Raw genomic sequence first — 288,358 nt, 5'->3', positions numbered from 1 at the left:
GTCTTGGGTCTGATTTCTCAGTACCACATAACAGAAAAAGCCAGGAGTGGCGCTGTGCCTCAAGTGGTAAGAGTGCTAAACTTGGACAAAAGAAACTCTGGGACAGTGTCCAGGTCCTGAGTTCAAACCCCAGGACTGGGGGGAGGGGGGGCGGGGAGAGTGAGAAAGAAAAATTGGAGAGGGGAGCAAAAAGAAATGTTTTGTGAGGTAATTCTTTCACAGCCCAGAAGCATACAGTCTAGAGCACCACAGTCACATAAGATATACATAACATGTAGCTATTAAAGGCATTCAAGGGGCTAGGAAGTTGGCTCAGTGATAGAGTGCTTGCCTTGCATGCCTGAGGCCCTGGGTTCGATTCCTCAGCACCACATAAGCAAAAAGAAAAAAGCCGAAGTGGCTCTGTAACTCAAGTGGTAGAGCGCTAGCCTTGAGCTGAAGAGCTGAGGGACAGTGCCCAGGCCCAGAGTTCAGGCCCCACGACCGGACCCAAAAAATAAAATAAAATAAAGGCATTCATCTTTCAAAGCAGCTACACTTCAAGTGCTACTATATCAGACAGCACTAATATAGAATATTTCCACATCACCAAAGTTCTAACAGGATTAATTTTGAGCCCTGAGAAGGAACTTAAATTTTTGCTCCTTTGCCTTGAAGACTAACTCACATATTTTATTTAAAAACCACACCATCAAGCAGGGCACTGGTGGCTCACGCCTGAAACCCTAGCTACTCAGGAGGCTGAGATCTGAGGATCAGGGTTCAAAAGCCAGCCTGGGCAGGAAAGTCCATGAGTCTAATCTCCAATAAACCACTCAGAAAACCATAAGTGGCCCTGTGGCTCAAGTGGTAGAGCACTTGCCTTGAGCTGAAGAGCTGAGGGACAGTGCCCAGGCCCAGAGTTCAAGCTCCACGACATTAAAAAAAAAAAAAAAAAATCACACCATCAAGCAAATAAGTCTTTCCACAAATTTCTATTGGTCCACTTGACCATATATAGAAAAACAGTATTAGGTATTCCCTCCAATTTCTCACTAATGCTCACTTGATTTCCTTAGAAATTACGCTTCTAAACCTTAATTTGGATTCAATGTTGTTGATGGATTTGCTTAGACTCAATGCTTTAACTCAGTATGGTATATAAAGCAAGAACAATGCATGGGTAATAAATTCAAATTGTCATTTGAGCTTTTTTTTAACTTGCTGATTCCACATGCATATTTATTCAAATTATTCAATAGTACTTAAGCAGATAAGAGCATCTCAACTAATTCAACCAAGAATAGAAGAATAACCACTAAAGGAAAACATCCAGGTAGAGAAAATTAGCATTATGGACCTTAACTTCTCCCATTTACAAATGTAGGAAGTTGTAGTCAAGCATCAGATAGACAAGCTACTTCCAATGTGATATTCTTCCAAATGTGACATTCTATTAGATTTTTGCTTTGAAGTGTCCTTTTATCAGATAAGCACATTTTTAACTTAGCCATAGCAGAACATAACAATTTAGAAGAATTCAAAAAACTAAACAAAATTAATTCTTACTAAGCTCCATCTAAATGCTGAGAAGCCTTCAGACATTTACAAAGGTAAAGGAAATTAAAATCTTAAAACTACCTATTAGCCAGGCACTGGTGGCTCACGCCTGTAATCCTACTTAGGGGGCAGAGATCAGGAAAGTCTATGAAACTCTTACCTCCAGTAAACCACCAGCAAACCGGAAGTGCTGAGGCTCTAGTGGTATAGCGCTAGCCTTGAGCTGAAGAGCTGAGGGATAGCGCTAGGCCCAGAGTTTAAGCCCCACGACCAGCAAAAAAAAAACTACATATAGCCAGATTTGTTCAATATTGGCTAAAATATGCACTTTGCCGGGCACCAGTGGCTCACGCCTGTAGTCCTAGCTACTCAGGGGGCTAAAATCTAAGGATCACGGTTCAAAGCCAATCCATTAAGACTTTTATCTCCAATTAACTTAAAAAAAAGCTGAAATGAAAACTGGTCAAGTGGTAGAGCACTAGCCTTGAGCACAAATCTGAGACAGTGCCCAAGCCCAGCATAAAAAAAAAAAAGAAAAAAAAAAGAGCCAACTCATGAGGATTTTCTAAAACTGAACCTTATTCCCAGGCACTGTTAATAATTATGATAAATGTCAAATTACAGTCTCAAAGCTTTAATTTACATAATTCAAATTATTTCTTTCATGTGGAGTCAAATGTAGTCTGTAAGATCAAACCAATCTACTTTTTTTCAACAAGTAGCTTGAGATAGATACTTAAAAGTTGTTAACAGTTAGATTTTACTTGCTCTCAAGTATTTGGAGGCACTCTACCTGAGATTAACAGTGGAAATAGGATTGTATATATACAGAAATATGTTGAATTTTGTGATTCACTAGAGTTAAAAGGAAAAGTTTAGCACTCTAAAAGAAATAAATGTTATTTGTATTTCATGTAAAATTTAACAATTTGCAACGTAACTAAAAGGAAAATATGAAGAAATTTACTAGCCAGGCACAGGTGGCTCATGCCTATAATCCTAACTACTAGGGAGGCTGAGATCTGAGGATCACAGTTCAAAGCCAGGAAAATTCATGAGATTCCTATCTCCAATTAACCCCCAGAAAACCAGAAATGGGGCTGTGGCTCAAATAGAGCACTCGACTTGAGCTGAAGATTTTAGGGACGGTGCCCAGGCCCCGAGTTCAAGACCCACAACTGGTTTAAAAAAGTAAATATACCGAATCATAACTAAGCAGACATTTTGTAAACTGTTAAAGTAACTGAAATTATCACCATAAACCAACTGAGAATTTTTTGGCATGCCCATTTATTCATTTGAATTGGGTAACTATCATTATATGCACCATACAGGAATGTCAATTTTTTAAAAAGCAAAACATTGAATATTTTCAAAGATACTATGGTCTTAGTTAAATCTTTGATTCAGAAGGCACTTCAGTAACTTTCAGTGAAAGTTATTAACATCATCACTATACAGTACTGAAGAAATACTTGTACCGTATGCAAATGATTTCCAGTACCATGCAAGAAAACCTTTAGTTTTCTTCTTCTATACATTTAAAATAAAATGAGCACTAGTGCGATTTTTACAAATATTGTTTATTTTAATGAGGCTGGTACAGACAGTGTCCATTTAAAACCCATGTCCCAGGCCAAAAAGTACAAATAAAATCAAAAGGAGCAGTGTTCTGTTGTATACACTTCTTCATGAACAACTTTATTAACTTCTAATGAAAATTAGAACTTTTCTGGGTTCTTCTGACAAGATTTTTTTTTAATCTTAAAACACTTTCTCTTCAGTGAAGCCATCTTTGGAGTTAAGCATCACTCTTACCATGTCTGCCAGCTTGATTCCAATCCTGATATCTTCCTCTTCTTTTGGTCCAAACCCTCAGACTTTAAAAAGTAGCTTCAAGTTAAGGAAAGGTCATTTTCCCCACAGTTCAGTTCTATGAAAAACTTCCATCTACCACTGAAAGTCATAGTCCAGGAGTGAAGCAATCACATGCTAGAACTTCAGGGCCAATTGGAAAGTCTTTGTGAACACTCGCATTGGTCGATGTTACCTAAAATTGCAGTCCTGAAAAGTGGCCTCTCTGTGCACATACGTCATTTTTTAAAATGAGAGGGCAATGTGAAAGGAGCTGAGGTTTGATCACCAAAAATCAGCACAATGAAAACAAATGATAATAATGAGCACTAGAATCAAATTAACAGATGTTTTAAAGAGATGGGAGTGCCAGTATTCAGTTCCATTTTGAACACCACATTACAAAAGAACTATTTTTAAAAATAAAAAAGGATTGAGGCAAAAGAAAAAGAAAATAAAAAGAATATCTAAACTGCTGAATGACCCCCCGTTTGTTCCTGATAAACTTCAATCACATCTTCTTCCTCCATTCCCAGCTGTAAGAGGAGAAAAATGTTAGTAAGAGAATATAAATTCACTATTTTAAAATTGGCTGCAATTATGTGGCCACTATTTTGAAGTGCTCTACAGTTCTTTCACCTAAAGAACCTAGAAGGGCCGGGGATATCACTTAGTGATTTACCTTCCATGTTTAGAGCTCTAGGTTCAAAACACCTTACCTCCAACACCTAAAAAGAGTAGTTATATCCTCCTCCTAGTTCGGATTATCTAGCTATTCTTTTTACTGTGTCAATTTCACTTCCCAAATGATTTACTATATAAAATTGAAGTATTAACAGGGTGTCCGTGGCTCACACCTGTAAACCTAGCTACACAAGAGGCTGAGACCCAGAGGGCTGCACTTTGAAGCTAGCTCAAACAGAAAAGGACTTTCTGTCCAAAAGACTCTCATTCCAAAAGACTCTCATTCCAAAATAACCAACAAAAACCTAGGCTGAAGGAGTGGATCAAGTGGAAGAGTGCCAGCCAAGCAAACACAAAGCTCTGAGTTCAAATCCAGTACAAGCCAAAAAGAAAACAACCTGCAATCCTAGCTACTCAGGAGGCAGACAGTTTGAAGCCAGCCCTAGGCAGGGCAGGAAAGTCCACAAGACTCTTGTCTCCAATAAACTACTCAGAAAAAGCTGGAAGTGGTACTGTAACTCAAGGGGCAGAGCACTAGCCTTAAGCACAGAGAGGCTCAGGAACTCAGGCCCTGAGTTCAAGTCCCAAGACTGGCAGAACCAACTAGATAGGCTAGACTAGACAGACAGTACCTACCTAGCAAGTACAAGGCCCTGCATTCAAACCCTAGCATACTCCCAAAAACATATGTGCATTTATGCATTCATGTACATACACACTTTGTTTTGTTATGTTGGAAGAAAAAAACAGGACTTTATGAATGCTAAGCACATGCTCTACCACTGAGCTACAACCCCAACACCTTTGTTTCTTTTAATTCAGCTGGGCACTGGTGGCTCACCCCTGTCTAGCTGCTCAGGAGGCTGAGAACTGAAGATCATGGTTCAAAGCCAACCCAGGAAGGAAAGTCTGAGAGACTCATCTCCAATTAACCACCAGAAAACTGGAAGTGGCACTGTAGCTCAAGTAGTAGAGTGCTAGCCTTGATCAAAGGAGCTCAGGAACAGCATCTGGGCTACGAACTCAAGCTCCACACTGACAAAAAGGAAAAACAATATTCAAGAGGATACTCACTTCTTTTGGAGTATGATTATCAGCAATTCTCTGACCTTCAAAGAGAAACCTGAGTGAATTCATTGGAACTCCCTAAAAATAAACAAATAGCAAATCTTAAATTTATACAGTGCAACCAAGAGAGCTTAATATTAAAAAACTAATCCAGGTGCCATTGGCTTATACTTATAATCCCATCTACTCAGAAGACTAAGATTTAAGGATCACAGAAGCTAGCCTGGGCAGAAAAATCCTAGAGACTCATATCTCCAATTAAAGATCCAAAAGCCATGGGCTGGGAAGGTGGCTCAGTGGTAGAGCACTTGCCTTGCATGCATGAGGCCCTGGGTTCGATTCCTCAGCACCACATAAGCAAAAAGAAAAAAAAGCCAGAAGTGGCGCTATGGCTCAAGTGGTAGCGCTAGCCTTGAGCTGAAGAGCTGAGGGACAGCGCCCAGGCCCAGAGTTCAGGCTCCACGACCAGACCCCCCCCCCAAAAAAAAATTAAAAAATAAATAAATAAATAAGGGCCAGGCACCGGTGGCTCATGCCTGTAATCCTAGCTACTCAGGAGGCTGAGATCTGAGGATTGCGGTTCAAAGCCAGCCCGGGCAGGAAAGACTGTGAGACTCCTATCTCTAATAAACCACCAGAAAACCAGAAGTGGTGCTGTAGCTTAAGTGGTAGAGCGCTCGCCTTGAGCTGAAGAGCTGAGGGACAGTGCCCAGGCCCAGAGTTCAAGCCCCACGACCGACCAAAAAATAAATAAATAATAAGGATCCAAAAGCCATAAGTGGCTTTCTTTTTTTTATTTCCTTTTTTTTTTTTTTTTTGTCATTTGTGGTGCTTGAACTCTGGGCTTGGGCACTGTCCCTCAGCTCTTCAGCTCAAGGCTAGCGCTATACCACCCACTTGTTGCTCCTTTTTTAAATGCCAGCACCAGGCTTGAACCCAGAGCCTTTTACTCTTGCTCTGCTTTCTGCCTCACAATAGTAGCTCTACTACTTCAACCGCACCCCCAATTCTGCTTTTTGCTGGTTAACTGGAGATAAAAGAGTCTTGAGGATTTGTCCGGTCAGGCTGGCTTTGAACCACTATCCTCAGACCTCAGCTTCTTGAGTAACTACGATTATAAACATGCACCACTGGTACAATGTAAAATTCATTGTATTTTCTAAATTCAATTTTAATACAGACTGATTAAACTTATTTCTTGATGATTGATTTAGATCATTTCACTTTAGAATATATCTTATTTCTTACATATGTTAATTCTAATTATACTTATTAAAAATGTATTTTTATTAACAATGATAAGTAACATTTATAATAAGTAACTTTTTTTGTTTTTGATCCAGTCCTGAAACTTGAACACAGGACCCTGTCCCTGAGTTTTTTTGCTCAAGTCTGGCAGTCTACCACTTGAGCCACAGTCACTTCCAGCTTTTTTGGTGATTAACTGGAATTCATGACTTTCCTGCCTAGGGTGGCTTCAAACTATGATCCTAGAATCTCAGCCTCCTAAGTAACACCATGTTAAGGCTTTAAATTGGCTATCTCATTTCACTTTCAAGAGGTGATAGATTATTACAGTGTTTTCATTCTACTAATGAGGGGAAAAAAGCATAAAGGCTAAGTAACTTGTCCAGGTTACATAGCCATGCAGCAGTGGAACCCAAATGTAAATCAAAGGCTAGAATGTGAAGATTTAGTATTAAATATGTCTACATAGCTTTTTTTTTTTTTTTTTTTTTTTCCTGGTCGTGGGGCTTGAAGTCTGGGCCTGGGCGCTGTCCTTGTGCTCTTCAGCTCAAGGTGAGCACTCTACCCCTTGAGCCACAACACTTCCGGTTTTCTAGAGGTTTATTGGAGGTAAGAGTCTCACGACCTTTCCTGCCCGGGCTGGCTTTGAACCGAGATGCTCAGATCTCAGCCTCCTGAGTAGCTAAGATTACAGGCGTGAGCCACCGGCGCCTAGTTTATATAGATTTTTTTTATTTTTATTTTTTTTTGTTGGTCATGGGGCTTGAACTCTGGGCTTGGGTGCTGTCCCTCAGCTCTTCAGCTCAAGGCTAGCACTCTACCGCTTGAGCCACAGCACCACTTCCGGTTTTCTAGTGGTTTATTGGAGATAAGAGTCTCACAGAATTTCCTGCCCAGGCTGGCTTCAAACCCCAATCCTCAGATGTCAGCCTCCTGAGTAGCTAGGATTACAGATATGAACCACCAGTGCTCTACTAGGAAGTTTCATAATAAACACCAATTCTACTTGCCTTTATTGTTACATACACTTGAAAGCCATCAAGATAGAAACATTCAGCCAGGTGGCTCACACCTATAATCCTAGCTACTCAGGAGGCTGAGATCTGAGGATCCCGGTTCAAAGCCAACTCGGGCAGGAAAGACCAAGAGACTCCTATCTCCAATAAATCACCAGAAAACCGGAAGTGGCGCTGTAGCTCAAGTGGTAGAGCGCTCGCCTTGAGCTGAAGAGCTGAAGGACAGCACCCAGGTTCAAGCCCCATCACACACACACACACACACACACACACACACACACACACACACACACACACACACACACACACACACACACACACACACACACACACACACACACACACACACACACACACACACACACACACACACACACGACCGACGACCAACAAAAAAATAAATAAAATAAGAAACATTCATTTGAAAAGTCTTTATAATTGAGTTACTATTTTTATGTGTGATGTCTTGGAGCTTGAACTTAAGGCCTAGGTGCTGAGTTTCTATGCTTAGGGCTAGCCCTCTACCACTTAAGCCACAGCTCCACTTCCAGATTTTTGGTGGTTAATTGGAGATAAAAGCTTCATGGAGCTAAGTGCTGGTCACTCACACCTGTAATCCTAGCTAATTAGGAGGCTGAGATCTGAGGATTGAAGTTTGAAGCCAGCCCAAAGAGCAAAGTCCTCTTTAGACTCTTATCTTCAATTAACCACCAGAAAACCAGAAGTGGCACTGGGCTTAGCTAAGGGACAGTGCCCAGGCCCTTAATTCAAGCCCCCTGACCACCACCACCAACAAACAACAAAAAGACTTTCCTGCCTGGGCTAGCTGTGAACCACAATCCATAGATCTCAGTCTACTAAGTAGCTAGGATTACAAACATGAGCCACAAGCAAATAACTGAGTTACTTTTCCTTACTAGTTCAAACTTTGAAACTAGTCAAACAAGCAAATTGGCAATTAAAGATATGATAAGCCAGGTGCTGGTGGCTCAGGCCTGTAATCCTAGCTACTCAGGAGGCTGAGATTTGAGGATCACGGTTCAAGGCCAGAGCAGGTAGGAAAGTCCATGAGACTCTTATCTCCAATTAACCACCAGAAAACCAGAAGTGGCACTGTAGCTCAAGTGGTAGAGTGCTGGCCTTGAGCTGAAGAGTTCAGGGACAGCACCCAGGCCCAGAGTTAAGACCCATGACCATGACCACCACCACCACCACCAACAACAACAACAACAAGAGGGTATGATAAATGATAAAATGAGGGTGATTTCCTCTAGCTCCCAATGGCAAAAATAATTAACTAAGATCATTTTCTTTTTGACTACCCTCAATTAAAAAAATGAAAAAGCAGGGCTGGGAAGGTAGCTCAGTGGTAGAGCACTTGCCTTGCATGTATGAGGCCTTGGGTTCAATTCCTCAGCACCACATAAGCAAAAAAAAAAAAAAAAAAAAAGAGCCAGAAGTGGTGCTGTGGCTCAAGTGGTAGAGTGCTAGCCTTGAGCTGAAGAGCTGAGGGACAGCGCCCAGGCCCAGAGTTCAAGCCCCACGACCGACAAAAAAAAAAAAAAAAAAGAAAAAGAAAAGAAAAAGCATGGTATTTAACATTAAATATACAAACCTGTCTTTGACAGTATGATTCTTTGAGTTTCTTGAGATGTGTTGTCATTTTCACTTTGAAGTGAATCTCACTGCTATCCTAAGGAGATAAAAGAAGAAATAGTATTTCTCTTTGTATAAATTAACTTGTGTAAAGAAAATTAATTATACATATCATTACATATATGCTATAGAAACATTAACCATGTCATCTATATTTTTCCACCAAAATATTCCTTTTATCATTAACAATTCATCAAAACACTAATTATCCTCAAAGCTGCTTTATATCTACCTTTTATAAGTTTAATAAAACAAAGAATCTTTCTTAGAAGTTAAATTTATCAGTGTAAGCTGGGCACTGGAGACTCATTCCTATAATTCCGGCTACTCAGGAGACCACAGTTTGAAGCCAGCCAGCCCAGGCAGGAAAATCTCTAAGACTATCTCCAATTAACCACTAAAAAGTTGGAAGTTCAGCTATGGTTCAAGTGGTAAAGTACCAGCCTTGAACAAAAAAGCTCAGGCACAGCACCCAGACTTTGAGTTCAAATCCCAGGACCAGCATACAACAAAAACCTTACCAGTATAAGTTTGTATATTAAAGAATGCATTTCTTCAAAATAAACCTCTAACAGCAACAAAACAAATGCCCTGTCACCCCCATCAAAAAGGCACAGAAAATGGCATATACCATATCCAAAGGAATACCATATCCAAAGGAATTAATACGATTCAGACTCCAGTCTAGAGAACGAGATGCCAGAAGCGAAAAGGATTGGAGAAAAGTGATTTATAAGAACAGAGTTCTAGTTGGAAAAATTAAGGTAATCTAAAGCAAAGTAACAAAACTAAGTCTCCCCTTCCTTCAACAGATTCATTATGGTAAAGATGCATTTTTAAAAAATAATTTGTCTTATTATTGTTCCTATATGTTTACACCCTAGAGAAAAAGAAAGAAGGGAGGAAGGGAAGGAAAGAAGGAAGGAGGGAAGGAGGGAAGGAGGGAAGGAGGGAAGGAAGGAAGGAAGGAAGGAAGGAAGGAAGGAAGGAAGGAAGGAAGGAAGGAAAAGAAAAGGGAGGGAGGGAGGGAAGGAGGGAGGGGAAACTCACCTGCCCAATGACTTTGAGTTTAATGTATTCTCCCTCCTTCTTATCCCCCAAGTCCTCAGTTGAAGGTTTTGCCTCCTGAAAGAAATTTCAAGATAAGCAAAAGTCCTAAGTCAATTACTTTCCCAAATCCAGACTCACTAGAAATCAAGAAAAGTTTTTATCATCACATTGAAAAATAATGGTCTAAAATGTTACAATGAATCAATGTCATCCAAAGGATCTGTTAAAAACAAACAGTTGACCAGGAGTTGGTAGCTCAGCCTTGTAATCCTAGCTACTCAGGAGGCAGAGATCTGAGGATTGCAGTTTAAATCCAGCAGGAAAATCCATGAGATTTTTATCTTCAATTACACACACACACACACACACACACACACACACACACACACACACACACACACACACACACGCGCGCGCGCGCGCACGCACACGCACACGCACACACAGGGAGAGCTGTAGTTCAAAGTGGTAGAGAACTAGCTTTGAGTGAAAAAAAGCTCAGGGAAAGTACCCTGTTGAAGCCCCACAACCAACAACAACAACAAAAAAATGAAGTTAACAGAAAAAATGAAAACATTTTTAGTAAAAGAATAAACTGGTAGGGGGAGGGGGAAGGCTGGGAAGGGATGTGAAGGGTAAACAAAGGAGGAGGATGCAATGCTTGGTAAGAAATGTACGCATTATCCTGCCCATGTAATTGTAACTCCTCTGTACAGTATGTTCACAAATTAAATTAAATTAAATTAAAAAAAAAAAGAAGAACCTGGTAAATTTATCACATGTGATGAAACGTATAACACATGCGATATAACAGTTTAGACATCAAATTTAATATTTAATAACCACTTATAATTTCAAAAAATCCATTCCCACGAAGAACCAAACTATATTTTACAAGAAAGTAGAACCACTACTTTATAGTAACTTAAAACATTCAGAAATTAACAGAACACATTAACCAAACATAGCTTTTTACCTGAAGGATATAACCTAGAATCCAAGAAAATGCTTAATAGAACTGACTTTGTTAGTATGAATCCTTGCCTATTTTTAATTAATTTTAACATTTCCTCAGTATTAATGACAGCAGGCAAAATTAACCTCCTTTACTAAGACTTTTCTTTTAGTCAGTGGTAGGACTTGAACTAAGGGCCTAGGCACTGTCCCTGAGCTCTTTTGCACTCTACTACTTTGAGCCACACTACCGCTTTTTTTGGGGGGGTGGGGGGTGGAGGGGTGGTCGTTAATTGGAGATCAGGGTGTCATAGAGTTTTCAGCCTGGATTAGCCTTGAACCATGATCCTCAGATCTCAGCTTCCTGGGTAGCTAGGACTGCAGTCTTGAGCAACTAGCACCTGGCTTTTTTGTCAGTCTTTGGGCTTGAACTCAATGTTGCCACCACCATATGCCCCTTAACCAGCAGCAACTGGGAACAAAACAATAATGGACACCAGATGGTAGAACTGAGGTTTGGGATAGCAGGGGACCTACAGCCTTCCACCAGCTTCAGATTCCAAGGTTTCAGTCACCAAGGATTTTATTGCTCTTGTGCAAGGGAAGTAAAATATAAGCTTCGACCTGTGACAGTATTTGTATATAAGTAGTAGATGACCTTTTTCTGGGAAGGAGAGCTTACAATTTGCATAAACCTAAGTCTACCCCCAGTCTCCCACACAGTTTAGGATGGAGTTAGCCCACTCTCTGGATAGAAATCCAAATTCCCATTAAGCCAGGACTGATTGACCTCTCCAAGGATTCTCGGCAGTTCTGAGAGTGTGTTGAGAGAAGGCATTCCACACTCCCAATCCTTTCCCAGTCTTACAGCTTGGATTTTCAGGCTCTCACAACTCAAGGCCCGGCGCTGTCCCTGAGTTTTTTTGCTCAAAGCCAGCACTTGGGGCCACAGTGCCATTTCTGGTTTCCTAGTGGTTTACTGGAGGTGGTAATCTCAAGGACTTTCCTGCCACAGCTGGCTCTGAATTCTGTCCTCATATCTCAGCCTGGAATAGCTAGGATTATAGATATGAGCAACTGGACTACCACTTTTTTTGAAAGTGCGGGGGGGGCGGGGGGAAGGCCCCACAAGCTGTAACCCTGGGCCTGGACACTGTCCTTGAGCTGCTTTTTGTTCAAGGCTAGCACTCTACCACTTGAGCCAGGGCACTACTTCTGGCTTTTTCTGTTTATGTGGTACTGAGGAATCAAACCCAGGGCTTCATGCATGCGAGGCAAGCACTCAGCACTAAGCCACATTCCCAACCACCAGTTTATTTTTGTAGGTTGTGGGGCTTGAACTCTGGGCCTTGGGATGTCTGTCCCTCATTTCTTCAGCTCAAGGTTAGTGCTCTATCACTTGAGCCACAGTGCTACTTGCAGTTTTCTAGTGGTTTACTGGAGTTATGAGTCTTCCTGACTTTGCTTTCCAGGCTGGCTTTGAACCACGATCCTCAGATCTCAGCCTCCTAGGTAGCTAGGATTACAGGCCTGAGTCAATGGCACATGGCTCACCACTTTTTTTTTTTTGGTCAGTCGTGGGCCTTGAACTCTGGGCCTGAGCACTGTCCCTCAGCTCTTCAACTCAAGGCTAGGGCTCTACTACTTGAGCTACAATGCCACTTCCGGTTTTCTGGTCCTTTATTGGAGATAAAGAGTTTCACGGACTTTCCTGCCCGGGCTGGCTTTGAACTGCAATCCTCAGATCTCAGCCTCCTGAGTAGCTAGGATTACAGGCGTGAACCACAGGCTCCCGGCTTACCACTAACTTTTAACACAAGGATTCTGTTTAACTGACCTCCTTCCCCTCTGGTGATACTGGAACATGAAATCAAGACCTTGTACTTGCCAGGGTGGCAAGCTACCATTTGAATCAAGCCTCTGCCCTGAGTTCTGCTGATTATTTGGCAATAAAGTTTAGAGATGCTTGACTGAATTGGACTCAGCTTCTCCTGAAATTATTTCAAGGAAATCTATTTCATTCATCTACCAATTTGCATCAAAAGTTCCATCAACTGATAAGCTGAAATACAGTATTTAAAAAAAATCAGGGGCTGGGAAGGTGGTTCAGCGGTAGAGTGCATACCTTGCAAGCATGAGGCCCTGGGTTCGATTCCTCAGCACCACATAAACAGAAAAAGCCGTCAGTGGCGCTGTGGCTCCAGTGGTAGAGCGCTAGCCTTGAGCTGAAGAGCTGAGGGACAGCGCCCAGACCCAGAGTTCAGACCCCATGACTGGCAAAAAATAAAATAAAATAATAAAATAATAAAAAAATAAAAAATAAATCAGATACTGGTGGCTCTCATCTATAATCCTAACTACTCAGGAGGCTGAGATGTGATGATCACAGTTCAAAGCCAGCCCAGGAAGGAAACTCCATTGAGACTCTTCTCTCCATTAAATTACTCAAAAGAAAGCCAGACGCTGGTGGCTCATGCCTGTAATCCTAGCTACTCAGGAGACTGAGATCTGTAGCGCAGTTCAAAGTCAGCCTGAGCAGGAAAGACCATGAGACTCATCTCCAATAAGCCACCAAAAAACCAGAAGTGGTGCTGTGGCTCAAGCAGTAGAGCGTTCACCTTGAGCTGAAGAGATGAGGGACAGCGCCCAGGCCCAGAGTTCAAGCCCCCCCAACTGACCAAAATTTATATTCATATATATATATATATATATATATATATACACATATATATATATATATAAAGCCAGAAGTAGTGCTATGGTTCAAGTAGTAGCATATTGAGAAAAAGAAGCTCAAGGACAGCACCCAGGCCCAGAGTTCAAGCCCCAGGCCCAGAGGAAAAAAAAAAAAAAACTCAGAATGGTCTTTAATCTTCTGCTTTTTACTGTACCTCTCAGATGATTTACAGGTACCTCTCAAATATTAATTACAACCATTCTCTCCAACCTGACATCTCTACTGTTTCACACTCACACAAGTGCCAGGGTTAGGGCTGGGAATATGACTTAGTGGTAGAATGCTTGCCTAGTATGCATGAAGCCCTGGATTCGATTCCTCAGTATCATGTAAAAAGACAAAACAGGAAGTGGCACTGTGGCTCAAGTGGTAGAGTGCTAGCCTTGAGCAAAAGAAGCTAAGGGACAGGGCCCAAGTCCTGAGTTCAAGCCCCAGGACTGGCAACACACACACACACGCACACACGCACGCACGCACGCACGCACGCAACGCAACGCAGGCAAGCAGGCAAGCAGGCAAGCAGGCAAGCAGGCAAGCAGGCAAGCAGGCAAGCAGGCACGCCAGGGTTAATGTCCTTTGGGTATCTTAATGTGGAAATGTCCAAAACTAAACGCAATACCTCTAACTCTTCTATTAGTCTTAACACTTCTTTCTAAAAACCAAAATTAAAACAAACTACAGAACTTGGACTGTAGCTCAATGCATAGAATGTTTACTATGTTAAAACATTTGCTGTCTTAAACTTCTTAATCATTCAAACAACTCCTAGTGGCACTCATGCTCATCCCATTCTTTCTATTCACATTGCCTTAATTCAGGCACTGCAACAGCTTTTTGTAGTTGGTGGTCGTAGGCCTTGAACTCTGGACCTGGGCACTGTCCCTCAGCTCTTCAGCTCCAGGTGCTCTACCACTTGAGCCACAGCACCACTTCCGGTTTTCTGGTGGTTTACTGGAGATAAGAATCTCATTGACTTTCCTGCTTGGGCTAGCTTTGAACCATGATCCTCAGATCTCAGCCTCCAGAGTAGATAGGATTACAGGGGTGAGCCACCAGGTCCAGCTACTTCAACAGTTTTAGTCTAGCTCCCTCAATTAATTCTCCAAACTGCTATCAGTTCCACGTCTCTGGAATGCAATCTGATCTGCTTAAAATCTTCAGGATTATATTCAAACTCCTTTGCTGAAATAGACTGATCTTTCGGGTGATGATTCTTGCCTGTAATCCATCTTTAATCTCCTAATCTCTGTCTGCAAAGTATTCTATCTTCCAGTCATAATGAACTATTTATAGTTCCTTGAATACCCATCCTCTATCTCAATTATCTCTGCTTTCCTAACCTATTCCCTCTCAGTACCATTCAGACATAACTTCCTATAAAAAGATATCAGCCAATATTAGGTAATTAAATGTTAAATAAATTAAACTGACAGCAGTTTTCCCAGTATAAAACCACAAAATCTTACTCATGCTTCATGCTTGTACAAAATAGCCAGTTCAAGCAAAGATCTTGTGACTATCGTACACAATAGTCAATTCAAGCAAATATCTTTTCAGTATTTTATATTCATGTTTGGTAGCAAGAGATAATTCACTTCAATTTCATAAAAACATGTCACCCCTGGGATTTGAAATTTCCAAAGATAAGCTAATATCTGACTAGCCTCTCCATTTTGATGAACTCTTCACAACTCTAAACCTCTATAGTAGCAGGTATCTATACTACTTAATAGACTTATGCTTGCTTAGTACAGTACCTAGTTTATCATGTCTTTTTTTGACAATAACCAGGAGAATGAGAAAATTCTGGCCAAAAAAGGCTAGCTTGACCCTGCGCTGGTGGCTCATGCCTGTAATCCTAGCTACACAGGAGGCTGAGATCTGAGGATCACAGTTCAAAGCCAGCCCAGGCAAGAAAGTTAGTAAGACTCTTATCTCCAATAAAACACTCAGAAGGTGGGGCTGGGAAGGTGGCTCAGTGGTAGAGCATTTGCCTTGCATGCCAGAGGCCCTGGGTTCAATTCCCCAGCACCACATAAGCAAAAAGAAAAAAAGCCAGAAGTAGCGCTGTGGCTCAAGTGGTAGAGAGCTAGCCTTGAGCTGAAAAGCTGAGGGACAGTGCCCATGCCCAGAGTTCAGGCCCCACAACCGGACCCTCCCCCCCCCAAAAAAAAACCACTCAGAAAACCGGAAGTGGTGCTTTGGCTGCTCAAGGGGTAGAGCTCTTGCCTTGAGCTGCATTGCTGAGGGACAGTGCCCAGGCCCAGAGTTCAAGCCCCAGGACCAATCCCCTCACCGCCCCCCACTCCCAAAAAAGGCTAGCTTGTCTCTAGTGATCTCAATTACTTTTTGGCTTTTTTTTCTTTCTTCTGTTAAAAAAAAAAAATGTACCCGGCACAGAATGATATGGTACGCTGGTTACAAAACAGTGAAAGTGGGGCTGGGAAGTTGGCTCAGTGGTAGAGCGCTTGCCTTGCATGCCTCAGGCCCTGGGTTCGATTCCTCAGCACCACATAAGCAAAAACAAAAAAGCCAGAAGTGGTGCTGTGGCTCAAGTGGTAGAGTGCTAGCCTTGAGCTGAAGAGCTGAGGGACAGCACTCAGGCCCAGAGTTCAGGCCCCACAACTGGACCCAAAAAAAAAAAAAAAAAAAAAAAACAGTGAAAGTATTCAGTTCTGGATCTGGGATAGTACATCACCAAAGAAAAGGGAAATCCAAAGATGGCTCCTTTATTTAGCTGGAGAGAAGAGCAGATGAAACTGATGATGGAAATAAGTATACAAGATAAAAGACTGAAAACTTTAAAATTTCAGGACTAGATCAATGAGAAACTGAACTCTGGTCATTAAAATAAAGAATTCACTAGGTACTTTCCACTATCTTTTTTTTTTTTTTTTTTTTGGTCGTTCCTGGGGCTTGAACTCTGGGCCTGGGCACTGTCCCTCAGTTCTTCAGGCTAGAGCTAGAGCTCTACCACTTGAGCCACAGTGCCACTTCCAGTTTTCTGGTGGTTTATTGGAGATAAAAGAGTTTCATGAGGGGCTGGGAAGGTGGCTCAGTGGTAGAGTGTTTGCCTTGCATGCTCAAGGCCCTGGGTTCAATTCCTCAGCACCACATAAGCAAAAAGAAAAAAGCCGGAAGTGGTGCTGTGGCTCAAGCGGTAGAGCGCTAGCCTTGAGCTGAAGAGCTGAGGGACAGCACCCAGGCCCAGAGTTCAGGCCCCATGACCGGACCCCCCCCCCAAAAAAAAAAAAAAAAAAAAAGAGTTTCATGAGCTTTTCCTGCCTGGGCTAGCTTGAATCTCAATCCTCAAATCTCAGCCTCCTGAGTAGCTATGATTACAGGCCTGAGCTATCAGCACCTCCACTATCAACCTATAGAAGAAACAACTTAGAAATAGATGGCTGGGGCTGAGAATGTGGCTTAGTGGTAGAATGCTTGCCTACCATACATGAAGCCCTGAGTTCAATTCCTCAGTACAACATTAACAGAAAAAGCCAGAAGTGAAGCTGTTGCTCAAGTGGTAGAGTGCTAGCCTTGAGCACTCACGGACAGATGCCAGCCCCCAAGTTCAAGCTCTAGGACTGGCAAAAATAAACCAAATAAAATAAGGTTCCTGGGTTAAGAAAGAATTTGAGGGCTGGAAAGGTGGCTCAGTGGTAGAGTGCTTGCCTTGCATGCATGAGGCCCTGGGTTTGATTCCTCGGCACCACATATGCAAAAAGAGAAAAGCCAGAAGTGGCGCTGTGGCACAAAGTGGTAGAGCGCTAGCCCTGAGCTAAAGAGCTGAGGGACAGTGCCCAGGCCCAGAGTTCAGGCACCACGACCAGAACCAAAAAAAAAAAAAAAAAAAAAAAAGCCGGGCACCGGTGGCTCACGCCTGTAATCCTAGCTACTCAGGAGGCTGAGATCTGAGGATCTCGGTTCAAAGCCAGCCTGGGCAGGAGAGACCGTGAGACTCCAACTCCAATAAACCACCAGAAAACCGGAAGTGGCGCTGTAGCTCAAGTGGTAGAGTGCTCACCTTGAGCTGAAGAGCTGAGGGACAGCGCCCAGGCCCAGAGTTCAAGCCCCACGACCGACAAAAAAAAAAAAGAATTTGACTGAAAAGATAAAGAAAACAGTTCTCTTTTACAAACTTACTAAGCTCATAAAATTATACTGTACTATTGCAAAGTCAAAAGAACAAACAGCTTTGTAGCTGGACCCTGGTAGCCAATGCCTGTAAACACTAGCTACTTGGGAAGCTGGGAAAGGGAATGATGGTTCAAGGCCAGCCCAGACAGAAAAGTTTGAGAGATCCCTTCTCAACTCAAAATTGGATACACTTATATGTACCAGTTATCCCAGATTATATGGGAGGCTGAGATTATATGGGAGGTTGAGATTGAGAGGACTGTAACATCAGCCCAGACCAGAAAGAAAAGTTCAAGAGACTCTACCACCGTAGGAACTTGGGACACTGTGAAATGAGCCTATGATCCAGAGAAGATGAGAAGACTAAAAGTAGGCAGATCCTGGCTCAAAGATGTGTCCAGGCATGAAGCAAAACCCTACTATAAAAACAGCCAGTGAAAAACAGCTGAAAGCATGGCTCAGTGGTATTGTCTAACCTATAAGCACAAGGCCCTGAGTACCATCCACCTCTCATCCCCAGGACCGGGGGGTAGGGTGAGGAGGGAGGGGGCTTTGCAAAGATGCCCTATGACAATTATTAGTATGCTGATAATTCAATCACATGGACTGAGTATCACAGGTAATTACTCCCAATCTATTCCCTTCCAGGTACACAGGATTGTTCCTTGTTACTGAAAGAGAAGGAATTCTGGGGAAACCTCAAACAAATCAAAAGTATTCATATACTCATATTCAATGTTATATTTTATATCTGTACTGGGGCTTAAACTCAGGTCCTCTTCTCCCTCAGCTTTGTCACTCATGGCTAGTACTCTACCACTTGAGCCATACCCCTACTCAGGCTTTTTGCTGGTTATTTGGAGAAAAAAAGAAACAGGATTTGTCTGCCCAGGCTGGCTGAGAACCAGTATTCTCAATTTTTAGATTCCTGAGCAGCTAGGATTATAGGCCTGAGCCACAAGCATCTGATAGTATTTTTTTTTTTTTTGCCAGTTGGAGGCCTTGAACTCAGCCAGGGCCCTTCCCTGAGCTTTTTTGTGCTCAAGGGTAGCCCTCTACCAATTGAGCCACACAGCTCCAGTTTCAGTTGTCTGAATGGTTAACTGGAGGTAAAAAGTCTCATGAGAACTTTTCTGCCAGGGCCAGCTTCGAACCTCAATCCTCAGATTTCAGCCTCCTGAGTAGTTAGCATTACAGGCCACTGTAATGAGCCACTGGTGCCCAGCTGATAATTTCCTATTTTAAAAATGTGTTAACCAATAATATTGTTTTTGGTTTTTGTAGATCTTGGGGCTTGAACTCTGGGCCTGAGAGCTGTCCCTCAGCTCTCCAGCTCAAGGCAAGCACTTTACCACTTAAGCCACAGCGCCACTTCCAGTTTTCTGGTGGTTTATTGGAGATAAAGAGTTTCACAGACTTTCCTGCTAGGGCTGGCTTTGAACCGAGATCTTCCAATCTCAGCCTCCAGAGTGCTAAGATTGTAGGAGTGAGCCACCAGCCCCTGGCTCCAACAATATTGGTATGCTAAAGGAAAAAATTCTTCTCCTTGAGATATGCACTTAAAGATTTATAAATGATACAAAGTCTCAAAATGACTTCAAAATGCAAAAGTAGCAGTACTGCATCCATGAGAGAAGACTAAAAGGTATCTCTTAAAGATGAAGGGGAAGGAAAAAAAAAAAAGATGAAGAAAGAAATATGGAAGGGGCTGGGAAACTGGCTCAGTGGTAGAGCGCTTGCCTTGCATGCCTGAGGCACCACATAAACAAAAAGAAAAAAGCCGGAAGTGACGCTGTGGCACAAGTGGTAGAGTGCTAGCCTTGAGCTGAAGAGCTGAGGGACAGCGCCCAGGCCTAGAGTTCAGGCCCCATGACCGGGGCCCAAACAAAGAAAAGAAATATGGAAGGCATTGTGAGGCTACATTATCCCTGAGTTAATAATGATGTCTAGACTTGTTTCAGGAGAAAAATTAACAGCAAGCTGGGCACAGAAAATAAAAATCTTAGAAAACTACTGTGATATCCTTCAAAAGCTGAATAGAAATTCATTCCACAAAATGAAATAATATATACTAATGAGATTCCACAACACACAACTACTACACAGGTTAGTAAATAAACCACCAGACAACATTGAGCAAAAGAAGCCAGAACCTGCCGGGCGCTGGTGGCTCACGCCTGTAATCCTAGCTACTCAGGAGGCTAAGATCTGAGGATCACGGTTCAAAGCCAGCCAGGGCAGGAGAGACCATGAGACTCCAATCTCCAATAAACCACCAGAAAACCAGAAGTGGCGCTGTAGCTCAAGTGGTAGAGCGCTTGCCTTGAGCTGAAGAGCTGAGGGACAGCGCCTAGGCCCAGAGTTCAAGCCCCATGGCCGACAAAAAAAAAAAAAAGAAGCCAGAACCTGCCAGGTGCTGCTGGCTCACCCCTGAAATACTTAGCTACTCAGGAAGCTGAGATTTGAGAATCACAGTTTGAAGCCAACCAGAAAGAGGTCTGTGAGATCCTTATCTGCAATTAACCACTCGAACATCCCCAGTGCAGCTGTGCCTCAAAGTGGAGAACTAGCCTTAAGCATAAGAACTCAGGGACAGCACCCAGCCCAGGCCCTGACTTCAAGCCTTATGATCAACCAGGAAAAAAGTCAGAAACACACTTGTAGGAGCCCTTATAAAATATTACAGTGGCTAGCTCCCAAGACTCCCAGCTACTCAGGAGGCTGAGATCTGAAGAACTCAGTTCAAAGCCAGCAGGAAGAGGAAAGTCCGTAAGACTGATCCCCAATGAGCCAACAGAGAACTCGAAGTAGCACTGTGGCCAAGTGGGAGAGTGCTTGTCAAGCTGAAGAGTCAGGGACAGCGCCCAGACCCACAGTTCAAACCCCACATTCTACAAAATAAAAATAAAAATTCAGGCTGGGAAGGTGGCTCAGTGGTAGAGTGCTTGCCTAGCATGCATAAGGTGCTGGGTTCGATTCCTCAACACCATGTAAGCAGAAAAAGCCAGAAGTGGTATTGTGGCTCAAGTGGTAGAGCACTAGCCTTGAGCTGAAGAGCTGAGGGACAGCGCCCAGGCCCAGAGTTCAGGCCCCACCACTGACAAAAATAAATAAATAATCAGTGAATTAAAACAGAAAAAAATTAATTTCTATTTTTTTCCCTCCTTTTGGGGAGTGGAATAGCAATGAGATAGGGTTTCCCTATGTAGCCCAATCTGCTTTCCACCACACCCAACGACAGTTTATCTGGGTGTGCCCAGTGTTCAACTTGTGAAAATTTCATCAATCTTTAATGTACACTTTTTAATATATATTAAATACTGGTAGAACCTTTTAAATAACTGGTCTAAGGTATTTAGAACAATGAGCTCAGAGCAACAGAACTCCACCCTTCCTTCCTTTAGATCTTCCCCTCAAGGTCTTCTTTGACTCAGAAAAGGTAATAGAAAGTATAAATAAGGGGGAAGATTTTTTGAAAAAGCAACTTTAAAAAAACATGGCCATCCAAGCACTGGTGTCTCATGCCTGTAATACTAGCTACTCAGGAAGCTAGTGAGGACCGAAGTTCGAAGCCACCCGGGAAAGGATATCTATAAGACTCTTTTATCTTCAATTAACTACCAGAGGGCTGGGAAGGTGGCTCAGTGGTAGAGCGCTTGCATTGCATGCTTGAGGCCTGGGTTCGATTCCTCAGCACCACATAAGCAAAAAGAAAAAAGCCGGAAGTGGCGCTGTGGCTCAAGTGGTAGAGCACTAGCCTTGAGCTGAAGAGCTGAGGGACAGTGCCCAGGCCCAGAGTTCAGGACCCACGACTGGACAAAAAAAAAAAAAAAAAAAATTAACTACCAGAAAACAGAAATAGCGGGGCTATGGTTCAAAGTAGTAGAGTGCTAGCTTTAAAAAAAAAAAAAAAAATTCAGGAGCCGGGCACTGGTGGCTCAGTGGTAGAGTGCTTGCCTTGCATGCATGGGCCATGGGTTAGATTCCTCAGCACCACATTAGCAAAAAGAAAAAAAAAAGCCGGAAGCAGCTCAAGTGGTAGAGCGCTAGCCTTGAGCTGAAGAGCTGAGGGACAGCGCCCAGGCCCAGAGTTCAGGCCTCTCGACCAGACCCCTCCCCCCCCCCCAAAAAAAGAACTGTCATTTAACAGAACAATTCAATTTTAAACTGTAAAACTAAGATACTCAAGAATAGAAAGTATGTGAACTTTCTTCAAAGACTTTCTCTAAGAAAAGGAGTATCATAATTATCTATTTTTGAAAAATTATCACTTTCAGGAAACTCCAAAAGGAAATGCTAAAGATGTCTTAAGAAAAAAAATTCCCCCAGGGCTCCAGTAGCTCCTGTCAGTAATGCTAGCTAGTCTTTAACACTCTTATCTCCAAGAAATCACCAGAAAACTGGAAGTGGAGCTGTTCCTCAAAGTATTAGTGTTAGCCTTAAGCGAAAAACTTGAGGGAGGGGCTGGGAAGGTGGCTCAGTGGTAGAGCGCTTGCCTTGCATGCCTGAGGCCCTGGGTTCAATTCCTCAGCACCACATAAGCAAAAAAGAAAAAAGAGCCAGAAGTGGCGCTGTGGCTCAAGTGGTAGAGCGCTGGCCTTGAGCTGAAGAGCTGAGGGACAGCGCCCAGGCCCAGAGTTCAGGCCCCATAACAGGACCCCACCCCCCCCAAAAAAAGAAAAACTTGAGGGATAGCACCCAGGCCCTGAGTTCAAAACACATATAGGCAAAAAACAAAAAAAAGTTCCTTATGAAAATCCCTGAACAGCGGGTGCTGGTGTCTCACACCTGTAATCCTAGCTACTCAGTAGGCTGAGATCTGAGGATCACAGTTCAAAGCCAGTCCTAGCAGGAAAGTGCTTGAGACTCTTATCTCCAATAAACCACCAGAAAACCAGAGTGGTGATATGCCTCTTAGTGGTAGAAAGCAAGCTTTGAGCTGAAGAGCTGAGGGATAGCACCCAGGCCCAGAGTTCAAGCTCCACGACTACCAACAACAACAAAAAACCACGAAAATCTCTGAACATGAAATTTCCAGGTTTATTGGTTAGATCAAAAAATTGTGCAGCTGGGCTCCAGTGGCTCACACCTGTAATCCTAGCTACTCAGAAGGCTGAGATCTGAGGATCGCAGCCCAGGTAGGAAAGTCCGTGAAACTCTTTTCCCCAATAAACCACCAGAAAACCATTAGTGGTGTTGTAGCTCAAGTGGTAGTGTGCTAGCCTTGAGCTGAAGAGCTAAGGGACAGCGCTCAGGCCCAGAGTTCAAGCCCACGACCAACAAAAAAAAAATTGTGCAAAGCTGGGCTCAGGTGGCTCACACCTATAATCCTAGCTACTCAGGAAGCTGAGATCTGAGGATCATGGTTCAAAGCTAGCCCCGGCAGGAAAGTCCATGAGAAAACCAAAAGTGACACTATGACTCAAGTGCTGTCCTTGAGCTGAAGAGCTGAGGGACAGCACCCAAGCCCAGAGTTCAAGCCCTACAACCAACAAAAAGAAAAAAAAAAAGAAAAACTAAGCCTGTAAAAGAAAAACTCACACCTGTAATCCTAGCTAAGCAGTAAGCTGAGATCTGAGGATCACAATTCAAAGCCAGCCTGGGCAGGAAAGTCTGTGAAATTCTTATCTCCAATAAACTACCAGAAAACCAGAAGTGGCACTGTGGCTTAAGTGGTAGAGAGCTAGTCTTGAGCTGAAGAGCTGAGGGACAGCGCCCAGGCTGAGTTCAAGCCCCAAGACCAAAAAAAAAAAAAAGGGCTGGGAAGGTGGCTCAGTGGTAGAGCGCTTGCAAGATGCATGAGGCCCTAGGTTCGATTCCTCAGCACCACATAAGCAAAACAAAAAAAACTGGAAGTGGCGCTGTGGCTCAAGTGGTAGAGTGCTAGCCTTGAGCTGAAGAGCTGAGGGGCAGTGCCCAGGCCCAGAGTTCAGGCCCCATGACCAGACCCAAAAAAAAAAAAAAGAAAGAAAGAAAGAAAAAAAAGGGAACCTACTCCACAGTAACAAGTCCTTCCTCAATAACAAAAGTACTATCAAGGGATCTGAAAAAGAAAGATACCTGCTATTTTGAGGCAACTTTCCAATTCTAGAGCCTAAATGTTGACTTAACTCAGTGGTAGAGGGCTTTCTTAACATGTACAAGGCTGGAGGGAGGGGGTGGGCCAGGAAGAGAGGATTACCCTCAGCTGCTCCAGCCACTAGTCATTAGAACTGTAACTATTTTTAAGTTTAAAAAAAGGGTGGAAGGGGGGGACTGGGAAGTTGGCTCAGTGGTAGAGTGCTTGCCTCGCATTCATGAGGCCCTGCGTTCGATTTCTCAGCACCACATAAGCAGAAAAAAGCCAGAAGTGGCGCTGTGGCTCAAGTGGTAGAGCACTAACCTTAAGCTGAAGAGCTAAGGGCCAGCACCCAGGCCAGAGTTCAGGCCCCATGACCAACCAAAAAAAAAAATCAATCCAGATGCCAGCGCCTCACAAGTATAATCCTAGCTACTCAGGAGGCTGAGATCTGAGGATCATGATTCAAAGGCAGCCCAGGCACAAAGTTCATGAGACTTTTTTTTGGTAGGTCATGGGGCTTGAACTCTGGGCCTGGGCACTGTCCCTCAGCTCTTCAGCTCAAGGCTAGCTCTCTCTAATCTCATGCACTTTCCTGCTAGGGCTGGCTTTGAACTGTGATCCTTAGATCTTAGCCTCCTGAGTAACTAGGATTACAGGTGGGAGCCACCACCAGCCTGCCTTCAAGAGCTTCTTATCTCTAATTAACCACCAGAAAACCAGAAGTGGCCCTGTGGCTTAAGTGGTAGAGAGCTAGCCCTGAGGTGAAAAGCAGCGCCCAGGCCTAGAGTTCAAGCCCCACAACTGAACAAAAAAGAAAAAAAAGAAGCAGGATACAGGTGGCTCACCTGTAATCCTAGCTACTCAGGAGAGGCTGAGATCTGAGGATCTCAGTTCAAAGTCGGCCTGGGCAGGAAAGTCCATGAGACTCTCATCTCCAATTTACCACCAGAATATGGGAAGTGGCACTGGGGCTCAAAGTGGTGGAATGTTAGCCTTGAGCAAAAAATCTCAGGGGCAGTGTCCAGGCCCTGAGTTTAAGCCTCACAGCCAAAACAAAGAAACAACAACAAACACTGAACCTCCAACAAAAAATGGGAGTAGCCAGGCCCAGGTGGCTCACATCGGTAATCCTAGCTACTAGGGAGACTGAAATCTGGAGGATCTTGGTTCAAGGCCAGCACAAGCAAGAAAGTCTGAAAAATACCATCTCCAAAATAACCAGCAAAAAGCAGAGTGGAGGCATGGCTAAGAGGTGGAGCACTAACAAGTATGAAGCCCTGAATTCAAACCCCAATATCCCCCCCCAAAAATAGAAAAAAGAATGAGAACTAAAAAAAAAAAAAGAGAACTAAAATAATAATGTCCTAGTATTAACAGTTAGAGCCTCAAAGATATCCCTGAAAACAATGAGTCTTACATCCTTTCTTTCTTTACATCCTTAAACAATCTGACTTCAAACTGGACTAAAAATAATTCTCCGATTTAGTTTACTGTTCTTCTATCAAGCTATTGTAAACTTCAAGATGCTTTCTAGCTTTGTTCAAGCATCAAAATACAAGGCTGGTAAGACTAAGCATTTATAGCCGTTCCTTCCTCCTTGGTAACAAAGTAAACAACTGTCTAGGGAGATACTAATGCTATTCTCATACCAACTTGGGAATTAATCTACATTATTAGCAAGTAAATCCATCCAAAACTAATCGAGATTATGAGTTTTTAAAATGCATTTTGTAAGCCGGGTGCCAGTGGCTCACGCTATAATCACAGCTACTCAGGAGGCTGACATCTGAGGATCTCAGTTCAAAGCCCGTGGGGGCAGAAAAGTCCCTGAAACTCTTATCTCCAATAAACTACTCAGAAAAGCCATTAGCACAATAGCTCAAGTGGTAGAGAGCTCACCTTCAGCTAAAAAAGCACAGGGACTGGGCCCAGGCCAAGAGTTCAAGCTCCAGGATTGGTCAAAAAAGAAAAAAAAGCATTTTGTACAAATCACTTGCACTCACCAGCTGATACAAAATTGGGTTAAAAGCCAAGGGAATAAGTGTTAAATTTAAAAGTTCAAGTATTTTGTGAAGTTAAATTAAAAAGTTTTCTGAATAATTATCACTATGCAAGTAAGTCCAAAAGTACTTTAAAACACAAAGTCATCTGAACGAAGACAAGAGCAAAACCTTGAGAATTAAAAAATGAGCCACAAAACTGGTTCATTAGAACAAGGAAGAAAAACTTCAGGGGGAAAAAAATCACTCCTAATTGAATAGCAAATCTAGGCAAAATTCTTGACACATTAAAATGGAGCTCGCTGCCTCTAAACGACTGCCTCTTCAAATACCCTGTAACTACTCTATAGAGTGTTCCTACCATTTTCCTCAAAAGTACCAGGCATTTGAAAGTTACTGCTCAGATGAAATGGCTTTTGTTGCTCTCAACAGTTTGGGTCTAGCTTCCTGACTATTGAGTGCTCTTTTACAACTGGAGAGTCGATGAGCCAATCCTGAGCAAGAAGTGATAAAGTACAGAGAAGACAACGCTGCACCCCCAGATGGAAAAAAAAAAGGATACAGGAGAAAGCAGCAGGGAACTGGCCCTACCTACAATCCGTACTGAAAAAAAGCTTTTCCTAAGTTCCTAGCAACGTGAGACTAGGTCCCCCCTCGCCCCCACCCCCTTCTGCCTGGAACAAGAACCAAAAAGTGGAGTGCAGCCACTTCTAAGGGACACAGAGCCTCCCAGGCAGGGATTCTCTCCCGTTACATAACTGGGGCCTAGGCCTTGCTTCGGCAATCAGACCTCTGGAGGAGACGGCCGGGTTCCCCAGGGATTCTCTCAGGAGGCGGAAGCGGGGTTCTGCACCTGGTCCACCCGGGAGAAAAGAAGGGGGACGACGTCGAAAAGCTGCGACCAGAGGCGCCCGAGCACTGGGGATGCGCTGCGAGCCCCGAGAGGGGCGGGGCGGGGCCCGGAGCCCCGCCACGGGCCCGGGCGTCCCGGGCCCCAGCCGGCTCCCCTCCACGCCCGCCCAGCCCCCCACCAGCCGCCCCCTCCCCCATCGCGTGCTCCCCTCCCCCGCCACTCCATCTCCCCCCCCCCCCGCGCTTGGCCGAGCAGCAGGCGGGCCAGCGGCGCAAGGCCCCGACCACCGCCACCGAGAGCTCCGCGCCCAGTACCTGATCAGACATGGTGACAGCGGCTTCACCGGGAGGTCTCCGCACAGCAGCGGCCTCGGGCACACAGAACCTCGCTCCGGGGTTTACAAATCCGTCTCCTTTCCCTACAGCACAACACCGCGGCTGCAGGGACTTCCGCTTACGCCCCACGTCACTTCCGCCACGCGCACAGGGGCGGGATGTGGAAGAGAGGAAAAGGGCGGCGGGAAAGCCAGTGGGGGAGTGGCCTGGGGCGGGCGGGCACGAGAAACGGCTTTGTGGGGCCGAAGGAGGGAATTGCGGCTTGTTCCGCGCCCCGGGAACTCGCAGCCTCCGCACCTCGGACTGGACTTCCACCTCCCAGCCGAGAGAAGACCCCAGGGCCTCACGTCTGGACGTGGGCAGCCGTCGCCACGGCCTTCGGAACCTGGACGCGTCTTTGTCTCCTCCCCGCGTGCTCTCCGCTCTGCCCAAGCGTTGACAGCCTTACCCCGGAGCCCACACTTTGTTTACCCGGACTCCCGCCCCCGCCAAACACGTGACCTTGATTGACAGCAACAGCAACAGCAACCATTCGGACACAGTCTTTTCTTTTTTTTCTTTTAACGGTCGTGGGGTTTAAACTCAGGTCCTGAGTGCTGTTCCTGAGTGTTTTTGCTCAAGGTTAGCGCTGTATCACTTAACCACTGCTCTCTTTGTGGCTTCTTGGTGGTTAAATGGAGATGGACTTTCCTGCCCAGACTGACTTTGAACTGGGATCCTTAAATCCCAGCTTCTTGAGTAGAGATTACAGGCCTGAGCCACTGGGTCCGTAGCTCATTAGACACAAAGTTGACGGATAGATATAAAGTGGCTTTAGCTGTTGAATCAGTCCTATTGAGCTAAAGAGATAACTTTCTTAAAATGAACTGGCACACTTCAACTAGACTGCCAAGACAATTCAATATTGAAAGGACAGTCTTCAATAATTAGTACTGAGACTAATGGGCATCTTTATGCAAAAGAATGAATTTAGAAGCCGGGCGCTGGTGGCTCACGCCTGTAATCCTAGCTACTCAGGAGGCTGAGATCTGAGGATTGCGGTTCAAAGCCAGCCCGAGCAGGAGAGACCGTGAGACTCCTATCTCCAATAAACCACCAGAAAACCGGCGCTCGCCTTGAGCTGAAGAGCTGAGGGACAGCGCCCAGGCCTAGAGTTCAAGCCCCACAGCCAACCAAAGGAAAAAAAAAAAAAAAAAGAATGAATTTAGATCCCTACCTTAAAGGCAAGATTAGTTAAAAGGGACCAAAGGTATATACTAAGAGCTAGAACAAAACTCTTAGAAAACAGACATAAATCTTTATGACTTGCCTCTCTGTGTGCTTTTGTTTTTCTTGCTTTTGTTTCGTTTTTTAGTTACCTTTTTGAAACATATCTCCATGTACTCACAGCCCTCCCCAAATGCTAGGATTACAGATTTGATCCCCAGCCTCAGATTTTGGTTACCTAATGGTTTATTAGGATACCAAAAGCAACTAGGGCTGGAAATGTGCCTTAGTGGTAGAGTGCTTGCTTGTCTAGCATGCATGAAGCCCTGGGTTCAATTCCTCAGTACCACATAAACAGAAAAAGCCCGAAGTGGCACTGTGGGTCAAGTGGTAGAGTGCTAACCTTGAGCAAAATAAATTCAGGGACAGTACACATGCCCTGAGTTCAAGTCCCAGGACTGGCAAAAGAAAACTTTAAAAAAAAGCAACCAAAGAAAAATCTGATCAAAATTTAAACTTACAGCTGGATACCAGTGGCTCACACCTGTAATCCTAGCTACTCAGGAGGCTGAGATCTGAGGATCGCTGTTCAAAGCCAGCTAGGGAGCAAAGTCCGTGAGTCTCTTGTCTCCAGTTAACCACCAGAAAACTGGAAGTGGGGGTGTGGCTCAAGTGGTAGAGCCCTTGCCTTGAGCTGAAGAGCTGAGGGACAGCACCCAGGCCCAGAGTTCAGGCCCCACAACCGGACCCAAAAAAAAAAAAAATTTGGACTTAATTATGAAAGGAAAAGAGTTACAAGTGGAGTATGGGAAGCATGAAACTTTTTGTAAATAAGAAAAGGGAGTTGGTGGTGCACAATTGTAATCTTAGCTACTCAGGAAATTGAAATCTGAGACTCTTGGTTCAAAGCCAATATGAACAGAAAAGTCTTTGAGAGTCTACCCCCATAACCAGCAATACCCCCATAACCAGCAACAAGTAGGAGTGTACAAAGCCTTGAGTCCAAGCTCTGGTATTAGAACCAACAACAGCAACAACAATAACAAAGGAAGGGCTTGCAAAAGCCACTCACAGGTGGATCATGCTTATAACCCCTGCTACTTGCTACTCGGGAAGATGAGAAGTCCAGAAAGTCCATGAGACTATTTTTTTTCTGGTCCTGGGGTTTGAACCCAGGGCCTGGGCACTGTTCCTGAGATCCTTTTGCTCAAGGCTAGTACTCTACTACTTGAGCCACAATGCCACTTCTAGCCTTTTCCTTTTTATGTGGTAAGAAGGAATAGAACCCAGGGCTTCATGCATGCTAGGCAAGCATGAGGACATGTGAAATGAGACCAAATGGAATAAAGGATAGACACCTTATCCTGCAGGCTCAGCACTCCACATAGAGAGTGAGGACGCCAGAGCAATGCTGGGGAGAAGGGTAAGTGAATTGGAGTCAAAGGAAGATTGGAGACACTGCTAGCAGAGCACAGAGTTAGTCAACCAAGGAAAAGGACGGTAAGAACTGCCTAATGGCCATGAGCAGCCTAGGCCAGGTATATTAATTTTGGGGGGTCCTGTGAAGTGGACAGGTTGTAAAAACTTGCCATTGGCCTCAGGGGATGCATCATAATCTACTTAGGTGTTCTGATGACCTGAGGTGTGTTCAATAAAATGGTGTGGTTGCAGAGGTATGGAGGCAAGATTCCTACTGAGGTAGAAAAAGGGGTAGGGGGTGAGGAAAAGCAAAGGGCTGCTGGGGCAAGTAAAAATGAGAATGGAGGAGTGCCATGCCCACTGGAGTAGATGGGTTAATGAGGGTGAAGCGGTGAAGCATGTCTGCCAGAAGGCTTAAAAATTCACTGAGAGGGGGCTGGGAAGGTGGCTCAGTGGTAGAGCGCTTGCCTTGCATGCCTGAGGCCCTGAGTTCTATTCCTCAGCACCACATAAGCAAAAAGAAAAAAGCTGGAAGTGGCACTGTGGCTCAAGTGGTAGAGTGCTAGCCTTGAGCTGAAGAACTGAGGGGGACAGCGCCGAGGCCCACAGTTCAGGCCCCATGACTGGACCCCCCCCCAAAAAAAATTCACCGAGAGTCTCATTGGGTCGCTGAATTACCTCTCTCAATTTGTCCTAGTTGACAGACTTGTGGATAGTCTTTTCAAGGTTATGGAGGGGGTAGAGGACCAATTTGTCCCTAAGAGCTTGGAGGGGGGTGATCAGGCTGGTAATTCCACCCTGGGTCAGAGCAAGGAACAGCTTCATAATTAACAAGTTGGGGTTTTTTTTGGCGGGGGGATGGGGGGGTCATGTACTTCATCCCCTCTGCAGTGCCTCCACCCAGATTTGCTTCGATCTTCAGGGGTAAGCGGAGAAGGATCATAAAGAGGTCGTGTTAAGTAAGGTCATAGGACTGAATAAGGCATTTAAACTCCTTAATATAGGTGTCTGGGTCAGTTTGGAAAGAGCCCAGACATTTTTCTATCTGTGACACATCAGAGCATGTGCACCCAAAGGAATGTGCACCCAAACAATGCCTTTGGTGTTAGCCACCTCCCGTAGGGGAAAAAGGTGAACTGGCACCACGGTGGATGGACAACACAAGAATGAGTGTGAGGTGGACAGAGAGGTGGTGAGGCGGGGAGGGAGTACAAGTAGAAGAAGGTGGGGGTTGAGAGGGAGAAAGGACTGAGAAATGGGGTTGGGAAAGGAATGTGGAGGAGGACAGCGGTCAGCAGGGTCAAACAGCAAGTCTATGTGGGGGAGAGGGGCATGAGGAAGTTTAGGTTGTAAATAAACTAAGAGGATTTGAGGAGTACTACAGGATTCACAAAGAGAGGGCCAAGATCAGTGACAGAAAAAAGCCTGAGTCTTGCCATTTTGGTGACAGAAGTTATCCAGATCTGTGAACTCTCACAGGTACCATTTTCAGGTCATCGAGACCCATTGTCCAATTGGTATAGTGGACATGCCACATTACAATAGAAAATGAGTCTCTTGGATTTAATAACATGTGAGAGCCCCAGTTCATGGAGATTAGCCAAGAGATAGCCCAAAGAGGTGTTCCAAGGCAGTTTAGATTGAGAGGTACCCATTTTAGGCAGAGGGTGGCAAATGAGATCCCAGTAGAGGAATTTTCTGACACTCTGGGTGTCCCTGGGAGCACAGAAGAATTCCTAGTAGAGTAGGATAATTCCTCAAGGAGTCATCACCCAGTGAGACAAGTCAACTGAGAGTTCAGCAGCCAGGAGCCTTGTCTTTTTTTTTTTTTTTTTGAGGGGGGGGGGTCCAGTCGTGGGTCCTGAACTCTGGGTCTGGGCGCTGTCCCTCAGCTCTTCAGCTCAAGGCTAGCGCTCTACCACTTGAGCCACAGCACCACTTCCGGCTTTTTTCTTTTTGCTTATGTGGTGCTGAGGAATGGAACCCAGGGCCTCAGGCATGCAAGGCAAGCGCTCTACCACTAAGCCACCTTCCCAGCCCCCGGAGCCTTGTCTTTTGAGAAGGAAACAAAAGTAGATGAGGAGGTTCATAGAAACAGGAGGTCAGTGCTCACCCTTGCAGATCCAATTGTGAGGCATGCAGAAGTCTGAAATGGCTGGCAGAGGACAGTAAGATCACTTGCTCTGAGGAGGGCCAGGGAGAAGGGCCAGGGGGCCAATCAACCCCTACTGGGGGAATCATCCAAATCCAGACCTGGATTTTGGCACCAGGGACGTAAGAAAGGAGAGGCAAGGGACAGCAACAAATTATAGTTAAGACTTTATGGGGGTAGGGGGGAGCAGACCTGCCAGGTTGCTCCAAGCAGGAATGGAGGCAGCAGCCATGGACAGGTAAAGGCTGAATTTAAACAACATTTTAGGGGGCAGTCACATTACATAGACTATGGGAAGGTGTGGGTAGAGTCAGTTCTGAGAAGAGGGATTATGGGGCGGGAATTTGTATGTCATACTGGAAAAACAGTATCAGGAAACAGTAACAGACTTTTTTTTTTTCTTGTCGGCCATGGAGCTTGAATTCTAGACCTGGGCGCTGTCCTTGAGCTCTTCAGCTCAAGGCGAGAGCTCTACCACTTAAGCCACAGAGCCACTTCCACATTTTTCTGTTTATGTGGTGCTGAGGAATCCAACCCATGGTCTCATGCATGCTAGGCAAGCACTGTGCCACTGAGCCACCTTCCCAGCCCTAGTAACAGACTTTTGTAAACAAGTGGGGACTTAATCATTTGCAAGCTGACTCTGAGACCTTAGATTTAGAAAGTTCAGAAAAACTTGGAAACTTTTTTTTTTTTTGCCAGTCCTGGGGCTTGAACTCAGGGCCTGGGCACTGTCCCTGAGCTTCTTTGGCTCAAGACCAATACTTTACCACTTGAGCCACTGCACCATTTCTAGCATTTTCTGTTTATATGGTACTGAGGAATCAAACACAGGGCTTCATGCATGATGCTAGGCAAGCACTTTACCACTGAGCCATATCCCCAGTCCTGTCCCTGAACTTTTGTGCTTAAGGCTAGCACTCTTATAACTTTGAGCTACAGAGCCATATCTGGTTTTCTGGTTTTTCTGGTTTGATAGGTGGTACTCCACCACTGACCCATGCCTGTAGCTCCTTTTTGCACTGGTTATTTTATTTCCTGCCTACATGCTTGCCTGGCCAATTTTTCTAGCAAGACTATTAGTCTTTACCCACATCACACTAGTTTCCATTGAAAAGACATCTCACAAAAGGAGAGAAAGGGAAGAGAGGGAAGCAGAGAAAAGGGAAGGTGAGGATATATACTCATAACATTTGCTCTACAAAGTTGGAATGTAATGACATTTATATATTTTGGATTTTCCCATGAAATAAAGTTTCAATCCAGGTGGATACAGGTGGCAATGCTTGTAATCCTAGCTACCCTGGAGGTTGAGATATGAGGAGTTGGAAGCCAGCCCAGGAAGACAAATCTAAGAGACTCATTTTTGTTTTTTGTTTTTTTTTTATTGGTCCTGGGGTTTGAACTCTGGTCCCTGAGCTCTTTACCTCAAGACCAGTGCTCTACCACTTGAGCCACAGTGACACTTCCAGTTTTCTGGTGGTTAATTTTAGGAGATAAGTCTCACAGACTTCCCTGCTGGGGCTGAGTTTGAACAGAGATCCTTAGATCTCAGCCTTCTGAGTAGCTAGAATTACAGGTGTGAGCCACAGGCACCCGCCCAGCTTCTAAGAGACTCTTATCTCCAACTATTCAGCAAAAATCGATTGCTTAGAAAGGCAGGTTCAACAAAGTAAACTCTGGAAAGCAAGTACTTGAAAGGGCTGAGGTGTGGTCAAGACGAAAAGGGTAGACCAATGAAGAAAAGAAAGGGAGATTGCAGTCGGGGGCTGGTGGTTCACACGTGTAATCCTAGCTACTCAGGAGGCTGAACTCTGAGAATTATGGTTCAAATTCAGTAAGGAAAGTCATGAGATTTGTTTATTTATTTATTTATTTGTCTGTCATGGGGCCTGGACACTGTCCATCAGCTCTTCAGCTCAAGGGTAGCACTCTACCACTTAAGCCACAGCACCACTTTCGGCTTTTTCCGTTTATATGATGCTGAGGAATTCAACCCAGGGCCTCAAGCATGCAATGCAGAGACTCTACCACTGAGCCATTTTCCCAGCCCAGTCCATGAGATTCTTTTTTGTTGTTGGTCGTGGGGCTTGAACTCTAGACTTGGGCACTGACCCTCAGCTCTTCAGCTCAAGGCTAGCGCTCTACCACTTGAGCCACAGCACCACTTCTGATTTTCTGGTGGTTTATTGGAGATAAGAGTTTCATGGACTTTCCTTCCCGGGCTGGCTTTGAACCACGATCCTCAGGTCTCAGCCTCCAGAGTAGCTAGGATTACAGGCGTGAGCCACTAACGCCCAACCATGAGATTCTTATCTCCAATTAACCACAAGAAAACTGGAAGTGGAGCTGTGGTGCAAGTGGTAGAGCACTAGCCTAGAGCAAAAGAGCTCAGGGACAGCTCCCAGGTCCTGAGTTCAACCCAACAACTGACAAAAAAAAAAAAAAGCATTCAATAATTCAATGTATATCCTACAAAATTAAGAAGACTGAGGGGTAGAGTGGGTAGGGGAGGATATGATGAGAATATTGAAAGGGGTGACATTATTTGCATTATATTCATAAGCTTCTTTGTTAAATGGCAGCTCCTTTGTACTACTACTAAAAGCTAAAAAAAAAAAATCTGGCAGTAGAGGTAGTGCTCAAGTGTTAGAGTGCCTAGACTTGATTGAACCAACTAAGTAAGAATGTAAGTTCCCAAGTTCAAGTCCCAGTACCAGAACAAAATAAATAAGTACATAAATAAACAAAATGTTTATTCAAAATAAAGAAATCAATGGTCTATCTATAAGTGGGGAATTAAAAATCAGTAATTTGACTGTGTAGCCCTAATTGGATGAATATTCTAGGCACAAGGAGTTCAAATTTTAAACAGATTCAATGTTAATGTTAGTATTGCTTTATGAAACTATTGTGTATCTACAAAAAAGGAATATAAGCCAGGCGTCAGTAGCTCAAGCCTGTAATCCTAGCTATTCAGGAGGCTGAGAGGATTGCAGTTCAAAGCTAGCCCGGCAGGAAAGTCCATGAGACTCTAATCTTCAATAAACCACTCAGAAAACTAGAAGTGGCACTGTGGCTCAAGTGGTAGAGCTCTTGTCTTGAGCTGAAGAACTGAGGGACAGTGCCCAGGCCCAGAGTTCAAGCCACAGGACAAAAAAAAAAAAAGGAATATAACATAACCTAACATAGCCTCTTAACTGTCTGCAAAATTTCCTCACTCTCTCCCAAGTTTTCCCTTCCCCCAACACAAGTTGTATAGTTTAGTTGGTTGCAGCATATTTTCTGCTGAGTACTACTGCTGCATTTGTCCCTCCATTTCTGTGCCCCCTCCTTCCCCTCCCAAAGACAGGTAAACAAACTGCGGCGAACGCCTTCTCGGCCAGCAAGAAAGAACGACCACCACACCAGGAGTCTTCTCAGATCACGCTTTATTGGAGAGCCTTTTAATTGTAGGAGAGCTTGAGCGCGAGAGAGCGTGCACCCAAAACATGGCCGCTTATATAGGGAATAGGAACACGGGTCTTTCTATCATTGGTCATCTGCCTTTCACCGTCACCAGGTGCCACGGGATTGGCTGGGGACTCTACGTGGCTCGCGCACGCGCAAAGCCCAGGACCCGCCATCCCGCCAAGCACTGCCTAAATATGGACCTCAAAGCTGCAAGGGAGTGGGCGGCGCCTTGTAATGGCATTCGCCCCGGCTCCCTGCAGTTCCCCCTTTTTGTTTTTGGCAACAGGTAAGAGTAGAGGTTGGGCCTCTGTCTAAAACATTAGGACCTTGCACTGGCCTTCGCCTGAGGGGCGCCTTCCCCAGTGATGACCAGGCCCGTCCGATGCCTTTTTTGCAGAGGTGGGATCTTGGGCATCAACCCACTTGCAACCCAGCATGCTCTTCTTGAGGAGATGGTCCTCCTCAAGTGCAGTGCACTTGCCTCGCACCCTGTCCCAAATTGCAAATTGCATACCTGTCCCGGTGCAATGGGATCCCCTGATCCCTCAGGGTGCTAAGGCTATGCAGGATGGTAAGGCTTAATTGCCTCTCAGGGCCAACAGCCAGATCTGGGGTGAGGATCCACTCTCCAAAGCGACTAATGCTTGCGAGATAACAACCTTGTCCCTTCTGGTTTGGGCTCGAAGGCGACAGACCAACCATAGGCAGACCACGCATCCTCCCAGGCAGCAGGCTAAAAACATTCCGACTCCCACCCGCTCTTTGAAAAAGGACACCGCAGAGGCAATCCAGTCAGTAAATTGTAACAGCCCACAGCATCATTGGTTTAGCTATCACAGGGATTGCTATTAGCACTGTTGCTAACAGCAGGAAGATCAGCTGCATCAGGAGACGAGTGGATGGCATCTTCATTTTGCGGGTCTTCTTTTTCAAGAGGGGGTTCTTCTGCAGTCTCCACCAGCCTGGTCAGTCTCGTTGGCACCCAGTGAGGTACTTCTTGACTCTGTGGAAAAACACAAACAGCTCCCCTGGATCTTGTTATTACCGGATCCGGTCCATACCATTTATTATTAATAACATCCTTCCACATAACCATGTCTTTAGTATCCATGGGGTCTCTTGTCATATGCTGATCTGCGGCAGACTGATCGTTGTTATTTAGAATTAAAAAATTAAGGGTAAAGAGCGCAAGAGAAAGTCTTTCCCTGGGGGACGCTGACTCAGCAATTCCCCCTTTTTGTTTTTGAAGCATTTCTTTTATGCTTCTATTAGCTCTTTCCACTATACCTTGTCCTTGAGGATTGTAGGGCAATCCGGTGGTGTGGGCAACCTGCATTTGTGCGCAAAAGGCGCGAAAACCATGGGAAGTATAAGCAGGGCCATTATCCGTCTTAAGTCTAAGGGGCTTTCCCCAAGCTGCCCAAGCTTCTAAGCAGTGTATTTTGACATGAGACACCTTTTCTCCTGCCAAAGGTGTGGCATGAATGACACCAGAAAAGGTATCGATAGACACATGTAAATATTTCAACTTACCAAATTCTGTCAGATGAGTAACATCCATTTGCCATAGGGCGTTTGGTCTCAACCCCCTGGGGTTTACCCCCACATGGGGAGGATGAAGAAAGGTAACACAAAATTTACAGGCTTTAACAATATCTCTTGCCACATGCCTGGGCAAATTATATCTTTTCCTAAGGGTATTTGCGGGTACATGATACAATTTATGAAAGTCTTTTGCCAATTCTACAGGATCAGCAGCAACCAGGGCCACAGCCCGAGCTGCCTGGTCCGCCAGGGCATTACACTTTGCCATCGGGCCCGGCAACATAGAGTGGGCGCGAATATGTCCAATACAAAAAGAGTGTTTTCTGTTTAAGATAAGGGATTGAATCTGTAACAAAACATTAGAAATTGTACTGGCCTGCTTAATTGAAGCAGCAACTTCAAGGGAAGCAACGGCATTTACAACATATGATGAATCAGAAAATAAATTAAAAGGTTGATCAAATCTTTTAAAAACTTTAAGCACAATTAAACATTCAACAGCCTGTGGAACATTCGGCCGAAAATTAAAGACCACTGGCTGTTTGTGTCCTTGAACAAAAAAGGCACCTTGTCCAGATTTTGATCCATCCGTAAAGATGGTCAGGGCACTAACTAGGGGCTCCTTTGAAGTAACGACAGGAAAATACACTAAGTTTTTATTAACAATGGCAAGCAGGGGATGCTTAGGATAATGATTATCAATTACATTGGGAAATGAGCAAACAAGAATTGCCCACATATCCACTGTAGCGGCCAAAATCTCAACTTGTTCACGGGTATATGGAATGATTAATTTATCTGGAGTCTTTGCAAAGTGCATCAAACAATACTTTATGCCCAAAAGTGCTTGCTTAGCCACTAATTCAGGAAAATATTGAACTGTTCTTGCTCCCACAGAATTGCCATGAAGCCACCACAAGGGGCCATTTTGCCAAAGAACCCCCGTGGGATAATTTTTTGTTTTTAATATACATAAATCGATAGGTAATTTTAAATCAACCCGTGAAAGTTGAGCCCTAGACAAAGCTGCCTCAACCTTTTGTAGGGAATTTAGTGCTAAAGGTGTCAGGGATCTAGAGGAGGTGACTTCAGGGTCGCCCTCCAAAATGGCAAATAAAGGTAACAACTCTGACCGAGGGAGATTAAGAAACCCCCTTATCCAATTAATATCTCCTGCCAATTGCTGAAAATCATTAAGTGTTCTAAGGTGACCAGTTCGAATGGAAAGTTTTTGTGGCTTAATCTCATTGGGAGAAACAATGGTTCCCAGAAATTGAACAACACTAGTCTGCTGAACCTTCTCAGGGGCAATAATTAATCCTTTATTAGCTAAGGTCTCCGTTACCCGCCCAAACACCTTATGAAGAATCTCTATCGAGGGAGCAGCCAACAAGATATCATCCATATAATGGATAATCCGTACTTTTGGAAATTTTTTCCTAACAGGGGTCAATGCAGCCCCTACGAACAATTGACAAATTGTTGGGCTATTAGCCATCCCTTGGGGGAGAACTTTCCACTGATAGCGAGCATCCGGGGTTTCATGATTAACAGAGGGTAAGGTGAAGGCGAAGCGCTCCCTATCCTTCTCACAAAGAGGTATGGAAAAGAAACAATCCTTAATATCTAAAGCTAAAATAGGCCACTCTCGAGGTAACGCAGAGAGCAATGGAAGTCCCCTTTGGATGGGTCCCATAATTTGCATCTGGGCATTTACTGCTCTAAGGTCATGTAATAATCTCCATTTTCCGGAGGCCTTCTTGATCACAAAAATTGGGGTATTCCAAGATGACACTGAAAGCTCAACATGCCCCAGCTGCAGCTGTTCCTGGACAAGAGTTTGAGCCGCTTCCAATTTTTCTCGAGAGAGGGGCCACTGAGGAACCCATACCGCCTTTTGCGTTAACCAAGGTATGGGTACCACACCTTCAGTGGAAGCCTTGTTTTCAGAGGCCCCTACGAAAAACCCAAACCATTTCTGTCCTGCTTAGGAAGTGGCTCCATCGGCTCCTTGCATCCTTGGAGACATCGACCAAGCCCCAAGGCTGGAACAAATCCTTGCTGTTTCATCATATTCTGACTGGCCTCAGAGTAATCATTAGTTAAAGTTAACTTCAACTGTTGCTGCACATCTCTTCCCCAAAGATTGACAGGGACGTTTACCACAAATGGCTGCATTTTTCCAACCTGGCCTTCGTCTGTTCTCCAAGTCAATTCTTTTGCACTTAACTGTGGGGCATCAGCATAGCCCAGCCCTTGTAAGGTCTGGGAGGATTTTTGAGTTGGCCATTGCTTTGGCCACTCCCCTCTTTGGATGATGCTTTTATCTGCCCCTGTATCCACCAGTCCCTCAAATCTTCTCCCTTCCACTTGGAGAGTTAGCATGGGTCTTTGGTCTAAAGTTATGGACAGGCATGTAAGGTCGACTCCAGTGGAGCCTAGCTCTTTATCTCCTCTCTTTATCTCCTTAGCAGGGAAGTTGCCATGAAGAGAAGGCAAAAGCAGGAGCTGTGCGATTCTATCCCCGGGAGAAATGGACACCACTCCATGGGGGACATGGCAGAGGACCTTGATTAATCCTCTCATTGTGGAGGAGGAGCATCCTAAAACTATTCCTACAGTTCCTTCATCTAGGGGTCCTGTCATGTCCGTCTCCACAATCTGGACTCCCATCTGCTGTGTTAATACCCGTCCGGAGGTGGCACAGAGGTCCAACCCTGCGGAGCCTGAGGTTGCTCTTTTTGGCTGGGGGGTTGTTGCGGGTGCTGTCCGGGAGCCAGAGTCTGAAATGCCCCGTAAATTTTCGGGCCCTGGGGACGAGGGCCCTCCTTCCCGTTTTTTGGCTCTGGTTCTGAATCAGTGTTTGGAATAATTTGGGGGATAAGATGTCCATTGATGTCTCTAACTGACCTGCACTCGTTGGCCCAATGCTTTCCCTTTTTACAACGAGGACACACTCCTGGAGTCCTTGGCGGCCTGGGCGTGTTTCGTGCAGGACCACCATTCTGTGGGCACTGCCGTTTAAAATGTCCCAACTGGCCACACCGAAAACATCCTTTTCCTTTATTATCTTTTGCAGCCCTTGCAGCTGACAAGACAGCAGCCGCCAGCCCCGCATTGGTCAGGGGGCCACCCACTTCTCTGCAGACCCTTAACCAAGCTTCTAGGCTTTGGGTTCTTACTGGGATAATTGGCCTCTGACATTCCTTGGTGCTTTGTTCTAGATTTCCTAACACCCGCTCCGCTGTCTCTAGCATATGGGCAACAAAATCAGAAAATGGCTCATTAGGGGCCTGCATGATTTTTGTTAGATTGCCAGCCATCTCTCCCTTGTTTGGGAGGGCCCGCCAGGACTTGTAAAAGATCTCGTTTACCTGGCGGTATACTTCAAAGGGATATCCTGTCTGGTCTACCGTGTAGGGTCCCTGCCCGAGAAGCATATCTACGGTCCAGTCCGGGTGCCCGTCACGGGCATTTTGTCTGTATTGGGCTTGAGCCTTGTCTTGAACAATAGACCGGAAATCGAGGAACTGCCCATGATTGAGACAGGTACGGGCTAACTCAAACCAGTCCATGGGCGTCATAGCATTGACGGTCAGTCTTCGGAGCAGGGCAGTGGTATAATTAGCCGTCACTCCATAAGTCCGGACTGCTTCAACTAAATCCTTAAGCTGGGAGTAGGAAACCGGCTCAAAATTTCTTTCATTAGTAATTGGATTTTCAAAAACTGGAAAGGTGCTTCCTTTTATAAAGGTGCTTCCTTTTATAAAGTGACTCCGCCCCGCCGGCGGGCACGGTGGGGGGGCCGATGGGTGAGGGCCAGCTCCGTTTCCTCTTCCTGGCTGCTGCGGTACTCCCACCCCTAGGGGGCGCCACCCCCCACATCTGTCTGCCTCATACTCAGCTGCAGCCTCTTCTAAGTCTTCACTATCAGCTGGATCGAGCTGCTCTCCCTCCTCTAACATTTCTTCCTCTGAGTCACTCACAAGATCACTGCATTCTTGGTCCCGCCCTTCCACATGTAGGGCTGAGAACTGGTTTGCTTTTAAAGAAGGGCATAGGGGTCTCCTTGAGACCCCCTCTTCCCTAAGACGCTTCTCCTTTTGTGAGGGCTGCAGTCCCTCCTGCTTTAATTCTTTAGGATCCTTTTGTCTTTTTTCCCTTTTTCTTTTAGGCCTATTTTCCTCCCCTTTACTGGATGCTGCCTCTGATAGACTATCCTGATGCCGTGTTAGTACTTTGCGTCCTTCCTGGATTAAATCAAACCCTCCCTCCTCGAGGCAAGTGTGCACTATCAAAAGGACAAAGCACAAGGGAAGAAGCAATGTAAGCAACCAATAATCTACAGTAAACAGCATACCGGGGGATACTTACCGACGTCTCCTCTCCGCGTGTTGAGTTCTGGCTCCTGTTCAGCCTCTCGAGTGGTTCCCGGGTTTCGGCACCACTTGCGGCGAACGCCTTCTCGGCCAGCAAGAAAGAACGACCACCACACCAGGAGTCTTCTCAGATCACGCTTTATTGGAGAGCCTTTTAATTGTAGGAGAGCTTGAGCGCGAGAGAGCGTGCACCCAAAACATGGCCGCTTATATAGGGAATAGGAACACGGGTCTTTCTATCATTGGTCATCTGCCTTTCACCGTCACCAGGTGCCACGGGATTGGCTGGGGACTCTACGTGGCTCGCGCACGCGCAAAGCCCAGGACCCGCCATCCCGCCAAGCACTGCCTAAATATGGACCTCAAAGCTGCAAGGGAGTGGACGGCGCCTTGTAATGGTGTTCGCCCCGGCTCCCTGCAACAAACAAGTAAAAAAGAAAAGGAACCAAAAATAACAATAAAGAAAAAACTTCGTTTCCACTTCCTGGTAACTGTAACCCCTCTGTACAGTATTTTCACAATAAAAACTTAATTAAAATAATCATGCCCCTAGGTCTCAGAGGAAAACCTGACAGTTCCAAATGTGGGCATGTTATCACTCCTATTTATAGGCAGTGACACTGGGATCTGGTGAGATTCCAGCGTGAACAATAGGGTCACAGTTTGGGTATCATAGCAAAAAAAAAAAAAAAGCAGTTTAATAAATATTTTATATGATCAGATGCAGATATGTATTATGCTTTTATGTTCCTAAGAATATCTTCCTTTGGTCTTGCTGTGTGTGACTATGTAGAGTCCTGCATAATTTACCATATTCCAGTATATATTAGATCTAGTTTGTGCATGAGAGAAAACATGCCTCATTGGCTTATACTTTTTTTTTTTCCAGTAATGGGGCCTGAACTCCGCCTGGGCCCTGTCCCTCAGCTCTTCAGCTCAAGGCTAGCACTCTACCACTTGAGCACAGCATCCACTTCTGGCTTTTCCTGTTAATGTGGTGCTGAGGAATCGAACCCAGGGCTTCATGCATGTGAGGCAAGCACTCTACCACTGAGCCACCTTCCCAGCTCCCGACTTATATGTTTTTAAGTGGCAAACTGTACATTATGTGAAGTTTGTCTGAGTTACAGATTAAGAGACTATATATAAATTTCTAAATAGCATTTTTAATCCAAAGAGATAAATGTAATTTTTCACATTAACCAAAAAGACAAATCAAACTCAGTCTGTACTTTTTCCTATTTTTCAATTTCACTAGTTCTCTCTTCTTTTTGTACTTTCTTTTCTTTTTTTGGGGGGGGTCCGGTCGTGGGGCCTGAACTCTGGGCCTGAGCGCTGTCCCTCAGCTCTTCAGCTCAAGGCTAGCACTCTACCACTTGAGCCACAGCGCCACCTCCGGCTTTTTTCTTTTTGCTTATGTGGTGCTGAGGAATCGAACTCAGGGCCTCAGGCATGCAAGGCAAGCGCTCTACCACTGAGCCACCTTCCCAGCCCTACTTTCTTTTTTTTTAAATTAGTTTTATTTATTTACTTTTAGTTTATGTGGTGCTGAGGAATCGAACCCAGGGCCTCACACATGGTTGGCAAGCACCCTGCCATTTATCCCATATTCCCAGCCTTGGTTCTCTCTTAAGTGTCCCATTCATATTTAAGTTAAGTTTTAGCAAGGATTTATTTTATTACAACATGGAAAAATGGAAGATAGAAACATTTCCTGTCCATCATACAAGAAATGGAAGTTAAGATTCCCAAATAACTCAATATGAATTACAGGGATACTTACACAGTAACATTATAGTCAATGACTGGCCACACATACAACAGTGGTCCTATAAGATCATAGTAAACCTGAAAATTTCTTTTGTTGTTGTTGTTGTTGATCGTGGGGCTTGAACTCTAGGCCTGGGCACTATCTCTGAGCTCTTCAGGTCAAGGCTAGGCTCTAACACTTGAGCCACGGTGCCACTTCCAGCCTTTTCTGCTTATGTGGTGCTGAGGAATTGAACCCAGGGCCTCATGCATGCATTTAAGCACACTACCCCTGAGCTACCTTCCCAGCTCTAAAAATTTCCTATTATCTACTGAAATACTATCTATGTTAGTCAAGTTTGTTACTGTAACAAAATGCCTGAGATTACCAACTTAAAAAGAGGAAACTTTGCAGGGTGCCTATGGCTCAAGCCCTTAATCCTAGCTACTTAGGAGGCTTAAATCTGAGGATTGCGGTTCAAAGCCAGCCCAAGCAGGAACATCTATGAGACTCTCATCTCCAATTAACCACCAGAAAACCAGAAGTGGTGTTGTGGCTCAAGTGGTAGAGCACTAGCCTTAAGCTGATAGAGCTGAGGGACAGTGCCCAGGTCCAGAGTTCAAGCCCTAAATGAACCAAAACAAAACGAGGAAGTCTGATTTGGGGTCATAGTTTTTGACATTTCAGTCTATAGTTAATTGGCCCTGTTGCTTTTGGGCCTGTGGCAAGTTCAGTATGTCATGATGGGAGCACATGGTAGAGCAAACTGCTATCTCATGATGGCCAGGGCAGAAAAAGGAAAGAAAATGAAGACAGTATCCCATAATCCTTTTTCTTTTTTTGGTTGGTCATGGGGCCTGAACTCTGGGCCTGGGCACTGTCCCTCAGCTATTCAGCTCAAGGCTAGCGCTCTACCACTTGAGTCACAGCGCCACTTCTGGGTTTTTTCTTTTTTGCTTATGTGGTGCTGAGGAATCGAACCCAGGGCCTTAAGCATGCAAGGCAAGCGCTCTACCACTGAGCCAACTTCCCAGCCTCCCATAATCCTTTTCTTATCTTCTGTGTCTGCCTGCCTGCCTGCCTGTCTGTCTTTCTCTCTTTTTTGGTCCTAGACCAGTACTCAAACTTGATACCGGAGGCTTTCACTCATTAGGCTCTACCAATGGAGCCATATCTCCAGCCCCAGCTATCATCCCTCTCAATGGCATATCCCCAATAACCTAACCAACATCCTTCCACTAGGCTTCATGCTTTCAAGAGTCTATCTTCTCCTAATGATGCCATAGATAGGGACCACACCTTTAACTCATGGTCCTTTGAAAATTACTTACCCAAAACATACTATAGTGTTTAGAAGTAGTCAAAATTTCTTTCTTTCTTTCTTTCTTTCTTCCTTTCTTTCTTTCTTTCTTTCTTTCTTTTTTTTTTTTGCTGGTCCTGGAGCCTGAACTCTGGGCCTGGACTCTGTCCCTCAGCTCTTCAGCTCAAGGCTAATGTTCTACCACTTGAGCCACAGCACCATTTCCAGGTTTTTCTGCTTATGTGGTACTGAGGAATTGAACCTAGGGTCTCATGCATGCAAAGTAAACATTCTACCACTGAGCCACCTTCCCAGCCCCTAGTAAAAATTTCTTATCTGAAGTCTCAAGAATCTGATTTCATTTTCTTTTATTTCTGTTTATAAACCCATGAAATCTTTCTGGTTTCAGCTTGTAACATCTTGGCAAACACTGTTAAAAACAATGAGATTAAATTTCAGTTTTTATTCCTTTCCTGCAGAATTGCTAACTCAGTAGACATATGGTCTACTCTTGCTCCAGTAACTTCAGACAATTTTGCCAAATGTTTGCTACTGAATTTCGTGGCTTACCATCTTTCAACCACCGATATCAAGTTAACTAAAGCCTATTATCCACCTGTTATATCAATGACATACAGTTAGGGATTTTGTGTGTGTATGTGTAGCATGTTTGTGCATGCATGTGTTTGTGTGTGTGTGTATGTATGTGTGTGTGTGTGTGTGTGTGAGAGAGAGAGAGAGAGAAGAGAGAGAGAGAGAGAGAGAGACAGAAAGACAGGGAGAGTATGTCATGGCCTGTATACACACTGGCCTTAAACTCGAACTCATGATTCTTCTGACTCAGACTCCCAAATGCTGGGCTTATTAGGGACAGAATTTTGGTTTTGTTAGCTGGGCACCAGAGACTCATTCCTATAATCCTAGCTACTCAGGAGGCTGAGATCTGAGGATTGTAGTTCAAAGCCAGCCCTGGCAGGAAAGCCATGAAACAACTTGTCTCCCATAAACCACCAGAAAACCGGAAGTGGCACTGTGGCTCAAATGGTACAGTGCTTGCCTTCAGCTGAAGAGCTGGACAGCTCCCAGACCCAAAGTTCAAGCCCCACTACCGACAAAAAAAAAAAAAAGTTTGATGGATGTTCCTGACAAGGCTGGCTTTGAACCACAATCATCAGATCTTAGCCTTCTAAGTAGCTAGGATTACAGGCATGAGCCACCAGTGCCCAACTAATTTTTTTTTTCAGAGGCAGGTCTTTACAGGTGGCCCAGGATTCCACAAACTCCCCATTCTCCTGAGTACTGTGAAAGGAGTTTTAATATTCATAGTTCCCTAGATATAGAAGGCATGCTACAGGATTCAAGGCCATCAACATTCAACATTTCAGTCAAGAGATGGAATGAAGGGCTGAGAATGTGGCTTAGTGGTAGAGTGCTTGCTTAACATGCATGAAGCAGGCCGGAAGGTGGCTTAGTGGTAGAGTGCTTGCCTCACATGCATGAGGCCCTGGGTTTGATTCCTCAGTACCATATAAACAGAAAAAAGCCAGAAGTAGTGCTGTGGCTCAAGAAGTAGAGTGGTAGCCTTGAGCAAAAGATCAAGACAATGCCCAGGGCCTTGACTTCAAGTCCCAGGACTGGCAAAAAAAAAAAGAGAGAGAGAGAGAGAGAGAGAGAGAGAGAGATGGAATGAAGCCAGGTGCGATGGACCAGCTCGGCCGGAGCACTGGGACCGATGGGACAGGGATCTCGGGATAGGTGGGCAAAGGAGTCGGCGAAGTGACAAACAGACACAGACTCAAAAGAGTTGCATCTGAGTGTATCTTTATTGAGGAGAATTAACATTTTTATACAGTGTGTGATTGTGACATAGATTTTTTGTTTATTTAAGCATGTAATCAATTTTTTAAAGGCAAAGCATTGATGAATTACATGAAAATTAATGACTATCCCACCAACTGTTTAAGCTAAGTGGTGCGAAACAAGTCTAGCATATTGTTGAATAGAATACATCATCTATTCAGCCTTTTTTATGTTTAATAATTAACAAACCTAAGACAGGGCTATACTTACATTATACTCTTTTTAATTTTATCCAACTAATTTCATCTTTATAAGCTCCTGTATAAGGAAATGGTTCTTGGTTGGTTCAGGAAATATGTCACTAAATTTATATTTTGTGTGAAAACACCATCTATTCCCTATAACGTTAGTTGGACTAAACTTAATCATAACTATTGGGAGAATCTTTCTTTTTCTTTTATAATTAGAGGTCCCTTCTTTTTAGAACTTTCTAAACTACTGGGATAACTCTTTCTAACTTAGTTTAGTTCATTGATTTTGTCTGTTAGGCATATCTAGAAATTTTAAGTCTCTATATTTACTATTCGTGAGCTGCAAAACCGCTTGTGAAGTTGTAGGAGTATCTGGAGGCAACGTCACATCAGATGATAGATTGATTGGGGGATTGCCCACATTTAATCTTTGGCCTTAGTCTTTATTACTTAGAGAAGCCATCTCTATTGGACTGGAAAAATACAACATGCTCTGTTCACGGATCAATAGAAAAATAGCCAAAACGAAAATAAAGACAACGAATGTACAGCCAAGAAGAATATAGTAAGAATAAAGGTAGAGGCTATAAAGGTGCAGCCAAGTGTATGGGAAGCCTTGAACCAACACCTCCTTCCTGAGGGCATGCTTCCTTGAAGCTCTTTGTCCAACACAATCTCACACGCAGACTCCGCAGAAGGTGGCGTGGCACCCACTGGCCACAGAAAGATGTCCACTCAGCTGGAAATACCAGGAACCACTGGAAGTGAAGAAACTTAAGTGTTTGACCTTGTTTCTCTGGCCAGAGACTATTCATTGAACTTGCAGTCCCTTATTCTGTTGTCGAGGTCAAATCAGAAGCCATCTATCCACCACAGGCAGCTTTATGGAAGTGCTCCGCCCACCTGCGCTGGCTTCTCTTTGCTGAACCCAGCTAAGGACTCCTTGCAGACACATCTTCATGGCTGTTTTGCCTGCTGTGATCTCTGCTCCTTTCCAAACGCTTGCTTCGGCAGCTTCCTCTCCATTGTGCCTCTCGGACTGGGTTCCCATAGTGGTTGGATACTGAGCTGCTTGTTAGAGGAGGAAACAAGAGTTGTTGTATACAATGGCAGGCCTGAATTGGCCTGGAGGCAGGACAGACTCTCTCCCAGGTGGTACTTGTCAGGGCACAGGGCAGGCATCCTGCCACTGGGCCCTGGGTCACTGTGGTGAGCAGCAGTCACACTGGAATGTCTCTTTCTCAGAGAACAACGGGTTAAGTCTGACCAGATTGTATTTTTTAGGGAATCCAGTTCTCCACCAACTTCTGGGGGATGTCTGGGGCTTGAGTCTATGTCAGGCTCCACTCCTGTCCAGAACCTTTCATTCCAAAAGTTTCAACCAAGTGTATGTGGCGTGGCAGCCAGGTATCAATAGATCATACCTATAATCCTACCTAGACATTAAGCTGAGATCCAGATGACTGTGGTTTGAAGCCAGCCTGGGAAAAGCCTGTAAGACTTTGTTGCCTAAATAACCAGCATAAAAGAAAGCAAGTGAGCAGCAAAAAAGAAAGCAAGTAGATCTGAATTACAACTCCAATAAACTAAATAAAAATAAATAAATAAAATGAATTGATTATGTTTTAAGGAAGCAAATATGTAGTAGAGTGCTTGCCTACCATGCATAAAGCCATTCCATTCCTCAGAACCACATAAACAGAAAAAGCCGGAAGTACACTGTGGCTCAAGTGGTAGAGTGCTAAGCCTTGAGCAAAAGAAGCTCATGGACAGTGCCCAGGCCCTGAGTTCAAGCCACACAACCACCACCAACAACAACCACAAAAAGGGTAATCTTTGATTTCTTGAGGGCAGAGATTATGTCTTGAATATCTCTGGATATCCAGAGAAAATGAAGTTCCTAAGATAAGTTATCCATCCAGAGGCTGTTCAAAGCCAGCCCAGGCAGGAAATTCTGTGAGACTTATCTCTAATTAAAGTGGTAGAATGCTAACCTTGAGTGAAGGTGCACAGGGACAATGCCCAGGTCCTGAGTTCAAGCCCCACAATCAACAAAAATAAATAAATGAATAAATAAAAATTTAAAAAATATCCTCCAATATTTTGTAATTGTTTACCATAGTCTTTTATTGTTGTTGTTGTTTTGTTTTTGTACTGGTCTTAGGGCTTGAGCTTAGGGCATAGGCTCTATCCCTGAGTTTTTTGCTCAAGGATAGCATTCTAGGACTTGAGCCACAGCTCCACTTCTGGCTTTTTTTTTGGTAGGTAGTTGGAGATAAGAATCTTACAGACTTTCTTGCCAGGGCTGGCTTCAAACCTCAGTCCTCAGATCTCAGCCTTCTAAGTAGCTAGAATTAGAAGGATGCGTGGGGCATCTGGCTAATATGCATAGATTTTTCAAAATGGTATTATGAACTTCCTTTGAGCAAGGAATTTTAAAGCTGGAGCAGAAATTGTAATGTCATGGGGCTGGGAAGGTGGCTCAGTGGTAGAGCGCTTGCCTTGCATGCCTGAGGCCCTGGGTTTGATTCCTCAGCATCACATAAGCAAAAAGAAAAAGGCCAGAAGTGGCGCTGTGGGTCAGGTGGCAGAGCGTTAGCCTTGAGCTGAAGAGCTGAGGGACAGTGCCCAGGTTCAGAGTTCAGACCCTATGACCGGACCCCCCCCCAAAAAAAAAAGAAACTATGATGTCAAAGTGAGAGGGCCAATAATAGTCTGTTCACAGCTATGCAATGAGGTGGGGTCTGTTCACAGCTATGCAATGAGGTGGGGTATGTTCACAGCTATGCAATGAGGTAGGGTCTGTTCACAGCTATGCACTGAGGTGGGGTCTGTTCACAGCTATGCAATGAGGTGGGGTCTGTTCACAGCTATGCAATGAGGTGGGCCAGAGGCTGCAACTCAAGCTTTACAAGCTTATGAACTTTTTTGTTTCTGTGCCAGTCTTGAAATTTAACAGGGTTTTTTTGTTTGTTTGTTTGTTTTTGTTTTGTTGGTCCTTGGACTTGATTGAACTCAGGGCCTCGATGTTGTCCCTGAAACTCTTTGTGCTCAAGGCTAGAATTGGAGATAAGAATTAACTTGGAAGGGCTGGCAGGTGCCTCAGTGGTAGAGTGCTTGCCTTGCATGCATGAGGCCCTGGGTTCCATTCCTCAGTACTACATAAGCAGCAAAAGCCGGAAGTGGTGCTGTGGCTTAAGTGGTAGAGCACTAGCCTACAGCTGAAGAGCTGAGGGACAGTGTTCAGGCCCAGAGTTCAGGCCCCACGACCCACAACAACAACAACAAGAGTTCAGAGTTCACAGGGAACGGGGTGCTGGTGGCTTAAGCCTGTAATCCTAGCTACTCAGGAGGCTGAAACCTGCAATCCTAGCTACTCAGGAGGCTGAAGATCTGAGGATCTCAGTTTAAAGCCAGCCTGTGCAGGAAAGTCTGTGAGATTCTTATCTCCAATTAACCACCAGAAAACCTGAAGTAGCGCTGTGGCTCAAGTGGTAGAGTGCTACTCTTGAGCTGAAGAGCTGAGGGACAGAGCTCAAGCCCAAAGATCAAGTCCCATGACCAAACAAAAACAAAAACAAAACAGTACTTGTTAGAGATAGTTGTGAATTAAGAAAAATCCTTAGGCTGGGCACCTGTGGCTCATGCCTGTAATCCTAGCTACTCAAGGAAGCTAAGATCTGATGATCACAGTTCAACGCCACCCAGGGCAGAAAAGTCTCTGTGCGACTCTTTTTTTTTTTGCTGGTAATAAACCTTTCTTTGTTCTTTGTACCTAGATGTCTTCATGGTTGTTTGGAAAAAGTCTAATTTACACTATCAACTAGTCTTGAGCACAAAGAGGCTCAAAGACAGCACACAGGCCACAGACTTTCCTGCCCTGGCTAGCTTTGAACCTCGATTCTCAGATCAGGCAGGAAACACCAGCACCTAGCCAAACTTTTTTTTTTCCTTTTGGTAGTGGGGCTTGAACTCTGGGCCTGGGCGCTGTCCCTCAGCTCTTCAGCTCAAGCTGAGTGCTCTACCACTTGAGTCACAGCACTAGTTCCAGTTTTCTGGTGGTTAATTGGAGATAAGAGTCCCACAGACTTTCCTGCCAGGGGTTGGCTTTGAACCGAGATCCTCAGATCTCAACCTTCTGAGTAGCTAGGATTACAGGTGTGAGCCACCAGTTCAACCTCTTGAATAGCTAGGATTACAGTGAGCCACCAGCACTAGGTATTAACTAAACTTAAAAAAAAAATAATGTGCCGGGCGCTGGTGGCTCACGCCTGTAATCCTAGCTACTCAGGAGGCTGAGATCTGAGGATCGCGGTTCAAAGCCAGCCCGGGCAGGAGAGACCGTGAGACTCCTATCTCCAATAAACCACCAGAAAACCGGAAGTGGCGCTGCTCAAGTGGTACAGCGTTCGCCTTGAGCTGAAGAGCTGAGGGACAGCGCCCAGGCCCAGAGTTCAAGCCCCACGACCGACAAAAATAAAAAATAAAAAATAAAAAAATAATGTTCTTATAAAGGTGACAGATAGGTTACAGTTACATAGGTAATTAGTACATTTCTTTTTAGACAATGAAACCCTTTCCCTTGCTTTCTCCCAATTTTTAGCTTCCAAACTTTTTTTTTTTTTTTTTTATCATGGGCCTTGAACTCTAGGCTTGGGTGCTGTCCGTCAGCTCTTTGGCTCAAGGCTAGCGCTCTACCACTTGAGCCACAGTGTCACTTCTGGTTTTCTGGAAGTTAATTGGAGTCTCATGGACTTTCCTGCCTGAGATGGCTTTGAATCATGATTCTCAGATCTCAGTCTCCTGAGTAGCTAGGATTACAGGTGTGAACTACTGGTGCCTGGGCACTGGTCCTTGAGCTGCTTTTGTTCAAGGCTAGCACTCTACCACTTGAGCCATAGTGCTACTTCTGGCTTTTTCTGTTTATATGGTACTAAGGAATCAAACCCAGGGCTTCATGCATGTTAGGCAAGCACTCTACACTAAACTACAATTCCAGTGCCTCCAAACTTTTTATGTTGGACTTTGTGTGTGTGTGTGTGTGTGTGTGTGTCCAGTCGTGGGGCCTGAACTCTGGGCCTGGGTGCTGTCCCTCAGCTCTTCAGTTCAAGGCTAGCAGTCTACCACTTGAGCCACAGCACCACTTCCGGCTTTTTTCTTTTTGCTTCTGTGGTGCTGAGGAATCGAACCCAGGGCCTCATGCATGCAAGGCAAGCGCTCCACCACTGAGCCACCTTCCCAGCCCTATGTTGGACTTTTTAGAAAACTTTTTTTTTTTAGTTGGTCGTGGGGCTTGAACTCTGGGCCTGGGCACTGTCCATCAGATCTTCAGCTTAAGGTGAGTGTTCTACCACTTGAGCCACAACCAGTGCCACTTCTGGTTTTCTGGTGGTTTATTGGAGATAAGAGTCTCAAGGACTTTCCTGCCCGGGCTAGCTTTGAACCGCCATCCTCAGATCTCAGCCTCCTGAGTAGCTAGGATTACAGGCGTAAGCCACTGACACCCAGAAAACTTTTTATTTTTTCTGGTGGTATTGGGGATACACATCTAAAGTCTTTCACATTAGTCTCCAATATTCTTTTTCTTGTACGTCTCTCCTTGACCTAGTACTCATTTAAGAAAACACTAAGACTCTTTTATTTTCCCTGGCATCAGGGAATTTCCAGACAATTGCTGTAATTGGCCAAGATCCAAATCTAAAATCAGTTTCAGTTCTGAAGTATCGTTGAAATGATTATGTAAATGACACTGTGCAAGGGACTAATTCTGCAAAATGCATTATAAAGAGATTTCTCACTGAGTAAGTAGCTCAATTTCATTTTGGGAAAACAATGCTAAACAACATGTAGGAAAATAATTTTACTTTCTGTAAGCATTCATTCACTTAAAGAATTACCCAATGAGGTCTTCTTCCATAACTAGCATAACAGTGGCCTATAGAAACACAAGCAGATGGCACTGTTATTGAGACTAGACAGAAAAGTATTGGGTTCGTGTACTAATATATTTATAGTTCCTCCATCTCATTTTTCCATTCATGTCCCTCACCCAATCTGGTCTTTATTTATTTATTTATTTTTGTTTCTGTGACTGTGATGGATTATGGATACAGCCAAACTGAACCATGCTTCTAGATTCCCTTATCCCTTTTGCCAGTCCTGGGGCTTGAGTTTAGGGCCTACTATCCCTTAGCTCTTTTTGCTCAAGGCTAATGGTCCACTTTTGATTTTGGAGCAGTTAAATGGAGATAAGAATCTCATGGGGGGGGCATCGAGCCAGAAGCAGCCGCCAGGATGGATGTGTTCCTCATGATCCGGCGCCACAAAACCACCATCTTCACGGACGCCAAGGAGTAGAGCACCGTGTTCGAACTGAAGCGCATTGTCAAGGGCATCCTCAAGCGGCCACCGGACGAGCCAGCGGCTCTACAAGGACGACCAGCTTCTAGATTATGGGAAAACGCTGGGCGAGTGTGGCTTCACCTGCCAGACAGCATGGCCACAGGCCCCAGCAACAGTGGGCCTAGTATTCCGGGCAGCTCTGGACAACCAGTACTGCATTAGTTTTCATTTAGATGATGAGGATGCTGAGGCAGTCCCATGGGGCTGGCTAGGCGTTGAAGTAGCTTCTGGAGCCAGACTGCATGACTGTACAGTGCATTTCTGAGACCTGTACTGTGCCCATTTTTAGATAAGTTAAAGAATCTGAAGTGGTCTAGTTACTAGCTGGGACATTAACTCCGGAGTCAGATCAACAAAGCTTGTGATCTAATCCATCCTGCCTCAGCCCTGCCCAAAGATGAAGCCTTTGAGGCCCTGCATGCGCATGGAGCCCTTCTCCAGCCCACCAGAGCTTCCAGATGTGGTGAAGCCTCAGGATTCCGGAGGCAGCGCCAATGAACAAACTGTGCAGTGAGGGCCCCAGGCATGCCCCCAGAGGCTCATTTCCCCTCTACCCCCAATAAAAGAGATTTGGATGTTAAAAAAAAAAAAAAAAAGAATCTCATGGGGATTTTTCTGCCCAGGCTGACTTTGAACTGTGATCCTCTGATCTCAGTCTCCTGAGTAGCTAGGATTACAGGTGTGAGCCTCCAGCACCTAACCAACTTCTGTCATTTTTGGCAGGTAATTAAGGTAAGAATCTCAGACTTTCCTACCTGGGCTGGCCTCAAACTTCAATCCTCAGATCTCAGCCTTCAGGGTGGCTAGGATTACAAGGCTTGAACCAACAGTACAGTCCCTAACCTTATCTCTTTCATCTTTTCTGTTACCCAAGCCAGAATTTTCTTACCTCTTGATTCCAGGTTGTGTAGTAGCTGAAGAAAGTGAAATTCCATAATTTTTATGAGTTTGCAAATTAGTGTTTACAGGCAATTTGCAATAGAAGAGGGGAAGTGAGGAAGACAATTTTACTCCTAATGTAAACCCAACTAATGAAATAATGGGAATATTTAAACCCAGTCACTAGCCAGCTCACTGGTGTCTCATGCCTGTCATCCTAGCTCTAGAAGTGGAGCAGTGGCTCCAAGTGGTAGAGCACCAGCTTTTTAGTGAAAAAAATATGAGCACACACAAAAGAAGAAACAGAAAGTTTGCAGAAAAGCACATTACCATGGGCCAAAACAGAAATTCACACTCTGAAGCCAATTTTAACAAATGCTGCAAAAACAGGAGAGGATTATATATAGGAGAAAGATGTGCTAATCAGTTTGGCCATGGAGAATTGAACTTTAAGGGTAGTCATGGTGTCATTCTGAGGTTTGAAAAGGAGGCAAGCTTTAGGAGCACTGATTAGAAGCAGACAGGCACTGAGGTAGCCTTGAACTTCAAGATAAATGTATCTCGTTAGGGCAGGGCGCAGGTAGCTCAGGCCTGTAATCCTAGCTACTCAGGAGGCAGCCAGGCTGGGCAGTACAGTCCGTGAGACTCATCTCCAGTAAACTAATCATAAAAAGCCGGTTGGCGCTGTGTGTGTGTGTGTGTGTGTGTGTGTTGGCGCTGTGTGTGTGTGTGTGTGTGTGTGTGTGTGTGTGTGTGTGTGTGTGTGTGTGTGCAAGACGACCCTTTGGGGTTCTGGTCCAGGACCCACGCTCGCGCCAAAGTTCGGGCAGTCCCTCGGATATCTCGCGATATTTCCGCACCGCTCCAGCCCCTCCTCCTCCCTCCACTTCTGGGCGGGCGGGAACACTCTTGGAAGTGACTTGCGCTCTCCGCGGTATTCGCCTGTCGGAAGTGACGTCAACACCCAGAATCCTCGCGGAGAGGCGCGCACTTGCGCTTCCTGTGCAGCCCTGTGTGGAACGCGTGGTATCGCGCCCCGGTGGTCTGCGGGCCGGACAGCGTCGCTGCTCGCCGCGGGGGCCTGGCGGCCCGTTTTGCGGCTGTACGGTGGTGTTTTGAAAGGCCTCTTGTCGGGCCGCGCGGGGCCCTAGCCGACCCTCACCATGTTGGTGCTGTTTGAGACGTCCGTTGGCTACGCCATCTTTAAGGTAGGTGGGCTGTTGAGCCGTATTTGGAAGAACTCTGGTGCTGAGCAGGCGACGGGAGGTAAAGACACTGAAGAAGAGGCTCAAACGACTCTGGATCTTGTGGATAGTTTTTAAAGCCTCCAAGGCTCGGAAAAGGGGTGAAAAGCCCGAGAGCTCGGTGAACACGTGGTCCCGCCACTTGGGGGGCCTACCCGTCCTGTTCCGAAGGCTTGATCCCGTTGGAGAGATGGGCAGGAGTCGTATTAAAGAGTTCTGCAGATGACGGTGTGGAGTGGGGGTTTTAGTTTAGCTGTTACGGTGCTGGTGATGGGGCCCAGGCCTGGCACGTGCTTGGCTTGGGCTGTCACTGAACGCCGCACGTGCCTACGCGCAGATTTTAAATGTGAGTGTTCTTGGGAGCGATCGGAAGCTGATATAATTTGTCCTCGTTACTGTACGGAGACTAGATTGTGAGAAGGCAAGAAAAGGATGTATTTGGCATGATGAGGTTGCTTGGATTCAAGTCGTGGAGGGAAACATGTTGAAAGTAGAAATGACTGCTGAAGGGTTAAATGAGCCTTTTTTTTTTTTAAGTTTAAGGAACATGCTTAATTACGAAGGGTTTTAGGCACTCAGGGTTTCCAGTTTCTGCTGTGAGGCATGCTTCTACTGGTGTAGTGATGAAATTGAGTAAATCGGGTAGTAAGTTTTGGGGGGAAAGCTGCTGGTGATAGAAAATTGGGGCAGGGTTTCTTTTTTGTTGTTTCTTTTAAAAAATTGTTATGGCCAGGCGCCGGTGCCTCACGCCTATAAACGTAGCTACTCAGGAGGCTGAGATCTGAGGATCCGGTTCAAAGCCAGCTCTGGCAGGAAAGTATGAGACTCTTCAATTAACGACCAGAAAACCGGAAGTGGCGCTGTGGCTCAAGTGGTAGAGCGCTCGCCCTGAGCCGAAGAGCTCAGGACTGTGCCCAGAACCGAGTACAAGCCCCATAACAGACAAAGAAAACCCAAACCTTTCTTTACCATGGGAATATGGCTTAATGGTAGAGTGCTTGCCTACCATGCAGAAGCCCTGGGTTCCTTTTCCCCAGTGCCAAAAAGCTGAAAGTGGCCCAAGGGCTCAAGTGGTAAGCCTTGAGCAAAAGACGCTCAGGGATAGTGCCCAGACCCTGAGTTCAAATCCCAGGCCTGGGAAAGAAAAATGTTACAAAGATGATATACAGAGGGGTTGGGTAATAAGTACACTTATTTTTTCATGTCACTTCCCTTGCACTCTCCCAGTTTGGGTTGTTTGTTTTTTGGTGGTGGTTGTGGGGCTTGAACTCTGGGCCTGGTCACTGTTTCAAGGCAAGTGCTCTACCACTTAAGCCACAGCACCACTTCCGGTTTTCTGGTGGTTTATTGGTGATAAGTCTCACAGACTTTCTTGCTCGGCCTGGCTTTAAACCAGGATCCTCAGTTTTCAGCCTCCTGCGTAGCTACCTTTACAGGCATGAGCCAACCAGCACCAGGCTTCTCCCAGATTTTCCCTCCCATCCCCACACACAAGTTGTTTAGTTCATTTCAGCATAATGCCTAGTGGGCACCACTGCTACAACTGTTCACCCATTTTTGTGCCCCCATTTAGGCTCCCAAAGACAGATAATTGTTTTTTTGTTTTGTTTTGTCCATCCATGGGGCTTGAACTCTGGGCCTAGGTGCTGTCCCTCAGTTCTTCAGCTCAAAGCAAGCACTCGACCACTACTTGAGCCACAGCGCCACTTCTGGCTTTTTGGTGGAGAATTGGAGAATTCTCCAATTGGAGAAGCTAACAGATTTAACTGCTTGGGCTGGCTTCAAACCTCTATAGATCTTAGCCTTCTGAGTAGCTAGGATTGACTATACTATTATGTGCCCAGTCAGGCGCTGGTGGCTCACACCTGTAACCCTTGCTACTCAGCAGGCTGAGATCTAAGGGTCTTGGTTCAAAGCCAGGCAGGAAAGTCTAGAAAACTGGAAGTGGTGCTGTAGCTGAAATTGTGGAAGAGCTTACGTACAGTGCCCAGGCCTGGAGTTCAAGCCCCATGACTGACAAAAAAAAAATGTAACCATGTATACCTAAAATATGTTTAGGGGGAAAAAAACTTAAAATATTTTCTTGTAGGTTCTGAATGAGAAGAAACTTCAGGAGGTTGATAGCTTGTGGAAAGAATTTGAAACTCCAGAGAAAGCAAATAAAATGTAAGTAATTTTCAAACTTAATGTTGTTTTTTTACTCCCCCCCCCCATTTGTGTATGCTATATTCTGGTTTTTGTTTTGAAATGTTTTGTTTTGAAACTTTTTTCTTTTTTTTTTCTTCAAGTAACATGGGCCATCTGAACTAACTAACTTGTATTAGCTCAAACTAGAGAGGGCAGCTCCTTAAAATATTTTATAGAATATTTGAAATCACAATTGTGAATTAAGTATAAACTTAATGCAAACCATGGAAGTGTAATTGATTTATTGTTTAAATTATTTTAGCGCATATTTTTGATACTCTAACTTCAGAGGTGGGTTTTGTGTGTGTGTGTGTGTGTGTTTAATGTTGGTTGTGGGGCTTGAATTGCAGGCCTAAGCACTGTCCCTGAGCTTTTTACTCAGGGTTAACACTCTACCACTTTGAGCAATAGTGCTGCTTGCAGATTTGTGATAGATAATTGGAGATGAGAGTGTCATGGACTTTCCTGCCTGCATTTGTTTTGTTTGGTTTTTGTTTGTGTTTTTTTTTTTTTTTTTTGGGTCCAGTCCTGGGGCCTGAACTCTGGGCTTGGGCGCTGTCCCTCAGCTCTTCAGCTCAAGGCTAGCGCTCTACCACTTGAGCCACAGCGCCACTTCTGGCTTTTTTCTTTTTGCTTATGTGGTGCAGAGGAATGGAACCCAGGGCCTCAGGCATGCAAGGCAAGCGCCAACTTCCCAGCCCTGGTTTTTTTTTTAAACTGTATGTTTTTGTCTTTTCTTTTTTGGTACTGGGGATTGAACCCAGGACGTTGCACTTTGCTAGGCAAGCGCTTTGCCACTGAGCTACATCTCAGCCCCCTGCATTTGTTTTGAACTGCGATCCTCAGATATCAGTCTCCTGAGTCAATAGGATTACAGGCATGAACCACCAGCACCCAGCTTCACAGTACTTTTTTTTTTGTCAGTCGTGGGGCTTGAACTCGGCTTGGGTGTTGTCCCTGAGCTCTTCACCTCAAGGCTAGTGCTCTACCACTTGACCCACAGCACCAGCTTTTTCTGTTTTATGTGGTGCTGAGGGATAGAACCTAGGGCCTCATGAACGCAAAGCAAGCACTCTACCACTTATTTTGGTGTCTGTGTTTATATAAATATTGGGAGACATAAGTAAATGTGACTTTAGAAATGTTGGCAGGGTAGGAAAGAACAAGATGAAATTGTTACTTTTTTTCCTTAAATCTTTGGCAACTATACAGCATGTTTCCTTGCCCAGTGAAAGAATCTAGTTTAGACAACACTAGTTTAGGCAAATAGAGGACTACTGTTTCTTAAAGAGTTAAATGGTTTTCTGGATTAATCTGGTTAATTGTTGTCAATGATGTATTCCTGTTGGAACTGAATTTAAGTGATCTGACTCAAAAATTCGTCACTACCACTGAGACAACAATGAATTAACGATTTCTGCATTTCTTTTTTGGGGGGAGGGGGATCTGGCCGTGGAGCCTGAACTCTGGGCCTGGGCACTGTCCCTCAGCTCTTCAGCTCAAGGCTAGTGCTCTACCACTTGAGCCACAGCACCACTCCTGGCTTTTTTCTTTTTGCTTATGTGGTGCTGAGGAATCCAACCGAGGGCTTCATGCATGCAAGGCAAGCGCTCTACCACTGAGCCACCTTCCCAGGGGCACTGTCCCTCAGCTCTTCAGCTCAACGCTAACACTCTATCACTTGAGCTACAGTGCCACTTCCAGTTTTCTGGTGGTTTATTGGAGATAAGAGTTTCACAGACTTTCTTGCCTGGGCTGGCTTTGAACTGTGATCCTCAGATCTCAGCCTCCTGAGTAGCTAGGATTACAGGCATGAGCCACCAGCACCCAGCATGCACCCTGATTTTCAATTGCAGGCAGGTTTCTTTTATTAATATATAGTAGAAACACTCAACATTTCTTTACCAGCTGTGTAACTTTTGGAAGATCATTGTGCCATGCATAACAACTTTTCTTTTTTTACATTTTAGAGTAAAGCTAAAACATTTTGAGAAATTTCAGGATACAGCAGAAGCATTAGCAGGTAAAGTAACAGATTAGATGTGATGCTTTTTTTTCTCTATTTTAAAATCATGCTGATTTGTTTTCCTTATTTACAAACATAGTTGCCTGAGTTAACCTGACTCAATGTTGTCAATGATGCATTCTCATTAAAAACTGAATTTAAGTGATAACAACTCATTCGTCACTACCACTGAGACAACATTTGAGTTAGCTTTTTTCACCATAGGGCTGGTTCCCCCCACAATGTGATGAGAGGTGAGAAGTGATTAAGTTGATCTCCCTGTGGATACCAACAGCATAATGCTGAAGCACAGTTCAGTAAAAGCTGTCCTACAGAGGACCAAGGTAATGTGGTCAAGTACACAGCTCTGATAATTTTAGTCGAAGGGTAAGGTTGAGAATAGCCAGGATTCACAGTTGAAGAAATAATAACTAATATAAAGCTCTCTGGGAGTATAGTATACATTTTTAGTTCAGAAAAGCACATTAATATTACCAAAATGGTAGGAAAGCTAGTAGAAGAGTTTGGATTTTTTTTTTTAACACACAAACTAAGGGGTGCATAGGAGTTTTGTTTATATAAAGGAGCATCATCTTCACACACTTCAGTGATTTAGAGAAATAGATGATTTAAATATCCTTCAACTAGATTTCATGATAAGCCAACAAAATTATAGGGTTTGCCAACAAGAAGTGACTTGAATATGCTTGATTATGTGTATATCAAAATGGGATGGGGAGATAAATTCTGTGTCACAAATCAGCCAGTTACGCAGGGCACTGGTGGCTCACGCCTGTAATCCTAGCTACTCAGGAGACTGAGATCTGAGGATCACAGTTCAAAGCCAACCAGGGCACGAAAGTCTTTGAGATACTTTTTTTTGGGGGGGGGGGGTCGGTTGTGGGGCTTGAACTCTGGGTGTCGGCGCTGTCCCTGTGCTTCAGCTCAAGATGAACACTCTACCACTTGAGCCACAGCGCCACTTCTGGTTTTCTGGTGGTTTATTGGAGATAAGAGTCTCACAGACTTTGCTGCTAAGGCTGGCTTTGCACCTCAATCCTCAGATCTCAGCCTCCTGAGTAGCTAGGATAGGTGCCTAGCTTGTCTGTGAGACTCTTATCTCCAATAAACCACAAGTTAGGTAAGGATGTACCAGGTATAAATGAGTTGTTTTTTGTTGTCGGTCATGGGGCCTGGGCACTGTCCCTCAGCTCTTCAGCTCAAGGTTAGCATTCTACCACTTGAGCCACAGTGCCACTTCCAGCTTTTTTTTCTGCTTAGATGGTGCTGGGGAATCAAATCCAGGGCCTCATGCATGCAAGGCAAGCACTCTACCACTGAGCCACCTTCCCAGCCCTACAAATGATTTTTTTTTTTTTAATCAGTGGTGGGGCTTGAACTCTTTTTTAATCAGTGGTTGGGCTTGGGCACTGTCCCTGCACTCTTCAGCTCAAGGCAAACACTACCACTAGAGCCACTTCCGGTTTTCTAGTGTTTATTGGAGATAAGAGTCTCATGGACTCCTGCCAGGACTGGCTTTGAACCGAGATCCTCAGATCTCGCTAGGCGCCTGACTAACAAATGATTTTTGTTAATAAACTGTAGGGAGAATGCATGATGCTCAGTATGAAAACTGGGGATGCATTTAACTATGTTAGACTGGTATCCTTGCAGAGGATTAAGCAATGGGGCCAGCTTGTTTTTTTTATTATAATTTTTTATTGAGATTAAGTGACTACATTTCACAAGTTTCACAGTATTGTAAGATTGTGATACTTAGTTAAAGTCAGAAACACATTTTAACTTTCACAGGGCAAATTGTTATCTTGGTCTATAAGGTCTGTGAATTCTAGAAGCTTTGATAATACAAATATTTAGTCCATGTTGGGTGATACATACATTTTCCTTCTGTTTAGTGTTTGCTGTTCCCTCCTTCCCTGTCTTCCCTTATTTTTTATTTTATTACTAAGTAGTTGTGCAAAGTTTAGCATTCCCTAAGTTGGGTTATGAGTACAGTGCTTTTTAAAAATTATTTTATTGTTGTAAAGGTGAGGTACAGAGGGATTATAATTAACGAGTCAGGTGATGAGTACATTTTCTTTGTGCAGTATCTTCTGTTTCCTCAGTGCTTCTTGATCATTCTTGATCATTCTCCCATTTTTTACCTCCCATCCCTACCCTCAAGTTACATACTTCAGTTTTTACATAGTGTACTTGAATATAATGAATGTATTTGTACTCCTCCCCGTCTCAAATGTGTTTGATTTTTGGTATTTATTAGTTGTTTAGAGGAGTTACAGAGTATAACATTCTTTTTTGGGGGGAGGGAGGTTGTATATCTTGAATTCTGGGCCTGGATGCTGTCCCTGAGCTCTTCAGTTCAAGGCTAGTACTCTACCACTTGAGCTACAGTGCCACTTCAGTTTTCTGTGGTTAATTGGAAATGAGTCTTAGGGACTTCCCTACCCGGGATGGCTTTGAAGGATGATCCTCAGATCTCAGCCTCCTGAGTAGCTAAGATTACAGGTGTGAGCCACACACACCCGGAAAATATATCATTCTTTAGTTTGTGTATATTTGCGTAAAACTCTGTACATAACATTCATAATTTAGAATCCAGCTTCCATATAGGAGAGAAAACATGTTCTGTATGTCTTTGTGGCTGACTTCATTTAACATAATTTTTCTAGGACTACCCATTTTCCTGCAAATGACAATATTATTCTTTTAATCAATGAGTAAAAGTCTGTTGTGTATATGTACCACTTTGATTGACCCACTCATGCATTGTAGTACTTCTGGCTGTTTCCTTCACTTGGCTATTGTGAATAGTGAAGCAATGAACATGGATGTGCATGTATCTTTATCATATCCTAATTAGTAATGTTCTAGATAAATGCCCAAGAGTGAGTATTCCTGGATCAGAGGGTAGTTTATTTTATTTTATGTTGAGTTTTTTGAGGAATCTCCAACCCACCTTTCAAAGTAGCTGCACTAGTTTATATTCCCACCAACAGTGCAATAGGGTTCCCTCTTCCAGCTCCTCCAGCATTTGATGGCTAATCTTACTGGGGTGACATGGAATCACAATGTTTTGATTTGCATTTCCTCATGTGGAGTCTATTTAGCTCCTTTTCCATTTATTGGGGTATTAATTGGAGTAATTTCTTGGCTCCTTGAATATTCTGGATATTAGACCCCTCTCATTTTGACATACATAATTATTTTCAAGGCTCTTGTTGGTAGAGCTAAAGATCTCTCATTCTGTAGGCTGCCTTTTTTAGCTTAGTAACTGTCCTTTGCTATGTAGAAACTTGGGTTGAGTCTCATATTTGTCAAGCCCCTGGAACTATCCTCAGAAGGTTCCTGCCTATGACAATAAGTTTTAATGTTTTTCCTACTCTTTATAATAGTTTCAAGGTTTCAGGTCTCTGTTGTTGAGGTCTATGATCCATTTTTAGTTGATCTTAGTACAAGGTGGCAGGGATCAGTTTCAGTCTTTACATATATGGATGTCCAGTTTTCCAACACTATTTGTTGAAGAGGCTGTCTCATTTCCAACTTGTATTTTTTGCCAGTTTATTTTTATATAAATGGTAGGGCTCCTTCATCAACACATCAGTAAACAGCCTCTTAACTGCTATAAGCATAACTATAGTAATGTACAGGAGAATTATTTTGGATAAACTTGGTAAAATCTCATGCAAGACTGAATTAGCTCTCTTCCAACTCTAGGGGGCATTGTTGACATAGATTGTGGTATAGCCAACTCCTGGATTTGTGAAGCATTGCTGCATTCCTTGCTCCAAGTAGCCTCTTCTGGACTGACTTTGTGCCAAAAAAAAATGTATCAGTCAGCCTTTCACAACTGGGAAAAATACTTGAGAAAAATCAACTTTAAAGAGGAAAGACATTTTGCATCAAAATTTTGAAGATTCTATTTGTGTGGCTGCTCAGCTTGGTTGGTTTTGGGACCTGTGGTAAAGCTAAACCTCATTGTAGAAAGTATGTGATAGAACCAGGGTGCTCAACTAATGCAGGGGAAGAAAAAGGTCAAGGGCCTGGTGTGCCCTTCAAGGTCACACTTCAGTGACTAAACTTCCCTCTACCAGGTCCATCTCCTGACAGTGTAACAGCTTTGGATGGAACTGTTCACCAATGAGGCTTTGGGGGATATTATGCTCCAAACTTTGATCAGTTCTTATTAAACATTAAATGGATAAGCCTGTTTGCCTGTGCACAAACCACAATTATTTATTTATTTATGTATTTATTTATTGCACATTCTTTATTGTGATTAAGTAATTACATAATTTCACAAATTTCACAGTATTGTGGGATAGTGATGCTTAAAGTCACAAACACATTCTAACTTTCATGGGGCAAATTGTCTAAGTTTATGAGTTCTATGAGCTTTGACAATACAGTTATTTCTTCCACATTGGGTAATATGTACATTTCTTTACTTTTGCATAGCATCAACTGTTTCCTCTTTCCCTCCCTCCCATTGCTGCCATTGAGTTGCTTAGTTCATTTTGATCAATGTCCAGTGCAGCTGATGGGTCCCACTGTTGTATGTTTTTCCCTGATTCCTTTTTTTTGGGGGGGGGGGGTCCGGTCGTGGGGCCTGAACTCTGGGCCTGGGCGCTGTCCCTCAGCTCTTCAGCTCAAGGCTAGTGCTCTACCACTTGAGCCACAGTGCCACTTCCGGCTTTTTTCTTTTTGCTTATGTGGTGCTGAGGAATCGAACCCAGGACCTTGAGCATGCAAGGCAAGCGCTCTACCACTGAGCCACCTTCCCAGCCCCTCCGATTCCTTTTAGTTCTGTGCCCTCCTCCTAGTTTCCCTTTGGTGTGCACATATATACCATATATGTGATCAGCTGCATGGGGTTATTTAGTAGTGATTCGACCAGATGAGTAGGGGTCCTTTGTTTCTCGTCTTGTTAACTGTCGTATCACCTTATGTTTTTGGTTGAACATCCACTTATCAGGGAGACCATGCGCCATCTGTCTCCTTGCTCTTGCCTTACCTTTCAACATGATTTTTTCTAGTTCCATGCATTTTCCTGCAAATGCCATTATTTTGTCCTTTCTAATGGCTGCATAATATTCCATTGAAAACACATTTATTTTTAATTTTTGTTGGTTGTAGTTCTTGAACTCAGGGCCTGGGGTCTGTGCTCTGTTCCTGAGCTCTTTTGCTCAAGTCTAGCACTTTCCTACAGTCACAGTGCCACTTCTGGTTTTTGGTGTTTAATTAGAGATAAGAGTTTCACAGCCTTTTCTGTCTGGGCTGGCTTTGAATCAGTATCTGGCTACAAAACACATTTTTAATATTAATAGCTGATGGATCGATCACACAGTGGTACTCAGAATTATTCTTATTTTAAAATGGTTACTTAATCTTTTGATACAGTCATGAGGTAGGTTTTTATTTTTATTCCTTTTTTTTTTTTTCTGTTTGTCTGGTATTTGGTCTTGAACTCAGCTTCATTTCTTGCTTGGCTTTTTCTATGAAAGCTGGTGTAAGATGGGCCTTAGTGGCTCACACCCAGGAGACTGAGATCTAAGGATAGTGGTTCATGGCCAGCCCAGACAGAAATTAACCACCTGCGTGAGTGCCTTGAGCAAAAAGCCCAGAGGGGTGGCGTAGCGTAGCTGGTGCTCTACTATTTAAGCTATGCCTCCAGTCCAGCATTTTATTAGTTACTTGGAGATGATATGCCTAAGCTGGCTTCAGATCTCAGCCTCTGTCTCCAGATTTCAGCTAACTTTCAGTGTTACAGGCATGAGCTATCTGTTTTGGTGCCAGTCCTAGTGCTTGAACTAGGGCCTGGAGTCAGCTCTTTATCTTTTTCACTCAAGGCTAGTACTCCCGTCACAGGAGAGCTACTGCTCCACTTCTAGATTTTTGGTGCTTAATTAGAGATAAGAGTCACAGACTTTCCTGCCTGGACTGTCTTCAAACTGTGATCCTCAGATTTTCAGCTTCCTGAGTAGCTAGAATTATAGTGTGAGCTCCTAGTGCCTGGGTAGGCAATTGTTTGTAATGGAGGAATTTTTTTTGTTTTTATTTTTATTTCTTTTGGTGCTAGAGATCAGACTCCAAACTTAGCATATTGTAGGCAAACCTTCTACCATTGAGTTAGGTTCTTAGCCTAGAGCTTTAAAACTCTGAAAAGGGAGCTGGGAAGGTGGCTCAGTGGTAGAGTGCTTGCCTTGCATGCATGAGACCCTGGGTTTGATTCCTCAGCACCACATAAGCAAAAAGAAAAAAGCTGGAAGTGGTGCTGTGGCTCAAGTGGTAGGGACAGCGCCCAGGCCCAGAGTTCAGGCCCCATGACTGGACCGCCTGCCGCCCCACCCCCACCCCCCACCCCCCGCAAAAAAAAAAACTCTGAAAAGGAAGACTGTTGTAAGGAATCAATATATTAAATGTTAAGAGTTTACAACTGAATATCTGGGCATAGTGATACACCTATAATTTCAGCAAAGAGGATTGCAAATTCCAGGTCAGCAAAGACCCTCTGCTAGGAAGGAAGAAACAACATAGCAAAAGTAACATGAATTCTAGCAGCTTATATATGTAGATACTTGAAAGAGTTGTGTTATAGCCAGATGCCTCTGCCCTCACCTTTAATGTTCCCAGGTAACATAGAGTGAACTTGTAATTCAAATGGCTAGAACTGGGATTAGGAACCAAAGTCAGTACCTGGATCATATTGCAACGTGTTTTAATATAGAAATAGTGACAAACCTTCCTGCCATGGATATTTAACCTCATGCAAGTGCAGGGAGGCATTAGTTCTACTTGAGTTTTGAAAACAAGCAAGTTTTTCATTGCAAAGTGTTTATATCAAAGGCTGGTGGATTCAATATTAGTAGAGAAAATGTCATATATTGTAGCAGTCTTCAGATCTCAGCTTCCTTAGTAGCTAGGACTCTAATTAGAGTGCCCAGTTGTGCTATCAGTTTTGATGTGATTGTTACATACACTGAGCATTTTGTTTCAGAAGAGATGTTCAATTGAAGCCTTTGAAAGGAAATACTTGTCTTACTGTAAATTTTAAATAAGCTAAGCTCTTAGTTAAAATTAAGTTGGTGAGTAAATATTTTATCTTTTCCTTCTTCTTAAAAAGCATTCACAGCCCTCATGGAGGGCAAAATGAATAAGCAGCTGAAGAAAGTTTTGAAGAAAATTGTAAAAGAAGCCCATGAACCTCTGGCAGTGGCTGATGCTAAACTGGGAGGGGTTATAAAGGTAAAATCTGGGGCTGTGGATATTCAGTGGTAAAAGTTAATTCTTTTATTTTATTATTATATGCTTATTAGTGAAATCTCATACAGCAAAGTAACTACAACTCTCAACCTTTACAATTTGTCTAAAGTCCTCACTTATACTTGGTCTTTGTTCGACTAAGCCACTAATAATGAATTCACACCAGAATTGGCAGAACCAAGCACATACAGATATGTGTAGAAAAAACAGATGAACAAAGACATAAAAATTACCTTTAACCCTGTTCCTTATATAATCTGCTAATACTGTGTATTTTCTGCTGTAATTTTAGCCATATTTTTCTTTTAGTAAAGATGTATTTATAGAGTGTATAATATTACATATATATTTGGGACTATTTAAGGAATACTAATATTTATCTGTAGGTAAAGGACCTAAGGATTGGGACTTTTTTTAAATTTTATTTTATTTGTGAACATATTGTACAGAGGGGTTACAATTACATGGGCAGGATAATGCGTACATTTCTTTCTTTTTTTGTCGGTTGTGGGGCTTGAACTCTGGGCCTGGGTGCTGTCCTTCAGCTCTTCAGCTCAAGGCGAGTGTTCTACCACTTGAGCTACAGCGCCACTTCCGGTTTTCTGGTGGTTTATTGGAGATAGGAGTCTCACGGTCTCTCCTGCCCGGGCTGGCTTTGAACCACGATCCTCAGATCTCAGCCTCCTGAGTAGCTAGGATTACAGGCCTGAGCCACCAGCACCCGGCTTGCATACATTTCTTGCAAGCATTGCAGCCTCCTCCTTTGTTTACCCTTCACATCCCTTCCCAGCCTCCCCCCTCCCCCAAGGATTGGGACTTTTGAGTAAAGTCTTTTAGTGTGTTAAATTACCCTTAGTTACAATATTACATAATGTCACGTAGCAAAAGCCCCTCTCAGTCCAGCTCACAGAAGTAAAACTAGGTGAAATTTGGTATTCATGTTGCTTCTAGGAAGGTTTCAGATTTGACTTACAGCAACAGTGTACCTAAGTGTTTTTGTTTTTGTTTTTGTTTTTTTTTGTTGTTGTTGTTTTTCTATTGATTCTTTTGTGTGTGTGCTGGTGTTAGGACTTAAATTCAGGATCTGGGCACTGCCCTTGCTTTTTTGTTCAAGGCTAGCACTCTACCACTAGAGCTACAATGCCACTTCCAGCCTTTTCTGTTTATGTGGTACTAAGGAATCGAACCCAGGGCTTCATGTGTGCCAGGCAAGCACTCAACCACTAAACCACATTCCCATCCTCTGAGCTTCTTTTGCTCAAGGCTAGCACTCTAACACTTGAGCCATAGCTCTACTTCTGAATTTTTTTGTGCTATAAACTGGAGATATGACTCTCACAGACTTTTCCTGCCTGGCCTGGCTTTGACCCGGGATTTTAAGATCTCAGCTTCCACCTGGCACTTGTGGCTCACACCTATAATCCTAGCTACTCAGAAGACTTGAGATCTGAGGATCACAGTTCAAAGCCAGCCCGAGCAGGAAAGTCCGTGAGACTTATATCCAATAAACGACTAGAAAACTGGAAGTAGCATTGTGACTCAAGTGGTAGAGCACTTGCCTTATCTGAAAAACTGAGGGAGAGCTCCCAGGCCCAGAAGTTCAAGCCCCATTATCAACAACAACAACAAAATCTCAGCCTCTTGAGTAGCTAGGATTATAGGCATGCCAGACTTATCTAAGTTTTATTTTTTACTTTTGTTTATTTACTTTTTTTTTTTTTTTTTTGCTGGTCGTGGACCTAAGCTCTGGGCCTAGGCGCTGTCCCTCAGCTCTTCAGCTCAAGGTGAGCGCTCTACCGCTTGAGCCACAGTGCCACTTCCAGCTTTTTCTGTTTATGTGGTGCTGAGGAATCGAACCCAGGGCCTCAGGCATGCAAGGCAAGCACTCTACCACTGAGCCACCTTCCCAGCCCTATTTACTTATTTTTGTTGTTGTTGTTGGTCATTTTTCGTTTATTGGAGACTCTTTTATCTCCAATAAACCACTAGAAAACCGGAAATGGTGCTGTGGCTCAAGTGGTAGAGCACTCGCCTTGAACTGAAGATTACATGGACAGCGCACAAGCACAGAGTTCAAGCCCACGACCGCCTCCCCCCCCCCCCAAAAAAAAAAAAAAAGAGTCTCATAGACTCCTGCCGGGGCTGGTTTTAAACCATGATCCTCAGCTTTCAGTCTCCTGAGTAGCTAGGATTACAGGTGTGAGCCATTGGCACTGGCCTCTTAAATTTATTTTTTAAGTAGTTGTACAAAGAAGTTTCACATGTCAGGTTATGAGTACAGTGCAGCTTGATCAGTGGCACTCATTCTATCATTCCTCCCCGTATTCCTCTCCTATCCCTATCCTTGTTGCATAGTTCAGTTTCTAAGTGTTCTTTATTTTTATTTTTTGGGGGGGGTCTGGTCATGGGGCCTGGGTGCTGTCCCTCAGCTCTTCAGCTCAAGGCTAGCGCTCTACTATTTGAGCCACAGCGCCACTTCCGGCTTTTTTCTTTTTGCTTATGTGGTGCTGAGGGATCGAACCCAGGGCCTCACGCATGCGTGAGGCCCTGGGTTCGATTCCTCAGCACCACATAAGCAGAAAAAGCCAAAAGTGGCTCTGTGGCTCAAGTTGTAGAACGCTAGCCTTGAGCTGAAGACCTGAGAGACAGTGCCTACTGAAGCCCAGAGTTCAGGCCCCACGACCGACAAAAAAAAAAGATAATAGAAATTTATAGTTTGAGAAGTATCAATAATATTTTAATATGCAAAATAATTTCAAGAAAACCATTTTTCATTTAATAAAAATGTTTTGTAGGAAAAGCTGAATCTGAGTTGTATCCATAGTCCTGTTGTTAATGAACTTATGAGAGGAATCCGATCACAAATGGATGGATTAATCCCAGGGGTTGAGCCACGAGAAATGTCAGCCATGTGTCTTGGATTGGCCCACAGGTGAGAAAATCAGTTTTTAAAAATAGATTGTATAATAATGCTATGAAGATGATCATATTGTTATGCAGAAACTGGTGCTGAAGATGAATTGTTTCACTCTGGTTTTTAGTAAACATTTAGAATTAGGCACTAGTGGCTCACACTTACAGTCCTAGCTACTCACAATGCTGAGATCAGAGGTTTGAGGTTCACAGCCAGCTGTGGCAAGAAAGTCTTAGGGCACACACTCCTCTTCCAATTATTCATCAGTGTGCCATATTGAAAGTGTGGCTCAAAGGGATAGTGCGCCAGCCATTAGTAGAAAAATCTAAATGAGTACTAGCAAGAAAGAGGAGTGCAAAATGAAGTATATTAAACCTAATGTGTTTATCAAGAGTTTCCTTAGGGTATACGTGCTATGCTATGGGCAGAGGACTGACATTCTGTGGAATTACACTAAAAATTGCATTTTGTAAAGAAAGTAGAAGTATTATGGTTAGACTAATACCCTAAGCAACTCTGTAACCAAGAGCACTATTAAAAATAACAAAAAATGGTTCTAATTAACACAGTTTGAGCTAGGTATGCCTCTAATCTAGCAGTCAGGAGGCCAATGCAAGATTTCCTAGTTTCTTAAGCTAGGGTAAAAGTGCCATTGTTTCCTGAAATTAAAGAGCAAGCATACATTGAATAACTACAGTAAACAAAAGTCTGCATGTCCAAAGGTGAGTACAAGGTAATTAAATACTGACACTGTTGAGCAACAGAAAAGAAAGCAAAATATTCTAGGTTAATAAGAAGTCTGGTTTTGTTTTGTTTTTGTTTTTACACAGTTGTAGGGCTTGAAACCATGGCCTAGATACTGCTCTGAGCATTTTTTTAAACCACAGCTCTACTTCTGATTTTTAGTGAATTAGAGATAAAAAGCCTCAGGTACTTTTCCTGCCTGGACTAGCTTTGAACTTGAGTCCTCAGATCTCACCCCCCAGAGTAGTTAGGATTACAGGTGTGAGCCACCATCACCTGGCTGTCAGAGTTTTGAAGAGTTTTGTTTTTGCCAGTCCTAGGGCCTGCATGAACTCAGGGATTGCCCTTGTCCCTTTTGTGCTCAAGGCTACTGTTGTACCACTTGAGCCACTGCTCTACTTCCTGTGGGTATGTGTGGATGTGGGGGGGTGTGACTTAAGTCTCACAGACTTTCCTGCCTGGGTTGGGCTCAAACCACAAGGCTTCGGGCTACCACTTGTGGCTTTTTCTTATTGGAGATGAGAGTCATGGATTTTCCTGCCTGGGCTGGCTTCAAACCATGATGTGATCCTCATCTAGCCTCCTGAGTACTAGAATTAAAGGCTGGCTTAAGAGTCATATTTTAGCTGTAAGAACAGGGAGGGATAAATTTAATATCAGTTAGATAGGCCCAGAGTTCAAGCCCCAGAACCAACCAAAAAAAGAAACTTTTTGTTTTGGATGCTATGGTGCTAATTTTATTCTGTCTTTTTCTCTCCAGCTTGTCTCGATACCGACTGAAATTTAGTGCTGATAAAGTAGACACAATGATTGTTCAGGCAATTTGTAAGTATACTATATACTATATGACAAAATCTGATGTTTCTTGTTTTTTGATTTGTTACTATTGAGACTTGTTATTCTTCTTAATAAAAGAGAAAGATGAACTAGAACTTTAATAAGTGTAGAAGAGGGCTGGGAAGGTGGCTCAGTGGTAGAGCGCTTGCCTTGCATGCATGAGGCCCTGGAAGTATAGAAGAAAACAGGGAAACTACCCATAAGTTGACTTGTTGGAATAATGTGAATCACATTATTAGTAATTTGGCTTTTTAATTTTTTTCTTTTTTGGTTGGTCGTGGGGCTTGAACTCTGGGCCAGAACACTGTCCCTCAGCTCTTCAGCTCAAGGCTAGTGCTCTAGTACTTGAGCCCCAGAGTTTTCTAGTGGTTTATTGGAGATAAGAGTCTTACCGAAGCCGGGCGCTGGTGGCTCACGCCTGTAATCCTAGCTACTCAGGAGGCTGAGATCTGAGGATCTCGGTTCAAAGCCAGCCCAGGCAGGAGAGACCGTGAGACTCCTATCTCCAATAAACCACCAGAAAACCGGAAGTGGCACTGTAGCTCAAGTGGTAGAGCGCTGGCCTTGAGCTGAAGAGCTGAGGGACAGCGCCCAGGCCCAGGGTTCAAGCCCCACGACCGACCAAAAAAAAAAAAAAAAAAAGAGTCTTACCGACTTTCCTGCCCAGGCTGGCTTTGATCCTCAGATCTCAATCTCCTGAGCAGCTAGGATTACAGGCATGAGCCACTGATGCTTTTTAATTTTTATCCCATGTCAAAGCATCACACTTCCACCATTATAATACACTCAAAAGACTTGAAACTAGCACTCAGTCTCTTGTGCTACTGTAGCCACACTCATAACAGTATCATGTACAGTAGCCAAAGATGGCAGAAAAAGTAATATTCATTAATGTATGAACGTATAAGCAAAAGCTTTGATTGTATCATAATAAAGTTTGCTAGGCAGACATTCATTGAAATGAAATTCTCATGCATACTACAATGTGGATAAACTTTGAAACAAACCAAACTGGGCCAGGCACAGCAGCTCTTTCCTATAATCCTATCTACTTAGGAAGCTGATTAGGAGTTGGGTCTGAAGTCGGCCCAGGCAGGAAAGTCTGTGAGACTCTTAGGTCCACTGAAAGCACCAAAAAAGCTGGAAGACCAGTGACTAACCTTGAGCACTAAAGCTCAGGGACAGTGTCCAGGCCTGGAGTTCAGTCCCCAGGACTGGCAACAGAAAACCCAAGCTTATAACAAATGAAATATTTCACTTCTGTGAGGAGGTACATAGATAGAATATGCAAATCTACGTAAAGGCAAATCTGTTATATCTTAAATAATAAAACACCTTTTCTTAATATACTTTTATTTCTGTTTTTTAATCTACTCTAGCCTTATTGGATGACTTGGATAAAGAACTGAACAACTACATTATGCGATGTAGGGAGTGGTATGGTTGGCATTTCCCTGAATTAGGAAAAATTATTTCAGATAATTTGACATACTGCAAGTGTTTACAAAAAGTTGGTAAGTATTTATTCTTCATAATTGGTTATAGCCCAAAACATGAATAATAGTAATTATTTCTCTGAGATTCTTAGGCACTCTGCCAATTGAAATACACCTCTAGTTCAGCTAGTTAACTGGAGATAGAAAGTTTATAGGTTTGGGAAGTAAATCCATGTATGTCAAATGCATTTTAATTTTGGTTTTGATGACCTATCTAATAAGTTACCTAGTTTTCTTTTTCTTGCTTGGTTGGCTCTTGCTCATGGCTAGTTGCCATGGCTTGAGCCATCTTCCACATCCAACTTTTTGTTAATTTATTAGAATTAAGAATGTCATGGGTTTGTCTGTTGGATTTGTCTTTCCTAGCTAATGCTGAACTTTCATAGCAGATCTCATCCTCCTGAGTAGCTAGAATAATAGACATGAGCTCTCAGTGCCTGGCTTAACTTGTTGGGGAGCATTTTCTTACTTGACTAATTTTTTTTTTTGAAAAGGGATGGTTGGGAGAAATTTTTCTTATCTAATATACAACCTTCACATAAGGAAAGCTAATGGATTTATCTTGTTCACTTTGTTTTGTTTAGGCATCTTTTCATTGGCTCATGCTTCTTTTTCTTTTGACTATTTGATGGGTTTTATATTATTTGTTGAAGAATGATTCTCCCTCATCCTCTGCAAACATTCCATAGGTGATAGGAGGAACTATGCTTCTGCCACACTTTCTGAATTACTGCCGGAGGAAGTAGAAGCTGAAGTGAAAGCTGCTGCAGAGATATCTATGGGAACGGAGGTTTCTGAAGAAGATATTTGCAACATTCTGCATCTTTGCACACAGGTAAACGACACCTGTATAGAATATGTTGTCTTTCCAGCTCCTTTATAATTGTCTGATGGCAATGATGATTTTTATGCTCTGTTCACCTGAAAGCAAATATGAGGGTATTCAGTCACTACCTCATCTGATGCCATCTTATGTGTCTGTGTAGTTGTGGGGGAATACAAAAGTTGAGTAATTTGTATGATTAGCATTATTATCTGAATAGTGACCTAATACAATTTACAGAACTATAAAAGCTAGATATTCAAGGAGGCTGAGATTGGAGAATCCATCTTCAAAGCCAACCTCGGCAGACAAATCATACTTACCTCCATTTAACTATCAAAAAGCAGAAGTGTGGCTCATGGTAGGGCCCCAAGCTTGAGCAGAGAAGCTTGGGAAACCGTATGGCCCAGAGTTGAAGCCCCAGTAACGGCACCAAAAGGTAACATTTGAAAGTGTGACACATTTGAATTTTATATTTATAGGCCATGATCTTTTATCTCAAAATTTAAAGATGTAGTTATCTAGTAATCCTAGAGAAGAGGAAAAAATAGAATTGTATGACTAACATACTATCTGTAGAAAATACTGTAAATGATTGTGTACACTATCCTAATAAAATCCTCAGGATATTTTATAGGAAACAAACACCAAACTGTTTTCAAGTTGTTTTTATTGAGACAGGATCTCACTGTGTGCCTAGGCTGGCTTGAACATCTTAAGTTTAAATGATCCTCTGTCTGAGCCTTCTGAATAACTGGGACTGTAAGTTATAGCACCTAGTTGAGCTATTAGAATCCAGTGTTTTATTAGAGTTGAATTCTACACTGATTTTTAATTTTATTCCTTATATTAGGTGATTGAAATCTCTGAATATAGAACCCAGCTGTATGAATATTTGCAGAATCGAATGATGGCCATTGCACCCAATGTTACAGTCATGGTTGGAGAATTAGTTGGAGCACGGCTTATTGCTCATGCAGGTAACAGTTTTGATGTAATATACAAGTGAATATTTGAAGTTTGGTGTTTTTAATCTTTCACTGTCCTTACTAAAGACTAAGGACCAAGTGTTCAATGATGATGTTTATTTGTTTGCCTGATTTCCCTTTGGATAATGAAGGCATCTTTAGTCACTACCTCTTCTGAGACACTTGTGCTCCACTGTCAAAATGGTAAAATTAGCATATTTTGGGGGGGAGGGCCTGGATTGACTTCAAACCAGAATTCTCAGTTCTCAGCCTCTTCAGTTGCTAGGATTAATATGATCAGCTTAACCTCTATTTTGTCATAGACATCTACCACACATACCTTTTGTTGTGTGAAGAGCCCCAAAGCACTTGGATTTTCAGGGTATTCAATACAAGATTCCTGTTATTGAGGCTATAGTATTATACTATATCTAATATTTATATATTATCATCTAATATTTATACACAGCATTTTGAAATTAGGTAACCTGGACGTACAATCTTTGTAACTGTTTTCTTTTGTAGGTTCTCTTTTGAATTTAGCTAAACATGCAGCTTCTACAGTTCAGATTCTTGGAGCAGAAAAGGCACTGTTTAGAGCCCTCAAGTCTAGGCGAGATACCCCTAAATATGGTCTCATCTATCATGCCTCACTAGTAGGCCAGACAAGTCCCAAAAACAAAGGAAAGGTGAGTTTTTCTGAAGTTGGGCTTTTTCTTTTTATATTAAAAAACCTTCACTTTGTTTTTATTCTGTAGTTAATTGAATATATTACCTTTTTGTTGTCTGTTTTGGATTTGAAGATGAAAAAGGTTTTTTTGTACCCTCAAATTTAGAAGAAGTGGTTTGTCTTACTACAAGCATGTGTCTGTGTTGTATGTGTGTGTACATACCAGTATTGGGGCTTGAATGCAGGATCTAGGCACTCTCCTTTAGCATTTTCGCTCAAGGGTGGTGCTCTCTCACAATAGTCACAGCTCCATTTCCAGCTTTTATGTGGACATAAGAACATCACTAACTTTTGCCTGAGCTGGCTTCAAACTGCAATCCTTAGATCTCAGCCTCTTGAGTGGCTACGGTTATACAAATGAGCCACCAGCACCATTTTCATAGTACTTTATGGATGGTAAATGGTGTGTGTGTTTGAACTAAGGACCTACTAGACATACATTCTCAATTATTGGAATTGAATTACTTTCTAGTACTTAACCTGTGCCTCGTACACCTAATATTATATATGATAAAGATAATCTGCTAACCACTTACAGTTATCAAATAATAGCATATACACTGGGCCGAATGCATAAGTAGACTTCACTGAATCCTTTAATAACTAGATGTAGAGATCTATTTTGTTAGTGGCAAAAGTGAGGTTTAGACAAATACAGATTCTGAAATTAAATAGATTTTAGTTCTTTAGTTTTCTTTGCTGGTCCCAGGGCTTGAGGTCAGGGCCTGGGTGCTGTCTGCTAGCCTCGTTTTGTTCTAGGCTAGTGTTCTGCTACTTGAGCCCCAGGGCTACTTCTGGTTTTCTGGTTGTTAATTGGAGATAAGATTCTCAGACTGTTCTGCCCAAGCTGTCTTCAAACCATGATCCTCAAGTCAGCTTTCTGAGTAGCTAGGATTACAGGTTTGTGGCATTGGTGCCCAGCTTTGATTTCAGTTTTGTAAGATACATAAACTAATGGTTAAACAAAATTCATGGCACAGTAGTGGAAATAAAATGAAACCAAAAGGGGCTGGAAAGGTGGCTCAGTGGTAGAGTGCTTGCCTTGCATGCACTCGATTCCTCAGCACCACATAAGCAGAAAAAGCGCTAACCTTGAGCTGAAGGGCTGGGGGACAGTGCCAGGCTTTGGGCACTGAAACCAAAAATATTTTAAGACTTAAACTTACTCTGGACAACCTTGAGATAGAAACATGAATATTAAAACATGCTGGGCGCCGTTGGCTCACTCCTGTAATCCTAGCTACTCAGGAGGCTGAGATCCGAGGATTGCGGTTCAAAGCCAGCCCAGGCAGGAAAGTCTGTGAGACTCTTATTTCCAATAAACTACTAGAAAACGGGAAGTGGCACTGTGGCTCAAGTGGTAGAGTGCTTGCCTTGAGCTTAAGAGTGTAGGAACAGCACCCAGGCCCAGAGTTCAATCCCTATGACCAACCAAAAAAAAAAATCCTGATTTTAATGTCCTCAATAAGTCTTGATATGGTGATTATAGCTGCTGTATTGAGAGAATTTTCCAAATATAAAGGTTTGACTGCCTCGGAATTGATGCTTCCTGTTAGATTTCTCGGATGCTGGCAGCCAAAACCGCTTTGGCTATTCGTTATGATGCTTTTGGTGAAGATTCCAGTTCTGCTATGGGAGTTGAGAACAGAGCCAAATTAGAGGCCAGATTGAGAAGCTTGGAGGACAGAGGGGTAAGACCACATCCTGCTTATTACAGATTACTTGTCAAAAGGTCTTAAATGTGAGCAGTTTCATGAAGGTAGTAGCATAGTTTATTACTTTGTGGAACATTTTGTTATGTGTATTACATATTTTTGTACCTTGTTAACAGCTTCTCTCATATTTAAAGTATGTTAAAATGTTTTGACATTAAGATATAACTATAGAGTAACAATTAAGTATTAGTAATTGTCATTCTTTTTAGATAAGAAAAATAAGTGGATCAGGAAAGGCGTTAGCAAGAGCAGAAAAGTATGAACACAAAAGGTAAGTACATTTTAGAGAGCATGAACAGGTTTTCATTTGAATATTAATTACTGAGAAATTTTTATCAAAAAATACACAACTCTGTCTCATACTGGTAGTGGTAGCTCATGAGCTCATGCCTATAAATCCTGGCTACCCAGAAGGGCAAGATATAAAGAACAGATTCAAAGCCAGCCTGGGTAGGAAAGTCTGTGAGACTCTTCTTTTTTTGGTCGGTCATGGAGCCTGAACGATGGGCCTGGGTGCTGTCTCTCAGCTCTTTAGCTCAAGGCTAGCACTCTACCACTTGAGTCACAGATCCACTTCTGGCTTTTTCTATGATTAATTGAGATACGTGGCTAGGATTATATGTGTGAGCCATCACCTCCCATGCCCAATTAAACAGTAGAAAACCAGAATTGGCAATATGGCTCAACGCTGTAGAGCACTAGCCTTGAGCAAAAAAGGCTCAGGGCCAGCACCCAGGCCTTGAGTTCAGGTCTACAACCAACCAAAAAAAGCCAGAATTACAAATATGGTCCAAATGGTAGTGTGCCTGGCATAAACATAACAAAATTGTGAAACATTGAGTTCAAGTTTCAGTACTATCACACATAAAGACATATCCTTTACTGTCACAAAAGATTTGTGTGTATTAAAGTGCTGTGGTTTTAGTTTAGTAATGCTTGATTAATACTAGTGAAGGTTCAGGAGATGGAAATAGAGTGATTTGATTATAACTTGGGCTTTATCTCAACTGAGGCTTGCCTTCTGCGTGGGATATATCTGATCTGCATATTTTAGGCTTCCTATTGTAGCTAGTGACAGGAATCAAAACATGCCCAGTTTCCATTTACATAAAGGAATTCCATGGTCTTTCAACCTAGGCTGACTTGGAATGATGATCCTTCCAAATTCAGTTTGCTAAGCAGCTTAACTTTTTATCCTGGTTACCTGGGTCTGATTCAGGACCCCAAGTGGCACCCCTTCCATTTGAGTCTTGTGTGTTTCCTTTTCTGCTGTGTCTGGTTCTGAATGACTATCTTTCTGGAGTAATAAGGATTAGAGGCTTGAGTCCCTGGCCTTCAACTAACTTTTGTTTGTTTGGTTTTTTTATTTTATTTTTTATTTTTGTCAATTATGGGGCTTGAATTCTTTTTTTTTTTTTTTTTTGTCGGTTGTGGGACTTGAACTCTGGGCCTGGGCGCTGTCCCTCAGCTCTTCAGCTCAAGGTGAGCGTTCTACCACTTAGCTACAGTGCCACTTCCGGTTTTCTGGTGGTTTATTGGAGATAGGAGTCTCACGGTCTCTCCTGCCCGGGCTGGCTTTGAACCGAGATCCTCAGATCTCAGCCTCCTGAGTAGCTAGGATTACAGCATGAGCCACCAGCGCCTGGCAGGCTTGAACTCTTGAGCTCTGTCCTTCAGCTCAAGGCTAGCACCACTTGAGCCACAGCTCCACTTCGGTTTTCGGTTGGTTCATTAGAGATAAAGAGTTTCATAAAAGCTTTTCCTGCCTCGTATGGCTTTCAACCACGATCCTCAGATTTCAACTTCTTGAGTATATAGGATTATAGACATGAGCCACTGTCGCCTTTTACTTTTTATATTTTACATATTTTCAAGTTTCACCATAGACAAATATTACATTTTTCTTTTTGTATATTTATTTGACAAATGTGGATCTTTGTTCTTTAAGTCAAATGATGGTAGCCTGTAAATGTTATAGGGTATAGACTGAAGTTACTTACAGGTCTGCTTACAAAACATGACTTACCTTTATTTGTATGTATAAAACAACAATTTTTGAGTTTTTTCAGTTACAGATGATTTTAGGGATTTTCTATGATCTTTGGCTCTTTCAGTGAAGTGAAGACTTATGATCCTTCTGGTGATTCTACGCTTCCAACCTGTTCTAAAAAACGCAAAATAGAAGAGGTAGATAAAGAAGATGAAGTAATTGAGAAGAAAGCAAAAAAATCTAAGATTAAAGTTAAAGGTTAGTATGTATTAAGAACTTAGTTTTTTGGGTTTTGTTTGTTTGTTTGTTGGTTGGTCGTGGGGCCTGAACTCTGGGCCTGGGCTCTGTCCCTCAGCTCTTCAGTTGTAGGCTAGCGCTCTACCACTTGAGCCTCAGCCCCACTTCCGGCTTTTTCTGCTTATGTGGTGCTGAGGAATCAAACCGAGGGCCTCGTGTACTGAGATACCTTCCAGCCCCGAACTTAGTATTTTTTGAGACATGTCCTCCATTGCTTGCATTCGTGCAAAGTTAATGAGCTAATGGTATAAGTATGTACAGTCAAACATTTCAGTACGAGTACAGAGATTGCAATTTCTAATATGTGAGCTGTTTGGTAGTTAGACAAAAAGGAGTGAGAGTGATGGTTCACACCTAAATTCCTAGTTAAACTAGGGCTTGGGAGGAGGTCTGATAAAATCTGATTGTTGTATCTTTACATTTTTCTCTACTTAGCTGAAGAAGAGGAAGAAAATGTACTCATAGTAGAGGAGGAAACACCCGTAAAGAAGAAGAAGAAGAAAGATAAAAAGAAACACATTAAGGAAGAACCACTCTCTGAGGAGGAACCTTGCACCAGCACAGCAATTTCTGTATGGTTTTTGTTTGTTTGTTTTGGGGTCCATCATGGGGGCCTGAACTCTAGGCCTGGGCACTGTTCTTCAGCTCTTTACCTGAAAGCTAGCGTTCTCTACCACTTGAGGCACAGCACCACTTCTGGCTTTTTTTTGGCTTATGTGGTGTTGAAGAATCGAACCCAGGGCCTCATACATGCAAGGCAAGCACTCTATCACTGAGCCACCTTCCCAGCCCCCCATATGTTATTTTTAATATGAGTATTCTGTGTGTGGTCAGGGTCTCAGTGGTTTACTCCACCAGAAAGGAGCAGATCTTTGAATAAAGGGCTTTCTTTCATAGAGAAGTAAAATATAAAACTATGTGAATTATAAGGGCAATTTCCAAATTTTTCTACCTGAAAATGTATTTGCTTTGAGGAAGAAAATATGATCTGTTAAAGCTCACTATATTGGCATTGTTTTCTGCATTTTATTAGGGAAAGTTATTTATACAATTATAGTTTTTTTCAAAAGCGTTCTTCTGATTGTTTACAGACTCCAGAGAAAAAGAAGAAAAAGAAAAAAAAGAGAGACACTGAGGACTAATGAAGGGAACCATAAATCTGTCACTTGGACACTTCATGTTTATGACTCACTGAGAATTTACCAGAAGTGCTCTCCAAATACAGGAGTAGGCTGAATGAAAGTGATTAATCATCCATAGATTTTCAGACCTTTACATCTTGACATCAACTCAGTTAACTTTACCATGTCATCAATTCTTAGATGTGAAAATAAAATTATATTCTTTGTATATAAGGCAGTTCTGTGATCTCTTTACATTTTAGGTAGAGAATCTTGAGCCTGTAAATTTTGTTTGGCATTTGACGATTGTTTTCTGATCATTGCTAAAATGTGACTTCTTAGTGTTTAGTTTGAAGCTTCTCTTTAGAAGGTGGTGATCCCTGGGACCAAGTTGAGGACATTGTTGTTGTGTTTTTACTGCCTTTTTTGGACTTTCTGTTTAATCTTTCTGCTTATTTAAATAAAAATATGATTTTTGTTTTTAAATTTTAAAAGTAGATGTGCAGAAATTTTGGTATCCTTTCACAAAGAAAATACTGTCCTGTAACTTTAGTGCTCACTGTTCTTAAAAATTTGGCAAAATTTTTGTTTTCATGAAAGGCCTTAAAGTTGGTTGACAGGTATTCTACCCTGGAGTTCTGTTTTCATTCCAAGTAAAATCTTGTGATTTTGATTAGGCTACACTGAACCACTGTCCTGTGCATGCATCCATGCCTATCTTTTTATTAGTTGAAATGATCTAAGTTTTCATGTGAGCTGTCCTTGAACCACAATCTTCCTGGTCTTCTTAAATAGCTGAGAATATAGACATAAGCCTCTGTAACTGGCTGCAACAGAATAATTCTTAATTTATGTCTTTATTATTTGGGGGGAGGGTTCGCTCATGGGGCTTGAACTGTGGGCTTAGGCACTCTCCTTGAGCCCTTCAGTTCAAGGCAAGCACTCTTGAGCCACAATGTACCTTGGTTAATTGGAGATAAGAGTCTCAGGAGCTTTCCTTCCCTGGCTGGCTTTGAACCATAATCCTCAGATCTCAGCCTCCTAAGTAGCTAGGATTATAGGCATGAGCCTCTGGTGCCCAGCTATTTTTTTTTTTTAATTGTATTTTATTTTATTTGAGAACATACTGTACAGAGGGGCTACAATTACATGGGCAGGATAATGCATACATTTTGAACTCAGCCTGGGCGCTGTCCTTGTGCTCTTCAGCTCAAGGCGAGTGCTCTACCACTTGAGCTACAGCGGGCTGGCTTTGAACCACGATTCTCAGATCTCAGCCTCCTGAGTAGCTAGGATTACAGGTGTGAGCCACCGGCACCCTGCTTTTATTCTTTTAACTTAGAATTTGTGGTGCTGAGACTCAAACTCACTGCCTTGTATTGTGCCCCTAACTCAAATCACTTTATTTATTTGTTTGTTTATTTGCCAGTCCTGGGGCTTGAACGGCTCAAGGCTAACACTCTACCACTTGAGACACAGCCACAGTGCCAGCTCTTTCTGCTTATGTGGTATAGAGGAGTAGAACCCAGGCTTCATGCATGCTAGGCAAGGACTCTACCACTAAGCCACATTCTCAGTGTGTGCAGCACTCCCTCCTCCACCCCCCCCCCCTTTTTAAATTGTGAAAGTACCGAGGGGTTACAAATACATGGGCAAGCTAATGAGTACATTTCTTTTTGTGGGGGTGGGGGTGGGGGGTCTGGTCATGGGGCCTGAACTCTGGGCCTGGGCGCTGTCCCTCAGCTCCTCAGCTCAAGGCTAGTGCTCTACCACTTGAGCCACAGCGCCACTTCTGGCTTTTTTCTTTTTTGCTTATGTGGTGCTGAGGAATTGAACCCAGGGCCTCAGGCATGCAAGGCAAGTGCTCTACCACACTGAGCCACCTTCCCAGCCCCAAGTAATGGGTACATTTCTTATCAATCATTGTTGCCTTCTCCTTTGTTCCCCCCACCCCTTGTACATTTCATTGTTGCAATGGGTCCACCTGTATCCCTATTTAATAAACAATTTGTTTTTTTCCTTCCCTTCCACAAATACCAACATTAAATACAATGATAATGGGTTATACCGTGGGGGAGGGACATACAAAGCAACAAAAATAATCTTACATTAGAAGCAATCACAAGAAAGAAAACATTTGAATCCTTAACTTGGGGTTCATTTTCCAAGTCTTTCCATTTCCTAACAAATGGGCAATATCATTCTGCTGGAGGCATAGAATTCCATTGTGTATACCACATTTTCTTGATCCATTCATCTACTGAGGGGCATCTGGGTTGGTTCCATATCTTAGCTATGGTAAATAATGCTGCAATAAACAGTCGTGCTGGTAGCTTTAGTGTGGTCTTGTTTGTGAACATTTGGGTAAATGCTCAAAAGTGGGATTGCTGGGTCATAGGGGAGCTCTATGGAGTGTTTTGAGGAACCTCCATACTTTCCAAAGTGGTTGAACATGTTTATACTCCCACCAACAATGTAGTAAGGTTCTTTTCTATCTACATCCCCTCCAGCATCTGTTGTGTTAGAGTTCTTGATTATAGCCACCCCCTCCCGTTTTTATTGGTTTATTTTTGGTGGCAGTACTGGGACTTGAGCCAGGGTCTAGTGTTTTTGTTCAAGACTGGCGTTCTACTACTTAAACCACAGCTCTACTTACAGACTTTTGGTGGTTAATTGGAGATACATTTTCTGCCCAGGGAAACTTTGAATTTTGCTCCTCAGATCTCAGCCTCCTGAGTAGCTATGATTATATCAGCATGAGGCACCAGTATCTGGGTCCTGAATTTTTTGGGGGGGGGGTTCCGGTCATGGGGCCTGAACTCTGGGCCTGGGCGCTGTCCCTCAGCTCTTCAGCTTAAGGCTAGAACTCTACCACTTGAGCACAGCACCACTTCCGGCTTTTTTTTTCTGCTTATGTGGTGCTGAGGAATCGAACCCAGGGCCTCATGCATGCAAGACAAGCGCTCTACCACTGAGCCACCTTCCCAACCCCCTGGGTCCTGATTATTATTTTTAAATTATAAAGTGGCTTTCTCTCAAGGGAATGCAGAATGCATTTGAGGCAATCTGGGATTAAACCTAAATCTTTGAACATTGTATTCTAAGCTTTATTCCCAGTCCACTTAACGTTTTTAAGGTAAACAATGCCACCTGGTTAAAAGGAAAACAAGATGAGCAAAAACTGTCAGTAGGAATTTGGTATGAGTTGAAACAACAAATAACCAGATTGGTTATATGATTGGTTTTGAAAAGCAGTGCTTAACATGCAAAGAGGAACCTTTTCGACTACTCTTGTTACATCTGTAAGCATTGTCATAGTCATTCTGCTGATGGCTAATTTGGCAAATGAATTTGTTCAGTGGAAGAGGCTAAAAAGTAACTCCGGTTTCACTTCATTTACATGACCCCGGCAAGTTAACATTCCCAACTTGTTTACCCCCGTTGGCAAATCACACTAGTAATTGTTAGCTTTAATATCTTGCTTAGCTTGAGATAAAAGTAAATTTTTAAAAATTTTTCTAGTGGGGCTGGGAAGGTGGCCCAGTGGTAGAGTGCTTGCCTTGCATGCATGAGGCCCTGGGTTCGATTCCTCAGCACCACATAAGCAAAAAGCCGGAAGTGGCACTGTGGCTCAAGTGGTAGAGCGCTAGCCTTGAGCTGAAGAGCTGAGGGACAGCGCCCAGGCCCAGAGTTCAGGTCCCACAACCGGACCCAAAAAAAAAAAAAAAAATTTTTTTTTCTAGTGTTACCATTAAGATAATAGTTATACAAGTAAGGTAGAGTACAGTTACTTTTGAAAAATGTCACCCCTTCTATTGCTCTCTCCTAGAGGTTTAAATTTTGGTTGTGTTTGGTGTGTATATGTTCTGGTTCTGGCGCTTGAAGTGCAGGCCTGGGTGCTGTCCCAGAGCTGCATTTACTCAAGGCTACATCTCTACCACTTAAGTCACAGCTCTAATTCCGGCCTTCGGGGGAGTCATTTATTGAAAAGTGTCTTAGAGAGTTTCCTACTCAAATGGCTTCAAACAGTGATCCTCAGAGCCTCCTAGATAGCTAGCATTCATTATAGGTGTAAGTTACTGGTGCCTGGCAAGTGTGTGTGAATACACACGCTGATACTAGAGATTGAACTCGGACTTCCTTGACTTTTTCTCTCAAGGCTGGTGCTCTGCCACGTCTAGGAGTCCAGGCATGAGCCGTGGGCACCTTACTCTAACATTTGAAGATAATAGGAGGGCCAAGGAGATGATGTGATCAATAGCTTTACATCTGCCAGGCACAGTTCAAAGCCAGCCTAAGCAGCAGAAAAGGCCAGGAGATGTTTACCTTCAATTAACCACCAAAAAGCCAAAAGTGAAGCTGTGGCTCAAGTGTTAAGAACGTTCACCTTGAGTGCAAAAAACTGGTGGAGAGTGCCCAGGTCCCTAAATTCAATCCCTGAGATCTACATACTCACATCCATAATTACTTTCTCAGGAGGCTGAGATCTCTGGATTGCAGTTGAAAGCCATCCCTTGCAGGAAACTGAGACTTAAATATGTATAAGGCATTGACATAGTTGGGGTCTTGTGGGCTCTTGCTCGGCTTTTTCATTCATGATTGACAATACTTGAGCCACACTTTCTCTCTGTCAGTTGAGCTCTGAGCCTGGGCGCTGCTCGGAGCTCTTGCTAAAGGCTAGCTCTCAACCACTTTGAGCCACAGTGCCACTCCCCATTTTTGAGTAGTTAAATTAGAGATAAAAGTCTCACATACTTTTGATCTTCAACCCACTATCTCAGCCTCCTGAGTATCTAGGATTACAGACATGAGCCACTGGCCCCAGCATTGAGCCAGACTTCTAATTTGGCATTTTGCTGGTTAATTGGAGATGCAGTCTGTAGACTTCTACCTGGACTTGCTTCAAACCACAATCCACTAGTTCTCTGCCTCCTGATTAGGTAGGATTACAAGCCTAAACCAACCAGCAAGACCAATCTTGTACTTTGTCCCAAGTGTCCTACTTTGAATTAGGACTATTGCCAAGTCTTAAGGGGTTTTTGTTTGTTTTTGTTCATACGTAGGAATCACCTAAAAATGTTTATAAAATGTAAATAGGTTTCTTGTCCAGATTGAGTGAGACCAGTGATTCCACATTTTTTAGCATGCTTCAGGTAGCATGAGATGATCAGGGCAGCAAGAGCCAGAAGTGGCACTGTAGCTCAAGTGGTAGGGCGCTAGCCTTGAGCTGAAGAGCTGAGGGACAGCGCCCAGGCCCAGAGTTCAGGCCCCACGACCGACAAAAAAAAAAAAAAAGTAAATTACATTCAGAATCTGCTTATCCCCCAGTCGGTTGTTCTGAATGCTGATACTCCTGAAGAGGTTTCTTTTGAGGTTTTTGCTGTTTTCCCTTATACGTTCATTCCTGAATAGTGAATCTATGCTCTCTTTCTTTCTCTCTTTTTTTTTGTCAGTAATTGTTCCCTGCATATAATAGGCCTTAATATTCAGTGGTGAGTATTAAAAGTCAACATTGATTTATTTGTAAATGCAAGTAATGTCAGACTCATTTTCAGTAGTTTTTGTTGGTTTTGTTTTTACAGTGCTCGTGATTGGAGCCAGGACTTTGTGTATGCTGTAGTGCATTCTACCTCTTATCCCCTTTCAGTAATCTTGTGTTATTCCAATCATTTCTTTTAGCAAATGGTTGATTTTTCTGGACTTACTACAATTTTGTTGATTGGTTTTGATTTAAAGAGAAACTGGAAATAATATCTAAGAATGGGGTGATGCACCAGTGGTCACAACAGCAGTTTGAAATGAACCTGGGCAGAAAAGTTCAAAAAGCAGACTTAAACTACCAAAAAATACCAGACTTGAAACATGTTCAAGTGGTAAAACACCAACCATGAGCAACAAATTGAGAATTAGAGGCAGAGTTCAAGCCCCATAACAGCCAAAAGGAAAAGAATGATTTTCAAAACTGTAGTATGAATCAGCAGTTTCTGCAGGTGTGCATGCACGCACACCAGGGATTGAACCCAGGCTTTACACGTGTTAAACATAAACCTTAACCATGGAGCTAGAGCTACATCCCCAGCCCTAGGAGGCCGTATAAAAGGTAAGCTTCTAATTTACTAAGTCTAGGTTAGGACCCAAGAATGTATTTTTTGGCAGATTGTCATTTTTTTTTATGGTGGTTAGAGGTGACCAACTTGACAGTTTACCAGGATTCCTTTCTGTTTTTCAACTAGAACTTAATTGGCCAAGATATCAGGAGGCCTGTGCATTTTGGTAAAAGGAGCACCAGAATACCAGCTGGTTACAACTGTGCTATTTGGCCAAAGGTAATTGAGCCCCTCAGAGGTATCTATACCTACGGAGATAAGGCAAAATTGAGGTTATCATTATTTACTGTGTGTAAGAACTTGCTTTTAGGCTGGGCACCTGTGGCTTATGCCTGTTGTAGCTACTCAGGAAGCTAAGATCTGAGAATGGTGGTTCAAAGCCAGCCTGGGCAGAAAAGAAAGACGCTCATCTGCAGTTAACTACCGAAAAACCAGAAGTGGAACTGTGGCTCAAGTTGTAGAGCACTAGCTTTGAGTAAAAGAAGCTCAGAGAAGCCGGGCGCTGGTGGCTCACGCCTGTAATCCTAGCTACTCAGGAGGCTGAGATCTGAGGATCGCGGTTCAAAGCCAGCCCGGGCAGGAGAGACCGTGAGACTCCTATCTCCAATAAACCACCAGAAAACCGGAAGTGGCGCTGTAGCTCAAGTGGTAGAGCGCTCGCTTTGAGCTGAAGAGCTGAGGGACAGCGCCCAGGCCCAGAGTTCAAGCCCCACGACCGACAAAAAAAAAAAAAAAAAAAAAAGAAGCTCAGAGACAGACAGCACCCAGGTCCTGATTCAAGCACCAGGATCAGAAAAAAAAAAAAAAAAATGAGGGATGAATTTGTTGATTCTGCAAGTGTTCTATGTTTATTTAGTATAAAAAGGGAAAACTTAGTTATGTTTACAGTACTAAGTTTGTGAGAACATTTAAAGCAGCACACAAATTCATGAAAAACATATGAGCAGTGTTGAGACATCTGAAAGAAACTGATGAGATGATACATTTATGGATGTGTCCCAGACACTGTGCAAACGGCTAAGCATTTCCTGGTCATACCATGATTGGCTATAAACTTAATGATGGGAGCTAAATGGTTGTTTATACCGGCCCCAACTTTCATAACCAAATAGCCTCTCTATTTATTTTTCAACTCCGAAGCACAGCAAATGCCAATCTATTTACCTTCATCTACTGGATTTAAGTGGAATATATTTCTACATGCAGAATTACCATGGTGGAGGACATAGGTTTAAAATAGTGCCATATGCTGGTGGCTCACGCCTATAATCCTACCTACTCGGGAGGCTAGGATCTGAGGATCATTGTTTGAAGTGTGCCAGGGCAGGAAAGTCTGTGAGACTCTTATCTCCAGTTCACTACCAGAAAACAGGAAGTGGTGCTGTGGCTCAAAGTGGTAGAGTGCTAGTCTTGAGCAAAAGAGATCAGGGGCGGGGCTAGGAAGGTGGCTCAGTGGTAGAGTGCTTGCTCAGTGGTAAAGTGCTTGCCTTGCATGCATGAGGCCCTGGGTTCAATTCCTCAACACCGCATAAGCAGAAAAAGCCGGAAGTGGCACTGTGGCTCAAGTGGTAGAATGCTAGCCTTGAGCTGAAGAGCTGAGGGACAGTGCCCAGGCCCAAAGTTCAAGCCCCACAACCAACCAAAAAAAAGTATCACAGGGACTTTTCTGCCCTGGCTGGCACTGACTTCCTTGAGATTACAGGTGTGAGCCACAGGTGCCCAGCCTAAAGATTTTTCTTAATTCACAACTATCTCTAACAAGTACTGTTAATTTACCTGCTTTATACATGCGGAAACATGCATTGAAAGGTTAATAACATGATCAGTGTCATTTAAATAATCGCAGGATTTGAAACGAGGCAGAATACCTCTAACACTAATGCTCTATGATACTGAGAAGGGCAAATTACTCTATGTGGAAACATTTGCTTAGTAGCCATAAGACAATAGGAATCTTTTCATTTAAATATATATATAGGGCTGGGAAGGTAGCTCAGTGGTAGAGTGCTTGCCTTTCATGCATGAGGCCCTGGGTTCAATTTCTCAGCACCACATAAGCAAAAAGAAAAAAGCCGGAAGTGGCGCTGTGGCTCAAGTGGTAGAGCGCTAGTCTTGAGCTGAAGAGCTGAGGGACAGCGCCCAGGCCCAGAGTTCAGGCCCCACGACTGGACCCAAAATAAATAAATAAATAAATAAATAAATAAATAAATAAATAAATAAAATATATATGTGGCAGGGCTGGTGAGGTAGTTCAGTGGTAGAGCGCTTGCCTTGCATGCATAAGGCCCTGGGTTTGATTCCTCAGCACCACATATCAGAAAAAGCCGCAAGTGGTACTGTGCTCAAGTGGTAGACCACTAGCCTTGAGCTGAAGATCTGAGGGACAGCGCCCAGGCCCAGAGTTCAAACTTCACAACCAACAGAAATAAAAACAAAAAAAACATAGGCCCTATTGAGTCCCGGTGGCTCACACCTGTAATCTCCTAGCTACTGAGGAGGCTGAGATTTGAGGATTGCGGCTCAAAGCCAGCCTAGGCAAGAAAGTCTATGAGATTCTTTTCCCATTAACCACCAGAAAACTGGAAGTGGTGCTGTGGCTCAAGTGGTAGACTGCTCTGCCTTGAGCTGAAGAGCTTTCAAAAGTCTTTTTTTTTTTTTTTTTCCAGTCCTGGGGCTTGAACTCAGGGCCTGGGCACTGAGCTTCTTTTGCTTAAGTTTCTTTACCACTTGAGCCACTGGCCTTTTCTGTTTATATGGTATGGAGGAATTGAAGTCTGGGCATGCTAAGCAAGCACTCTACCACTAAGCCACATTCCCAGCCCAAGTCTTTTTTTTTTTTTTTTTTTTTTTTTTAAGAATATAAACAAGCCGGGCGCTGGTGGCTCAGGCCTGTAATCCTAGCTACTCAGGAGGCTGAGATCTGAGGATCGCGGTTCAAAGCCAGCCCGGGCAGGAGAGACCGTGAGACTCCTATCTCCAATAAACCACCAGAAAACCGGAAGTGGCGCTGTAGCTCAAGTGGTAGAGCGCTCGCCTTGAGCTGAAGAGCTGAGGACAGCGCCCAGGCCCAGAGTTCAGGCCCACGGCCGACAAAAAAAAAAAAAAAAAAAAGAATATAAACATGTGCCGGGTGCCAGTAGCTCACGCTTGTAATCCTAGCTACTCAGGAGGCTGAGATATGAGGATTGCAGTTCAAAGCCAGCCTGGGCAGGAAAGTCCATGAGACTCTTATCTACAATAAACTACTAGAAAACCAAAAGTGATTCTGTGGCTCAAATGGTAGAGTGCACACCTTGAGCTGAAGAGCTGAGGGACAGCGCTCAGGCCCAGAGTTCAAGTTCCAGGACCAACAAAAATAAACAAATAAACAAACAAATAAAATATATAAACATATGGCCAGGTGCTGATGGCTCACACCTGTAATCCTAGCTACTCAGGAGCTTAACATCTGAGGATCATGGTTTGAAGTCAGGAAAGTCCATGAAACTCTTATCTCCAATAAACTACTCAGAAAAAGCCAGAAGTGGGGCTGTGGCTCAAGTAGTAGAGCAAAAGGAAGCTCAGGGATAGCACCTAAGCCCTGAGTTCAAGTCCAGGATCAAACCAGGATCAAATAAATAACAAAGTTAGTTATTTTGCTTTAATTGAGTTGGTTAGATAAATTTTACATGATCTTTAAGAGATCCTTTAATTAATAGGTATTTGGGACACTCACTATGGACCAGGCATTTTCTGAATGGAAGGGAGAGTTCATGGAGTAGGAAATGTGGCAGCTGCTACCTTCAGAGTTGAGAAAATGAGCCTCAGATGTCAAAACTTCCTGATCAGCCAGCTGCCAGAAGCTCACACCTGTAATCATAGCTACTCAGGAGGCTGAGTTATGGATTGGACGCCAGCCCAGGCAGGAAAATCTATGGGACTCTTACCTCTAATTAAACACCCAAAAGCCAGAAGTGGAGCTGTGACTTAAGTGGTAGAGCTCTAGCACTGAGCAAAAAAAGCTGTAAGGGCAGGGAAGATGGCTCAGTGGTAGAGTGCTTACCTTGCATGCATGAGGCCCTGGGTTCAATTCCTCAGCATCACATAAGAAGAAAAAGCCAGAAGTGGTGCTGTGGTTCAAGGGGTAGAGCACTAGCCTTGAGCTGAAGAGCTCAGGAACAGCACCTAGGCCCAGAGTTCAGGCCCCACGACCGACAAAAAAAGCTATGAGTTCAAGCCTCAGGACTTGCACAGAAACCAATAAAACAGAACCCACAAGAAACACTTGTTTTTTTTTCATGGTGCTTGAACTCAGGGCCTGGGCACTGTCCCTGAGCTTTTTTGCTCAAGGGCAGCCCTCTACCACTTTAAGCCACAGCTCTACCTCCAGCTTTTTTGGTGGTTAATTGAAGATAAGAGTCTCATAGGCTTTCCTGCCTGGGCTGGCTTTGAACTGCAATCCTGAGATCTCAGCCTCCTGAGCCAGCAGCCCTGGCTAGCACTTCTTGAGAAAGGCAGATTGCAGGTATGTAGCTGATAGGGATCACAGGTGAAGATGAGAATTCTGGAAATTAGTAAGACAAAGCTGGGAAATGGAAATGGACAATCCTTTCTCTACTAGCCATAAGCTACTGGCTCATTTGAAGAAATTAGAAAGCAGAAGTAGCAGCAGAGACCCCACTCCTTGGCAGCTAATGGACTTGGAAGTATAGCTGCATCCCAGTATAGTCTCAACACCCCAAAACCTCCCTCCTTTGAAGAGTTACTCACAAGAAAGCTGGTCTATCATAGAAGTGAAGGGAGCCAGGGACCTATAATCCTAACTATTTAGAAAGCTGAGGATCAGCCGGGAGCCGGTGGCTCACACCTATAATCCTAGCTACTCAGGAGGCAGAGATCTGAGGATCACGGTTCAAAACCAGCCCGGGCAGAAAAGTACGTGAGACTCTTATCTCCAATAAACCACTTGAAAACCGGAAGTGGTGCAGGAACAGCGGCCAAGCCCAGAGTTCAAGCCCCACGACTGACGAAAGAAAGAAAGAAAGAAAGAAAGAAAGAAAGAAAGAAAGAAAGAAAGAAAGAAAGAAAGAAAGAAAGAAAGAAAGAAAGAAAGAAAGAAAGAAAGAAAGAAAGAAAGAAAGAAAGAAAGAAAGAAAGAAAGAAAGAAAGAAAGAAAGAAAGAAAGAAAGAAAGAAAGAAAGAAAGATGAGGATCCTGATTTGGGCATGAGGATCCTGATTTGAAGCCTGCCCAGGCAGAAAAGTCCCTGTAAGACTCTTATCTCCAATAAACCACTCAAAAAAGCTAAAAGTGGGCTGGGAAGGTGGCTCAGTGGTAGAGCGCTTGCCTTGCATGCATGAGGCCCTGGGTTCGATTCCTCAGCACCACATAAGCAAAAAGAAAAAAAAAAGCCAGAAGTGGCACTGAGGCTCAAGTGGTAGAGTGCTAGCCTTGAGCTGAAGAGCTGAGGGACAGCGCCCAGGCCCAGAGTTCAGGCCCCACAACCGGACCCAAAAAAAAAAAAAAAAAAAAAAAAAAAACTAAAAGTGTGCTGTGGTTCAAATACAAAGATTCTCAGGGGCCGCACCTAGGCCCTGAGTTCAAGCTCCAGGAGCCCGGGGGTGGGGGGTGGAGGAGGGGGAGGCAGGGGAGTGAACAAATCCTATGCATTCTTGGAACCTCATGATGCTGCCTTCTTAACCTGAGCCAAGCCAACGGAAGGCTTTGGTTCCCAGCATTGGTAAAAATGTGCCTGACTCCAGGAAAAGAATCAGCCAGACAACAAATGCATCTATTTATATCCTCAAATATGCTAGGCTAGCAGCATGCTAATAACCAGCTAGGCATGATGAAGAGGCCACAGACCAGCTGTCAGAAAGGGAAAAAGCCCAGAAGCAGTGGTCAGAGAATATATGTAAAAGTGCTTCAGAGCTAAAAGGCACTATATGAAATATCCTTGCTGATTTTACCACCTCATAGGCCATATCCTTAAACAAGTCAACTATTGTCTTTTTTTCTTTTTTCTTTTTGGTGGGGGGCAGTCCTAGGGCTCAAACTCAGGGCCTGGGCGCTGTCCCTGAGCTTCTTTTGCTCAAAACTAGTACTCTACCACCTGAGCCACAGCACCACTTCCAGCTTTTTCTGTTTATGTGGTACTGGGGAATTGAAGCTAGGGCTTCATGCATGCTAGGCAAGCACTCTACCACCAAGTCACATTCCCAGCCCATTAACCTATTTACTTTAAGAGTAGCTACTCAGAAATTCCAGGTACTGGGATTCCAAGCCTATGCCCTCTGGTAATGAGGCTTATATTCAAGGTCTTGTACTTGGCTCAGCTTTCTTGCTTGACTGGTAATCTACTACTTAAACCACGCCATGCCTCTTACCTAGCTTTTCGCCAGTGGAATCTTGAGGATATTTCTGCCTAGTCTGGCTTTGAATCTCAACCTTCCAGATCCTCCAGATCCTCCAGATCTCACTCTTGAGTAGCTAGGACTATAGTTGTGAGGTATTGCTTCATATATATATGGATCTACATGTATATATACATGTAAATACATTCATATTCATAATAAATGAACTGATAGCCAAAGACTGAAAGGCTATCAGGCGCCTATAATCCTAACTATTTAGAAAGCTGAGGATCAGGGCTGGGAAGGTGGCTCAGTGGTAGAGTGCTTGCCTTGCATGCCTGAGGCCCTGGGTTCAATTCCTCAGCACCACATAAGCAAAAAGAAAAAAGCTGGAAGTGGCGCTGTGGCTCAAGTGGTAGAGTGCTAGCCTTGAGCTGAAGAACTGAGGGACAGCGCCCAGGCCCAGAGTTCAGCCCCCACGACCAGACCCCCCCCAAAAAAAAGAAAAAAGAAAGCTGAGGATCAGCCGGGAGCCGGTGGCTCACACCTATAATCCTAGCTACTCAGGAGGCAGAGATCTGAGGATCACGGTTCAAAGCCAGCCCAGGCAGAAAAGTCCATGAGACTCTGATCTCCAATAAAACACTTGAAAACCGGAAGTGGCGCAGGGACAGCGCCCAAGCCCAGAGTATGTATATATATGTATATATATATAGCCAAAGGTATATTTGATATAGCCAAAGGTATATTTGATATAAAACTGTGTCACTGGCTACTTGTTTCGTTGAGTATAAACTCAACAAATAATTGTTGGTTGGTTGGTTGGTTTCTGATAGAGATTGTGAGGCCTAAGCTGTTTTTGGATGCCTGGGATCAAGTACTTCTGCCTTAGCCTCTTAAATAGCTGGGACTACAGGTGTATACCACCACACCCAGCTATGAGGCATATGTTTGATATTAGTTTTGTAGTTTCTACATTATCATCAGCATGGCTTTTCCAAGAAGGAACAAAGTAGGAAGCATAAAGTATGATGAATAGATTGAGACTTTGTTTCTTGCACATGGCTCTCCCAAAGTCCCCTGTGATTACATTTCAGGCTGAGAAATTGCCCCATGTTTTTGAAGTTAGTCAGATCTCATCTTCATTCGGTACTAGAAGAACTAGAATCGCAGAAGAGTTATGATGACAGAATTAGAAGCTTCTACCAGTTTAATACATTGTGAAAATGCTACATAATGAAATTATCCCATTTGGTCTTAAATGATCTGTAGTGAGTGATGGGAAAGAAAGCCAGATTGGTTGCTGTTTTTTTTTTTTGGGGGTCCGGTTGTGGGGCCTGAACTCTGGGCCTGGGCGCTGTCCCTCAGCTCTTCAGCTCAAGGCTAGTGCTCTACCACTTGAGCCACAGCGCCACTTCCGGTTTTTTTCTTATGTGGTACTGAGGAATCGAACCCAGGGCCTCAGGCATGCAAAGCAAGCGCTCTACCACTGAGCCAACTTCCCAGCCCCCAGCCAGATTGGTTTTAATGAATTTGCTACTCCTTCTCTACTTCCAGATGTGTTTTTCTCTCTCATAGTCTCCCTTAGAATTTGTCTTAATCTCTCATCAGTTCTTGGGATTGAGTTTTCTTTCCTCTTCCCAAATCACAGATGTTTTCCCACCCTGTGGAACCTAGGGACTGGCTGGCCAGAGCATTACTGTAATTGTGTTCTGGAGGAAATCCTTTCTTTTACTGCCAGGAATTTCAGGCTCCAAACTTGGGGGGAAGGCGGGAGACTTGGGCACACTGCCAGGTAATGGCCTTCTTCTTTTTTCCTTTGGCCATGTGTAGGCTACTGGCTGGAGCCCCAGGGCAAACCACAGTGTCCAGGCCTGCAGAGACAGACTTTGCAGGATCTTTGCATCAAGCCCAGTCATTCCCCTACCATGCAAACACTATCTGTTCAAAATCACAACCAAACCAGACTCTGATGTCTTCCAAAAGGGAACTCCTAGAAACTCTGCTAATTGAGGATGTCCAGTGTCAAAATCCCCCCATGAAACATTCTCCTTCATCTGAACTAGAAGGACTAGAGATATCTCTTATGGTATAGAGATAACTCTTATGGAAGAGCACTGGCCTAACATGGCCCCAAACCCTGGGTTTTGTCCCCAGCACTACAAAAACAAACAAACAAACTATAACACAAGCCAGGAATTGGTGAACTTTTTACGAAGGAGCAGTAAACATTTTTGGCTTCACGTCTGTTAATTTAGATTAAGACATGAGCCATTATACCCTGCTAAATTATGATTAAAAAAATTGTTTTTGTGCTTATGCTGGAACATGAACTCAGGACCTAGGGACTGCTCAAGGCCAGCACTCTACCACTGTAGAGCTATAGCTCCACTTCCAGCTTTTTGTTTTGTTTTGTTTTGTTTTTGTTGGTAGTCAATTGGAGATAAAAGTCTCAGGGACTTGGACTTTTTTTTTTTTTTTTTTTGGTCCAGTCATGGGGCCTGAGCTCTGGGCCTGGGCGCTGTCCCTCAGCTCTTCAGCTCAAGACTAGTGCTCTACTCCTGGAGCCACAACGCCACTTCTGGCTTTTTTTCTTTTTGCTTATGTGGTGCTGAGGAATCGAACCCAGGGCCTCATGCATGCAAGGCAAGCACTCTACCACTGAGCCACCTTCCCAGCCCCATGATTTTTTTTAATGACCAAGATTAGATCTTGAACTTGGTACCTGATGCTTTCAATAATTGGTTAGTGCTCTACTAATTGAGCCATACCTCTTCCAATTCCTAAAATATGTTTTTGTTGTTGTATGTGGTGGTGGTCATGGAGTTTGAACTCGGCCTGGTCTTAGTCCCTAAGCTCTTCTGCTCAAGACGAGCCCTCTACCACATTGAGCTACAGTTCTACTTCGGGTGGTTTTTTTTTTTTTTTTTTTTTTGTCGGTCGTGGGGCTTGAACTCTGGGCCTGGGCGCTGTCCCTCAGCTCTTCAGCTCAAGGAGAGCGCTCTACCACTTGAGCTACAGCGCCACTTCCGGTTTTCTGGTGGTTTATTAGAGATAGGAGTCTCACGGTCTTTCCTGCCCGGGCTGGCTTTGAACCGCGATCCTCAGATCTCAGCCTCCTGAGTAGCTAGGATTACAGGCGTGAGCCACCAGCGCCCGGCGTTACTTCGGGTGGTTTATTGGAGATAAGAGTCTCACGGACTTTTCTGCCCCGGCTGGCTTTGAACCATTATCCTCATATCTCAGCATCCTGAGTAGCTAAGGTTACAGGCGTGAGCCATCAGCGCCTGGTGCAAGTATTCATAAGTGACCATAAAATATGTATTTTAAAAGAGGGTCTTCTAAGAAATAGTCCTTAATATTTACAAAGCTAAATGCCCCTAAAGAAGAGAGCCCAATGTCTTTGCCAGCCACTTGCTGGACACATGGAAGTTGTCATCAAGACCAGCTTTTGTTCTTTGGAAGTCAGATGTCTACCCAGAGGCCTCTAGATGGGCTTCACTCCAAATGAGCTAGTTACAGAGGTGTCAGAATATAATGATACTGAATAAGCTTGGTAATTCAAAACCTAAGGAATATTGTCAAAGCTTATAGAATTCACAAACTTTATAGACCGTGATAATGACAATTTGCCTTGTGAAGGTTAAAATGTGTTTGCGACTTTAACTAAGTATCACTATTCCACAATACTGTGAAATGTGTGAAATTTATATAATCACTTAATCTCAATTAAAACAACAACTAAGGGAAGAGTATTTGGAGGTGGGCAACTAGTGTCAAATGACCTTTGCCATGTTCCTTTTTAGAGTTTGAGGAGACAGGAAAGACGGGAGGCCCTCAGAGGGTAGGCACATTGCACATTCTGCTATGTGTATTAACATGACCTTTGTTGAGCACTTACTGAGTTCTACACTTAGTTTTCATTACCTTTTTTTTGGGGGGGTGGGGGGTCCAGTCGTGGGGCCTGAACTCTGGGCCTGGGCGCTGTCCCTCAGCTCTTCAGCTCAAGGCTAGCGCTCTACCACTTGAGCCACAGCGCCACTTCCGGCTTTTTTTCTTTTTGCTTATGTGGTGCTGAGGAATCGAACCCAGGGCCTCAGGCATGCAAGGCAAGCACTCTACCACTGAGCCACCTTCCCAGCCCGTTTTCATTCCCTTTTATGCTTCACATTACCATTGTAAATGACACATGAAAAAGAAGGGGACAAAATGCAGATAAATTAGGCTTCATCAATACTTTTTTGCTTTGAGGGATACTGTGAAACCAGCATTGTGGCACATGTCTATAATCTTAGTACTTAGAAGCAAGAAACAGAGGCCTAAAAGTTTGAGTACCGCCTGAGCTACACTGAGACCTTGTGTCAAACATCCAAGAGGCTTGGATGCCCATGGCTCATCTGTGAATCCTAGCTCTTCAGGAGGTTGAGATCTGAGGATACAGTTGTTTGTTTCTTCTCGTACCCCATTCACACACATTTCTTATTCGCATCAATTAGACACACAAAGAAGTTACATTTTAACATGTCCAAATTGTATATAACATACCTTGATCAGATTTGCCCACTCCATTACTTTCCCTGATCAGCCCCTACTCCAGGATTGTCTTGAACTAGTGATTCTCCCTGAGTGATGGGATTACAGGTGTGGACTACACTTGTGTCCTACCACTTGCTCCTATATACCAATAAAGAGATATGGTGAGAAAGAAGATTTAATTATATGGCAGCACTTCAGTACATCCTTAGTCATTTCCGGTACAGATGTGAGAGCTATAGGCTTAAATAGACAAAGAACTAGGGAAAGGGAGAGAGAGCTAAGCATAAAGGGTTCAGTCACAGACATGTTCCAATGGATAGAGGTATCTGCAGGTGGTGTATGGCTTATTGACTCAGGGTTGGTCATGGAGGGCCTTTTTACAGAAAGAGTCTTTGACTAGTGGCATTTGGTCAGCTCATTGCTAGATTCCACAATGGCTACAAAGTGAATGCTGAAGAAAATAGCTCAGGGCAAAGCACTTAGATACAACACAGAGGCAGGGATGGCTAGTATTTATCCTGCCTTTAGTTCATTAATGGGCCCAAGTAGAGAGTTCTTTTTGCTCTCCAGCAAAAGCAGTTTAAGCACATTTTCCAGCAGCAGGTCCTTGAAGGATCAATGAAGAAAGTAAAAATGAAGCATGGGACCATGTGCTGCATAGGAGAAAGAGACTTCTTTCTATTGCTTCCCTATTTTCCTCCCTTCTTAGGAAGCTAGAAAAGAATCTGCCAGGAATTCTGCTCATCTTGGAAACAATTAAAATTGCATCAAATTCTTTGTAGCTCTCCTAGAATATAAAGCTGGGAAACAGCCCAGGGGACTAAAAAAAACCTGCCTGAGTCATAAATGTGTTTGAAGGAAAGAAAGGAGGGAAAGAAAAGAAAGAAATTGTTATTATGGCCTAGCCATAGTCAGAAATCTTTTTGACTTACATTGATTTGGTATTATGAAGGCTTTTATCTCTTGAACTTTGTACTCATGCTGCCAATGGGAGGACAGAAAAATCAGACAGAAAGCTCTGTGCATAATCAGACAGAAAGCTCTGTGTGTCTGTAGGCCCTCCTGGAACCTAGAGCTCAGGCCTGGTCCTGAGAAGCCCCAGGCTAGCAGAAGTCAGTGGGAAAATGTTCTTTTATGTCAAATCCCAGTATGTATCAGGAAACAAGGACAGATGAATAAAGCCACAGGCAAGGACAGGCAGGCCCTTCTAGTACCTATGTGAACATTTAGATAATTCTTTTTTTGTTGTTGTGGGTTATGCCTGACCTGGGCACTGTTCCTAAGCTCCTTTGCTCAAGGCTAGTTCTCTACTCTGTTGAGCCACGATGGTACTTCCTGTTTTCTGGTAGTTAATTGGAGATAAGAATCTCACATAAGGGGCTGGGAAGGTGGCTCAGTGGTAGAGCGCTTGCCTTGCATGCATGAGGCCCTGGGTTTGATTCCTCAGCAACACATAAGCAGAAAAAGCCAGACGTGGCTCAAGTGGTAGAGTGCTAGCCTTGAGCTGAAGAGGTGAGAGACAGCGCCCAGGCCCAGAGCTCAGGCCCCATGATTGACCAAAGGGGAAAAAAAAAAAAGAATCCACTAGTTATATAGATTCATTGTAGAAAAAAATCTGGATAAGGAATAATTTATACATAATCTCATTATAGAGTGATAACTACTTTTAATACTTTTTGTACTTTTCACCTTAAGAGGTGTTTGTGTGTGTGTGAGACTGATATATTGTTAACATCTTTTCTATGTTACTATGTACACTTAATATATGTTTAATTTGCTTTTTGCTATTATAAATATCATGGTATATTTTTAAGTCAGTAATGTGTGCCATAGCAGCTAAGCCAAACTTAACTGGTTCCAGAGCATAAAGGTTTGCAAATCCCAGTTTCTTAGGTCTTCATTGAAATCATTCAGCATGACTTTTAAATTTATTTATAGGGTCTATTTTATAGCTGACACCATGGTAAATACCAAAGCAGCTGGAGACTGTGGTCTTTGCTTATGATATAAAAATAGAGAGGCTGGGAAGGTGGCTCAGTGGCAGAGTGCTTGCCTAGCATGCATGAAGCCCTGGGTTCAATTCCTTAGTACCACATAAACAGAAAAGGCTGGAAGTAGCATTGAGGCACAAATGGTAGAATGTTAACCTTGAGCAAAAGAAGCTCAGGGAGGGGTTGGGAAGGTGGCTCAGTGGTGGAGTGTTTGTCTTGCATGCATGAGGTCCTGGGTTCAATTGCTTAGCACAACATAAGCAGAAAAAGCCAGAAGTGGTGCTGTGGCTCAAGTGGTAGAGTGATAGCCTTGAGCTAAAGAGCTAAGGGACTGCGCCCAGGCCCAGAGTTCAGTCCCTAGGACCAACAAAAATATAAAAAATAGGGCTGGGAAGGTGGCTCAGTGGTAGAGCGCTTGCCTTGCATGAGGCCCTGGGTTCGATTCATGAGCATCACATAAGCAAAAAGAGAAAAGCCGGAAGTGGTGCTATGGCTCAAGTGGTAGAGCACTAGCCTTGAGCTGAAGAGCTGAGGGATAGGTCCCAGGACTGGCGAAAGAAAGAAAGAAAGAAAGAAAGAAAGAAAGAAAGAAAGAAAGAAAGAAAGAAAGAAAGAAAGAAAGAAAGAAAGAAAGAAAGAAAGAAAGAAAGAAAGAAAGAAGGAAGGAAGGAAGGAAGGAAGGAAGGAAGGAAGGAAGGAAGGAAGGAAGGGAAAGAAGGAAAGGAAGGAAGGAAGGAAGGAAGGAAGGAAGGAACTATATAATTAAGTATAACAGAGTATAATATGGAATATATAAAGGCTGAAAAATTCCAAAAGGAGAAAGATATTATCTGACTTAACTAATATTTGTGTTATATGATTTATTTTATTTTTGTGCCACTATTGGTGTTGGGGCTGTTCTTGAGCTTTTTCACACAAGGCTAGCACTCTACCGCTTCAGCCACAGCTCCACTTTCATCTTTTTGGTGGTTAATTGGACATAAGAGTCTTACAGACTTCTGCCCGGCTGGCTTCAAACCATGAACCTAGACCTCAGGCTCCTGAGTAGCTAGGATTACAGATTGGAGACTGGTAGCAGGCTTACAAGTCTGTTAGCGTTCATGAATGATTGTGGTTTTTTTTTTTTTCTCTCTCTCTCTTTTCTGGTGCACAACGAGTCCATTTTCCAGCCTCCAAAGCAGTTAGGTCTAGCCATATGACTGTTGTGGTCACAGAATATGAGCAAGAATGAGTGAGTGTCCATATAAACCTCTCAAACACAATTGTCAATTTTTGCCTTCTTTTCTTCTACTGAACGGAGAGGATAAAGGAAAGGGAAGACACAGATGAGAAGCCTGGGCCCTGAGTGATTATGTGGCACAGGGCTCCTTTGACCATTTCTTTCTTCTCCATCTTTTCCTCTCTTACTTCTTTCCTTCACTCTTCTTCCTCTCTTTCTACCCTTTCTCCTACCCACATTGAACTTGAACCATAGAAATAAACTTTCTTATGTTAAAGTACTGAAATTTCAGGGCTTATTTATTTATCTTTATCTTTATTTTTTGACCGTCCTGAGGCTTGAACTAGGCCTGGGTGCTGTCCCTGAGCTGCTTTTTGCTCAGGGTTAGTGCTCTACTACCTGAGCTATAGCGCCACTTCTGCCTCTTTCTGAGTAGTTTAGTGGAGCTAAGAGGCTGATGAACTTTCCTGCCTGGACTGGCTTCAAACCATGAAGATCTCCTGAGTAGTTAGGCTTGAGCCACCTGTACCCAGCTCAGGGCCTATTTATTACTGAGTCACTTACTCACATAACAAGCAATGGAATATACTTTTGGAGCAGTTTATTTCCTTCACTGAGATGTTCTTCTCCTTTGAGGACATTTTGTCTTCTTCACAAAAGGAAGTGAGTTTGTATCAGAGAGAATTAAACCAGGAGCTCATGGCTTATGCCCATAATCCTAACTCCCTAGGAAGCTGAGATCTGAAGATTGTGGTTTAAAATCCACCTTGGGTAAATAATTTTGCCCAGCAAAAAGCTAGACACAGAGTTGTGGCTCAAGTGGTAGAGCAAGGATTTAAGGCCCTGAGTTCAAGACCCAGAAACAACATTAAAAAAAATTAACTGTCTGGGAAGGTGGCTCAGTGGTAGAGTGCTTGCCTTGCATGCATGAGGCCCTGGGTTTGATTCCTCAGCACCACATAAGCAAAAACAAACAAAAAGAAAGCCGGAAGTGGTGCTGTGGCTCAAGCAGTAGAGCGCTAGCCTTGAGCTGAAGTGCTGAGGGACAGAGCCCAGGCCCAGAGTTCAGGCCCCACGACTGGACCCCCCCCAAATAAAAATTAACTTACCTTAGGCTGGGGTTGTAGTTCAAGTCATAGAGTGCTTGCTTAACAAGCATGAGGGCCTGAGTTCAATGGCCAGTACCACAAAAAGGCAAAACAGAAAGATAACTTTACTTAAAAGGAAGTCGGTGTCCCTCTGTTCTCAGCAAATGGGAGGGCCAATGCCCTGACTGAGAGAGGAGTGTTTTTCTATCTAAGGCTTTGTCCATTGGACAGTCCAACAATATGATTTAGAACAAAGGCCATACCACTTCTAGTCTCTGAAAGGCTAATGGTTGGCCTGACCTCTAGGAGATGGAGAGACTGAATGTCAGTCACATAGCAGTATATTATCAAACCCCAATAAAGACTCCATAAGTGTGCCTGTGTGGGAATAAATATATTGTGAATCCTATCACATGGTGACCAGGATGAGTAATGGCATCCATGACTGCACAGGGAAAAAGAAGGTAACCAGATCCCGGGCTCTCCCCTAGGGGCCTCTTCCTCTGCTTGATTTTAATTTCCATCCTTCCCTGTAATAAACAGAAACTGTGAATATAAAAGTTCTGTGTGATTTCGGTGACTCTTTTGGCAGACTGATCAACTGTGGGGTATTTTGAGGAACCCCTCAAAGTTATAATTGATGTCAAAATTGAGAGCAGTCTGACCTAATCCTGAGTAGAGACCTCCATTAATTCATTCAGTGTTACCTTCTGCCTTGGTGGTCATAGCTAATTGGATCAGATATGAGTAAACACCTGACCCAAGATGAACCAGTCAGATTTCTTCTTCTGAAAATGTAGACAAAGATCTACTTTGTTTCTGTTAGGTGCTTAAACCAGAATATCAGGTAACGAAAATGGATCTGGTGGTCCTTTCTCATTAAGAACACAGAAAGGCTGGGCGTGTGGCTTAGTAGACTGCTTGCCTTAGCATGCATGAAGCCTGGGGTTTGATTCCTCAGTAGTACATAAACAGAAAAAGCAGGAAGTGGCACTGTGGTTCAAGTGGTAGAGTGCTAGAATTGAGCAAAAGTAGCTCAGGGACAGGCCCAGGGCCTGAGTTCAAGCCCCAGGACTGGCAAAAAAGAAAAAAAGAAGAAGAAAAAAACAACACAGAGAGGCTGGTGCCTGTGGCTCACACCTGTAATCCTAGCTACTCAGGAGGTTGAGATCTGAGGATCCTGGTTCAAAGCTGGACTCTTATCTCCAATCAACTACTCAGAAAAAGCCAGAAGTGACACTGTGGTTCACATGGTAGAGCACTAGTCTTGAGCATAAAGAGGATCAGGGGCAGCACCCAGGCCTTGAGTTTAAGTCCCCTACAAGAAAAAGAAAAAGAAAAAAGAATACAGAGAGGCAGAGGAAGCTACAGGAACAGAGAAATTAAACAGATTCAAGACCACATGGCTCCAGATTACAGAGAGACTTTGATGGATGAAATAGCTGTCTCATTCCAGTTTCCTCCTGAGGCCTGACTACATCTTGACATTGTATCTTGATAATAAATGACCTGCTGGAATGCTTTCTCCTGCTTGCAATAAAAAGAGCCTTAACAAAGGTGCCCTGCATCTTTGAAATACTTTGTATATAATATGAGGCAATGGAGTATAGAGAGGGAATGCACCAAGCTGCCAGGCCTGGCTTCTGACTCTCCATGGCTACTTCCATGTCCGCAAGCTTTCAGCCTCAGTGTCATCATCTGTAAAATGCAATGTGGGGTATCTAAAGGGCCTTGGGAATTCTAACATTCTTGTCTTTCATGTTATGTATTCACCCTTGAACCATGTAAAGTAGGCAGAGCCATGTATCATTTCTCTCTTTTATATATCTTTTAACTGAGTTCTCAGAGACTGATTTGTTCCCATGGGAATAAGACCTAATAGCATGTTGTAGGTGAGGGGTGCATGGTGTAACAGTATAGGAAATTTCATGCTGTTCCTGTGTGTGTGTGTGTGTGTGTGTGTGTGTGTGTGTGTGTGCCCGTCCTGAGGTTTGAATTCAGGGCCTAAGCACTGTCTCTGACCTTTTTGTTCAAGGTTAGGGCTCTACCACTTGAGCCACAGCTCTACTTTCAGCTAAAACATTTTTTAAATGTTTTTTTATTATGAAAATACTGTAGAGAAGGGTTAAAAAAGAGAGAAGATTCTTGTGGGCTTTCCTGTCTAGACTGGCCTTGGAACCACAAACCTCAGATCTCAGTGTCTATAGTAGTTAGGATTATAGGTGTGAGCCTCTAGTCTCTGGCTTAAAGTTGTTTTAAGTTGGGGCTGGGAAGGTGGGTCAGTGGTAGAATGCTTGCCTTGCATGCCTCAGGCCCTGGGTTCGATTCCTCAGCACCACATAAGCAAAAAGAAAAAAGCCAGAAGTGGCGCTGTGGCTCAAGTGGTAGAGCGCTAGCCTTGAGCTGAAGAGCTGAGGGACAGCGCCCAGGCCCAGAGTTCAGGCCCCATGACTGGACCAAAAAAAAAAAAAAAGTTGTTTTAAGTTTACTTTTTCAAGAAGTGGTGCTGTGGCTCAAGTGGTAGAATGCTCGCCTTGAGCTAAAGAGCGCAGGGATGACGCTCAAGCCCAGAGTTCAAGCCCCATGACCAACCAAAAAAAAAAAAAGAGTTTACTTTTTCAGAAAAACAAAATGAAACTCAAAAGAGAGACCACATCTTGTTTTTTTAAAAAAAGCAAGGGGAGCTTTTTGTCCTCTCCAAACACATACAAAATGATTCTATGACTGGTTTTTTTGTTTGTTTGTTTGTCTTTGTCTTTGTTTTGTCTTGTTTTTTAGTACTGGGGTTTGAACTCTGGGCCTTGGGTTTGGTAAGCAGATGATCTACCATTGAAGTACATTGTTGGCTGAATGACCACTCTTAATTGATAAAAAGCTCTAGAGTCATTGCAAACATTGCCATATAACTATTACATAATGTACTTTTTTCAAAACAAACAAAATAAGGGGCTGGGACTGTGGTTTAGTGGTAGAGTGCTTGCCTTGCATGAATGAAGCCCTGGGTTCAATTCCTCAGTACTACATAAACAAAAAAAGCCAGAAGTGGCACTGTGGCTCAGTAGAGCGGTAGCCTTGAGCAAAAACAGCTCAGGGACAGTGCCCAGGCCCTGAGTTCAAGCCCCAGGACTGGCAAACAAACAAACACGCAAACAAAATTATAGAAAGTTTGTTTTACTTTCTATGCTCTTTCTTTTTTTATATTTGATCATTCAGATCTGTACATAAACAGTTGGAAAATGTCCTGAAGAGGTTGAATATTGCACATGCTTACTAAATGTTTCCCTTAGCTATGATTTGGTGTCTAGTGAGAACGTGTCAAACTAGCTACATTCAGTGTTATTCTCCTTCAGTGATAACTGCTGTCTTTGTTAAGACATACTTTGCCACGGGTCCTGACATCATTGAACTCTTGCTGTGTGCCAAGCTATGCAGCTCAGCAGTCTCTTGATAAAAAAAACAGTTGAGTTGAAATGTATTTATTTTGGCTGTACTGAGGTTTGAACTCAAGGTCTTGCTGGCCTGGCACTTCACCACTTGAGCCACACTTCCAGTGAAAATGAACATCTGTCAGAGCAGTTTTTATATCTAGTCCCACAGAAAATGAGGTAGGTCAAGGTGACTACAATGACTAACTGTAAAGGTGCATACCCAGAGTGTGAGAAATTGACTTGTCTGTTGCTTATAACAATGTTTGCTATGGTGTTTAAAAAATGCTGAGCCCAGCAGGTCCCTGGTCACTCACGCCTGTAATCCTAGCTACTCAGGAAGCTAATATATGAGGACTTCAGTTAAAAGCCAGACCAGGTAGAAAAGTTCATGAGACCCTTTCCTTCCTTCCTCCCTCCCTCCCTCCCTTCCGCCCTTCTCTCTCTCTCTCTCTCTCTCTCTCTCTCTCTCTCTCTCTCTCTCTCTCTCTCTCTCTCTCTCTCTCTCTCTCTTTCCCCATTTCTAGGGCTCAAACTCTGGGCTTGGCACTCTCCTTTTGTTAAGGCTAGTACTTTATCACTTTGAGCCACAGCTCCACTTCTGGTTTTCTGGTGGTTAACTGGGGATAAGAGTCTCACAGACATTCCTGCCTGGGCTCAGACCTCCTTCCTGAGTAGCTAGGATAACAGGTGTGAGCCACCAGTAAACAACTCTGTGAGACTCTTATCTCTGATTAAACACATGTGTACATTCATACATACATAATACATAAATCCCAGAAGTGGCTCAAGTAGTAGAATACTAGACTTGAGTATAAAAACTTGGGGACAGCCAGGCGCTGGTGGCTCACGCCTGTAATCCTAGCTACTCAGGAGGCTGAGATCTGAGGATCGAGGTTCAAAGCCAGCCCGGGCAGGAGAGACCGTGAGACTCCTATCTCCAATAAACCACCAGAAAACCGGAAGTGGCGCTGTAGCTCAAGTGGTAGAGCGCTCTCCTTGAGCTGAAGAGCTGAGGGACAGCGCCCAGGCCCAGAGTTCAAGCCCCACGACCGACAAAAAAAAAAAAAAACAAAACTTGGGGACAGCACCCAGGCTCTGAGTTCAAGTCCCAGGAGTAGCACACATTCACACACACACACACACACACACACACACACACACACACACACACACACACACGTGCTGAGCCTTGTCTCAGGGGTCCTCTCCTGTCATGCAGCCCACTGCAGGCACAGGTGTCATCTGGTCTCATCACATTTCCCCACTGGAACTCGTAGGCAAGAGGTATCACTGCAAATATGCCAATGATCATGCTACTGGCAGTGCCAAGAGTGATGAGCTCCTCTGCATCTGACGGAAGGGATTCTTCTCTACTGCTAGAATCATGAAAGCACACAGAATAACTTATTAACTTGCAAGTAGTCTCCATAGTTCCAGTGCCCATATCTTCACTTTTTCACCTATGCTGTCATCTTCCAGTCTCTGATTCTCTTACAGGAGGTCATTTGATTCTTGTAATATACTGAGAAACTAAGGCTGATAAGGATGTCACAGCTCTGCAATCCTTCGTCCATGATTCACTCCGTAAGTATTTACTGAGGACCCTGCCAGTTCTGCACAACAACAAAATCAACTGAGTGCATTTACTTATGAAGACTACATTCTAGTGGAAAAGACAAATCCCAGAACAAATGTATAATTTTCTATAGTGATAAATGATTTGAAAAAAAAATAATCAGTAAACAAACTGAGCTCTTTTTCATAGGGTAGTCAGAGAAGGTAATGGCATTTCAGCAGAGACTAAAGAAAGAAAGTGAAGAGATTAAGACATTGGAAAGGAGACAAAGCTTTCCAGGCACAGGAAATGGCAGGTGAGAGTTGAGAGTGTGTCTGCTATAATGCAAGAAGAAAAAAGGGGGTGATAGAGTTAAAAGAGAGAGCTATCAGCCAGGCACCAGTGGCTGATGCCTGTATTCCTTGCTACTCTGTAATCTAAGGATCAAGGTTCAAAACCAGCCCAGACAGGAAAGTCTGTGAAACTTTTATCTGCAATTAACCACCAGAAAACCAGAAGTGGAGCTTTGGCTCAAGTGGTAGAGCACTAGCCTTGAGCAGAAAAGCTCAGGCTCAGAGTTCAAACTCCAAGACCAATAAAAACAAAAACAAAAAAACAAAACAAAAAAAAAACTAATCCAACTTTGAAAAATAACAAGACTAAAGCACAAAGAGTTGTAGGGATAATAGGAGGCAACAGAAACTCTTAGAGAGTCTAGAATGGTCTTAGTGGAAAGCCTGTAGGAGTGCTGGGATTTGAAGCAGGGAGATAGGCCAGTTAACAAAAAGAAAGACTTTGGGGTTAAGGTGGCTCAAGTAGTAGAGCTCTTGTTTAGAAAGTACAATGCCCTGAGTTCAAACCTGAGTACCACCAAATGAAAAAAAAATATTTTCTAGGTGGCAGAAATAATACAAAGTATATTTGTATTATAAATAATAAACATATATATAAAGTATAAACATAAATTATAATAATATAAATATGTATCAATTACAAAATGTTTCTTTTGAAATAAAAATAGCCTCCCCTACCCCGCCCCCCCAAAAGCCAGTGCTGGTGGTTCTCAGCACCCAGGCCCTGAGTTCAAGCCCCATGCCTGACAAAAAACAAAAATAAAAATGGCCCAAACATCAGTATCTTTGTATAGATTGGTTCATTATACAGACTGATTAAAGATAGAAGGCTAATATAAAAATTCCAGGTTCCTGGGAAAATAGGAAAGAAAGGTACCTGTAGATGTGGCAAAGATAACCTGGCTTTTTTCAAGATAAATAAGGTGCAGGGCACTGGTGGCTCATGACTGTAATCCTAGCTACTCAGGAGGCTGAGATGTGAGGATCATGGTTCAAGGCCAGCCAGGGCAGAAAAGTCTAGGAGACTCTTATCTCCAATTAATCATCAGAAAACTGGAAGTGGCGCTGTGGCTCAAGTGGTAGAGTTCTTGCCTTGAGCTAAAGAGCTGAGGGACAGCGCCCAGGCTCAGAGTTCAAGCCCCACTACTGACAAAAAAAAAGAAAGAAAGAAAGAAAAAAAGAGAAAAGAAAAAAATAAGGTTTACCATGTACCATTCCTGACAATAGTGAAACTGAGACTGATATTAATCTAAGGGTAAAAAAAGTACGTAGCTCTGGAGATTGATTTAATAATGGTAATTCTAGAGTAAAAGAGTAATCATAGTATTTTAGTTTGATGTAAAGCATCTTGGAATGGGTCTACAACCTTTAATTTGACCCTGACTGAAATAATGACATTAACAAAAATCTTGCTCACTAGCCCAAGAATTATTCTCTTGCCCTCCAGAGCTAGACTAGAATTCACGCATCTTGAGTAGGTCTCTCTCTCTCTCTCTCTCTCTCTTTTTTTTCCAGTCCTGGGCCTAACTCAGAGCCTGGGCACTGTCCCTGAGCTTCTTTTGCTCTAGGTGAGCACTCTACCACTTGAGCCACAGCACCTTTTCTGTGTATGTGGTACTGAGGAATCAAACCCAGGGCTTCATGCATGCTAGGCAAGCACTCTACCACTAAGCCACATTCCCAGTCCCTCTAATATTTGTTTAATTGTACTTCTGGAACAAATCTGACCTTCAGGAAGACACAATGAGAGACTGTCAAAAGAATCCTCTGGAAGGCAGGACTTACAAACAGAAAGTTCAAGGAAAAGATTGTGAAAAATGATTACCACGTTCTGAAAAACAAAGGCCCAAATCCTGTACTGCTTGAGATTGTTTTTGAATTCCCTTGATTTCATATCAAGTTGAGTCCTGCAGACTGTAGGGCTCACCCTTTGTTTATTACTTGGCTTCAGTCACCACCTGCAGTTGATTATGTAGCTGTGTTATGCAGTCCAAGCACCTGAGGGCTGATTTCTTCCCACCTCTGCTTTAAGACGAAAATTTCTCAAGTGAGTGGATCTCATTTGCCAGGAGAGAGCTCCACTTAAAAAAGGCCTCAATGGGAGCAAGGAATCCTTGTTGCTTTTTCTCAAATAATGTTTAAAGAAGTAGGGAAAAGAAGTTGAAAAAAAATTAATTAAAACTCATTTGGATTAAACTCTATATTTCTGATTTTTTTTCTTCCTTTCCTTTTATTTTATTGTAGGGTTGAATGCTAGGCAACTATTCGGTGCCCAGCTACATCTCCGGCTTGCATTATAGCTTTTCTTTTTCTTTTCTTTCTTTCTTTCTTTTTTTTTTTGTCAGTTGTGGGGCTTGAACTCTGGGCCTGGGTGCTGTTCCTTTAGCTGTTCAGCTCAAGGCAAGTGCTTAAGCCACAGTGCCACTTCTGGTTTTCTGGTTGTTCATTGGAGATAAGAGTCTCATGGTTTTTCCTGCCCAGGCTGGCTTTGACCCGTGATCCTCAGATCTCAGCCTTTTGATTAGCTAGGGTTACTGGCATGAGCCACCGGTGCCCAGCATTATAGCTTTTCTTATAAACGATTCTTTAAGTTAAATTATTTGGATCTTTTATGCAAAGATACAGAAGAGCCCACAAATTTTGTAATTTGATGATCCTGTTAACTAGCTCAGAAAGCTAAAGACAGTAAATATGGAATTTGTTTTTTTGTTTTTTTTGTTTTTGGGGTCTGAACTCTGGGCCTGGGCGCTGTCCCTCAGCTCTTCAGCTCAAGGCTAGCGCTCTACCACTTGAGCCACAGCGCCACTTCCGGCTTTTTTCTTTTTGCTTATGTGGTGCTGAGGAATCGAACCCAGGGCCTCATGCATGCAAGGCAAGCATTCTACCACTGAGCCACCTTCCCAGCCCCTAAATATGGAATTTGTTGGTAATATTGGCATAGTAAATGTCCTGAAAGAAATAATGAGTAGTAATATCTAACAGTGAAATTTGAATAGGAGCAATTCTGGATAGTTTGCTGTTGTTTTGATACAGGATCTTGCTATGTAGCTCAGACTGTCCTCAAATGCTGCCTCAGCTTCCCAAGTACTGGGATTATGGGCATGAACCCCAATGCCTACTGCAGATGCCTTATTTATAGTAACTGGTAAATTAATCTTGAATTTCATATGGAAAGGAAAGAGACTTAGTAAAGCCAAAATAGTCTTGGAAAAGAGTAAAGTAGGTAGGATTCATACTTTCTGAATTCAAAACTTGAATACAAAATGACAATAATAAAAATGGTGTCACAATACTATAGTTTTGTTTTGTTTGTTTATTGTGCTGGACTGGGGTTTGAACTCAGGGCTTAGGGCTATCCCATAGGTTTTTTTTGCTCAAGGTTGGCACTCTACTACTTGAGCCATAGCTCTACTTTCAGTTTTTTGGTGGTTAATTGGAGAAAAAAGTCTCGTAGACTTTTCTGCCCAGGCTGACTTGAACGTAATCTTCAGATCTCAACCTCCTAAAAAGCTAGGCTTATAGGTGTGAGCCACTGGTGCCCAGCTCAATTAAATTTATTTTATTTGGGGCTGGGAAGGTGGCTCAGTGGTAGAGCGCTTGCCTTGCAATGCATGAGGCCCTGGGTTCGATTCCTCAGCACCACATAAGAAAAAAAAATTTTATTTATTTATTTATTTATTTATTTATTTAGGGTCCGGTCGTGGGGCCTGAACTCTGGGCCTGGGCACTGTCCCTCAGCTTTTCAGTGCAAGGCTAGCACTCTACCACTTGAGCCACAGCGCCACTTCTGGCTTTTTTCTTTTTGCTTATGTGGTGCTGAGGAATCGAACCCAGGGCCTCATGCATGCAAGGCAAGCGCTCTACCACTGAGCCACCTTCCCATCCCTATTTTATTTATTTGTTTGTTTGTTTGTTTGTTTTTATTTTTGTTGGTCATGGGGCTTGAACCAGGGGCCTGGGTGCTGTCCCTGAGCTCTTCAGCTCAAGGGGAGCTCACTACCGCTTGAGCCACAGTGCCACTTCTGGTTTTCTGGTGGTTTACTGGAGATAAAGAGTCTCAGCACTGGTGTCTGGCAATTAAATTTATTTTTAACTGATACATCCAAACATAAAAAATTGTACATACTAATATGCAGGTGATTAGGGACAATGAATTTTTTTTCTTTGTCTGTCCTGGGGCTTGAACTCAGGGCTTGGGCACCATCTCTGAGCTTCTTTTGTTCAAGGCTAGCACCCTACTACTTGAGCCACAGCGTCACTTCTGGCTTTTTCTTTTTTTTGGGGGGGGGGTCCGGTCGTGGGGCCTGAACTCTGGGCCTGGGCACTGTCCCTCAGCTCTTCAGCTCAAGGCTAGCGCTCTACCACTTGAGCCACATCACCACTTCTGGCTTTTTTCTTATGTGGTGCTGAGGAATCGAACCCAGGGCCTCAGGCATGCAAGGCAAGCGCTCTACCACTGAGCCACCTTCCCAGCCCACTTCTGGCTTTTTCTGTGGTACTAAGGAATTAAATCCAGGGCTTCATGCATACTAGGCAGGCACTTTACTACTAAGCCACATTCCCAGCCCAGGACCAATGAATTTTTGACAGTGACATCAAGATAATTCAATAAGAAATGAATAGTGCTGGGCTGAAAAGGTGAGTTCAAGCCCTAGGACCAGGACTCTCTCTTTCTCTTTCTTTTTCTCTTTCTCTTTCTCTCTCTCATACACACACATATACACACAAACAGAATAAACACAGATAAATTGGACTTTATCATCTATAATTACACTCAGGAGACAGAAATAGAAGGACTGAGAGTTTGAGGTCAATCTGAACTATTGCTTATGCAATACCTATTTCAAAAGTATAGGTCTGATATGAGATATTCTATTAGAAGTATTACATTAAGATACATTCAGTATAGCCATAGTTAAAGTATAAATGATATATTTATCCTGGTTTTAAGTATCTATTTTGTTCTACTTATAGTGAAATGTCAAATGTCTTAGAACATACAATTTTTCTTAAAAAATGAAATCATATTCTCTTAAATATATACATATTATATGTGTATATATACATATTATACATATACACATATTATATGTGTATATATATGTGTGTGGGTGTATATATATATACATATATATATGGGATTGAGGGCTGGGAAGGTGGCTCAGTGGTAGAGCGCTTGCCTTGCATGCATGAGGCCCTGGGTTTGATTTCTGAGCACCACATAAGCAGAAAAAGCCAGAAGTGGTGCCGTGGCTCAAGTGGTAGAGCGCTAGTCTTGAGCTGACAAGCTGGACAATGCCCAGGCCCAGAGTTCAGGCCCCACGACCGACAAAAAACAAACAAACAAAAAAAAACCCAAAATACAGGATTGAGGCCAGGTGCCAGTGGCTCAGGCCTGTAATACTAACTACTCAGGAGGCTGAGATCTGAGGATTGCAGTTCAAAGCCAACATGGGTAAAAAAGTCCATGAGACTCTCATCTCCAATAAATCACCAGAAAATTGGAAGTGAACTGTGGCTCAAGTAATAGAGCACTCACTTTGAGCTGAAGAGCTGAGGGACAGCGCCCAGGCCCAGGGTTGAAGCCCCACAACCGACAAAAATAAAATAAAATTAAATGAAAAAAAATATGAAAGGATCTCTAGTATCTCAAATACCAATGTAAATGAATCCCACAGTAGCAATAAAAATGAGCAAAGAACCTGAATAGACATTTCTCCAGAGAAGATATGCAAACATCCACTAAGCATATGAAATGATGTTTGTTATCATTAGCCACTAGGAAAATGTAACTCAAACCACAATGAGATATCACTTCATACACATTAAGATGTCTGAGATATAAATGACAATTATCAAATAAATATTATATGTAATTGGGTAAATTGGTACAAACTTTTTAGATGGCACATATGAATTTATACAATATATACTGGTATGTTATGTTCATTTGTTATTTTATTTTATTTTGTTTTATTTTTTTGCCAGTCCTAAGGCTTGAACTCTGGGCCTGAGCTCCTGTTGCTCAAGGCTGGCACTCTACCACTTAAGCTATAGCTTAAGAATCTCACAAACTTCTTTCCTGTAAGGGCTGGCTTCAAACTGAGATCCTCAGAGCTCAGCTTCCAGAGTAGATAGGATTACAGTGCAAACCATCAGCACCCAGCTACATTAGTTATTTTAAATGTATGTTTACGTGTGTGTGGTGTATATACATATTATACGTGCATATTAATTAAAGAGAAAAATGGAAAAACATACTAAACTGGCAGTTGTTTTTCTGGGACATATTCAATATTTCTGAAATCTCACATTAAAAAACTATTAACAATTGCATTTTTTGGTTACATAAAGGGCATGAAAAAAATATCAGTGCCACACAAAGGGTTTGTTTGCTATATATGTTTGAATACTGAATTAAGCATTGTGTATGGGTGGTTGGTGCTACATATATAGAGTAAGGAATGAAATAATGAAAAAAGAGAATATTATATGCTTTTGAAATATGTATTTTTAAAGTTGTGTAACAGCATTCCTTCTGCTAAATTACATTTGCCAAGTCCAAATTCAAGTCCCACAGCAAGAGGCAATTTTAGTTGCCAGATGACCAATGTCCTCTCATATATACCTTATCTAGATCTCCTAGACAGATTGGCCTTCCTTGCCTATGGGAATTTCTAAGAAGTTTAAAGATGTTAATTAGTTCTCAGAACAGCTCTGTAAAGTGAGTACATTTTATTGTGTATATTTTCTACGTGAGAAGACTGACAGGCTGAATGATTTCTTAGCATTTCTTACTTCATGATTGTTAGCAAAACTAAGAAGACTCTTCTTTATTGGCCTTATTGTATGTTTGTGTGTGCTAGTACTAGGGCTTGAACACACGACCTGAGCACTGTCGCTTACCTTTTTTGATCAAGATGGTACCCTGCAACTTGAGTCACAGCTCTGCTTCTGGATTTTTGGTGGTTAATTAGAGATAAGAGTCTCATGGACTTTCCTACTCATGCTTGCTTTGAACTGGAATCTTCAGATTTCAGCCTTCGCAGTAGCTAGGACTGCAGTGAGCCACGGGTGCTTGGTTATTTTCCTTTTTGAAAGATGATAATAAGGCAATTGTTAGATGAACAAGAAAACTAAAATAATTACTCACATGTTACAGATTTTTAAACCTTAGTATTTTAACTTTTAGTTCTTCTTGAACATTCCAGAGTATGTTTTAATAGTATGTTCCCAATACTTGATGAGATGTTTTCTAACTTGAAATATGTTTTTAAAATATTTAAGTACAGGGGCTGGGAAGGTGGCTCAGTGGTAGAGCACTTGCCTTGCATGCATGAGGCCCTGGGTTCGATTCCCCAGTACCACATAAGCAAAAAGAAAAAAAAGCCGGAAGTGGCACTGTGGCTCAAGTGGTAGAGTGCTAGCCTTGAGCTGAAGAGTTGAGGGACAGCGCCCAGGCCCAGAGTTCAGGACCCACGACCAGACCCGAAAAAAAAAAGCTGAATCTTTGTTCAAAAAGAAATGTATTCATTACCTTACTTATGTAACTGTAACCCCTTTGTACATCACCTTTACAATAAATATTAAAAAAATATTTAAGTACATGTACAGCTTGATTGTAGTGTCATCTGACATCTCTTTTGGGTACTTTTTCAATTAAAAGAAATGTAATGGCTGGGCATAAAGCTCAGAGATAGAGCAATTGTCTGCATGTGTGAGGCTTTGGATTTGATTCCCAATACCACCACTACCAACAACAACAAAAAACTCTTTTAGGCCAAGTGCTGGTGGTTCATGCCTGTAGTCCTAGCTACTCAGGAGGCTGAGATTTGAGGATCACAGATCAAAGCCAGTCCGGGCAGGAAAGGCTAGAAGACCCTTATCTCCAATAAACCACTAGAAAACCAGAAGAGTGCTCAAGCCTTAGAGTGCTCGCTTTGAGCTGGACAGCGCCCAAGCCCAGAGTTCAAGCCCTACAACCAACCAAAAAAAAAAAAAAAAAAACCTCTTTAAAAAAAAAAAAAAAAAGGTTAGCCGGGCGCTGGTGGCTCACGCCTGTAATCCTAGCTACTCAGGAGGCTGAGATCTGAGGATCGTGGTTCAAAGCCAGCCTGGGCAGGAGAGACCATGAGACTCCTATCTCCAATAAACCACCAGAAAACCGGAAGTGGCGCTGTAGCTCGAGTGGTAGAGCGCTTGCCTTGAGCTGAAGAGCTGAGGGACAGCGCCCAGGCCCAGAGTTCAAGCCCCACAACCGACAAAAAAAAAAAAAAGGTTAAAAAAAAGGATAAGATGGAGTTACTGATGAAGTATGTGTTATAGTGAGTAGATTTATTTTTAGAATAAATGTCCTGACACATTGTAAGACTAAGATAGATGTTTAAAAAAAAGCAAGATTAAAATGTCCTTCACTTGGGCCATACAGTTTGCATGTATTATTTCACTTAATCTATAATATGATAAGATAGCTCAAACCATCATAACTCTCATTTTGTTTAACTGGGAATGTAATAATGAGACTTATTTAACACTAAGTAGGAGGTAAGAATCCAGCAAGATTCTAACCATGTGCTCAATCAGACCATTTTGTGGCTGTTTTCACTCCTTTGTTATTTATTTCAACACTTGGCCATTTTGTTGTTGTTGTTTTTGTTTTGTGGTACTATGGGTAGACTTCAGTGCCTTGAACATCTACTGAAGTGCATTGCTACCAAGCTGTATTTTCAGCCCCTGTCAATTTGTGTTCTGTATTTATAAATAAATAAAGCTGTTTATGTTATAACCAATAGTGTTTCATTGTTTGTTCATTTGTTTTTGTTTTTGTTTTTTGTTTTTGCCAGTCCTGGGGCTTGAACTCAGGGCCTAGGCACTGTCCCTGAGCTTCTTTTGCTTTGAGCACACAGTGCCACTCCACCCCAGGGTTTCATGAATGCTAGGCAAGCGCTCTACCACTAAGCCACATTCCCAACCCTGTTCATTTGTTTTTAAGACACAATCTTGTTAGGTAGCTCAGGCTGGCATCAAATTTGAAATCTGTCTGCCTTCACCTCTCTAGAGATGTGATTATAGGTATGAGCCTTTATACTTGCCTAACCAATTTAATAATAATTCTTCTTCTTCTTCTTCTTCTTCTTCTTCTTCTTCTTCTTCTTCTTCTTCTTCTTCTTCTTCTTCTTCTTCTTCTTCTTCTTCTTCTTCTCTTCTTCCTCTCCTTCCTCTCCTTCCTCTCCTTCCTCTCCTCCTCCTCCTCCTCCTCCTCCTCCTCCTCCTCCTCCTCCTCCTCCTCCTCCTCCTCCTCCTCCTCCTCTTTCTTCTCCTTCTTCTCCTTCTTCCTTCTTCTTCTTCTTCTTCTTCTCCTTCTTCTCCTTCTTCCTTCTTCTCCTTCTTCTCCTCCTTCTCCTCCTTCTCCTCCTTCTTCCTTCTTCTTCTTCTTCTTCTTCTTCTTCTTCTTCTTCTTCTTCTTCTTCTTCTTCTTCTTCTTCTTCTTCTTCTTCTTCTTCTTCTTCTTCTTCTTCTTCTTCTTCTTCTTCTTCTTCTTCTTCTTCTTCTTCTTCTTCTTCTTCTTCTTCTTCTTCTTCTTCTTCTTCTTCTTCTGCCAATCCTGGGGCTTAAACTAATGACCTGGGTGCTGTTCCTGAACCTCTTTGTGCTCAAGGCAAGGGCTCTACTACTTCAGTACACAGCACTATTTCTGGCCTTTTCTGAGTAGTTTATTGGAGATAAGTCTCATGGATTTTCCTGTCCAGGCTGGCTTCAAACCATGATCCTCAGCCAGGCGCTGGTGGCTCACGCCTGTAATCCTAGCTACTCAGGAGGCTGAGATCTGAGGATCGCGGTTCAAAGCCAGCCCGGGCAGGAGAGACCGTGAGACTCCTATCTCCAATAAACCACCAGAAAACCGGAAGTGGCGCTGTAGCTCAAGTGGTAGAGCGCTCGCCTTGAGCTGAAGAGCTGAGGGACAGCGCCCAGGCCCAGAGTTCAAGCCCCACGGCCGACAAAAAAACAAAAACAAAAACAAAAAAAAAACCATGATCCTCAAATCTCAGACTCCTGAGTAGCTAGGATTATAGGCATGAGCTACCAGCACCTGGCTGGTCGTTTCTTACAACAGTGGTGTTGAGACATGTGGGGAAGAGACATGTTCTAGAGCACTCACGGAGGCTCCCATACAAAGATAGGTATGCCAGGGGGTGGGAAGGTGGCTCAGTGGTAGAGCGCTTGCCTTGCATGCCTGAGGCCCTGGGTTCGATTCCTCAGCACCACATAAGCAAAAAGAAAAAAAAAGCCGGAAGTGGAGCTGTGGCTCAAGTGGTAGAGCGCTATCCTTGAGCTGAAGAGCTGAAGGACAGTGCCCAGGCCCAGAGTACAGGCCCCACGACTGGACCCCCTCCCCCCCAAAAAAATCAACAATTAAAATGAATTTCACCTTATACTGATTGTTAAAAACAGTTCTACAAATTCATTTTCCTTGAATAGAAAGCAAGCACCTTTCTGCTCCTGCTGTGAAGTTATTTGCAAAATGCTTGCTGATTTTCTAAGTATATCCTGGTGAGCAGTGACGTCACTCGCAGCTCGCAGCTCGCTTCCTGTCTGTTTTCCATTCTGACCTTATTAATTTTCCTTTCTCCAGCCCTGAGAAGCTCAGTGATGGGAGCCCAGCTTGGGCATTCTAAAGAGTTCTTCCCACTCACCACAGTTTCATCATTTTGGTTGTTGTAATGGTTGCATGTGAGCCAACACTAGCATGACTGGCTAGTGTTTTAGTTTTTGAGGAAAACTACAAGCCTGTCAACAAAAGGATTACAACTCAGCAGGGGTACAGATGCACTGTTATCATAGGAAATGCTCTCCTCCACATCTCTTCTCTCTCTCTCTCTCTCTCTCTCTCTCTCTCTCTCTCTCTCTCTCTCTCTCTCTCTCTCTCTCTCTCTCTCTCTCTCTCTCTCTCTCTCTCTCTCTCTCTCTCTCTCAATATGCCACGAAAAGAGTTTTAAAGGAGTAGAAAGGCACTGGCACTCTAAGCAGTTTGTAATAATTTCACTATATGCTTTGAGACTTAAAATTACTGGTTAGGTTTTGTTTTTACATTTTTGTTCCCTTTATATGTTCTCAAACAGCTAAAGAACTTCTCTTTATTTTGTTGGTCATGGGGCTTGAACTCTGGGCTTGGGCATTGTCCCTCAGCTCTTCAGCTCAAGGTGGGCACTCTACTGCTTGAGCCACAGTATCACTTCCAGTTTTCTAGTGGTTTATTGGAAATAAGAGTTTCACAGGCCGGGCGCTGGTGGGTCTCACACCTGTAATCCTAGCTACTCAGGAGGCTGAGATCTGAGGATCACAGTTCAAAGCCAGCCTGGGCAAGAAAGTCTGTGAAACTCTTACCTTCAATAAACCACCAGAAAACTAGAAGTGGCATTGTAGCTCAAGTGGTAGAGCACTAGCCTTGAGCTGAGGAGCTGAGGGACAGCGCTCAGGCCCAGAGTTCAAGCCCCATGACAGACCAAAAAAAAAAAAAAAGAATTTCACAGACTTTCCTGACCGGGCTGGCTTTGAGCTGTGATCCTCAGATCTCAGCCTCCTGAGTAGCTAGGATTACAGGCATGAGCCACCAGTGCCTGGCTTTCTAGCTTGTTTTCAACAACCCAAATTGTTTATAAATATGCTGATAATCATGGGAGAGAAGTAATCCAGTTTTATCATTTTGACATTGTCCTGCTCCCAAGGTTATTATAGGAAGTCAGTTTTTTTTTCCTTAGAATCTGCTGCTTTTCAAAACCATGGCTCTTAGCAATTTAACAGTTATTGATGAATATACTTTCCAGTTACTCTGTGTGTGTGTGTGTGTGTACGCGCGCACATGCATGCCAGTCTGGAGCTTGAATTCAGGGCCTCATGCTTTCCCTTAGCTTTATCTCTAAGGCTGGCACTTATTATTTGAGCCATACCTCCAGTTCTGCTAGACAACTAGAACTAAGAGTCTGTTGGATTTGTCTGCCCAGCTGGCTTTGAATCTTTTTTTTTTTTTTTTTTTTTGGGTCCAGTCGTGGGGCCTGAACTCTGGGCCTGAGCGCTGTCCCTCAGCTCTTCAGCTCAAGGCTAGCGCTCTACCACTTGAGCCACAGTGCCACTTCCAGCTTTTTTCTTTTTGCTTATATGGTGCTGAGGAATCGAACCCAGGGCCTTGAGCATGCAAGGCAAGCGCTCTACCACTGAGCCACCTTCCCAGCCCCTGGCTTTGAATCTTTATCCTCAGATCTCAGCCTGCTAAATAGCTAGGATTACAGGCGTGAGATACCAGTGCCCAGATAAGTCATTTCTTTTTATTTTTTTGGTCGTGGGGTTTGAACCCTGGGCCCAAGCACTGTCCCTCAGCTCACGTCCAACACTCTGTCACTGATGGTGGTTAATTGTAGATAAGAGTCTCACTGACTTTGCTGCCTGGGCTGGCTTTGAACAAAGATCCTCAGATCTTAGCCTCAGGCTTTAGTCACTTTTTTTTTGTTGTTGTTGGTTGTGGGGCCTGAACTCTGGACCTGGGCCTGAGCGCTGTCCCTCAGCTCTTCAGCTCATGACTAGCACTCTACCACAGTGCCCAGGCCCAGAGTCAAGCCCTATGACTGAAAAAAAAAAAAAAAAGGTTAGTGTATTCATAGTTTTACAACGATCACCACAATCAATATTAGAACATTTTCATCATCCCCAAAAGAAACTCAGACCAAATCCAGGACCATGCACATGTCAGGCAAGCATTCTTCCACTGACCTACATCTCTAGCTTTTTTTTTTTTTTTTTTTTTTTTGAGACAGCATCTTATTGTACAGCCCAGGCTGGCCTCAAACTTGAGATCCTTCTAGCCTTAGCCTCTAGGATGCTGAGCATATAATATACTATGCTAACCTCTAGGATGCTGAGCATATACTATACTATGCATAGCAAGAAACTCTTAGCTGGGCTGGGAATGAATGTGGCTTAGTGGTAGAGTGTTTGTCTAGCATGCATGAAGTCTTGGGTTGCATTCTTCAGTACCACATAAACAGAAAAAAAGCTGGAAGTGGCACGAGGGCTCAAGTGGTAGAGTGCTAGCCTTGAGCAAATGAAGCTCAGGGACAGTAAGCAGGCCCTGAGTTCAAGCCCCAGGACTAGCCATGAAAGAAAAAAAAGAAAAAGAAACTCTTACCTACTAACAGTTGCTCCCATTTTCTCCCAACTCTCTTCCAGTGATTTTCAACTAGACAAACACTGTTTTGCCCCCTCTCAGGTTCTAGGAGAGAATCTGGTCATCTAAGCTAACAATAGAGAGGTTAACATACACGCCTGTGTGCCCAGAGTAAAGTGAGGCCCAATTAGCCCATGAGAAGTAGACATTAATAAGTCCTCTTCATAGAGGAGAGGAAAGTGGGAAATGCAAGCAATTTTAGAGAAAGAAAAACAGAGAGGAGGTTTAGTTCTGGGTATGGTATCAAGTTTCATTTTCCTTCTTGTAATATTCATTTATCTTCTTGGCTGTTGAGATAATCTTGTGAAGGTATTTACAACAATTGACTATAACCAGATGTGGTGGTACATGCCTGTAATCACAGCATGTGAAAAGCTACAGCAGGATAATCCGGAGTTGAAGGCCAATGTGGAGTATATAGCAATACTACCTCAAAAACAAAAACAAAAAACTGGGGGGGGGGAGAGGTGGCGGGGGAGAATGGGATGGGAAGGGGAAACAAAGGAGGAGGCTTGATAAGAAATGTACTCATTATCTTGCCCATGTAATTGTAACCTCTCTGTACTGTATTTTCACACACACACAAAAAACCTTCCCAAACAAATATATGCCCTCCCCACCCCATGACTGTACCATGAAAGATCATAGAAAAAGTTCAGAGAAAGCATTTCCTTATATTTACTGCTCCTTTGAGTTCTCCCAAATAGAAGTCTTAAGTAATGTATTTTGGGATAACATGTTCTGAGTTCCAACAACTTTCTATCTCTAGATTTACCTATTCAGGTCATTTCATGTAACGCTAGTTCCTGAATTATGAAGCTTTGGCTTAAAAACCTTCAACTTTATGATGGCACAAAGCATAGCCACTGGTCTGAATCTCAGTGGTAGAGTTTTTGCTTAGCACTCAAGAGACTCTGGATTCACCTGAGGTTTTCAGCAAATTATATAAGATACTCTATACTCTACGAAAAATTTGCCCAGCTGTAAGCCAATGTAAGTAGACTAGGCTAAACTGTGATGTCATGTCTGTTAGATTTATTACATTCATTTTGTCTTTTGTGACTGTCTTCTTTTACTCAGCATAATGTGTTCAAAGTTTTCTGCATGTCACATATAGACTGTAGTTCTTTCCTTTCTTCCTTTGTTCCTTCGTTCCTTTGTTCCTTCCTTCCCTCCCTCCCTCCCTATCTTTCTCTCCCTCCCTCCCTCCCTCCCTCCCTCCCTCCCTCCCTCCCTCCCTTCCTTCCTTCCTTCCTTCCTTCCTTCCTTCCTTCCTTCCTCCCTCCTTCCTTCTTCCCTCCCTCCCTCCCTCCCTCCCTCCCTCTCTCTCTCTCTCTTTTTTTGTTGTGGGGCTTGAACTCAGGGCCTGGATGCTGTCCCTGAGCTCCTTTGTTCAAGGCTAGTGCTCTACCACTTTAAGCCACAGTTCCACTTTTAGTTTTGAATGGTTAATTGGAACTAAGAGTCTCAGGAGGACTTTTCTGCCAGGGCTGGCTTTGAACAGAGAACCTCAGATCTCAATCTCCTAAGTAGTTAGGATTACAGGCTTGAGACACTGTCGCCTGGCTAGAGATTTTCACTTTTAGTTCAAGAACTAGTTATCAAGTCCTTTGAGAAATTTCCCCAATGCTCCTTGGCTCCTTCAAAGGTATTCTGTATATTCAGTCATTTCTTTCTTCATTCAAATAAATACTGTGTTTGTTCAGGACTAATATATGTCAGATTTATGCTAAATCTTGACACTAAGTCCCAGACCTTAAGGGATTCACAACCCCTTCTCCTAAGAGGATAATTGGCAACACTATGCTGGAAAGGCTATTGTGTATTTCACCATGGGAGATTAAAATGGTTCAACAGTAAAGCCTCTGCAGGGATATAGCCAAGAAAGGTTTTTTAACTAGTGCTGCAGAGAGCAAATATAACAGAGTTTTCTTGTGAAAATAGAAAAAAAAATCAAAGTATTACAAATTATTTCTTTTCTAAATCTATGGAGTACAGAAAACACGGATCACAGCAAACATGAAGACGGAAGAGAGAGAGACTTGCACCTTGAGGGTTTTGCAGGCTGAGCCAACACAAGGGAGGCTACGTCCTTGAACAGTCTGCAAAGCATGGCCAGGCCCCCTCCAGGAGACAATTATCTGTTAAGAAAGTATCACATTTTTGTTTTGTTTTTCCTTTTGTGCATGGGGATTGCAGCCCAGAGCTTCAGGCATGCTAGGCAAGTGCTCTACCCTAGACTGCCTCTCCTCACTGTTTTAGCACTGCCTCAGAAGTCACTTGCAAACTAGTCAGACTCTCATATATAGGAACCATTCTTGGAGTATATATGAAAATGAATTAAGCTACATGGCTGGTCATTTACGCCTGTAATCTTAGCTACTCAGGATGCCGAGATTTGAAGATTGTGGTTCAAAGCCAGCCTAGATAGGGAAGTCTAAGAGACTCATCTACAATTAAGCACCAAAAACAAAACAAACAAACAAACAAAAAACCCAGAAGTGGAGTTGTGGGCTCAGGTGGAAAAACATGGCTGCCTTGAGCTAAAAGCTCAAGGATAATGTTCAAGGTCCTTGAACTCAAGGACCTGAATTCAAGTCCCAGGACTGGCATACTAACAACAACAAAAAAATGAATGAAAAATAAAAAAACATGATTCAGTTGTGTATGGCTAAGGAATTTCACCATTGTAAAATGAAAAGAAAGTAGAACTCATTACCAGAACCATCTATGGATCACCTAGAGTCTGGTACATAGAGACATGTTCAAATGAGGGATTTACTACTTAGTCATTTTTGCTGTTTTCAGGAAGGATTCTCCTGTGAGCCACCCATGTGGATCTGCTGGAACCTACCAGAAACAGTCAGAATTTTAGTACCTGGAGTAGCTAATTTCTATTCGACCAAAGGCTTCAGGATACTTACTAGACTCAGACAATATAATAAAGTGACAATATCATCTAATATTGTTATGTCGGCCTGGGAGAACAGTGTCCTCCCTGCTTTCTCTTCAGCTGCCTGAAGCCAGTAATCACCTGACTGCCGATCACCTTACTGAGTCAGCCAAAGTCAAAAGGTTCTCCAGGCTCTGAGGTCTTCCATGTCTGCTGTGGTCATACTTCCTACTTTTCCCTATATAATCCCACTCACCCATAGTCCCTCCCTCCCCTCCCTCTGCTCTTTTCTCTCCACAAGCCTCCATCTGCTTTCTCTACAATAAACTATTTTCTGCCTGAACTCCATGGCGGTCTCCTTTTGGTGAACCTTACAAATATAATATAGTAATATATTCTGTGGGGTCTGTGTGTGTGTGCTGGTACCAGGGCTTGAACTCAGCACGGTGTGCTCTCATTTGGATTTTTTCCCCTTCATAACTGTCACTCTACCATATCAACCACACTTCCAGGGCTGACTTCAAAGCAAGATTCTTAGATCTAACACTCCTGTATGACTAGGATTATAGGCATGAGCCCACCAGCACCTGACTTAACTATATATATATATTTATAGTTGCAAATCAGAGTACTAAATGTATATATATATATATATATACAATATCTGTATACCATATCTATATTATATATACATAAAGTTGCAGGTCAGTACTAAATAGAATATTAATATACCTAGAGGAATAAATATTAAGATATAGTGTTGATAACAGTCACCTAATAAGTAATTTAGTTTTAGACAATGAACACACTTTACATTAATTTTTTAAAAACTTTTTTTATTGTGAAAATACTGTACAGAGGGGTTACAATTACATGGGCAAGATAATGAGTACATTTCTTATCAAGCATTGTAGCCTCCTCCTTTGTTTCCCCTTTCCATCCCTTCCCATCCTCTCCCCTTCTCCTCCCCTCCACAAAATTGTAAAGTTCGTTTTTCAACATAATGACTTTTGTACATCTCATTGTTGCAATGGGTTCTCCTGTATCCCTGTTTTAATTATTCATTTTTTCCCTTCCCCTCCACATATACCAACATCAAATACAGTGAAAGCAGGGGTTAAACCATGGGGAAGGGACATACAAAGCAACAAAGACATAACATTATAAATATGTTAGAAACAATTGCATGAAAGATCTCTCTCTCTCTTTTTTTTTTTTTTTGCTTATGTGGTGCTGAGGAATCGAACCCAGGGCCTCAGGCATGCAAGGCAAGCGCTCTACCACTGAGCCACCTTCCCAGCCCTCTTTTTTTTTTTTTGTCAGTCGTGGGGCTTGAGCTCTAGGCCTGGGAGCTGTCCCTGAGCAATTCAGCTCAAGGCTCATGCTCTACCATTTGAGCCATAGCGCCACTTCTAGTTTTCTGGTGTTTTTTTTTTTTTTTCTTTTTTTTTGCCGGTCATGAGGCCTGAACACTGGGTCTGGGCGCTGTCCCTCAGCTCTTCAGCTCAAGACTAGCGCTCTACCACTGCAGCCACAGCGCCACTTCCGGCTTTTTCTGTTTATGTGGTGCTGAGGAATCGAACCCAGGGCCTCATGCTTGCAAGGCATGCACTCTACCGCTGAGCTACCTTCCCAGCCCTGTTTTTTTTTTTTTTTGTTTTTTTTTAATTGTGATTAAGTGATTACATAATTTCCCAAATTTCACAGTATTGTGGGATAGTGATGCTCATTTAAAGTCACAAACTCATTCTAACTTTCCTGGAGTAAATTGTCTATCATGGTCTATAACATATAATGACGTACACATACACACCATACATGTGATCAGCAGCATGGGGTTATTTAGTAGTGGTTTAACCAGATGAGTGGAAGTTCTTTGTTTCTTAAGTCCTGTTAATTTTGTGGTATCACTTAACATTTTGGATTTAGCATCCACTTATCAGGGAGACCATGTACCGTATGTCTCTTTGCTCTTGGCGTACCTCACTCAACATGATTTCTTTTAGCTCCACCATTTCCCTGCAAATGCCATTATTTTGTCATTTCTAATGGCTGCATAATATTCCATTGAGTATAGATACCACAATTTTTGGATCCACTCATCTGTGGTGGGGCATCTGGGTTGTTTCCATATCCTAACTATTGTGAACAGTACTGCAATAAGCATGGAGGTGCATGTGTCCTTGTATATTGGTTCCTGTTGTTCAGGATAGATGCCTAGAAGTGGTATGACTGGGTCATAAGGGAGGTCGATATTTAGCTTTCTGAGGACCCTCCAGACTGCTTTCCAAAGTGGTTGTATTAGTGTACATTCCCACCAGCAGTGTAATAGGGTTCCTCTTTCTCCGCATCCCCTCCAGCATTTGTCATTGGCTGACTTGTGGATGTGGGCCATTCTGACTGGGGTAAGGTGGTATCTCAGGGTTGTCTTTATTTGCATTTCCTCAACAACCAGGGATGGTTTTGGAAAATGAACACACTTTACATTAATTTTTTTTGCATTTCTTTATATTGTACATAACTATTTTCATTTTCTTTGTTCTGAACTATTTTGAAATAACACTTAAAATTAAAAAATACATTGTAGGAGCCAGGTGCTGGTGGCTCACATCTGTAATCCTAGCTACTCAGAAAAATCCATGAGACTCTTAGCTCCAACAAATAGCCACATGTGGAGATATGGCTCATGTGGTAGAGAACCTGCCTTTAGCCAAACAGTAAGAAAGATTGCAAGGCTCTGACTTTTATCCCCATTACTAGTGGCACCAAACAAAACAAAATTGTAGGAAGTTAAAATATAAAAAGAAAAATATAAAGAAGATAATAAAAATGACCTGTACTCCTTTTTCACTCAAATAAAGCTAGGAACAATAAAAATAGAAGAGGAATGTCACTGTCTGAACAAATCTCTTTGCAAACAGAGAACAAGGCAAGTAGTGCTGACTGAGGAACTGGAGATTACTTAACCTGGATGCTGACAGTTATGCTGGCTTTTGAAAACAGAGTAGATTGCCTAGAAAAGAGGAAGGAGAAGATGTTTATAGTAGAAGAAATAATCTCTAGAAAATGGTACAGCCACTCTACCTCTTTGTCTTTTACTAGAAGGAAGTTAACATACAGACCAGGTAGCATTTCTAGTAGTTCTAGATACTCAGTCAGCTGAGGCAAGAAGGTTGCTCTGGCCCAGGAAGTCAAAGATACTTTGGATAACGTAGGGAGATCCTGCCTAAAATAAATAAATAAACAAATAAATAAAGTAAGGAAGATGAAGGTAAATTTGGGGGAAAGGACTTGGTATATTCAGAAATATATGAATCAGTATGGATTCTGAAGGTGCAAGGGAAAAGACTGTGAACATAGCTCTTTGTTCTTAAAGCTAAAAACTTAGGAGGCTGAGATCTGAGGATCATGGTTTGAAGCCTGCCAAGACAGGAAAGTTTGTGAAACTCTTATCTCCAATAAACTATCAAAAAGCTAGAAATGGAGCTATACCGCTCAAGAGGTAGAGTGCTAGCCTTAAGCAAAAGCAGCTCAGATATAGTAACTAGACCCTGATTTCAAACCTAGGCCACACACACACACACACACACACACACACACACACACACACACACACACACACACACACACACACACACACACACACACACACACACACACACACACACACACACACACACACACACACACACACACACACACACACACACACAAAGAATTTGTGAGTCTTATCATTTTACCAGACTTCCAGACTTTCCTCTGCTTCCCTTTTTTATTTTTAGTTATGGGGCTTGAACTCAAGGCTTAGACACTGTTTCTGAGCTCTTTTGCTAAAGGCTAGTGCTATACCACTTTGAGCCACAGCTCCACATCCAGTTTTCTGGTGATTAATTGAAGATAAATGTCTCAGGGACTTTTCTTCCTGGTCTGGCTTTGAACCATGATTCTCAAATCTCAGTCTCCTGAGTAGCAAGGATTACAGGCATGAGTCACCAGTGCCTGCCGCCTTATTTATTCTATTGCTAAAGTTTTGAAAGAGTAGTGGGGATCCTTATAGGAAAACATAGGAAGGCAAGATAATGGCAAATAAGATTTCTTACAGATGTTTTACATAAAAGCTTGGCAAACAGAATGCTTATGAGTAATCCTTAGCTCTGAAGTCATTCTAGTGAGAGTTTGTGTTTGGTGCATTTTCCTCAACTGATTTATTTTTGGTATATAAAAAGATTATTCTGTAATATGTGAAAAAGGGGGGAAAAAGAAGCCACAAGTTCTGCTAGTTCTATTTTTACTCTGTACTTTAGAAAGAGCAAATGTATAGAGGATATTTTGAATAGTAGCAGATGTGCACTGAAAATTGATTAATATGAGAATTATATACTAGAAAATAATCCATCCAGGTCTGGGAAGGTGGCTCAGTGGTAGAGCGCTTACCTTGCATGCCTGAGGCCCTGGGTTCGATTCCTCAGCACCACATAAGCAAAAAGAAAAAAGCCGGAAGTGACACTGCTGCTCAAGTGGTAGAGCGCCAGCCTTGAACTGAAGAGCTGAGGGACAGTGCCCAGGCCCAGAGTTCAGGCCCCACGACCGGACCAAAAAAAAAAAAAAAAAATCCATCCAAGAGGAATGAGTCAGAGTCAGGCAGTAGGAGGCACTGATGGTTTGAAAACAAAAGAATATAAAAAATGCCAGAGATACTGTAAGCCTCATGCTGGATAAAAATAGGGATATTCCTAGGATGTCTAAAAGAAGGCTCATGATCAGCTTTCACTGTTATTTTTAATAATTGAAACCTGTAGTTCTGAGCCCCACCTCCACCTGTACAGCCACTGTCTGTACACCATGATCAACCTCCCATGTGACAACATGTGCTTGGCGCTGCTGACTGGACCCAGAATTGGAAGGAGGAGGTGGCCACATGGCCCTGGTTTCAAGGCCAGCTTAAGGCCTTCTGTCTCTACAAGCGACTGCCCGATTTCCAGGACTGAGACTTTATTCTGTCCCAATCCAATGCCATCCCTGTGCTACTCCTTGGAGACTACTTCACCCCTTCTATGGGAAGGCCCAGTGGGACCCCCGCTGGAAATCTGCCACCCTCATGTTCTGTGAGGCAGCTGTGAGGCAGCAAGGATGACTGTCTGAAGGAAGGCAGTGTCCATGCACTTCAATGAAGCTTTTGGAGATGCTGATGTCTCAGAATTAGGGGGATAGAACTGACGGTGTATGGCTCAAATCGTAGAGTGTGAACCTTTACTGAAAAAGCCAAGTAAGAGCTCAAGCCCTAGGACTGGCATGCGTGCACATACACACATACACACCACCACCACCACCACCACTACCACCACCACCACGAACAACAACCACCTCCCAACCAGGGGCCAGTCTTTTCATGGTGGGCAATTATGTCTCCTGTGTTGAATTCAACTTGCTGAACTTGTTGATCCTCCAGATCCTGTCCTAGCTGCCTGAATGTCTTCAGTTTTCTCCCTGCTTTCTGCCTAAGTGGCTCACTTCAGTGGCCAGCCAAAATTGAAGGCTTTTCTGAACTTTCCTGATCATAACTGTCCTATCAATGGCAACAGCAAGTGAGGGCTCATGGATTCCTCCGATGAGGCAGGGTCTGCTCCATTCCCTCTTCCAAGGACCAGTAAATTCCCAAAGCAGGAAACAAACCAATTTGTATTTCTCTTCATAAAAATAAATCAGAGGTCGTTTTACTTTAAAAACATTTTTTGATATAAAACAACCAAAAGTTTCATCCTAAATCTGTTGTATAGTTTTCCTACCACAAAAGAGATTTTTAGAATATTTCATTTAGGGAAAAAAAACATTAAAACAGAAGAAGTTAAAACTTTTTGTGTGTTTGGAAAATAAAAACATCACATTCAGCTCTAAATACCTAATTTTTTGTTGGTGTTGTTGGTCGTGGGGCTTGAACTCTGGTCCTGGGCGCTGTCCCTCAGCTCTTCAGATGAAGGCTAGTGCTCTACCACTTGAGCCACAGTGCCACTTCCGGTTTTCTGAGTGGTTTATTGGAGATAAGAGTCTCACAGACTTTCCTGCCCAGGCTGGCTTTGAACCTTGATCCTCAGATCTCAGCCTCCTGAGTAGCTAGGATTACAGGCATGAGCCACTAGCACCTGGCTTAAATATCTAAATTTTAACTCAGTAAATTTTAGATTAAGAAAGAAATAACTAAGTGTTCTGAGGGCCTCTGAGGAAGGATGCGTATGTACTGATATTACTCAGGGTGAAGGTTGATAGTGTGGGTATTACAGTAGCTTCATTATTACACAAATACTGCTTTTGAAATTATTTGTGTAATTTCTGCAAGCAGATAGTCAAGTGAAGTTATTTGGAGGTCATTATGAAGGGCCAGATAAATATTTATCAAAAGTCAGAAAAAAACTAGAATGCAAGGCCATGAGAAGGTCTTTTTTTTTTTTTTTTTTTTTTTTTTAGCTTGGTATACTTCAAATGCTATGTAACTTGCCTTAGCTCTAAGTGAGAAAAATGTAGACATGCTGAATATCTGAAGAAAGCACTGGAACATCACACATCTGTAGAATATGCAATAAATAAAACATTCATTATGATTTTTGTCCTAATCAAGATACAAATAAGCCTACACAGAATCAAATATTTGCCTTGTTTTTCCCCAGTTGGCTGCCTTTTCACTTCGGTGACTATTGACTGTTTTCTGGGTATGTAATGGCATGAGATTCAGTCATTGCCCATGGATATTAGAAATCTTTCTTGGGAAGTCAGATTTTTCACACATTAAGTAATTACATTGAAATAATTAGAGAAACACCTTACACTTTTTATCACATTAACAACATTCAGATGATTATGTTAGCTCATAATACTGCAATACAGAGCTTTTGAAGACTAATATTGTCAAGATGCAGTGTATTCATAAACTGACATATTGAATGGTAACCTTTTTGTGCAACTACTTAGTGATAATAAAATTATAATCAAAGAAGATTAATATTGATGTAGAATTTTTATGAGGTTATATACCAGAAGGGATTTGATATTTGTTTATTGATAAACAACATACATATATGTGCATATACATTTATATACATACATATATGTACATATATATAACTAAAAAGTAAGAATGTGTGATTCAGACATTTTGGAGCATTATAAAGGCAAATTCTATATTCTGATCACATATTAGGACCCATAATAAGTGAAAAAGATTGTCTGTGCTCTAGGCATGAGCAGTAGAAATCATAGCACATTAAATTGCAATGTAAAAAAATATTTTTTTGGGCTGGGAAGGTGGGTCAGTGGTAGAGCGCTTGCCTTGCATGCATGAGGCCCTGGGTTCGATTCCTCAGCACCACATAAGCAAAAGAAAAAAGCTGGAAGTGGCGCTGTGGCTCAAGTGGTAGAGTGCTAGCCTTGAGCTGAAGAGCTGAGGGACAGCGCCCAGGCCCAGAGTTCAGGCCCCACAACCGGACCAAAAAAATAAAAAATAAAAAAAAAAAATAAAAAATAAATATATATATATATTTTTTTTGTAAGAATGTTCAACTCAGGACTTAAAATTATACAAATCTCCAATAATTTCAAGAAATAATTAAACTAAGAATTACTGCATTTATACTTATACAAAGCAGTATACTGTTAAAGGTTTTTTTTTTTTACATTTTACCTTTAAGATAAAACCCAAAATTGCCCTTATATACAATTTTTTTTCTTTCTCTCTCCTTTTTCTTTTTTTTTGTTCAGTATTGGGACTTGAATTCAGGGCCTTTAGCTTTTGGCTTAGTTTTTTTCACTGAAGGCCTGAGCTCTACCACTTGAGCCATAGCTCCATTTTCAGCTTTTTGGAGATGATAGAGATAAGACTTTTTTCGATTTGTCTGCCCAGGCTGGCTTGAAACTAGGATTCCTAGATCTTAGTCTCCTGAGTAGTTAGTATTATGGACAATGAACTCTACTACAGTTTTCTATTTCCTTCTCGTTCCCTTTCTCCTCCCATCCCCTTCCCTTTCCTTTCCTTCCCTTCCCTTCCCTTTCTTTCTCTGGTCCTGAGGTTTGAACTCAGAGCCTGGGCACTGTCTCTGAGGTTTTTTTCTTTCATTCTTTTTTTTTTTTTGCTTAAGGCTAGTGCTCTACCACTTGAGCCACAGTTCCACTTCTGTCTTTTTTTGTGTGATTAATTGATGATAAAGAGTCTCATGGACTTACCTGCCCTGGCTGGCTCCTAACAACTATCCTCAGATCTCATGCTGAATAACTAAATTACAGGTGTGAGCCACTGGTGTCTGGCTTATAATTTTCTTAATAAAAAAAGCAATATATAAATAAAGAATAAAGTTTTTAAAATAATTTTTTATTGTGAAAATACTGTATAGAGGGGTTATATCACCTGAACAAGGTAATGAGTACATTTCTTATCAAGCATTGTTGCCTCCTCCTTTGTTTTCCCCCTACCATCCCTTCCCTTCCATCTCCACTACTACATTCAGGAATAAAGTTTTAAAGCTGGAAGAAACAGAGATGGCTGATCCAAATTTGTTTTACAAATTAATTCAGGTATAGAAAAGTGATTTTTTTCAAAATGAGTTTCCTCTGTGTATGTGTGGGAGGGGGGGTTGTTTTTTGCTTTTTTCCTGCCAGTAATGGGACTTGAACTCTGGGCCTGGGCACTGTCCCTCAGCTCTTCAGTTCTCACTCTACCAATTGAGCCACAATGCCACTTTTTCTATTTATGTGGTGCTGAGGAATCAAACCCAGGGCCTCATGCATGTGAGGTAAGCACTCTACCACTGAGCCACCTTCTCAGCCCCGATGTTTGTTTTTTTATACCTCCATACCAAATTCTTTCCCTTAATCACAAGCTGAAGAGATTTAGATTTACTGAAAAAAAAATACTGTTGATTCATTGACTTGATATAGTTCTCTTAATATGAAAATAATCAAAACATGAAGTTGAAAAACAACTCGAGTTCCATATTCAAATTCTCTCACTGACTTTTTAAACTATTACAGTATGATAGTTTCAGATAATTTTCTTTTTTCAAAGTATGAATTTTTCATTGTTATTATAAAGGTGATGTACAGAGGGGTTACAGTTACGTAAGTCAGGTAAGAGTACTTTTTTTTTTTTTTTGCCAGTCCTGGGGCTTCTACTCAGAGCCTGGACACTTTCTCTGAACTTCTTTTGCTAAAGGCTAGCACTCTACCACTTGAGCCACAGCACCACTTCCAACCTTTTCTGTTTATGTGGTACTGAGGAATCAAACTGAGAGCTGCATGCATGCTAGGCAAGCGCTCTACACATTCACAACCTAAATGCATTTCTTTTTGAACAGTGTCACCTCTTCCCTCATTTTCTCCCATTTTCAGATATTTTTCTCCAGAACTTTATAGCAAGTGTTTTCTTTTCTTTTTTTTTTTTTTTTTAAACTTTATAGCCATTGTAGGTTTTTTTGTTATTATTTTGGTGCTGGTGATTGAACTCAAGAGGACAAATGCTTGTTTTATCCCTGAGCTTTATCCCCAGCCATTGTAATGGAATATCCAGAAGTTCAAATTGTCCTACAATTGGCAATTTTCAAAAAGTTACACATTCTTCTTCATAAATCTCATTAGCAAGGACTCCATTTTGTTCAAGTGTACTGTGACAATGGCATAGTCTTATACCGAGATCGAGGGTTATTTGGTTCTTCATTAAAGGTAACACCATGCTATATGGTTTACAAAGGTGAGCATTTGCTCACTTGTAATCTGCTTTCATTTCTATAGCTTAATAGAAAGTTTTCTTTTTCACTCAAGGCATGCATCCAGTGTTGAGTCAGTGAGGAGGTTCTTTCTGCTCAGTCATCTAGGACCCAAGTTTTATGGCTTCTGTATTATCTAGCTGTACTATCTGAGCATGTGGCTTTCTTGGTTGTTGTGACAGGGAAAAGACAGAGAGAGTATACCACTGGTTCTTCTGTGCTTTGTCCTGAAAATGACTCACATCACTTTTATTGCAGCTCATTAACCAGAACTAATGACAAAAGAGGTAGAAACACCAGAGATCAAATGATATGTCTGTTGAGCACCAATATCTCAGCCACATGCCTCAAAGTAGTCAAACTTCCCAGAGGACAGCTGGCTACATCTTCCCCAAAATTTACTCTGTCCCCTCCTTTCCCACCCCCAAGTCTTCTGAAAAACCAACCATTATCAGGAAGAGATTATATAGCTATAGTTCTGGGGCTTGGCATTTTCAATTTTTAGCCATAACTTTCTTCAGGCTATCTTTTTCTGAATGAACAGCATTCTACCTTGTTTCGTTCTATTTTATTCCTATCTTGTAACTACAAGTTTTTGGTGCTTTTGAAACTGATGCAAAGGAAAAACCCAAGTTGGGCACTGATGACTCATGCCTAAAATCCTAGCTACTCAGGAGGCTGAAATAGAAGGATCTCAATCTGAAGGCCCTAGCAAGAAAGTCTATGAGATCCAGCTATGGATGTTGGACATTTCTTCATGCATCTAGTAGCCATTTTTTTCCCTCAAGAAATGTCTGTTTAGTTCATTTGCCCATTTATTTATTGGCTTGTTTTGCTGCTTAATTTTTGAGTTCTCTGTATACTATGGATATTAATCCTTCGCCTGTTGAATAGCTAGAGATTTTCTTTCCTTCTGCGGTTTGTCTCTTGGGTCTGTTGATTGTCTCTGTTGCTATGCAGAAACTCTTTAATATGATGTAGTTCCATTTGCCAGTTCTTGCTCCCATCCTTTGGGCAACTGAAGCCACTGGTAGTAAAACTCTATGCCTTGGCTGGAAACATGTCTAATGGTAGAGTGCTTGCCCAACATGGATGAGGCCCTGGGTTTGATTCCTCAGTACCAGATAAACAAAAAAGTGATAAAGAAAATATATTTTAAAAAGTTGGCAGGTGCTGGTGGCTCACGCCTGTAATCCTAGCTACTCAGGAGGCTAAGATTTGAGGATTGCAGTTCAAAGCCAGTCCAGGCAGGAAAGTTTGTGAAACTCTGTATCTCCAATTAACCACCAGAAAACCAGAAATGGCGCTGTGGCTTAAGTGGCAGAGGCTCACCTTGAGCTGAAGAGCTGAGGGACAGCACCCAGGCCAGAGTTCAAGCTACACGACCAACAGAAAAAAAAAAAAAATTATGCCCCTACTGTGGCAGTCTTGAAAGCATATTGCCTAGATCTCAGTAACTACAATGAACAGAGTCCATGCAGTGGATGTTAGTGCTGAGCTCCCCAGCACTACCTTTTAGGTATGACCCATTCTTTTTCTAAATACTGTACATTCAGCTCAGTCCCTCTCTGGGCATTGCTCTTGGCTAAGGTTACTTTTCTTTACTTTTTTTTTTTTTGGGTCCAGTTGTGGGGCCTGAACTCTGGGCCTGGGCTCTGTCCCTCAGCACTTCAGCTCAAGGCTAGCGCTCTACTGCTTGAGCCACAGCACCACTTCCAGCTTTTTTCTTTTTGCTTATGTGGTGCTGAGGAATCAAACCCAGGGCCTCAGGCATGCAAGGCAAGCGCTCTACCACTGAACCACCTTCCCAGCCCCAAGGTTACTTCTCATTGTTGTGTGTAGCCTACACTTAGTAACTGGTTGGTGTGAAAGACTTGAGTTAACTTTGTTAACCTTGAGTTAACTTAGGAAAATGTAGAAGACCATCCCACCTCTAGAACTCCATGCAGAACTGGCTTAAGTACTGTGGTTCAACTTCTCCCTGCGTTCAATCTTGCTTCCCTTGGTGTTAACAGAAATTGCTGGAAACTATTACCAAATAACCTGCAGCCAAGTCGCAGAGTTTTAGGGTCTGTTTTATGGTGAGTCCTACTTACGATAGGCTCTTTGATGACTTCTATCAAACATATAAAGTGTGAGAAATAAGCATAAGCTGTAGAGATTCGTAATTACCTAGCCCATCCTATTATAAATACTAGACCTCACTTGCTCTACCAATTCATTGTTCTCACCTGAGCTTGACTTGTACTGTTTTGTGCAAGTGGGTAAGTCACTGCCAAGTTCTAATTTTTCCTTGAAGTTTTCTTTGTATGAGTGAACAGCCACAATCCAATTGCGATAGAAATACTGAGGACAATAAAAAAGGAAGGTTGCGTATCTAGTTGTCTGCTAAAGTATTCCTACAAAATTAGTGGCATGTATTTTTTAATATGAATTTTTTTTTTGGTACAGTCATGGGGCCTGAACTATGGGCCTGGGCACTGTCCCTCAACTCTTCAGCTCAAGGCTAGCACTCTACCACTTGAGCCAGAGCGCCACTTCTGGCTTTTTTCTTTTTGTTTATGTGGTGCTGAGGAATCGAACCCAGGGCCTCATGCATGCAAGGCAAGCACTCTACCACTGACCCACCTTCCCAGCCCTAATATGAATTTTCTAGTATCTTTTCTTTTTCTACATAATTACTTGATGTTTCTTAGAAAAAATATGCAAATTAAACACTGAATAATCATGTACTCGATTTTAATTTGAGGAAGAAAAACAATATATTACCAATTAATAAACTTTCTGCCCCCCTCCATCATACTGAAATCTCTTTCTCTCTTCAGTGCTAGATCCCATTTGGCTTTTAAAAGCCAAATATTAAAATGATACTATTTTTAGGCTTCTAAAGCAAAACAAAATACAGTAATAAACAAATGAACTAAAGCATATGGTTCTTTTTAAAAAGGGATTTTACTATATAGAAACATTACTCTGCCTGAAGTATAAACAATATAAAAATATTTCAGCTGAAAAGAGTCTTAGAATCCTAGGCAGGTATTGCCACAACCCGTAATTATAGCAGATACTTAGTATGATAACAGAAACCAGTTTAAGGAATGTAGAGATTTATTACCCCTAGTTCAGATAAAGAGATAAAAGGAGACTTGAATAAGCAAGCAGAGAGTATGACTTTAGAAGTGTATTCATGAATATATCTTTGGAACTGCCCTAAGCCACAAGGAAAGACCGGCAAAACCAGCCTTCAGCATAAGCCTTCTGCAGCGTGCAGAAGGGAGGGCTGGACTTCACCTCTCGATCGCCCTCCCACACGATTTTTTCACCTCTCAGCTAAGAATTAAATACAGACTTCCGTTCATGGCGCCCTGCACGTCACCTTCTCGCCTCTCTCCAAGCAAAATCCCACCAAGTCAGTTGGCCTGCAGGGGCGTAGGTGGAGGGACGGCTGGAGGAACTGCACCCCGCATCCTGCTGGCTAGCTTCAACCAGATTTGCAAATGGGGGTGGGGGGTGGGAAGAGTCAAAACAGATTCTAGAGAAATGCAGTTACCAGAGGGATCTTCTCCGTTCCTTGGGCTGCAATGGCCGGATTCCCGAGACAACAACTCTCTACTGTAATTTTCCTCCCCAGAAGCCCTAAGCGGCCCCCTGTGCCCCCGCAGCCCCTCCGGGCCCGCAGCCTTTGTGAATGAAGACCTCCCTCGGAGAGGCGAAACCGCGCTGCCCGCACCGTGCCGGTCCGGCCGGTTAAAGGACACAGTTTTGAGTGTGGGTTGCCCGGCCGCCAAGGTTTCAGGCCCGAGGCCGGGGGCGGGGGGTGGATGGGGGAGGAGAGCGGGAGCGCGGCGGGGACGGCCCGACGCCGCTCCGAGCCCGCACCGCGGGGCACCGGTGGGTGGGTGGTCTTTCCAATCCCGGCTTTTGTCTGCAGCGGCGAGGGCGAGCCCGAGGCCAGGGTCTCCACTTGGGCGACAGGCAGGTCCATCCGGATCCCTGGCACTGTGGAGGCGGCTCCGACCGCAAGAGACAAGTGGGAGCAGGCCTGCCCTCGAGGCTCTCCTTCGGGCTAAACCTTGGGTGGGGGAAGCTCGGAAGAGTCGATCGAACGCTAGACAAAAGATGTGGTCGCTTACCCCCCCCCCCCCCCCCCCGCAACCATCCACCTACGGAAGGTAGGCAAGGCAGCACCGAAGGGCCCCCGCGGCCCCCCGCGGCTGGCCGGCCCCGCCCTGCCCTCGGCAGTTCGTGAGAGACACGCGGGCCGCGCCAGCGCCGCCGGAGCCCAGCCAGTTCCCCCCACCCTCCGCCCCCGAGCGATGGGCGGGGCCGGGAGGGGTAGGGAGCGCGCAGGCGCAGTGCGCCTCGTTCGCGCCGCCGCCGCTGCTGCCGCCGCCGCCGCCGCCGCCGTGACGCTGCTGCTGCTGCTGCTGCTGCCGCCGCCGCCGCCGTCGCCGCCGCCGCCGCCGCACCACAGGCCCGAGACAGACTGGGCCGGGAAGAGCCGGAGACTGAGGAGGCGGCGGCGGAGGCGGGGCGACTCCGGTGACCGGGAGCGCCGCAGACTGGCAGCTGAGGCGACTCCCCCCTTTGTGTCTGGTCTGCTCAGAGTCGCTGGAGTGCTTCCCAGAGGGGCGCGGGGTGTCTGGCAGGCTCGGCTGCCCACCCCACCCCCCTTTTCCCGGGCCACCTACATCCGCCCTCCCGCCGCCCCCCGCCTTCGGCCTGCGCCGCCCGAGCTCCGCCCGGAGCCCTGAGCTGCGGGAGAACCAGGCGGCGGCGGCGGCGGCGGTGGCGGCGGCGGCGGCGGCTTCCCCGCGGGGAAAGTGGGGGGACTGCGATTCGCTCACCGGAGCCACTGACGAGAGAGGACGAGGATTTCACGGTGGGATTTATCTCGAGCAGAGTCCAGCGGCCCGACTCACCGAGCGCGAGGCGGCCGCCGCGGCGAAGTCGGGAGAGCGAGGCGCGGCAGCCCCGCACCTCCCGGCGTGGGGGCCCGGGGCCCGGGGCCCGTCCGCCGACCCCCTCGCCCCACCCCGCCCGTCCCCCGCCGCCCCGTGGCCGGGCCGGCCGGACCCTGGCGCGATTGTTCCACGGAGGCGTGAGGCTGTGCGCTCGCCCATGGAGCCAGGCACCTTTCCGCGTCCAGTCGAAGGAGAGCATTTGTGGATGTCGAAATCGGAGTGAAGGGCGCCCCGAAACGGAACTTTAAAAGGAATCCTGCGCTCCCCGTGCCGCGGGCGATGCGCCTCCGACCGCCGGGCGCCGCCGCCGCCGCCAGCCCGGCTTCACCCTTCCCGGCAGTCGGGAATTTGTTCTGATCCTCGCCAGTCCCTCCCTCCATCTCCCCCCCTTCCTTCCCACGCCTCCCCAATCGAATCCTCGCCGCTCACCCCCCACCCCCGCCACCACTGCACCTTGGATATGTTTTCTCCCAGACCTGGATATTTTTTTGATATCGTGAAACTCCGAGGAAATAAGTGCAGGGATTTCGTGTGAGCTCCCTTGCTTCTCCCTCTCTTCACCCCCCCCCCCCACGGACATGCCTTCACTTCACAGAACGGGGGCCCGAGGCACCCTATCCTAGGCGAATGAACCCCTCCAGCCGCGAGGGAACGCAATGAAGGGAATGTCTGCTGCGGAATGAGAGCTCTGCAGCTAGGTCCTCTCATCTGCCATTTGTCCTTCCAAACTGCATTGTAATACGGGCAGGATAAATCAGACGAAAGGGAAGAGCAGCCTCCTGGCTGGATTTCTCCGCCCGTATTTACTTTTCACATATTATATATATATATATATATATTTTTTTTTTTTTTTTCTTCATTCGTCGTCGTGCTTCTTGGTTGGCCTAGGGATGACTTCCTCGCTGCAGCGGCCTTGGCCGGTGCCCTGGCTACTATGGGCCGTCCTGATGGTCAGCGCCGTGACTGGTGAGTAGCCCCGGGTGGCGAGGCCCAGGCGCTGTCCCAGTGGGTGGCGAGGGAGGGGAGCCCGCAAAGGCCCAGGCCTGCGCTCGTCCTTCGCGACGGTCCCTTCGGATCGCCCTGGAGCGGATCCCTGACCCAGGAGTTGCCAGCAAAATCACCTTTAGTGTTTTTGGGTAGTTTCATAGACCCTACCCCACCCCTCTCCATTGAGGGGGAGAAAAAGACATATTGGGTGTGGTATCTTGACATTTTTAGCTGTGAGGTAATGCAAGGAATAAAAATATTTTAACGCCATCGAACAGAGTCTATTAGATCTTTGGAACCAGATCTGTGTGTGTATTTATTCAGATCTGTGTGTGTATTTATTTTTAAATATAAAAGAAGCGGATTGGGCTTACAGTAAAAAGAACATCAACTCTACACACACTTAGACCTTATTTTTAGATGTAGATAGCTCTTTGGGAATCCATGTTACTTTCATTATTCAGAAATGTTACCGAATGATTAGATTAAATGTTGAGGAAGACAGACTAGGTTCTTGATACAGTGTGTAATATTGTTTATTACTATTATCACCAGTGTTATAGCAATTATATATTCAGCTTTTCAACCTGGACCTTCTGTGCTTTTGGAATTACGGTTGGCATAGAAATATTTTGACAACTTTAGTCATCTGGCATCTGTTGGCTTTCCTGTCATTAAGACAACTTTGACCTCACATCAGACTTCTGGATTTGATTCTTGAAAGTTCTTAGGCATTTTATCTAAGTGTAAAGGAGGTGGTAGTCATCCTTTCCTTTGGATATTGCCTTTCTCAGATGCCTTAGGGAAAAACCTCATGTTCCCATTGTAGTCGTCTTCAATTGTCTTGGTGATTTGCTTCAGAAAATTTCAGGAGTGATTTGTAGACATAATTCTTAAATTTGGCTTAGGATAGCCACTTGGATTATGTATTTAAAAGTGAATAAAGGATGAAATGCTGACTTTCTAATAATTTTTTTTTCTAATTGCAATTTTCACCTTCAATGGATTTCTCCTTGAGATGTTAGACATAGGTTACTTGATTAATTTCTATTTTAAAAGTCTGCATTGGAAAATGCTGAAAGAGGATTTGAAAATTTTGTGCTTTTGATTATTGAATATACCTGTTGGTGATCAATGTCTGTTATTTTTATACTAAATCTATGTAATGTTAAAATCTCTTGAACTTACGAATTGTCTATATATTTTAATATTTTAAATCATCTTGATTCTTTTTTTGGAGCAAAAGTGAACATAATTTCTCTAAATTTCTTTATGTTTGCTGTTTAAATTCTCTAGCAGTAAGTCATGTGGTTCTTGTAAAATATAAAGAGAGTAAAAGGGCCTAAAGCTTGGGCAGTCATTCTGTGAACAGAAATCCCAGATAATTTTTGTTCTTTGTTATTCTTGACCTTTTTAGAACGTGGATTCTCACTTACAGTGATGTACTCATCATCTTGTGATTGGAACTGAAAGAAATAAAATTTTAAAAATTGGTTTAAAAATATATTCGATTTGGTAAATAAAATATTCTTAGAGTTCTGTCCATTTTAAAAAGGAAATAGATGAACAGAATCACTGTATAAAGTGACTGTTTTTTTTTTCTTTAATATTATATAGTACCAGATGATGGAGATTGTGAAGCTTTAGTTTGGTGCTGTAAGAATAATGAAGCTACTATTTGTTGAGCACTTCCAATGCACTAGCAAATATTCTGATAGCTTTGGTATATTTCTCCTTTGATCCTCATAGCAGTGGAGTTCTGTACTGTAGATTGTTATTTTTCCCCTTTTACAGAAGAAAGAAAAGTTAGTACAGTGAATTTAGTAACTCATTACGCAGTCAGTAAATTATGGAGCCAGGATTATAGTCTTCACCTTACCTACCACATTAATGCTAACTATAGCAGTAGAGGCAGAAACTTCTCCACTCTAAATGGGAACATGAGATAGAGTAATGGCTTCACCATTAAGCTTGGACACTTAAAGATGTACAGGCACTAATCAGTGCAAATGTCTTGGTTTTGACTATGTAAAACTTGGCTTGATATTGGAATAGCCAGTGCCATTTTACTAAGTAAGGGCCAGGTGACTAAGGTGATTAAAGATGATCCGTGTATATTTGGGATTTACCAATGCAGTTTGGTGCAATAATGCAGCTGATCCAGAAACAATACTGTAAGACTTAGTGATAGATAACACACCCTTCTTTGGGGTCCTGGATAAAACATTTCTTTTGAATCCCTTCTTTCCACTTACTCTGGTCTTAGACTCCTTAATTCTAAGAAGAATTGGTATGAAAAAAATTGGAATTTATGTATTTGTTGGGTACAAATATGTGTGTGTATATATATGTATATATATGTGTATATATACATATATATATATATATATATATATATATATATATATATATATATGCATGCGCTGTCCCTTAGCTTTTTTGCTCAAGGCTAGTGCTGTATCAGTTGAGCCGGAGCTCTCCTAGCTTTTTGGTGGTTATTTGAACGTATCATCTCAAAGACTTTACAGCCCAGGATGACTTTGAACAGTGATTCTCAGATTTCAGCCTTCCAAGTAGCTAGGATTACAAGCAGGAGCCACTGGTATCCAGCTCTGGATTCTCTCTCTCTTTTTTCCCCCCTTCGGTCATGGGGCTTGAACTCATGGCCTAGGTGCTTCCTGAGCTCTTTATGCCTCATGCTAGTGCTCTACCACTTTGAGCCACACTCCACTTTGGGGTGGTTAATTGTCTCATAGACTTTCCTGCCTGGGCTGCAATCCTCAGATCTCAGCCTCTTGAGTACTATCATTACATGTGTGAGACACCAGCACCTGGCTTCATATATTATATTTCTGTGTGCTAAATTAGAATTATATTCTGATTTAATCCATACCTGCTGGGGAAAAATATGGATGCTGTGATAGCTAAAAATTCATGCATTTTGATCATATTTTATAACACTTAACAGGTAGGGCTCTCATATTACTAAATGGTTTTCTCTTTTTAGTCTTAGTTCTTTCCAGAAGCAGTTTAATTTTGATTATAATAGATTTGAGATTAAAAATATTACTTATTGTCTGTGGGTTGGATATAAAAATACATATACATTTTTTTTTTTTTTGGGTCCGGTCGTGGGGCCTGAACTCTGGGCCTGGGCGCTGTCCCTCAGCTCTTCAGCTCAAGGCTAGCGCTCTAGCACTTGAGCCACAGTGCCATTTCTGGCTTTTTTCTTTTTGCTTATGTGGTGCTGAGGAATCGAACCCAGGGCCTCAGGCATGCAAGGCAAGCGCTCTACCACTGAGCCCAAAAATACATATACTTTCTATATCGTGTGTGTGAGGTTAGAAATAAGCCTGTAATAAACGACAAGGGCACTTTAGAATGCATTGTCTTGCCAAAATAACATGTAGTGGTTGGTCTTCATTACAGTTAATACACTGTCTCACAAGAAGTCTTTTTGCTTTTATACAGTTTCTATTCACATATGTACCTACAGGAGTAGCCAGAAGGGTCAGGGAGCATTAAGAATATATATATACATATATACATATATATAAGCATAAATATAAACACATGTGTATGTATATGCAAACATGTGGAAGGAGAACCAAAGTATCCAGTTAGCAAATATTTACTGTGTTAGAGATCTGTATGATTCTTTTCTAAAGGCTGATACAAAGAAAAATAATAGCTGTTCTCTTCCTGCTCAACCATTTCATGTCATAATCATGAAATGGAACTTAGGTTTCATACTCTTTGAAGCAGTAGTAGGTATTTTGCAAACTTGTAGCATTATTTTATTTCTTCCCTCTGCCTATCCTTTGGAATGCCCTTGCACATCTTCTTCCTTATCTCTATAATAATTTTGAATGTTTCTTGTCTATTAGCCCTCTTCAGAGAGGTAAAAATTTCTTGACTTTTTTTTGTGTGTGAAAATACTGTACAGAGGGGTTACAATTACATGGGCAAGATAAGGCAAGATAATGAGTACATTTCTTTTTTTTTTTTTTTTTGTCGGTGGTGGGGCCTGAACTCTGGGCCTGGGCGCTATCTCTCAGCTCTTCAGCTCAAGGCTAGCACTCTACCACTTGAGCCACAGCACCATTTCCGACTTTTTCTGCTTATGTGGTGCTGAGGAATTGAACCCAGGGCTTCATGCATGGAAAGGCAAGCACTCTACCACTGAGCTACCTTCCCAGCCCCATGAGTACATTTCTTATCAAGCATTGTAGCCTCCTCCTTTGTTTCCCCTTCCCATCCCTTCCCATCCTCCCCCTACTCCCCCACTCAGTCCTCTCCCCCCCCCCAAAGTTGTAAAGTTCGTTTTCAACATAAGAACTTGTACATCTCATTGTTGCAATGGGTCCACCTGTATCCCTATTTAAACGATTTGTTTTTCCCCTTCCCCTCCACAAATTATACCGACATCAAATACAGTGAAAGCAGGGGTTGTACTGTGGGGGAGAATTTCTTGACTTCTGTATCTTGAACTCCTTGCATCTCTGTTCCCACAGTGTATATTAGATTGTAATGACTTTCTAATGGCCAAATCCAGTCATTTGCTGTGTGATTTTTTCTACTAAACTTGAAAATTCGGTAACCCCCTCCATGAAACTTTCCTCTTCTGAGTTTAGTGACTTCGCAGTTTTTTGGTTCTGTATTTTCTTTAGCTCTTCTCCTAAAAACTTGTTTTTCTCCATCTGGGTTGTCTTGAGAACATTTTTTGTTCTTATTACTATCTCTTGTTGCTTCTCTTTGCTACTCCTCTCCTAGGCTTTATCTTTGAAAATAAGTGATTTCTAGGTGAAACAAGCAACCAGAATTAGAAGCTAGAAGCCTGAGTTCTTGTTTAGGTTAATGTTTTCAATTTATTTGGGGCAAATATTCTCTTTTGGTGTCTGTGTAAAGTAGACCAGAGTAACAAAGTACTTATATAGTATTTTTTTTTTGTTTCTCATAGCAGAAAAGCTAGAACTTTTGATACATTGTCACCTAATTTTGTTACTAATTTTATACTTTTTTGTTTTTAGATACAGTGTTTCACTAATTAGCATAGGCTATCTTTGATCGCATGATTCTCTTGTCTCAGCCTTCTGAGCGCTGGGATTATAGGCAATGCATACTACTAGTGATTTGTATTGATTAAATATTTCCATTCTGAAAAGCTGAGAAAATAATTACTTAAAATTTACTTTATTGAGCATATGTTGTTGAAGAGAATTTTGATTGACACTATGATTTAACTTTTCATAAAGCCTGCCAGAGTAGCCTAAAACTTTTTTTTTGGGGGGGGGGGCTGTCCCTGAGCCTCTTTGGGTTCAAGGCTAGCACTCTACCACTTGAGGCACAATGCTACTTTCAGCTTTTTTTTTGAGTAGTTTATTGGAGATAAGAGAAGAGTCTCACAGACTTTCCTGACCTGGCTGGCTCGGAATCATGATCCTAAAAATCTCAAGTCTCATGAGTAGCTAGGATTACAGGTGTGAGCCACAGGCACTCAGCTTAAATATGTGTGTGTGTGTGTGTGTGTGTGTGTGTGTGTGTGTGTGTGTGTGTGTGTGTGTGTGTGTGTGTGTGTGTGTGTGTGTGTGTGTGTGTTTAAACAGTTATTTTATTTCTTCCTTAGTGAGGTAAACTAAAATAACTTTGGTTGGGGAACATGTAAAATTAATTTTTACTAATGAACCAGTCTTAAGTAAACCATTAAGAATAGATTGGGATTTTGTTGGTGGTGGTGGATGGTAGGGCTTCAACTCAGGGAGAGTCTCACAGGGACTTTTTTTTTGCCAAGGCTGGCTGAACTGTCTCCTCTGAACTCAGCCTCCTGAATAGCTAGGATTACAGGTGTGACCGACTGTCACCTGGCTAGATTGGGAATTTCTACTCTCCTCTTGCAGCTAAAGTTTGGAGGGGATTTGATATTGGTAACCCATGTCTATGTATGTGTATGCATGGGCATGCATACGTATGTTTATGTATATGTATGTGTGTGTGTGTACTGGGGCTTGAATTCAGGATCTCCAGCCCTCACTTGGTTTTTTTGATCACAGTTGAGCTACATCTTTAGTTCTGGCTTTTTGCTGGCTAATTAGAGGTAAGAGTTGATTTTGTCTGCCACACTGGCGCCAAACCTTGATCCTCAGATCTCAGCTTCCTATGTAGCTAGGATTATAAGTGTGAACAACTGTATTCGCCTGTAACCCACATTTTTAGTAAATCATGAGCTTCTTTTCTTTTCTTTTTTTTTTTTTTTGTTTGGGTCCAGTCATGGGGCCTGAACTCTGGGCCTGGGCCCTGTCCCTCAGCTCTTCAGCTCAAGGCTAGCGCTCTACCACTTGAGCCACAGCACCACTTCCGGCTTTTTTCTTTTTGCTTATGTGGTGCTGAGGAATTGAACCCAGGGCCTCATGTATGCAAGGCAAGTGCTCTACCACTGAGCCACCTTCCTAGCCCATGAGCTTATTTTCTGTGTTGTAATTTTCTGTTTCATAGTTGTATAGTTGATAGGATTAAACAATCTTAAACAATCTTGAATGTTTTTCTTTTTTTTTTTTTCTGCTTATGTGGTGCTGAGGAATCGAACCCAGGGCCTCAAACATGCAAGGCAATCACTCTACCACTGAGCCACCTTCCTAGCCCATTGAATGTTTTTCTTTTTCTTTTTCTTTCTTTCTTTTTTTTTTTTTTTTTTTTGGGTCCGGTTGTGGAGCCTGAACTCTGGGCCTGGGCGCTGTCCCTCAGCTCTTCAGCTCAAGGCTAGCGCTCTACCACTTGAGCCACAGCACCACTTCCGGCTTTTTCATTTTGCTTATGTGGTGCTGAGGAACCCAGGGCCTCAGGCATGCAAGGCAAGCGCTCTATCACTGAGCCATCTTCCCAGCCCCTTGAATGTTTTTCTTTAATGAACAAAAGGTTTTAAAATGTTTAAGAAAAAAATTATAGGCTGGGGATGGGTGGCTCATGCCTGTAATCCTAGCTAACTCAGGAGGCTGAGATCTGAGGATTGAGATTCAAAGCCAGCTCAAATAGAAAAGTGCATGAGACTCTTATCTCCAATAAACCACCAGAAAACTGGAAGTGACACTGTGGCTCAAGTGGTAGTGTTCTCCTTGAACTGAAGAGCTGAGGGACAGTATCCAGGCCCAGAGTTCAAGCCCATGACCGAAAAATAAAAGGAAAAAAATTATATTATTTCTTGAAATACCATACCCATGGAGAGCATTTCTGATTACAGATCTGTTGATAAAAATGCAGATAAATTAACTATTCTTAAAACTTTGATACATTAGCCTGGTGCTGGTGGCTCACACTAGAATCCTAGCTACTCAGGAGGCTGAGATTTGAGGATCCAGGTTGAAGCCAGCCCAGGCAGGAAAAGATTCTTACCTCCAATTCATCACAAAAAGTTGGAAGTGGAACTTTTTTTGTGCTCAAGTTTGAGAACAAAAGCTTAGGAACAGTGCCAGGCCCTGAGTTCAAGCTCTAGGACTGGTACTAAAAAAAACAAAGCAGGGACTGGGAAGGTGGTTCAGTGGTAGAGCGTTTGCCTTGCATGCCTGAGGCCCTGGGTTCGATTCCTCAGCACCACATAAGCAAAAAGAAAAAAAGCCGGAAGGGGCATTGTGGCTCAAGTGGTAGAGCACTAGCCTTGAGCGGAAGTGAAGGACAGCACCCAGGCCCAGAGTTCAGGCCCCACAACTGGCCCAAACAAACAAACAAAGCAACAACAACAACAAAAAACCTTACTTTTTTTTTTTAACATAATTTTCCTCATCTACTCTTATAAATTTAGTTTATTTTGTATTACTCTTTCCTCTTTTTTTTGTCCGGTCGTGGGGCCTGAACTCTGGGCCTGGGCACTGTCCTTCAGCTCTTCAGCTCAAGGCTAGCACTCTACCACTTGAGCCACAGCGCCACTTCCGGCTTTTTTCTTTTTGCTTATGTGGTACTGAGGAATCGAACCCAGGGCCTCATGCATGCAAGGCAAGTGCTTTACCACTGAGCCACCTTCCCAGCCCTACTCTTTCCTCTTATATGTTTATGTTCATAATTTTTTTTTTTGGTCGGTCGTGGGGCTTGAACGCTGGGCTTGGGTTCTGCCCCTGTGCTCTTTAGCTCAAGGCTAGTGCTCTACCACTTGAGCCACAGCGCCACTTCTGGTTTTCTAGTGATTTATTGGAGATAAGAGTCTCAAGGACTTTCCTGCCCAGGCTGGCTTTGAACCGAGATCCTCAGATTTCAGCCTCCTGAGTAGCTAGGATTACAGGCGTGATCCACCGGTGCCCAGCATGTTTATAATTTTATAATTTTATTTTTATGTTTACAATACTATTGTTTATTATTTATATAGTTTTATTATTCTTTTATTTTCCTATTGTTTTAGATATAAATTATACATATATATTTACATTAAAGCATACAGGATGCTCGTGTTTTTGGTCCTGGAGCTTGAACTCTGGTCCTGGATGATGTCCCTGAGCTCTTCAGCTCAAGGCTAGCACTTACCTCTTGAGCCACAGTTCCATTTCTGGTTGTCTGGTAGTTTATTGCAGATAAGGATTTTCCTGCCAGGGCTGGCTTTGATCCGATATCCTCAGCTCTCAGCCTCCGGAGTAGGATTACAGGTGTGAGCCACTGGTACCCAGTGATACAGGATGTTCTTTAGCAGTACATCTAATGGACCCAGAAGGAATTTCATTAGCTACTGAATTACAGGGTGTTGCCAATGATTTCCATCACTAAAGAATAATACCTTGAAAGATGATAGGTAAACCTGTGATTACCTACCATCCTTTTTGAAAGGTGATAATTTAGCAACTTGTCCTATGGAGCACTAACACAGGTACAATATATTACACTTCTAGTATGGTGAAATGTGAAATATATGGGACTATAAAAGTCATTTATAGAATTATCAGAGAAAATTTCCTTTTTTTAGGCAGCTTTCAGCTGTCATTGTTGTACTGCACTTACTATGATTTCTTCCCTTCCTTCATTTTGACATAAAAGAATCTGTATCAGATAAGATGAACTGCTGTGAATTTTCTGTTTGATCAGTTTTCTATGCCTTGTTTGAACATATTCTGCATTTACCTGAATTAGTAAGCTTTTATCGATAATAATAATGATGATTTTTTTGTTGTTTTTTGATTGGCTGTGGGGCCTCAACTCTGGGCCTGGCACTGTCCCTCAGCTCTTCAGCTCAAGGCTAGTGCTCTACCACTTGAGTCACGGTGTTTTTTCCTGCTTATGTGGTGCTAAGGAATCAAACCCAGGGCCTCATGCATGCAAGGCAAGCGCTCTACCACTGAGCCACCTTCCCAGCCCAATGATGATCTTTTTTTTCCCCAAATGATGATGTTTGACATAGCATTACTTACTACTTTTTTAACCATTATACGTTTTGTTTATTAAATTTATTTATTTTTTGGGTCCGGTTGTGGGGCCTGAACTCTGGGCCTGGGTGCTGTCCCTCAGCTCTTTAGCTCAAGGCTAGCGCTCTACCACTTGAGTCACAGGAGCACTTCCGGCTTTTTTCTTTTTGCTTATGTGGTGCTGAGGAATTGAACCCAGGGCCTCATGCATGCAAGGCAAGCGCTCTACCACTGAGCCACCTTCCCAGCCCCTGTTTATTTTGTTTTTATGGAAATATATTTGTTGACTATTTGGGCTGAGGGAAATATCCATAGAAAGTAGGAAAAATGGATAAAATATTTTAGTGGGCATGTAGTTACAGCAACAAATGAAATAAAGATGAAAGACATTGAAGGTATAGAAAATAAGGCCAGGTGTGATGGCTTATGTCTACTATCCCAGCTATTCAAGAGACATAGGTGGGAGTTTTGTCATCTGTGCTGGTCCTTGGCAAAAAAGATGAGACCCTATCTGAAAAATAACTAGAGCACAAATGGTCAGAGATATGGCTCAAGTGATAAGAGTGCTTGCTACAAGTACAAGGTCCTGAGTTCAATCCTCAGTACTACTAAAGAAAAAAAATTGCTGTTAGTTCCTCCTGCCTGGGTTACTTACCTACATAATTCACACTGGAATATACATTTGGGGGGTATATTGATGTCCTACTTTGAGGACATTTTCTCTTCTGTAGAAAAGGATGTGATTCTGTATAATAAAAAATAAAGCTGAGCTGAGGGCTGGTGGTTCACAGCCTGCAGTTCAGATCTGAGCACAGTTCAAGGCCAGGCTAGGCAGGAAAGTCTGTGAGACTTTTACCCCTGGTGAAAAAACTGAGAGTGGTGTAAAGTGGTAGAGTACTAGTCATGAGCAAAAGGGTTCAGGGACAGCACCCAGACTCAGAGTTCAAGCCCCATGACTGATAAAAAATAAACAAACAAATAAAGCTGGGCACTGGTGGCTCATATCTATACCCTAGTTATTCAGAAGGTTGAGAGCTGAGGATCTCGGTTCAGACAATTTCTTGAGAATTTTTTTCCCTTTTCTTGTCTTTTCTTTTTTTCTTCTTTTTCTCCCTCCCTCCCTCCTTTCCTTCTTTCCACCCTTCCTTCCTCCTTTTCTCCCTTCCTTCCCTCCTTTCTCCCTCTCTCCCTCTCTCCCTCTTCTGAACATTGAATCCAGGTCCTCAACCATGCTAGACAACTGCTGTGCCACCGAACCACATTCCCAGTCTGTTACTAATTTTTTTTTTAATTTAATTTGCAGATGAGTTAACTGACTTATGGCGAGATCTAGGGTTCAAGTTTAGAATTCCTTGGTTCCAAATAAATACAGCATTAGACTGAAGATAGAGCCTAAGACTAAACATCTTACACATTCAAGAACAATTGCTCAGACTGAACTGTGTCTTAGTTACAGTCTCTTATTTTACTTTAATGATAGTAGATATTTTAGGTTTTCATTTTGTGTGTTGCAGTCATACATTGGTGATAAGCAAAACATTTCATTTAAACCTTCACTTTTAGAAAACAGTACCAGTTAGATTAGGAGAGTAATGATGACATATTTAATTAAGGATAAGGTTTTAATGTTTCTATGTGTTGTTAGTGATTAGAATCCCTAAGGACTCCTCTAGTGTGAAGAGTAACTTTTTATATTCAGTTTCTACACAAAGGGCCATATTGTGATTAGAAAACAAGCACTTGCCCAGCATGTGTGAGGTCTTCAATTCAGTCCCTAGTACCAAAAGATAAGAAAGGCAAGATTTTAAAAGGTCAAATGATACCAAGATATGAATTTGCTCATGTTACTTTTGGAAAGAGTTTTATGTAGGATATAACTTTTTTCCCTTTGGCTAAAACCCATTGCTAGCTTGATGAAATGGTATAAATAATGTTTATGAATTCAGTTTAACTTTTAAGCACCAACCTTTTCCATTTATATAGCTGTTCTCCAGGAATCTTGTTTTGTTCATTTACTTACATTTATGAGAATTTTAGTTATACAAATTCCTTGCTGCTAAGTCTCTCTTTTAAAAGGAAGATATTGAATTGGGGATGTAGCTCACTGCTAAAGTGCTTGCCTAGCATGTAGAAGGCCTTGGATCTGATTCCTAACATAGAAGAAAACAACTCCTTCCCCCCCAAAAGCATTTTAGTATTAAACTTGTACTATTCTAAGCATCTAGTAGGTTTTTTTATTTGGTAATACCGTATCATCCTATTAATGAAATAGATTATATCTAGGGTTTTTTTTCCAATTGAAAAAACACTATGTTAAGATATGGATTATAGAACAGTAGCAAATGTATAGGATAGGTTATTCTAAAACAATATTGGTTTTGCCTACACTAGTTATTGAAGGTTGGCAGGGGTATTCTGTTTGAACAATCATTCAGGGATCTGGATTGATGAAAATGCCATTGCTTTAAAACTTGCTGATTGTTGTTCCAGAGGTAAAAGAGAATATAAGAAAGTCTTTTATGAGGGCTGGGAAGGTGGCTCAGTGGTAGAGCGCTTGCCTTGCATGCATTGAGGCCCTGGGTTCAATTCCTCAGCACCACATAAGCAGAAAAAGCCAGAAGTGGTGCTGTGGCTTTGGGAAAATATCTGGACACTTAGAAAAACTGTATTTCTTAGAGGTTGGTAAAGACCAATATATTGAACATAATAGGCAATAGGTAAAAGTAATGTAAATTCTAGGCAAAAGTGTGTAATTGCCTCTAAAAGACTTTTTTTTCTTTTTTTTTTTCTTTTTTGTCAGTCGTGGGGCGTGAACTCTGGGCCTGGGCGCTGTCCCTCAGCTCTTCAGCTCAAGGCAAATGCTCTACCATTTGAGCAACATTGCCACGTCAGGTGTTCTGGTGGTTAATTGGAGATAAGGGTCTCACAGATTTTCCTGCTTGGGCTGGCTTTGAACCTCTATCCTCAGATCTCAGCCTCCTGAGTAGCTAGGATTACAGGTGTGAACCACCAGCGCCTGGCTTCCTTTAATTTTTTTAGCCCCTAAAATTATAATACAAAATTATTATTATTATTATTATTATTTTTTGCCAGTCATGGTGCCTGAACTCTGGGCCTGGGCACTGTCCCTCAGCTCTTCAGCTCAAGGCTAGTGCTCTACCACTTGAGCCACAGCACCACTTCCAGCTTTTTCTGCTTATGTGGTGCTGAGGAATTGAACCCAGGGCCTTATGCATGCAAGGCAACCACTCTACCACTGAGCCACCTTCCCAGCCCCATAATACAAAATTATGAAAAAAAAATTTAATTTGAAATTAATGTTTTGGTGCTAGTACTAGGGCTTTTAACTTAGGGTCTTGCATTCTTATTCAGTTTTCTTGCTGGTGCTATTCCACTCATGTCACAACTACAGTTCAGCATTTTGTTGGTTGAGTAGAGATAGTCTTGTGGACTTTATTACCTAGGTCTCAGACTTCTGAGTCATTAGGACTACAGGCATGAGCCACTGGTATCTGGCTTCATTTTAAAAATTATTATTTTATTACCTAGTGCGGCTTGGTCTGGAACTCCTTCTGCCTCAGCCTTTTTTTTTTTTGTTGGTTGTGGGGCTTGAACTCTGGACTTGGGTGCTGTCCCTCAGCTCTTCAGCTCAAGGTGAGCGCTCTACCGCTTAAACCACAGCACCACTTCGGTTTTCTAGTGGTTTATTAGAGATAAAAGTCTCACAGACTTTCCTGTCCGTGCTGGCTTTGAACCTCAATCCTCAAATCTAAGCCTCCTGAATAGCTAGGATTACAGGTGTAAGCCACCAGTGCCCAGCTCAACCTTTTTTTTTTTTTTTTAATTATTTTATTGTAAAGATGCTGTACAGAGGGGTTATATAGTTACATGAATAAGGGACTGCCTCAGCCTTCTAAAAGCTGGTATTACAAGTATATTCCACTAGACCTAATTTGGGGCTATTACTTAAAGCAAACAATTAATTATATTTGAAAGGGAACTCTGGGCAATGAAATAGGTAAGAGTATCAAAAGGAAGTTAACTATCAGGAATACTTAAATTGCTAAAAGAATGTATACTATGGGCACATTGCTTTGTAATTTAAGTACGCTATTTCCTGAAATCTTTCCAATATATTTTACTTTTTAGGTCACTAATTACAGAATTTGTTGTTTAGAAGATGGCATTTAGGTAAGGTGTTGAGAGAGAAAGAGTCTCCTGAGATTTACCTGAGTCATGTTCTCTGTAATTGTCTTGAGAACTGTGTTAGAAGAGCAGTAACGAATGAATAATTCACTGTTTAAATAAACCTGTTGTAACTTGGCACGGTGGATTATACCTGTAAACCAACTGTTGGGGATGCAGAGATTGGGTGGATTTCAGTTTGAGGACAGCCCAGGCAAAAAGTTAGCAATATCTATGGCAAAATATGAGCCAGATAGTAAGTAGTAGAGCACATTTATTATCCCAGATACTTGTTAGGTGTGGGTAGGAGGATTACTGAGCAAAGACAGCCCTGGGCACAATTGTGAGGATCTATCCAAAAAATAAATTAGAGAGAGAGATGAAGAGAGATGGAGAGAGAGGAGAGAGAGAGAGAAAGAAAGAAAGGAAGGTATGGCTCAGGTAGTAGGGTACCTACTAATTAAGAGTAAGGCCCTGAGTTCAAACTTTACTACTAAAACCAACAAAAAACTACACCAACCTGGTGAGCCTCTGCCACTTAAGCCACAGCGCCATTTCTGGTTTTCTGGTGGTTAATTGGAGATAAGAGTCTCACAGACTTTCCTGCCCTGGCTGACTTTGAACTTTGATCCTCAGATCTCAGCCTCCTGAGTAGCTAGGATTACAGGCGTGAGCCACCAGCACCCGATGACACAATCTTCTTGATAGATCTAAAAGTCTATTTTTTTTTTCCCTTAGTGATGAGGATATACCTCAGAGTTCCTTGTGCATGCTAGGCAAATGCTGCCCTATCATGGAGCTATACTTATAGTCGCTGTGTCTATTTTTAACTGTATTTCCTCTCAAGATCTTTTCATATTGTAAGGGAGAATTGATCATTTAAACTTGGAAATTCTGTTAAGAAATTAGGCAAGTTAGGGGCTGGGAAGGTGGCTCAGTGGTAGAGCGCTTGCCTTGCATGCCTGAGGCCCTGGGTTCGATTCCTCAGCACCACATAAGCAAAAAGAAAAAAGCCGGAAGTGGTGCTGTGGCTCAAGTGGTAGAGCGCTAGCCTTGAGCTGAAGAGCTGAGGGACAGCGCCCAGGCCCAGAGTTCAGGCCCCACGACCGGATAAAAAAAAAAAAAAAAAAAAAAAAAAAAAAAAAGAAATTAGGCAAGTTAGGATAAATTGATTAATATTGTATAATTAGAATATTTGGCCAGGCTCCAGTGGTTCACACCTGTAATACTAGCTATCCAAGAGGCTGAGATGTGAGGATTGATGTTCAAAGCCAGCCCGAGCAAAAAATCTCAGTGAGACTCCAATTAACCACTCAAAAACCTTAAATGGCACTATGGTTCAAAGTGATAGAGTGCTAGCCTTGAGCAAAAGAGCTCAGAGACAGTGCCCAGGTCCTGAGTTCAAGCCCCAGGACTAACAACAGTAATAACAAATAATGTAAATATGATGGTGATTGTTCAAGTGCTAAATTCATATTTGGCCCTCTGTGGTGGCACATACCTATACTCCTAGCTTCTCAGGAAGCTGGAAGGATTCAGTCAGAGCAACATAAAAATAAATCAATTAAAAGCCAAATTTGAAGTAAGATATACAGAATGTCTACAAGCAGTAACAACAGAGGAGATATTAATAATTTGGGCACTGGACAAGTTATGTGGCTGTACAGATAATGTTAAAGCTTATAATTCCTTTGAGGTTGGCAAAGGGAATTAGTCTGATTATCGTGTTCTTTGGAAGACCAGCCAACTGACCAAGGCACAGTGAAAATATGTGGTAAATACAGTGAGCCAATCCCATCCAGAAGCTGAGAGGCCCAGTCAAGATGGCTAATGTACAAGAAAATGGGAGGGAGAAATTTAGTAACCCAAGAAATCATCCGTTGTCCTTAGGGCCACTGAGTTTTTGGTCTGATTGACACTGAGCTTCTGGATGAGCTGGGGGTAGTGAGAAAGGCTGTGGTTATTTGGTATATTTATTAGTGCCTTACTATTGGCTCAGCGGTGTACTTAGCTCTGAAGATTTGAGATCTGGTTAATAGGGTATTATACTCTTTAGAAAGGCTATAAGTAATTAAGGAGATAGCATTAGAAGAAGTATAGGATAATAGAGATATGAAAAGATTAAAAAAAAGAATAGAGGTATGCATGTAAGGTCTCACTTGATAATGTTTAAGGTTGTATTTATCAACCATATTCCCTTTACTACTTTTTATTTTTTTTTGCTTGTTCTTGGGGCTTGAACTCTGGGCCTAGGCACTGTCCTTGAGCTCTTAGCACTTGAGCCACAGCACCACTTCCAGTTTTCTGGTGACTAATTGGAGATAAGAGTCTCATGGATATTCCTGCCCGGGCTGGCTTTGAACCACCATCCTCAAATCTCAGCCTCCTGAGTAGCTAGGATCTCAGGTGTGAGCCACCAGTGCCGGGCTCTCTCTACTACATTTATTTGTGATAGTTTTGGGGTCAGTTAGCTGTATTTAACACAAAATTAGTCAGGTAAAATGAAACACTTGAAAAGCAAAAATAAAGAAGGAAGAGAACAATTTAATGACATGTAAGGAAAGAAGTTCCATTTATTGGTAGCAGCTAATGTCTTACATATTGAGATACTAATATTTTTAGAATTTTACTGATGCAGTGATAGTGCCAGTAGTCCCTGATGCTCTGGAAAGTAAAGTGGGAGGGTCATTTGAGCTTAGTAGTTCCAGGACCCCATGAGCATCATAACAAGACTCACATTTCAAAACAAAGAAACAACCAAAAAGAAAAAAATAAAACAACAAAATCCAGATGTAGCAATAATGTTTTGTTGCTATGAATGTTTTCTTTCTTTCTTTCTTCCTTATTTATTTATTTATTATTTTTTAAATTTAATTTAATTTAATTTGTGAACATACTGTACAGAGGGGTTACAATTACATGGGCAGGATAATGCATACATTTCTTACCAAGCATTGCAGCCTCCTCCTTTGTTTACCCTTCACCTCCCTTCCCAGCCTCCCCCCTCTCCCGCCACTGAGCTTGAACTCAGGGCCTGCTCACTGTCCCTGAGCTGCTTGTGCTCAAGGCTAGCACTATTACTTGAGCCACAGCACCACTTCTGGACTTTTTTGTTTATGTGGTACTGAGGAATTGAACCCAGGGCTTCATGCATGCTAGGCAATCACTCTACCACTAAGGCAGGATTTCAGCCTATATGAATGTTTTCTTTCTTTCTTTCTTTCTTTCTTTCTTTCTTTCTTTCTTTCTTTCTTTCTTTCTTTCTTTCTTTCTTTCTTTCTTCTTTCTTTCTTTCTTTCTTTCTCTCTTTTTCTTTCTTTCTTTCTCTTTCTCTCTTTCTTTCTCTCTCTCTCTCTCTCTTTCTCTCTTTCATCGGTCATAGGGCTTAAACTCAGGGCCTGAGCACTGTCCCTCAGCTCTTTTGCTCAAGGCTAGCACTCTACCACTTTGAGCCACAGCTCTACTCCCGGTTTTTGAGTGGTTAATTGGAGAGAAGAGTCTCTCGGGGACTTTTCTGCCCAGGCTGGCTTTGAACCATGCTCCTCAGATCTCAGCCTCTTGAGTAGCTAGGATTACAGACTTGAGCCACTGGTGCCCTTTGAATGTTAATTTTTAAATTGGGCTCATTATTCTTAGATGGCTTATTGTAGTGTCACTGATATGTTTTTTTTTTTTTTTACTAGGTTAGTCTAATAGTAAAATTCTATGCTATTGGTTTCAATAGGGAGAATTAAGTACTTAAACTCCTTGTCTTTTTTGCCATAATATTGATTAGCTAGTTAGCATTTCTTTTCATAATAGCTCCCTTTTATTTTCCTACTACTCCGGCTCTGACTCCACTTATTGTCATCCCATGTAAAGACTGAATATATCATTTGTCTGTTAGGGGAAGGAAGACATAATAAATTTTGATTGTACAGGAATTTGAAAGAAAACTGAATGAGAAGAGTTAACTATTTTGATTTTTTGAAGGTGTGAAACAAAAATCAGAAAAAGATAGAACTAAATAGAAGGAAATAAAACCTATTTTTAAAATGTTCCTTATCTTCAACATTCCTAGAGATCCATGCTTAGATAGACTTTAGAGGGAGGGCTGGGGACATGGCTTAAATGGTACAACACCTGCCTAGCAAGCACAATGCTTGTTAAAACCACTGTATCTCTAAGTTCAAACTAGAGGACCAACAAACAATTGTAATGGGACTTTTGAGGAAAGCAAGAGTGGGAGTGAAGATGACACACAAGAAATAGTTACCAAAGCCAGGCTCCCATGGCTCACAGCTGTAATCCTGAACATGAGTCTGAGATCTGCGGACAGAGATTTCCAGCTAGCATGAGTAGACAAATCTAATTGATTCTATCTCCAATTAACTAGCAAAAAGCCAGAAGTGTGGATGCCAATGGCTCACACCTGTAACCTTACTCAGGAGGCTGAGACCTGAGGATCACAGTTAAAAGCCAGCCAGGGTAAGAAAGTCCACGAGACTATTATTTCCAGTTAATCACACACACAAAAAAGCCAGAAGTGGAGCTGTAGCTCAAGTGCTAGTCTTGAGCTGAAAAAGCACTAGGAAAATCCCCAGACCTAAGTTCAAGCACAGGACTGACAAAAAACAAAAAGCAAAAACAAACAAAAAACGCTTCAAAAACAAAGCACCAACAAAACCAAGCAGACTAAGACTCAAAGATATGACAAATGATTAAACCTGAAGACTTGTTTGAATTTGAACACAATCAGGTATCTTGCATTGGTCTCTGAAGGTATATATATGTACTGCATATACACTAAACATAGTACATGATTTAGTTTCAAGTGACCTGGTTTCAAAGGTAGGATTATAGAAGTGAGTGCTAAATTACAAAGAGTTAATACATTTAATAGTAGCAGGTACCTGTATCTCAGGCCTGTAATCTTAGCTGCTCAGGAAGCTGAGATCTGATGATCATAGCTTGAAGCTAGCACATGAAGGAAAGTCTGTGAGACTCTTATCTCCAATTAATCAGCAAAAATGTAGACATGGAGGTGTGTTTAAAGTGGTAGAGTGTCAATCTTGAGTAATAAAGCTCAGTGTCTAGGCCCTAACTGGCACACATACAAAAAAAATTACTTTAAAAAAAATTCTGTTTTCTCTATAAGTACCTATATGTATTTTTCTTCTTCTGAAGTATTAAAAGTAATTTACTGATATAGTGTTGTTTTCCCTAAATTCTTCAGTGTATTTTCTAGAAAGCACAATATATATTTTTTAAATATAACCACAACATAATGATCTAAAGAAATTAACACTGATGAAATACTATTTGCCAATTTACAGGTCTTCAAATGTCATTAACTAGCCTAATAATGTCCTTTATACTAAAATAATTGTTTTCATTATCTTTTTTTTTTTTTTTTCTTGGTTGGTCATGGGGCTTGAACTCGGGCCTGGGTGCTGTCCCTGAGCTCTTCAGCTCATGGCTAGCACTCTACCACTTAAGCCACAATGTCACTTCCCCCAGATAATTTTTTTTTCTGGTCCAGGAGATCAATCCAGGAGCATGTGTTGGATTTAATTATGTCTTTCTATTTAATTTCTCTCTCTTTATCATGACCTTGATATTTTGATCTTGACATTTTGAGTTCTAATCAATTGTTTAGTTTGGTTTTATCTGAAGTTTTTGCATGATTTGATTCAGTCTAATGCTTTTTTTTCCTTGGTTGGTTGTGGGATTTGAACTCTTGGCTTGGGTGCTGTCCCTGTGCTCTTCAGCTCAAGGCAAGCACTCTACTGCTTGAGCCACAGCGCCACTTCCGTTTTCTGGTGGTTAATTGGAGATAAGAGTGTCACAGACTTTCAAGCCTGGGCTGGCTTTGAACCACAATCCTCAGATCTCAGTCTCCTGGGTAGCTAGGATTATAGGTGTGAGTCACTGGCGTCCGGCTTCTAATGTATATTTTTAAAAGTAGAAATACTGTCCTGAGCTCTACTTCAGAAATATATTATGTCGGGCTGGGAAGGTGGCTCAGTGGTAGAGCACTTGCCTTGCATGCCTGAGGCCCTGGGTTTGATTCCTCAGCACCACATAAGCAAAAAGAAAAAAGCCGGAAGTGGCGCTGTGGCTCAAGTGGTAGAGTGCTAGCCTTGAGCTGAAGAGCTGAGGGACAGCGCCCAGGCCCAGAGTACAGGCCCCACAACCGGACCCAAAAAAAAAAAGAAAGAAATATGTCTTTTCACAATGCCAAAATTTATGGAATAACAAATTTACAAGGGTACTTCAATTTTCTTGGTATTAATTTGTCAAGTACAACTAAAGTCACTTGATACTTTGACAACACAGATTTGTGTGTGTGTGTGTGTGTGTGTCTGTCTGTCTGTCTGTCTGTCTGTCTGTCTGTCTGTTCTGAGGCTTGAACTCTGGGTCTGGGTACTGTCCTTGAGCTTTTGTGCTCAAGGCTAATGCTCTACCACTTTGAGCCACAGTACCATTTCTGGCTTTGGGGTAGTTAATTGGACTTAAGAGTCTCACTGACTTTACTGCCTGGGGATGGCTTTGAACATCAGTCCTCAGATTTCAGCCTCCAGAGTAGTTAGGATTACAGGTGAGAGCCACTGGTGCCTGACTTTTTTTTTTTTTTTTTTTTTTGGTACTGGTCTCTGAGCTTCTTTACTCAAGGCTAGTGCCCTGCCACATGAGCCACAGCTCCACTTCAAGCTTTTTGGTAGTTAATTGGAATCCCACGGGCTTTCTTGTCCCGGCCAGCTTCAAACCTGGCTCTTCAGGTCTCAGCTTCCTGATATGTAGGATTACAGGCATGAGCCACTAGCATCTAGACCATAAATTGTTTGTTTCAATCTTAATTACTAATACTAACTTTCAGGTGACACATTACGTTTAACAATATGGAAACTAAAGAGGATGGATAAGAAAAGGTTAAAGTATCAGTTTACAGAGTTCAATGAGGCCTTAACCAGGGAAGAGGAATACCACTGCAAAGAGAGAGAGAGTCACTGCAGGTGGTCAGATAAGATACTAGTTAGAACATTGTCACAGAGCTGTTGAGGCAGGTCGGTTCCTAAATACAGACCCACTCCTCTATGCAATGCAGGTTCAAGGTGTAGAGTTGGTAAAGTTGATTTCAGGCTTACTGAGTGGGTTGTGTCAAGTATAGGGGGATTAGTCAAGTTTAGGATCCTTAACTCATTTACTCTATATGACAGTAGGGTGTGTGTTACCTACCCCAGTGTTAGGTATCCCTTCTTTAACATGATTCATTTGAGGGAGCAGTGTCAAATGTTGGTCTGTTGTGTTTAATGGTAAGTTCATGGCCTCTTTTTTTTTTTTTTTTTTTTTTTGTCAGTCATGGGCCTGAACTCTGGGCCTGGGCGCTGTCCCTCAGCAGTTCAGCTCAAGGCTAGAACTCTACCACTTGAGCCACAGCACCATTTCTGGCTTTTGCTGCTTATGTGGTGTTGAGGAATCGAACCCAGGGCCTCATGCATACAAGGCACACACTCTACCACTGAGCCACCTTCCTAGCCCCTTCATGGACTTTTTAAAAAATGAATTTACAAGGTGGTATATTTTATTTGCATAATTATCGGTTTGTCCAGATGGTAATGGTTTACTTTCATAAACAAGATATAGAATCATTCTGTTTTGTACTAAAGTTAAAATTATAGCTTTGTAAAATGGAGTAAATCGAGACTAGCTTAGCCAGTTCTTCAAATTCCACAAAAGTTGGGCTGGGAAGGTGGCTCAATGGTAGAGTGCTTGCCTTGCATGCATGAGGCCCTGGGTTCGATTCCTCAGCACCACATAAGCAAAATGAAAAAAGCCGGAAGTGGTGCTGTGGCTCAAGTGGTAGAGTGCTAGCCTTGAGCTGAAGAGCTGAGGGACAGCACCCAGGTCCAGAGTTCAGGCCCCATGACCCGACCCCCCCAAAAAAAACCAACAACAAAAACCAAAACAAATTCCACAAAAGTTTTCTTTAGTTACATTGGCTTCTCAGTGCATCACAAATATCAACCAGCCTTACTACTGGTAATGTTGTTAACAGGTAAAGTAACTATTGTAACTAATTTTTCCCTTTGAGGCTAAAGCGACTTATGAAGAGATATTTGAACTCTTGTGAATACCCTATTTCTCATTAACCTCATTTCAGCATCCACTGATGATTCTTGCCAAATGACAACCTTTCTAAACCAAGTATTAGTTTTATTTTTATTGTCATTGTACTCTAAGGGAAAACTTCCCTTTCTCATTTATTTTGTTTGTTATCAGTTTAAAATTTTTATTTTAAGTGGGTTTAGTTATACTTTTTTCTTTCTTTTTTTTGTTGGTCCTGGAGTTTGAACTCAGGGCCTGGGAGCTGTCCCTGAGCTATTTGTGCTCAAGGTTAGCACTCTACCACTTGAACCACAGCTCCACTTCTAGTTTTCTGGTGGTTAATTGGAGATAAGTCTCACAGACTTTCTTGCCCAGGCTGGCTTCCAGCCACAATCTCAGATCTCAGCCTCCTGAGTAGCTAGGATTACAGGCATGAGCCACCAGTACCTGGCTTTTGTGCTTGATTTTCTTTTTTCTTTTTCTTTTCTTTTTTTTTTGTTGGTCATGGGAACTGAACTCTGGGCCTGGGCTCTGTCCCTCAGCTTTTCAACTGTAAACTAGTGCTCTACCACTTGAGCCTCAGCCCCACTTCCGGCTTTTTCTGCTTATGTGGTGCTGAGGAATCAAACCCAGGGCCTCATGCATGCAAGGCATTCACTCTACCACTGAGCCACCTTCCCAGCCCGTGCATGATTTTCTTTTAACTCTATTAAGTACACAATTCTCAGGGTATTACAATAGAACCAATTACATGTGAAGATGCTAATCAAATACTAGTTTTTTAAAAATTCTGAATGAAATTAAAAAATTTCAAACAGCATCAACAGTATTTCATTAGCTTTCACTTTTAAGATTTTATTTAGTAGGTAAAACCAAATCTGGACTGAGACAAGGCAATTTACAGTTTCTAATCTAAGTGCAAGTATTCATACTTTTTTTTTTTCCTTTTTTCAGTTGTAGGGCTTGAACTCACAGCTTAAGCCACATTTCCACTTCTGGTTTTCTGGTGGTTGATTGGGGATAAGAGTCTTATGGACTTTCTTGCCTCAGTTGGCTTTGAACTGTGATCCTCAGATCTCAGCCTCTTGAATAGCTAGAATTATATGTATGAGTCACCAGTGCTCAGCTATTCAGACTTTTTGTCTCCTTTCATAGAACTTACTGAGAATGTTGTGTAATGTGTGATATGAACATATGATCTTTTCTAAAATCAGAAAAGATTCATAATCTATAACATGTTTGGTTATAAGGATTTAATAGAAAGTATAAGGTATAAAGTATTATATATACACATTTTGTGTGTTTATAAATAAATAAATATATATATATATATATATTTTTTTTGGTCGGTTGTGGGGCCTGAACTCTGGGCCTGGGTGCTGTCCCTCAGCTCTTCAGCTCAAGGCTGGCACTCTACCACTTGAGCCACAGCACCACTTCTGGCTTTTTCTGCTTATGTGGTAGGAATCAAACCCAGGGCCTCATGCATGCAAGGCAAGCACTCTACCACTGAGCCATCTTCCCAGCCCCTATAAGCATATTTTATAGTGTGCATCACTAATTGGTAAAATTGATGTTGATAATTATACTATAAACTATGACTATCACACAATCACCTTTTTGTTTTTTATTTTTTTGTTGGTAATGGGGCTTGAACTCTGGGCTTGGGCACTATCCCTCAGCTCTAGGCGAGCGCTCTACTGCTTGAACCACAGCACCACTTCCGGTTTTCTAGTGGTTTATTGGAGTCTCACAGACTTTCCTGCCTGGGCTGGCTTTGAACCGTGATTCTCGGATCTCAGCCCCCTGAGTAGCTAGGATTACAGTCGTGAGCCACCGGCATCTGGCTACAGTCAACTTTTTCATAAAGAACAAAGAAGAAAGAGAAATCTCAGCACTTCCTTTTGCTGTCGGTAGACTTTCTTAGCTGTTTTAAATATGATTATGGTGATCAAATTACCCTGTGCTTTTCTCACTGTTACTCCTGAGCCTGCTACTCTTCATATGCATAATGTCTTTGTTTCTACTTTCTGCTTACTTAGGCAGGTTCACAGGATATCTCAGTGCAACTCTAGAGTATTAAATATCCTTTCTGTCTTCAACTAGCCAGTGTATTTAGCTAGTTTAATGTAGCATTCTTAGACTCAGAATTAGATTCACATCGAATGATACAATTTTTAATTATGCTTTGACTGAAAAGTAAATTCTTTTTAGAATCCTGGCAAATGACAGTTCTTAAATTTTAGAAGATAACAATAATACTGCTATCTTTTCATCGTTGGTAAACATAAAGATTCTATTGTATCTTGTGAGAATTTTTAATTTTGTGAGTGATTTTATCTACCCGGTAATTTCATAACATGATAGTTATGCTCAAGCACAAAAATAAAAAAATCTTAGAACATAGTCTTAAAATTGTTAATTTGAGCACTAGAAAATCATTTAATTTTACGCCGGGCGCTGGTGGCTCACGCCTGTAATCCTAGCTACTCAGGAGGCTGAGATCTGAGGATCGCGGTTCAAAGCCAGCCCGGGCAGGAGAGACCGTGAGACTCCTATCTCCAATAAACCACCAGAAAACCGGAAGTGGCGCTGTAGCTCAAGTGGTAGAGCGTTCGCCTTGAGCTGAAGAGCTGAGGGACAGCGCCCAGGCCCAGAGTTCAAGCCCCACGGCCGACAAAAAAAAAAAAAAAAAAAAAAAAATCATTTAATTTTTACTGAAACTTATTTTTAATTACTATTTTGTGTTCTGTTATTTGTGTAAATCAATTTGAACACTTTGATATTCAAAGTAATTTCTACAGTCTTGTCTTTATATCCTATAGTCTTTTCTTATACTGCATTTTGAACTTCCCTAATTATACTTAATTTAGATAAAATAATTTCAAGGTAATAAATATAAAAATACAATTATTTCAAACTAATATAAACCCATGACAAAATAATTGAAGGTGTATGAAAGGACATAGAATGAAATGAGCATGCTATAACATTCTTATTATCTAAGCCAAGCAAAGGTTGGCAGTTTTCTTTCAGTTACGTGTCATTCAACCTACCCAGTATGCAAATGTCTTTTGTTTGCATGCCACCCAACTCAGTACTAGTGAGTGAAGGAGAAGGATGAAGATTGCTAATAGCAATCACATCTCATCTCTCTTAGTATAGAGTCACAAAACTGGTTGGCTTGCTGGTAATAGAAAGAAGCATAATTTCTAAGAATGAATTAGAGTTTTTTTCCAGTTGTAGATATTTTTTTTATTCCAAAAGGCACAAATTTTGGTGGGAGATGCAGTGTACTAGGAACATTGTGGAAGCATTTTAAGGTAAAAATATTGTGGAATGAGAACAGAAATAATAAATTTTGGCCATTTTAATTTACTACATGTACTGTAAACCTATACAATATATGCTATAAAACATTTTTAAAAATTTAATTGTCAAAGATGTATATGTTTATAATACAATGGTACATGTTCACATTTTATTTCAAATTGGATTTTCTCTCATTTCAAACCATTAATAGTGAAATTTTACTTTTGTATAATTAAAATTATATATTTGCATTTTTAACAATGAACAATTTCAACAAATAAGAACTTATCAAATACTAGTATTCAAAAAATGAGCTTTTACAGGAATGATTACATAAAATATAGCAGCCAATTTCAGTTTACTTTGCTCTGTGACATTGTACATATATACTTGAATAGGAATCTAGCCTTTGCTTGTTTTGGGAAAGATACAAAAGTCCTTCAGTTTCTCTCTCTCTCTCTCTCTCTCCCTCTCCCTCTCCCTCTCCCTCCCTCCCTCCCTCTCTTCCTCTCTCTCTTTCTCTCTCTCTCTTTCTACCTTCCTTCTTCCCCCTCCTTCTTTCCCCCTCCCCCCTCCTGCTCTGTCTCTTTCTCTCCTGAATGGGGCTTGAACTCGTAGTCTGGGACCTGTCCTTAAGCTCTTATACTCAAGCCTAGCTCTCTACTACTTGAGCTACAGCTCCACTTATGGCTTTTTTTTTCTTTTTTTGATAGCTAATTAGAGATAAAAGTAGCTAGGGTTACAGCCATGAGGCCCCTGCCCCCAATCCAGTTTCCAGTTCCAGCAGTTGCCCTTTCCTTTTCCTTCCCTCCTTCCCTCCTTCCCTCCTTCCCTCCTTCCCTCCCTCCCTCCCTCCCTCCCTTCCTTCCTTCCTTCCCTCCCTGTCCCCCCCTCCTTTCTTTATTGTGTTTTAGAAGTCTTTTTTTTTTTTTTTTTGGTCGGTCATGGGGCGTACACTCTGGGCCTGGGCCCTGTCCCTCAGCCCTTCAGCTCAAGGCTAGCGCTCTACCACTTGAGCCACTGCACTACTTCCGGTTTTCTGGAGCTAAGAGTTTCACAAACTTTCCTGCCAGGGCTGGCTTTGAACTGCAATCCTCAGATCTCAGCCTCCTGAGTAGCTAGGATTACAGGCGTGAGCCACCAGCGCCCAGCTTTTTAGAAGTCTTTGGAATTCTTTTTTTTTTTTTTTTTTTTGGTCGGTCGTGGGGCTTGAACTCTGGGCCTGGGCGCTGTCCCTCAGCTCTTCAGCTCAAGGCGAGCGCTCTTCCACTTGAGCCACAGCACCACTTCCGGTTTTCTGGTGGTTTATTGGAGATAGGAGTCTCACGGTCTCTCCTGCCCGGGCTGGCTTTGAACCGCGATCCTCAGATCTCAGCCTCCTGAGTAGCTAGGATTACAGGCGTGAGTCACCAGCGCCCGGCTTCTTTGGAATTCTTGAGTCCAAGAGTTTAGGTAATGGGTTGTTTACAAGTTGTTTACAATTTCTCTCTCTCTCCCTCTAATTTTATTGTTATTATTAAGGAGTTGTATAGAAGGGTTACAATTTCATGTCAGGTACTGAGTACAGTTCTTTTTGGGCAATGTCACTCCTTCCTTTGTTTTCCCCCAATTTACCCTCCTGTCCCTGTCCACAGTTCCTTAGTCCATTTTCCACATGGTATATACTGAATACCATGATTGCATTGTTCAACTTTCCTCTTCATTTACAACTTATTATTTGAATAGAGTTGTAAATTCTATAACATTGCACATGATGAAGAGAGACATTTTCAGTCTATATCAAAATCAAAAGAAAATGCAAACATTCAAATCAATTGTGATAAGGATCTTTTACAAATAATCTTCCAGGAATACAAGAGTTAAAATGTATTTGTGTCTGTACTAGCTGGAAATGTATAAAGCAGTTAGATGGAAGGACATTGAGTATTGCTAGTCTGTTCATTCAGTACCATATGCATGTTAATGAGTTTTGTAAAATGTTTAGTAGGGACAGATTGACCAACTTTTATGTGTCAGTGAAAATGGCTTTGTCTTTTCTGTAGATGCTAATGTATTATGTATTATGTCTTTAGTGTAAGTCAACAAGATGATTTCTTCAATATATACTGTATTAACTTGGTATAAATGAGTAATATTGTTAGAGTTTTATTTTCAAAATAAAAAAATGAGCCAATATATTAGCCTTTAACAAATATAGTAGACAAAAAAATTACTGAGTTCAGATTATAGAATCATGTAAGAAGTCAATATATTAACCTATCTTCTTAAGCATACGTAGATAGTTTAAAATTTATTCTTGAAATATTTCAAGACTACATTTTCTTTTTGGGATAACCTATGTTTATGATGCAGTAAATGTTGGTAATAACAATGGTTGCTTGAAGTGAATGTGTGGCTAAAGGGTCCAAGAGTGCTTTTTTGTAAAGAACTCTGTTGTTAGCTCAACTTTGCCTGTGGGTCTGTCTCTTTCAGAAGTCTGTAATGCCTAATAGTCCTGTTGCCAGGACTTCATTAAGCTAATGTTGGATTGTAGCCAGATATTCAGATGGTCAAGCCCTCAAACTTCCCTGAGATCCAAGGGGAACAGTTAAGATGTGGTAGGAAGGGGAGGTAGTGAGAGGGCAGATAGGCATTTTTACATAGTAACTTGCACATTTTCTGTGTCAAGTGGGTTTAGTAGACTTAGAATTAATTTAAGCCCTTAAAGCTTTATTTTTCTATAGAAGCATTGCTACGATTATTATTTTTTTTTGTTAACAAGAAACTGTACTGATAACAAGACTTGGATTTTTCCTATATTATTTTAAACAAAGCAGTGCTTATTTTAAAATTTAAATTAGAGATCTAATTAGAAACTACCTCTAGAAAGTTAATGTTTGACTCATTTTATGAAAGTAAGAATAGAACTAGGAACAGTAACTAAAATGGTAAGCACAAGACCCTAGGTTCAAATCTCAGTACTGCCAAAAGAAAGTAAAAACATAGCAGGATAATCTAACTTGTTTAGATTCCTTAGATTTTAGATTTAATTCAAGGCCAGCATGAGCTTACATAGCAAGATCCTAAGAAGAGTTTTGAGCCAGCTGCTCATTTTACTTATTGTGTGTGTGTGTGTGTGTGCTTACATAAGAGTAAGATATTAAGGACTTTTATACATATATATATTTATTTTTATTTATTTATTTATTTATTTATTTTTGGGTCCAGTTGTGGGGCCTGAACTCTGGGCCTGGGCGCTGTCCCTCAGCTCTTCAGCTCAAGGCTAGCACTCTACCACTTGAGCCACAGCGCCACTTCCAGCTTTTTTCTTTTTGCTTATGTGGTGCTGAGGAATCAAACCTAGGGCCTCATGCATGCAAGGCAAGCGCTCTACCACTGAGCCACCTTCCCAGCCCTATATTTTATATTTCTGTGATAAATGTTCGTTTTGCCAAATTTGTCTTTCTGTTTGTGTCTGTGATATTGAGAATTGAACCCAGAGCTTTTCTCATGGTAGGGAAGTCGTCTACCAGTTGAACCACACTCTCTCCTTCTTGTTTGTATTTTGGTTTTAAGGTAGACTATAATTAAACTTTGCCTGGGCTGGCCTTGAACTCCAGATCCTCCTTCCCTTGCTGCTCAGGTTGCTGGGATTACAGGTATCAACTACTATACTTAGCGCGCGCGCGCGCGCACGTGTGTGTGTGTGTGTGTGTGTGTGTGTGTGTGTGTGTGTGTGTGTGTGTGTGTGTGTGTGTGTGTGTGTGTGTGTGTATGTGTCTCTGTGTGTCTGTACTGGAGCTTGAACTCAGGGCTTTGAGCTGTCTATCATTCAGCTTTCTTGCTATGGACTCCCTTCTACCACTTTTATCACACTACCAGCTTGATCTTTTTTCTGGTTAATTAAACATGTCTCCCAGACTTTTCTGCCTGGATTTACTTCAAACTGTGATCCTCCAGGTTTGAGTAGATAGGATTGCCGTTGGTGCCTACTGTCATATACATTTTGAAAATAAACACTCCTAAAGCTAGACGCCTGTAATCCTAGCTACTCAGGGGGCTGAGATCTGAGGATCTTGGTTCAAAGCCAGCTAGGCAGGAAAGTCCAATGAGACTTTTATTTATTTATTTATTTATTTATTTATTTATTTATTTATTTTGTCGGTCGTGGGGCCTGAACTCTGGGCCTGGGCACTGTCCCTCAGCTCTTCAGCTCAAGGCTAGCACCCTACCACTTGAGCTACAACGCCACTTCCGGCTTTTTCTGCTTATGTGGTGCTGAGGAATTGAACCCAGGGCCTCCTGCATGCAAGGCAAGCACTCTACCACTGAGCCACCTTTCCAGCCCTCCAGTGAGACTTTTATCTCCAATTAACAATCAGAAAACCAAAAGTGTTGCTGTGGCTTAACTGGTAGTGCACTAGCCTTGAACACAAGAAGCTCAGGGACAGCAGCCAGGCCCTGAATTCAAGCTTCCAAACCAACCAAAACAAAAAACATACTCCTAGATGTCTGAAAACTCTTAAAAATTTGTAATATTCATATTTTATGCCAAGATGTTAACTAGGGGAAGTAGTACACAGTTGTATGGGTATGGTCTTTGAATATGGAAATGCATATGAATGCCCTTTTAGGAGTTTGTGCTTTAGTAGTGAAGTCTGACACAAAATTATAATGGGGGGGGCATGAGGGGGTGAAATGTTATGTCAACTAGGAGCTATGTTTTCCTTTTACTTTCTTAGCATAGTTTAGTTGTATAATGGTGGTTTCACTTTGGCATTCCATTTGTATGCACAATTTATCATGATTGAATTCATTCCCTCTATCACTCTTCCCTACCCTCTCCCGCTCAACAGGTTTCATTCTTCTCTTTTCATTCATACCAATAAACAAACTACTTCCAGCATATTTATTCTCATTAGCTCTGATTCCCACCAGACCCACTCTGACAGAGCCTATTTCATTTTCCTGTCATTCATTTTTGTTTTAGTATATTAATTGTACAAAGGAATTTCATCATGGTGTTGCAGATGTGCATGTATTACATTTTAATCAGAAAAACCTCTATTGATTCTTCATTCCTTACCTCCTCAACCCCCTATTGATTTAGCACCTTTCATTGAAATCATCAGGTAGATGCGAATAGTGGTACGACAGAGTTTTAAGGTAAATTTATATTTATTTATTTTTATTTTTATTTTTTCTGGTCGGTCGTGGGGCTTGAACACTCGGCTTGGGCACTGTCCCTGCACTCTTCAGCTCAAGGCTAGTGCTCTACCGCTTGAGCCACAGTGCCACTTCTGGTTTTTCAGTGGTTTATTGGAGATAAGAGTCTTATAGACTTTCCTGCCCAGGCTGGCTTTGAATCGTGATCCTCAGATCTCAGCCTCCTGAGTTTAGGATTATAGGCATGAGCCACCGGTGCCTGGTTTATTTTTAGTTTTTTAAAGGAACCTCTGTACTGCTTTTCATAGTAATACTTGTACTTGTTTACATTCCCAAGAGCAGTGTATGAGGGTTCTTTTTTTTTCTTCTGAATTCTTGCCAACATTTGTTATTTATTTATGTTTTTTTTTTTGGGGGGGGGGTCCGGTCGTGGGGCCTGAACTCTAGGCCTGGGCGCTGTCCCTCAGCTCTTCAGCTCAAGGCTAGCGCTCTACCACTTGAGCCACAGCGCCACTTCTGGCTTTTTTCTTTTTGCTTATGTGGTGCTGAGGAATCGAACCCAGGGCCTCAGGCATGCAAGGCAAGCACTCTACCACTGAGCCACCTTCCCAGCCCCTGTTTTCTTTTTTTTAAAGTGGGGATTAAATTATAATCAGTTTATTGTACAGCAGTTAAAAGGGTGATTTTCAGTGTGACATTTTCATGCACATACAGATGTATCCCAGTCAACCTTGCCTTCAACCCTCCCTCCCTCCCCACTTAGAATATTTTTATTCCTTTTGTGCTGGTACCAGGGCATGAACTTAAGGCCTGAAACTCTTGCTCCCTTTTTATTAGTCCAGCGCCTTCTTGTAGATAACCCTCCCCTCAACAGAGACTGTTTTAGTTCTTTGTCATTCATTTTTTATATTGGTATACTAAAATTACACCCAGAGGTTTCACCATGCTTGGTATTTCTGATGTGCTTATATTGCATTTTGCTGAGAATAACCTTTTTTTATTGCTTTCTCTTTTTCAGCAATGCCAATCTCCTATAGATCAACAGTTACATATTTATCTTCATATGTAGTTGCAATGCATTTCAAAATTGTTCACCTTCTTACTTTTTCCCTATCATAAATAGTTTCATGGTTAGAATTATGTTCTATGTGTATATAAATCTATGCATATGGCTGCATATACATGTTTTTTTTTTGGGTCCGGTCGTGGGGCCTGAACTCTGGGCCTGGGCGCTGTCCCTCAGCTCTTCAGCTCAAGGCTAGCGCTCTTATCACTTGAGCCACAGTACCACTTCCGGCTTTTTTCTTTCTGCTTATGTGGTGCTGAGGAATCGAACCCAGGGCCTCATGCATGCAAGGCAAGCGCTCTACCACTGAGCCACCTTCCCAGCCCCTGCATATACATTTGTATGTATATGTACATGAATCTGAATCTTTTGGGTCCAGCTTCTACATATGAGGAAAAGCACAGACTATTTGGCTTTATGAGCTTGGGATGGCTCAGCATGGCTCATTGTTAGGTTGTCTAACTCCCTCCATTTTTCTGCAAAGAACATGATTTAATTTTTCTTTATGGTTGTGTAACAGTTCGTGGTATTTGTGTACCATATCTCTCTCTGTCTTTCCCTCCCTCCCTCCCTTCCTCCCTTCCTTCCTCCCTCCCTTCCTTCCTTCCTTCCTGCTTTCTTTCCTCCCTCCCTTCCTCCCTTCTTCCCTTCTTCCCTTCTTCCCTTCCTCCCTTCCTCCCTTCCTCCCTTCCTCCCTTCCTCCCCTCTCTCCCTCTCTCTCCCTTTCTCTCTCTTTCTCTCTTTCTCTCTCTCTCTTTCTCTTTCTCTCTTTTTCTCTTTTTCTTTCTCTCTTTCTTTCTCTCTTTTTTCTTTCTTTCTCCCTTCCTCCTTCCCTCCCTTCCTTCCTTCCTTCTTTTCTTTCTTTATTTTTTTCTTTCATTTTCCTTTCCTTTCCATTCCCTTCCGTTCCTTTCCGTTCCTTTTTTGCCTGGCCTGGGGCTTGAACTCAGAGCCTGTGCCCTGACCCTCAGCTTTTTTTGCTAAACTCTTGTGCACTACCACTTGAGCTACATACCTCTACTTTTAGTTTTTTGGTGGTTAATTGGAGATAGGAGCCTCACATTTTTTCCTGCCCAGACTGGCTTCAAACTGTGATCCTTGGATCTCAGCCCTCTTAGTAGCTAGGATTAAAGGTATGATCCTTCAGCACTGGGCACATTTTCTTAATCCATGTTATTTATTGTTGAGTACCTTGGCTGATTGTATCTTTTGGCTTTTGTGAACAGTGCCACAATAACAATGGGTAGGTAGGTAATTTTCTTCTATATTGACTTATACTCCTTTGGATATATGGTGAGGTCATAAAGTTGGTCTATTTTTAGTTTTTTAAGGAACCTCCATACTGGTTATACTAGTTTACATTCCTACCAACAATGTATGATAATTCCTTCTCCTCTGTCCCCACATCTTGCAAGCATTTGTTGTTATTTGTTTTCTTGAGGATTGTCATTCTGACTGGGGTAAGATGAAATCTTGGTGTTGTTTTGATTTGCATTTCCTTTATGGCTATGAATATTGAACACTCCTTCATGTATATATCAGCCATTTGTATTTCTTCTTCTGAGAACTGTCTAGTCCTGTTTCCCACTAATTAATAAATTTATTTGTTCTTTTACTATATTTTTTAGTTATATATTCTACATATGAATACTTTATCTTTGAATAGGTGGTGATGATTTTCTTCCATCCAGTGGGTTGTTTCTTGGTTTTAGTATCTGTGCAGAAACTTAAAAAAAATGATGTATTTCTACTTATCAATTCTTATTCTTATTTTCAGAGCAGTTGCTGTCCTGTTCACAAAATAATTACTTGTGCCTGTAACTTTCAGAGTTTTCCTTATATTTTACTGTAGTAGACTTAAAGCTTCAGATTTTAAACAAATTTGGATTTATCTTTATTAGCTTACATTAATTATACTGGGGGATTTCATTATTATATTTCCACACTGTTTACAGTGGTCAGTCTCATTTTCTTCTCCCTACTTCTCAAAACACTCTCAACAGGTTTCATTGTTCTATTTTAAGTTTCAGAAAATAATCTATTTTGATGGTATTTATCCTCTTTCATACTCCTTGTTAGCCCAACACTTTCCTGCTAATAGTCTTCCCTTTGCCCCGGCCAGCCTATTTCTCTTTCCCTGTCCTTTCATCCCCCTATTTTCATATATTCTTGCAACCTATTATTGTATAATTATTCCTCTTTGTTTTTCCCTATCCCCTTATCCTCCTAAATAGTCTCTTAGCTAGATTCATGTTATGTGGTTAGCCATATATGTGTATGTGTGTGTGTATGAATATGTATGCCTTTTATGTCTAACCATATATGAGCTAAAACATATGATACATGTTTTTTTCTTTTTCTTTTTTGTCAGTCGTGGGGCTTGAACTCTGGGCTTTGGCGCTGTCCCTGCGCTCTTCAGCTCAAGGCGAGTGCTCTACCTCTTGAGCCACAGCACCACTTCCAGTTTTCTAGTGGTTTATTGGTGATAAGAGTCTCATAGACTTTCCTGCCTGGTCTGGCTTTGAATCATGATCCTCAGATTTCAGCCTCCTGAGTAGCTAGGATTACAGACGTGATCCATTGGCACCCGGCTTGATACATGTTTTTTTTTGAGCTTGCTCATCATGATGTTCCCCAGTTTCATCCATTTTCCTGAAAACAACCTGACAATTCTTTATAGTTGTGAAATGTTCCGTAGTGTGTGTGTGCATGTGTATAATACATACCTACATATACACATGTATACACAGTATGGAATATACTCCCTCCCTTATGAAATTACATAATCATATCCTTGCATGTGTAGTTTGTTCTTTACTGGAAAAAAACTGTATAAAACTGACTTTTTTTTCTAGGTTATTTTTTTTTCTAGGTTAAGGATGTGACTCAAGCTAGAGCACTTGCCTAACATTTCCAAGGCACTAGTTCAATACCAAGTGTCACAAAAACAAATCCACACAACAAAAGCAGTCGTGTGTGTGTGTGTGTGTGTGTGTGTGTGTGTGTGTGTGTGTGTGTGTGTGTGTGTGTGTGTGTGTGTGTGTGTGTGTGTGTGTGTGTGTGTGTGTTTATTCTGCCAGCATTCTGCCTTGCCCTTATTGGTGAGTAAGAAAGGACTGAGAGAAGGAATTCTGGGTTTCCCTGTCTTCACCTTTCATTGTCATCATAGTGTTGGCTAATATAGGTAAATAATGGGAACAAGGAAGGGTTGTGATGATGCACTCCTGTTATCTCAGCGCTTCAGAGGCAGAGGCAGGCAGATAGAGAGTTGAAGGCTAGTCTATGATACATGGTGAGACTGACTCAAAAGCAAAACAAAAGAAAACAAAATGGAAGTAAGAAAGACATTACTAGGTGTCTTAAGTTCTTCATGTTTCATAGAATACCATTGCTACCTGTGTAAATTCTAAGCACATAGTAGCCTTTTAGGGCTGAGAATATATTAAAAAGATATATAACTTTTAAAAATATGCTGGGGAAGAGACTGTTGCTCTTCTGAGGACTCTTGCTAGACCTTTTGTAGATGATGCTTGTCCAAAGGACCCAGGCTGTAAGCTGGGCTTAAGGAAGTTGATTATGTGCTGTTAAACATTTGCATAGTAACGAACGACATAGTAGGACTTTAAGATCCAAGCTACAACAGCAGCCCCACTGTTCTGTTTCCTGGGAGGTGTATAAGGATGGAATATGTATGGAATATGTCTAGCAAATTAAACTTGAGCAATTTTAGATAAGTTATAGGTACTTACAGACATAGGTAATTTATCCACTCTGAAAATTGAGCATTAATGAATAAATAAGCCTCCATGCCAGAGATTAGCAGACACTTTGCATTATGGCATAATTTAAGGTTCGTGTTATAGAGATTGTAATTTTGTTTTTAAAGTGTTTGAGTTTATCAATGTTGTGCCTTGGTTTATATGCCTTCATTGTAATGCAGGGACAGCAAGAATGATCTGGGAGGAAGTAGAGCTGTGGCTCCAGTGGTAGAATGCCAGCCTTGAGTGAAAATGCCAAATAGGAATGCAAAAATTTTTGAGTTCAGCCGGGCGCTGGTGGCTCAAGCCTGTAATCCTAGCTACACAGGAGGCTGAGATCTGAGGATCGCGGTTCAAAGCCAGCCCGGGCAGGAGAGACCGTGAGACTCCTATCTCCAATAAACCACCAGAAAACCGGAAGTGGCGCTGTAGCTCAAGTGGTAGAGCGCTCGCCTTGAGCTGAAGAGCTGAGGGACAGCGCCCAGGCCCAGAGTTCAAGCCCCACGACCGACAAAAAAAAAAAAAAAAAAAAAAATTTTTTTGAGTTCAAGCCCCAGTACTGAAAAAAATAAAAGAATGATCTAGGAAAACCTAAAGCTGTGGTGGTGCAGTAAATGATATTAGTAGTGGTTGAGATCTGGGTTAGTATATGTACTTAAGCAGTCTTATTCACACATTGTACTACATAATAATACTTGTTTTGTCCATTGAGTTACTCTGTTGGTTATTGGCCATGTTGTTGTAGTCCGTCTAGTTCAAGTACTTCTTAGTAGAGTTTCCACAATTCTGCATAAATTCTTTTTTTTTTTTTTTTTGGTCTGGTCGTGGGGCCTAAACTCTGGGCCTGGGCATTGTCCCTCAGCTCTTCAGCTCAAGGTTAGTGCTCTACCACTTGAGCCACAGTGCCACTTCCGGCTTTTTTCTTATGTGGTGCTGAGGAATTGAACCCAGGGCCTCAGGCATGCAAGGCAAGCGCTCTACCACTGAGCCACCTTCCCAGCCCTTCTGCATAAATTCTTTTTAAATCAGTATTTTATACAGGAAATAGTTGACTGAAAAAAAGTCAATTTATTGTTTAAAAATAATATATAGTTCTGGGGCTGGGAAGGTGGCTTAGTGGTAGAGTGCTTACTTTGCATGCATGAGACCCTGAGTTCGATTCCTCAGCACCACGTAAGCAGAAAAAGCTGGAAGTGGCGCTGTGGCTCAACTGGTAGAACACTAGCCTTGAGCTGAAGAGCTGAGGGACAGTGCTTAGGCCCAGAGTTCAGGCCCTACAACTGACCACCCCCCCAAAAAAAGTGTGTGTGTGTGTGTGTGTGTGTGTGTGTATATAGTTCTGAGTAAAATTCTAAAAGGCCCCACTTCCTTCCACCTTTGTACTTTTAGGTGACAAAATTTCTTCACAGAAATTATATTTCCATGGTTTATTTTTAGCTCTTACTAATATCCCTCTAACTATACCAGTAAGTTAAATTACATCTCATAAAAGATTAGCTTTAGTTTGGCACTGGTGGCTCACACCTGTAATCCTAGCTACTCAGGAGGCTGAGATCTGAGGATCATGGTTCAAAGCCAGGAAGGTCTGTGAAACTTAGCTCCAATAAACCACCAGAAAACTGGAAGTGGTGCTGTAGGTCAAGTGGTAGAGCGCTAGCCTTGAGCTGAAGAGCTGAGGGACAGCATTCAAGTCCAAGTTGAAGCCCCAAGACTGACCAAAAAAAAAAATTAGCCTTGACAAATTTTTGCTGTTAGCTTTTTATTATCACCAGATGTTGACTATACCATATACTGGCATAATGGTATATAAAATCCAGGCAGGAAACAAACCAATGTGAGTCATAGCAGAGTTAATGTGTTTATTTCCAAAGCTTTCATTCAGTTATACATGTATTATAAAACACTTAGCACTACTATGCCTGGTATTCAGGATACATGCAACAAGTATTTTAAAATAAATAAGATTTCAGGTTCTTATTAGAATCAGTAATAGTTACATGAAGGGTTTCTAGGCACTGTAATCAGTCTTCTATCTTTGAGATTTGAAAGAAGCAGGAAATAGGGCGTAGGACCTAAAAGGAAACAGGAAGATTACCCATGTTTTTATTTCACATTCCATTGGAACTATCTTGGAAACACAGGGAAAATATAAAACAATAGTTGTATAAGTATTTGTATGTGTTCTTGTTTTTAATCTATGTCTTTATCTTATTTGTATTGTATTACCATTTTAGGACACTGGGAATGAAGTGTCCCAATACTAGACAGGAATATCTTGAATTGATTAATTAAGATCAGGAACTTTGTGAGTCCTTGTCAAAGAGTTTTCTACCAAGTTTTAATTCATAGACAAAGAAACAAGTCACCTTCTGCATTAAAATAGGGATTTGAGTGGGGCACCAGTGGCACATGCCTATAATCAGCTACTTAGAGTCTGTGATATGAGGATTGCTGTTGGAAGCCAGGCCTGGCAGGAAAGTTCATGATACTCTTTTTTTTTTTTTTGTCGGTCATGGGGCTTGAACTCTGGGCCTGGGCGCTGTCTTTCAGCTCTTCAGCTCAAGGCGAGCGCTCTACCACTTGAGCTACAGCGCCACTTCCGGTTTTCTGGTGGTTTTTATTGGAGATAGGAGTCTCACGGTCTCTCCTGCCCAGGCTGGCTTTGAACCGCGATCCTCAGATCTCAGCCTCCTGAGTAGCTAGGATTACAGGTGTGAGCCACCGGCGCCCGGCTAAGTTCATGATACTCTTATCTCCAGTTAACCACCAAAATAGCCAGAGGAAGAGCACAGCTCAAGTGGTGGAGTGCTAGCTTTGAACACAAAAGCTCAGGGACAGTGCCAAGGTCTGGAGTTCAAGTCCCAGGACTGGCACACAAAACAAACAAACAAACAAACAAAAAACAGGAATTTGATTCTGAGAATAAATAAATCATGCAGATTAACTAAGGTGTAAGGAGAACCCAGAATCTGGCATAAGCATAACAAATGAACTTAATTATATTACGAAGGGATAACATAATCATACTGAAAGAGTTAGGGAAGAAAAGCACTAACCTAAGTTATTTTGGAAAACTAAAGGTAAAGACAAGAAAAATGATATACAGACATCATATTGTAGTTAATTTCTTTCTCATAGGAGCATGAGTTAGCAATGTAAATTGTTATCGGCAATTCTACTTTAAATGTAGAATTTTATGTATTTAATACTTATTAATTTATTTCATATTTATCTACTTAATACTTTAATATTGAACAAATAAGTAAAAATATGATGAGACCTGATTCCTAGTGCATAACTAAGGGTCTGAGAAGTTGTGACACCCACAGTACTGTTAGAACGTGATTTCAAATAAAATTCTCTAAATAACCCCAATAACAGCAGCAGCAGCAACAACAAAATCCCTGCAGAACAACAACAACAAACCCCTGGAGGAATAGTTCATTCTGGTACTAGGACAAAAAAAAAACAAAAACAAAACAAAACCTTCAGCATTTAATTTAGGAAGGTATTTAGGAAGTACTAAAAAAGGAGATAGGAATATATTTGGATGTAGCCAGCTTAAAGAGGTATATCTGTGGACAAAAGCTGGGACAAAGTAATTATAGTTTTGGGTCAGCATCCGTAAAGCAAAAAAAATGTCTAAGGAGGACCATACTAAAGAAAGACCATACTAACATAAAGGACAAGGGATGGCTTCTCTTTTTAAAAATTAAAATAATAAAATTTATTTTCTAGATCAGTTTTATGTTCATATTAAAATTGAAGCATTCTTCTTCTTCTTTTTTTTTTTTTACTTGAAAATGCTAGAATTTCCAGAAGGAAACATGTTCTTTGTCTGATTTATGTAATTGTAGCCCCTCTGTTTTTAGGATTAATCTTTTATATAGTAGAATCTCAGCTTTAAAAACATAAGAATAATGGAAATAGAAAATTATTGTGCAAACAACCAGTGAACAGGTGCTAGAATTAATTTTTTAAAGGTATTTGGGCAATTCAAAGAATCTTCCCCACAAGATACTTACTAATTACATTCTGGAGAAATCTAGAGACATCACATGATCATGTGTCTTACTGATATCTATGAGAAAGTAGTTTAAAAAATGGAGTTTTAGAGGCTGGGAGTGTGGCTTAGTGGTTGAATGCTTGTCTAGCATGCATGGAGCCCTGGGCTTGATTCCTCAGTACACCACATACACAGAAAAAGCTGGAAGTGGCACTGTGGCTCAAGTTGTAGAGCACTAGCTTTGAGCAAAAGAAGCTCAGGGCCAGGACTGGCAAAAAAAAGGTCAAAAAAATTGAGTTTAAAATTATGATTAACCTTTATTAATTATTCATGAATCAGACAGCATTCTGTCTAAATATTTCTTTTTAGCATGCTATCATGCTAGCTCAGGTCAGCAGCTCGTTCTAATTGGTTGCTGTGAATCTCCTGTTGGGGAAAACAAGATGTTTTAAAAATTCAGTTTGTAGCCAGGCGCTGGTGGCTTATGCCTGTTATCCTAGTTGCTGAGGAGGCTGAGATCTGAGGATCTCGGTTCAAAGCCAGCCCGGGCAGGAAACTCCGTGAAGACTCTTATCTCCAATTAAACACTAGAAAACCATTAGTGGTGCTGTGGTTCAAGCAGTAGAACACTCACCTTGAACTGAAGAGCGCAGGGAAAGCGCCCAGGCCCAGAGTTTGTGCCACAATCGACCCCCCCCCCAAAAAAAATCAGTTTGTTTATGTGGCATGTAGCAACAAGTGTCTCCATTCTGGTTTAGTTTGGTCTGGTCTGTAAGGGACTGGTTCAGAAGCTGAGTATAAAACAATGGTCTTTTATAAATTTTGTTTAACACATTTCAGATGCCTCCAATGATACAAGGCATTGAGACATAACACCACTTCTGTGGGTGGTGTTTTTACTAGAAAAGCATAAGCTCAATCTAATCAGGAGTAAACAGAGACCAGAAAAGAATTTTAGAGAATAGTTTATTGGTTGTTTTAAAAGATCTCAGTCATGAAAAGCAAGGAAAAACTGAGCAATTATCATTTGAAGAGGCTAAATAGATATAGCACTTTGTAAGATTCTGGATTGAATCCTGGTCAGATAAAGTTATTAGGAAAATTGATGAAACTCAGTAAGATTGGTAGACTATTTGATGTATGAGTGTAAATTTCTGGTTTGTATAATTGTACTGTGATTATACAAAATGTTGATGGGGTAATTGGATGAAGCTAAAACTTGAATCCAGTTTTGGTGACTTAGAAATATTTTCAAAATAAAAAGTTGATAAAGATAGGAATGCTTCCCTTAAAATTCTACAAAGTGTGGAAGTAGTGTTGTGGCTTAAGTGGTAGGAGCATTGGCCTTGAGCACAAAACCCCTTGAGTTCAAGCCCCAGGACCAGTTTAAAAAAAAAATCTAAGGAATATTTAAGATGAGAGAGGAGTTATTGATAAAGAAGAAAGTGATGAAGTCACTAAAATTTATGACTAGGTTTTAGGGAACTCTTTAGGCAGGCAGAATCTTATTCTTAACAAATTTTTAGTACAAAACAGTCATGAGGTCAGGGAATGTGGCTTAGTGGTAGAGTGCTTGCCTAGCAAGTATGAGGCCTTGGGGTTCAATTTCTCAGTACCACATCAGCAAAACTAAATAAAATTAATAAAAATTATTAAAAAAACTGTCATGAAAGGTGTTCTTCCCTCTACAAGATTATTATAAATACTGCATTCTCATTTTATTTCATTTTCTGTTTTATCTTTTGTACTTGGGCTTAATTTCAGTCCAGTTTGAACCCTTTGATTGAGGTTCAACAGTTACACATTGAAAACATAGGGGGCTGGGAAGGTAGCTCAGAGGTAAAGCGCTTGCCTTGCATGCCTGAGGCCCTAGGTTCGATTCCTTAGCCCCATATAAGCAAAAAAAAAAAAAAAGCCGGAAGTGGTGCTGTGGCTCAAGTGGTAGAGTGCTAGCCTTGAGCTGAAGAGCTGAGGGACAGTGCCCAGGCCCCACGATGGGACCCCCCAAAAAACAAACAAAGCATAGTATATCACAGATGACAAATGATGTATGTGTTCAGTAAATCAGAACTAACTCTAGGGGCTGGAAAGGTGGCTCAGTGGTAGAGCGCTTGCCTTGCATGCCTGAGGCCCTGGGTTCGATTTTTCAGCACCACATAAGCAAAAAGAAAAAAGCCGGAAGTGGTGCTGTGGCTCAAATGGTAGAGTGCTAGCCTTGAACTGAAGAGCTGAGGGACAGCGCCCAGGCCCAGAGTTCAGGCCCCATGACCGGGCCCCCCCCCCCAAAAAAAAAAACCAGAACTAACTCTATTCTTTACCTTAAAATATGGTAAGATAGATAATCAATATAATTTCATAATTTATCTTATTTAATGTTAGTCTATTGCTCTAAAATGGTCCAGTGTTGACATCTTGTCCTTGGACTCTAGTTTTGAAGAGTAGAATTTTATTGGAAAAGAATTATTTTATGATTTTTTTTTTTTTTTTTTTTTTTTTTTTTTGGTCATGGGGCTTGAACTCTGGGCTTGGGCACTGTCCCTGCGCTCTTCAGCTCAAGGCCAGTGCTCTACCACTTGAGCCACAGCTCCACTTCCGGTTTTCTAGTGGTTTATTGGAGATAAGAGTCTCACAGACCTTCCTGCCCAGGCTGGCTTTGAACTGTGATCCTCAGAACTCAGCCTCCTGAGTAGCTAGGATAACAGGCATGAGCCACCAGCACCTGGCTTTTCTGAATATTTTCTATAGTGAATGAACGTATCTTATTCGCTAAGATCTTAAGTATCTAGGAAATTGACCATAGAATATGAGCTAACCTTATTTTGAAATGGCAGTTTTGTTACAGTGCTACTGGGCTACAGGCTTTGAGCAACATGGGATGAGTTTTCTTTACCAAAAATGTGTCTCCAGTTTGTTACTATTTTATTTGAAGTCATATGAAGAAATACACTTGAAGAAATACAATTTGAAATACTGGGAAGTTAGAAATTTCAGAAATACTAAGCACAGTTACAAATTTAAACTTGAATATCCTTGCTAAATAAGATAGCACAATTAATTAAAATAATTCAATGAATTCAGTACATTTTATTGCTTTATGTACGTATACACAATGTATGTATGTATATGTATGTATGTATGTATGTATTCATTCATTCATTCATTCATTAATACTCCTTTCCAACACTGCTTCTAGTTCAGGCTTCTAAATGTAGGTTGTAGTTATAGAGCCTGCAATCCCACTCCTGGTTATTACCCAAATGATCACAAACAAGGCCAGAGTAAAGCTACCAGCACAACTATGTTCATTGCAGTATTATTTACCATAGCTAAGGAAATGGAAAGACTTGGAAAAAATCATATTAAGTTAAGTAAGCCAGACCCAAAGAAACATAGGCTGCTTAGCTTATGTCTAGGATAGTCCTAGCAGAGGATCACAATAGCTCAATAGCTATATACACATGACCATCCTAGTTCTTAAACCATTTTTTGTACTCTTTAAGTCAAATGACCTTTAAGTGCCTTTATGTGTTGGTATTGGGGCTTGAACACAGGCCTGGATACTGACTCTGAGCTTTTTTGCTCAAGGCTAGTGGTCTAACATTTGAGCCACAGCTCTACTTTCGGCTGTTTTTGATAGTTAATTGGAGATGAAGAGTTTCAAGGGAGCCAGGTACCTGCCGCCCAAGCCTGTAATCCTAGCTACTTTGGAGACAGTTCTGAGAATCACATTTCAAAGCCAGCTGGAGAGTTTGTGAGATTCTTATCTCCAATTAACCACTCTAAAACCAGAAGTGGAGCTGTGGCTCAAAGTAGTAGAGCACTAGCCTTGAGCAAAAGAGCTCTGGGTCAGTACCCAGGCCCTGAGTTCAAACTCCACAACTGACCAAAATGCAAAGTTTTAAGGGCTTTCTTGCCCAGGTTGGCTTTAAACTGAGATCTTCAGATCTCAGCTACCCGAGTAGCTAGGATTACAGGCATGAGCTACGGGTGCCTGGATTCTTTTTTTTTTTTTTTTTTCTTCCCTTCTTACTCTTGTTCTTGTTGTACAAGTGCTCTTCAGAGAGGCTAATGAACTTGTATAAATACAAATGTTGAATTTTTTTATGGACTTAAAGCCTGTACTGGTGCTATTTAGACCATAAATATCTCTCTAATTCATTCCCTTTCTGTTTCTACTCTGTTCATACTTTCATCAGTTCGTACCTCTGAGTGGTTGCAGAAGCTTTCTAATGCCCTTTTTTCTAAAACTCCTCAAATTTCTTTTTCATATCTTGTCACAAAACATTTCTAAAATACAAATTATTCATTTTATTCTCTTGTTTAAAACTCATCAGCTGTTTCTTTGGCTTACAAGAAGAAAGCCAAACTTCTTATGATGGATCCTCATTTATCTGGTTCCTAATTACATTTTCAGCACCTTTTTCTACTGCTCTCCCTCTCTCCCTCTCCATTCTAGCAACACTGAACTTAACATAGATACTGAAAACTGAAACTTAACATAGATACTCCAGACTTTCACTTATGATATTCTTCTTGCTTGTAATTTCTTTTTTTTCTATTCTATTCTATTTTATGAATTCCTACTTAGATATTACAATTTAGCTTAAGTCACAGTTGCTGTTATGACATTTGTAATATATTTGATGTTTCCTAGAGGAATGTGGCAGTGTTAGGCTTGTCAAAGTTTTTTTCCCTGACTTTGACTAGAGACCTCCCACCTTGTGTTTTGTTTCGTCTATTAGTTGGGTTCTGAAGGGCAAAATTTAAAAAGTCATGATGAGCTTTAACTCTGACCCCCTAGTGTAGTGTACAATAATACAGTAAGTATTATTATTCTGCTTGGGCTGTCATAAACAAAAATATTATAGGAGGAGAGATGGACTAGACGACAGACACCTATTTTCTTACAATTTTGAAGGCTGGAAGTCAAAGACAGGGTGCCAGGAGGTCAGGTTCTGGTCAGTGTTCTCTTCCTGTCTTAAAGTTGGCAACCATTTGGCTGCCATATCACCATGGCATTTCCTCAGTGTATGAGAAAGGGTAGTGATAGTGATCTACTTCCTATTTATAGAACTATCAGTAGGCAGGTAATTAATTATAGGTAATTAAGGTTAAATGTGGTCATAGGGATGTCTCAGTTTCCTAACCTGTAAAATGATAAAGATGTATTATAGTTAGGTTTATTTAAGTGCCTTTTAAAAATGAACATATAATATAGCCATTTATTTTTAAATTTCAGTAGCACAAAAAGATATATAATGGAGAGTCTTTGCATGTGTATATGGGAGATTTTGTTGTTAAAAACAATAAACTAAGCCCGGTGCCGGTGGCTCACGCCTGTAATCCTAGCTACTCAGGAGGCTGAGATCCTAGGATCGCGGTTCAAAGCCAGCCCAGGCAGGAAAGTTCGTGAGAATCTTATCTCCAATAACCTGCTAGAAAACCAGAAGTGATGCTGTGGCTCAAGTGGTAGAGTGCTCGCCTTGAGCTGAAGAGTACAAGGACAGTGCCGAAGCCCAGAGTTCAAGCCCCACAACCGACAAAAAAAAAATAAAATAAAATAAAAATAAACTAAGGGCTGGGAAGGTGGCTCAGTGGTAGAGCGCTTGCCTTGCATGCAAGAGGCCTTGGGTTTGATTCCTCAGCACCACATAAGCAGAAAAAGCTGTAAGTGGTGCTGTGGCTCAATTTGTAGAGCGCTAGCCTTGAGCTGAAGAGCTGAGGGACAGTGCCCAGGCCCAGAGTTCAGGCCCCACAACTGACAAACAAACAAAAATAAACTATATAAAAGAGCTAGTATAATGCAATTGTTTTCTTCTTTCCTTACTTTTTGTGAAGAAAGAGATCTTTTTTTTTTAATTGGTCGATTGTAGGGCCTGAACTCTGGGTCTGGGTGTTGTCCCTCAGCTCTTCAGCTCAAGGCTAATGCTCTACCGCTTGAGCCACAGTACCACTTCCGGTTTTCTAGTGGTTTATTGGAGAAAAGAGTCTCACAGACTTTCTTGCCCAGGCTTGCTTTGAACAGTGATCCTCAGATCTCAGCCTCCTGAGTAGCTAGGATTATAGGCATGAGCCAGCTGCTCCTGGAGAGATAATTATTTTTAAGGGCTCATGCAGTGAGAAAATTGTATTAGGATTTATTTTCTCTTTGTAGTTTAAAATACTGTATACTTTTAGATCACAAGATTGCTTATGTTCACATGTAAGTAGAAAAAAAAATCTACTCAAAGTAATGATTTATTTCTTCTATGTTACTTGAAGTCATTCCATGATCATAATGGTCTGAACCAAGGGCAATTTTGCATCCAAACAAGTTAAAAATATGTGGAGACATTTTTTCATGGTAACAACTAGAGGTTGCTATTAGTGTTTACTAGCTAGAAATTAGAGATGCTGCTAAATACCCTAGGATTACAGATGAGCCACTAGCACCTGGGAGATTATTTTCTTATTCTGATAGTACAAGTGAGACATTCAGAGGTTAAAGAACTCGTGAAAATACAAATGTTATATTTGTACTTCACAACAGAGACTTGATTTGGCCTCATGTGGAATGCTAAGGTTATAAAACCTTGGATTACCATAAATAATATAGAGTCATGGTTTATTTCACTACTTTTTTTAATTCAGAAAGATATAATTTATGCTGAGATAAACAACCATGGTGGTTTAAGGAAGTTTTACAGATTGAGCTTCTGATTTGATTTACGGGCAATAAAAGTGTTCAAGCAAGCAAGGAAACAAACAGAAAAGTGTAGAAAACACCATTATATTCTACATTGTTTCATGGAATTTTATTTTCCATTTATATGTATTATTAAGTTCTCTCTCTCTCTCTCTCTCTCTCTCTCTTTCTCCCTCTCGCTTTCTCTCTGGCTGATTAATTGAAAATAGTTTCTTGGACATTTGCTTGAACTGGCTTTGAACTTCAATCCTTAGATCTCGGCCTTCTGAATAGCTAAAATTATAGGCATGCATCTCTGGATCTGCCTACTCATTTTCTTCAAAGCCTTGTGAATTGAAATAACCCATCATCTATCTTTTGAATAAAACTTCTCTTCAGAGTGGGAAGTTTGTCGGGCTCCTGTGGCTCATTCTTGTAATCCTAGCTACTTAGGAGGCTGAGATCTAAGGATCAAAGTTCGAAGCTGGCCCAGGCAGGAAAGTGTGAAACTCTTATCTCCAATAAACCACCAGAAAACCAGAAGTGGCACTGTAGCTCAAGTGGTAGAGCGCTTGCCTTGAGCTGAAAAGCTGAGGGACAGCAGTCAGGGCTAGAGTTCAAGCTCCCTGACCGACAAAAACCAAAAAAACCAAAAACAGAGTGGGAAGTTTAATTAGATCATATTAGACATATAACATGTAGATGAATTTTTGGTTTTTAATTGAAAATTTGAGTTTTCCATTTCTCTACAAATTTTATATTAGATAGATAGATAGATAGTTGTGGGACCTGAACTATGGGCCTGGGCACTGCCCCTCAGCTCTTCAGCTCAAGGCCAGTACTCTACCACTTGAGCCACAGCACCACTTTGGCTTTTTCTGCTTATGTGATGCTGAGGAATCAAACCCAGGGCCTCATGCATGCAAGGCAAGCGCTCTACCACTGAGCCACCTTCCCAGTTCTACAAGTAATATCTTATAATTCATGTTTTTGTTGTTATTTTCCAGTATAGGGTTTGAACTTAGGGCTTTGCTCTTGCTAAGCAAGAACTTTACTACTTGAGCCTTGTCACCAGCAGTATTTGTAATTGTAACTTATTTATGCATGTTCCTAGAAAGTGGTGCATCCTTTTTTTTTTTTTTTTTTTGGGGGGGGTCCGGTCGTGGGCCCTGAACTCTGGGCCTGGGCACTGTCCCTCAGCTCTTCAGCTCAAGGCTAGCGCTCTACCACTTGAGCCACAGCGCCACTTCCGGCTTTTTTCATTTTGCTTATGTGGTGCTGAGGAATTGAACCCAGGGCCTCAGGCATGCAAGGCAAGCGCTGTACCACTGAGCCATCTTCCCAGCCCCTGTGCATCCTTTTTTATAGTCCCTCCAATACAGTTCCTCAGTCCAAATTAGCTTTGTTGGACTTACAAGTTTTGCAATAAACAGGGCTTAAGAATTTATTACTGAGTCTTTGAATATATTTTGCCTTGCATTTGTACTTATGCAACTGCTTTTCTCCCCCTTATTTCTTTACTTTCTCATATTATCTAAATGAAAAGTTCTTTTTTTGTCAATTAGAATCTGTTTGATGTCTTTTTTTTTTTTTTTTTGGTCAGTCTTGGGGCTTGAACTTGGGACTGAGCACTGTCCCTGATCTTCTTTTGCTCAAAGCTAGTGATCTACCACTTGAACCACAGTGCTGCTTCTGGCTTTTTTTTGTGTATGTGGTACTGAGGAATCAAACCCAGGGCTTCATGAATGCTAGGCAAGCACTCTACCACTAAGCCACATTTTCAGGCTTTGGTGTCCCTTTTTAAAATCCTAGATATATCTCTTTGAGGAATTTCAACCTGATTGTATATATCACTTATTTCATTGATGCAAATATGCAAATAACTATAACTTCTTATATTATTTTAAAGAAAGACTTTTGGTGGTGGTGGGGTTATATGCCAGTTCTGGCAGGGCCTGGATGCTGTTCCTGAACTTTTGTGCTCAAGACTAGATCTCTATCACTTTGAGCCATAGCTTCACTTCTGGCTTTTGGTGGTCAATTGGAGATAAGAGCCTCACAGACTTTCCTGACCAAACTGGTTTCAAATTGCTATCCTCAGATTACAGCCTCCTAAATAGTTAGGATTACAGGCATGATCCAGCAATATTCAGCTTGAAGTATTTTTATTCATGTGTCCATATTCTTTTCTGTAATAGCTCTATTGAGATATAATCTGTATACTACATATAATTTACTCAAAGTACAGAATTTAATATTTTTTCTCATGCTAGTCCTGGGCATTGGCCCTCAGGTTATTTTGCTCAAAGCTAATGCCCTACCACTTGAGACACAGCTCCATTTCTTGATTTCTGGGCTGGCTTCAAACTGGGATCCTCGGATCTTAGCCTCCTGAGTAGCTAGGATTAGAGGTGTCAACCACTGGCCTTTTGCTTTTTAGAGTTTTTACAACCATTACCATAATCAATTTTAGCATAATTGATGAAGTATACCTTTTCTATTTTTCCTTTTGTTGCCATAGTTAGAACACTGTTGTCTAATCTAAATTCACAAAAATGTACACTTACGCTTTTTATGAAAATTTTATATTTTAGCTTTTATATTTATAGTCTTCGATCCATTTTTCAATTAGTTTTTACATATGATACGAGATAGGGGATTCAGCTTCATTCTTTTTTTTTTGGGGGGGGGTTCCGGTCGTGGGGCCTGAACTCTGGGCCTGGGCACTGTCCCTCAGCTCTTCAGCTCAAGGCTAGCGCTTTACCACTTGAGCCACAGCACCACTTTCAGCTTTTTTGTTTTTGCTTATGAGGTGCTGAGGAATCGAACCCAGGGTCTCAGGCATGCAAGGCAAGCACTCTACCACTGAGCCACCTACCTAGCCCTCAGCTTCATTCTTTTGCATGTAAATATCTAGTTGTCACAGTAACATTTGTTGTAAAGGCTAATTTTCCCCCATTGAATTGTCTGGCAACCTTGTCAAAAATCAACTCACTACACATATTTATTTCTAAACTCTCAAATTCGATTCTAATGATGTATGTAAGGTTTTTTTCCCCATACTATATTGTTCTAATTGCAGTTTAAAATATGGAAATCTGAGTCCTCTGGCTTTGTTCTCTTCTTTCCTTTCTCTTCCCTCCTCCTTCTGCTCCAGCTTAGAGCGTAGCATTTGCTAGACAGGTGCTCTACCAGTTGACTCCCACCTCCTTTTCCCTCAGTAAATTTTTAGGTCTTGTATTTTTACCTGGGACTGCTTCTGACTACATCCTCCTACTTCTGTGTCCTGCATAGCTTGGACTGCAGTGTGTACTACATACCTATTGGTTTGTTAAGGTAGGGTCTTGCTGACTTTTTTTTTCTTCTTTTTTTTGGGGGGTCCAGTCGTGGGGCCTGAACTCTGGGCCTGGGCGCTTTCCCTCAGCTCTTCAGCTCAAGGCTAGCACTCTACTACTTGAACCACAGCACCACTTCCAGCTTTTTTCTTTTTCTTTTTTTTTTTTTTTGGGGGGGGTCCGGTCGTGGGGCCTGAACTCTGGGCCTGAGCACTGTCCCTCAGCTCTTCAGCTCAAGGCTAGTGCTCTACCACTTGAGCCACAGTGCCACTTCCAGCTTTTTTCTTTTTGCTTATGTGGTGCTGAGGAATCGAACCCAGGGCCTCAGGAATGCAAGGCAAGCACTCTACCACTGAGCCACCTTCCCAGCCCCCTTGCTGACATATACTAGTTACTGCAAATAATTGGAAAACCATGGGACCTATGTTTCTTTGGGCCTGGCTTACTTCACTTAATATAATTTTTTCCAAGTCTTTCCATTTCCTAACAAATGGGCAATGTCATTCTTTCTGATGGAGGCATAGAATCCCACTGTGTATATATACCACATTTTCTTGATCCATTCATCTATTGAGGGGCATCTGGGTTGGTTCCATATCTTAGCTATGGTTGAAGATTGCATCTTAAAGCCAGCCCCAGCTGGTGCGAGCATATCTCTCTCTCTCTTTCTTTCTCTCTCTCTCTCTCTCCCCTCTCCCCTTTCCCCTTTCCCCCCTCGCTCTTGTGAGCTCTCTCTCTCTCTCTCTCTCTCTCTCTCTCTCTCTCTCTCTCTCTCTCTCTCTCTCTCTCTCTCTCTCACACACACACACACACACGCGCACACACACACACACACATACTACATTTTTGCTAAACAATTCTCAGTGGAGGGGTTTCTTCAGTAAATTTAAACTTAGAAGATCTATTTTTTTTTTTTTTTTTGTCGGTCGTGAGGCTTGAACTCTGGGCCTGGGTGTTGTCCCTCAGCTCTTCAGCTCAAGGCAAGCGCTCTACCACTTGAGCTACAGCGCCACTTCCGTAGAAGATCTATTTCTTTAATATCTTCTATTTATTTTTTCTTAGAAAGTTTATCTTCTTGCAATAAAGATTTTTTGGGGTGCACATGTAAAGAAAAAAATTGAAATATATAACCTAAGATGTTGAATTAGATGAGACAGTAACAAAATTTTAACTTAATAATTTTTTGCTTTTTAGGTCAAAACCTAAAAAAACTCTATATTTATTTCAAGTAAGCTTGTAACCTAATTAATGATAGAGGTATTACTTACTAGTTTCTTTGGTGTGGAAAGAGGTCTTGCTGCTTTTTTTTTGTTTTTGTTTTATGGTGTTGCTTCCCCCTCCCCCCCCCCCCCCATTTTGGGGTTTAAACTTAATGCCTCATACTTGCTAGGTTGGCGTTCTATTACTGGAGCTATGCCTCCAGTATTTTGTTTTGTTTTTGTTTAATAGTGAGGGTAAATTTACTTACTGCCTAGGGATGAAAAGATGATTTATTATCTCATTTCAAATTATAGACATTAATGACAGATGAATTATAATGACTAATAGAAAAAAGAAAAAGGGGCACACATATAATCAAGATGCAGATTGAGTTCAATGTCAGCCTAAGCTACATAATGAGCTCATCTAAAAAACCTGAGCTTGGATGTAGCTCAGCAATAGATATCTGAAACACCTAAGATCATGGATGTAGCTTGGTGGTAGATTGCTTGCTTAGCATGTGAAATGTCCTAGGCTTCATTCCCAGCACCTGAACAACAATGACAAAACATCATGTAATGAGAAAATAAAGTGAAATAGAAAGTGAAGACCAAGCTGGGTGCCGGTGGATCACGCCTATAATCCTAGCTACTCAGGAGGCTGAGATCTGAGGATCATGGTTCAAAGCCAGCCTGGGCAGGAAAGTCCATGAGACTCTTATTTCCAATAAAACACTAGAAAACTGAAAGTGACGCTGTGGCTCAAGCAGTAGAGCGCTCACCTTGAGCTGAAGAGTTCAAGGACAGCGCCTAAGCCCAGAGTTCAAGCCCCATGACCGACAATAAATAAAATAAAATAAAACAAAGTGAAGACCAAATCTCTGCAAGGGAGTGTCTTTCTATATTCAGTCTGATTGGAAAATAAACTAAAAAGGAAATTTTGATAGGTTAGCAGTATTAAAGTTGGGTTCTATACAATTTAACAAAACAAAATTTGTTTCATTATGTCATTTAGAATAGTTCTTCAGATTCTCAGTTCAGTGCTTTCTATATTGTGTGATGTAAAGAACCAATATACCCCACCCCTAAATTGGTTTATTTTATTTCTTCCTCCCCCCGCTTTTTATTTTTTTTGTCAGTCATGGGGCTTGAACTCTGGGCCTGAGCCCTGTCCCTCAGCTCTTCAGCTCAAGGCTAGCACTCTACTACTTCAGCCACAGCACCACTTCCGGTTTTCTGATAGTTTATTGGAGATAAGAGTTTTGCTGCTTTTCCTGTCCAGGCTGGCTTTGAACAGATCTCAGCCTCTTGAGTAGCCACTGGAGCTGGGCTCCGCCCCCCCCACCCTTTTTTGCCCATCCTAGGGCTTGAACTCAGGGCTTGGGCACTGTCCCTGAGCTTTTTTGATTAAGGGTAATGTTCTACCACTTAAGCCACAGCACCACTTCTAGCTTTTTTGAGTAGTTTATTGGAGATAAGAACCTCATGGGGATTTGTCTGCCTGGGCTGGCTTCAAACCGTGACCCTCAGATCTCAGCCTCCTGGATATCTAGGATTACAGGCATGAGCCACTAGTGTCTGGGTATACTATTCTGTTGATGTGAACTGTGTTGTGAAAGAAGATATAGTTGCATCTATAAGTAAGTATCTAGTTGGAATCTATATATCAATGAATGGCTGACATAGGGCTCTGTGTGTGTGTGTGTGTGTGTGTGTGTGTGTGCGCGCGCGTATACTGGTGTTTGAACTCAGTCTTATTTACTAAGCAGACACTTTTTCCACTTGAGCCATTGCCCTCAGCCTCAGAGCTTACTTTTAAGATTAGACATCTGGGAACATGAATATGGATATATTTGTGTGTTTTTGTGAGAGTTGTAGGTATTACCATTATTACGAATTTGGCCAGGTAGCATGTATGTGAGTGAATTTTTATCCCTTTTCTTCCATATGTGTTTGTTATATTGCCGTGCTAGAGATGAAACCCAGGACCTCATGAACGATGGGCAGGCACTTTACCACTGAGTCTATCTACACCCATAACCCTAGATAGCACTTTTTTTTTTTTTTTTTTTTTGCTCGGTGTTGGGACTGAGCTCTGGGCCTGGGCACTGTCCCTCCACTCTTAATCAAGCTAGCACCCTACCACTTGAGCCACAGCTCCACTTCTGGCTTTTTCTGCCTGTGGTGCTGAGGAATCGAACCCAGGGCCTCATGCATGCAAGGCAGGCACTCTACCACTGAGCCACCTTCCCAGCCCCGCATTTTTTAAAGTTAAATTTATGTAAAAGAAGATTTACCTTTTTTGCCAGGCACTGGTGGCTCACACTGATAATCCAAGCTACTTAGGATGTTGAAGCCTGAAAGGCCTAAATTCAAGACCAGTTCAAACAGAAAAGTTCACTAGACTATCTCCACAATAATTAGCAAAAAGCAGGGCTGGAGGTGAGGCTTACGTGGTAGAATACCAGCTGAGTAAGCAAACCAAACAGATGTGAGGATCTGAGTTCCAACCCTAGTATTTTCTTTTTTCTTTTTTGGTTGGTCGTGGCACTTGAACTGTGGGCTTGGGCACTGTCCTTGCACTCTTCAGCTCAAGGCTAGCGCTCTACCGCTTGAGCTACTGCACCACTTCTGGTTTTCTATTGGAGATAAGAGTCTCATGGACTTTCCTGCCCAGGCTGGCTTTGAACCGAGATCCTCAGATCTCAGCCTCCTGAGTAGCTAGGATTACAGGCGTGAGCCACTGGCGCTAGCCCAACCCTAGTATTTTCTAAAGAAAAAAAAAATTTATCCTTTTGAGTATTCTGATCATTATGTTTTGGCAAATTTATATAGTTATATAACCACTACTATCTTCATTAGGAACATTTTCATCAGGGAGAAAAGTGGGGCCAAGGGTATATCTTAGAAGGGATAAACTTGTTCAAAGCACACTGCTTGCATCTATAGAATTATCACAATGAAATCTCTGTGCATTAACAATGTATACTAATAAAACTATGATTAAGAGACAAAGGGTGAAGAAATGTAGCAGTGATACTCACTGGGTGCTATGTTGAAAATGAGCTATACAAGTTGTATAGGAGGTAAACTGGGAGAAAGTGAGGGAAGGAGTGACACTGTTCAAAAAGAAATGTACGCATTACTTGACGTATATAATTGTAACCCTTCTGCACATCACCTTTATGATAAGAGTTAAAAAAAACCTCCGATTAAAAAGAACATTTTCATCTTCCTCCCATTTCCCTCTTGTCTGTTTGTCATTGCTACTGTTTCCAACTCTAACTCAAAACTGTCCATGTATTTTTCTCTAGTTTTGTCTTTAGAATTTAATAAATACAATATAAATTTGTTAATTATGTTAATGAATATAGAATAAACTCTTCATTTACAAAGTATCTTATGCTTTTTTCCCCTTAAAAACAAATGACTTTTCTAATGAATAATCCATTTTACATTTGTCTCTGGTATTTCATGTGTGTATGGTATTATATATAATGTAATCCTTTCTTGTTTTAAATGGGATCTTATTATGTTGTCTAGGCTGTCTTGAACTCTTGTTGCTCAAGTGATCCTAATGAAGTTAGGTTTTGCCAGTGTTTAATATGTCTTTTCTATTTAAAAATAGTGTAATTTCTCCTCATCCAAATCAGCAAAGAAAATTTTTATGCCCACCTAGTGGTTTTATTTTTTTAGATGAACTATGATTTTGATAACCTAAATGTTTATCAGTTTAAAAAATGCCAATTTTAGTTCCATAAGGAAATAAAGGAATTTTGCTCCAGTAAGGAATTTTATGTATTTGTTTTTATATTGTTTTTATTAGTATGACATTTAGAAAGGTAATTTAGGATGTTAAGAATCTATATTAAAGTTTATATTGTTTCAAGACATTTATAGTAAATTATATGTAAAGAATATTCCTAGCACATTCTAAAATTTAATCCTCTTTCAAGAGTAATTTTTTTTCTCTTTTTCTTTCTTTTGCCAGTCCTGGGGTTTGAACTTGGCCTGGGTGCTGTCCCTGAGCTTCTTTTGCTCAAGGCTAGTGTTCTACTATTTGAGCCACAGCACCGCTTCCAGCTTTGTCTGTTTATGTGGCAGTGAGGAATCAAACCCAAGGCTTTGTGCATGCTAGCAAGCACTCTACCACTGAGCCACATTCCCAGCCCTCAAGAATAAATTTTTGTGTGTGTGTCGGTCATGGGGCCTGAACTCTGGGCCTGGGTGCTGTCCCTCAGCTTTTCAGCTCAAGGCTAGCACCCTACCACTTGAGCCACAGTATCACTTTGGGCTTTTTTCTGTTTATGTGGTGCTGAGGAATCGAACCCAGGGCCTCATGCATGCAAGGCAAGCACTGTACCACTGAGCCAACTTCCCAGCCTCAAGAGTAAATTTTTAATTACAACTTATTTCATTGTAACATTGGTAAGAAACAAGCCATCCAAATCCTTTCTAGGAAATTCTTATTTATTGGTTTATACGGTTGTGACATGTCTGTTTCCATCAGTAGAATATAAGATCTGAGGAAATCATTTTTGTTTTCCTACCATATCCACAGATTTAGAGCACTGCCTGGCATATAACAAGTATGTAAATATTTTACCAGTTAAATGGCTAATTGTTAGGTAGACCCAAGGATGTATAAACTCTTAAAGATGCAGGTTCATCTTGTCCCCTTTTGTGAAATTTACCTTTTGCTTTGAACTAGGGGAGAACAAATATTTTTTTATTTTTTATTTTTTTATTGTGAAAATACTGTACAGAGGCGTTACAATTACATGGGCAAGATAATGAGTACATTTCTTATCAAGCATTGTAGCCTCCTCCTTTGTTTCCCCTTCCCATCCCTTCCCATCTTCTCCCTACCCCCCCACCCAATTTTCCTCCCCCCCCCAAAGTTGTAAAGTTCGTTTTTGAGAACAAATATTTTATTGCTGTCTAAGAGAGCTAGGATTAATTGACACGTTTGTCAGATATACGAGTGCATGTGCACACACTTTTGTTAAACAGCTTTTGACTGCTTTAGGCATCCATACAGAAAAGAGTTAAAATAGCAGGCCTTAGACTACTATCTTTGGAAAGGCCTGCTTTCAGGGTTGGCCCTTGGCTGGCAACTGGGAATTTAGATTTTGGTAGTGTTCCCATCGTTGCCTCACTGATAAGTGTAGTTTACTGTACCTAAATTGTTTGTGCAAACAATATGGTGTATGTTTAACCTCTCCTTTTCTTCTGGAAATCTGGAGTTTTGGTACGTGCTAGGCTGAGGATGCCTACGTGACCAACTTTGGACACTGAGTCTCTAAGCTTCCTTTGTTCTACATATTTTGTTACAATTCAGTCCTGGAGGTATTAAGTACATCTTGTGTGACTCCATGGGAGAAGAGTTTTTAAGGCTTGCACCTTGTTTCCTATAGACATTCTTTTAGGACTTTTCCCTTTGCTGGCTTGGGTTTGGTTTGTATTATTTAGCTGGAAAAAATTATAGCCTTGAATGTGAGGATGGGCTGAGTTCTTTGAGTCTCAAGAAACACCAACACAACATCAAGTTCAGGAAAATGCCAGAGAAGCATCTTTTTCCCAGTGCCTTTTCTTTTCTTTGCTATAGTGATAATTTAATCTGTTGTAGTCTGGATGTAGACATATATAAATTAAGGGCTAGATATATACCTCAGTGGTAGCACGCATATAATCCTGAATTCACAACACTGAAAAAATGAGGAAGGATAGGGGCTGGGAAGGTGGCTCAGTGGTAGAGCGCTTGCCTTGCCATGCATGAGGCCCTGGGTTTGATTCCTCAGCACCACATAAGCAGACAAAGCTGGAAGTGGCACTGTGGCTCAAGTGGTAGAGCGCTAGCCTTGAGCTGAAATGCTGAGGGATAGCGCCCAGGCCCAGAGGTCAGGCCCCACAACCAACCAAAAAAAAAAAAAAGAGGAAGGATAATTATTTCATTTTTGAAAGAAGTTATTTACTCTAAAAAAGATTAACCATAATATGGAAAAGTTAGGGATGTATTTATTATAATTGAATTTAAAAAATTGTTTATTTCAAATTTTACAGCGATATTTTTATTAAGTTGATACTTTTTCCTTCATCTATTTCATAATACAAATGTAGTGAGATTCTGAAACCCCAGTTGAGTTTGTCCTGAGAAGTTTGTGTTCTGGGAAAAGAATATTGTTGCTTCAGTTATTCAGTTATTTGCCCTATCTCTGCAAGGTTCTTGTGTTGTTTATTTTAGATAGTTCATTTTGACACTTAGATAAACAGAAGCCAAACACACAAGCATATCCAGAATTAGTCCCTGAACTTTGTTCCAGGGTAGAGATAAGACATTTAGACTTCTCTAGTACAGATAAAAATATTACAGCTACTAGAAAATAAGTGTTATGTGACTTTTAGATTGCATAGACATAGAACATAATGATAGTCTTTTTTTTTTTTTTTTTTTGTCGTTGTGGGGGCTTGAACTCTGGGTTTGGGTGCTGTCCCTGAGCTCTTTAGCTCAAGGCTTGCGCCCTACCACTTGAGCCACAGCGCCACTTCTGCTTAGCCTGTTTATGTGGTGCTGAGGAATCGAACCTAGTGCCTCATGCATGTGAGACGAGCACTCTACCACTGAGCCACCTTCCCAGCCCCATAATGATAGTCTCATAAAAAAATTCTTGCCAGGAAAATTTTTATTCATCCATAGAACCTCCTTTTAAGAGGATTATAGACTAGGGACAAGATGCTGTCATTCAATAAAACACCTCTTCTTTCTGTATTTCTGAATTTAGCATATGTTCAGAGCATATGATAATCACATATTTCTTTATTTTATTAAAAATATTGGTTTCATCTTATTTGATACATATTTTTTGTACTCTCCCAGCCATTTTTTACTAATCTGATTTTTCAATTTGTATCTGCCAGTAAGTAAATTCATGTTTGTGCTTGCCAAAACCTTTCAGGATATAAATTGGCTATCACTAGGTTATAAATATTTTTTTATAGAATTTGTTTGAAAAATCTATTTGCCTTAATTATGTATAATTCCAGATTTTTAGATTTCTGAATCTAGCTTACACGCTGTATCTTAAAGACATAAAAAGTATAGGCTTATCCATGCACCCGTGGCACATGCCTGTAATCCTAGCTACTTAGTAGGCTGAGATCTGAGGATCACAGTTCAAAGCCAGCCCAGGCAGAAAAGTCCGTGAGACTCTTATCTCCAATTAACCACCAGAAAGCTGGAAGTAGCACTGTGGCTCAAGTGGTAGAGTGCTCACCTTGAGTTGAAGAATTGTGGGACAGCGCCCAGGCCGAGAATTCAAGACCCACGATGGACAAAAAAAATGTAGGCTGAGTGGGGCACTTGTTGGTGGCTTAAACCTATAATCCTCGCTACTCAGGAGGTTGAGATCTCAGAATCATCGTTCAAAGCCATCCTTGAGCACAAAGAGGCCAGGAACAGTGGCCAGATCCTGAGTTCAAACCCCAGGACTGGCCAAAAAAAAATGTATAGGCTGCTCTCAAAATGTTAGAGTGAGGGCTGGGAAGGTGGCTCAGTGGTAGAGTACTTGCCTTGCATGCATGAGGCATTGGGTTCAATTCCTCAGTACCACATAAGCAGAAAAAGTCAGAAGTGGTTCTGTGGCTTGAGTGATGGAACACTAGCTTTGAGCAGAAGAGCTGAGGGACAGCATCCAGGCCCAGAGTTCAGGCCCCACAACTGACCCCCCCAAAAAAATGTTAAGAGTGAATAAATAAAATGTCCTACTGCCAACCAAATACAAAGTTGTATTCATATTGTCTCTTTGCTAAAATCCTCCTCCTTCCTTTCCCATAAACTAGGCTCTCTTCATTGTCTTTTCTTTTCTTTTTTTTTTTTTTTTTTTGCCAGTCGTCAGGCCTTAAATCTGGGCCTGGGCACTGTCCCTCAGCTCTTCAGCTCAAGGATAGTGCTCTACCACTTGAGCCACAGCGCCACTTCCAGCTTTTTCTGCTTATGTGGTGCTGAGGAATCGAACCCAGGGCCTCATGCATGCAAGGCAAGCACTCTACCACTGAGCCACTTTCCCAGCCCCTCATTGTCTTTTCTTAATTTACAAGTTTTTGGATACTTTTCATCAATCTTTTTTTTCCTGGTACCTCTTAAAACTCATTTTTACAATCTACACTTTTCTCCTTTTGCCCATTTTAATTATTTGGCAAACTTATGTATATGTAACTTGGCAGACACAATTAGACTTCCTAGAAGTTTGATTCTGTATTGGAGAATTAATTGAAATTAAGCAAACAAAGCTGAGGAACAGTTGAAATTGATAGAAGACTGTGTTGAGTTTTTTTTGTTGGTTGTGGGGCTTGAACTCTAGGCCTGGGCACTGTCCCGCCCGAGCTCTTCAGCTCAAGGCTAGCACTCTACTTCTTCTGATTTTCTGGTGGCTTATTGGAGATTAGAGTCTCACAGACTTTCCTGCCCAGACTGGCTTTGAACTGCGATCCTCTCAGATCCCAGTCTCTTGAGTAGCTAGGATTATAGGTGTGAGCCACTGGCGCCCAGCTTGTGTTGAGTTTTTTGAGCTGTGAATCTACAATGTAGTTGTACCATCTTCTAAAACAGAGATTTAAAAAACACATGCAACAATTTTCAAAGCACAATGTTATTTTCCTCAAAAAGATCTAACTCTTGGGGCTGGGAAGGTGGCTCAGAGGTAGAGTGCTTGCCTTGCATGCCTGAGGCCCTGGGTTCGATTCCTCAGCACCACATAAGCAAAAAAGAAAAAAGCTGGAAGTGGTGCTGTGGCTCAAGTGGTAGAGCGCTAGCCTTGAGCTGAAGAGCTGAGAGACAGCGCCCAGGCCCAGAGTTCAGGCCCCACGACCGAAACCCCCCCCCCCCAAAAAAAAAAAAAAAAAAGAAAAGATCTAACCTTCATACTGAAAAAAAAAATACTAAAATGAGCCTTGGTTGTAGGGCTTGAACTCTGGTCCTTTTTTTTTTTTTAAATCAGTTGTGGAGCTTGAACTTGGGGCCTGGGCACTGTCCCTGAGCTGTTTGCTCAGGGCTAGCACTCCACCACTTTGAACCATAGCTCCACTATAGTTTTCTGGTATTGGAGATAAGAGTCTCAGACTTTTCCTACCCAAGCAGGCTTTGAACCATAATCCTCAAATCTCAACCTCCTGGTTAGCTAGGATTACAGGCATGAGCCACTGGTGGGCAGTGTGAGTCTCCAATTTATACTGCCTACTATTGGAGGAGCTGGGATGACAAGCATGTGTCACCACACCCAGGTTTTTCTGTTGAGATGAGATCTCTTGAAAGTTTTTGCCCAAATTGGATTCAAACTTCAGTTCTTCTGATCTCTGTCTCACTAGTAACTAGAAGTATAGATGTGAGCCACTAGCATTCAGTTAAACTTAATTTAAAAATTTGCTTAATTTTTTAATTTTGATTATATTTTTATAATTTCTAAATAGATGGACAAAGGAGTTTACAATTAAGGCAGTTTATGAATACAATGCATCGTAATCAATGTCACCTCATCCATCATTCTCCCTCATCCTTCCCAACCCTACTTCTTTGCTTAATTTTGTAGGATATACATTGAATTTTATGACTGCATTTCCCCCACTTACTCACTTCATTTATCTACCCTTCTCCTCTTGGCCTTACCCCCTACCTTTTAATTACTTGATTCTTGGTGTTTTGTTGGACTGTAAATTAGCCTTTCTAAAGAACTACACCATTTAAATTCTCCCCTAAGTATTCCATATATGACCAATACATTTGTGTACATTTGCATGGCACAATGAAGTGTTCACTTACACATTTATAAATTTAATTCTGCTTTCACATATGAGAGAAAACATGCATTCTTTGTCACTTTTGGCCTGACTTACTTCACTCAACCTAATTTTTTCCTTGGTCCTTCCATTTCTTTGCAGATGACACAATATCATTCTTTCTTATGGATGAGTAAAATTCCATTGTGTATATTTACCACATGTTCTTGATCCATTTGTTAACTGAAGGGCATCTGGGATCATTCCATACTTTGTCTATGGTGAATAGTGTTTTGTTTGTTTTGCTTTTTTGGGTCTCGTCATGGGACCTGAACTCTGGGCCTGGGCACTGTCCCTCAGCTCTTCAGCTCAAGGCTAGCGCTCTACCACTTGAGCCACAGCACCACTTCCGGCTTTGTTCTTTTGCTTATGTGGTGCTGAGGAATCGAACCCAGGGCCTCAGGCATGCAAGGCAAGCGCTCTACCACTGAGCCACCTTCCCAGCCCGTGAAAAGTGTTTCAATGAACATGGTTGTGCTGATGACTTTATTATATCCTAATTTGTAATCTTTTGATTAAATGCCTAAGAATAGAAAACTGCTAGATCATAGGGTAGTTATCTGTTTCGTATTTTGAAGAACCTCCATACTGCTTTCTAGAGTGGTTGAGTAAGTTGACATTTCCACCAGTAGTTACTAGGGTTTCTTGTCCACAGCTATGTCAGCATCTGTTATTGTTTGTATTCTTAATTATGGCCATTTAGAGTAATTTCTTTTCTATCAGTCATGGGGCTTGAACTCTGGGCCTGAGCACTGTCCCTCAGCTCTTCAGCTCAAGGCTAGCGCTCTTATCACTTGAGCCACAGCACCACTTCTGGTTTTCCGATGGTTTATTGGAGATAATAGTTTCACAGACTTTCTTGCCCGGGCTGGCTTTGAACCATGATCCTCAGATCTCAGCCTCCTGAGTAGATAGGATTACAGGCATGAGCCACCAGCCCTTGGCTAGAGTAACTTCTTTACCCAGTATTTTATCATGTAATTCTATTCCCTCATACTTTTTGGTAAATGTAGAGAGTTGTGTAATCATTACCAAAAATCTAGTTTTTAAATACACACACACACACACACACACACACACACACACACACACACACACACACACACACACACACACACACACACACACACACACACACACACACACACACACACACACACACACACACACACACACACACACACACACACACACACCCTATTCCAAAAAGAAACCATGAACTAATTTTTAGTTCTCTATATCCTTAGTTTATCATGTCTAATATATAACAAAATCTAGTTTTGGAATACACACATACACACACACACACACACACACACACACACACACACACACACACACACACACACACACCCTATTCCAAAAAGAAACCATGAACTAATTTTTAGTTCTCTATATCCTTAATTTATCATGTCTAATATATAACTGACTGTAAAATATAAAAATGAATACTGTAGAATTTTCCAAAATTGTTTGACTTTTAGGTTGGTTAGTGTTTAAAAGTTGGTTACAGCTTATAAGCTCACACTTATAGTCTTAGCTATTCAGGAGGCTAAGCTCTTAGGACTGTGGTCAGCCTACGCAGGAAAGTCCATGAGACTCTTATCTCCAGTTAACCATCAGAAAACCAGAAGTGGCAGTGTGGTTCAAAGTGGTAGAGTGAGCAAAAGAACTCAGGGACAGTACCCAGGCTCTGAGTTCAAACCCCACAACTGACAATAAACAAATAAATAATAGTTGATAGCATGACAGTACCATGTGCATATGTACACACATATGAAGAAAGTGTGGTATATACAGGGGAGGATTCCTGTAAGTTAGTTGTTTGAAAGAATGACTTGTTTGGCGGTGCCTATAATCCTACCTACTCAGGAGGCTGAGATCTGAGGATCACAGTTAAAAGCCAGCCTGGGCAGGGAAAGCTGAGAAACTCTTTATCTCCAATAAACCACCAGAAAACCTGAAATGGCATTTGGTTCAAGTGGCCTTGAGCGGAAGAGCTGAGGGACGGTGCTCAGGCCCAACTTCAAGCCCTATAACTGACAAAAAAAAAAAAAGAAAAAAAAAGATGACTTGTTTGAACAACTAACTTACAGTTCAACAAAAAAGTGAATAGCAGGAAATCCAAATGTTATTAGGAATTGGGGAGGGCAAGTGGAGAAAGTTCAGATGAATGGGGAAAGGAAGGGTGGGCAAATATAGTCATAATTTTCAAGATATGGGGCTGGGAAGGTGACTCAGTGGTAGAGCGCTGCTTTGCATGCCCGAGGCCCTGGGTTTGATTCCTCAGGACCACATAAGCAAAAGAAAAAAGCCGGAAGTGGCGCTGTGGCTCAAGTGGTAGAGCGCTAGCCTTGAGCTGAAGAGCTGAGGGACAGTGCCCAGGCCCAGAGTTCAGGCCCCACGACCAGACCCCCCCCCCAAAAAAAAAATTTCAAGGTATAAATATGAAAATGAAATCAGGTAACTTGAGCATCAGGAGAAATGGGGGAGAATGATGGACTCCATCTCAACATTGACCAAGGTGCATTGTACTCATAAATTGACATACTGAATTAAAACCTCTTTGTACAAGTACTTAAAGATAAAAAGTAAATGTTGATAGCTTAGATATTTTCTTTTTTTTCTTTTTTTTTTTTTTGGGGGTCCAGTCATGGGCCTGAACTCTGGGTCTGGGCACTTTCCCCTCAGCTCTTCACCTCAAGGCTAGCGCCCTACCACTTGAGCCACAGCGCCACTTCCGGCTTTTTTTTTTCCCTGCTTATGTGGTGCTGAGGAATCGAACCCAGGGCCTCATGCATGCAAGGCAAGCGCTCTACCACTGAGCCACCTTCCCAGCCCCTATTTTCTTTTTTTAATGCATGTATATATTATTGTTACTGTAAAGGTGATGTACATAGAAAAGGTTACAGTTACATAAGTCAGGTAATGAGTACAGTGTCACCCCTTCTCCTTACTCTTTCCTAGTTTCCCCTCCTCTCCCTACCCACAAGTTATACAGTTCATTTTCAAAATAGTGTCTAGTAAGTATCACTGCTGCATTACCCTTTGTCCTACTCTTTCTGTGTCCCCCCTTTTCCATCCCAAAGACAGATAAACTAACAAGGTAGCAACAGGGTCTGGGGGTTAGGAAGTGAGGTAGATGGGAGCTCAGGTGGGTCTGGGTGGGGAGAGAGGGGGGCCAGCTGTAGGGTGGGAACTCCAGGGTAGGTAAGAGCTCAGGTCTGGGTGGAGCTGAAGACCAAAGGTGAGCATAATGCTTGCAGCATTCCCTTTTGGCCACATCCCTGTCAGATTCTGTTATTGTTACTTTTCTTAATAATGGCATTCTAACTGTAGTGAGGTAGAATCTCAATGTTGTTTGCTTTGCTTTTTTTTTTTAATGGTCAGAGATATTGACCATTTCTTTATGTGTCTATGAGGGCCATTCTTCTGAGAAGTCGCTCTTTAAGTCTACGCATTTGTTAATTGTGTTTTTGTTTCTTTGAGGGTTTATTTTTTGGGAGGTTTACATTTTTGAGCTCGTATATTTTAGATATGAGGCCCTTGTCTGATGAATAGCTGATAAAAATCTCCTCCCATTCTGTGGAATTTCTATTTATCCTTCTAGCTATGTCCTTAGCCATACAGAAACTCTTTAGTTTGATACAATCCTATTTATCCTGATTGACTCTGGATCTTCACTTAAGAAGTTTCAACCTGTGCCTAGTGTTTCCCTAATCCTTCCTGTAATACTTTAATGGTATCTAGATTAGATATTTTCTTCGAGGATACTTCTTCTTTGAACACAAACATGTTTCATAAGGTGAGGAGTGGTGAGAATTTTGAGTAAAAAGGGAGTGCTTTGGGAGATGTTTTAAAATTTGCTTCTGCTTAGATGTTACAAACTAATGAGTAGAAGAAAGTTGTTGAATAAATGGAAAGTTATAAATTACTCACTAATTTGAATTTGGAGGATTTATTAGAAAAAATTATATTATCATGCAAGTAAGATGGTTTTATAAAATATTCTTTCTTTATTTTAGCTTCCCAGAATCAAGAACGGCTATGTGCATTCAAAGACCCTTACCAACAAGACCTTGGGATAGGTGAGAGTAGAATCTCTCATGAAAATGGAACAATATTGTGCTCAAAAGGTAGCACTTGCTATGGCCTGTGGGAGAAATCCAAAGGAGACATAAATCTTGTAAAGCAAGGCAAGTAATACTATCTTTGTAAATGTTTTTGTGTTTCATGTAGATAAAAACCCATTACAGACAAATTCTAAATTTTTTAAATATACATGTACATAATTATACACATGTGTATTTATGTACCTGTAAGTCTCAAATTTGTAAGGAAAACTTATTTTTTAGCTTTAAAACATTTTTCTTATTATGTTAATATACACTGAAATGAAGCTTGACAAATACAGAAAACTATAAAGAAAAGCAAAAGCTTACAATTCCATACTCTTAAAAATATTTTTACAATCCAGGCCTAGTGGTTATGCATGTAAATACTTAGGGGAGTCAACCTGGGCAGAACAGTTTACAAGTCTCCTTAACTGATAGCCAGGTGTGGTTGTGCATGCCTGTCATCCTAGCTTAGTGATTCAGGCTAGTACTGGGTAGGAAATAAGACCGTATTTCAAAAATAAAAGTCTGGAAATGTGCTAGCAAGTTTGAGACTCTGAATTCAAACCCAATATTGAAGGAAAACTCTTAATTATAATAAAGAATTTTTTTGCTGTCATAGTTTATCCCGTAATGTATTATTTCTATACCTTTATGTTTACATATGCATGTATTTTCAAACTTTATTCTGTACAGTTTCATATCCTTTTTTTCAAATTCTAATGAAGAAAAAAATATATGAAAAAGGTATGAAATTATAGAATTACCATAATTTATCTAGTCTGAAAATATAATGTCTGCACAGTGTTTCCCTGTATACCTTTATCACATTTACTTATATATTATGGACATTTTGCTTTTTCAGACTTAGACTATAGTGTATAGTGCTTTCGTGAATAACTTTGAACATCTATCTTTCATTGTATCTGTTTATTTCCTTGAACTAGATTGGTTGATATAGAACTATTAGATTATAAAATAAGAGTATGTTAAAGCTCTGCATAAAAAAATTCATGGGGGACTGGGAAGGTGGCTCAGTGGTAGAGCTCTTGCCTTGCATGCTTGAGGCCCTGGGTTCGATTCCTCAGCACCATATAAGCAGAAAGAAAAAAGCTGGAAGTGGCGTTGTGGCTCAGGTGGTAGAGCACTAGCCTTGAGCTGAAGAGCTGAGGGACAGTGCCCAGGCCCAGAGTTCAGGCCCACTACCGGACCCCCCCAAAAAAGAAAATTCATGGGGCTTTCCAAAAATACCATCTTTTTACATTCAGTTCATCATTGTATGAATTGTATCTTCTCAGTCCTTGTTATGATTGTACATTTTATATTTAAAATCAAGAACAATTTAATTAAATCTGAAATGGTTAATTGCTTTAATAATTCTTAGTACAATGGTACAGTTAAGCCCTTCTGTTTGTTTGTTTTTTTAATTTCTTTCCTTTTTCTTTCCTTTTTTTTTTTTGGGTAGTCATGGGGTTTGAACTCAAGTTAAACCTTTGTTGGTACCTTTTTTCTCATGATGTATCTGTTGTATCCCTTGCCATTTTTAAAAATTGGTTTGGAGGATTATAACTTAGGTACACTTGTTTTTTCATATCTACTACAATTTGTTTTTTATTTTTCTTTATCATATTGTTTTAACTTGTTTATACTAATACTGTTTATAGGATGTTGGTCTCACATTGGAGATCCCCAAGAATGTCACTATGAAGAATGTGTAGTAACTACCACCCCTCCCTCAATTCAGAATGGAACATACCGTTTTTGCTGCTGTAGCACAGATTTATGTAATGTCAACTTTACTGAGAATTTCCCACCTCCTGACACAACACCACTCAGTAAGTAACTTTTCTTTGTAATTCCTTTCTCCAGAGATTTTGAAAATACAAAACAAATAAGCAAGGCTGAAAAGTATGAGAGGGAGAGTTCTAGCATTGTACAGTTATGATTAGCTAACACTCAAAATCCAAGAAATATACCAGGACTGGCAAGATAATCAGCACAGTACAAGATACATTTGAATCAAAGTATAATACTCTGGCTGGGAATGTAGAGTGCTTGCCTAGCATGCATGAAGCCCCAGGTTCAATTCCTCAGTACCATATAAACAGAAAAAGCTGGAAGTGGTACTGTGGCTCAAGTGGTAGAGTGCTAGCCTTGAGCAAAAGAAGCTCAAGGACAGTACCCAGGCCCTGAATTCAAGCCCTAGGACTGGCAAAAAAAGAAAAAGAAAAAGGAAATACATGGCTGGGCGTGGTGGCAAGTGCCTATAGTCCTGCATATTCAGGAGGCTGAGTATGTTGCTAGCCTCAGCAACATAAACCCTATCTTAAAAAACAGAAAAAGCAAAAAAAAAAAAACAAACAGAAAAAGCCAGGTGCCTGTGGCTCACACCTGTAATCCTAGCTACTCAGGAGGCTGAGATCTGAGAATCACGATTCAAAGCCAACATGGGTAGGAAAGTCTGTGAGACTCTTTCTCCAATTACCCATCGGAAAACTGGAAGTGGTGCTGTGGTTCAAAGTGGTAGAGTGCTCACCTTGAGCTGAAGAGCTTAGGGACAGCACCCAGGCCCAGAGTTCAAGCCCCACAACCAAGAACAACAACTGAAATAGAAAAGTGCATATGTACTTTAGTCTTCTGCTTACATCCACATTTGTAAGAATTTATCTGGAAGATACATCTTCAATAGTATGAAAATATACATATGGAGTTAATCATTGTATTATCACTTGTAACCACATAATATAGGAAACTATATGTCCAAGAATAGGCAATTAGTTTAAATGTACTATTATATATATATAGAAGATTTTTCTTTTTTCCATTCCTTGGGCTTGAACTTAGAGGCTGGGCACTGTCCCTAAGCTTCTTTTGTTCAGGCTAGCACTCTGTCACTTGAACCATAGCACCACTTCTGGTGTTTTCTGTTTATGTGGTACTGAGAAATTGAAGCCAGGGCTTTATGCTTGCTAGACTACCACTAAGCCACATTCCCAGGGCCATAAATAGAAGTATTGACTACATTGCTACAAAAAAATAAGCAAGAAGCCAGATGCCGGTGGCTCACACCTGTAATCCTAGCTACTCAGGAGGCTGAGATCTGAGGATCATGGTTGAAAGCCAGCTGGGGCAGGAAAGTCAGTGACTCTTATCTCCAATAAACTACTAGAAAACCAGAAGTGGCGCTGTGGCTTAAGTGGTAGAGCACTTGCTTTCAGCTGAAGAGCACAGGGACAGCACCCAGGCCCAGAGTTTTAAGACCCATAACCGACCAAAAAAACCCAAAACAAAACAAAACCCCCAAAACACGATCTTTATGAAATGACCTCGAGTACTTTTGCATAAGACAGAAAGGAAATAAGAAAGCATATCTACTTGCTTATCTTTACAAAAGGAAACAAACAAAGGATATACCAGAAAATAATGTAGTTGGGCAGATAGGATTTTGAATCCAGTAACAGTTCTCTGAATATAGCTTTCGGTATGCAGTTTTTGATTATGTTATCATGTCACTAGCCACTATTCTACATACACAAAAAAATAAAATGAAATTATTAAGAATGGGAAGACTCATCATCAGGATGCAGAAGCCAGCTGAAGGAACTTATTTATACTGACTAATTCTGGGTCAATTTGATCAAGTGAGAACTCAAAATAGTTTAATTCCTTAGAAAGGCAAAATCAAAGTTCAGCAACATGAAATACTAGAAGGAGTGGGGATGAGGTCAAGGGCAAAGAGTTAGAAGAATGAAGAGAACAGAGAGAGAATATAGTCAATGTATATCCTACAAAATTAAGAAGAGCGAGGGAAGGCATGTGTGGAGAAGGATGAGGGAGAATGTAAGGGATGACATTGATGAGGATATATTATGTCCATAAACTGCTTTGTTAAATGGCAAGAAAATAATGGAATGGTAATTAATTGTAAGAAGAAGGAAGAAAATGAATTCATGAGTAGAATGTCAAGGGCTAAATGGTAAATGTAAGTGTGGTATAGTCAACAAGTCAGAATTCTGCAATCACCATACAAACACAGGCAAAAATTATCAATGGATCCTAAATTGGAGGGCAGTTTCAGTGAGAAACTATGATATTTGTGTGGTTTTAAACTATCTCCAATATAATTATATGGGGAAATTAATAATTAAATCAGAGAATTTGGACAGCATCTTGACCAGGTTATCAAAATTTAATACCATTAATGAAAGACATTATACTTGGAGGATATATCACTACATTATAATACTGTATTCCAGCTAAGACTGCATAGCCTATAGTCATGAGAGATCACCATACTCATCCTAACATTGTTCTTTTGCAAAAAGGGATTGCATTATGTAGTCTTCAAAACTGTCAGTTATGCTGACAGTAGCTACTCAGGAGGCTGAGATCTGAGGAGTGTGGTTCAAAGCCAGCCTGGGCAGTCCATGAGACTCTTCCCTCTGATTAATCACAGAAAAATCCAGAAGTAGAGCTATGGCTCAAGTGATAGAGCGCTAACCTTGAGCAAAATGGAGCTCAAGAACAGTGCCCAAGCCTAGAGTTTGAGCCCCAGGACCAGCCAAAAAAAAAAAAAAAAAAAGTCCTTGAACATAGATCTAGATTAATGGAGTCTAAAAAATATTTGACAGCTAAGTCATACCTAATTGACTCCTATGGAGTCAATTGATAAAATAGATGTTCAGGGTTTCTCTATGCAGTTTCTACCTACTTAAGGCCATTAACTTTTATTAGGAAGTAGGTACATTATTTTTCCTTAAACAGAAAAACCAAGCTTGCTATTATTCACTTCTAGATCCAGTTAGATGGAAGATGAGAAGTGAGTTTGTGTATGTTTTAGCCTTAAAGATCTTCATAAGCTGCATTATTTTCAGGTTGTTACTTGTGTTTTGGTTTGCTGTAATCTTTTTATACAAAAATAAGAGTATAACCAGCTAATGCAATGCTAATAAAAAGGGAAAATATTTAAGTAAAGCATTGTAATTTAGGAACATTTACACAATATATTTTGTTTTTCAAACAAAAATATTGAGCCAAATTTAATTTAACAAACAAAATGAATACTGAATTTTGCATTACTCTCCAGAAAAATAACTAAAAACAACTAAATTTACTCTGTAACTGCTAAATGTTTAACCAAAATAAGAAAAGTTTAAATGTTGAGTCTAAAGAAATGAAATATATAGGAACTCTGTTCATGGCCTTATAATATGTAGAAAGTTTGGTGGTGATGATTTTTTCCTCCTTTGAAAAAATTGTAGCCAAGCGCCGGTGGCTCATGTCTGTTATCCTAGCTACTCAGGAGGCTGAGATCTGAGGATCACAGTGCAGAGCCAGCCTACGCAGTCATGTCCATGAGACTCTTATCTCCAATTAACCACCAGAAAACTGGAAATGGCACTGTGGCTCAAGTGGTAGAGTGCTCGTCTTGAGCTAGAGAGCTGAGGGACAGCGCCCAGGCCCAGAATTTAAGCCCCATGATCGACCCCCCCCCAAAAAAAAATTATATAAACTTACCACAAATATAGTGTAAGTTAACTCTGGGAAAGGTTGCATAATATTTCTGTATTTTTGAAAAAGTAGGCATATATTTACTTGTGTAATTGAAGAAATGACTACCCTTTGAAAAAAGTAGAAATACAGTGTAAGTTGGGCATAAAAGCTGGTGGCTACTTAGTGCTAGCTGGTCAAGCAGCTGAGGTGAGAGGATCTCTTGAGTTCAGAAGTTGGGACAAATTGCAAGATCTTATCTCCAAATAAGAAAAAGGAAAATGACATAAGTAGGAAAGAGAAAAATAATCTGCAAATTCTACACTTATGTGCAATGATTGCTAATTTTGAATTTTTTTCTAGTACTTCTAATTTTGTGTAGTTTTATTAGTAATAATACATGTTTTTATCTTTTTTTGTTTAATGTAACATAGTATTTTCAAGATTATTATACGTTTTTTAATACCTTTTTTATAGTTGTAACTTTTTGGGGGGATCGGTTGTGGAGCTTCACCTCAGGGTGTAGGCATGTACCTGAGATTTTTTTTGCCTAAGGCTAGCACTCTGCACTTTGAGCTACAGCTCTACTTCTAGTTTTTAGATGGTTAATTGGAGATGAGTCTCATGCTTTTGCTGGTTTTGGACTGTGATTCACATATCTCAGCCTCCAAAGTCACTAGGATTACAGCTACTGTTGCCTGGCTATAGTTGTTACTCTTAATAGCTATGTGTATTTCACAGTAACTAGGTATTGTCCTCGTTTGTTCCCATGTTTTTGGACATTGAGACTATCTCCAGATTTTTTTTTTTGGGTCCGGTCATGTGGCCTGAACTCTGGGCCTGGGCGCTGTCCCTCAGCTCTTCAGTTCAAGGCTAGTGCTCTACCACTTGAGCCACAGCGCCACTTCCGGCTTTTTTTCTTTTTGCTTATGTGGTGCTGAGGAATCGAACCCAGGGCTTCAGGCATGCAAGGCAAGTGCTCTACCACTGAGCCGCCTTCCCAGCCCCTATTTCCAGATTTTTTAAATTACAGTGTACATCTGTGTAGATATGTAGTTATGGAAAATTCTGTGATTCCTAGAATTAGAATTTCCATTTCCAGTAGTAATAGTATTAAAGTTCCTTAGATATTATGAAATCGTATTTGAAATGGTTGAAACTGTTCACACTTTTATCAATGATGTATGAAAGTACATGTTTTATCGTATCTTTAAAAGAGTAATTGTAGTAGTAATAGTAGTTGGAGTAGTAGTCAAATTAAGCTTTACTGGATGATTTTGAAAAGTGATTTTCAGAGTTTGTTTTTTGTTGCTGATAATAGGATTGGAAATCAAGGACACACACTTTCTAGGCATGCATATGACCACTTGAGTCACTCTGCTAGCTCTTATTTTATGCCTGAGTTGGCCTGGATTTCCATCCTCCTATTTGTACTTCCTCAAAACACTGAGGTGATAGGTGCCTGCTACTGTGCCTAGCCAATGACTGAGATGGAATGTTGTGAATGTTTTTGCCCTGGTTGGCCTGAAATCACATTCCTCTGATTGCTGCTTCCCAAGTGTTAGTATTACAGGTTTAAGCCACAGTGCCTGGCTTGTTTTTTAGTCTTTTATTAGTGAGATTACTTGCTTTTGTTCTCTATTTTTATTTTTATTTATTTTTTTGTCAGTCATGGGGCCTGAACTCTGGGCCTGAGCACTGTCCCTCAGCTCTTCAGCTCAAGGCTAGCGCCCTACCATTTGAGCCAAAGTGCCACTTCCAGCTTTTTCTGCTTATGTGGTGCTGAGGAATCGAACCCACGGCCTCATGCATGCAAGGCAAGCACTCTACCACTGAGCCACCTTCCCAGCCCCTGTTCTCTATTTTTAATTTTTTAAATATTCCTTCCATTTATAATGATTGTTTCTTTTTAAGTTCTCAATATTTTTTTAGATTATACATATTTATGGAGTATCAAGTGATGTTTTGGTGCATTTGTTCTTTGTATAATGTTTAAAACAAATTGAGCACACCTATTTCTTTACTGAATACTTTTGAATAATGAACTGAACAAGCTTTGAGAAAAATGATCAATAAAAGTAATTTCAATTCTTCCTAGAAAATTTCTGTTGATATAATTGGAAATGTATACTAGTAATCTAGTATGCATTTTGTTTATTGCAAAATTTTTGAACCTCAGCTCTTCCTAATGAATACCCTTAATATTTTTCAATAATGTTTAATGCTCATTTTATGATATGAAGATTATATTTTAAAGTGTTAAAATGATTATTGCTTAAATCTTCTGAGGATAGTATTAATTGAAACATTAGCTTCATACTTTACATATCATTTTATGATAGCTGATAAAGCCTTGGTTTTACAAACTATTTTACATTTTCAGGGTCCTATAACACGTACAAAGATATTTTAATATGTCACCTTGATTTTAAGATATTTTATTAAAATAAATACATAAACCTGGGCTGGGAAGGTGGCTCAGTGGTAGAGTGCTTGCCTTGCATGCTTGAGGTCCTGGGTTCCTCAGCACCACATAAGCAGAAAAAAAAAAGCCAGAAGTGGCGCTGTGGCTCAAGTGGTAGAGTGCTAGCCTTGAGCTGAAGAGCTGAGGGACAGTGCCTAGGCCCAGAGTTCAGGGCTCACGACTGGACCCAATAAATAAATAAATAAATAAATAAATAAATAAACCTCTGTCCTAATGAGTAGCCAGACTGGACCCAATAAATAAATAAATAAATAAACCTCTGTCCTAATGAGTAGCCAGACTGCTCAATAGGAAGTGGTATCTTTCTCTATCCAATTTCACTTACAGTTTAAATAGCTACTTTTAACTTCTTGACTATTGTATATTGATAGACGGAAGTGTCCATAACTAGACTTCCAACAAATACTTTTAAAAAATCTTTAAGCTGAGTGTTGGTGGTTGACACCTGTAATCCTAGCTATGCAGGAGGCTGAAATCTGAGGATCACAGACAGGAAAATCTGGACAGTCGAGTCCCAGACTTTCCAATCAGTAAAGTCTGTGAAACTCTGATCTCCAATAAACTACTTATAAAAAGCCTGAAGCAGCACTCTGGCTCAAGTAGTAGAGCACTAGCCTTAAGGGAAAGAAGCCCAGAGCCCAGGCCCAGAGTTCAAGCCCCAAAACTGGGGAGAAAAAAAAACCCAAACCCCTTTTAAATTTTAAATGATTTGGGGCTGGGAAGGTGGCTTAGTGGTAGAGTGCTTACCTTGCATTCATGAGGCCCTGGGTTCGAGTCCTCAGTATCACATAAGCAGAAAAAGCCAGAAGTGGTGCTGTGGTTCAAGCAGTAGAGTGCTAGCCTTGAGCTGAAGAGCTGAGGGACAGCACCCAGGCCCAGAGTTTAGGTGCCACGACCAATCAAAAAAAATTTTTTTTAATGATTTCAAAAATTTAAAATGTTGCAAAAATTATAAGGAACTATCCTTTATCTAAATTTGCCAATTACTAGCATATTGCTATGTGCTCTACTATTTGTCAACCATATATATATTTGCAAATAAGTTGCAGGCATATATATAAATATATATGTATATGTATATGAATATATTTGCTGGTCCTGGGGCTTGAACTCGGGGCCTGGGCTCTGTCTCTGAGCCTCTGTCCTCAAGGCTAGTACTCTACTACTTGAGCCACAGTACCACTTCCAGCCTTTTCTGTTTAGATGGTACTGAGGAATTGAACCCAGGGCTTCATGCATGCTAGGCAGGCATTCTACTACTGAGCCACATTCCCAGCCATACCTATATTTTTATATATTTTGTAATTGTCTCTCTGCCTTTCTCTTCTATTGAACTCTGAGATCCTCAGTAATGGGGAATTATTATTATTATTAGTAGTAGTAGTATTTTGAGGCAAAGTCTTGCTATCTAGTCCAACTGTTTTCAAACAGAGATTCTCCTGTTTTAGCTCCCTGAATATTGGGAGTAGATTACAGATATAATACCATAACTGACTTGGGATTTACAAAAGATGCTTTTTTTGTCTCCACAGTGACCAGTGTAATGTTAGACATATAGTGGGTAGGCAATTAATATTTGTTTAATAGACAAATGATCCAGAATACAGGGCTCACACTTGATGAAGGCCAACCTAGTGGGAAAAGTTCTCAATGCCCCATCTCAGAAAAAAATTTGACAATATGTGACCGACAAAAAAAAAAGAAAAAAGAAAAAAACTTGAATATGATGATATACACCTGCTATACTAGTGATGAAGGAATTGTAGTTAAGAGTACAGTCCAGATTAGTACAGGTAAAAAATGAGGCCTTATTAGAAAAATAACAAAAAGAAAAGTGGCTTAAAGTGTGGTTCAAGTGGTAGGGTGTTTGACTAGAATGAATGAATGAACAAATGGGGTAGTACTTTATGTAAATTCTGAAATATTGCCACATGCTTAAAAAGAATATTTTGGCTAGGTGCCAGTGGCTCATGTCTATAATCCTAGCTGCTCAGGAAGCTGAGATCTGAGGATCACCATTAGAAGCCAACCTAGCCAGAAAAGTCCACGAGACTCTTAACCCCAATAAACTAAGCAGAAAAAGCCAGAAGTAGTGCTGTGGCTCAAGTGGTAGAGTGACAGCCTTGAACACAAATAGACTCAGGAACAGCACCAAGGCCCCAGGTTCAAGCCCCAGGACCAGTTTAAAAAAAGAATATTTTGCTTTTAATCTAGTGAAATGAATTTAATAGGTTCATGTTATGGAAAAATATTTATTAAAAGGTGATTACTACTTTCAATGAAAGGGACAAAAGCAGCAAATAGTTTATGGGATAACTAGTACAAATAAAAACAGAATTGGGCCAGGCATGGTGGTTCATGCTTACAGTCCCTGCTGCTTGCGAAGTGAAAGAATTAGGATTGTGAGTTAGAGGATAGTGAAGTCAAAAGCAAAATAAAGACAACAAGCTGAGGAGGACATAGCTCAAGTGGTAGAACACTTATCTAGCTAGTGTATGAGATGGCAGAAAAAAAGATTTAGCTGGATAGCAGTGACTTATGGCTGTAATCCTAGCTTTTCAGAGGCTGAGATCTGAGGATACAGGTTCAAAGCCAAACTGGGAAGAAAAATCTGGAAGACCCATCTGCAGTGAATCAGCTAAAAGCTGGAAGTAGATATATGGCTCAAGTGGTAGAGCATCATCAAGCCCCACGACTGACAAAAAAAAGTATTTTATTGTGAAAATACTGGACAGAGGGGTTACAATTACATGGGCAAGGTAATGAGTGCATTGCTTATCAAGCATTGTTGCCTCCTCCTTTGTTTCCCCTTCCCATCCCTTCCCATCTCCTCCTCCTCCTCCCCCCCCCCCCCACCACTTGCTAACCTTTTTCTTGGACTTTCCTTGAATGTCAGTCCTCCCCATCTCCACTTCACAAGTAGATAGGATTACAGGTATAGAGTGCACCTTTAAAAAAAAAATGGAGGTGCTGGGCACTACCAGCTCACACCTATAATCCTAGCTAATCAAAAGGTAGCTGGAGAATACTGTTCAAAACCATCTGAGTAAAAATGTTTGTTGCTGGAGTTGTGGCTCAAGTGGTATAGCACCAGCCTAGTAAGTGGAATTTCTGAGTTCAAACCTGAGTACTGTTTAAAAAAAAAAAGTGGTGGGGCTGGGAAGGTGGCTCAGTGGTAGAGCGCTTGCCTTGAATGCATGAGGCCCTGGGTTTGATTCCTCAGCACCACATAAGCAAAAAGGATTTACTTTGAGGTAAAGTTAGGGGGCTTAAAAAAGGATATCTTACTCCTAGTTCATTAAAAACTTCATTATATACTTTTTAGAGGCTTCAGTGAAATCTGTACTCTAGTTATTTCTTTTTTTTTTTTTTTTGGGTCCGGTCGTGGGGTCTGAACTCTGGGCCTGGGCGCTGTCCCTCAGCTCTTCAGCTAAAGGCTAGCGCTCTACCACTTGAGCCACAGCGCCTACACTAGTATTTCACCTGTTTTTAAAGGTGCTTAAAACTTTTTGCAGAATGAGAAGTCTACTAGTGATTGTGTGTGTGTGTGTGTGTGTGTGTGTGTGTGTGTGTGTGTGTGTGTGTGTGTGTGTACATACACACACGTTTGCCAATCCTTGGACTTAAACTCAGGACCTGGGCATTGTCTCCAGGCTTTTTTTTGCTTAAGGCTAGTGCTCTACCACTTGAGCCACAGTTCTATTTTTAGTTTTTTTTTTTTTTTTTGGGGGGGGGGTCAGTCATAGGACTTGAACTCTGGGCCTGGGCGCTGTCCCTCAGCTCTTCAGCTCAAGGCTAGCCCTCTACTACTTGAGTTATAGCGCCACTTCCAGTTTTCTGGTGGTTTATTGGAGATAAGAGTCTCATGGGCTTTCCGGCCCTGGCTGGCTTTGAACCTTGATCCTCAGATTTCAGCCTCCAGAGTAGGCAGGATTACAGGTATGAGTCACCAGCTCCCAGCTATTTTCAGCTTTTTGATAACTAATTGGAGATAAAGAGTCTCAGCCTGGGCTTTCCTGCCCAGGCTGGCTTTGAATTGTGATCTTTAGATAGCAGCCTTCCCGGTATCAGATAGCAGACTTCTAAGTATCTAGGATTACAAGTGTGAGCTGCCAGTGCTAGACTGTTAATTTTTTTTTTTGGGGGGGGGTCCGTTGTGGGGCCTGAACTCTGTGCCTGGGTGCTGTCCCTTAGCTCTTCAGCTCAAGGCTAGCACTCTACCACTTGAGCCACAGTGCCACTTCCAGCTTTTTTCTTTTTGCTTATGTGGTGCTTTGGAATCGAACCCAGGGCAGGCATGCAAGGCAAGCGCTCTACCACTGAACCACCTTCCCAGCCCAGACTGTTAATTTTTTTTTTTTTTTTGTCCCGTTGTGGGGCCTGAACTCTGGGCCTGGGCGCTGTCCCTCAGCTCTTCAGCTCAAGGCTAGCGCTCTACCACTTGAGCCACAGTGCCACTTCCGGCTTTTTTCTTTTTGCTTATGTGGTGCTGAGGATGAGGAATCGAACCCAAGGCCTCATGCATGCAAAGCAAGCATTCTACCACTGAGCCACCTTCCCAGCCCCCGACTGTTAATTTTTTTAAAGGAATTAATGCAGTGTGTTTTAAAATAGTTGCCAGTAATTTGTTTGTGTTGGGAAGATGTGAACATTGTTATACCCTACTTAGAACATAGGTTCTATTCAAATTATATATTACCTATGACTAATGGCTGGTAAGGACACTACCTGTCTATTCACAAAAAAGAAAAGAAAGGAAACACCTTTTCTCAGTTTCAGCAACTTCATTGTATTTTGCAGATTGTATTATTCCATGGAGACTGTTACATTTTTAAAAAATCTGAAATTTATGTCAGTTATTTTGCTGTAACCCTTAAGCAGTTCCAATATGAGATTACCATCAGAGTCCTAAAGTATATGTTTAATCAATAAATATCTGATAACTTTTCAAGACAAAACTGGCTAGAGCTTTAGAGGGTTTGTAACTCCTACTTTATGGTGTACACCATTATTAATTTTTGGAGATTTTTCTTTTTCTGGTCTTTAAAGGGAATAGCCTCGTATTTGACTGCTTTTGTTACATAGGAACCTAAAAAAATACAGTGAATGTTCTGTATTTCTTTAGTACATAATTATAAGTAGATCTGTCTCTAGACAGTTGTGGAAACCTAGCTCTAGACAGGTGTGGAATTAAGGAAGGTGAGGTTCTTTTCTTCCCTTGAGGCCTTATTTTCTGAGCTTCTCACACACACCCTTTTACAACAATCTACCTATGGTCTGCACAGCATTCCACTCTGGATCTGCTGCCTTTCCTAGGTTCTGTCCTCCTTTTCTCCTTTAACATATCCTGCTCTTCATCTTGTTTCCTGTTGTCCTTAAGATATTACTGGTGGAGGGGCTGGGAAGGTGGCTCAGTGGTAGAGTGCTTGCCTTGCATGCCTGAAGCCCTGGGTTCCATTCCTCAGCACCACATAAGCAAAAAGAAAAAAGCCAGAAGTGGCGCTGTGGCTCAAGTGGTAGAGCACTAGCCTTGAGCTGAAGAGCTGAGGGACAGCGCCCAGGCCCAGAGTTCAGGCCCCACGACCGGACCCAAAAAAAAAAAAAAGTTTAATGCATGTATTCTATGAATAAAGACTCATTAAAAAGTTATCCACCAGTAATATTTTTTTTTGGGGGGGGTCCAGTCGTAGGGCCTGAACTCTGGGCTTGGGCGCTGTCCCTCAGCTCTTCAGCTCAAGGCTAGCTAGTGCTCTACCACTTGAGCCACTTCCGGCTTTTTTCTTTTTGCTTATGTGGTGCTGAGGAATCGAACCCAGGGCCTCAGGCATTCAAGGCAAGTGTTCTACCACTGAGCCACCTTCCCAGCCCGCATTAAACATTTTTTAAGACTCACTATGTGCCAGATTAGTGTCCTATATGTATTTAACTCTTATAGAAGCATAACATTTTACATTGAGGACAGGTCTGTAAAAGTAATTTATCTACTGGGTTCCAGTGGCTCAACCGGTAACTCAAAGCTAGCACTCCAACACCTTGAGCTACAGCTCCACTTCTGGTTTTCTGCTAGTTAATTGATGATAAGAGACTCCTGGATTTTCCTGCCTTGACTGGCTTTGAACTGTGATCTTCAGATCTCATCCTCCTGGAGTAGCTAGGTACAGGTGTGAGCCACTAGCATCTTGAGACTTTTTTGGGGGGGGGGCAGTGTCCGGTTGTGGGGCCTGAACTCTGGGCCTGGGCGCTATCCCTTAGCTCTTCAGCTCAAGGCTAGCACTCTACCACATGAGCCATAGCGCCACTTCCGGCTTTTTTCTTTTTGCTTATGAGGTGCTGAGGAATTGAACCCAGGGCCTCAGGCATGCAAGGCAAGCGCTCTACCACTGAGCCACCTTCCCAGCCCATTGAGACTTTTATCTTCAATAAACTACTCAGAAAAATTTGGAAGTGGCACTGTGACACAAGTGCCTACTAGCCTACTACTTAGCCTACTAGCCTTGAGCCAAAATAACCTCAGGGACAGTGTCTTGTCCCAGAGTTCATGCTCCAGGATTGGGGGGAAAATAGTAATTTATCTTATGTTACATAGTAAGTACATGCTACAGTCAGGATTCAACCAGGTATTTTGGCTCTAATGTATATATTACTAACCATTATTCTCTAAATAGTCACAAATGGCGCGCGCACGCGCACGCGCGCGCGCGCACGCGTGTGTGTGTGTATCTGTCTGTCTGTCTGTCTGTCTTTCTGTCTGTCTGTCTGTCCGTCTGGTGATGGGAACCTTCTGAACATACTCAAATTTCTTAAAATTCAAGACCACCATATCTGTATATTACTGGGTACACAAATCTTTGTCTTTATATGACGTATTACTGTATTCTAAGTATTTTCTTCAAATCATTTATTTAATCATTTATTGTTCAATTAATTGATTGATTTATTTAGACAGGATTTCAACCTGTAATCCAAGCTGACCTTACCACTTTTTGGGGTTTTTTTTGTTTTTGTTTTTTGGGGTTTTTTTTTTTTTTGGTCGGTCATGAGGTTTGAACTCTGGGCTTGGTCGCTATTCCTCAGCTCTTAAGCTCAAGGCAAGCACTCTACCACTTGAGCCAGAGTGTCAATTCCGGTTTTCTAGTGGTTCATTGGAGATAAGAGTCTCATGGACTTTCCTGCCTAGGCTGGCTTTGAACCGAGATCCTCAGATCTCAGCCTCCTGAGTAGCTGGGATTACAGACATGAGCCACTGGCTTCCAGTTTACACACTTGTTATAATAGTCCAAACTGACCTCATTCTCATATCTTCCTGTCTGAGCCCCTTAAGTGCTGGGGTTTATAAGTGTGAGCCACTATGTCTGGTTAAAAATGTGTATGGATTCTAAAGAGAAATTTCCTATCATTGCTATAAATGGAAAACCAGTGTTATAAATAGAAAGTAACTTTAAATTTTATTTTAAAATAAAAAAGGTGAAAACAGAGTTGTATATATTAACTAGCTAGATATTGATGCTTGCTAAAATTTCTTTTTTTTTTTTTTGTCGGTCGTGGGGCTTGAACTCTGGGCCTGGGCGCTGTCCCTTAGCTCTTCAGCTCAAGGTGAGCGCTCTACCACATGAGCTACAGCGCCACTTCTGGTTTTCTGGTGGTTTATTGGAGATAGGAGTCTCACAGTCTCTCCTGCCTGGGTGGCTTTGAACCGAGATCCTCAGATCTCAGCCTCCTGAGTAGCTAGGATTACAGACGTGAGCGCCCGGCGCTTACTAAAATTTCTGAAGCATGAAGTAGACCTTTTCTGTTTAAGAGGGAATATTAAATGTTTGAGAAATGATAAGGATAAACTATAGCATGTTGAGAGTTTCTTTATCAAATAGGATGGTAAACTGGATTATTTTGAGGTCTCTTCTAAACCCTATTTTAAAAAGAAAATCAATCTAAGTAAGTTAATTTTGTGTGTCTGCTTGGAAGCAGAAATTAGGGTCTGGGTGCTTTCCTTGAGCTTTTTTTGCTCAGGGCTAGTACTCTGCCACTTGGGCCACAACTCCACTTCTGGCTTTTTGGTGGTTAATTGAAGGTAAAAATTTCTCAGAATTTCCAGCCCAGACTGGCTTCCAGTAGCAATCAGATCTCAGCCTCCTGAGTAGCTAGGATTACAGGCATGAGCTACTGGTGCCCAGCTTAAGTAAATTAATTTATATCTGTAGTATACTTTTATTTTGTTATATATTTCAGAAACTTTTATGTGTTGTCAATTCCTGGAATTAGGACAGTTTCATAAGCTATCTAGAATGGTTATAATTAACCTCCCTAACTATAAACAAGATAATTAAGTCAGTAGAAAGCAGGCAAAAATTTGTGTGTGGGGGAGGGGGTGGGGGTGGGAGTGGGGTGTTAGGGTGGGTGGGTGTATTTAATTAAACCTAAACCCTTCCTTCTATCTAGTGTTGGAAAATCTTGTCAAAATCAGGATGCAAGTATAGAATGCTTTTATTTATGTTGTTCATTAAGTTCATAGTTGGTCAAGTTATAAGAAAGATTGAAGTGGATCTAAACTAGGTTTAAGAAATAACATTCTAATTCATTTTATGCTGTGAAGATTTCAAATTCTAATTTCTAGGGCCTGACAACAAAAGTCTTTATCGTGCATCAGAAAGCCTACTTTTAGAGAAGGTAATGGTGACGTAGGGCAGTACATCAGTATGTATTTGGCTATTATGACTTTATAGCCCAGTAAACCTTTGATGTCCTTGGGTATTGAGGGACAATCATGAATGCTCAGGATGCACAGAGTTCAGTAACTGTGTACTTATGTACAGCACAGCTAAGTATATGTAACTTGAAACTGTATGGAGTAGGTTGCAATACTGTTACAAAAATCTCTTTCCTATACATCAATTCTGCTTACCCAAACCTAGATCTTATTTCACACTCTTCATCTAATATACTGCAGATACTTGATTCATTTTTCTCATAATGCTGCTCAAACTTCTGCTAAAGACATTTGATATTTTAACAAATCTAAAATTTTTATTCACCACTTAACTTAAGCATATTATGTACCCTTTTTGACCTGGAAGGATTACCATAACTTTTCCTCTGCTTTATTGGCACTATTTGCTTTTGGGTTAGCTTACTTCACAAAGTTAAGGGCAGGGAAATCATAAAATTTAAGCTTAACTGACTATAATGTGGGTATTAAGAGCTGCTCTGTTCAACTAACAGTAAGATTATGTTTGTGAGGGAATTAAATTATTTTTTATTAAAAATAATCTTGGGGGCTGGGAAGGTGGCTCAGTGGTAGAGTGCTTGCCTCGCATGCATGAAGCCCTGGGTTCAATTCCTCAGGACCACACAAACAGAAAAAGCCGGAAGTGGCGCTGTGGCTCAAGTTGAAAAGTGCTAGCCTTGAGCAAAGGGAGCTCAGGGACAGCTCCCAGGACCAACAACAGAAAAAGAAACAAAGAAACAAAGGAAGGAAGGAAGGGAAGGAGGGAGGGAGGGAGAAAAGAAGAGAAGAAAGGAAGGAAAGAGAAGGAAAAGAATGAAAACAAAAATCTATTGTTTTTTGCCCATGCTTTGTCAAAACCATGTATAATAAATCTGTGAATAAGGTGGGCCTGTTAAAATTTTGTAGTTTTACTATTTCTGTGATAGCATTGAGTAGAAACATAATGGGAATTGAGGTGGCTGAAATACTAATTACTTGAAAAAGCAAAACAAAATATGTTTTTACATTTAATTATTAGCAGTGATCATGGTGGTCAAAACCTGTAATCTAGAACTTGGGAATCAGAAGGAGGACAATCAGCAAGGTCAGCTTAGGCTCCATAGTAAGTTCTAGTGCAGCCTAGGATACATAAGGAGATCCTTTGTCAAAAACAAGACATAAAGCAACAAAAAACTATTCACATGGAAGGAATAAAACAAATGAAATAAAAAAGAATATATAGAAAAAGAAATAAGAAATGTATATGTCCTCTAAGAAAATATTCTTTTTTTTGTCAGTTATGGGGCTTGAACTCTGGGCATGGGTGCTGTCCCTGCACCCTTCAGTTCAAGGTGAGCACGCTGCTGCTTGAGCCACAGCCCCACTTCCGTTTTTCTATTGGTTTATTGGAGATAAGAGTCTTAAGGACTTTCCTGCCAGGGCTGGCTTTAAACCATAATCCTCAGATCTCAGCCTCCTGAGTAGCTAGGATTACAGGCATGAGCCACCAGTGCCTGGCTAGAAAGTATTTATTCTTTAATACAGTAATACATCAAGATCCTAGCCTAATGTACTGACACATACCTCCAATTCTAGCACTCTGGAACCTAGGGCAGGAGGATTATAAGTTTGAGGGCACTTATTATTATTACTTAAGCCATTTGAAAGTATAGCACTTAGTAGAACTATTGACACATCATTTTTCAAATCTAAGAAGTTTGACAATAATACTTGTTGTCAGCTAACATCCAGGCTTCACCCATAAGGACTTTTTTTAAAAAATAAAATATAATTAATTATATTCCATTCACATAATTCATTTACTTATGTCTTTTTTCCTATTGAAAAATAATTTATTTTTAAATTTTATTTTCTACGAAATTGACTTCTAAGGAGTCCAATTTGTCAGGGTTTTTTTGTTTGTTTGTTTTAAAATTTTGTATCTATACTAGGACTGGAACTCAAGGTTTGGCACTCTTATGTGACTTTTTGCTCACCATTGGCACTCAATGAGGTGTGCCACCACTCCACTTCTGGCATTTTGCTGCTTAATTTGAGATGAGAGTCTCTCAGATTTATCTATCTGGACTGACTTCAGACTACAGTTCTCAGATCTCAGCTTCCTTGAATAGCTTACCTCCAGCCATCAGTTTTCATTCTTATTGTTCATTCCTTGAAGTTTCTATATCTAAAGACTTGTTTTATATGGTTAAGTGTTTTTGGCAAGAATACTTATGGATGGGAAGTGGAGGTGTGGCTCTCTGATAGTAGAACACCAGCCTTGTGTGAGAAAGCCAAGTAAGAGCCAGAGGCCCTTGTTCATGCTCACTGTGGACACCAAAAAAACAGACAAACAAAAAAACAACAACATACTTACAAATGATGCTGTACAGATCATATTGTATCACAGCCAGGAGACACATGTCAGTGTCAGTGATGGTAGAGAGTATTCAGTCTCTCTATTGGAAAAGTGCATTTTCCTTTTGCAATTAGCAAACCATCTTTGGTTGGTTAAGTATTTTAGCATATAAGTAATTTAACAGCCGATTAGCCTCTGCAGGCATTAGTAATCCTTTCTTGAACCTATTAATTATATGGGTTATAAAATTGTTGATTTAAAGAATTTTGTTATTTCTTCTAGTTTATTAATTGGCATTCTTATATTAAAAAAAAAAGAAAAACGAACCTTTCTTTTTTTTCTCACTTTGAGTATTACTCTGATTTGTGGATCGAGGAGTGGAGGAGGGAAAGAGAAAGAATATTTACTTAACACAGCCATAGGAGGAGGGAAAGTAAGCATTTTGGCCAATCTTTGGAAAAGTGACATGATCTTTAGGCTTAAATAAAGGAAGAGTTGGGAGGAGAGGCAAGAGTTATACATAATTAGTAATCTTACTTATGCAACCCAAATATGGTTTGATTGATCACTATCTCAGGCTTGGTGAGGCTAGAGTCCTTTCACAATAGTGCAGTCTGAGCAGTAGATTTGACTCTTGTCAGTAGATGTTTAATCAATCAGTCCTGTCCTTCTAGAATTCAAGGTGAAACACAGGAGAAAAAATTTGAAGAGCCAGAAAGAGAAAAAACGGAGTTAGGCCAGTGACCTGATGCCTTCCTTCACTTTTTTGAACGTTAATATGCCTATGATTGTGAAAAAAACACCAGGAGGACAAAAATAATGTATTCTAAGATTCCTGCTTTTAGAGCACTGAAAGTTAAATATACTTATATATATATACTGTGTCAGATTTTACATGGTTAGTAGTGGATAAACTTTTGTATTTATCCTGTATTTATTTGCTAATAAAACTGTAAACAAGCCAGTCCTAAGCTCAATGGCTTAAGCAGTAAAATGTGTATTTTCATGTTCATAGGTCTGTAGGTCAGCTGGAATTTGGATGATCTAGGCTGGACCCAGCTCAATGTTATAAAGTAGTTCAAATATTCTCTGTCTGGGGCTCAGGCAAGAAATAGCCCAGCTACCCAAGCATGTTTTATGATCCATTACATGCTCACATATTATTTGGCAACTTACTGTTAGTCTCATTAAGGCATGCGGCCAAATCAAAGTAAAGGGGCAGGGTTGTATATACTCCATGAGACCATGGCAAGAATGTGGGTATATTTTCATTATAGGGAGGAATTCTAGAAAGCAAAAAGTTACCTTCTAAACTTAAAAGATATATACATGCACATAATTGGGAGCATTAAATACACAGGAATTGACAGGTCTTTTTTTTTTGGGTCCGGTCGTGGGGCCTGAACTCTGGGGCTGGGCGCTGTCCCTCAGCTCTTCAGCTCAAGGCTAGCACTCTACCACTTGAGCCACAGTGCCACTTCTGGCTTTTTTCTTTTTTGGTTATGTGGTGCTGAGGAATTGAGCCCAGGGCCTCAGGCATGCAAGGCAAGCACTCTACCACTGAGCCATCTTCCCAGCCCTTGACAGGTCTTTTAGTAACTATATATTAACATTTTTTTGTATTATAAATTTCTCACTTCTTTTTAGAAAATAAAATCTGTGATATATAAGATTCACCATCTAAAATATACCCACAGTAGTATAAATCAAAAATATTTCTCACTGTGTTGTCTTTTTACTATAAATATTTTAGTTTTATACAATTTTTGTTTGTCCTTGTATAGCTTTAAAGAGTTGGACCAAAAATAAAATTCCCTGCATATGGCAGAATTTATATAGTGCTTCTAAATAGGACATATGGGGGCCTTTTAGACAGGCTTGCAGACAGAAATATATGTATATATGGAGAAAGAAGAGAACATGAAAGAGAAGAAAGAGTGAAAAAGACAGGGACTTAAAAAAGTGTCTGTGTTAGAGAATAAGAAAGTAGCAGCAGTAATTACTCTAAATTTGCCTTGACTTCATCAATACCTTGGGTATTCTGTCATTCTTCGTGCCTTCTTTATGGAATGTTGTTTCTAGAAACTGAGCTAATACTTAGTTTTGGAGATAATAATCAATACTGTTCTCATAGAGATATAAGTTTATTTTAATACCTTTTCAATTCGTATTTGGTAGGACCCTTTCAAAAAATTACCGTATAATGTACACTAGTTGTTTTAGGTATAAGGGGAAAAATGTGGGGATTGTAGAAAACAGAATAAGGATGGTTTTCTGAAGTGTTTATTTCCTAAAGCCTTTCCTAGTTTATGCTTAAAGCATATTTTTCTTCATGTTCTTTTAATTTTCAAACTTTCCTGTTTGCTTTGTTCCTACCATAAGTTCATCTCGTTAAAAACAAAAAACAACAAAAAGCGATCTTTGACCTTTGTTTCTGACTACTGATTTTTGCTGCTAGAACATTAGAAACAGCAAGTATGTAAGTCTTACCTGTCTATTTCACACTTTTACAAGAAACAGCAAGAGTATGTACTGTCTGTCTGATTTTCTGTTGCCAATAGCATTGGCTACCTTAAATTACTAAATATATCTGATACGCCAAATGTCTACTTTTGTGAAATGTAATAGAGATTATGTATACAATGGTTATTTAAATTGTCAGAAATCAACAGGTATATTATAGGGAAAAGTAACTATTTGTTCTATAGAAAAAGCAACTCTGAATGAATTTCTGCCACATAGAACAGTGTGATTAAATATTCAAAACATTGAACCAGAGAAGTAAGGCAAGCCAGGTGCCGGTGACTCACCCCTAAAAGCCTAGCTACTCAGGAGGCTGAGATCTGAGGATCGTGGTTCAAAACCATCCAGGGCAGGAAAGTCTGAGACCTTTTTTTAAAATTTCTTAAAGCCTTTACTTTTGAGACATAATGGATTAAAACCTTACACACATGGAAAAAGACAGACATGATCACAGTTGAACAGAGTCTAGTCAGAAACATTTTAATGACTGCCAGCTGATGGTGAAGCTGAAGTTCTGGGAGCATTGCATGCTTCAGGGCCAAACGAATGAGTGATTAGTACTCCTCTCCTTCCACAGAATCCACACCAACCTCCTCATAATCCTTCTCTAGGGAAGCCATGTCCTCATGGGCCTCAGAAAACTGTCCTTCCTCCATCCCCTCACCCACATACCAGTGGACAAAGGTACACTTGGCATACATCAGGTCAAACTTGTGGTCGAGGTGAGCCCAGGCCTCAGCAATGGCTGTGGTGTTGCTCAGCATGCACACCGCACATTGCACCTTGGCCAGGTCTCCACCAGGAGCCACAGTGGGAGGCTGGAAATTGATGCCAACCTTGAAACCAGTGGGACACCAATCCACAAACTGGATGCTGTGCTTGGTCTTGATGGTGGCGATGGCGGCATTGACATCTATGGGAACCACATCACCATGGTACAACAGGCTGCAGGCCATGTATTTACCATGGTGAGGGTCACGTTTGTGAGACTCTTATCTCCAGTAAACAACTCAGAAAACCAGAAGTGGTACAATGGCTCAGGTGGTAGAGTGCTAGCCTTGAGCTGAAGAGCCGAGGGACAGTGTTCAGGCCCAGAGGTCAACCTCCATGACCGACAAAAAAAGTAAGGCATAAAAATTCATGTATAGGGCTGGGAAGGTGGCTCAGTGGTAGAGTGCTTGCCTTGCATGCCTGAGGCCCTGGGTTCGATTCTGCAGCACCACATAAGAAAAAAGCCAGAAGTGGCACTGTGGCTCAAGTGGAAGAGCCTTGAGCTGAAGAGCCGAGGGACAGTGCCCAGGCCCAGAGTTCAGGCCCCACGACCAGACCCCCCCCCCAAAAAAAAAATTCATGCATATAAAATTTGGAAGCAGTTTTTAAAAGGCTTAGAAGGAGGAGCAGTCATAAAATATGGGAAAACTAGAGCAAGGGGAAAATAGCCCAAAGAAACATACTAGCAAAAATTTAACATACCCTAAAACCATTCCTCACCATAATCCTTTATCTCCAAATGTGTGACTTGGTCTTTCTATCAGAGTGACAAAATTTTGCTATCGTAACTAAAAAACATAAAGTCTGTGGGAAGATATAACTATACTTTTTATAGTGAAATTATTCCATGGGCATTTTCTGAAAACAAATGTCTTCATTATGAATTCCGGGTTTAAAGGTATCATTGTAAGTGGGAGCCATAATTTGTAGGCTCATACCTGTAATCCTAACTACTTGGGAGGCTGAGATCCTAAAGATCATAGTTTGAAACCAGCTGGGCAAAAAAGTTACCAGCAAAAAACCAAATTGGAAATGTGGCTCAGGTGGTAGAATGCCAGTTGAGCTAGCAAACCAAGAAAGTGAGAGACCTTGAATTCAAACCCCAGTGCTGGAAAAGAAAATAGAAAATTGAAATATCGTTTGTAGATTGAGCAGGAAAATTGACTAAGGATTTTTGAGTGACCCAAACTTTGTTGTTTTTTTTTTAATAAGTTTTGCGAAATTTTTAGTAGTGAATTTTTGCCTTTAATTTTATTTTTCCCGTTTTCCTCTTTTTATAGCTTGTTTTGCTTAGTACTTTAAAAACCACATAAAATATCTTGAATTTTACATTCAGTTGTCCAAGAAAGAGTAACCATGGGGTGTTACTAAGGGTCTAAATGAAATTATGTGTACTAGCTATTACAAACAGTAGACACTGACTTGTATAATGTATGACCTTATTATTGAAAACTTATCTCAACCAGGGTCTTCCAAACAAATTGCCAGCTCACACCAGTATAATTTAGGTAGAAATATACATTGGAGTAACAGTGCGTTCTTTAGAAATTTAACTAAGAACTCAAAAACTATCCAAATTTCAATCTAGGTCTTTGGGAAGTGAGAAGGTTGTACTAAGTAACTGTGCTACATATCTGCTGCATTGTAATTTTGTACAATTCCTCAGTAAAAATGTGTGTAGGGTACAAACAGGAAAGCATGCCAGCCAGTTAAGGTTTTGACAATGAAGTGTCTTTATTCTTGTGCTCTAAAAACTTACATAGAGAAAATAATTAAGCCAAAGAAAGTAATAAAATTTATAGGTCTCAGGGGTTTAAAATGAAAAAGAACAAAATTGGGTACCAGCTAGTATGCTCAGACATTATAGACTTAGTGGTCCTGTATCAAAAATCAAGAATGGTTTCTAAAAGGATGGGGAAAACATCCACTACTCTTTATACATTTAAATAGAGGGCAGCAGATGTGCTTTATACTCCAAACTATGGTAGCAGTCAGTCTAAAGGTGATCAAGGTAAACATAGAACGGAGATGTTCTAAACACAGCTAGGATTCAGCAAATCTTAACACACTAAAATCATGATTACATTTTGAAAGAAAATAGACAAAACCCAAATAGGGATTTTGAGAATAATTTTTTTATTTGAAAGTAATACTAATCACAAATATGCTAACTTAAATACCCAATTCTGTGCATCTAAAACACACAATGCACACACAAGTATCTATTCTTTCTATATGTCAGCGCTCATGTCATGATTTGGAAATGAGAACAGATTCCCCTTAAACTGCAAGACAGTAGGTATTCTTTGCAGTTAATTTTAGTGTGAAATTCATACAAAATAGTAATTAACAATGACCTTTATTTGTTAACTTACAAAGAAATACCTTCAAAACTGCATTTTGTTAAAGTTTCGTTTTTGTTTTTGTTTTTGTTTTTGTTTTTGGGGGGGGGGTCCAGTCGTGGGGCCTGACTTCTAGGCCTGGGCACTGTCCCTCAGCATTTCAGCTCAAGGCTAGCGCTCTACTACTTGAGTCACAGCATCAGTTCCGGCTTTTTTCTTTTTGCTTATGTGGTGCTGAGGAATCGAACCCAGGGCCTCATGCATGCAAGGCAACCACTGAGCCAACTTCCCAGCCTAAAGTTTCTATACTAAAATATAGAAAAACCAAATTACATAAATACTGAAAAGTTAAAAATTCCTTAATTTTCTTATTCCACTACCACAATTTACAGGTCAATATACCTGATGCAATAATAAAAAGAAAAAGACAAAGCTACAACAGATAAAAGACCTCAGGAATGAACATCTAGTTGACACTATATTGCATTAATCAATAGCTACATGTTTTGCAAACTGTGACTATGACAGTCCTGAGTAAGAAGGGTTCCTGTTTAAGCTATAGTAACTTTTCTGACTATAGCTCATCAAACCTCTGTGGCAGATTTTAATAGTTCCTCTAATGCATTTGGAACAACTGTTTCAAAATAACCTTGCAGCTTTCCTGACAACTCCTTTTTCTCTTGCTAAAAACTGTAGCCCTTTTTCTATTGTTCTTTTTTTTTTTTTCCTTCTGTTTGGGGGGGCCTAAACTCTGGGCCTGGGCGCTGTCCCTCAGCTCCTCAGCTCAAGGCTAGCACTCTACCACTTAAGCCAAGTGCCACTTCTGGTTTTTTCTGCTTATGTGGTGCGGAGGAATCGAACCCAGGGCCTCGTGCATGCAAGGCAAGCACTCTACCACTGAGCCACCTTCCCAGCCCCTTTCTGTTATTCTTAAAACCTTCTGGTATAATATCTACCACCTCCACCACCAAATCCATTACCACCACCATGTGGATTGTCATAGCTTCTTGCAACAAAACTGCCGCTCTTCTTGAGTCCGTAATTTGATTGCTGTTGTCCACTGTAATTTTCAAAATCATTATAGTTTCTACCACCACCATAGTTACTGCCACCCAAATTTCCTCCTTCATTGTAACCATCACATCCTCCTCCACCACCATCACCATATCTACCAGCTTGGTTTCTGGTTTACCACCACCGTAGGCTCCTCTAATATTATAACCAGGACCATCACCATAGTTGCCACCATCATCTCCTCCATAACTACCTCTGTTATCACCACCTCCACCATAGCATTCTCTTCCACCAAAGTTTTCACCACTTCCAAAATTTTCTCAAAACCCATAAAGTTGCTATATCCACTTCTTCTTTTTTTTTTTTTTTGGTCGGTCGTGGGGCTTGAATTCTGGGCTTGGGCGCTGTCCCTCAGCTTTTCAGCTCAAGGCGAGTGCTCTACTGCTTGAGCCACAGAGCCACTTCCGGTTTTCGAGTGGGTTATTGGAGATAAGAATCTCATGGACTTTCCTGCCCGGGCTGGCTTTGAACCGTGATCCTCGGATCTCAGCCTCCTGAGTAGCTAGGATTACAGGCATGAGCCACCGACACCTGGCGCCATATCCACTTCTGACCTCTTTGTGATCCAGCAAGACTGCACCTCTTATTTAGAAAGGGCCCTTTTCTTTCACTTCACAGTTATGCCCGTTAATAGTGTGTTATTTCTGAACAACAGTCTTATCGACTGTATCATGATCATCAAAACTTACAAAAGTAAATCCTCTGTTTCCATTCTGCCTGTCTTCTATAACTTACACAGTTTCAATCTTGACATAGTTTTCAAAATAGTCTCTCAAATTATTTTGTATCTTCCTTAATACCACCCACAAAAATTTTCCTCACTGTTAGGTGGGCACCTGACTTTTCAGAATCCACTCTAGAAACTACTCTCTTAGGTTCTACAATACGCCCATCAATCTTACGGGGTCTAGCATGCATTGCTGTATCCACTTCTTCAACATAAGAGTAACTCACAAAACTGAAGCACCTGGAATGCTTTGAGGATCTCTCATTACCACACAATCTGTGAGTGTGCTCTCCGTCTCTGCCTCTGTCTCTCTGTCCCTGTCTCTGTCTCTGTCTCTGTCTGTCTCTCTCGTTTATCATGTGGGGCTTGAACTCAGGGCCTGGACACAGTCCCTGATCCACTCTCGGCTTTTTCACTCTAGGCAGGTGCTCTACCACTTTGAGCCACAGCACAACTTCCAGTTTTCTGTTGGTTAATTGAAGATAAGAGTCTCACAGACTTTTCCTGCCCAGACTGACTTTGAACCTCCATCTCAGCCTCTTGAGTAGATAGGATTATAGGCATGAGCCCCAGCACCTGGCTTCTATCTGTAGCTTCAAAACTCAGACCACCAGTGAACAGCTTCCTCAGTTGCTCTAGTTCCTTTACATCATGGCCCCCCTTCTCCTTCCCTGTCCTCCCTCTGTAATAGCAATGACCTTGGAGCTGGGCTGGGGCTGCCTGGCAGTCCTTTGACCTCCATTTCGAGACTCGACTCTTGTATTTTAAATGATGAATATTGTAGTAATTCAGTTTTCTTTTGATTTAGGCTTGAATTAGCTTTTCTTAATTAAGTTATTGATGCTTTCTGAAAAGTATTAAATAATTATTTTCAAAACTTTTAGTAGGAAGTAACAAACTCTTTGATCTTATATGAAAAATAAAAATGAACAGAACAGGTTCAGTGAAGACATTAAATTGTACCAGTACTATTTTAGGAGCATATTTATTTGTTTATTTATTTTTGTTGCTTCTGTTTTTAACACTTCAGTGATTTTTTTTTTAATGCAGGAGTTTACTGATTAATTCTTTTTTTTTGTGGGGGGGTCTGGTCGTGGGGCCTGAACTCTGGGCCTGGGCGCTGTCCCTTAGCTCTTCAGCTCAAGGCTAGCACTCTACCACTTGAGCCACAGCGCCACTTCCGGCTTTTCTCTTTTTGCTTATATGGTGCTGAGGAATCGAACCCAGGGCCTCATGCATGCCAGGCAGTGCTCTACCACTGAGCCATCTTCCCAGCCCCTCATTAGTTCTTATCTTTGATTTTTTTTTTGTCCTTATTGAAACTTTTTTTTCCTTTATTCCTCAGGCCCTAGGTTCTGTACCCTGACCTTTTTTGCTCAAGGTTAACACTGTACTACTTGAGCCACAACTCCACTTCCAGCTTTTCATGGTTAATTGGAGATAAAACTCTCACACAAATGTTTCCTGCCTGGGCTGGCTTTGAATCATGATCCTCAGATCCTCCTAAGAAGCTCACAGGCATGAACCACTGGCACCCAGCCTTATTGAAATTCACCCATACATAGGATTTGTTTTCTGTGGTACTGGGTTTTAAACTTGGACTCTTGCTCTTGCTAGGCAAACCCTCTACCACTTGAGCAATAACACCAGTCCTTTTTGCTTTAGCTTATTTTTTTTTTTTTTTTTTGGGTCCGGTTGTGGGGCCTGAACTCTGGGCCTGGGCGCTGTCCCTCAGCTCTTCAGCTCAAGGCTAGAGCTCTACCACTTAAGTCACAGCTCCACTTCCGGCTTTTTTCATTTTGCTTATGTGGTGCTGAGGAATCGAACCCAGGGCCTCAGGCATGCAAGGCAAGTGCTCTACCACTGAGCCATCTTCCCAGCCCTGCTTTAGCTTATTTTTAATATAGGATCTTACGGGTTTTTACCAGGGCTGGCCTTGGAATACAATTCTCTTATCTATGCCTCCTGTATAGCTGGCACTACAGATGCATTCTACCAAATTAGCTGTTTGTTGAGAGATGGAGTCTTGGTAACTCTCTGTCATGAGTTTACTTTGAACCACAAAACTCCTGATCTGACTCCTTCATAGCAGATGACAGACATGAATACTACAGCAATCAATTTTTCAATAATATTAACTTTTCCTGATTTTACAAAGAAGATGTTGAAATTTAATCTCTCCTAATCACAAAACAGCTATTTTGAATAAATTCTAAAGAATTAAAATCACACGGGGTTGGGGGGGCACAGGGGGAAGATGGGAAGGGATGGGAAGGGGAAACAAAGGAAGAGGCAACAATGCTTGATAAGAAATGTACTCATTACCTTGTTCATGTAATTGTAACCCCTCTGTACAGTATTTTCACAAAAAAAAAAAAAGAATCGAAATCACAGCTACTTGAAGCTGAAAGTTAAGAAGGATAAACATTGAATACCTTTTTTTTTCCTTTCATAACTTTTGTTTTAACTTCAAACTCTCTTTGCTGTAGTTTTTGGCTCTTTTATAAATCAGACAAAAACTGCTTGATTCAGCTGGCAAAAGTATGATTTGAGTTCATTTATTGTTACTTGTTTTGTATAATCTAAGAACTATTCAGAATGCGTAATGAGACAAGTTAAACTAGTCTTAAATATTCAGTATTAAATATTTGGGAAAAAAATCTGTTCCCTCTTGATTTGTTTTTAGGACACTAAACATAAACATAAATCTGGTTATGATTATAATATAGTTACCATTCCAAACACACTGATTCAATCAACATTTTAAAATTCCTTATAAAACATTTGTTCAAAACATTGAGCTATACAATATCATAGTATACAAATGATAGTTTACCAATATGGATTATTTTGCTAAGGAATTCACTGAACTCTGTTTTGACTGTTTAGACATTTTTAAATGTTTTTCTCTGCTTTTATGAAAAGTACTTTGTTTAAAAAAGTATAATCCCTAACTTGCCGCTCTACACAGAGTTGTAAAAGATTAAGAAACTGACATAACCACTAGTGTGTTTTATTTAAATTTCCCTTTGAAGCACACTGCACATGTAACAATGTTGTTCTTTCTTTGACACAGCCCCAGACAAAGACTAAGTGTAGTAAGGAAGCAGACAGCTGGCCTCCAGTAGTGGTCCCTGCCTGGCTCCAGGATTTGTAAACAGAAACATCCCAGGCTCCAATGAGGCAGACAGCAGTTCCCTGTCTGTTCTGCATTCAGGAAGTGCTTGCTTGTACAAGCCCAGCTATTGCATACAGGCACACATAGCAGTGTTTATGTTTGGCTAAGTATTTAACTGAGGAATCTAATGGGGATGGAAACGAGAGTTTATGAGAGCTATGGGAACAAGACAGTTCACGTATATTCACCTATAGCATATATATATATATATATATATATATATATATATATATATGACATAAAAAGAAACAAAACTTGGGACTTTTCTAGTTAAAGGCATCTTTTATTGCACACACATGTGAATACACAAATTAAAATATTTTTCCTGGCAGTTTTTCAGGGATCTCAAACTGAGAATATATGACATACTTGGAAAGTTTCTAATTTGAAACGTTAATCATTTGTATGGTATGTAACATGTTTAAAAATATATTTAAACATATATTTCAGTGCTTTTTCATCTCTATTTTGAGCTAATGAATTTAATGTAAAAGTTATGTCATACTTTCTTTTATAAAATTGAGAATAAAATTAGCAAAGGATGCTGAACCTTCCAAAAAAAAAGCCCCATTAGTCAATTCAGAGAATTTAGAAATTAGAAAGACCATAGGTCACCTAAGGTAACAACATTATCTTTTGTTCAGTTTAATTCATTTTAGTAGCAAACTTAAAAGAATAGTAGGAGCCGGGCACCAGTGGCTCACACCTGTTATCCTAGCTACTCAGGACGATCCAAAGATCGTGGTTCAAAGCCAGCCCGGGCAAGAAAGTCCATGAGATTCTTATCTCTAGTAAACCACTGGCAAACCGGAAGTGGTTCTATGGCACAAATGGTAGAGTACTAGCCTTGAGCTGAAGAGCTGAAGGACAGCACCCAGGCCCAGAATTCAAGCCCTATAATCTACCCCCCCCCAAAAAAAAATACCAGCAGGAAAAAAATTAAACATTAATGATATATACTTACTTGTAGGATAGCTAAGGAACTTATAGTAAGTGAATAGATCGAATCTGCTGTGGGATTAGAAATGCTGCAATCATCACTTACTTGTTGTGGATACTAAAACTTTTTTTAAGTCCAACTGTTGGTATTCAATCATCACTTACTTGTTGTGGATACTAAAACTTTTTTTAAGTCCAACTGTTGGTATTGTCCAGGAATTTTGAATAGGCATATTTGTAGTTGTTATGAAGTTGAACTGCTGAACCTTTTTGCTAAAATGTTTGACTTGAAGTCATTTTTCTATCTCCACACTTACATTGAAAAAATCACAATAAAAGCCAAAATGGAAAGACTGCCACTATCTAACTTCTGCTCCTGTATTTCTTTTTGTATTTATATATTTAAGTACCCATGACCATGTGGGGGAAATGAGTAATATTCAGAACTACAAATAATAGGAAGAGAATTTCTACCATTATTAGAGCTAATGGATTGCTTTACTACCAAGCTATGCTCCTAGGAATTACTTTTGAAAATAAAATGCATCTTAGTGGATTCTTTGCTTGTGCCAGTTCTGGGACTTGAACTCAGGGCCTGGGTGCCATCCCTGAGCTTTTTTGTTCAGGGCTAGTGCTCTACCATAGACTTTCCTGCCCAGACTGGCTTTAAACAGTGATCCTCAGTTTTCAGCCTTCTGATTAGCTAGGCTTACAGGCATGAATGACCAGTGCCCAGGAAATTATCTTTTTTTTTTTTTTTTTTTTTTTTTTTTTTTTTTTTTTTTTGTCGGTCGTGGGGCTTGAACTCTGGGCCTGAGCGCTGTCCCTCAGCTCTTCAGCTCAAGGCGAGTGCTCTACCACTTGAGCTACAGCGCCACTTCCGGTTTTCTGGTGGTTTATTGGAGATAGGAGTCTCACGGTCTCTCCTGCCCGGGCTGGCTTTGAACCGCGATCCTCAGATCTCAGCCTCCTGAGTAGCTAGGATTACAGGCGTGAGCAGGAAATTATCTTTTAAAGAAAAATTTTTACTGTACAAAATAATGGGGCATTTTTATACATAAGTGTGGATTCTGAAGCATATCCCCAAATATGCTTTGCTAGCTGGATGTCTTTTAGCATAATTTATTATGTGTTTGGAATGGGTAGTGTGTAGATTGGTGTTTTTCAACAGGTCACTAAGGTTGATTGCTTACCCACATTTATTCAGAGAACATACAGATCTGTTTTGAAGTCCTGAACAGTTTTGCACAGCAGACATTGGGCATTTACAAATCAGAAATTCAGTGGCTTATAATTGCACAATGTGCCACAGTACCAGGCCTGTTTTTTGTGTGTTTTTTTTTTTCTGTCAGTTGTGGGGCTTGAACTCTGGGCCTGGGTGCTGTCCCTGAGCTCTTAAACTCAAGACTAACCCTTTACCACTTGAGCCACTGCGCCACTTCAATTTTCTGTTGGTTAATTGGAGATAAGAGTCTCATGGACATTCCTTAGCCTCCAGAGTAGGATTACAGGGATAAGCCATGGGCTCTGCCCGAGGCCTGTTTTTGATTCAGTTTTTTTTTTTTGTTGTTGTTGCTGCTGCTGTTTTTTTATGGGTCCTCTGAAGAATTCTCTTTTCAAGCAGCTTTTGTAGCCACTTGCTTACTGAGTGCTTTACCTTCTGCTAACCTGCAGGTATTTTGCTTTGTATGAGTCATGAGATAAAGGAGCACCTTACTTTCTAACCTTCTTTTTTTTTTTTTTTTTTTTTTTTGGTCAGTCGTGGGGCTTGAACTCTGGGCTTGGGCGCTGTCCCTCAGCTCTTCAGCTCAAGGCGAGTGCTCTACCACTTGAGCTACAGCGCCACTTCTGGTTTTCTGGTGGTTTATTGGAGATAAGAGTCTCACTGTCTTTCCTGCCCGGGCTGGCTTTTGAACCGCGATCCTCAGATCTCAGCCTCCTGAGTAGCTAGGATTACAGGCGTGAGCCACCAGCGCCCGGCTTAACCTTCTTTTAGATTGAGAACTTGGTCTTTTAGATTGAGAACTTGGAAACTAGAAGTGGTGTTGGCATTCTGTCAATCACATCACTTTCTGGATAAAAAAAGTCAAGTTCCAAACTATGCATGGTGGTGCATGCCTGTAGTTATAGCTAACTTGAGGCTAAGGCTAAGTATTACTTGAGTCCAGGAGTTTGAGACTATACTATTCATATCTAGACCCCCCATCTCATCTAAGAGAGGGGAGGGAATGGGAGATGGGATTAGAGAAGAGAAAAGGTAAGGGCACAGAAAGTTACATGATTTTTCTGTGGAGCTAAAGTAAGAATAAAACTTAACAGTTCAAGGGCTGGGAAGGTGGCTCAGTGGTAGAGCGCTTGCCTTGCAGGCCCTGGGTTCGATTCCTCAGCACCATATAAGCAAAAAGAAAAAAAGCCGGAAGTGGTGCTGTGGCTCAAGTGATAGAGCTCTAGCCTTGAGCTGAAGAGCTGAGGGACAGCGCCCAGGCCCAGAGTTTAGGCCCCACGACCGGACCCAAAAAAAAAAAAAAAAAAAAAAAAAAAAAAAAAAAAAAAAAAAAAAAACAACAGTTCAAAACTGGGTGCTGGTGGCTCATGCCTGTAATCCTAGCTATTCAGGAGGCTAAGATTTGAGGATCACAGTCCGCAAACAGCCATAAGCAGGAAGGTCGGTAGAAAGACTCTTATCTTTAGTTGACTAACAGAAAGCTAGAAGTTGAGCTGTGACTCAACTGGCAGAGCATTAGCTTTGAGCAAAAAACACTCAGGGACAGTTTTCTAGATCTTAAGTTCAAGGCCTAGGAGTGGCACAAAACAAAAGAAAGAACACTTTAGGAGTTCTTCTACTAAGCCACTTTACCACTATTATCTGTAGTATTTGGTGAGTGTGCTATTATGAAAAATAGAATATTTATTTTCTAACAGCTGTTTATGATAAATATAACCTGTAGTTAAATTTCAAAGTTCATTCACTGTTCATCATAGTTGGTATTTGCGATATACTGTTTTAGTACTAATTTTCCTACCTGAGTATTTTAACCAGTTAGAGTGTTTGTAGCAGAATACCAGAGACTAGGTGGCTTAATTCTGGAGGTTGGGAAGTGAAGGTGCTTGCAGATCTGTGTCTGGTGAGAGCTTACTTCCTGATCTTCAGATGACCCATCTTCTCATTATTTCTTTACATGGCACAGAGCAGAGGTAGAGGTACATTTCCTAATTCTTCATAAACATGATTATTTCTCAAAGGCGTTATTTCAAAATAATATTGCACTGTAAATTTAGGCTTCAGCATAGGAATTTGTGGGGAACACATACTAGATACAAAGTTTGGGTCACTCTCTAGTCTTGGTTTTACAGTACCACATAATTCTTTTAAAATATATGTATTTTCTCCAAACCTTCTATTTTAAATGGAAACAAGTATGTCACTAAGGTTTCTAATGTGGGTGACAGAGGTTTGAGGAATAAGAAGATACATACAGTAATGGGTTATGTGTTTGGTACATACCTGCGAACCAGAGAATGCTCTAAAATCCCTGTGAGCACCAAGATAGATGTTACAAAATTGTTCCACAATTGTTTTTAGGAAAGTCCTTTAGGTTTTTCTTTTTCCTTTTTTTTTTAAATTGTGAAAATACTGTACAGAGGGGTTACAATTACATGGGCAGGATGATGAGTACATTTCTTATCAAGCATTGTAGCCTCCTCCTTTGTTTTCCCTTCCCATCCCTTCCCATCCTCCACCCCCCCCCACCTCCCCAATCCCCCCCCCCCCACCAAAGTTGTAAAGTTTGTTTTCGGCATAACGACTTGTACATCTCATTGTTGCAATGGATCCATCCGTATACCTATTTAAACTATTTGTTTTTTTCCCCTTCCCCTCCACAAATTATACCAACCTCAAATACAGTGAGATTTTAGGTTTTTTTGTTTTGTTTTGTTTTTTGGTGGGTCGTGGGGCTTGAACTCTGGGCCTGGGCACTGTCCCTCAGCTCTTCAGGTCAAGGCAAGTGCTCTACCACTTGAGCTACAGCGCCACTTCTGGTTTTCTGGTGGAGTCTCACGGTCTCTCCTGCCCGGGTTGGCTTTGAACCGCCATCCTCAGATCTCAGCCTCCTGAGTCACTAGGATTACAGGCGTGAGCCACCAGCGCCCGACTAGATTTTAGGTTTTTAAGTCTTTTTATTTTCACACTTTACATGGATTTTTAATAAGGTAAGTGGGTTTTTGCTTTGTTTTGTTTTTGTTTTTGTTTTTGCTGGTCCTGGTCTGTTTCTGAGCTTCTTTTGCTCAAGGCAAGTACTCTACCACTTGAACCACAGCAAGTGGTTAACAAGTCCAAAACATAGGATTCCTATAAGAAAACACTGGAATTCATCTTCAGGACCAAATTTAGATTTGAAACCAAAAGTTCAAGCAACAAAACAAAAATTCTTAGTTGTAATGCCAGACTATAGTCAGCCTACTCAGCCTTTAAAATTTGTTGTGTGAGTCAGGCATCAGTGGCTCATACCTATAATCCTAGCTAGTCGGGAAGTCATCGGAAGATTGTAGTGTAAAACTACCCTGGGCAGGAAAGTCCGTGAGACTTCAACAAACCAGCAAAAAGCCAGAAGTGGCTTTTTTGAGTAGTTTATTGGAGATAACAGTCTCGCAGACTTTCCTGCCCAGGCTGGCTTTAAACTGAGATGCTTAGGTATCAGCCTCCTGAGTAGCTAGGATTATAGGCGTGAGCCACCAGTGCCCTGCTGATGAGATGTATATATATATATATATTTTTTTTTTTGGGTCCGGTTGTGGGGCCTGAACTCTGGGCCTGGGCGCTGTCCCTCAGCTCTTCAGCTCAAGGCTAGCGCTCTACCACTTGAGCCACAGCGTCACTTCCGGCTTTTTTCTTTTTTGCTTATGTGGTGCTGAGGAATTGAACCCAGGGCCTCATGCATGCAAGGCAAGCGCTCTACCACTGAGCCACCTTCCCAGCCCCGAGATGTATATTTTTAAAGACCATACTAGATTATAAAACAAGGCAAGCACATTGATAATATTGAAAAGAAATAACAAGGGTTGAGATGGGGATATTGGACCCAATCTGAAAATCTCTAATAGACCCAGAGAGAATCAGTAAGACTAATTTAGATCCAAAGTAATGACTTAACAGTCTTATAGATAATTACTCCAATATATTTAGTTTAAGGAAGCAAGAAAAATGTGCAATATTTTAATGGGTATTTATCATAAAATAGTTGAAAAATAGTTGAAGTTTAAACTTGTTTTAATTGCTAGGTACTTGTTTGCTTTGTCTCCAAAATTTTTTGCTCTTATGCACTAATCATTTTTCATTGGTACTGATAGGAACTGGTTAGTTTGGGATAAGTAAAGAGATGAATTGTTTAGATAACTTTAAAATATTCAATGAGAAATACAAAGCTTATTTGTTAAAGAAATTGTACCTATATTAATTACATAATACAGTTCTCTAATTTGCCTATTTAAAAAATCTAGCTGGTATATCCCGATATCTAAAGAAATTTTCCTGGTATACATGTTTTTTCTTGTCCAGCTCAGTAGTTAAGTCAAGTTGAAGGCAGAGACTTTACATCCCTATTCAACACTTGTAAGTGGTAGCTCCTCATTTTTGTTTTAAAAATTTATATAGAATGTAGTGTCCACAGTTATATACCAGTAATATTTCTTACAGTTTATTTATATTTGACATGGACAGGAACAGAAACTATTCAAAGCTACTTGTCTCATATGCTAGAGAAAATCATCATTTATCTTCTTTTGAAACATATCAGTTACACTTTTTACAACCTTTATCTACTTACTGTTCAACTACTATTTTTATTTTTATTTTTTTGTCGGTCATGGGGCTTGAACTCCAGGCCTGGGCGCTGTCCCTCAGCTCTTCAGCTCAAGGCGAGCGCTCTACCACTTGAGCTACAGCGCCACTTCCGGTTTTCTGGTGGTTTATTGGAGATAGGAGTCTCATGGTCTCTCCTGCCCGGACTGGCTTTGAACCGCGATCCTCAGATCTCAGTCTCCTGAGTAGCTAGGATTACAGGCGTGAGCCACCAGCGCCCGGCTTACTATTTTTATTTTTATTTTTGGGTCAGTCGTGGGGCTTGAACTCAGGGGTTGGATATTGTCCCTGAGCTTTTTCACTTAAGGCTACCACTTTGAGCCTCAGCACCACTTCTGGTTTTCTGTTGGTAATTGGAGATAAGAGTCTTATGGACTTTCTTACCTGAGCTGGCTTCAAACTGTGATCCATATATCTCAGCCTCCTGAATAGCTAGTATAGGTGTGAGTCACCTGCACCCAGTATTCAACTAGTATCCTTAAGATTGGCAATTGTCATCTTAGGTATTTTGAGTTTCCTTCCTGGTAAACATATAGTGGCCACAAAATTTATTAAATTCTACTTCAGATTAGATGGCTTTTTATTTAGATTGTCAGCTTTTGTTTTTTTTAACTCCCATAGATACTGTCCAGGAAGAATCTGGCTGCATTTATATTAGAAATAGTGCCATGGTTTATTGATTTACACAATAAAATTTTGATTTTTTTTGTAGAAGAAAAACTAAATGGTTGTATATTTTTGTGCCGATTAATCTAGAGACATCATTAACATAGTCATTAATATATTAAATAATGATGAACATGCTGCTTTTTGAATACACATTGCTGTATTTGACTTACAACTGTATTCTTTATATAATCTGTATAGCGTTTTCTTTTTTTGCTGGTATTGGGTTTGAACTCAGAGCCTTAGTTGCTAGGCAAGTGTTTTCAGCCCTTTCACACTGTTGTTGTTTTTAATTGGTTGTAGGGCTTGAACTCAGGGCCTGGGAGCTGGCCCTGAGCTTTTCTGTTCAAGACTAGTGTTCTACCATTTTGAGCCACAGGGCCATTTATGGTTTTCTGGTGGTTAATTGGAGGAAAGAGTCTCACAGACTTTCCTGCCTGGGCTGGCTTTGAACCGCGATCCTCAGATCTCAGCTTCCTGAGTGGCTAGGAATACAGCTGTGAGCTGTGAGCCAGAAGCACCCTGCTGCACTAGTTATTTTTGAGACAGGTTTTTGTTTTTTGCCTGGGCTTACCTGCAATTTATCTATTTTTTGCTTCCTGCCATATGTAGGATGACGAGCACATGTACACATGTACATATTCCACCATGTACATATTGTTTTATGAGATGAACGCTTGAGGACTTTTCTACCTGGGCTGTCCTGGAATTACAGTCTTCCCAATCAACTAGGATGTCCAACTGTTGGTTGAGAAGGGGTTATAAGTGTATACACAGGCTGGCTTCAGCCTCCCAAATATCTAGGATATAGGTGTGAGCCACTGGTGCCAGAATGTGTTTGCAGTTTTCTTGTTAACTTCAGTATTAACCCTAAGCTTCTGCTCATAAAGCGTATCCCAGACATTTTGATTTCATTTCAGGCTCATCTGTGTGCCTGTATTGCTTTTTAGTAACCTACACTATATAAAAGAGTTTAATTGTTCTTTTTTTTTTTGTCGGTCGTGGGGCTTGTGCTTTGGACTTGGGCACTGTCCCTTGGCTCTTGCGATAGCACCAGTTCTGGCTTTTTCTGTGTATGTGGTGCTGAGGAATTGAACCCAGGGTCTCATGTATGCAAGGCAAGCACTCTACCACTGGTTTTTTAGAATATCTATTAAACTATTTATTACCCTTCCCTTCTGTATTTCTTCAGTTCACTCTAAAGAAATCATTTGATTATCCTGATGTTGATGATTTAATAGATTTGAGTTATTATGTGCCCATTTTATTAATCGTATTTCTTAATATTTGGAAATAAGGAAGGAACAGAGAACACTAGCTTATCTTTTTCATAAGCTGCTTAGTCATTTAATGAAAATCTGGAATTCTAAAGGGACAATATGAAAGAATTGTGCAGTTGGTCAGATGTCTGGGCTATATTTAGATTTTGTAGATGAAGGAAAATAGGTTATTATTTATTTTGTTTGATAAGAAGTTTAAGTAGAAATTTTGTTTCTGACATAGCAAGTCTTCTGTATCTAATATCAACATTTCTACACTGTCAGACCCTGAGAATGATGAAACAGCAAAAATTTGCAGCTGAAATAAATTGTAAAGGACACAGATCATATATGAAAACTGGTACTACGTTGCTTACTCCTAGAAGCCAACAAGTTCTTTCATATATAAAAAAAAATGTACATTTGTTTTAGAAAATTTAGGTAACACGTATAAAGAAGTCATAAAAACTTGCCAATGTTTCAATGTATTTCCTTATAGTTTTTTCTTTTTCTTTTTACCAGTTCTGGAGTTTGAATTCAGGGCCTGAGCACTCACTGTCCCTGAGCTTCTTTTGCTCAAGGCTAGCATTCTTTCACTTGAGCCACAGTACCACTTTCAGCTTTTTCTGTTTATGTGGAACTGAGGAATTAAACCCAGGGCTTCATGCATGCTAGGCAAGTACTTTACCACTAAGCCACATTTCAAACCTAGTTTTTTTCTTCTGTGAGAAGCAATTTTAGTAAAACATGTAAAACATAGACACAGGTTATGAGTATAATTCAGTGCTAGAGTGTGTGATTATTTGCATGCATGAGGGCATGGCTTCATTCCCAGAAACACACACACACACACACACACACACACACACGGCTTCATTCCCAGAAACACACACACACACACACACACACACACGGCTTCATTCCCAGAAACACACACACACACACACACACACACACACACACACACACACACACACACACACACACACACACACACACACACACACACACACACACACACACACAGGTACCTGGCTATAGTTAATCTAACTCCTGTCATCCTAGCTCCTTAAGAGGTAGAAATCAGGAGCATCACTTCTCAAGGATAGCCTAGGCAAAAAGATAGTGAGACCTGCATCCCAAGAAGTTAAAGGCTGGACCTGGTGGCACACATCTGTCTGTGCAGCTGTGTTGGAAGCATAAATAATGGGACTGAGGTTCAATCTGATCCAGGCAAATAAACAGTGTGACTTTATTCAAAATATAATGAAAATACAAAGGACTGGAGATGTGGCTGAGGCCCTGAGTTTGTTTAATCCTTGGTACCAACAAAAACAAAGATTGTTTGGACTAAATTAAAAACATTCAAAAGAAGTGCTAAGAATGATAAGTTTAGTCAAATGAAGTAACTAACAAGTCCAAAACAGAATTCTTAAAAGAAAACCCTAGAATTCTCATCTTCAGGACTGAATTTGGCCATGAACTTTTAGATAGGAAACCAAAAGTTCAAGCAACAAAACAAAAGTTCTTAGTCGTAATGCCAGACTATAGTCTGTAGTCAGTCTATACTCAGCCTTTAAAATTCATTATGTGAATCAATGGCTCACACCTATAATCCTAACTAGTTGGAAGGTCATCTGAGGATTGTAATTAAAAGCTAGCCTGGGCAGGAAAGTCAGTGAGACTCCAACATACCAGCAAAAAACTAGAAGTGGAAGTGTGGCTCAAGTGGTAGAATACTAGCTTTGAACACAAAAGCTCAGGACCTGTACAAGAAAAGAATTTGTTATGAGATAAACAAATGCAAAAAGTTCTAGTGGAAAAAATTCTGTAGCTAAAAGAACTAAAGAATTTGTTATATGCAATTGATTCCCAATCACATGTATGTTCTAAAGAAAAAAAAAAGTGTGTGTGTGTATATATATATATATATATATATATATATATACTTGAAAAATGTTACTATGAAAATGTATAATGTTTACATATAAACTTTGCATGCCCTCCCATATACTTTTAAGTTATACTTATTACTTAACACGTTGTAAATGCGGTATTAATGTTATGCCATGTTATTTAGGAAATGATGACAAGAAAAAGGTCCTCATAAGTTCAGTGCAGACACAATTACAATAAGTCCAAATATGTAGTACACAAACAAGACTCAAAGTAAACCAAAAAAAAAAAAAAAAAGCTGAAGAAAGGAAGAGCAAATACCTGTGAAATGCAGAAGGCTACAGTAGGGTATGCCTTACAGTTTAGCATTGTTTGTGGATTCATTGCATGGCAAATTGACTTTTGCTTTTTGGAGCTTTCTGGATTTTTTCCCCAAATACTTTCAACCTGTAGCTGGTTAAGTCTACAGATGTGTAACCCACAAATAAGGAGAACCAACTATATAGCATTTGGTGCCATAAGTGGTTTCAGGTATCTACTAGGACCCTTATAATGTATTACCCTGGGTAAAGGGAGAATGCTGTGTTTGACTGTCAGTTTTGACTATAAGAACACATGATCAGTAAGCACATAAAATACTTAGTGTCTTTTATTAAAGATCCATAAATTATTTAATTGTGTATGTTAAAAATAAAATTTCTCTTTTGGGTTTAGTAAATTCTGAAATGAGCTTTTGTGGATTTTTTAAATAAAATTTGTATAACAGAATTAGCCATGATAAAATGTTCCATTCAGTACATTCACAACGTTGAGTAACCATTATCTCTAGGTAGTTCCAAAACACATTCATTACTCCACAAGGGAAACCTTGCATCTAATAAGCAATTCACTACCATTTCCCTCTTTCCCCATCCCTAGCAACTGCTAATCTGCTTTTTGTCTCTAAAGACTTGCCTGTTCTGAATATGGCATATAAATAGAATCATAGAATATGAAACCTTTTTGTGGAAATATTACATCTTACTTTAATATTTGTTATTGCATTAATATTTCTGTTGTTTCTACTTTTAGCTGTTAAGCATAGTGATGCTATGAATGTTGGTACAAATGATTTGTTTGAACACTTTTACAGTTCTTTTGGGAATATGACTATGGAAATTCTGATTATGTCTTTGAAGATCCATTCACAAATTGATTTCCACTGCATCTATATCATTTTATGTCCTCCCCAACAATGTATGGAAGTTCTAGTTTCTCCACAATCTGCCAACACTTTGTGCGTGTATGTGCATGTGCTTGTGTGTGTGCATGTACATTCACCAGTTTGGGGGCTTGAATTCAGGGAGCTGTCCTTGAGCTTTTTTGCTCAAAGCTAGTGCTTTGCCACTTGAGCCACACTTCTATTTCTGGCTTTTCTGGTAGTTAATTGGAGGTGAGAGTCTCACAGACTTTCTTGTCTTGGCAGGCCTCAAACCACAATTTAAAAATCTTAGCCTCCTGAGGGGCTAGCATTACAGGCTACCAGTTGAGTGCCTGGCTTTGCCAACACTTATTCTCTTGTTTTAAATGGTAGCCATGCTAGTATCTCAATGTAGAAAAATGAATTTTGGTCTTGTTTTGTATTTTCTTTCCTTCTTTTTTTTATTTTTTATTTTTTGGTGATGTTGAGGACTAAACCCGGGGCCTAACATGCTATGCAGACACTTCACAGCTAAGCTATATTCCTAGCTTAATTTGGCTAAGAATTCATTTAAAAAAGGAACCCCAGAAACTCTTAACTTTCACATTGAGTGTTGTAGTTTGAATACAACATGTAATTATAATGTCCAAAATAAGAAAAATTTAAAATACAGTGTAGTTGGTTTTAATTTGAGTATAAAGAATAATTAAATAAAGATATTAGCAGTAATCAAGCTCAGTGTTTGATCAGTATTACCAAACATTTAATAATACCCAGTAGAATTATAAATAGCTATTTCACAGAGTAATTCATTCCATTTTAGACAGTTCTGTTTGTAGGCCTTAAATTGTATTAAATGTACTAAAAATTGTTGTTTTGAATATACACTATTGAAACTAGTTACTTCCTGTAGCTACTCAAAACAATTCCATTTTTCTCCATAGAGAAAGCTGTATGTTCTCCAAGTTTTCTCTTTTTCTACATCAGATGCTTTGAATTCTTTCTGCTTATCACAATTGAGAGTTATTGTATCTTAACCTACTGTTTTATGAATATGTTGTAATTTATAGCTAGCCATCCTAAACGAGATCTTCTTTGATAAGATATGATCGAAGCCAGCCTGGTAGTTGCATGCCAGTAATTTTAACACTGAGGCAAACTGAAGCAGGACATTTATAAGTTTGAGGCCAACGGTGGGCTCTCTCAACAAAACAACACCAACAACAAATCTGACCCATAGAATAGAACATAAAATGTTCATATGTTTATAATAACAGTGTAAGTTAGATATGCAAATGAGTAAACAGACTCAGACAGGAAGAAATTTTCCCATGGTCATGTTAACAAGTGAACAAACTAAGCTTCAAGCCAATTTAGATATAATTGCCTTCAAAGCTATGTTTTTTTCCATAATATTGACATCAGTATTGATGAATGTCATTTGTGTAGCTACTATATGCTTTCCATTGTACATGCTTTCCATTGGAATTCCTATTTGTGTCTCACAACTGACTTGTGAGGTGCAGAGTCCCATTTTTCAAATGAGAAAATTGAAGCATAGAAAGTCAAATGATTTGCTGAAGTCCACTCAACAAGTAGTTCAGAGCTAGAATTTAGAACTAAATGTGATTCTAAAGACTATGCTGTCTATGCTGTTGATAGTTCAGCAATTAGGGGCATATTTTACAGGTGTCTCAGTATTTGAAGTCTATATAAGGTAATCTATATGATTAAAATACCTAATTTTGAAATGGTCACAATTTATTTCTCATAAAACACTGCAAATACATTATTAATTTGAATAGAGCCTTTCTAAAAGACACTTTGCCTATATTTAACAAAATGCTTTTGAAAAGCAAAAGGATAACAGTGTTTCTAAACTTGTTTTCTTTTAGGTCCACCTCATTCATTTAACCGAGATGAGACAATAATCATTGCCTTGGCATCAGTCTCTGTATTAGCTGTTCTGGTAGTTGCCTTATGCTTCGGATACCGAATGTTGACAGGTAAAACAAAACAACCAACACCACTTGTGTCCCATCATTTTTACCAAATTATTTCCCCTACTTTTTACCAAAAGTTACAAACTTACATAAAATACCTGTAACCCAACTCCGACTGATATTACCCATGTGTAATAACAGTTGGAGTTATTTCTCTGCATTCCCACTCAGTGCCTCTTTTCATGCCACTGAGTTATTTTGTATAACATAGATCCATAAATACTTAATATAAGGACTTAAAAATACATAACCATAATGCTATTTTTACATCTGAAAAAGGTAATAAGTCCTCACCAAATGTCTATAATCAGTTCTAATTAAATGTTAGGTTTGATGACATTTAGGGTATAAGCATCCATTTATTCTGTTAAGTGATTCTAATATAATCTTGAAATTTTTGCAATATCTTTTAGGATTTCAAACTCACTGTTGATAGAAGCAATTCACAGAATTCAGCTTTCACACTGTTTATTATGTATCTTAATTTATCCATGATTCCTAGTTTAATAAATACTTTGTTTCCCTTCTGATGCTCTTCTTTTTAACTCTAGTATTTTAAAATGTGATAAAGGTTGTTGTATTAGGGAAACCACATGTAGTCACTGCTTTGTCTTGTTGTATAGGAGACCGCAAACAAGGTCTGCACAGTATGAACATGATGGAGGCAGCAGCATCAGAGCCCTCTCTTGACCTAGATAATTTGAAACTGTTGGAGGTAAGGCTGTTCTCATACTATGGGCTACTTATCACCAACTACTCAGATGCTATTTTAGAAGTCTTATTAATCCTGAGTTTTTAATGCTTTTTTATTACAAATTACTTGATAAGGATAACTCCAAATCAGGGATTATTCCATATGAATGATTTGTCTAAATCATTTTTAAAACCTTTTATTTTGGAAGAAAAACATAAAAACAAAGTTAAAAGGCCAAATTTTTTTTAAAAGTTCAAAATAGAAGGAAAGAATTGATAAACAACTGGTATAAGGTAATATGAATGAAACAATAAAAATAGACAAAAGAGGGTTGAGTGCTGGTTGGCTCATACCTGTAATCCTAGCTACTCAGGAGGCTGAGATCTGAGGAGTGTGGTTTGAAGCCAAACTGGGAAGTCTGTTAAACTTTCACCTCCAATTAACCTCTAAAAAGCTGAAAGTGGAGCTGTGGCTCAAACGGTAAAGTGCCATTCTTGAGCAAAAAACCCCAGGGATAGTGCCCAGGACCAGTACCAAAAATAATTGAAATAAAATAACATATATAAGTATTATATAAATATGTTCTCTATATAATAAAAATTTTGTTAATTATATATAATGTGTATACTATATCGTATATAAATACATATAATATGTATTATATTATGAATATATAAAAATTATATATACAATATAGAGAGTACCTGAAAATTCACAAAAGAAGATAGCTAATAAATGAGCAATAAAATACCAAATTACTAGATGAAAGAAATAGCAATTAAAACATGGAATATTATGCAAGATTTGTTTTTAATGTTTTGATATACCTTTTAAAATCGTAGTCCGCTTTAACTTTTTGTCTAGAAATAATTATATAAGCTAGGTGCCAGTGGCTCCTGCCTGTCTGTAATCCTAGCTACTCAGGAGGCTGAGATCTGAAGATTGCAGTTTGAAGCCAGCCCAGGCAGGAGAGTCCGTGAGAATCTTATCTGTAATAAATTACCAAAAATGCTAAAAGTAGAGCTGTGGTTCAGTTGGTAGAGTGCCCTGAGTTCAAGCCCCAGGACAGGCAAAAAAAAAAAAGAAAGAAAGAAAGGAAGAAAGAAAAATGCAGAGCAAATATTCTTAAATAAATGATAGTTAATCCAAAACCAGTTTTAGTAAAAAAAATCCCCAGAGGTCGAAGATTAAGAGCATAGGTTATATTTTTTCTGGTTTGTTGAGTACTGAGTGATTTTTTTAATTGTATCTTAGATGTTGTGATTGTTATATTGTGAAAACCCTGATATTATTCCATCATGTACTAATTTTTGTTGTTTTAGTAAGCTATTAACTGGACATAAACTATAAACTTGTCTCTTGAACAGAACCTTGACTCACAATTTTATTCCTAGTGTCTGTCTCATGCATTTATTGGGTGGTCCCGTCCTGTTCTGTCCCATCCCGTTCCCCTTCATGGCTTTCTGCTTTTAGGATTTCCCCTCACTTTCCAACAGCTCTAGTTGCTTTAGATTGTATCCACTTTTTCCTCAGGCCAAAAAGGTGGGTTTTCCTCTCACTGTTTTAGTTTCATTGCGTACATATGATTTCAACCTTCCTTCAAACTAAAAATCTATAAAAATGGGCAGTTCAATGCATACCATTCTTTTCACCTTTGATAACTCCTAGAATCTGTCTGCTTTTGTTTATTCTCCAAGACTTTAAGATATTTTTTGGTTTTGGTTTTTAATTTTATCCATAGTTTATACTTGTTACCTTGGAAAAGACTAGAGTAGGTATCAGCATCCTCAGTTATATCACATAGAGACTTTAGTAGTTTCTTTTTTGGTTTTCTTGTGGTGCTCAAGATTGAACCCAAGGCTTTGTGCATGCTTGGCAAATGCTCTACCACTGAGCTACATTCATAATGCTATAAACTATAACCAATAGAGAGCTGTGGCATTACCATATTGATTTGTATTATAGTAAGTTTTAAGTGTTCACTTTCAATATGAATTAATACCTTGCCTTTTTTTAAAAAACAAACTTACAGCTGATTGGACGGGGTCGATATGGAGCAGTATATAAAGGTTCCTTGGATGAGCGTCCAGTTGCTGTCAAAGTGTTTTCTTTTGCAAACCGTCAGAATTTTATAAACGAAAAAAACATTTACAGAGTGCCTTTGATGGAACATGACAACATTGCTCGCTTTATAGTTGGAGATGAGAGAGTCACTGCAGATGGACGTATGGAATATTTGCTTGTGATGGAGTATTATCCCAATGTAAGTTTTTCATAAAAAATAAATTCTTATTTATAATAATTGTCAATAAGATTTTGAAGAAGACCTCTGTAACATAGAGCATTGGTGGTTTTTCATGCTAGTTATTATGTTCTACAGTGAGGTTATGATTTCATGCCAGAATTTGAATCAAATATACCACTTAGCTGGGTGTGATGACACACATCTATAGTCCCAGCACTGGGGAGTGGAAGCAGGAATATGGAACATGTTCAAGGCAACCTGGGCTACATATTAGATCCTATGTTTAAAAAAAAATTATAGTGCTTATTCAGCTCTCTCCCACTTTCTTTTTATTCTTTTTTTTTTCCTCAGTGAAGGAAGCATTACTTTGACATTCATCTTAGCAGAAATTTTTGAATAGCACAGATAGATGCAGTCATCTAATATCATTAGCCAATTGGCTCTAGGACTATCTTTTTGCTCCAACAGATGTTGGTCTCTTAAAAATAGCCAGTAGTGTTATATATAACCCATGAATAATCAATCTCTTGATTTATATTGTAAATACTGTGTTAATAGTTGTTTTACTATATTGTTATATTAAATAGAAATTTTTGATTTTTTTTCTTTTTTTCTTTTTGGTGTGTTAGGGATGGAATCTGTGCATAATAGGCAAGAACTATACCCTATACACTCAGTTACATCCCCAGCCCCCGAGCAATATATATATATTTTTTTTGTCATGGGGCTTGAACTCTGGGCCTTGGTGCTGTCTCTCAGCTCTTCAGCTCAAGGCTAGTGCTCTACCACTTTGAGCCACAGTGCCACTTCCGGTTTTCTGGTGGTTTATTGGAGATAAGAGTCTCACGGACTTTCCTGCCCAGGCTGGCTTTGAACTGTTATCCTTAGACCTCAGCCTCTTAAGTAGCTAGGGTTACAGGCAGAGCCACTGGTGCCCAGCAGAAACTATTTACTAACTTTGCTTAATATTGATTCATGGAAGTGGTGCTGTAGCTCAAGCCGTAGAGTGCTAGCCTTGAGCAAACTAGCTCAGGGACAGCACCCAGGCCCAGAGTTCAATCCCCGTGACTGACAAAAAAAGCAAAATTGATTCATTAGATCTTAATGGAATTCTAGCCTATGCAAATTACTTGTAAGATTATTAACTTACTGCTTCATGTTAAAATAAATTAATTTTCCTTTTTTATATACTTTTTTCCCCACTGTATAGGGATCTCTCTGCAAGTATTTGAGCCTCCATACAAGTGACTGGGTAAGCTCTTGCCGATTGGCTCATTCTGTGACTCGAGGACTGGCTTATCTTCACACAGAATTGCCACGAGGAGGTAAGATAGTGAATAAATGAATGACCCTCATATGAGTTCAAAATTCACAGAGTTTTTAATTATATCTTCAAAGTAAACATATAACTTGTATTATTAGAGATTTGTTGTAAGCCAGTTGTTTAAAAGAGCCAGCATAAGGAAACATATTTGAAATGTAATGGGTAGAATGAGAAAAAGAACTTTTTAGACTCTAGAGAGGGTATGAATCCCATTAAGAATTTGATTAAAAGCTGGGTGCTGGTGGCTCAGACCTATAATCCTAGCTATTCAGGAAGCTAAGTTCTGAGGCTCATAGTTCAAAGCCAGTCTAGGCAGGAAAGTCTGTGAGATTCTTATCTCCAATAAACTACTCAGAAAAAGCTGGAAGTGGCTTTGTGACTCAAGTGGTAGAGCACTAGCACGTGTAGGCTTAATTTTGAAAAAAAAAAAAGTTTTTTGTGCTAGGGGATATAGCTCAGTTGTAGAGTGCTTACCTAACATGTACAAGGCCCTGGGTTTTGTTCTCTACTCATAAAAAAATCAAAAAGAAAATTTTAGGGGGTCTTTAGACTCTTTAAGTCTACTTATGGACATTAGGTTAAAAATGCCTTAGTTAGGCTATATTTTCTTTGCACTTATTTATTTTATAAACTACAATGATTAATCACTTGTTTGAGTATCACATGTATCTTTAGTCTATTATGTTGGCTTTTAGATAAAACCCAAATATATAATTATTTCTTAAATGTATAAGTGTTATCTAGAACGAGGTTTGGCCAGATCTTTAGGGGAGAGGATGGCAATAATAGTAACTTCATTAAGATTTTTTTTGGGGGGGGGGGAGGGTCCGGTCGTGGGACCTGAACTCTGGGCCTGGGCGCTGTCCCTCAGCTCTTCAGTTCAAGGCTAGAGCTCTACCACTTGAGCCACAGCGCCACTTCCGATTTTTTCTTTTTGCTTATGTGGTGCTGAGGAATCGAATCCAGGGCCTCATGCAACACTGAGCCACCTTTTCAGCCCTAAGATTTTTTTTTTAAGCTAGATGTTGCTGACTCCAACCTGTAATCCTAGCTACTCAGTACTGAGACCCAGAGGATCCCTCTTCATAGCCAGTCTAGGCATAAAGTCCATGTGACTCCATCTCTAAAATCACTAGGACAAAGCTAGACTAGAAGTATACTTCAAGTGCTAGAGTTCCCGCTAAGCAAGCAAGTTACAAGCTTGAGGCCCTGGGTTCAATCTCCAGGCTGGGCAAAATAAGACAATCCTAGCTACTCAGGAGGCTGTAAGATCTGAGGATCACAGTTCAAAACCTGCCCGTGAGACTCTTATCTCCAATAAACCACTCAGAAAACTGGAAGTAGTGCTAGAGTGAGTGCTTGCGTTGAGCTGAACAGTTGAGGGATAGTGCTTAGGCCCAGAGTTCAAGCCCTATGACTGACAAAAAAAAACAATTTTTTCTTTCTAAGAATCAAAAGAGAGTGCTTGGGGTATAACTTAGTGATGGGCACTGGTCTAGCATGCATGAAGCCACAGGATCAATCCCTGATACAAGGAGAAGTGGGAAAATGAAGAAGAAAAGAAAGGAAAAAAGGCAAGGGAACTTGAATGGGTCTAAAGAGAAGAGGGAGGAGAGGCCCAAAGCTCTCCTGTATTTCTTTTCCACCATCCTTATATGTGTCTTTCATTTTCAGAGGTACCTTATTACATTCATGCTCTATTCTATACAACAATAGTAAAGGGAGGGGTGTCCCCTTCTACCCAAGAAGCCCCTTTTTATGCTTATGTTTTATTTCCCAGGATGAATCCACACTTACCTGCAAAAGAAACTGGGAATATAATATTTTTTCCTATGTTGCTCTGTATACTGGTGCCTCAGATAGTTTTGGGCTTGGTTACTAAGTAGGAAAGACAATGTTTAGTAGGGAATCAATCTTTGCCACTACTTTATCAGAACTATGTTGTATTCCTTGTCACTACCATGGTCTTCCTCAGCTTTCATGCAGTTTTGCTAGCTGGTCAAAGCATCTCTTTTTAAAACATTTGCTTTCTCACTTTGTTTCAATTTGCTCTCACATCACAAGCACCCTGAATTAGCCTGGCTGTGATCATGCTGTGCCTGTGCTTTCTGAAGCTTTTATCCCTTACCACATTTTCTTACTGTAATCCTGTAGCCATGACATTGTCTTTTCAGTTTCCCTGACCTCTTTAGTGAAGAGGATTTTAATGTATCAGTTTCTTAGATCTTTGTTCCGTTACATAATAGAATGGATCATCTTTTCTAGCTGATGCTTCATATATAAATAATTTCTCCTGAATAATTTATCAGCTCATTTATCTTGACATCTTGCTCTTCCTGAGTACAGGAAGTTACTGCCTATATCAGCAACTTGATGCACTTAGTGCATCAGCATATTAGCTATTGGAATGTATTCCCTTGCTCTTAAATATTATAGTTCCTTTTAAAATCTGGCTTAGTACAGAATTTAAAATACCATCCTTAATCCCCTTTTAAAGATTGCATGATTCAGCAAGGTTTCAAGGCAAACATTGGCTAAAATTTTTATTTAAATAGAGCTCTTTACTCTCAAACATTTAACTAATGAAAAACCTAGTTACCCCTTTGGGTGCTTCGTTTTTTGTTTGTTTAGTTTTAGCAGTACTGAGGGTTGAACTCAGGGCCTTGCTCTTGCTAGGCAAATTCTCTGCTATTTAAACCATGATCCCAATTTTATATTACACTATTTTAAAAATAATTTTTATTGTGATTGATTACATAAATTTCACAGTATTGTGAGATAGTGATAGTTAAAAATCACAAACACATTTTAACCTTCATGAGGCAAATTGTCATTATCGTGGTCTATAAAGTTTGTGACAATACAATGATTTCTTCCAAATCAGCTGATATGTACATTTCTTTCTTTTTATTTAGTATATTACACTATTTTAAAACATTTCAAGCTGGCCAAGTGCCAGTAGCTCAAGCTTGGTACTCAGGAGACTGAGATTTGAGGATCACAGTTTGAAGCCGACCCAGGCAGGAAAGTCTGTGAGATTCTTCTCTCCAATTAACCATTAAAAATCTGGAAATAGAGCTGTGGTTCACTAGCCTTGGGCAAAGAAGCTCACTGACAGTATTCAGGCCCTGAGTTCCCAGGCCCAGGGCCAGCACACCCTTTCCACCACTCTCCACCCCAACAAAAAAAAACAACCCTCAGACATTTAAAGAATCCCTTTAGAAAATTCAGGGCTTGGAAGCTGTCCCTGAGGGGTTTTTTGCCCAAAGGTAGTGCTCCACCATTTGAGCCACAGCTCCACTTTGATCTTTTTGATGGTTAGAGATAAGATCCCATAGACTTTCCTGCATATACTGGCTTTGAACTATGATTCTCAGATCTCAGCCTCCTGATATAGCTAGGATCACAGGGGTAAGCCACCAACACCGAGCTGAGAGACTAATTTTTGAATTGGTTTAAATAATGTAACTGAAGCTAGGTGCTGGTAGCTAATGGCTGTAATCCTAGCTACTCAGGAGGCTGTGATCTGAGGGTCACAATTCAAAGCCAGCCTGAGCAAGAAAGTCCGTAAGACTCTTATCTCCAATAAACCACCAGAAAACCAGAAGTGATGCAGTGGCTCAAGAGGTAGAGTGCTAGCCTTGAGCTGAAGAGCTCAAGGACAGCACTCAGGCCCAGAGTTCAAGCCCCACAACCGGAGGAAAAAAAATGTAACTGAAATCATATCATATCATGATTTCCTTTGAGATATTTGCCTAGTAAGGTGCTGTTTCTAGGGAAAGATAATACTGTGTTCTACCCATTGCCTCATACACTTAAAAAAAAATTAAAATGGGTACTTAGGGAACTTAAAAGGAAAAAGTCATGTCAGAGGAGTAGTCTGATAACGTTATCTTTTCTCTTTACCTCACTGCTTTCTTCCTCTCATCTGTTTCTTCCCATCTTTCCTATCTTTTTTGTTTTCATCTCTTTTCTTTTTTCTTTTTAGGAAGAGTAGGAAATAGACTTTTTCATTCTGGTTGCCTACCAACTTGTTGCATACTTTCCCTATGATTAGTTTTCCCTGAAGTATAGATACTTTAGTTTATAGATTGATTTATTATAGATTGTGAACAGTTTCCAATTTTACTATAAAAAATTTCATATGAATATCTGAGTTCACCATTGTACCATAGAATTTATATCCACAATTTTTGTTTTTTGGGTCCAGTCGTGGGGCTTGTACTCTGGGCCTGGGCGCTTTCCCTCAGCTCTTCAGCTCAAGGCAAGTGCTCTACCACTTGAGCCACAGTACCACTTCCGGCTTTTTTCTTTTTGCTTATATGGTGCTGAGGAATCGAATCCAGGGCCTCAGGCATGCAAGGCAAGTGCTCTACCACTGAGCCACCTTCCCAGCCCTGTACCATAGTATTTATGTTGTAATATGGTATAGTATGTTTTTGCTCAGAACAAGTGATATAGCTGTTATAGGAATTTCATTGAAGCTAAGTTAAACACAAGTTTGGGATGATTGAAACAATTAGTAGAAAATGGTAAAAAGAGACAGAAGTCAACTCAGTTAAAGAAACTTATTAGCTCTTGTTTTTTCTTCCAACTCTTCTGTTTTTGTTTTTGTTTTTTTTTTTAATGTCTGTATTGGGGTTTGACCTCTTGCTATTGCTTTGGCTTTGTTGCGCAAGTCTGTCACTCTATGGGGCTGGGAAGGTGGCTCAGTGGTAGAGTGCTTGCCTTGCATGCATGAGGCCCTAGGTTCGATTCCTCAGCACCACATAAGCAGAAAAAAAAAAGCCAGAAGTGGTGTTATGGCTCAAGTGGTAGAGTGCTAGCCTTGAGCTGAAAAGTTGAAGGACAGCGCCCAGGCCCAGAGTTCAGGCCCCACAACCGGACCCCCCCACCCCCCCCCCCCGGAAAAAAAAAAGAGTTAGAGTGGGCTTAGGTTAGAGACTTGACTAAACCTAAGACAGAACTGGGATGTGTTGTTACCCATTTGATTTGTTAAAAATATAGGAAAACTAGTATTCATACAAAAATTTAGAGCCACAGTAGCTTTTCATTAATAACTGACTAACTGACTCTTGTATGTGGGGTGTGTGTGTGTGTGTGTGTGTGTGTGTGTGTGTGTGTGTGTGTGTGTGTGTGTGTGTGTGTGTGTGTGTGTGTGTGTGTGTGTGTGTGTGTGTGTGTGTGTGTGTGTGTTGATGTTCATACCAAATATTTCTTTATGTGCTACAGAAATGTGTGTGTCAATGAACATACCAAATATTTCTTTATGTGCTTCAGAAATTAAGAGAAAACAGTTGTGTTAAGAGTTGTAAGCAACATATTTGCTATTGGTTTCAGCTAAATGGTTAAATGCTTTATTAACTACACATGTAATAGTTACAGAGCAAAATGCATTGGAAAGCAGTGATTTTTATTTTTCCTTTTTTTGTGGGGTTTTGCTTTTGTTTTGCATTACTAGGGTTTGAACTCAGGGCCAAGCACTTGCTGCCTGAACCTCTTGAGCTATTTTGTTTGTCTATATGTTCATTTCATCCCTAATAGTTCTATTTAAGCATTAGTAAATACTTTAAATTATCCAAACAGATCATTATAAACCTGCAATTTCCCATCGAGATTTAAACAGCAGAAATGTCCTGGTAAAAAATGATGGAACCTGTGTCATTAGTGACTTTGGGCTGTCCATGAGGCTGACTGGAAATAGACTGGTGCGTCCAGGAGAAGAAGATAATGCAGCCATAAGTGAGGTGAGTAATACAAAATACTGACATGCTTTGAAATGTTTATTTTTATAAACTGCCAATTATAGAATATTAAAAATTACAAAGGTATGATGTACCAAATGTATAAAGGCCTTTGTGAAGTTCATCTTGAAAATCATTGTCATTCTACCTCACTTTGACACAGATACTAGGAATAAATAAGTATGAATTGACTTTATTTGCTTGTTTTTCTATGTTTGTTTTAGTTTTTTGTTTTTTGTTTTTTTGGGGGGTCCATTCATGGGGCCTGAACTCTGGGCCTGGGCACTGTCCCTCAGCTCTTCAGCTCAAGGCTAGCACTCTACCACTTGAGCCACAGCACCACTTCTGGCTTTTTTCTTTTTGCTTATGTGGTGCTGAGGAATTGAACCCAGGGCCTCTGGCATGCAAGGCATGCGCTCTACCACTGAGCCACCTTCCCAGCCCTGTTTTAGTTTTTTTTGAGGTAAGGTCTTGCTATACAGCCTACACTGGCCTTGACCTCAACACCCTTCTGCTTCCCCCTCCTGAGTGCTAAATTTATAGGCATACACCTCTACACCTAGCCAGGAATTTGTTACAAAGCAAGAGTAAAGTTACTGAGTTCATAAAATGACTATCCACCATCTGATAATCTCCATTACAGTGTCAAACATATCCTTTCTGACCTTTCTGCTGTGTGTGTGTGTGTGTGTGTGTGTGTGTGTGTGTGTGTGTGTGGTGTGTGTGTGTATGAACGCACGTGCTCCTGTACACAAGAGTGCTTATACATACATATGTATGTACATATAGTTGTTAATTTAAAAATACTAAATTATGGGCTGGGAAGGTGGCTCAGCGGTAGAGCGCTTGCCTTGCATGCTTGGCCCTGGGTTTGATTCCTCAGCACCTATGCAAAAAGGAAAAAGCTGGAAGTGGCGCTGTGGCTCAAGTGGTAGAGCACTAGCCTTGAACTGAAGAGCTGAGGGACAGCGCTCAGGCCCAGAGTTCAGGCCCCACGACCGGACCCTAAATAAATAAATAAATAAATAAAATACTAGATCATGTATAAATTGTTTAGCAATTTTCTCATGATTGTGTCTTACAGCACGTAAAGTTGATATATATAGGGACATCTAGTCCATTTTATTGATTGATAAATTTACTAAAACTGATTTACCACTATTTAGTTGGGAAGGATATTGTAGAAATTAAAAAATAAGTTGTTTAAAGGTTGCTTAGAGTCAAATAATATTAATATGACCACAGTATACATATGACTGTTGATCTAATGTCTACCCTTCAAAATATGCTATATTCTGTTTCTAAAAAAATGTATCTCCAATTTCAATCAGGTTGGCACAATTAGATATATGGCACCAGAAGTGCTAGAAGGAGCTGTGAACCTGAGAGACTGCGAATCAGCTTTGAAACAAGTAGACATGTATGCACTTGGGCTAATCTATTGGGAGATATTTATGAGATGTACAGACCTTTTCCCAGGTAAGAACTGCTATCAAAAGTTGATATACCAGGCCCTGGTGGCTCACACCTATAATCCTAACTATTCTGGAGGCTTAGATCTGAGGATTGTGGCTCAAAGCCAGCTCTGGTAGGAAAGTCTGTGAGATTCTTATCTTCAGTTAACCACCAGAAAACTGGAAATGCTGCTGTGGCCCAAAGTGGTAGAGCACTAGCCTTGAGCAGATAGAACTTAGGGACAGTGCCCAGGCCCCGAGTTCAAGCCACATGACTGACAAACAATAACTTGGTATGTATTTTGAGCTGATATAAAATTATACCTTTCTTCCTACTTACATTAAATTTTCATATAATAAATCTTTTTACTTTCATTTAAACCTTTAGTTCATTGCCATCTAATGTTCGGAAACATTAGCAGAATATGTAAACTGGGAAACATGGTTAAAAAGACTTCAGGTTTCCATCTGAGTACAATTTAATTAATTGCTAGTAGTAGCTTTTCTGTTTAGTCTCTGATTGCTTTAGCAATCATTTTCCTAATGTACCCTCTGATCATTTGAGACATGTTTGTTCCTTCCTTCCTTCCATTAATTTTTGTTTCTTGTTTTGACTATGTAAGAACTTAGTAGAAGCAATTCATTATTTATGAATGTGTATTCCTTTTTCATAGCCCTTTTCCTTTGCCTTTCTTTCGTCCCTTCTTTTCTTTTTTCCTTTCTTCCATCTTTCCTCCCTCCCTCATTCCCTTCCTAGTTTCCTCTCTACTTTTCTTCCTCTCTTCCTCTTTCCTTTTAATGAAAGAATGATTATTTAATGTGATTGCTTGTTTGAGGCTTTCTAGAAATAGTCAAGTGGACTAATAGTTTTTCTCCCTTTGTTGGGATTACATCAAACTTTAACTACTAATCTATGTACTTCATTTTTCTAGATGATGTATAAAAAAGTTTGATATATGTGTTCACTCTCTAATAGGAATAGACCCATTAAAAGAATAGAAAAGAGAAGCAGCATGAACAATTGATGAAACAGAGCTATTTAATAAAGCTAGATTAATAGGAGATTGAATTGTTTTTGCTTTCAAGATATTACTAATTAAAAATTTATAATTCTAGGGGCTGGGAAGGTGGCTCAGTGGTAGAGTGCTTGCCTTGCATGCTCGAGGCCCTGGGTTCGATTCCTCAGCACCACATAAGCAAAAAGAAAAAAGCCGGAAGTGGCGCTGTGGCTCAAGTGGTAGAGCGCTAGCCTTGAGCTGAAGAGCTGAGGGACAGCGCCCAGGCCTAGAGTTCAGGCCCCACGACCGGACCAAAAAAAAAAAAAAATTTATAATTCTAAAACAATGAAATTAATTAAAGATTATTTACATTGTAGGTCAATTAGTTTGCATTAGAGCATATTTTCTAGTTAGTTGGAAGTACAGAGTCATTGAGATATTTTTCCAAAAATAACATAAGTTAGTATCACAAGTACTCCATTATTAATTTTTTTTTTTCTTTTTTTGGGTCCGGTCGTGGGGCCTGGACTCTGGGCCTGCGCGCTGTCCCTCAGCTCTTCAGCTCAAGGCTTAGCGCTCTACCGCTTGAACCACAACACCACTTCCGGCTTTTTTCTTTTTGCTTATGTGGTACTGAGGAGTCGAACCCAGGGCCTCAGGCATGCAAGGCAAGCGCTCTACCACTGAGCCACCTTCCCAGCCCCTCCATTATTAAAATTTTATCACAAAATTTTTTATTGTTTTTGTTTTCTTGACATTCTAATCCAGAGTTTAATTAATAGAAAAATGTCTAATTAAAATTATTCTTTCATCAGCATTTCTACACACTGTCACTATATTTTTAAAAACTACTATATTCAAAGATTCATTATTCCTTCTGATGTTATCAATAAAAAGAGCAGCCAGGCACTAGTAGCTCATGCCTGTAATCCTAGCTACTCAGGAGGCTGAGATCTGAGGATTGTGGTTCAAAGCCAGCCTGGGTAGGAAAATCTGTGAGACTCTTATCTTCAAATAACCACCAGAAAACTGGGAGTGGTGCTGTGGCTCAAAGTAGTAGAGCACTAACCTTGAGCAAAAAGAGCTCAGGGACAGCACCCAGCACCCCAGCCGACATAAAGAATAGTAAATAAAAATAAAAAGAGCACTATTAGGGACTAGGGGTATAGTTCACTGATAGAGCTTTGCCTACCATGTACAAGAATATGGGTTCATTTCCCAGTGAGAGATAAGAATAGAGGAGAAAGAAATACTGGTTGTTTGATTAGGGAATTATAATTAAGCCTTGTTTGTAGAATTTTTGCAGATATGTAAGATGAATTAAAATAGAAAAGACTAAAATGTTGAAATTAAAAAGAAATGGAGAGTTCTTATTTAATAAGGACAGTTTTCATTTGCAGATAATGGAAAAAACATTCTAGTCATAGTTAGTGGTAATGGTTGCACAACAGTATGAAGGTACTGAGTACCACATACCTGCATAGTCAAAAATGGATAAAACGCTATTTCTTATTCATATAAAAGAATAAAAACAGAATTATATTGGTAATCTATAATGTTAACATGAGGAAGAAGAGGCACATCTAAGACAAAATTCAAAGCAGCTTTTGGATCTGGTTCTGAACTGTGGGGGATTGCCCTCCCCTAGTAGAACAAATGAAGAGAATTGGTCATTGAACACCAGATTTGGGGGATGTTTCCTCTTCCAGATAGATTAATTAGGAAGACAAGATAAATGATCAGAAAAGTAGTGAGAAAACTTAGATATTAGAGTATCTTGGAGGTCACTTAGAAATGTAAAAGTGAAAGAAGGGATGGGTTAGGAGTGATGGGTGACAATGTCAGACACCTTGTATTCATATATTGTTTTGTAGAATGGGAACTTCTTTGTGCAACTACTTAAAGATGATAATAATAAAAAAAGATTTTAAAAAAGAACCAAAATTTGGTGGAACATGCCTACATTCCTAGCTCATAGAAGGCTTAAGTAGAAGGCTCCCTACTTGGAGGCAAGTCTAGCCTATATAGGGAGACCTTGTATCCAACCCATACCCCAAGTCAAACAAACAAAAAACAACAATGACAAAATTTATGAAAGCAAATGTAGTTGAACGATCAAGAAGAATTAGAACTGAGGAATTATTCTTGAACCAGAGTAGGAGGAGCCTCTCAGTATTCTTAAGGGAGTTTCTAATAGAGAAGAAAAATTATACTACAGAAAATGTAAGAAGAAAAGTGTTAATAGCTGGGCGCTGGTGGCTCATGCCTGTAATCCTAGCTACTCAGGAGGCTGAGATCTGAGGATCATGGTTCAAAGCCAGCCCATGCAGAAAAGTCCGTGAGACTCTTATCTCTAATAAACCACTCAAAAACCGGAAGTGGCACTGTGGCTCAAGTGGTAGAACGCTAGCCTTGAGCTGAAGAGCTGAGGGACAGCGCTCAAGCCCAGAGTTCAAGCCCCACAACCGACAAAAGAAAAAACAAAGAAAGAAAGAAAAGTATTAAGAAAGGGCAGAACACTTAAAATTTTTTAACAATGAAATGGGGGTAAAAGTGGGAAAAATGCATCACAAATAAAAACACAAAGAAAGGAATGAGGTAGTGCAGGGGAGGGGAAGGGAAGGGAAGGAGAGAGATAAAAGGAAGGGGAGGAGAAAAGGGAAAGGAATGAGGGAAGGGAAGGGGGAAGGAAAAATATCTCACATGATGATGGGTTTGTCATTAACATTCATCCTTTGTATCCCCAGTGCTAGCACTTAGTTAGCTCTAAACAAGTATCTATTGAACAACTACATTTAGAATCATAGAAATTTAGTGAAATTTCACTTGATAATTCTTTTTTTCACTACTTATTTCCATTTATTTCTGCTGCATTTTCTATTCTTTTTTTAATTTTAATTTTATTGTCAAGGTGATGTACATAGAAGTTATAGTTACATAAATAAAAGTAGTGAGTATACTTCTTGTCGAACTTGTTACCCCCTCCCTCATTTTTCTATCATTTTCACTCCTCCCAATTGCCCTTCCCCCAAGTTGTATAGATCATTTCCAGCATATTATCTTGTGAGTCATCTCATAATTTTTAATGTCATTGCATTCACACTGCATCAATTTCTTTTAGGAAGTTTTCTGGTTATTAAAAGTAAATAAGTAAAATTGTGAATTTTTAATTATTCTACTAAACCAAGGAATGATACTTGGCCAGTATGAATATATATAGTATTTCTGTGTGAGACAGATCATATATGCAAACGTAGTGAATTATCTTACAGTTCACTGCTGGTAAATATGAGATATCAAGGAAGAAAGTAATATGCTAGCTAGCATAAACTCCTCTAACTTTATCTCTCAAGTTTAATGTTGGTGGTTATTGATTAAAACTAAGCATCTGCTTAAATGCTACAGTGTATGAAAATATCACTTGTATTTATAGGTAGCACAATATTCTAATAACTTGGGCTCTGCTGCAAATTATGGACTTAGTCTTTGGAAATCTTTGTAAATCATTTAAATTATTGGAGAAAAAGAATTTATAGAACTTTTTGAATAATTAAAGAGAAGCCCAAAATTTGTATGGCATGTTTTGTAATGTTTTTTTTTATATGTATTGTCTTCATGAATGAGATAGTGAAGGTAGACATTGCCATTTTGCTAACAGGAAAACTGAAATGCAAAGAAGTGAAATGCCTTTCCAAGGTAGAGATAAAGCTCTAACTCTTATCCTGGTATTCTTTCTAATTTATACTGTCATTTTATTTATTTATTTATTTGGTCGGTCGTGGGGCTTGAACTCTGGGCCTGAGCGCTGTCCCTCAGCTCTTCAGCTCAAAGCTAGCACTCTACCACTTGAGCTACAGCGCCACTTCCAGTTTTCTGATGGTTTATTGGAGATAAGAGTTTCACGGACTTTCCTTCCCCGGGCTGGCTTTGAACCGTGATCCTCAAATCTCAGCCTCCTGAGTAGCTAGGATTATAGGCAATAGCCACCAGGTCCCAGCTAGACTGTCATTTTAATAGGATGAGAGAGGGGTAAGAAGACAAGAAAAGTCTAGTTATCCTGTGTTTTTTTTTATGAGATTTCTACTAGATCGTTCATTTTCTATGTATGTCCAAAGAGTCTTCTGTATAGTTCAGTATGTTTATTAATAAATTTAATGTTATCAGTGTTAGACCATTGGTTTTCTGTTGGTCCCAGGGTCTTCTTTGTGGCTTAGGGCATTTATTAACATGCTTAACTTTTTTTTAAGTTGTATTTTGCAAAATTCAAAAGCCTCTCATTGGAGGCAGTTGATGGTGCTTAATGGTAATGAATGTTATTAAACACTTGTAGAATAATTAATGATGATTTAAAGTCTTGATCTAAATATTGTTTGTTGAAGAATTTAAAAAATTAGTATTTTTTGGGCTGGGAAGGTGGCTCAGTGGTAGAGTGCTTGCCTTGCATGCATGAGGCCCTGGGTTCGATTCCTCAGCACCACATAAGCAAAAAGAAAAAAGCTGGAAGTGGCGCTGTGGCTCAAGTGGTAGAGCACTAGCCTTGAGCTGAAGAGCTGAGGCACAGCACCCAGACCCAGAGTTAAGGCCCCACGACCGGAGGGCCCCCCCAAAAAAATCAGTATTTTTTGTCATATGGTTATTGTCATACAAATTTCTGTGACATTTGCTAATCTGGCTAACCTATAATAGAGCCAGTGATCTAATGAGACATAGTGATGATTTACCTACCCACTTATATTTGGATTTTATAGATGTGTTTGTTGTAGTAAGTCTTGGATTTTCTCTTCATCTTCATGTGTGGAATCAAAGGTCACACATATTTTTTTTTAATTTATTTTTTTTAATTTTTTTTGGTTCGGTCGTGGGGCCTGAACTCTGGGCCTGGGCACTGTCCCTCAGCTCTTCAGCTCAAGGCTAGCACTCTACCACTTGAGCCACAGCACCACTTCTGGCTTTTTTCTTTTTGCTTATGTGGTACTGAGGAATCGAACCCAGGGCCTCATGCATGCAAGGCAAGCGCTCTACCACTGAGCCACCTTCCCAGTCCTGTCACACATATTTTTAAGTATACCTTATACCTTATGAACATATTTTCCTCCTAATTGTAGTATTGTTTAGTAGTAGAGTACACGCGTAAGCATGTGCAAGGCCCCAGGTTCAATTCTCTATACCACAAATATTTATTTATTTATTTTTTCACAAATATTTATTAAGTATCTGTCCATCATTGAAACTATCATTTGGCTTATCAAAAAATATTTAATACTATTCTTAGTAAAATATTTAAATAGTTATATATTAAAACGACAGACTCTTCCAGATATATTTGAAAGGGTTTAATATGCACAATTTCCTTGTTTACCTGATATAAGAAATCCTTCTGAGCTGGGCGCTGGTGGCTCACACCTGTAATCCTAGCTACTCAGGAGGCTGAGATCTGAGGGTTGCAGTTTGAAATTAACCTGGGCAAATCGTCAAGACTTACCTCCAACAAAAATGCCAGACTAGAGATGTGGCTCGTGGTAGAGCGCCATCCCTAAGAAAAAGGCTGAGTTTAAGCCCAGTACCAGCACACAAAAGAAAAAAAAGAAATACTTTTGCTAGTCTGCCATTTTTTCTACACATACACAGGTGAATCTGTACCAGAATACCAGATGGCTTTTCAGACAGAAGTTGGAAATCATCCCACTTTTGAGGATATGCAGGTACTTGTGTCCAGAGAAAAACAGAGACCCAAGTTCCCAGAAGCCTGGAAAGAAAATAGCCTGGTAAGAAAAAAAAAAAAAAAAAAAAAACCTTACTAAGTAGAGGACTACTACTTGATATGTTTTAATATCCTTTGAACAGAAAATAAGCTGATAATGTTAGTAAGTTTTTAGCATTGTCTAGTACCAGAACTCCAACTAATTTTATTTTTATCATGATTATTTTAAATTAAACTCTCTTTTTTTTTCAATTTCAGTTTTTTCCAATACTGTGGCCAAAGTAATAAATAGAGTAATTGGCATGTTAATATTTTATTTTATTTTATTGTAAAGATGCTGTACAGGAGAGTCACAGTTACGTGAGGTAGGAAATGGATACACTTCTTGTCAAACCTTGTTTAATGACTCCTCCCTTCAGGCCAGTATGGGTAAGTCAGCCATAAAGACTCTGGAGCTAGAAAGACTTGGGTTATTCCCTAGTTTTATACTGAAGTTTTTTTTTTTTTTTTTTGGGTCCGGTCGTGGGGCCTGAACTCTGGGTCTGGGCACTGTCCCTCAGCTCTTCAGTTCAAGGCTAGCGCTCTACCACTTGAGCCACAGTGCCAATCTGGCTTTTTTCTTTTTGCTTATGTGGTGCTGAGGAATCGAACCCAGGGCCTCAGGCATGCAAGGCAAGCGCTCTACCACTGAGCCACCTTCCCAGCCACATACTGAAGTTATTTAACTCACTGAACCCCATTTCCTCTTTTTTTTCGTGGTCTATAAAGTTTATGAGTTTATGAGCTTTGACAATACAGTTATTTCTTCCATACTGGATGATATGTACATTTCTTTCATTTTGCTTAGTGTCAGCTGTTCCCTCTTTCCCACTTATTCCCTCCCTCCCAACGCTGCCATTGAGTTGCTTAGCTCATTTTAATCAATGACCAGTGCAGCTGATGGGTCCCACTGTTGTATGTTTTCCCGCTTCCCTCTGTTTCTGTGTCCTCTTCCTAGTTTCCCTCCAGTGTGCACAAGTACCATATATGTGGTCAGCAGCATGGGGTCATTTAGTAATGATTCGACCAGATGAGTGGAGGTCCTTTATTTCTCGAGTCTTGTTTACTTTGTCGTATCTCCTTACATTTTGGATTTAACATCCACTTATCAGGGAGACCACGTGCCATTTGTCTCTTTGCTCTTGGCTTACCTCACTCAACATGGTTTTTCTAGTTCCATCCATTTCCCTGTGAATGCCAATATTTTGTCCTTTCTAATGGCTGCATAATATTCCATTGTATATAGGTACCACAATTTTTGGATCCATTCATTTGTAGTGGGGCATCTGGGTTGTTTCCATATCCTGGCTATTGTAAACAGTGCTGCAATAAACATGGAGGTGCATGTGTCCTTGTATTCTGGTTCCTGTTGTCCAGGATAGATGCCTAGGAGTGGTATGGCTGGGTCATAGGGGAGGTCTACATTTAGCTTTCTGAGGACCCTCCAGACTGCTTTCCGAAGTGGTTATGTTAGTGTACATTCCCACCAGCAGTGCACTAGAGTTCCTCTTTCTCTGCATCCCCCACTAGCATATGTTGTTGGGATTTTAATGAACTTGTATATTGAACTTGTATATCAATTTTGGCAGTATGGCTATTTTCACTATATGCCTATCCAAGAACATGGAAGGTCTTTCCATTTCCTGGTGTCCTCTTATAATTTCTTTCAATAAGTTTTTATAGTTTTCATTAAGTAGTTCTTTTTACACCTTTGGTTAGGCTAATTCCTAAATATTTTATTTTTTTTGAGGTTATTGTAAATAGGTTGTTTCCTTGATTTCCCTTTCTGCTTGTAATTGTTGTTGTACAGAAAGGCAACTGATTTTTGTGGGTTGATTTTGTATCCTGCTACTTTGCCAAAGTAGTTTATAAGTTCTAAGAGTTTGGGGGTGGAGTGTTTGGGATCATGGGGATATAGTTTCATGTCATCTGCAAAAAGAGATAGTTTAACTTCTTCCTTCCCTATGTGGATCCCTATAATGTCTTTTTCTTGCCGTATTGTCTAGCAAGAATTCCAGAAGTATATTGAAGAGGAGTGGTTAGAGTGGGCATCCTTTCCCCATTAAGTATAATAATTGGCTATTGGTCTGTTATATATGGCTTTTCTTATTTTAAGGAATGTTCCTTCTACTCCTATTTCCTCCAGAGCTTTTAATGGGTATTAATGTTGTATCTTATCAAAAGCCTTTTCTGCATCAATGGAGATAATCATGTGGTTCTTGACCTTGGATTTGTTGATGTGATGGATTACATTTATTGACTTAATGTATGTTAAACCATCCCTGCATCTCTGGGATGAAACCTACTTGGACTTCTAGTGATATCTATCTGATGTGGATCCCTGTTCTTGATTGCGTTCTTTAGGTTGTGTTCCCCCTCTTAGTAGTCTTTGATTCTTTTTTTTGGCTAGTCGTTGGGGCCTGAACTCTGGGCCTGGGCGCTGTCCCTCAGCTCTTCAGCTCAAGGCTAGCACCACTTCTGGCTTTTTTTTCTACTTATGTGGTGCTGAGGAATCAAATCCAGGGCCTCATACGTGTGAGACAAGCACTCTACCACTGAGCCACCTTCCCAGCCCTTAGTAGTCTTTGTAATGCTGGCTTATTGTTTATGAATTCATTTAGTTTTTCTTTACTATTGGAAATTTTCGTTTCTCCATGGAATGTGAATGCTAGCTTTGCCGGGTGTATCTGGGCTGGCAGTTATTGCTTCTCAGGGCTCAGATTGTACTTTATCAGGCTTTCCTTGCATTCCGTGTCTGTATGGAGAGATCTGCAGTGAGTCTGATTTTTTTTTTCTATTATAGTATAGCTCATTCTTTGTTTTTGCTGCATGCAAGATTGTTTCTTTATCATTCAGATCTATCATTTTTACTATAATGTGCCTAGAAGTGTTTCTTCTGGGATCCTGCTTGTTAGGTGTTCTGTATGCATCTGTTATGTAAGTATGATGTTCTCTTTTAAGATGGGGGAAATTTCCATTGATAATCTTACTGAATAGGTGTTGCATTCCCTTGCTCTGATATTCCTTACCTTTGTCCACTCCAATTATACGAAGGTTAAATTGCTTGGCATAGCTTGCTCTTGGATTTCCCTTTGGCATAATTTAAGTGATTTTTCCCTATCTGTGACTTTTTTTTTCCAGTTGTTGCGTTTTGTCTCCCGTATCTGATATTCTATTTTCCATTTTGTTCACTCTGTTACCTATGGCTTCCATTGTGGTTTGCATGGAGGAAATTGAGCCATTTATGGTTTCTATGTTGGTTCTCAGAATATTAATCTCATCTCTTAGCGAGGTGTGTACTGCATCCATTTTTGCATGCATCCTCTGTTTGAAATCCTGCACCTCTTTTGACATTTCGTTTCTGTGTTCTTTAAATTTTGGATCTATTTCTTGCTTTAATTCTTGAGTCATTGCCTCCAGCATCTCTTAAATGTAGTGCAATTTTTCTCTGTGATTTTCACATGGGGATTCATGGATTATTGGAGACGAATCTGAAACTCTGTTTTGGTCTATAGGTGGCTTTCTTTGCTTGGTTCTGGATTGGTTCCTGGATCAATTGAAGAAGCTCACTCTCGGCCCTGGGTTGGCTGAGAGAGTCTATACCTGGTCTCTGTTCTGTTGGGGGAGAGGCCGACCTCCAGCTGCTAGTCTGATCCACATAGGGCTCTCAGATGTCTTCTGGAGATCACAGGCAGTTCCTGCCTTTAGCCAAGGACTGAGCAGCCTCAGACTGCTCGTGCTTACTCCTATGGGTGCTCTTGGCAATAATGGGTGTGCTGGATCTACTCTCCCAGTTGCTGGAATCTGCTATGAGTTCCTGAGTATAATCAGGTGCTGGCAGTCTGAGGTGTACAATCCCCAGCCTGGGCTATATAGGTCAGGTTCTGGTGGGGTTTGGGCTTCTGGTTCTCCCACCCTGGACACCCAGGTCTTTTGGCATCATGGGTATGGTTCCCATGGGGTGCGGTTCTTATTTCTAGAAATTCTTATTGCTTCTATTCTTTGGCAGTCTCTTTTTAAGAACTATTAATAATTTTGTTACTTTGAGGATGTTAATTACATTTTAAAACTATACAGTAAAAAATTAATAATTTAAATTATTTTTGCCATATAGTTTCATGTTTCAATTTTAGATTGCCTTGTTAAGATTAGGGTATTTCATTATGCCATGTCCCAGAAAGGCTATAAAGACCGAATGTATTTTCCGCACAGATTTAAATAGTGTCTTTATTAATCATCTTTGTCACTAGATATCATAAAGCTAGCTTCTGTTTCAAATGAGATTGGAATCTGTAAGTATGTAGCAATTGAAGATGGGGTGTTGTTAAACACATATGCCTAAGTACCTCTAGTCTATACTCTGCTCTGGAAACTGAGGCTGATCTTTTAGGAGGTCCCTGACAGCAGGTGAGAGGGCATATACTTTTCCCAGGATCATCAAAACACCAGCTTCACAATAGAATGTTTGTAAAAGAAAAACTTATTTGTGAAATTTTAGTCTAGTAAAATCCAAGTTTTTTTTCGTTTTTTCCTCTTGGTCATGGGGCTTGAACTCTGGGCCTGGACGCTGTCCCTGAGCTCTTCATTCCAAGGCTAGCACTCTACCACTTGAGCAACAGCACCACTTCTGGTTTTCTGTTGGTTGATTGGAGATAAGATACTCATGGACTTCCCTGCTTGGGCTGGCTTTGAACCGCAATCCTCAGATCTCAGCCTCCTGAGTAGCTAGGATTACAGATGTGAACCACTGGCGCTGGCTAGTAAAATCCAACTTTATCTTCCTTAATTTTTCTTTGGCACCACAACAAATAAGGTCTGTCCTTTTGTAGTATCTCTTAGCAACTCTTCAATTATAGGATATGCATTATGTGCATATTTACCTGAAAACTTTTTTCGTCCAGTTTAGACTAGGTTGCTAAGTAAGGGATTTGTAATACTTGGTTGACTTCCAACAAATCCATTTAAACCTAAATGCTACAGTCAATAAACTGTTTCTCTGCAATGACAGTCCAGTTCTAGAGTTGTGCAATGAGTATAGTTTATAAAGAGAAAGCTGGGCAAAGTGGCACATGCCTCTTAATTCCAGCTACTCAGAAGATGCAGGCAGAAGGATTTAGTTGAAGGCCAGACCAGGAAAATGATAGGACACTTGTTTAGCATATGCATACCTAGGGCCTGTCCCCAATGGGGCGAGGTGAGGAGACTATTGCATATTTTTATTTGATTTTTTGATATCCTAGTAAGTACAATACTCATTTAAAATATGCCATCTTTGTATCATTCCAATTTTAGTATATGTGCTGCTGAAGCAATCGCTGTTGCCTATTTTTAAATTGGTTATTTACTCCTTATTTAAGTATAAGGTTCTTTTTGTATTCTTTTTTTTTTTTTTTGGTCTGGTCGTGGGGCCTGAACTCTGGGCCTGGGCATATATCCCTCAGCTCTTCAACTCAAGGCTATAGCGCCCCACCACTTGAGCCACAGTGCCACTTCTGGCTTTTTTCTTTTTGCTTATGTGGTGCTGAGGAATCTAACCCAGGGCCTCATGCATGCAAGGCAAGCACTCTACCTCTGAGCCACCTTCCCAGCCCCTCATTTTGTATTGTTGACACAAGTCTTTTATCGACCACAGGATTTGCAAATGTTTCTTACTAGGCTATGGTTTGTCTTGTTATTCTTTCAACAGTGTCTTTGCAAGGGCAGAGGGTTTTTCCTTGGCTGAACTTGAATTTATCTTTTTTTTCTCTTACAAATTATGTTTTTGTTGGCATGTTTAAGAGACCTTATGCCTGCTATAATGTAGAACAGATAATATTGGGAAACATTTAAAATGTTGACAAGGATTGCTAACAAAATTTTGGCCCAAAAAAATAGACTTCAGATAAAATACCCAGATTAAATAGTGTACCATCCTCACAGTTTAGTATATACATATTCTAAAATGTTCTTTCTTATTTGAAATTTAAGTTTAAGCTGATATCCTACATTTATATTGCAAAATATCTCTACCCTAGTGTACAACTGTTTTTTAATGTGTTTCAAAGACACAGGATTATTAATATCAGAGCAGATGAAAAGAGCAAGGCTTTATAAAAAAAAAACTGCAGAGAAATCTGAAGAGATTCTTAACAATGGAATAAAAAGAAAAAGATCACCTGGAAACAGGAGCTATCCAAATGGAAAAATTCCATCAAACCCAAAACTTACTTCTGATATGGGATTAGTGCTGTTGATGAAAATAACAGGGATATGGGGCCATGAACCTGTGCCTTGAAGGAACATCTGCAGCACACTCCACCTGCTTAGGCTAGTTGACCATTCTTCAAGGAGTTAAGTTAAAGTTCACTTGCCTGTTCCTCAGCTTCAGAGAATCCCTCACATTTTTCCCTTTTTAAGAAACATTTTGTTGGTGATTGGTGGCTCATGCCTGTAATCCTAGCTTCACAGGAGGCTGAGGTCTGAGGATCACAGTTTGAAGCTAGCTTGGGCAGAAAAAGTCCATAAGACTCTTTAACTCCAACAAATTACTTAGAAAAAGCCAAAAGTGGCTCTGTGGCTCAAGTGGTAGAGCACTAGCCCTGACAGTGACCGTGTCAAGCCATGAGTTCAAGCCCCAGGACAGATTTTTTTTTTAAAAAAGAACACCTTTACAAATCTTTGAAGTCTAGAGTATTTTGTTATAGTTTTGTAAAATATTGATTCAGAAAATCTTAATTTTCTTTTACCTTATATTGTAAACTAAAGATAAGTACATTTCTTTAAAGACACACTCTTTGACATATACTTTGTATTATAGGCGGTGAGGTCACTCAAGGAGACAATTGAGGATTGTTGGGACCAGGATGCAGAGGCTCGGCTTACTGCACAGTGTGCTGAGGAGAGGATGGCTGAACTAATGATGATATGGGAAAGAAACAAATCTGTAAGCCCAACAGTTAATCCAATGTCTACTGCTATGCAGAATGAACGGTAAGACCCTGACAGTTTGATATCTAGGAGTATTAGAAACAGACCAAAGAATAGGACATAAGTACTGTTAAACTAACCTAATTGTGTGATGATTAACTCATGTGACCTAATGTTGCAATTTTTCTTTCGGTATTCCCATTTTTCCGTGAAGATAATTTTTTTGTTTAGATACAAGAAGGAACCTACTTTTTTTTTTAATCTTAAAGGTATTTTCCTCTAATAAGCAATGTAAAATATTTCCAGAGTTCCAAAAAATTTGCAAGTACTTCTACATATATTGTCCAATAAATCTTTTGCTACTGTTTCTTCCTCTCCTGCTTTTCCTTTTCTTTTTCTTTGGTTTTTAAGTAAATGGAACTACTTGATTATGTATCCAATTACTGTTTCACTGAACACTGACGTTTTTAGACATCCTATCTAATGCTTTTTCTTTTAGAATACATTACTCTTGCTTTTAAATTAAGACAACTCAAAAGATCTTCCATTCCATTATGAACATTGTTTTTAATGAGACATTTCCTTCGTTATAACTATAATTTGAAAAAGAACTAAAGCTGAAAAGAGCTGGGTGGATGGCTGAAATGGTAGAACAACATCTTAGTAAGCATGAGACCCTAGTACTGCAAAGGAAAAAAATCTTGGTTTGTAGCATTGTTATACAAACTATGGGTCTGGAGTTATGAACGTAGAAAAGAAAGATGTCATAGTTCCTTTTCTTACAAGATCTAATGTCTAACTGTGCTAGTATGCAGTTCACAAGGTTATATTTGGTGATGTTATAAAATTATACAGGAGATATTTTAAACTAAACTTTGCAAACCAAAATAATAACAAAAATCATATTTGGATCTACATACATTTTCAATAGACAATTAATGTAAGATTTGCTTTTAGCAACTTATTAACAACTCCTTTGGACTTTTAAAATAACATCTAAAATGCAAATTTTAAGGTCTTAATAGAAAGCCACTCAGAGTTTAAAATCAATGGTTTATAATGATAAGACAATTTGTTTTAAATGTACATTCTCATCGTTTCATTTTCTTTCTTTCTTTAAGCAACCTGTCACATAATAGGCGTGTGCCAAAAATTGGCCCTTACCCAGATTACTCTTCTTCTTCATACATTGAAGATTCTATTCATCACACTGACAGCATTGTGAAGAATATTTCCACAGAGCATTCAATGTCCACCACACCTTTGACTATAGGGGAAAAGAATCGAAACTCAATTAATTATGAACGACAGCAAGCACAAGCTCGAATCCCTAGCCCTGAAACAAGCGTCACCAGCCTGTCCACCAATACAACAACCACAAACACTACTGGCCTCACTCCAAGTACTGGCATGACTACTATATCTGAGTTGCCATACCCAGATGAAACAAATCTTCATGCCACAAATGTTGCACAGTCTATTGGGCCAACCCCTGTATGCTTACAACTGACAGAAGAAGACTTGGAGACAAACAAGCTAGACCCAAAAGAAGTTGATAAGAACCTCAAGGAAAGCTCTGATGAGAATCTCATGGAGCATTCTCTTAAACAGTTCAGTGGACCAGACCCACTGAGCAGTACCAGTTCTAGCTTGCTTTACCCACTCATAAAGCTTGCAGTGGAAGTGACTGGGCAGCAGGACTTCACACAGGTTGCAAATGGCCAAGCATGTCTAATTCCTGATGTTCCATCTGTTCAGATCTATCCTCTCCCCAAGCAACAGAACCTTCCTAAGAGACCTACTAGTTTGCCTTTGAACACTAAAAATTCAACTAAGGAGCCCCGGCTAAAATTTGGCAGCAAGCACAAATCAAACTTGAAACAAATAGAAACTGGAGTTGCCAAGATGAATACAATCAATGCAGCAGAACCTCATGTGGTGACAGTCACTATGAATGGTGTGGCTGGTAGAAACCACAGTGCTAACTCCCATGCTGCCACAACCCAGTATGTCAATGGGGCAGTACCTTCTGGCCAGACAGCCAATATAGTGGCACATAGGGCCCAAGAAATGCTGCAGAATCAATTTACTGGTGAAGACACCCGGTTGAATATTAATTCCAGTCCTGATGAGCATGAACCTTTACTGAGACGAGAACAACAAGCTAGCCATGATGAAGGTGTGCTGGATCGTCTTGTGGACAGGAGAGAACGGCCACTAGAAGGTGGCCGAACTAATTCCAATAACAACAACAGCAATCCATGTTCAGAACAAGGTGTACTTACACAGGGTGTTTCAAGCACAGTAGCTGATCCTGGGCCATCGAAGCCCAGAAGAGCACAGAGGCCTAATTCTCTGGATCTTTCTGCCACCAATGTCCTGGATGGCAGCAGTCTACAGAGTAAGTAGAAGGATAGTATAATCTCTTCCATTTGTCCTTGGAACTATTTAAGTAACTACATAGAAGCAAACTGTGTTTTAACTCTTTAGTATTCACCTCTATCACTTTGAGAAATAAAATAAGCCATTTAGTTGGGCCTCAAAAGTAACTAAGAAAAAAAATTTTTTTCATAAAAAGTCAATGCCTCAATAATCAGAAAAATTCCCCGTTTAGTATGTGCTTTATATGGTGGTTGCTTTATAATATAGCTGCCATGAACAAATCAGATTAATTAAATACTCACCAGTTTAAGAACACCGAATAATATTATTGCAGTATAATGTCTGAAATATTTTGTTGTGAATTTTAATGTCTGTTATATCTACATTTAGTTTTTAACCATATATTTTAAGTCCAGAGAAATTTTAGAAAGCTACATAAAGTTGTTCTTAGTTTTTATAGTGTCATCTTTTTCAAGAGTTAAGCATTGAGCTCTCTAATGCAATCTATTGTGCTGTGGGGTCATAGCAACTTAAACTAATAAGTTGATGCTCAGTTTCTTGCCCTAACTACACAAGACAGGAGAGCTTACTAAAATCTCTAACAGTCATCATTATGTTCTTTCTTAGAGTGACAGCACTATAGAGGGAAAAAAATAAAGTTTAAGAAAAAGTAAAATAAAGTCAAGATTTATGATTGTCACAAATTAGAAAATGGAAGAAAGGATACAGCCAATAAAATCTAATCCTTTGTCTGAGGATGAAGCTAGATGGTAGAGTGCACAAGGCATTGCACAAGGCCCTGGATTCTATCTCCAAACTGAAGAAAACAAAAGCCCTTTGCTCTTGTATTATAAATCAGTTGACACACTGATACTGTTCTACATTTGTAAAACATCTTGTCAGGTATAAGAACAGGGAATTAATAGATAATTATACTCCAATGATTCTGTCATTCCTGTATTAGATGTTAGATGCCTTTAAAAGCTGATCCAAGTTCAGCACTGGTGGATCATGCCTGTAATCCTCGCTTACTTAGGAAGCTGAGATCTGAGGAGCGTGGTTGGAAGCCAGCCCAGGAAGGAAAGACCATGATACTCTTATCTCCAATCACACACAAAAAAAAGTCTGAAATGGAGCTGTGGCTTAAGAGGTAGAGCATTAGCCATGAGCAAAAAACCTCGACAGTGCCCAAGCCCTAATTCAAGCCACGGGATAGGCATGCAGACATACACACATATATCTGATCCACTTTGAGCACAGCTCCACTTTGGCTTTTTGCTGGTTAATTGTAGATCACAGTCTTGCATACTTACCTGCCCAGGCTAGCTTCAAACTGAGATCATCAGGTCTCAACCTCCTGAGTAGCTAGGATTATAGATATGAACCACTGGTACCTGGTCACTTTGAACATTTTAATTTTGTGTTTTAGTTTTTGCTTTTGAGACAGGGTCTCAGTGCAATGTGTAACTCACGATACCTGAACTCGCTTTGTAACCCAGGCTGGCTTCAAACTTAGGATCCTACTGCCCCAGTCTTCTGAGTGTTAGGATTATGGGTGTATACTACCATGCTAGGTTTACTTTGAATAGTAATTGGAATGATTCAGTATATTTTACCAAATTAGGATCTCTACCAGAGGATTTGAGAACTAAGAATTAAGAGCTAAGAACTTTGAATTTGTCCATCTCTGTGGGTTTTTAAAGTATTTTCTTCCTTAACCTGTAGTATAATTCAGTCATTTATAAAAATATTTGGTGTAAAGAGTCTCAAAATATGAATTTATTAAAATTGCTTTTGTCTAGGAAAACATTGCCTGGCATCTGCCATCTTCAGATACTAGTTTGACCTTTTCTTAAAATTCAGCCCTAGCCCTTTATAAATGCAGTTCATTTTCTGTACTTTCATTTTCAGTAGGTGAGTCAACACAAGATGGCAAATCAGGATCAGGAGACAAGATCAAAAAACGTGTGAAAACTCCATATTCTCTTAAGCGGTGGCGTCCCTCCACTTGGGTCATCTCCACGGAGCCACTGGACTGTGAGGTCAACAACAATGGTGGTGACAGAGCAGTTCACTCCAAATCCAGCACCGCCGTTTACCTTGCAGAAGGAGGCACTGCCACCACCATGGTGTCTAAAGATATGGGAATGAATTGTCTGTGAAATGTTTTCAAGTTTATGGAGTGAAATTATTTTTTTGCATTATTTAAACATGCAGAGGACATTTTTAAAAAACTGCTTTATCTTCCTGTCAGCACCCCTTTCCACCCCTGCAACAAGACTTGCTTTAAATAGATTTCAGCTATGCAGAAAAGTTTAGCTTATGCTTCCATATTTTTTAATTTTTTTTTAAGTTTTGCACTTTTGTTTAGTCTTGCTAAAGTTGTATTTGTTATGACCACAGAATTATATGTGTGTGTATCAAAAGTGGTCTCAAAATATTTTTTTAAGAAAAAAAAAACAAAAACAATGTATTGCTGATAATCAGTTTGGACCATCTTCTAAAGGTCATTAAATCAGAAGCAAATTAAGACAGGTTTGACTGCAGTGGTGTCTGGTATCCATGTTTTATTTTGGGGCACAAGCTAGTTTATGTTGAGATGTTCTTAAAACATTATCTGTTGGACATTCTTTTCTTCTGTATTTTGTTTGAATGTGCAATAGTCTTTAGACCACACAAAAAAGAAACTTTTTTATAAGCTCTCTTCCTAGCAGGGCACACATTCTTCCATAATATGAACATGCCCCCCCCCATTCTTCCATTATATGAACAGTTTTTTTCTCCGTCTCTCATATTTTTCATAGGTCAGTTTTATGACAGTGAATTTTGCACAGGAGAAAGCCACCTGATTTCTTGCTTTCTCTCTCCTCATGGAGAATGCAGAAACATTGTCTTAAAGGGCTCTAAACAAGGAACTACCAAAACCTATTTTGAAATGCCATTTCTTTTAACCTTCCAAATCCTAAATGTTTCCTTCCAGGCATTTTAATAAGCATATTTGATTTTGGTTTTGGACGTTCAGAAGAGCATAGAACAAAATATAAGACATCATATATTAGCCCTTTTCAATTTTTATTTTATTTTCTATATATGTGTATGTTCCATATTCATTTATTTATGAAGTACTTTTTTATCATAAAACCTACAGAACTAAACTTACATGGAATTTTTAATTAAGTAGATAGTCGATACAATATAGTATTATAGACCATCTTTCACTCAAACAAAATTACATTTCCTGTTTATGACAACTCTGAAATTAATTCATAGTTTGCAACCTGTAGTATCTTCAGTCTGTTCCAGCAAAGCCTAGTGACTTTATCTAAAAATGATTTCTCTTCCCATGACCTAAAACACTGTGTGAAAAATCATTCAACTAGCACGCCAAACCCTTGTGGAGGGAAGGATTGCTGCCAAACTTAATGTGTTTTGCAGACTGAGATCGACCCTCTTCAAATTGGATTTCTTCACTCAGTCTATTTTCACTTGATCTTTGCTATGTGAGCAGCATTTCTTGTATTGAGTATACCTTTTAGTGATAATGTGCCCTTGAAATCTTATTTTTAAAGCTTCCCCCCCTTTTTGTTACTAATTTCTGAAACAGCGGCCTCTGTATCTTTTTTTACATAAAGCACTTTCACCAAATAAGGGAATTTTTCTCTGAACAAATTATTTTCTATCAATTTGCAAATAATGATTATTTTTTCAAATTCTCAGAGTACTTAATAGACATTATCTAAGTTCTAAGGAGATTAAAAAAAAAATTACAAAGAAAATCCCTAAGTTCCTGACTTAGGTTCTTATCTCCAGAACAATATTTTCTCACAGCTCACATTTCCCATGTTGCTGTTCAAAATATTTGTGATTCAACTTGTGTATAAGTGTTCTCTTATTTGCCATCTGCTGTGATCTCATGAATTAGGAGTTACAAGATTGACTGTTTATCCAGCTGGAACTTGATTCTCAATTCTTTGAATTAACATTACTTACTTATACCAAGACTTTTGTCTTTTTTGTTTTATTGACCTGTTTTTTTAAATTCAAAGCAGACCCTTAATATAGGTTTTAGTTGATGGACATAGAAATGTTTTCAGATAGTTATTATCTTTCATCTATGTAACAAATTAATGTTGTGTCTTCCCCAGTAAATCTTTCACTCTATCTCCTATCTGTAAATGTGTTTCAAAGACATCTGAGCATATTGTTTCAAATATTTATGGGAAATTTTTAATAAAAGTAAATTAGTAGTCCATCTCTACTTGAGGGTCAGTGGTCATTTGAGGTCCAGCTGATTTTTTCCAGTCAGAAAAAGAGTTATCTTACATTCTGATATACTTTGTATCAGTTGATTATAAGTTTTTCAACATTTTTAAGTACTTCCTAATATTATATGCTTTTAAAAATGAACATACCATATTAAAAATGTTGTAATTTCCCATTTCATGCAAGCCTGCTTAAGACAAATAATTTCCTTTCTCTCATTTTTCTTTCCCTGGTTTCTCATTAAAAAGTAGGAAAAGTAAAAAGTATAAATCATTTTAATAAATTTTAAATTGTACAGGAGACTTAAAAATCTATAATATACAAAACAAACATGTCAATTTAAGTGATTTAATGTTTAACTATTCATCTGATAGTAAAATTTTTAAGTTAATATTTTAACTGCTGTTAACATTTTGCAAGTAGAAAAGAATTTGGGACCTTTTGAATAAAAGGCCATTCAACTTAAAAATATGAAGAGCATTTCAGTGGATACCAGTATAACCTTATAATCATCATAATAGGTAATTAGAGTCTAATATTGGTTCCCTTAATAAAACCCTGATCATATATAAAAATTAAGTCATTGAAGGAACATAATTTAAGTTATACTTAAACCAAAATGATTTACATATAAAATTTAAAAACCTAAATGCATTATAGGGGAGATATTTATAGAAAGTTATAAGAAGGTACATAGTGAATGCTGAGGTAGAAATACACTATTTTCACATCACAACAACCATATGCCCATTATAATTAACACTCACTTTACAAATGAGGAAATGAAAGTTAAAAGAAGCTAGGTACTTTCTCTAAGGTTCATATGTAGTAACAGGCTAACCAGGTATTAGTCTGATTCTTCTTGTTCATGTCTTATACCACACTGCCCACATGCTAAATGGCAGGATGTATAATGTTCTGACATTTGTAAGGAATTCAGCACCATTGTGCTTTCTATATAAGCCAAACCAGATACCTTAATCATTTTAATAGGCAAATATAAGATATATAAATGTGTCTATGACCATTATTACGTAAGAAATAATTAAAGACAAAATTCAGTCTGCATCTTCCATCATGATCTTAAAATCAATTGACTAAATTCCTACTGTTCTTATGTGGCAGATCTAAAGGTCAAGTAAATTTGATGGGAGGTGTGCAAAGCAATAGGAACAGAGATTTTTCCTAAACTGATTCCATATTAGATTTAGAGAAATTAATTTAACAGAGTTGCAGTCTCCTCAACTCTTTATTCCATCTTCAAAATTTCTGCACTTAGCAATGTTAGACCATTTGTTAATCCAGAGAAGAACCAACAGAATAAGTTGTAGGAAGGATATAAGGATAATGTCTGTATTATAAAACCATTTAGTATAGCTTCCTCACATATAGCTCTGTGTTCCAGAAAACATGTGCTAGTCCTGAATCTGAAATATTAGGAAGGAAAGAACACCGAACATTCAAGCATGTGTTTCAGAGGGAACTATGATAAAATTTGGCAAATATTTTAATTTTGAATACATTCAAGTTTTCTAAGTTAAATGGAATACCTCATAGGCTACAGCTTTCTTACTCATCTTCCAACTCTTTATGAATCTCTCCCTTCAAAATCATTTAAATAAAAAATATTTCAATAAAATTTTTTATTTCTTCCTTAGATTAATGGATATGAATGTCTCCTTAGAGGCTGTTAACTCCTAGAACTTGGGAGTGTGTTGTATTTCTGTGCCACATTTTATAAATTTATTTTTAACTTACTATTGGTCATATGAATGTTATTACAAACTATTCACTGATATTTATTACTTTATCATCTCAACTAACCCTTAAAAGTTAGAAACTACACAAGCCCAATCACCTTAGAGATTGTAACACCCTCACATACAGGAGTCTCACTGAATGATTGGGTAGTATCATGCCTTTGACTGACAATGTCGTTGGTTTTTTTGTTTGTTTGTTTTTTTCTTTTTTAGCAGATCAAGTTGCATTTTAACTTTTACATTGTGAACTATGCAAACTTTGCCCCAAACTACCTTACAGAATCTCCTCCTGACTAATACTCATTGTTTAGGTAAATCTGACAAATACTGTTTGAGCTAATTACACAGAAGTCATTATTAAAAGAAGACTTTTCTCACAGGGCACCCTAAAGGTGGTAGTACTTACAAATTGTGCCTCTTCTATTAGTTCATAGTTTATGTTTGACTTATTCTATCCCTCTGCTGATTTATGGTCTTACATGTCAAGAAAGTTTTCTGATTAATTATTCTCCCTCAATTCAGTTTAAATGTTTTTCTTACCAGTAGGAGAGAACAGTTGGTCATCTTTCTCAACATTGTTACTGTGTAATATGTTTCAGGCTTCTCAGTTAACTTCTAAATCTGTTTATTAGAAAATCTTTCAGATCCTTTACCTTTTCTTCTTAGTCCTATTTTAATGACTCTATTTGTATTTAAGAGCACATAAAATTATATTCTATGTTATATTCAAATTGCACCAGTTAAGTAGGAGTTCAATAGTTTGATAGAATTAAGATGGTACCAGTTGACATTGGATTCAGCCATCAGCACTTAATTTTTGTATTATCTAACATTTTCTATTAAATTTTGGAGTTTTATATTTTCATTAGTTAAAACTAAAAAAACATGTATACCTGATTATTTCACCATTAAAACTTTTAACATGCATTGCAGCAAGCTTAGTGCTATGATTGAGCCACAATGTTTTACATATTTCTTTGTATCAAATATCATATTAAACATTTAATGCAAATTTAACTTTCAAAAGCAAACCCTACAAAAATCAGGTATTATCTATGAACATTTTTGTAGACCACTTTTGAAATACTTACTATTGTTTTTCAACATAGACTGGACTAAATTTCATTTAACTTTTAAGTGATTAAAGTTGGGTATTTGCATATAAAGAAAAATCTAAAAATTCATCTCAAGGTAGATACATTTGAAAGTAAGTACTTCAGAGTTTATGCTGTGTATTAAAATTATGCCCCAAATAAACCTGTTATGTCTTTAAAATTCCAGTTCTGTTATTACTGTGATGTTTGTAGTGTTACTAATGAATATTGTGAACATACATATTCATTTTTAAAACAACTTGAAACACACATTAGAATCTGGGTCAGAGAGAATAATTGTTTAGAATTAAATTACTTCACTAGGGTGTCCAGTTTGTGATTAAATTTTTAAGAAAATTAGTGTATTTGGAATTTACAACTTGGCTTCAGTTTTAAAACAACACTTTCCATTTTATTTATACTTTTAAATTTCAGAAACATCTTTATGCTTTAGACTCACTAGACATAATATTACTTAAAAACTCAGGGTCCTTTTCATCCCTTGTACACTGAAGGCATTCAATTGGTACCAAATAGGCAGTTAGATCCAGTTGAGTATTTAAAGTGGTTGTTGCACCATTTATCTAGAGTTTCATCTTATTATAAGATTTAGTTAAAATCGACATAATATCTGACTTCATCAATCATAAAAACTTGCCCAGTTCTGTAATTACTCAAAAGAAAGAATGACTCAAACTACTTGACTACGTTACAGCAAATTTAAGCCTTAAAGTTGAAGCACAGGCTTAAAACCTTCCTGTTCTTTGGTTAAATGACTTCATGATGGGAAGAAGTGTTTCATTTGGTTTTGTTTTTTCAATAACAGACTGAATAAAGTAAAGTCTTCCAAGAGAATTTTTGAGAGGTAATTTAACATTGTAAAACATCTTTTTCTAAAAGTAAACTAATGAGTTTAATCCTTTGTAACAGCTTGGGTGGTTTTGAGAAGGTAATCTGTGGCAACCTCCCTATCACATCGTCAATGCGAGCAGTGGTTCTTGGAATAGATAGTTCAGTCCCTAAATCAGTATGCTGTGTATTTGAATCTTAGTGGTAAAGATATTTGTAATCAGTCTCAGGCTCTGCACCTTGTTACCAATCCTCTTAACCATATTTTAAACACACACACACACACACACACACACACATACACACACACTTTAAAAAAAAAGAAGTTTAACAGAAAACTAAAAGATGCAATTCAAAGATAGGATTTGGTTTAACTTTGAATTGCTTGACTTCTGTGACTTTTTTTCTGATCACATTTATTTATTTAAGCAATTTTTGTATGCCTTGTTATTTTGTTTCCATAGAAATTATATTGTGTAAATGTTTGTGTAAGCTGGAATCATCCTGAGTTTTTGGTTGATGATTTTTCAGTGAAAATACATGAATAATTGTAAAATACACTATTAGGGTGTTGTAGCTGAAACATGGAGATGTGTAGCTGCTGTGCTTTTTCTAAATGGGCAGGAGAAACATAAGCTACAAAGTATTCATTTCTGAGGATGGTTTTCTGGAAAATAGCTGAAAAATATAGCACTTCCTCAGAACCTTCTTTCTTGTTAACGGGTATCTTTTGTTGGTGTGTTTTCCTCTCACCTTACAGACAAAAAATCATATATGAATTTATGAATAATTACTTTTAGTTACTTTGCTTTTGTATAAGCTGTCTGAGACCTTGCTATGCTGTATAAGTTGTGTTTGATGGATCAGTGTGAGTATGAAATAAAGCAGATCTTTTTTCTTTTGTATTATCTATGGATGCCACTATGAAAGCTGACATTAAGCCACTAAAGAGTTTTCTATGAATAAGTGTAAGTAAATGCTTTGATATATATAAACCTAAATAAAAAGATTGTATTAAGACAGAGTCATTGAAGAAGGAGATTTTAAGGCAGTTCTTTAGGTTTAAAAAGGCTTGCTGTAAAATGGTGCATTATTCCATTTATTAAAGATCATATTAATGACAACAGCAGTTGTAGTTTTTTTTTTATTTCATGAGCTCTCCAGAACTCGTTATTGCCAGCATGATATGTTAGGAAATTTGCATGAGAATAAATCATGTTCTGTTTAATATAACTTTTTTTTTTTTTTTTTGTCGGTCGTGGGGCTTGAACTCTGGGCCTGGGCGCTGTCCCTCAGCTCTTCAGCTCAAGGCGAGCGCTCTACCACTTGAGCTACAGCGCCACTTCCGGTTTTCTGGTGGTTTATTGGAGATAGGAGTCTCACGGTCTCTCCTGCCCGGGCTGGCTTTGAACCGCGATCCTCAGATCTCAGCCTCCTGAGTAGCTAGGATTACAGGCGTGAGCCACCAGCGCCCGGCTTGTCTAATATAACTTTTATAGCCTAGTATAATATATCAAAAAAATCAGAAGAATTGCTATGTTCTGGCCATCTTCAATATACTAGGCACTGTTAGTTATTTCATATACATACTTAATAACTTTCACAACAACCCTACAAAATATATATTATTATCTTTCATTTATAAACAAAGAAATAAAAGGTCAAAAAAATAACTGTCCAATGCCACAGAGCTGGAGTGATGAGACCTTAGTGCACTCTCCATTTTGCTTTAAACTACAGCTTTCAAGCTTTGTTTGTGACAAGAAAAAATCAGAAACACAAGTGGCTTAGTAGTTAGAGTACTTAGAAACATGTATGAAGTAACTTCAGGGTGCCCAAAAGAGTACTCAACTATTTTCCGTCTTTTGTTCCTTTTTTCTTTCCTTCCTTCTTTCTTTTTCTTTTGTGCCACTACTGAATCTTGAACTCAGCCACTCCTGTAGCTTTTTCTTTCTTTTTTTTTTTTTGGGGGGGGGGGCCCAGTTGTGGGGCCTGAACTCTGGGCCTGGGTGCTGTCCCTTAGCTCTTCAGCTCAAGGCTAGCGCTCTTCCACTTGAGCCACAGCGCCACTTGCGGCTTTTTTCTTTTTGCTTATGTGGTGCTGAGGAATGGAACCCAGGGCCTCAGGCATGCAAGGTGCCCACCTTCCCAGCCCCTCCTGTAGCTTTTTCACTCAAGTCTCGCACTCCTGTTATTTGAGCCACAGCTCTAATTCTAGCTTTTTGGTAGTTCATTGGAGAAAAGAATCTGGTGAAGTTTCCTGCATGGTGTGGCTTTGAACTGCAATCCTCAGATCTCAGCCTCCTGAGTAGCTAGGATTACAGGCTCAACCATTTCTCTTGCCTAACATGGCTGTGCTTTGCATTTTTTATCTTTTGAGTTATATTTTAATATTTTTAGTTTTCCTCTCTCCCTCCCAGGCTCTCTCCCACTTGGGGTGTCGTATGTTACACAGCTAGCTGAAGTACTGTCCTCAAAACAACCTTGCTGCCTCCCAAATAGTTGGGGCTGAAGTATGTATGCACAGCTATACCAACTAGAATGCTTCTTAAAATGGAGTGGAGCATGAGTTTTTGAGGCAGCACATTGGTTTTGATTCTAGGTTAATTCCGTGCATTGGCTGTGTTCTGCAATGAGATCCTGACATTCTACAGGACAAGCATGCTTCAGGTACTGGGACAGCTTTACCTGGTAACCAGGGGAATTCTTGCTGGAGAATAAAAAATGTGCCCTACTTCCATAGGCTCTGTCATCACCTTAATACTTTAGGAAGAATAGATTTGAGGTATGTTTTTACTTTGGACTTGCATACCTAACCTTAAAATCTGGTACAGTATTACAGGGTACCATTGCAATTCTCAATAGAAGCCACTGTGTAGTATTCAACTGTATGCCCTTAGAGGAAATAGGGTGACTTGCAAAAACATGTAGTAATCCTTTATTATTTTTTAGTTGTTAAAGTAATGTACAAAGGGATTACAATTATATTAAGTGAAGTAAAAAGTACTTTTCTTTTTGGACTCCTTCCTTGCTCTCTCCCAGTTTTTCCCTCCTGTCCCTACCCACAAGTTGTATAGTTCATTTTCAACATAGTGTCCAGTGAGTAATACTGCCACATTTGTTCACATATAGTCTTTTACTAATGACTTGCCACAGTTAAATATCCTCTTACTAATACCTACATCCCTCTTACCATTTCCCCAATTTACATTCTTCTATGCAAAGGACTATCCTTAGCTAGTGATTATTCTCCCTCTTCATTTTCTAGTGCTGTTTTTTTGTTGGTGTTCTATAGATTAAAGGCCATATTGCAACTTTGATTTTATTGGTATGATATATTACCTCTGAAAAACTGCATAATTATTTCTGAACTGATAGATATCAAAAAGTATGATTTCTGCCCTCCAGAAACTTAAACCATCTTGTAGAGATGAAACCTACACAGGAAATAGTTACAAGATGATACGTAAGAGCCCAGATAAATGGTAAACTATATGTACACTTTGTATTTGAAAAGCCAGTGGAGACGAGCTAAGGAAATGAGTAGTGATCAGAGAATTGAAAGTGTCTTGAAAGGATGATGGGTAGGATTTCAACTGGAAATGCAAAGGGAGAATATGTTAAGTAGCAGAGGCAGAGAGAAGAAAGAACATAGATTGGAAACAAAGGAAGGAACATAGATTGAAGCAGATTAAACAGACTGGGACTTCTGAAAGCAAGAGCCAGGTGTTTAGACCTGTTGTTGAAAATAGGAGGATTGAGGTCTCTAAGGTAGAATGAGTTAAGAAGGGGATTGTGTATAGAATCACCAAGACTAGTATTGCACTAGTGAGAGATGAGAGCCTCACCAACACGGAGTCAGTGACAGTAGAAAGAAGCAGCAGCTTGAGTCTAGAGAATAATAAAGAAATAAAAAGACATAAAAAAATTTTAAGAGAACTTGAAACATCTTTGTAAGTTTCATTTTTTTTCTTCTTTTTTTTTTGTCAGGCATGGGTCGAACTCGGCCTGGACTGTCCCTCAGGACTGGGCGCTGTCCCTCACATCTTCAGCTCAAGGTAAGTGCTCTACCACTTGAGCCACAGGGCTACTTTTGGTTTTCTGGTGGTTTATTGGAAAGAAGGGTTTCAAGGTGCCAGGCACGGGTGGCTCACACCTGTAATCCTAGCTACTCAGGAGGCTGAGATCTGAGGATCACGGTTCAAAGCCAGCCCAGGCAGAAAGTCCGTAAGACTCTTATCTTGAATAAACCACTAGAAAACCAGAAGTGGCGCTGTGGCTCAAGCAGTAGAGCACTTGCCTTGAGCTGAAGAGCCCAGGGACAGCGCCCAGGCCCAGAATTCAAGCCCCATGACTGACAAAAAAAATGAGTCTCAAGGACTTTCCTGCCCAGGCTGGCTTTGAACTTCGATCCTCAGATCGCAGCTGCCTGAGTAGCTAGGATTACAGGCATGAGCCACCAGTGCCCAGCAGTTAGTTTCTTTCTTCCTTTCTTTCTTTCTCCTTTCTTTCTTTTTCTTTTTTTTCTTTCTTTCTTTCACTCTTTCTCCTTTCATTCTTCCTTTTCTTTCTTTCTCCCTCTCTTTCTTTCTTTTCTTTCTAATAGAGATGTTTTGATATAGCCTATCCTGTTATTACATCATATCTTCAATTTTTTGGTTCCAAAATATATACAGACACCTTTCACATATTTCTGTAAAAAAAATTTTAACAGAGCCTATCCTGGGTAAAGCCACACAGTAAGATAATTTGATCTTTGCACGTGAATATTAGGATCAGCTTGTTGCACATACTATTGTACTGAAACATTTTTGAGTGCCCTTGTCCCTGCCCCGTAAAAAAAAAAAATTAAGAACAGCCTTAAATTAGCCAGGCACTAGTGGCTCATGCCTATATACTCAGGAAGCTGAGATCTGAGGATTATAGTTCAAAGCCAGCCTGGACAGGAAAGTCCATGAGACTCTTATCCCTAGTTAACCACTAGAAAACAGAAGTGGCCATGTGGCTCAAAATGGTAGAGCTCTAGCCTTGAGCTTAAAAGCTCAAGGAGAGTGTCCAGATCCTGAATTCAAGCCCCACTGACAACAATAAAAACAACAAAATGGCCTTAAAAAGGATATGTGCTCTATAGAGCATGTGCTAGCATGTAGAGCAACATGCAATAGCTTCTGGGTTCTCTCTCAAGGGGAAGGACACACAACAACCAAAAACGCCCTAAAGTAGAAAATGCTGGAAAGATGGTAGGAGGTATTCATTGTCTGTTGCATAAAAAACTACCTTTCCTTTGTTCTTAGTTTCCTTCTCTATTTAATTAGGGGCAGAACCCCATTCAAGAAAGCAAATATCCTGCAGGGGGTTTAACATCTGTCTTACCAAAGAAAACTCAAACATGCTGATGATGCAACTAGTCACAGTCAATGTCAAAACTACTGTGAATGCTCAAGAAAAGTCAGGTTTTAGTCCCCAAAGGGTTGATATGCTAAGAGGTTTTTCCCTGGTGCTACAGGCAGAATAAGATTAAGGTGACATTGGGAATGTGGCTTAGTGGTGGAGTGCTTGCCTAGCATGCATGAAGCCCTGGGTTCGCCATTCCTTAGTTCCACGTACACAAAAAGCCGGAAGTGGCGCTGTGGCTCAAGTGGTAGAGTGCTGGCCTTGAGCTAAAGAAGCTCAGGGACAGTGCCCAGCCCCAGGACTGGCCAAAAAAAAGATTAAGGTGAGACTTTCCTGGGGAAAATGCCAAGTGGAATAAAGATGTTTGTAGTTCTTCAAATATTGCGCCAAATGGCAGAAATGTTTGTTACATACATAGATATTAAAAATAAATTTTCGTGTTTTGTTATATAAACTAAAAAAACATTTTATCTGTCTTTTATTTTTAAAACTGACAAAGGTAACAGATAAAAGTCTAGTTTTCCCTGGTTTACCAACTTTGCTGATGGTGATTACAACTCATCAATCATTTATGTAAGACATTCATGGGAAATATGCTTAACTTCCTAAGGGAAAAGTGTTCACTTTAGATGCCAGGAAGAACTTCAGAACTACCTGGATTAAGAAGTAAATGTTTTAAGTAAATAAGTTTATTAAAGTGGCTTACCTATAGCAATTGGTGAGGCCCTCTGAAAATCCTATCTGCTCTCCTTTAGAAAAAATATGAAAAGACAAAAGTAAAGCCAGGCATTTGTTGCACACACATAGTTCCAACTTCTTGGGATGCTGAGACAACATAGTGAGTTCAGGGTTAGACTGGGCAATGTTAGGAAGATAGAATTGGAGCTGGCTGTCAGTGGCTCACCCCTGGAATCCTAGCTAATCAGAAGGCTGAGATCTGAGGATCATAGTTGAAGCCAGCCCTGGCAAGAAAGTCCATGAGACTGATCTCTAATTAACCACCAAAAAGCCAGAAGTGAAGCTGTGGCACAAGTGGTTGAGTACCTAGGCCCTGAGTTCCAGCCCCGGGACTGGCACGAAAGAGAAAGAAAGAAAGAGAGAGAGAGAGAGAAAGGAAGGAAGGAAGGAGGAAAGAAAAGAGGGAAGGAAGGAAGGAAAAGAGGAAAGAAAGGAAGAAAGAAGGAAAGAAAGGAAAGAGGAAAGGAAGGAAGGAAGGAAAAGAAAGAGGAAAGAAAGAAGTAGGAGAAGAAGGAAAGAAGCATGGAAAGATGGGAAGGGAAGGAAGGGAAAGAGGAAAGAGGAGAGAATGAGGGAAGGAGGGGAAAAAGGAAGAAAAGAAAGGTCCGGAATGTAACTCAATGAAAGAGTACTTGCGGGGGGAGGGGGGAAGTTGGCTCAGTGGTAGAGCGCTTGCCTTGCATGCATGAGGCCCTGGGTTCGATTCCTCAGCACCACATAAGCAGAAAAAAAAAGCCGGAAGTG

General features: G+C 40.8%; 5 protein-coding genes, 4 non-coding genes and 1 pseudogene across 14 annotated transcripts in view; 8 read left to right on the top strand and 2 right to left on the bottom strand.

The window, feature by feature from the left end:
- LOC138825050 (uncharacterized protein KIAA2012 homolog) overlaps positions 1 to 96 on the top strand; it is a 118,653-nt gene extending 118,557 nt beyond the window's left edge. For all 3 annotated transcript variants that reach the window (XM_070019431.1, XM_070019437.1, XM_070019421.1), the window contains exon 22: positions 1 to 96. This exon is cut by the window's left edge and continues 754 nt beyond it. The gene's annotated coding sequence lies outside the window, so the exon portion shown is untranslated.
- Positions 97 to 3,106: 3,010 nt separating this feature from the next.
- Positions 3,107 to 27,272, bottom strand: Sumo1 (small ubiquitin like modifier 1). Its single transcript, XM_070019406.1, has 5 exons — positions 27,172 to 27,272; positions 10,116 to 10,190; positions 9,025 to 9,102; positions 5,152 to 5,223; positions 3,107 to 3,929 (listed from the first exon to the last, which is right to left on the bottom strand). Exons 1-5 carry the CDS (start codon positions 27,181 to 27,183, stop codon positions 3,861 to 3,863), a joined length of 306 nt encoding a protein of 101 aa, XP_069875507.1. The 5' UTR covers positions 27,184 to 27,272; the 3' UTR covers positions 3,107 to 3,860.
- Positions 27,273 to 52,741: 25,469 nt separating this feature from the next.
- On the top strand, positions 52,742 to 53,363 carry LOC138832506 (elongin-B-like; annotated as a pseudogene).
- Positions 53,364 to 54,727: 1,364 nt separating this feature from the next.
- Nop58 (NOP58 ribonucleoprotein) lies at positions 54,728 to 80,965 on the top strand. Of its 3 annotated transcripts, none has more exons than XM_070019387.1 (15): positions 54,728 to 54,936; positions 57,062 to 57,138; positions 59,130 to 59,182; positions 66,306 to 66,427; positions 69,241 to 69,377; positions 70,864 to 70,928; positions 72,320 to 72,454; positions 73,126 to 73,271; positions 74,113 to 74,239; positions 74,753 to 74,916; positions 76,514 to 76,648; positions 76,882 to 76,943; positions 78,787 to 78,920; positions 79,395 to 79,531; positions 80,051 to 80,965. In XM_070019387.1, the coding sequence occupies exons 1-15, from the start codon at positions 54,892 to 54,894 to the stop codon at positions 80,099 to 80,101; spliced, it is 1,590 nt and encodes a 529-aa protein (XP_069875488.1). In that variant the 5' UTR covers positions 54,728 to 54,891; the 3' UTR covers positions 80,102 to 80,965. The 3 variants fall into 3 exon arrangements, with proteins under 3 accessions (XP_069875488.1, XP_069875489.1, XP_069875495.1); XM_070019394.1 differs by lacking the exon at positions 54,728 to 54,936 and adding an exon at positions 59,390 to 59,508 and having other exon boundaries at positions 80,051 to 80,964; XM_070019388.1 differs by lacking the exon at positions 59,130 to 59,182.
- Positions 58,478 to 58,566, top strand: LOC138835308 (small nucleolar RNA SNORD70). Its single transcript, XR_011374547.1, has one exon. It is a non-coding gene; the product is annotated as a small nucleolar RNA SNORD70 (small nucleolar RNA).
- Positions 59,284 to 59,369, top strand: LOC138835316 (small nucleolar RNA SNORD70). Its single transcript, XR_011374551.1, has one exon. It is a non-coding gene; the product is annotated as a small nucleolar RNA SNORD70 (small nucleolar RNA).
- On the top strand, positions 73,325 to 73,407 carry LOC138835422 (small nucleolar RNA SNORD11B). The gene has a single exon (XR_011374611.1). It is a non-coding gene; the product is annotated as a small nucleolar RNA SNORD11B (small nucleolar RNA).
- Positions 74,327 to 74,410, top strand: LOC138835414 (small nucleolar RNA SNORD11). The gene has a single exon (XR_011374605.1). It is a non-coding gene; the product is annotated as a small nucleolar RNA SNORD11 (small nucleolar RNA).
- A 54,310-nt stretch (positions 80,966 to 135,275) lies between the features above and the next one.
- Positions 135,276 to 137,710, bottom strand: LOC138825020 (uncharacterized). Its single transcript, XM_070019377.1, has 2 exons — positions 137,395 to 137,710; positions 135,276 to 136,619 (listed from the first exon to the last, which is right to left on the bottom strand). The coding sequence occupies exons 1-2, from the start codon at positions 137,708 to 137,710 to the stop codon at positions 135,958 to 135,960; spliced, it is 978 nt and encodes a 325-aa protein (XP_069875478.1). The 3' UTR covers positions 135,276 to 135,957.
- Positions 137,711 to 137,821: 111 nt separating this feature from the next.
- Bmpr2 (bone morphogenetic protein receptor type 2) lies at positions 137,822 to 282,608 on the top strand. Of its 2 annotated transcripts, none has more exons than XM_070019372.1 (13): positions 137,822 to 138,477; positions 202,487 to 202,657; positions 204,241 to 204,411; positions 245,922 to 246,032; positions 246,653 to 246,744; positions 248,756 to 248,986; positions 250,179 to 250,293; positions 255,879 to 256,039; positions 257,368 to 257,515; positions 264,117 to 264,253; positions 271,025 to 271,197; positions 272,256 to 273,535; positions 275,431 to 282,608. In XM_070019372.1, exons 1-13 carry the CDS (start codon positions 138,402 to 138,404, stop codon positions 275,676 to 275,678), a joined length of 3,114 nt encoding a protein of 1,037 aa, XP_069875473.1. In that variant the 5' UTR covers positions 137,822 to 138,401; the 3' UTR covers positions 275,679 to 282,608. The 2 variants fall into 2 exon arrangements, with proteins under 2 accessions (XP_069875473.1, XP_069875472.1); XM_070019371.1 differs by having other exon boundaries at positions 275,428 to 282,608.
- Positions 282,609 to 288,358: the final 5,750 nt, after the last annotated feature.

The sequence above is a fragment of the Dipodomys merriami genome, unplaced genomic scaffold (genome assembly GCF_024711535.1).
Source record: "Dipodomys merriami isolate MVZ:Mamm:240054 unplaced genomic scaffold, mDipMer1.0.p SCAF_1, whole genome shotgun sequence".
Lineage (NCBI taxonomy): Eukaryota > Metazoa > Chordata > Mammalia > Rodentia > Heteromyidae > Dipodomys > Dipodomys merriami.
Note: the sequence above shows the minus strand (reverse complement) of the source record. Positions and strands in the feature narration are given on the sequence as shown.

What these genes read in the sequence shown, in the direction of transcription:
- Sumo1 (XM_070019406.1), bottom strand. An exon ending in AACTCAAAGTCATTGGGCAG is followed by an intron (nt 9,103 to 10,115) that starts GTGAGTTTCCCC and finishes TTATCTCCTTAG; the next exon opens with GATAGCAGTGAGATTCACTT. An exon ending in AATCATACTGTCAAAGACAG is followed by an intron (nt 5,224 to 9,024) that starts GTTTGTATATTT and finishes GTTTATTTTTAG; the next exon opens with GGAGTTCCAATGAATTCACT.
- Nop58 (XM_070019387.1), top strand. Translation starts at nt 54,892, where the DNA reads ATGTTGGTGCTGTTTGAGACGTCCGTTGGCTACGCCATCTTTAAG. An exon ending in CCAGAGAAAGCAAATAAAAT is followed by an intron (nt 57,139 to 59,129) that starts GTAAGTAATTTT and finishes TTTACATTTTAG; the next exon opens with AGTAAAGCTAAAACATTTTG. An exon ending in ACGGCTTATTGCTCATGCAG is followed by an intron (nt 74,240 to 74,752) that starts GTAACAGTTTTG and finishes TTTCTTTTGTAG; the next exon opens with GTTCTCTTTTGAATTTAGCT.
- LOC138825020 (XM_070019377.1), bottom strand. Translation starts at nt 137,710, where the DNA reads ATGCTCTCCTTCGACTGGACGCGGAAAGGTGCCTGGCTCCATGGGCGA. An exon ending in CTCTCTCGTCAGTGGCTCCG is followed by an intron (nt 136,620 to 137,394) that starts GTGAGCGAATCG and finishes CCCCCACCCAAG; the next exon opens with GTTTAGCCCGAAGGAGAGCC.
- Bmpr2 (XM_070019371.1), top strand. Translation starts at nt 138,402, where the DNA reads ATGACTTCCTCGCTGCAGCGGCCTTGGCCGGTGCCCTGGCTACTATGG. An exon ending in CATAAATCTTGTAAAGCAAG is followed by an intron (nt 202,658 to 204,240) that starts GCAAGTAATACT and finishes TACTGTTTATAG; the next exon opens with GATGTTGGTCTCACATTGGA. An exon ending in CACAGAATTGCCACGAGGAG is followed by an intron (nt 250,294 to 255,878) that starts GTAAGATAGTGA and finishes TTATCCAAACAG; the next exon opens with ATCATTATAAACCTGCAATT.